At 37.7% G+C, this 288,358-nt stretch overlaps 2 protein-coding genes and 2 long non-coding RNA genes across 7 annotated transcripts; 1 reads left to right on the top strand and 3 right to left on the bottom strand.

Annotated features, from left to right (window-relative positions):
• Positions 1-34,125: 34,125 nt before the first annotated feature.
• On the bottom strand, positions 34,126-36,012 carry LOC122152922. The gene has a single exon (XM_042788312.1). It carries the CDS (start codon positions 35,665-35,667, stop codon positions 34,126-34,128), a length of 1,542 nt encoding a protein of 513 aa, XP_042644246.1. The 5' UTR covers positions 35,668-36,012.
• Positions 36,013-55,475: 19,463 nt separating this feature from the next.
• On the bottom strand, positions 55,476-74,280 carry LOC116960535. The gene is made up of 5 exons (XR_004406442.2): positions 71,816-74,280; positions 69,334-69,470; positions 63,943-64,044; positions 61,747-61,833; positions 55,476-58,873 (listed from the first exon to the last, which is right to left on the bottom strand). It is a non-coding gene; the product is annotated as an uncharacterized LOC116960535 (long non-coding RNA).
• Positions 74,281-76,335: 2,055 nt separating this feature from the next.
• LOC122152917 lies at positions 76,336-88,821 on the bottom strand. 2 transcript variants are annotated; one of them, XR_006164903.1, is made up of 5 exons: positions 88,624-88,821; positions 87,581-87,706; positions 86,444-86,596; positions 82,685-82,736; positions 76,336-76,469 (listed from the first exon to the last, which is right to left on the bottom strand). It is a non-coding gene; the product is annotated as an uncharacterized LOC122152917 (long non-coding RNA). The 2 variants fall into 2 exon arrangements; XR_006164902.1 differs by having other exon boundaries at positions 76,337-76,433.
• On the top strand, positions 88,392-260,689 carry GBE1 (1,4-alpha-glucan branching enzyme 1). Of its 3 annotated transcripts, XM_042788260.1 has the most exons (19): positions 88,392-88,655; positions 130,689-130,858; positions 139,799-139,914; positions 160,527-160,652; positions 162,931-163,066; positions 165,478-165,568; positions 166,727-166,936; positions 177,848-177,929; positions 191,082-191,113; positions 193,461-193,576; positions 193,816-193,943; positions 197,197-197,295; positions 200,122-200,232; positions 203,177-203,348; positions 234,340-234,524; positions 235,472-235,602; positions 248,171-248,288; positions 250,033-250,095; positions 258,679-260,689. In XM_042788260.1, the coding sequence occupies exons 1-19, from the start codon at positions 88,552-88,554 to the stop codon at positions 258,733-258,735; spliced, it is 2,247 nt and encodes a 748-aa protein (XP_042644194.1). In that variant the 5' UTR covers positions 88,392-88,551; the 3' UTR covers positions 258,736-260,689. The 3 variants fall into 3 exon arrangements, with proteins under 3 accessions (XP_042644194.1, XP_042644196.1, XP_042644195.1); XM_042788261.1 differs by lacking the exon at positions 250,033-250,095 and having other exon boundaries at positions 88,395-88,655; XM_042788262.1 differs by lacking the exons at positions 177,848-177,929; positions 191,082-191,113 and having other exon boundaries at positions 88,394-88,655.
• The last annotated feature ends 27,669 nt before the right edge of the window (positions 260,690-288,358 follow it).

The raw sequence follows: 288,358 nt of genomic DNA, 5'->3' as shown, positions 1-288,358 counted from the left end.
AAGAAGTATAATTTCCAGTAACTTTTCTTTTTTTATTAATATTTAGAGAATTTCTTCTCTAATCCTTTTTAACAGATCATTCTGCTTGGGGCTGCTGTTTCAATAGTGCTCCATTCTTGGCCTTGTCATTTAAGTTCCTCATTTAATTTATATATAAAAAATTCAACAGGTTTAATGTTCTAGTTTCTCACTGTTTTAATTAAAATGGAAAAGGTGTCCCTTTGTATACCACTTCAAGTCCTGAATATTTGAGCCATTTAAGGCAGCTTTAAAGTAATCTTTTTGTAAAAATTTGTATTTCTGTGTTGTTCTTTAAGAAAAAATGGACAAGACAGGTAAAATTATAATCTTTCTTGAACTGAATGTTGACTCTATTAGAAGTATAATGATCAATAATAAACAAACTTTGCTTCACCAAGACATCTCTAGGTTTTGATTTCCTCTAAATTAACTCATCCCACTGATTTCAGTGGATTTTTTGCTCAGATTTCCAACTCTGCTTGCATATTTTATAGCACAGATTGCTCTGATGGCAGGTTACAAAGTTTAAAAGGTCTTTCCATTCCACTGTTGTTGCTGATGCTGTTGAGTTATATGAAACCTTCCATTTCTGGCAGTGGGAGTACTGTATCTTCACAGCACCTGCTGCCTCCAAGTGGGAAGCCTTGGTTTAAGTCCAGTAAAACCAAAGAGAAGAGTGGAGTTCTTTCTGCAGACTCAGGTGTCCAGCAAATCTCTTTTCCCACAGAGTGCTCAGAAAGCCCTGTCACAGAGGCTGGTTGCGGTTTTTAATTTATTCCCATTCAAAACATTAACAAATCAAATTTGAAAGGCAGAAACTAATTCCCATTTAAAGAAATACTAAAATGATCAACTTCAGTCAGGTAATCTAGCATTAGACCAAAACCCCTCAGGGAAATATTTACATTTTACCAGTTTACTCAGAGGAACAGCTTTAGAGATCTGGAAAAATCCTCTGCATATTATCTTTTTTTTTTTTTTTTTTTTTTTTCTTTAAACTGAAGGAAAGGCTGATGCCAGAGCTGAAGCAAGTGATTTAATCACAGAATTGCTAGAGGCTGCAGTACCTTATCTGTTCAGAAATCAATATCTATGCTCTCAGTTATATTAGAGAAATATTTACTTCTTCACCTGACCAAGATATTAATTTGTGTATGCTGTATTGTCTGATTACATTTTTGAAGTTAATGATTTGTGGGGAGAGTAGCCTCATTTATCTTTAAATCCTTTAATGCTGCACAATTTTCCTGTTATTGACTGATTATTTTGTGTGTATATATAGCACCATTCACATGAATCCAGATGCTCTACAAAGGATTTTAAATGCTCTGTATGTAGGAAGTGGTGCACCTCTTTGCTAAAACACAGCCATCAGCAGGGCAGCATGTAGTAGCAACCTTTGTGTTGCTGGTGCTACTGATTTCATCTCAAGAGGTGAATAGTAGAATTCAGCTGGTGCATCAGGGGAATTTAAGTAGGTGAAATGCAATTACCTATGTTGGAATATGATCAGGATACTGGTGTTAAATCCCAGTCTGGTGAAAAGCGCTGTGGGATTTTTAACGACCATGAGACAAATAATGTTTTATTTCTCATCCCGAGGACAAAACCTCTATTAGCAGAGTGCCTCCTGTGACTTGCTGCAATGTTAGTTTAATACAGACCTGTAGGGAAGAGTGTTACCTCCTGCAGTGAGTCGCCATCACCACGTCGCTGCCCACTCAGAGGAGGGTGAAGCGGGGGCAAGAGGGAGGTGCAGAGATTTGCTGGCTGTCACAGGGAAGTCCATGACAGGACATGGGGCTGAGTGGGATGGTGGGGGCTGCTGTGGTGTGACTTCCCTAATGGCTGAACACATCTCCTGGCGGGAGCGTGCTTCAGCATCCCGGTGTCCCCAGAGGTCCCGCGTCCACAGACAGACCCGCCTGCACTTCATTTGCCAAATAGGAACTGACTAGATCACAGCTCAAGGTGGTTGGCTACAAAAAGCACATTAAACATGTCAGTGCAGATGATTCTCCCACTATATAAATTGGAAGTGTAGGATTAACTGGTATTGCATTGGAAATCTATTAACATTTGAAGCAGTTTGCTTGAATTAGAAGTCTTGATAGAATTACAATTACTTTCCTTCTTCTCTGTGAGCTTTGTTGCTATCTTTGTGTACCTTGTAATGAGAAGAGTTATAAACCAAGGAAGATGTTTTCTAAAATCATATGGGGAGCCATATTCCTTGTTTAGATTTACAAGCCTGTATTGGTAAGGGAGAAGCAGCGAATGAAGAGAGGAAAGATAAGCAGAAACCCACTGGCTTTTCAAGTTTGACAGCATATACTGAAGCATAGAAGTGGATAAGTGGGGAGACGTAAAAGTCATGGCCTTGGGAACTGACATGCATTGGCAATGTTCAGAATTGCACAGGACATGGGTAAGAGTATTTTGTTTCCTATACACTAAGTGCAGGGTGATGCAGGTAGAATAACAAGAGAAGACATCATCTCAATTAGGGAGCTGGAAGCATGTGACCTTTTCTGATCATGATTCTGTGTCCTTCCAGGTACAAGCTGGCAGTCAGGAATGAACAATGTGTGCTAGTGCAACAGGTTGAGTGTATGCATCTTTTTCTTCATAACTGCATCTAAAAGGTTAGGAACCTGCAACCTGCCTCACTCCCCTGGTGAGTGGCTCCTGGACAGCCCTATAATATCAGAGTAAAGAATTACTACTAGTAGTTTTAGCATGATGCGTGTGGAGTGGTACCAGAATTAGCACAGCATAAGAGGAGCTGAAGGTAAAAAACTGGGAGGTGGGCAGGTGAAGCCACCTGGATGGTGAGTTTAGGAAAGAAATCTGGGAGCCAGCTGTGAAGGGATTCTGGGTTGACGGGGCCTGCTGAGCAGCCGCAGAAAGGCAAGATGGAAGGGAGAAAATAATGACTAACATCACCTTAGGAAAGAGAGCTCTATCAAGGAAGTAAACATGGGACTTTCGGCCCAAGGAGAAAAGGATGATGTAAAGGAGGTAATGTGGTGATCTTCAGATTAAGTGTGGACAGGGATGAAATCAGAAGGAACTGAGACCTGTTCTCAGGAGTTTGACCTAGAAACAGTGAAGTAAAACATAGATTATGGAAAAATCCCGCCTGATGTACGGAAGCAGATGTGTCATTGCATATTTTTTTCACAGATCAGAAGTGGCTTTAAATTAATGAAGTCAGAAAAGAGCCAACCATCCCATGTGAGCTGCAAGAAATAGAAATAGCATTAAGTGATTTTGCATTATTTGTAAAAATAGCCTTTGTTTCTTATACTGTATTTCAGGTCTCTTATAGGAACTCAGAAACATCTTAGATTTCATTTTCATCAATCCTACTTTTTTTTTTTTTTATTTAACTTTAGAATGTTTAACTCAAACTGTAATATTATTCTTTTTAGAACTTGATCTCTGTGTGCCTCAATTAATCTGCAGGCTTAGTTTAAGTCTTGATTCTTACAGCAGTATGGTACTTATGTACTCAAGTAAGTCCATTTTTGAATAATCTGTGTATGTCTCCTGCTGGTGGAACATTCCAAGATATTCCAAATTATTTTTGTCTTGTTTGTCTTAATCTTCACCTGTGAATGTTAAAGTATCATTTAACTTTGTGTACTCACCATAATGTATTTTAGTCCTTCCCCTGGCATAGCCATATTTGAGTCATGCCAGCAAAAAAATAATCCTCTAACTTAATATAAAAAATCATCAGCGGACCCATTCTCACTAGGACTCTTTGTAGCCTCTGGTCAGTTTGTGGATCTTATTTCCAACAGAGAGTGGGACATTTCATCTAATCTTTATCGTCTTCTCCAGCAATGTCTAGGTTGCCTGTATTTCCTATTCCTCTAGCTCTTTCAGGTAATATTTACTGCATAAAAGCTTATATCAGGTACTCGTTCGAGGGTGTCCAATGTATATGTCACATCTGAATCCAGTTATTTTAGTTCATAATTCTTTTATCTAAGTAACAGTTAATCTGCTGATAATGTCTACGGTTTTAAAGCTCTTGTAGTTCATTGCTTAAGGGCAGTATTTCCTTTAGTTGATGAAGAAGAATAAGCATCTCAAAATATAGGATTAACATTTACTGAATATACCACAGGTATGACAAAAGAGAATTTTAAAATTTTGGAAGCTCAAATGTATCCTGATTGTGAGGGGGTGAAATCTAATTACCATTGTCAATAGCATATCCAAAGTGCTCAGAGAACTAATATTTACTAATCACTAACAATCTGGTTTTCTAAATATGATAGGTTTTGATTTTTTGCATCCATCAATACCTTGACTTTAATGTTATTAAAAATACAGATGGTAATACAGTCCTGAAAACACTTCATCTAATTAAAAGCAATAATTCTATTACATTATTTGTAGTTATTAAATTTATGTTGATCTTTTAATGTACTTCTTAATCTATATAAGGAATAAAAAGATTTGATCTTAATTTATGTAATCTACCATTAGACATATAAAATAAACCCTGTGGTCCACAAAGGACATATTGTCAAATATCTTGTAATGTGCTTTATGATACCTTCTAAAAAAAAATAAATTAAAATCAGTTTATGAAACAAGAACAGTTCAGAGGGAAACACTTCCTAAAATCTGTAATGCTAAATCTATTGTTAAATCAAAAAATCCAGAACTTCTGAGGAAGAATGGGAAGGACTTATCATAGAATCGTAGAATGATTTGGGTTGGAAGGGACTTTAAAGATCACCTAGTTCCAACCCCCCTGCCGTGGGCAGGGGCACCTTCCACCAGACCAGGTTACTCAAAGTCCCATCCAATCTGGCCCTGAACATTTCTAGGGAGAGGGCAGACACAGCTTCTCTAAACAGCCTGTTCCAGTGCCTCACCACACTCAAGGTAAAGAATTTCTTCCTTATATCTAATCTAAATCTACCCTCTTTCAGTTTAAAACTGTTACCTCTCATCCTATCACTACAAGCCCTTGTAAAAAGTCCCTCTCCAGCTTTCTTGTAGGCCCCATTTATGTACTGGAAGGCCACTATCTGGTCTCCCCAGAGCCTTCTCTTCTCCAGGCTGAACAACTCCAACTCTCTCAGCCTGTCCCCACAGAGGAAGTGCTCCAGTCCCCTGATCATCTTCGTGGCCCTCCTCTGGACTTGCTCCAACAGGTCCATGTTCTTCTTATGCTGGGAGCCCAAGAGCTGAATGCAGTTCTTCAGGAGGGGTCTCAAAAGAGTGGAGTAGAGGGGGAGAATCACCTCCCTTGACAGGCTAGTCACGCTGCTTTTGATGCAGCCCAAAAAGCCAACTGCATCCTAGGCTGCATATGGATATTGCTGGGTCATGCTGAGCTTCTCATCAACCAACAACCTCAAGTCCTCTGCAGGGCTGCTCTCAATCTACTAATTTCCCATCCTGTATTTGTGCTTGCGGTTGCCCCAATCCATGTGCAGGACCTTACACTTGGCCTTGTTGAACTTCATGAGGTTTGCACAGGCCCACCTCTCAAATCTGTCACGGTCCCTCTGGATGACATCCCTTCCCTCCAGCGTGTTGTCCGCAGTACACAGCTTGGTGTTGTTGGCAAACTTGCTGAGGGTGTGCTCAGTCCCACTGTCCATGTTGCTGAAAAAGAGCACTTGTCCCAGTACCAGCCCCTGAGGAACACCACTCACTACTGCTCTCCACTTGGATGTCAAACCATTGACTGCAACTTTTTGAATGCAACCACCCAGCCAATTCCTTATCCACTGAGTCGTTCATCTGTCAAATCCATGTCTCTAATTTAGAGACAATTATGTCATGCAGGACAATGTCAAATGCTTTGCACAAATCCAGCTAGATCATTTAGATGGCTCTTCCCTTATCTACCAATGGTGCAACCCCATCATAGAAGGTCATCAAATCTGTCAGGATTGATTTGCCCTCAGTGAAGCCATGTTGGCTGTCACCAAACTTATGTTTAAGTTTATAATGAAATCCAGAGCAGAAATGTCAGACACACGTCACGTTTCTAAGAAACCTGTGAACAAGTCAATATTTGCACTACATAATCAAAATGGAGTTAACAACTACCTTCTATGCACAGGTCTGAAGAAATAAATGTCTCAAAATTTGGATCAAAGACAATATTCCTTCATTATTTTAATCATGAATCGGCTTGGAAACTGTACTTATTTAAAAAGTATTCCTTACAATATCTTTTTTTTTTTAATATAAACCTATTTTGGGTTTGACTTTTTGTGGGTTTTGGGTTGGTCTTTTTTTAGAAATTAGTTCAGTTGCTTTAATATTGCAAGTAAAAATGCCTTAATAATATTGGATAAAGCAAATAAATAATGTGCTGAGACACCTCTGTTTCCACTAGAGGTTATAAATAGATGGAATGTTTCCAAGTGTGGATGAATGGAACAAATGATTTATCAACTGGATCAATATCACTTGCTGTATCTAAAAAAAAAGAAACATGTGAAGGGAGAGTGATATTTTCGGGCAATTTTTGTTTTTCTAAGCTTGCCTGTAGTATACCTTGCAGTCCTACAATACTGCTGTATACTAAAAAGATCCTCTAGTTTTTTAACTGATCAACTTGCAAGCAATTTGCAAGCCATTTTCCATCTAGGACTTCTATCTCCACACCTACAAAAGAGAGATCCCCCAGAACACGATATGGCATATAAACTCTGTTTTATACAACCATGTCCTGGTGAGCTCACCTGTAATAATTGGATAATTCTGATAAAAACAGAAAAACCAAGCTCAGGAAAATCAGTGTTCAAGTGGCACTGGGGTGGTGTGTGTGTGTGACAAGGAGGGGGGTGAGGAGAGGAGTGGTGAGCAGTAGTCTATTACTCTTTTTTCTCTCTCTTTTTTGAACTATTTTATAACAGAATGGCTGCAGCCAGTTTACAGCTTTTCACAACCCCTCTCACTTTCATTTAATGACTAAGTCACTTTATTCATCTTTTGTTAGCCCTCTAACCTTTGTACTCCTTGATCAGTCAAACTTGTGATACTGGCCAGTCTTCGTTTATGATGGATAATCAGAAGGGGAAAGGACCCTATTTGAATTAATGAGGTTGCCAAAGACTGAGAAACACAGAGGTAGCAGAAAAGGAATTTATTCAGTTCCATACGTTGTACTGGTGTGAAAACAGGTGTCTGTTGTTTCAGGGTATTCAGACCTTCTCAGTGCAGCTCTTTGGTCAGATGCCAGGCTATAGCTCAGATTGCTGAGGAACTATTTTGTATCTAAAGATCAAAAAGGAGTGAGAAAATGACCAGAACAGGCAGAGAAAGCACCTTAATGTATAAAAAGTGCTGTCTTATTTCTGGAGGCTGAAACTGTATACATACAGCATGTACAGTATAAATACATGTGTATATAAATACATACTATATATAAAATAATTTACATTATTGTAGATAATCTGGATAGTATATGCATACAGTTACGTATATATAGAAATAAAGGCTATATGCTATAGAATTAGTATTTTATTTCTTGTGGTGCTTACCACTATGCCAAAGTGACGTTCAATATGTGTTACACAATATCTAAACACAAAGAGTCAAATTCCTTTCCTGACAATTGCATGTTCTAGATTGAGCCCCATCTTCAAACAAATTTTTGCCTAGATCTAGGCAAATTCTTTTACTTGTTCGTGACAATGACAAAACTCCCACTCCAGTGGGGTCAGGGTTTGATCTTGTTGACCAGAGTAACAAACATGAAAAGAAATGAAATGGCTAAACAGTAAGCAACACGGAGACCATTGTGAACTTCAACATGTATAATTCTTTGGCTTAAAAAAGGCATAAGCTTCTCCATTGCAATGAACATTAGGTCTGTATTCTGGAGTCTTGGACAAATGCTTGATATAGTCATTCTTGCCTGTCATCCTCTTGAAATACCATGCAAGTGCTTTTTTTATTTCAACCATTATATAACCTTATTTCCTACTTCTATGTGTTCAGGTTGAAATTTTCCATCCTGGCAGCAGCTGAATACATGTGCAATGGTTACACCAAAATTTAATGTGGTACATGCCTTCTGCCTGGTGAGACTAAGGCAAGAGCTATAGCACATTATTCACTCCTCTCCTCAAGCAATACAAATGTAACCTTATAGAATATCATCTTCTGGCTGAGGGTTGTGGAAGTAATGAAACATGGAGATTTCAGCCTTTTTGAGCATGAGGCTGGAGAAAAATGTCATATTCTTTTTCTCACTTTAAGACTTGATCAAGTGAATAACCTCCGTGTTTTGAAATGTTAGATCTACCTTTGCTGGAGAGGAGAATTTGATGGTTTATACCTGATGTGCAGTGTTTGTTGGCTCTATGGAAAACCAGGTTGACTACTAAATCATTGGAAAACCATCTGCAAAATGGTTGCAACAAACACGATTCAGCAAAATTAATGAGGCTTTGCAGCTCTGTTTCCAGATTTTGAAGCCATAGTTAGGTGAAGAGCTACTATGGTGCTTTCATCATTTTTCCCTGCAATTCCCACTCTGGGTTGTTGCTCGGTGTCCAACATCAAAGCAAAGAAAAAAACTGTTCTTCATGTGCTCTAAATGCCTCCCTTAACTTTATACAGTATTGACAGCCCCAAGGAGAGGTGCTGGCTGGTCTGAGTTCTGTAAGGTAACAGCTGAAGAAAAGAGGACCAAGGTTTTGGGAAGTTGACTAAAGAGAAAGACAAAACTTGTGGGTGTGAGGGAGACCACAGGAAGTCTGATGCAACCAGCAGGCAAAGGAAATGATGGGGACACCAACAGCAGCTGAGGAGACAGAGGAATGGGAAATTGATTTTGACTTGTACTTCAGGTGGTAAATGGATATGGCATGATGGGAGACCTGAGTTTAAGTGAACAAAATAACTGTGCTCAGGAGCCACTTGACAATTTGTTTTGCCCTTTTCCATCTTTTCATTGTTGCACAAATAATTGTGTTCGTGTTTGCTTAACACCACTCACCCTCCCTCTTTCAGAGATTAAAAGGTGGAATTTTTTGTTCTGTGAATAAACTAGTTTTTTAAGGAAAGGATATATAGAGAGAAGATTATGTATTCCAGTGACGTTTATGTGGATAATTTGGAACATATATTGTGAAAAGGTTTGTATTTGCAGGACTCACATTCTGAAGCAATTGAATGTTGCCAGGGAGAACGCACTTCTCTTTCTCCCTCTCCCACAGAGTCCTTCTGTGATGCTAATCAGAGCAGATTTAGAGAGTGCATAGTAAATAAAGCCTGAACAAAGGGACATATCCTGAAGAGAAGTAAAGAAAGTATTGACTAGTTGTTATGAAAAGTAAAGTGTCTATTGTGTACACTGAATGGCACAAGTATTGTAAGGAAAAGGAAAATCACAGGATTAAAACCAGCCAGTAAGCATAGGCATAGCATGCCAATTTAAAGTTTCTGGGAATAACTGCAAATGGTGTTTCCTAGCTTTTTTGAAACCTTGATTTTGAAACGTTAATATTCTCTAAACAGAAGATTTTTGTTTTCACACTGTATCATTGCATCTATGCTGATTCTTATATAACACCTTTCTGATTATAACAGCTCACCTTCCAGGTCTTTGAGGAAAACTCTCTTGGCAGAGACCTAAGGTTAATGTCTGGTATGAAGCTATTATTTCCAGCTTCAGGGTACACAAAAAATTACTGACCTGCCTGAATAAGAAATTAATATTTTACCATTGGTTGATTTGATGTCAGGATAGATCTCTTTATCTTGAGAATTTTTTGTTTAAGTAATCTTAGAGCAATTTACTTTGTTTCTAGCTAAGCTTTAACAATATAGTATAAAATATTTGTGCAGAGAAACTAAATATTTGAAATGTCATGATGTATCAAAGATGGCTATATTTCCTAAATTACAGAAGTACAGGGGTTATCTAGCAAAGTTGCAAACAGTAGGAGAGAGACTTTGAAAGAAAACCTTTATTTATATATGTTGAAATACTATGTCAATGGAAATTACACATTGAACTTGTTTAATGCAGCAATCTAGCTTTATTCCTTGTTGGTATGTCAATACAATAAAAAAGTTTATGTGTTATTTCATTAAATATATTAAGGAAAAACTTTTATTTTTCTGAAATTATATGAAGATAAAGAAGGAACAAATGACCTGGGGTAGGCATCATAATGACAAAGGATATGGAAAGACTGTGCCTTCTTTGGCTCAGTCTTTATTGGGGTGAGGTTGGCTTTTAGGCCCCAACATATCCTGTGTCTAGTGTCAGTCTCTGGGAATGAACACTACTAATGTCGGAGAAAGACCAGGCAAGGGACTGCTTAAGCAAACAGGAGAAGCATAAGCTCGTGTGACTGGATATGTTCAAGGATGCTGAGACAACAGTCTGAAGTAATTGCATGGCTCCTTTCTGTCATCTTTAAGAGGTTGTGGCCATTTGAGGATGTAGACTTGATGACTAGAAAATGGCAAATTAATCTACATTCATTAGAGGAAAGGAGAAGAATTCAGAGAACTATAGGCCAGTCAATACATCTGTGGCTCTGAAGAAGGTTATGGAGCAAATTCTACTGATTTGCCATTTATAGGGACACAAAAACCATGGTGACTGACAACAGCTACTTTGCATTCACTAAGGGAAAATTGTGTCTGACCAGTCTCCAATTATGTTCAAGGATGAGGTGACTGGCCTGGTGGATGAGGGGAAAGCAGAGGATATTGTTTACTCTGACTGTAACAGAGCCTTGGACATGATCTCTCATAGTATTATTTTTGCAGTCAAAGTGGTAAAAATAGGCTGGACAGCTGGAAAATTTGCTAGGCTGCCAAAAGATTATGATCAGTGGTGTGAAGTCCAACTGGCAAGTGATTACTAGTGGCATTCCCCAGCAGCTGGTACAGGGGCAAATACTGATTAATGCCTCCATTAATGAGCTGAGTGGTGGGAATGATGATAAATCCTCATCAAATTTGCAGATAACACCAATGCAGGGACTAATCAATACATTGGAGGGAAGGACTGTCATTGAGAGAGATTTCAGTAAACTAGAGAAATGGGCTGACAGAAATGTCATGGAGCTCAGTAGTGGCAGACTGAAGAACTTAAGGCTAGGGGGAGATCTAAATGTCACTTTTAACTTCTTAAAAGGGATTTATAGAGAAGATGGAGCTAGACTTTTGTAAGAGGTTCACAGCAAAAGGGCAAGAGGTAATGAACAGAGGCTGCAGCAAGGGAAACTGTAATTAGATCTAAGAAAAAAAATTCTTCACTTTGAGGATGGTGAAACACTTGACCAGGTTGCTCAGAAAGTTTTGGATTCTTCATTTCCAGAGAAAGCCAAGTTTAAATTATCCCTGCACTGAGATGTAATTGCATACAGATGACTCCCACAGCCTTTCCAACCTGACATATTTAATGATATTGTGAAGAAGAAACTGGTGATTGCAGAATTCTAGGACCCATGTTTATATTGTTAGAAAAGGCATGTTAAATGCTTAAATCTATTATTTCCCAAGAAGAAAAACGAGATTATTGCTTGATACATGCATAGAGGAAGTCTTAGACAGACTTTCTTGTTTATGTGAATGTAGGCCAGGAGCTACCACAGTTACTGTCCTCCACAAAACATTGTAAATTGCCTTTTGTTCTTTGAAACACAAATTGTAGCAAAGTAGCACATAGCTTAGCTTTATCTGCAGCATAGCTGAGAATGGAGCTCATCCTACTTTATGTCCTGCTCATAAAATAGAATCTGGACGTTTGGAAGGACATAGGTAGGATGCATTAGTAACTCACTTACTAGCTGAAAAGTGCACAAATTTATGAGTGAATTCTGTCCTAGAAACTTCTTAAATCTTTTGTTCTGGAATATTATCAGATGTATTCAAATACTTTCTTTTGAGGGTTTGTCATGGATAAAATACTTGACACGGTTATGATTTAGCAGCAGTTCAAGATTTATTAATGATGTGAAGTGGATCAAAAGGTTGAATTTTAGCAGCAATTAATGATTGACCAATTTAAAGATTAACAAGGTGATTTGGTAGAATATGTTATAATTAAAACAGTGACTTAATTACAGATTCAAGAATTACAAGATTCACATTAACTTACTACAAGGTACCCCAAATCAAAGTATATACATGTACATATGTATAAACAGAAAATATATACACGTAGAGGCAGAAATATTTGGATCCAGTGAAATATGTAGACACGCACACTGATGAAGGCAAATGTGCGTATTCAAACATAGATAGGTAGAAGGATGGATGAAAGAGGCTGTAGTTAAAATTTCTCCCTTCTCAAGTTTAGAGTGAATACTCAATGCATCAGCATTCCTCAATGGGAGGTAACTGAGCCTCAAGAAGTCTGACTTCTCCCTGGCTCTTCATTGGCTTTGATGGCAGATGATCTTTAAACCTCACAGAGTGTGAGCCTGAAAGGCATCCCAGCTCAGGACAGATGCTGGTCACAGCTCGCTGCTATCCAGACCTTGAAGAGTCTCACTTATGGTCACTATTTATAGGGTCTGAGACAACTGACTTTTGTCAGGTACTTTTGCACTTCAGCCCAACTCAGATGACTGAATATTCTGGTACTTTCCAATAGTTGTGCAGGCCCAGAACTTGCTATATCTTGGAGTTCTGGTATCACCTGTTTTGGACCATGACCCAAATGCAGAGGTACTGGGCTGTCAGGCAGTGATTGATGGTCATTACCATTCCCAAGCAGTAGGGCAGGGGCCAGGAGCCAGGTGCACTAAGGGGGGGTGCCTTAATGCTTTGGTCCTCTGCCTTTTGCAGTTCATTTTAGGTTGGTATGTGGCCTTGGTGGGCAGAAACTGCACCAAGCACTGCGCGGCCCAAGAGGTGTAGTGGGAATTGAACTACCACAGGGTTGCAGTTATCACTAAAGATATATTGGAGCAATTCTTGTTCTATGTAGTAGTTAACCAATATGTAGTCACACTAACTTAGGTCAGATGTAGCCAATTTCTTACATTTGACTAAGTCTGTTTTAATTATGACTACTGCATGCACAGTAATCTGAATAGATCTCCCATATGTTATTCATATCATTAATACAGAAGGTTTTGTTGTCATAGACAGGTATAGGAAAGTCAGACTTTTAAAACCTATTTCAGGTGTTATAAAACTATGGTCGTCCTGAAGAAAGACTTAAATCATTCCAAAGAATTTAGGATGCATTTGTGAGTATGCTGATAATTTTTTTTTCATGTTGTGACATAGTTCCTGAAGATCATTGTGATTTTGGCGTGCTTCCCCATACCTTACTGTATGTGAGAGCACTGATGGTTATCACAGCCGCCAAATTTCTTTCTCTTTTAACTCTTGTGATACCAGCTCTCAAACCAATGCATGTAGCTGAAATGTATATGCAGATACTTGGGAGAATGTTCTGGCAGATGAGCACACTTTCAGGAGCCCAGATATCCTAGTATAGACTCACCTCATCCTGTGCTAAGGAATGATTTGTGGTTTGGTATCATTTACTTTGCTATCATCCTTACTTCCTGTATTCTGTACAGACAAGCAAATGTTTAACAGACCAAATTTTACCTCCTGCACTTAAACTGGTTAATCAACTCCTTGGCTCCCTGAAGGATGGAAGTCCCCAGCTCATTAATAGTAGTGTGCACTTGGCACTATGCAACTGTTTTTATATATCTGTACATTAACAAACAAGCACAATACTACTGTCCAATTGGGGTAAACACATGTAGCTTTTTACAGGCTCTGAAACTAAACCATACAGGAAGCTAATAGATGATAATTTGACAGTTATAAGTATTTATGGTGACTTGTCCCTCAGCGTCACTCTTTTAAGTATGCCATAAGACATGCATATCAAGGTGCACTTGCAAAATAAGTTAATTTAAAAGATATTATATCAATAAAAATCTATTGTTTATGTCAATACTGTAATATCAGAGGTCACTTGCATAAAATCATTGACTGTCCATACAATAATTTATGCTGTAAAATTAAGTGTACTATTTTTAATTTATTTCCTTCAAGAAATAGAAAACTATTTTTTTTAATAGTTTTCCAGAAAATTCAGAACATAATGCAAACATCTCTGTCCCTTTTCTTTCTGTCAGCATGGCCATAAGCCTAAGGAATTCACAAACAACTTTTTAAAAAATTTGTTTCTGCCATGTCTGGCCTTGTTTCTACTAATTTTGCATAGATGGAGACCATTGTTCTAAATTCTTCTAGGGATTTTTAAGAAGGGAAGCTTTAACTGTGATAATCAAAAATTACTAAAGGAACATTTATGTTCAAAGTTTCCTTTTAAAAGTCAATCACAACAACAGGAAACTTAATTGATTGTTCAGTTTGTACATGTTAGATGGGCATTGAAAGGAGAATCTTAATTTTATAACATTTTGTTAGGAATGTTGAGATCTATTCTTTCCAAGATGAATGCAGGATGCTACATGGCTCAGATAACTGGTAATGCAACACCAAGCCTATTATTACACCATTCACAGCCTCAGATTCAGACATAGTGATGACTGAAAGTCATTACCATCTGACAACTGCTCCATATATTTATGTCAAAGGGAACAATGATTCCAGTCTGGTTTGTTAAGGGCATCTGTCCACTTAATAAAATAATCTCTATTATTGGTTTAGATTTCAAAGACTAAACATGAATAAAAAACAAGCATTCAACAAAAGACTCTAGAGTGCAGCAGGGTTGTGCAAATAAATACTCACTGCCCTTGTGCCTCCTGGGAGCTTTCTGGAATTCTTAATTGATTCACAGACTCTTGATTGAGCCACTCTTGAATGCTAAACAAACTAAAAGAAGTTTACTTAGCTGTTTTCCTTGAGAGAGTCCATGATATTTTCTCACAAATATAAAGATATTTCATTCATTCACTGATGCTGCATGTGGGGTTGGAATGGGGATCATTCTCTCCCAAAAGCAATAATTTTCTGATCTAGAACTTAAACATTTCCTGAATCTCATGAGGAAGTTTTTCAATCCCACATCTCCACTGTTGAAGTTTAATGCTTATAGGATTCCATCTTCAGTGTGAGATAACGATTAGTTTTCTGTTCCAGGGGAAAACAGGACATCTGACAAACTGTCAACACCTTACCTTTTAGTACGTCATGTGTTCTTTGTTCTCTGAATAAGCAGCATTAATGTGATGCTAGTATAGATGTGGGCATATAAATAACTAGGTTAAGTCTCTTTCATGCAACTATATTAAAAACAGGTGTGAAACTCAAGAGTTTAGGCCGGGTAACTTTAATTCCATACCTGGAAAATTATCTTGTTTATATTAGTGGAAAATTAAATAAAACAAAAAATATGCTTTTGTTTTTTCTATCAATCACAGTGTGTGTGAATATATGGGTATGTTATAAAGTAATTTTTTTTCTTACAAATGACATGAAGGTTTTTTTATTGTGAACTCAGGCTTGATTTTCTTCCCTTTTTTTTTTTTTCCTTTGCACTGCATTTCCAAGTGAGATTAAACCTCTTATACCATAAACTGATTGTATTCAAAAGTCATTTCATGTAGCAGCTACAGGCCAATGACTATTCAGCATTTATTTCAACAATCCTGACAGATGTGCAGATGGTAGTTGCCCTACTAAGTTGCATCTTCTTAAGTTAGTCTCTGTTGGTGTAAACTGATGTTGCGCTATGAAATTCAAAGGGTATGTCTGAATTTAGCTACAGATGAATAGATCAGAATAGTGCATTCCAAGTGTGCACTTTGGGCATATTCAGACCATATAATCAAAAGCTGAGGCAAGAACTAAATATGAAAGGTACAGTGTAGCATCTTCTTAAGTGAGGAAGGAAATGGTAAATGCAGAATTCAAAAATATGTATTGTGGTTTTGGGATACCTAAGTGTGAGTGCAGTAAAACTGAAATTTTAGATATTTGATTTTCCTTGACCTCTTCCTCTTACAAACCCATTTCCCTGTTGCTATGCTCACAGTCATCCCCAGTTTTGTCAGGATGCCTCTTTATAGGGCCATTTTTTCAACCCAATCAAGGAATTGATTTGGGCTAATAAAAAAGGCAGTCAGAAAAGGCTTTTTTCATTTTTAAGAGAGAATCCTAATCAGAGCTGTAGCACAGACTAGCAAATGATTGTGCTAGCACAGTAGAAAGAAAAGTGAAACATAAGACCAGGGAAGGAATAGTTTAAGCTGCTATTGACACTAAACACTTTGCACTTGAAATGATAGTTTTAGAGGAGTTCCAATAAACATGTAAGTACTGCTGTGTGTTTTCAGTAAGATACAGCTGCCTACAAAAGACTCCAACAAGTGTAAAAGAAAAAGACAAGTGGGTTTACTTACTGGAGATTCAAATTAAGTGAGAAAACTGGGTTGATAGCTGTGTTCCTTTACTTAGAAACCCACGACATGGTATTTTAGAGATTCTGTTTCTAAGCTTCAGTGTGTGAGTAAAGAAATTTGACTCATAACCTGACACAAAATAAAAAGTAAAGGATATGAGAAAGTGTCAGACCAGAGGGATCAGATTTGCTGGCTGTTACCTTGATAGCTTTTTTGGCAGGCGATAAAGGCGACCTCTGATTTTAAGCAGCCAAGGGTGTGCACAACATGAACTAGGGTCAATATCACAAGAGGAAATAAAGTACATGCTCTGCCCCAGAGCCTAGCACATAAAATTGAATAAGTTGTCAGCTTTATGTAACTATTTACTCTAGGGTGGAAATTAGTAGTTACCTTAGCAACACTAACATCACCTGAGACATAGTCATGCTGACTCTGATTTACAGAGATGCATTTACTTTGACAATGTATTAAGTAACCTTTCTGAATGTTTTACTGGGTTTTTATGACAAATGAGATGTATTGCAGCCAAGAAAAATGGTTTCTTCAGATTTCAAAGTGCTACATGCTGGTCAGACCCTTATCTGGCATAAATCCAAGAGACTTCATTGTCAATGAAGTAATGTTGATTTATTACAATGGAAGAACAAGCTCATAATTTTGAGTAGTGCTGTGGTTTATTACCAGTCACTCTTTTTACTTGTCAGGTATGAGGGGGCCTGATTTGCTTCCCATGGTATTTGTAATATGGTCATGAAAATGAGACCAGTTAACAACACTTGGTGCTGCCAGATCTACTGGTGTAATTGAAGTCTGCCTTTATCACTAAATTCAGGTTTGGCTTAGATTCTCTTCTGTCATAGAATGCTTCAAATATTAAGGACACAACAAAGAAGTTATTACTGAAAGCACAGCTTTCTATCAGAAAAGTTGTGAATTTGGTCCTATGATACTACATGGTTCACATTACATGCTAGTTAAATTATTCAGTCCAATAAAGTCGCCACTAGTCTGAGGTGGTACATACCACACAGCCATCTTCGAAAGATACATTAAAGCATATTGAATTCTATTTTAAATACTCCAAGCAAGAGTGAGTCTGCCATCTTCCAGGCTAAATTGTTATTAATTCTCAATACATGTAAACTGCACCTTATTTGGATGCTAAATTTATTGAATATTTAGCTATTTCAGCTCATGTATTGTGAATGAATTCTGATACTGCAGATATTCAGGTTACTTTAAAGCATAGGTACTCTGCATGCTCTGGGAAGGTTTATCCTTATTGCTCTCCATAGTAAACTAAACAGATTGAATTTATGGCACACCTTTCTCAGTCATTTTGGGGACCTTTTTTAGAACTCTAGTAAAATCTCGGATCACAGGCACCAAACGGTGGGACATAATATTCTTCTACCACCTATAGACATCTTGTCCTTGGAGGTAAAAAGACTTTCCTAATTTTGTTTCATCTTCCTATGCCTCGGAGATCTACAGTTTACTGGATGCTAGGAGGCTAGGTATTGATTTTTATTTTGTTTCAGCAGTTACATATTTTTTCCCACCTGGAAATCTTGTCCTGGCAAATTTTGAGAACTTTCTCTTTGGCCAGGATTTCTAGGCATGTGTCAGCCCTATTCTAAATAGAGGGTTTCAGCCATAATTCAGATAAGCCATAAGGTACATGCAGAAAGCCATAACAGCTACCACATGTTCAAAAATCTGAGGCATATGCAACATGAGTATGCTGTGGATGGAAAAAAGACGCAGAGTAACCCCATTGCTTTCTGAGAATATAGGAATTCTGTGTATAGACTACAAAGATACAAGCCACACTTGTAAATAGTGGAGTACTGTGAAGTTCCCAAAAAGTGCTGGACTCACTGTGCCTTCCCAAATAATACATATGTGCTGCGGTTTTCCAGGGAATTCCAAATTAACATAATATGTGTATTCCCATTTTATATCACTGAGAAATAACTACTTCAGTAAACTGCATCACTGACACCAGAGCTCATGTCCAGGTTGTTCCTTGCAATGACTCAAAGACTTTCTTTGATTGATGTGTTCTGGTGCAAACTCTACTACCCTGCAAGGTAAAACCTTTATTCTTTATTACCAAGTGCATTTCCTTGTGTTTTGCCATACTAATACACATTGTTGCTTTGACAACATCCTAATCTGTCAATTCACACACTTCTGTAGCAGAAAATTGTTTTTATTGTTACTTACTATACAGTGACCTTCATGATATTGGCAGATGTCACTAGACATCACCTAGACTGCTGATAAAATTACTGAATAATTTTGCACAAGAGATTGATCCCTATTGGACTTTGCTAATAATGCATTCATGCCCTATAACCAAGTATGATTTTTAGAGATCTGTCAGTGATTTAACTCTTATTCCATCTATAGTTCCTTTTAATATTTTGGTAAAAGTCTTGTCAAGATGAAAGTAAAAAGAAGTTAAATGCTTTTAAGAAACGTTGGTATATCATTACCATATAAAATAGGCATGTAAACATGCCCAGAAAAAGATAACAGAACTATATCTTTTAATAAGACCCATTTCTCATAACTAGCATCAATTATAAATTTAAATTGAATTTCTGTTGTTGGTACTACAGAATCCTGAGTGAATTATTTTTTATTTCTGTGTAAGTTTTGAATTTATTTCTGTGTGTTTAGTACCCCCAGCAATCTCTTCATCAGAACCATTTTCTAATATCAGAACTTGATCTTGACTTTCAAAATCCCTTAAAACTTTCTCAGATTGATTCAGACCTTTGACTCAAGTTGAGGTCCCTTGTTTGCAGAGATGAACTCCAGCTATTTCATTCACAATATCTGCTCAAGTCAGGACAAAACATATTCTTTTTAAAGGGTTACAGATTCTGCTACTGTATCATATTCTCCCATTATGTTAATGATAATATTTTTCATGTGGAAACCTCCTCTTGTTTTGTATCAATTATGATTGCAATTGTCAGGTGAAAGTTTATTTAACAGTATTGATTTTTCTGTCTATGGTTAACAATGGCCTGCTTCTTCATCTGCTGTTCTTTTTTCTTTGTGATGTACAAAAGATATATCTTTTTCTTTCTTTCATGTTGGTTACAGGTTTTGGGGTTTGTTTGTTTGTTTGTTTGTTTTACCTAGGGCATTAAACTTGGTTATTGTCTTCTCCTAAAATTAATGTTTTAAAATTAACCTTATGTTACAATAGGAAAAAATGTGAAATACACTTTAAAATGAATTGATTAATTTGTGATCAGTATAATTTTACCAAATATGAAGACTGATCAAATATTTAATATCTGTATTTTCAGTGGGAATGAGAAGTTTTAACTAATTGAAATTTTTATTGAACTAATCTGTCCAGTTTGGGGCGGGACAGGGTGCTAGCCATTTCCAGGTTTGGGGTGTTTTTTTGTTGTGGGAAAACAGTTTTTAGCTCAAAATTAGATTTCTTTTTTCTTACTGGTTTATACATGCCTGTTATATTTCTTCATATTATTTTCTGTTTATTTTGTATATGCTGTCATAATCTGAGATGTGATCAGTGTTTGTTTAGCTTTTATTTATTCTTCATATTTCCATTCATTGAGAATAACTTGAAATATCGAGATCCTTGGTGCTGTATGGAACTTCTGTGATTTGTACTTTTTTAATAGATGCTCATAAAATTACTAATGATGCAGCATAACCCTGAAGAAATGGTGGGAACAGGTGAATATCTATTTCCTTGTTTTGATAAACATATGGAAGACAAGATTATTTAAATGTTCCTGCTTGGGACCTGGCTCCTGGAGTTAGAGATCTGGCTTGTATTCCTCTCATCATAAGCTATTTGAAGTGTTTGTGGATGGAGCAGAATAATTCCTGGATTTACTATATCACTGAAACACTTGTGAGCAAGATGTCTGGTACTAGAGTTTGGGGCTCTCCATTAGCTCACAACTTTTTCTCTTCTGGGTAAGTATGATAGTGCTCTTCACCTCTAATTTCTGGTTCATATTCATCCTGGACCACCGCTTACCAAATATTATTCTTGTATTCTTCATGCTTTCTGTTGTACTCAGGGTTTTATCCCACAAATGAGCATTGGCACCCCTTACGCTACAAGATGATAGATATAGTGTAGTGCAGGACTGAGTACATCATTGCTTGAAGTAGACCTTAATAAAGGCTACCTATTTGTTTACATTTCAGTAAATTTAGTGTGCAGATGTCTAGGCAGATGCACATAGAATAGAAATTCTCTTTTTCTAAAATGTTTCAACTGTAGAAACAGTTTGTCCTGGTTGGGGCTGGACTAGAGTTCCTGTTGGTCTGGCAGCGGGAGGAGCTGCAGCACCCTGAGACCCCAGGGGCTCCCCAGGTCCCAGTGCCCTCACCTGTGTGCGGGGGCGGGGGGAGCACAGCTGGAGGGCTGGGCCCCGATTGGCCAATAGTCCATGTCATGTGACATTGTGCTCACTATATAAAGGCAGGAGTGGGCTGGGAGGGGCTCTCACTTCCAGGAGTGTGGCTGTGGGGCCTTTGTGTTGGGGATCGCTGGCCGGGAGCAGGTGGGTGTTGGTCAGTGGGTGGTGAGCAGCTCTATGGTACGTTACCTGCTGATACTGCTGTCAGTGTATTGTTCTGTTACTGTGATTAAACTGTTTTTATCTCAACCTGTGAGTCTCCCTTTGCCCCTCCGATTCCCTCCCCGTTCCCCCGTGGGGGGAGGGTGGGTGAGCGGCTGCGTGGCGTTTAGCTGCTGAGCACAGGCTCAAACGACGACACGGTATTCAAGGTGCACAACTGAACATGGTGATCTTGAGCCGTGGTTCACCATCTTGCAGCACCAAGACTTCTTTCAGAACAGCATGGGACACTTTGAGGTTTCCGTTGCTGGAGTTACTAAAAATTCTCTTTTTTAGCAAGCTATAATACAAAGTAGCTATCATGTATTAGAAGTATCAGGAGTTAAGGAATACTTCCTAAAAACACAATGAGCTTGCAAGCAAATGTTGTGGGGGAAAAGGGTTGAGTTTAAGTGACAGATGAAACATTTTTTTTAAGTGCCTTGAGAGCTGCAAAAGTGTCTAGAGAATGGATGATCATGTGAATTCTAGTGCATCTAGCCCTGCAGTGTTGCAAGGGCGCAATACAAGTGCATAAAATAAGAAAGATAATGGGTAAAATAGAGATGTATAACAGGTCTAGGAAAAGAAGAAATAGGAAATTTGTTTTTCTGATTTTAAACACATGGATAACAATAACAGTTCCACATCTGAAAGTAAAGGTTAGAATCAATTCCTTAGGTGCAGAGGAAGAAAAGCAAACATTTTTTTGCATACATTCTTGGATCCTGTGGGTTTCTTCCATAACAGTTCCCTTGGAATTGCTTCTTTCCTGATAGAAGGAACTAATCTTTATGTACAGGAGCAGTGCCTGAAGAAATCATTAGGGCAATGAATATTTCAGAAAGAGCATGGGGAGCGCTTCAGGGAGAAAGGCATATCAGCAGAAAACCTGTTCTGAGGAAGTTTATGGCATTTTAAATAATTTCCTGGCCTCTTTTTTGCATGTTTGAAGATCATTATATTGGTAACATACATGTATCACAGTTTTGAAAGCTCAATTTTTCCTTACTACAAGGGAAGAGGATTATTGGTAGCTGTGCAAGAAATGTATTGTATTTCTTATCATATTTGCTGCAATAGTGCTTGGTTTCTGCCTTTGTTTTTGTGGTGGGGTGATGAATGCCCAAAGAGCCAGCATAAAAAAATAGACCTTGCTAATCCAGGGATATCTGGGGTAAGAATATGCTACTGAACACAAGAGGTGGAAGTCAGTATCTTGCTGCTGATCACGTTTGTCCTCTTTCAGTGACATGCTTCTGGAAAGGATTTCCATAGAAGTGAAATGAGCTGCTTTCACCAGAACAAATGTGTGCATTGTCTCTGTGCAAGGCAGGGGCTCAGGGTTCTTGCTGCTTATTTCTTTTGTCCTTGGGAGCAAGCCCAAGTAGGGATTCTAGTTTGTGAAGCTACCAGTGGGGTATCGTTTGTTTCCTTCTGCAAGCCTCAACACTCCACTGATGGGAACCTGCTGTGGTGATTGGAGGCCTTCCTGCAAGTGAGCTACCCCACACAGCTCAACACCCAGGTCTGTTTCGGCACATATACCTGAAACTTCAGGAAACTATGCTACTCAGTCTTCCACATTTTTAAGGTCAGGCAAGCTAAGAGGAAGAGGACTGTACAATTTTTTTTCATCCTGTTTTTTCCTAGCCAGTGAGGGAAACAAAAGGGAAGGAGAAGATGAGGTAGTCACCATTTCCTTGTCTGGGGGCTGCCTACTTCATGGCACCATCAGTAGCAGGCTTTGTTTCAGCTCAATCAGCCCTGAGTGCTGTGCCTGCTGTAGCAGACAAGGTCTCATCAACAGACCTCCAAGCCTCATGTGACTGACAGTGACAATGAAGAGAGTGCTTATTTGATGTTTTGTGTTGAATTGTACTATAGCCAAGATTTCCTTCCTCATGATTTGTGAGAGATAATTCCCAGTGGAATTCTCAGTCTGACTGAGGTTGGGCTTTTATAGTACAGCCAGCAGCTCTGCTCTGCCTGTCTGCAGCTCATTCGTGCATCCTAGCACATGGCTTTCTGTTGTGCAACTTTGTGCCTGGGTAGTAATGAAGATGGTTAAACGAAGGAAGAAGTAATGAAGCTAATCCTAAATCTGCTGGAGTATCTCAGAGGACTCTGGATAAAATATTCTGAGTCAAGTCTGGTGCAAAGGTATCTCTGGCTTTAGCCTTTTGGGACACAATTGAAGTATGACCCTTCTTAATGCTGAAATATTTTCACAAAGATGTACAACTGTGGTGGGTTGACTTTAGCTGGCTGCCAGACACCTACCCAGCTTGCCTCTCACTCCCCCTGCTCTACAGGACAGGGGCAGAAAATACAAAGAAAAACAAAGCTCATGGGCTGAGATAAAGATAGTGAGATCACTTACCAATTACTGTCACAGGCAAAAGAGACTTGACTTTAATTAATTAATGGGAAAATTAATTTATTGTGGATTAAATTAGAGTTGGATACTGAGAAAAAAAGACAAAACCTAAAACATCTTCCCTCCACCCCATTCGTTCTTCCCAGGCTCAACCTCACTTTTTGATTCCACACTCCTCTATCTCCTCCCCCTTTCAAGCAGTGTAGGGGGCTGGGGGATTGTCATCGATCTGTAACAGCTCCTCTCTGCTACTTCTTAATAACATTTCTCCCCTGCTCCAGCGTGGGTCCTTCCTGTGGGCTGCAGTCCTTCAGGATAAATCTGTTCCAGTGTGGGCTCTCCATGGGCCACACTTTCTTCAGGAAATACCCATCATTCTAGCATGGGGTCTTCCATGGGCTGCAGCATGAATATCTGTCTGTTTCAGCATGATCTCTCCCAGGGCTGCAGTGGAATCTTTGCTCCAGCACCTGGAGCACCTCCTCCCCCTCCTTATCTCACCTTGGTGCTCACAGAGTTGTTTCTCACACTTTTTTTGTTCCCTCTGTCTGTAATTTTCTGCCCTTCCTTAACTACGTTTTCCTTGAGACACCACCAGCTTGGCTGATGGGCTCGGCTGTGTCCTGTGGTAGGTTGATTGTGGGGCTGGCTGTGTCCCGCACAGGGCAGCCCCTGACATCATACAGCACCTGAAAGTCTCCGTCTTTTACAAAAGTGTGCCATGCATGGTTGGGATGGAGTTAATTGTCTTCATAGCAGCCTGTATGGTGCTTTACTTACGAAACTGTCTTTATTCGAACCTATGAGTTTTCAGCATTTGTTCTTTGATTCTATCTCCCATCCCACTGGAGGGTAGGAATAAGTGAGTGACTGGTTGGAGGCTTAGCTACTGGCCATGGTCAACCCACCACAAAAAGTCAGGATTTTGCCAAACAGGTGGCTCCAGGAAGACAACAGCTCCCAGCTTCTGATTAGTTAGAAACTTCTGCTTCATGTATAGATAATATACTTGTCACAGCTCAAGGCAGCTTGTGTCACAGATCAGGAGCTCTACAGCAGAAGGAACCTCTCATTACAGGGGAGGAGGAGAGAAACTGTCTTGAGATGAAACCTCACTAAAAAGGTTTTAAAACAAATTTAAAAAATGAATAGGAATAAATTGCCAGGGCCAGATGTCACTCACCCATGAATATGAAACTGTTGAACTGCTAACTGTGGTTTGCAATATATTCTTTGTATCATCCTCAGTACCCAAAGAAAGAAAAGTGGCAAGTATGACAAAAACTTTAAAAAAGAGTTTGAGAGCAATCCTGATTAATATAAATAAGTAAATTATATTTCCATGAGAATAAAATTGGTAGGAGCAATGAAATAAAGAGAATTAATTAGCACACCCATGAATAAATATGATGCAGCAAATGAAAGTCAATAGGTGTTTTTGTAAGAGGAAGCCATTTTTCCCTCTATGTGACAGATACAGGCGATACAGTCAATGTCATTTACCTAGTTATGTAAAAAAGCTGTGAAAGACAGGGCTTACTGAAAGACAGGGCTTCCTGAAAAACAGGAAATTATGCAGGTGTCTTTGTTGGCTGATAAATAATTAAGAGGTTAGGTTTTATAATGGAAATTCATTACCGAAGAGGCCTCAGATCCTCTGTGTGGAACTTGCAGTGCTTAATGCACAAGCATATTTTGAACTTGGAGAAAAAGATGAATCGTTAAGTTAAAGATGATACCGACCTGGCTGTAAAGATGCATTCTGTTCTGAGCAGTTAAATAATACACTGGCAAGAAACAGTGTCAATACCTGCTAAGTAGTAGATATTCCCAGTTTTGTGTATGTTTCTTTATATGTATGCATATGTGCATACATTTGCAGCCCTGATGAACTCTAAATAAACTATCGCACAGGCCAGATCTTAGGTTACCATAAAGCGCGTAGTTTTCTGAGAAGTCAAAAAGCCCCAAGGTACACCACTACGTGTATTTCTAGTATAGCAAGAGTTTGAATGCTGTGTGACATTGCACTTACCCCATCTCAGAAAGGAAAAATTAGAGTTCAAAACAGGATATGGAGAACACTAAGGCTAATGTGGCTTTCACATGAGGAAATATTAAAAAAGACTAGGATTTTTTTATCATGGAGAACAAGTGGATGAAGTGACAGTATGGCTTAAAAAGTCACTAATTAATGGGGGAAAAGGATATAAGCAAAAATACCTAGTTGTTATACAAGAAGTAGAGGACATTCATTGAAATTACTGGAAAATAAGATAAACACAAGTGAAAATGTTTTTCACTAAGCATAAAATGTGGCAAATGTTGCCACACATTTCTGTGGCTGTTTGCATACAAATGAGTTCAAAAAGGGCAGGGACACTCAGAAGCGTTAAACTTTGGGGGTGTGAATTTACCTGTTGTCTTAGAAAATCTGCCAGATCTGAGTAAATGTATCATCATCAGGATCAATTTAAAGCTATTTTACCTAACCATTTCTTCTTAATCTGACATTTTACAATCCCTGGCATGATGGAAAAATTTAGCCTTCCCCCATTAACTAGTTCTTTCTGTTTAACTTCTATTTCTATTATTTTAGAGGAAACAAATTCAAATACAGCTAACACACACAGACTGGAACCCCTCCTAGAGTCATGCTAAACAATGAAGAGTTTGGGAGGGAGGGGAAGAAATAAAATTTGAAACATTTTTGGTTTAAACTTGTTCTAATACAAATATTTCAATATTTAATTCTTAGTAATTTTTAAACTATTTTTTCTTCAAATTAATTGTTTAAATGTTTAAAAACAAATAACCATATTAACTAAAACATTCATTTCCAATGGAACAGTACTTCATCCTGAAAACAGATAAAATGAGTACTACAAAAAACAATGCTCTTGATATTTACCGAATGATAGATCAGAAGACATGTTGTTAATCAGTACCAAAACTTAGATGGTCACAGAAGCTAAATTTTTCATATCTACATGCTTCTCCAGATTGGTGGTTGGGAACGCTGAGATATGGGAAAGGACATTTTGACATTTCCTTTAACTGTAACCATCTCTATGACAAAAGGAAGGTTTGTCTTGAAACGTTCTGCCATAGTATGTATATAAGCCTAAAGATACCTAATGTTGATATTATATATGTATTATATATTATTGTACTACAGCATAAATAATTTATTCTTTTTTTTTAAAAAAATGAATTTGCTTTACTTTATGGTACATGTATATATTACATTTCCAAATTAATATAGAAAAGGACAAGATTTCTCACCCGTGAGAAAGGATAAAGGCCAAGACTTGCTAAAGAAGCAACCTAAAGAGGAGCTCCCCAGGCTTTAATTAGGCATCTGTCTGCTTTGTTGTGGTGCCAGGCACCTACAAGAAATCGTGTTGAGAGACTGGTTGCTCAGCACTCTTCAAAGCAAACAAGTGCCTAAATATGGCCTTTGGGAACCCAGCTTGAGGCAGCCATATTTAAGATTCATGTCCAAAATGCAATACCCTTTGTAAGAAGTTTCTAGCAATGTTTGGTCCTGGTGGTGTCCCTTACAATTTTGACTGGGAAAAAAGTTATATTTTGAAACATCAGAAAATTAGGAGTTTACTTTTTCTGAAAAATCTTAATTGTAATATTGTCATAGCCTCTTCCTCTCTCTCTCTCTCTTTCTGTCTTAGAAACACATCTCAACCTTTAAAGGGCAAGTGCCTCTGCCTTACAAAAGTGTACTTTCAACGTTTTTCAAACTTCAGAACAAAGTGATGCAAAGTTAGATGCAAAGTGATGCTGCCAAGATATGTTCTTCTGCGGCAAATAATTCACAGACTCCAACTCATTGGAGGATCCCAAAACTTTATCTTATGCCAGTGTAACTTCAGCAGTACTTTTCTGGACTGAAGAATAATTTTGCTGAAGCAAAAAAATGTCGATCTGTCTGATCTATTTCAACAGTATCGCCAGACACAAAGATGATTCATCAGTGTTCCTTCTCTAATAGTAACTATCTCAAATGGGTAGTAAAGAATGACCAAATTGAGTATCAGATGGGAAACAGAAGTTGGAACAGTATTTGCCTTGCTCTCTTCGTACTTGACTGTGTGTCCACGTGTTCTTGTTTAGAGTTGCAGGGATTTCTCGAGCATTTAATTGCTTGAATCCCAATGAGCTGAAACTGCTTGGTTCAGGAGACAGCATAATAAAAGTATTCTCCTGAGGTGGCTATATCATTTTTTTAAGCTTTACTGATGAGCTAGAAATAGGAACAGATTTTAAGTGTTGCCAATGGTTATATTCAAAAAGCATGGAAAACACGAGCCTACATTTTCTGCTACACCCATGTTCCTCTGGGAACAGCAAAAGAAGGGAGTGTGAGCTTCCCAGGGAGCCATTTAATTATCTGGCTGACTACACATCAGCTCTGGCCTTGTCATAGTCACTGTTATAAACTGTACCAGTTGTTGAGGTCCCAAAAGGGGACAGTCTGGGGCTAAACACTCCCATTCCTGTATCACTGTATAGCTAGGTCAAGAAATGGGAAGGCTGGCTTCACATTAGCTTGTGTTGTTGAATGTCTGAAGTACATGGATGTCCCAATCCGGTATCGGGGACGTCCCGATCCGATATCAGGGAGGGTTCTTAAACGATCCCAAGAGTGAGATTAAGACACAAACGAGGTCAGATGCCGGACAACCTTGTGATCTTTATTAAACAAGCGGCTGATAAGAGCGATAGGACAGGGAGAAAAAGGAAGAGAAAGTCAGAATCCCTAAGCTAGAAAGCGATAGAGATGCGGCAAGATTAATCACCACCACCACGAGCCCGCGATGTCCCATTGGCTCAGTCTCGGTGCAACTGATGATGGTCCAAGCTCCGTCGAAGTCCACAAGAGAGATGTTTTGGGAGCCCGCACGCACACACACGCACGCGCGCACAACAACACACTGCACTCACCAGCACACATGTACGCAACGATGCACATGCACGCACACAACTCGCAACGATGCACACGCACGCCAGTACAGAGTACGCAGTCCTTTTATCGCCTTAGTCCCCACGATTTCCTGGAAAAGTCCACCCATTTCCACGGAGCTCATTGTAATATGTGCCGCCCCGTGGACCTCCATGCGCGCATGCCCAGGTGGTCATGGTGGTCTCGCTGGCGAGGGTTGGTCCACGGTGCCTTCAGCCTCTGCACATCTTCCTCGCCTCAATTTCCTCCCGACCCGGCTCGCGCGCAGGTGCAGTCTGGCTGGTACTGTCAGGGACGTTGTTATTTGTGCTTCGGGCAGACGTCGTGGTTTCTTCGGGGACTACCTGTCTCCTTCAAGGCGTACTCTGTCGCATCAACAGGATGCAGGGGGCCAGGAAGTGGTAGTGGTGCAGCAGCGATGTTGAGACAAACAAAGTCCTACACAGTCTCCTACACCACCCCGTGGCTCAACATTGCTGTCTGTCGTGGTGGTGTGAAAGATAACAGGAGAGAGAGAGAGAGAGAGAGGAAGGCCAGAAATAGAGCAATATAACAACAGACTCACTCCCCGGCAAATTTTCCATCAATAACATGTCCTTAACAATATTCTTAACAACTACCTAATTTTACAAAATCAAAACATCTTATAAATCTATTCTAAGGCTCCGACTCATTACCAGAAGAACATCAAGGCAGTCAACATGGTTGACATTCGCAGCCACAAGAAAGAAGTATTATAATAACAATTAAGAGAATAGTTATCACACTAGAGGCCAACACATGAGTTAAAAGTAAAGCAAACAGCAGGTCCATTTTTAACAAAATACCCCAAAGCATCTGAGGCCCTGGCAGTTCACGCGGTCTGGTCTGCCAGAGTTGGGATCAGCATGCGCGGAGGGGAGAATAGCTTTCCACACCCCCTTATCCTAAAGTGCATGCGTCATTTGGGCCTAGAAACTTCTATTCCAAAATTAAACAAAGGTAATCAAACAAAACAATATCACTGTTCGTAACAGCATTAATATTCCAATCAAACATAGAAAAAGGTAACAATAACACTACCAATCAACAGTTTTCTACCCAAACCTACTTAAACAGCATGTGTCTCAGGCTGGGCCGAGGGATGTGCTCCCAGACTTTGGGGATGGGGAGGGGAAGGAGATGGTGGTCTACGTAAACAGATACAACTGCATGGGCACTTGAAAGAGGAACATTTACAAGGGCAAAAGATATGTAGTAAAAAGGCAAACAAAGTGAGGGCTACCAACATTAAGGATGCATAATAAATTGCTACCCATACATAAGCATGTTCCATTGTTTACAAATTGAGAGTGCAAGTGGTCAACCCGCCTGGTCCATAGGGATCGGGAGTCAGGGTCCACATACGCAGCAGGAAAATGGATTTCCACGCCCCCAGCCCAAAGCGCATGTGTTGTTGGAGGGTCTCAAAAGTTCGGTTATACCCGGATGGCAAAAACAACTTCAAGGCCCGGCCCAGATCTAGGCAACACAGGCATTCTGGGTGGAAGAGAAACTTCCGCTCATTGCACACTTGGACCTTCCTCAGTCAAGCCGCTAGCCTGGGGCTGGGCTATCCCAACTAATCTTACCGATCCCGCTGGATTGTAATCTTGGGAAGATGGGAGTAGGGGACAATCCCATGTGTGCCACCCTGCTGTTGGGATTTTTCATTGTGTTGGTGGTGATGGTCGTTGCCATCGTGGTATGCAAGGGAGTGTCCCGTGGCTGGTGTCGGAGAAGATCGCCTTCTCCCCCCAGTCCTCCAAGACCATGAAGACCACTAAGATGCCCTCGAACACTTGCTGAGGTGAGGGAAACAGACTTATAGTTCAAAGAAGAAAATGTTATTCATCAGCAGAGTTACCACGCGGCGCATGACTGTTATTCTCGGACTCCTCTATCTTTCTATCTCTATCACCCCCGTGAGCTCAGAGGACAACATCTGAAGGACAGTGCTGAATTCCTGGGTGGGGATATCTTTGTTTCTTATTTTCTCTCTTTCTGATTGTGTCGCGTGGGACTTTGCTGGATTGTTATACAGTTAATTATTTCAGGTTCTTGTTTGCTAATAAATTGTTGATTATTGTTTACGGAGTGTCTGATAGTTCATTACTATATGACCCGTACGGATGACTGTGCAGTTTGGCGCACAGCTCGAATTTGCTTTGCTTACAATTTGTGCTGGAGTCAGGATTGTAGAGACCCACGGCCAGCTTGATAAACCTAGAGGTCCTCCACAAACCCAACAATGACTCAGATTAAAGGTTTGACTTACAGTTTTTGCTAACAAAACAAACTCATTATGCTTGAAGGGGTCATATGGGTTGGGGGTAGGTGATGGGAGAATTGGCTTCCCTTCACTCTTATAGGTAAATCCACAAAATAATATAGCAAATATTAACATACACATTCTGATCAGATTACACTAAGATCTGTGTCTGCTTCGCTCCTGCAAGTGCGTCTGTGTCACTTGCTTCTTCCTGAAAGTGAAACAAAAAGACAAATTCGCTTCTCGGGTTAGAAAGAGGGAACAATCCATCTAGTGTGAATCTTATGGGTTTTCCCACAGGCATCTTTCGCCTTCCAGGTGTATTTACTGAGGGGTGTGTCCAACACCAGTAGTACTTTGCCCACTGTGGGAAGTTCAACCAAGACAGGTTGTCCTGGAAAATGGGATGAATTGCTGGGCTGATCAGGACCATGTGGGGCTGGCATGATTGCTGGAGGTTTTGGACAGAATGCTGTGATCTTTGGGCATCCATTTACTCCCCAGCGACTGTTGATGCTGGTCACTGCATCCCCCACTCGCTCAGCCCATCCTGGCTTATGCGGTTTGAGGAAGCGTTTTAGCAGACCATTTGTTCTTTCCACTATTCCATTTTCTTGTGGGTAATATGGGGTATGAAACACCCACAAAATTCCCTCCTGGGATGCCCACTCTTGGACCATTTTGGCTGTGAAATGTGAGCCATTATCTGACTGGATTGACTGTGGTTTGAGGAAAATTCCAAACCATTCTTTCAGGGCTTTTATTGTGTTTTCTCCTGTTGCCTTAGCACACACTTTAGCTTGCACTAGTCCAAATATTATCTCTACACCTACCAATATATAGTGCTTCCCTTCTGACTTTTGAAAGGGACCAATGTAGTCAATCTGCTAGGCCTCCCATAGGCCTTTTTCCTCTCTCAAGTGCAGGGGGTCACTCTCCAGAGGGTGTCTGTCCAGACGGACACGGCAGTGTTCACAGGAAGATATACAAGTTTTACATTCTTCCCTGGTAACTGGCCACCCTCGGGCCTGTGCCTCACAATAGAGGTCCTTAACTCCTGAATGTTTCCATTTTACATGTAGCCATTCTAATAGATTCTCCCAATTTTCTGCTATCTGGGTGCTTTGTAGGGGTGCCAGCCGGGCTAGTTCATCCACCTCAGCATTCCACCGACTCACTGGGGTCTCGTCCTGTTGATGAGATGCTACCCATGCTACTGCAAATTTCCCCTGCCTGGCAATAGCAAGGATATCTTGCCATTTTTCCTTTTGCCATACGGGTATTCTATTGACCTCCCATCTGTTTTGTTCCCAGAATGGAAGCCATTCAGTGCAACCTTTGAACACAGCATAAGAGTCAGTGTAGATATAGACAGAAGAAGCAGATTGAGCCTGGTGTTGGAAAACGCTCCACACAGCAATTAGTTCCCCTACTTGTGGGCTACCTTCTCCTTCAGTAATGATCTGTTCCTTGGTGTCTACCCGGAGTTCCACAGCTCGGTATTTCCAAATTTTTCCCTCTTGTTTTGACGAGGCATCCGTAAACCAGGCATTCTGCAATTGTCCAGAAAATGGAGGAGCTACTTGTATTACAGACAAAAGCTCAGGTGTTTCCCTATCTGGGTCTACGTCCTCTTGTATATTTAACACTTTTGTGGCTCCTTCTGTTACCGAAAAAATTTCACAATAGTGCTCTATTTGTGCATACCACTTTCGCACGGAGGCTCTCTGGGCCACCCCGTCAGGGGGTGGAGTTCCTGCCAAAACTGCTTTTATCACTTTAAATGGGCCTCTGAGAACTATAAGCTGTTGCCTAATGGTGCGTTCAGCTTCTCTCAGAGCTAGACTAACCACAAATAGGCCTTTTTCCCAAGTTGTATACCTTTTTTCAACATCTTTAAAACTACGAGAATAGAAACCAATTGGCCTAACCAGACCCTCTGGTCCTTTTTGCCATAAATGTATGGACAGTCCAGTCTTGGCAAATCCCCATTCAATTTGAACTGGATCTGTTGGGTGAATTGGACCCAAGGCTTGATAGGCAGTCGCTTCAAACACTAACAACTGTAAAGCCTCCTCATGGACCTCAGTCCATTCCCACTGAGCTCGCTTTCTCAGCAGGTCATACAAAGGCCTAGCAATAATTGAAAAATCGGGAATGTGTTTCCTCCAAAACACAAGCAACCCTAGTGCATGCTTTAAGTCTTTCTTTGACTCAGGCAGTTTGATCTGATCGAGGGAGGAGAGAGTATCCAGTGGGATACACGTCATCCCTCCCTTCCACCAGATTCTCAAAAATTTTACCTCACTTGAAGGGGTTTGTATTTTCTCAGGTGGAATTGTCAACCCTCTACTTTCTAGATGGGTGATAATGTCCTGCTGAGTTTCTCTAACTTCTTCTACCTGACTCCCTCCTATGAATACATCATCTATATATTGATAAATCTTCACCTCTGATTTTCTGGGAATTTTTTCCAGCTCTTGTGCTAGAGCATGGTGGGCTAGCGTGGGTGAGTGCTTGTATCCTTGAGGGAGTCTTGTAAAGGTGTACTGTTGTCCTTCCCAGGTGAAGGCAAAGCGATCCTGGTCCTCAGGTTGTAAAGGGACCATAAAAAACATATCTTTGACATCAATTGTTGCCATGACAGGGTGAGATTGTTCCTGAATGCTTGCTATCAATTCAGCAATGTTTGGTACAGCAGCTGTTAACGGACCTGTATTGGCATTAAGCCTCCTATAACCTATTGTCAATCTCCATTTGCCGTTTGGTTTTCAGACCGGCCATGCTGGAGAGCTGAAGGGGGAGTGAGTGGGAACAACAATCCCTTGTTTTTTCAAATCTTCCAGAACTGGTGTAATTCCCCCCCCCTTGCTCCTAGAGGCAATGGGTAGGGTTTTACATTTGTCAATTTGGAAGGAGGTAAGGTAGGTGCTGCTTGCAACAACCGCACCTCTGTGCCTGATGTTTCGGTCAATTGCCTGATATGGGGAACACCAAAAGACCACGAATTTGCCTGGGTGTCCCGCCACTGTCTACCTTTTAAAACATCTATACCTAAAAGATTCATCTGGAAAGATCCTATGGCCACCATAGTGTTGACAGGATTTTCCTCTCCTGGTAACCAGAGTGTCACCGGAGTCATGGGCACTGACTGTGTTTTTCCCAAGGCATCTAAAACAATTAGATTTCTATTTCTGCTTCAGTTCGCATTAGCGCAGTAATTTGTGCCCCAGTATCAATCAGAAATGTTACTAGTCTTTTCCTTGGTCCTACAGCAACAGTAATCAATAAATCCCCTTTTGAATTGCTGGTGAGTTGTCTTACGAACATCCATCCTCCGCCTATCCCCTCACTTTCGGGGGACAGAGGGTCTAGTTTCCCGCCACGTTATTTCCCCCAGTCGGCTCCTCCCCAAGGTCTATCAAGGATGGAGCACTAGGGGTTGGTTTGAAAGTGACCCTTCACTCAGACCATTTCTGCACAAGTTGTTCTAATTTCTGACTCGAAAGCCCATCCATCAAGTCTCGAGGAATGCCTTTCTGAAGCCCTAGTTGCCACAGTCTGTGTCGAGTCAGGGGTCTCTCCCTCCCGGGGTTCCGAATTCGGGGTGACACCGAGCCTTGGCTCTTTCTCATGAATGATTGTTGCCTACTAATTTGCTCTGCAGCCCGTACGACCCTGGCTTCAGTTCTTTGGGACGAACCACCAACAGGGCCATATTTTCTCCCAAAGTTAATCAATTCCTGGGCTACATCTCCCCATGTCCATACTTTCCTCCCTGGCTTTTGATGGTCAGGGGTCACAGTCCCCTCCAGAGCAGCTGTCATTCTTTCTGCATTGGGGGTGTTTTGAATCTTCCCTTGCAATTGAATGCCAAAGGGTTTCAGAGAGTCAGGGAGTCCTCGTATCAGGGGGGTCATCCTCTCTGGGTCCACAGGCATCATCATTGGGGAACCCTGGCTGGGCTTGAGTTCCCGATCATACATCATCTGCAGACAAGCTGCCTTCTGCACACTTTCAACTAACTGATCCACCGTACCTCTTATGGCAAGGGGATCTCCCCTCTCCAAGGGGTTCAGCCCTCCAGCCCAGTATGCATCTCTCTGAGTCAATGACCATGGGGCTCGGCGGTCGCCGGTAGTTAGAAACACACCCGGACCCCAATATCCTTCTGCTTCTTTCTCTGACAAGATGATTCCATCCCCTCCTGACAAAGACTCTCTCCACACATACTCTGTCTCTGATTCTTTTGCAGTCCTTGCAAAATCTTTTTTCAACTTTGCCAATTCAGTTGCTGTAAATGGGACTTCTTTGGTGATAACCTGAAGACGGTCATCGCTCTCGTCCTTGTAAACATACTCTGTTTTAACCAGCGGATACATATGAGGGATCCTTTCTACAGTTTCTTTCGCTTTCTGCAAATCTCTTTGGGGATAAATTTGCCTTATAGCCTTCTCCAAAAGTTTAACTCTTGCCTCCACCAATGTATCTGTCTCTGTCAATAATTGCTCTCTCAATTCATCCTTCAATATTGCATTTTGGTTCCTTTCCTCCTCTAACAAATCTTTGGTTTCTCTCAATTGTTCCTGCAGGGTCTGTATAGCAGTCTTCAGGGAGTCTATTACAGTATCAACTTGCTGAGACTTCTGCTCTCTCTCCTCCACCGCAGCTGCCAGACTTGCTCCTAGCACTGCACAAATTATGGCTTTTCCTTTTCCTCTCTTAACCTTAGCTTCCTTCTGCAATACCCTTATCCTATCCACCACACTCTGTGGTTGAAACCAGTGGTTTTTCGCCCAATCTTGTCCCTGGATTGAGGGGCGAGATCGGTGTGCCTCCAAAAGATCATACAATTTATCTATTCCTTCAGCCCCTGAGAGCACATCATCACAAGCATCGGCTGCCTCTGAGGTGAGCATTTGTTTTCCTTTTCCTAATGCAAAGGGGATCATCGTCCTGGGAGGGACACACGTCAATGTCAAAGTTCCCCTATTCTCTCCCATGAGGTTAAATCTGGGTCTCCACAGACTAGAACAACAAAAAAGGGGAATTTGTCCTGAGAGGGTCACAGCTTAGTATCCAAGTTTCCCCTATTCGCTCTCAGGAGACTAAATCTGAATCTCTCACACAAAGAGCAACCAAAACTGGTTTTCGTCCTGAGAGGACCACACGGTTCGCTCTCAAGAGGTCTCACGTCACTCAAACACAAAGGCAGTATCACAGCCCACAGTTCCCCCAATTTTGCTCTCAGGAGGACACACTTCAATGTAACACAAAAGGGGGCTCAATTCATCCTGAGAGGTTTACATCCAACACGGCAAGGTAGTACAGCACTCTCGTCTCTAGGGATCCTGTCCATGACGCCAATTAAAAAGATGTCCCGATCCGGTATCGGGGACATCCCGATCCGAAATCAGGGAGGGTTCTTAAACGATCCCAAGAGTGAGATTAAGACACAAACGAGGTCAGATGCCGGACAACCTTGTGATCTTTATTAAACAAGCGGCTGATAAGAGCGATAGGACAGGGAGAAAAAGGAAGAGAAAGTCAGAATCCCTAAGCTAGAAAGCGATAGAGATGCGGCAAGATTAATCACCACCACCACGAGCCCGCGATGTCCCGTTGGCTCAGTCTCGGTGCAACTGATGATGGTCCAAGCTCCGTCGAAGTCCACAAGAGAGATGTTTTGGGAGCCCGCACGCACACACACGCACGCGCGCACAACAACACACTGCACTCACCAGCACACATGTACGCAACGATGCACATGCACGCACACAACTCGCAACGATGCACACGCACGCCAGTACAGAGTACGCAGTCCTTTTATCGCCTTAGTCCCCACGATTTCCTGGAAAAGTCCGCCCATTTCCACGGAGCTCATTGTAATATGTGCCGCCCCGTGGACCTCCATGCGCGCATGCCCAGGTGGTCATGGTGGTCTCGCTGGCGAGGGTTGGTCCACGGTGCCTTCAGCCTCTGCACATCTTCCTCGCCTCAATTTCCTCCCGACCCGGCTCGCGCGCAGGTGCAGTCTGGCTGGTACTGTCAGGGACGTTGTTATTTGTGCTTCGGGCAGATGTCGTGGTTTCTTCGGGGACTACCCGTCTCCTTCAAGGCGTACTCTGTCGCATCAACAGGATGCAGGGGGCCAGGAAGTGGTAGTGGTGCAGCAGCGATGTTGAGACAAACAAAGTCCTACACAGTCTCCTACAATGGACTGTAAGTGTGTTGACAATATAAAGGTGGCAAGAAGGATCAGAGTATCCAAGAGACTCAGGGAAGAGGGAAATGTAAAAATAGTACATACTGGGATTGCATATTTCCCACATATTTGGGGAAAATGAATGTCTCCCAGCTTTGCGTATGAATGGGGTCATTAGACTGTAATGGGTGAGCCATCCCTCCCTGTCCTTATCTCAATTCCTTATCCTTTTGTTTTATTTTGTCCTTCCCATTCCTGAAAGGGGTGAGCAAGTGGTTGTGTGGTGCTCAGTTGCACTCTGAGCTCAAACCACGACAGATTGTTTTGTACTTAGTCTTTGCTTACAGCATCAGCAACTGGCACACCACAGGTAGTGCCTATTCTCTCTTGAATCTCTTTTAGTGAAAGAGGTCATCACAAAGCATCTGTATTCTCACTTGGTATATTCTGTCAACAGCTGTATTTAATTTTTAAGTTAAAGTAATTCTTGCTCTCATCTTAAGACATAAGGCCAAATTTATCCTGATTGAAATGCCTATTAAATTTATTTTACTGTGGATAAGTATGTTTCCTTGTGTCAAGTTTCAGCCTAAAGCAATTGCTTCTGAAAGTTTATTTTGTGATATCCTGTATGTTTTTGCAGAAATGTTTCCCTCTTTAAATAATGCCAAACAGCTGTTGTACAGCACATACAGTACAGTACCTTTAAAATGTAGGCTCTGGGATCTTGAAATATCAATAAGCAATTGATGATAGACCAGTGTAAGTGATTAATTTAGCTCAAACAATATAACGCTATTCTTCATGTCTCTCAGACTCACACAAAGTACTGAATCAGATTTTTCCATTATTAGCACTATAAACTTCGTAACAATACCTGCACAAAATGTTCTTATATAATATGCATCAATCACAGATGTTGTAAGCTGAAAAGTAATAGTGCTAACTTGTTTTAGAGAAAAAGGCTACTTGGTAAGCTGTGTTCTTTAATGTAATTTAGGAACTCAGGATGTTTTTACCCTTTAGGTTTTGTTCTTAAGCTGTTAATGGGAGGGGGAAGAAATTAAGAGGACAGGAGGAAGAAAAGATAGAAATTGTTGTATCAAATGCTAGGCTAAGAAAATCTCTCAGCTAATTGTTTGCAAGATGGACTGGCTACAGGTTTGTAAAATAATTAGGATATAAATCATGCCATGTGACAGGATACTTACTGCAAAAAATTGTATCTAACCTTTATTACCAAATGCATTCTGCACTACAGATCAAAATTAACATTTAAATTCAGCCTGCTGACTCCCCTGCCAAAAACACAATTCTGTTTTCAGAACTCTGCACATTCTTATTAAAATGAGAGTTTTTAACACTGTATTTTTTTCTTTTTTGCTTTCTTTTACTTTCATAGTTCTCAGAACTGTTTCTCTTTCCTTTAGATGCCAATTACAGTTCTCCTGCTAGTTTAGACAGGGTGCAGATAGAATCATAGTATCAAGTATCCAGTGATTCTTCATGAATGACTTTTAACCTGCATGCTATCCATTCCATTATATTTTTACAAGTTGTACATTCCTCTTTTATAGTTTATATAGAACATAACAGAAGTTGTGCATCATGCACCAAAGTACATCTGCAGTTAAGTTTGTATGCAGACATGACACTGGGATGGTCCCTGTCCTGAGTGGCTTACCCTTATTTACTAGAAGCTGATACAAAAATAAAGCAGGTGATGTAGATGCTTGTAGCCTGGTGCTGCTACAGCAGGTGACATCCACAGCACTGTTGTGATACAGAAAAAAGGTAAGTCAGGAAACCCTTGTGGAAGACATGAAACAGTAAATTAAAAATTTTGAGGTAGAAACAATGAACTGATATTCATCAGAATGACACTTGATCATTTCTTCAAAATTAGTCATAAAATTTAATTGTTAAAATTTAGATACCCAATGACAATTGAGATGCCATAGGTGCTCTGCCTGGCCTCCACCTGTAGCTTGTGGAGAGTCAGCTTGGAGGTAGTGATGTAGCTGAAAATGTGCACCAGGAAAATAACATCTAGGCTGAGACATGGACATGATCCAATCAAAGATGTTTTCCTGGATGTAACTCTAGTGACAAGGATGGTGGTGTTAGAGTATGTTGACACTAAGGAACCACTCATATTGAGGATGACATGGGTCAACCTTCAAAAGGGCCAGAATGGCCTTCAGTCTCACTCATGCCATGAGAGTCACTGTGTGCATACCTTTTAAATCTCTTACAAGATAAGAGTGTACCAAAGGACCATCCTGATCTTAGGTTTTCTAACATGTTAGGGTTGCTAAGCTTCACTAGTTTTTGAATACTGCTAGTTTTTATATCCAGTGGCCTCAAAAAAAGTGCTATGGGACTATTGCCATGCTCAGTTCTGACTCTTCAACCCAAATAATCAGGTAAGCATTAGAATATGGATTTGTAGACATACACCCTAGCAAGTTGGCTGCCTTACCTGTATATAAAAATAATAGAATTGACATTTTCACTTTGTGTTTTAAAGTTTTTTTGAGAGAGGACAAAGTAGTGAAGAGACTTTTAAACCAAGTGAGTTTTGAAAAAGTCCATTAACCCAAAAGTTATATAAAGTACTGCATCTGTAACATCATAGTTGTTGTGGTAACGTTTGGTTTGTTATTGATTACTTGAGTAAATAGCCTCCAAAACTGTTGACAATTTTGGACTGCAAAATAAACGATTTTAGTCTGCAGTTCTTATTAAATGAATTCATTTATACTGTTCAGTAATTTAAAAAACATCACCCTTTATTTGTGATATTAAAGGTGGTGTTATTTTTTAATCTCTGTTCTTATTCACAAATTGAGGGGAGATCAACATACAGAAGTAAAAACATAATCCATACCACAGTGACCTCTTTATCCCATTGAAAACAGAAACGCATGCAATGCCTCCAGTATGTCTGTCTACCTTGTTCTCCCTCAAAATTACCCACCATGTGTCATTGGGTATTCTGGGCCTGCATTCATTAGACTTTTGATCGTCCTGGTGATGACGAAGGCTTTTTCCTTACTATTCTTCTTGTGATTTCAGTAAGTGCCCCTACTATTTTCTTTTTAGGCTGAAAATGTTGTGGAATTTGCCATGTAACTGTGTTCATGTTTCAAATCTGATGCGTTCAGTTTGTCCACACTCCTTAGACTCCCAGAATATAGAGTACATTCTTACCAATTTATTTTAAGGACCTTCCTGATAAGAACAATGAATTCTAGAAAAGGTCCTCATTGTTGTGGTGTTCCAGAAATATCTCTAAAGAAGGAGAGGAGGTATTGGCAATTGTTATTATTGTGTCAGTGCTGGTCATGCTTCCGTAGCTAACAATAGTTCAAGTTTCTGAAGGATGTTTGTTGTTAAAGACTATCTTATATCTGATGTCACTATTACGGCACTTATCATTTTCTAGATACATAAAAATACTTTGTATTTCTAACAGTATTCCCGGAATATTGACAGGCACACGTTCCTTTTGCCTTTTTTAACAAAACCATCTATTTCTGTTGTTAGTTAATGTCATCAGCAAAATGAAGGTCATTCAAATGGGTCTTGCCAGTGAAATGTCTAGTTGCCATTTATGATTACCTTCCTCTTGATTCAGACAATAAATAATGCAAACAGTATCAGGACATAACAAAGCATTGCCTTACTCTTTAGTTTCCTTTGTTAATTCTTGGATGCTGATCATCACCTCTGTATAATCAGTATGATCATAAAGGACTTGCAGCATTTTGATTATGTTGTCCTAGCACTTCCTAGTATTCTGTTTTTCAAAAAGCTGTTTCTCAAAAAGGCATTTTGGATGGCAGTACCTTCTGTCATAAAAACTATTTATCATTCTACAGTTTATAAAGAGATTTAATATGTATCTTCTGGGGGGTTATTTTTCCAACCTGCAAAACTCAAATTATTTTTGTTTTACTGAACAAAAATTTACAAACAAATAACCCACTTTTATGTTTCATATGGCTGGAAAGAAAAATTATACAGACACATAGTTACTAGATATTTGTAAAATGGAGAAAAGAGACCTCTACAGTATGTTATCACCTTATTAAGTATAAGTGAATACTGCTGAAAATTTTCCCCAAACATCTCATGTAGGCATCTGTAATTTCTGTTCTCCAGTCTTCTATCACTGCAATTGTCAGTAACAAAATGCATACAGTATCTCCAGCAATGTCATACCTCTGGCCTACATGTGCTGCAGTGTTTGACTTTGTTCTCTTCAGGATACTTCTCATCTACAAAGCAGACAGCCCGCAGCTTTCACAATCTGGCCATTTTTGGATCTTGGCAGAATACTGTGAGAGCAACATATTCACCGGGGCTACTTGTCATCATCACCAATGCTTTATTTTTTGTATTTTCAGAGCATCAGAGGTAAGAACAGAATGCATTACTTGAAAAATTATTTTTTAAATACACATTAAGATAACTTTTGTTTGGAGGTGTTTCACACAGCTCCTTCTATATCAGAATGTATCTGGAAAAAAGATTCAGCTGACTTCTAGCTCTACTTTCCTCTTCATCTTTCCTAGAGTTTTGCTCTTTAAACCTTAGCATCAAATTTTGTAGCAGAAAAGATACTTTCAAACCTTAAGCAAGTCAATTCCAGTTGTAAAATGCAAGACAATGTTGCAAATAACAGGATTTACTAGTAATTTTCATAGAAGCCAACACTAGTATCATTTGAACAAGATACTGAAAACTTACAGATCCTAGTCCTTTAGGAAAATATTTTGCAATTTCATAATGAATTACTACTCCAGATGTGCTATGATACTATAAAATATTTATGTCTAATGCATAGTTTATACTGTAATAAAACCATTGTCAACTCTTAAAATATACTTACTGGATTTGATAAGGTAATATCTGGCAGTTAGGAATGGATTGGCAAACATGGTTCAACAAGTCACAAGTATATGTATAAACTCAAATAATTCCATTTTTTTTTCTCTGTGTGAAAGTCTTCATGATATCAGAATGTAACAAAACTGTAAACCAGAATTTGGTTCACTGATCTGGAATGAAAAGGGAAAGTATACATATTTTATATATAAAGTATATTTTATATATATTATACACTGGAAAAAAATAATATCTTTACATTCTAGTATTCTAAATGTTTATTAAAAAGCAAGGATCTTGACTATGGCTTCAGTAATATAAATGGGAAGCCTGCTCATTGGAATGTACATTGAGAAATAATATTTTTTTAAACAACAGTTGTCCTTTTTTTAGTTTGATTTTACTTTGTAACAATAACAAGAAAAATTCAGTTGAATAAGTTGGTCTTTATCTCTCTGACAGAGGAAAATGTATTTAATATTTTTTCTGAATGCTTTAATAATGTTTATGAAAATAACATATTCCTCTTAAACAGAATACTATTTAGCATTTAACCTCTATCATTATGCAATATTATGCCACATAGATGTCATAGAATCATGGAATGGTTTGGGTTGGAAGGGACCATTAAAGGTCATCTAGTCCAATCCCCCTGAAATGAGCAGGGCCATCTTCAACTAGATGAGATTACTCAGAGCTCCATCCAACCTGGTCTTGAATGTTTCCAGGCATGAGGCATCTTCTATCTCTCTGGGCAACCTGTGCCAGAGTTCCACAACCCTCATGGTAAAAAATGTTTTCCCTATATCTAGTCTGAAGCTACCTTCTTTTAATTTAAAACCATTGCCCCTGGACCTATCACTACAGGCCCTACTAAAAAGTCTGTCCCCATCTTTCCTGTAGCCACCCTTGAAGTACAGAAAGGCCTCAGTAAGATCTCCTAGGAGCCTCCTCTTCTTCAGGCTAAACAATCCCAACTCTCTCAGTATGTCCTCATAGGAGAGGTGTTCCAGCCCCCTGATAATTTTTGTTGTCCTCATCTGGACCTATTCCAACAGGTCCATGTCTGTCCTATGTTGGGGACCCCAGAGCTGGATGCAGTACTCCAGATGGGGTCTCACCAGGGCAGAGTACAGGGGCAGAATCACCTCCCTTGACTCATTGGCCATGGTTCTCTTTATGCAGCCCAGGATGCAGCTGACTTTGAGCTGTGAGCACACACTGTCAGTTCATGCCAAGTTTTTCATCCACTGGGACCCCCAAGTCCTCCTCCACAGTGTTTCTCTCAATCCCTTCTTGCCCCAGCCTGTATTGATACCAATGATTGCCCTGACCCAGGGGAAGGACCTTGCACTTGGTCTTGTTGGATCACATGAGGCTCACATGGGACCACTTCTCTAGCTGTTTCAGGTCTCTCTGAATGGCGCTGCATTGCTCAGGTGTGTCAACGGCACGTTGATGTCATCTGCAAATTTGCTGAGGTGCACTCAATCGCACTGTCTATGTCATTTTTGAAGATATTAAAGAGTACTGGTCCCAATACAGACCCCCGAGGAACACCACTCATCACCAATATCCATCTGGATATTGAGCTGTTGACCACTACCCTCTGGATGTGACCATCCAATCAATTCCTCATCCACCAAATAATTCATCCATCAAATCCATATCCCTCCAATTTAGAGAAGGATGTTGTGAAGGACCATGTCAAATGCCTTAGAGAAGCCCGAATAGATGATATCCGTAACTCTTCCCTTGTCCACTGATGTAATCACTCCATCATAGAAAGCCACTAGGTTGGACAGGCAAGACTTGCCCTTGGTGAAGCCATACTGGCTGTCTTGAATCACTGTCCTGTCCTCCATGTGTCTTAGCATAGCATAGAGGATCTGTTCCATTCTATTCCCTGGCACAGAGCTGAGGCTTACAGATCAGCAATTCCCAGGGTTCTTATTTCTTTTTCCAGTCACCACGAACTTCATCTGACTGCCATGACTTTTCAAATATCACGGAGACTGGTTTGGCAACTACATCAGCCAATTCCCTCAGGACTCTGGGATGCATCTCATCAGGTCCCACAGGTGTACATATGTTCAAGTTCCTCGGGTGGTCTTGAACCTGGTCTTTTCTTACAGTGGGAGTGACTTTGTCTGACAGTCCCTGCCTTGTGGCCCATCCACTCAAGAGGTGTGGGAAGAGATTGCCAGTGAAGACTGAGGCAAAAATGTTGAGTATTTCAGCCTTCTCGTATTTTGATACAAGTTTGTCACTCGTGTTCATGAGGAGGGTACACTTTCTTTGACCTTCCTTTTCAGGCTGACATATATATAGAAACTTTTATTATTTTTTGCGTCCCTTGCCAAGTTCAGCTCCAGCTGCACCTTGGCCTGCCTGAGCCCATTGCTAGACAACCGAGCTGTGTCCCTATGCTCTTCCCAGGACACCTGTCCCTGCTTCCACTGTCTGTTCATTTGCTTCTTCTTCTTTAGTTTGACTAGCAGGTCTTGACTTATCCATGCTAGTCTCTTGCCTTCCTTTCCTGATTTCTTACACATGAGGACTGAGAGCTCTTGCACTCTATGGAAAGTGTTCTTAAAGATCTGCTGGCTATGCTCTGTTCCTTTGTCCCCGAGGGCAGTTCCTGAGGGGGACCTATTGATTAACTCATTGAACAGCTGGAAGTTTGTTTTCCTAAAATTCAGAGTCCTGACTTAACTCTTCACCTGACTCATACCCTTCAGGACTGTGAATTCCACTGAAGGTGCAGTCCACTATTAGTGTATCCGAATCGTAACAGTTTCATATATTGAACCCGATCAGACTGATAGTGGTGGATTGGTTATCACTCAGATTTTCTGCCTAAACTGTTTCACATGACACATGATCACTGCTGTCCAGGCTGCCTCCAATCTTGACATGACCGATGAGCTCATTTGTATTGGTGACCAACAGGTCCAGTAACACATCCGCTTTGGTAGGGCTGCCTGTTAGCTGGCTTAAGAGGTTATCCTCGATGGACTCCAGGTGTGTCCTGGATTGCCTACAGCTCACCGTGCTGCTTTTCCAGAAGATGCCGGGGTGGTTGAAGCCCCCCAGATGGACAAGAGCCCGCAAGTGCAATGTCTCCTATAGCTGGAGTAAGAAGACTATGTCAATAGGCTCCCCTTGATCAGACAGGCTGTGGTAAACACCAGCCACAAGGTTCCCTTTTTTGTCTCAGTCTCTAGTTCTTACCCATAAGCTTTGAACCTGCTCATGGCTATTCTTCAGAGACAGCTCTTCATAATCTACCCATTTCTTGAAATAGAGGGAAACGCCTCTGCCCATCCTTCCTCACCTGTCCCTTCTGAACATCTTGCAACCAATGATAGCCACACTGAATAACAGTAACACCAATACTGTAAAAAATCTAAAGGTTATGTGTGTAACTTTGACTTCATATAACCCCTTGTTTGAGCAAATGAATCCAAAAGTATGTAAAGTATGTATCAGTTTAAGACAAGTTTTCAGCCTTATCACAGAGCTGAAGTTCTGACTTACATACCTGAAACTGTGACTTCAAAATTACTCTCAGTTAATTACAGGTGGAATTAATGCTGCTTAATGCTAAAGTATGAACAGTTTTAAAATACAAAACCTGAAAGGCTTTATACATAAGTTTGTTACATGTTTTTGAAATCAATGGGTTATGGGTATCCCATTTGTGGGTAAAGTTGTATCGGGTATACTTAATACCAGTATAGTTATTTTCCTGCCAGTGTGGAAATGAGCTTTACTAGTACAATCTTCTTTGTAACAATTTCACAGCAACAGGAAAGTTGAGGAACCATTTCAATAATACAGGAGATTTGAAAGGCATAGCTCCTCTCAATCATGCTTATGAAAAGAACAAGTTTATACAGAAACTGCACTGAGACTTTTCCTATACATAAAATCAGCCATGTATAGATGTCTGTAGAAAGCATTATTCAGATTCCTTAAGGAATTTAAGCATCTAATGATTCTGATGAACCCCAGTTGAAATTTTCAAGGATCTTTAGCAAATTAGGTACTTATCTCCCCTTGGCTTTATCTATTTAGTCACTTTGGGGAAAAAAACAGACATAGTTATTAGACAATTCTGAGCAGATTTAGCTGCTTAGACACTCATTGAAATATTTATGTTATTTACAGTTAGTGATTCTTATTTGTTTTAAAGACTTAACAAAAAAAATATCTATAAAAGTGTTGTTAATGACTACACTAATGATTTTCTAGAAAAATATTTTCCCAAAGTCGTCAGAAAGATTGATTTATATGTTATAAAGACCATATTGCAATTATGCAATCACATATGCATTTAATAATTTAACTAATGAAAATAGGCAATTAAAAAAAAATAACTACAGAAGGGGAGGGGTCATGAAAAGTGAGGGCTGGTTGCTGAAACTTGGACTAAAGTTTTCCATACTATTGAACAAAACAAGCCAGTTTGAATATGATACTTCTATCTCTAGCATGGAGACTTTGAAACTAAAAATGTTTTATCTCACACAGTGATTTAGCTCAGTTCAAAGACCCATACATTAAGGTTTCTCGCAGAGCTCTACTGCAACTGGAGACTGACAGATGAAATGAGTCTTTTCATTTTTGCTATATTACCTGTCATAATAGTCAGTTATACCTGATCATATAAAAACATATAAAAAATTTTATTAAAGACCATGATTTAATGTCAAGATGTTAACCTTTCCTCATATTATTATTTCCTTCTTTTAGTTTTCTGAACATATGGTTCTTAACTGTTCCAGCTAAAACCCCCATGTTTTGACTGCAGTTGCCCAGAATAAAATTGACATTTCTCATAAAGATTACATTCGTTTTACCTTTTTGGAAAGCTTCTTGAACTTTAGAAGTGCCCTCAGCTTTCTGCAATAGATGATTGGTTTCACCTCTTTTTATACTTTTCGTTTCTAAGTTTCAAGGCTACAATTAAAAGTCAGTTTGTTTTAGCTTTTTACCAGTCAGAAGCAAACAGGTAACTCATAAAAGATGTGGAGTCAGTCTAATATATTTATAAACTGTGCAAAAAGCCTGGTATTTTCATTCTATAGAGGAAGCCCAAGATTTTGATAGACTGGCGGAAAGAATTACTGATACTATTTCTGTTGTTAAGCTTCAGTAGAGAGCTATAAATGTTAAGGTTAAACAGAAGGTGAAAATTTGAGACCATTTTTCAGCATGCTTTGTTTAAATTTGACAAAAATAATTTCTGCATATTACATTTGACTTTATAACAGTGAGAACCTAGTCACTACTTTCACATGAAGGCAATGAAGATGGAAAATGAAGGCAAAATTATGTATTATATTAAGATCCAATTTGTAAACATCAAACTATCCATATGGGTTCTTTTCTTGCCAGTCCTTTTATCTGTAATTTACCCCTCATTCATACTTTCAGACTACTCTGTATTTTCCATTTTTAATTAGCAGAGATTTTCAACTTAACAGCTTAAACTTTCAATTTAACAACTTGCTGCAATAAATTTTGTTAGATGTAAGAAAAGCAGTTTGCTTGACCAAAAGTCTCCAACTGTTAAGAAAATGAGAACCTGCCAATATTTTATGATACTGGCTACAATTCAATAGCTACTTACATAGAATATAGTCAAGTCTGTTACATGATACTTTCAGTATTTTTCTTATACATAACCATAATCATGAATGCTATCAGTGCATTAACCTCACTGGGTAGTGATAATCTACTCTAAATAAGGCAAGATGATATCTTAAAGCCCACAAAGAATCGTACTTAACATTTTTATCCTCCCGAGGCTAGGCTGAGAACAGAAATTAGTGCATGATCTCAGACAAATTGCATTAAACCAAATGGGATCTTGAATAAAGATAATATTATTTAAGTTATAAAATGTTCTACATGAAAATGTTTAATTCAAATGACTTATTTTTAGCACTGCCAATAGCAGTATGCAGTATACCTACAACTACATTACTGAATTTCTGTTTAAATCTGAAAAAAAGGCATAGAGATTACATGTATATGTGTGTATATATATACGTGTGCATATGTGTATGGCAGTCTCATTCTGATGCACAGTTTATATGCTAAGAAGCATGGACAAGCAGGACTTACATCAGTATTTAGGATGAGAATATGTCAGTTATTTCCAGCAGAAGGTAACAGACTGACATGAGAGAGAGGACCTATAGTTGATATATAGTACTTGTGGCATGGACCACACCAAATGTGCCAGCCACGTGGCACAGTGAGCACTCTCAGAACTACAGCATTCACCACACTTACAATAATACAGGTATCTCTTAATACCAAAACCAGAAATGTATTTAGTTCTGTGGATGCTGTTATGTAGCAAAACCTTTAACGGCTCCCTTGCATGAGTTGAAATAGACATTCATGAGTGGTAAAATCTTGTTTAACTGACATCTCTTTTACAACTGAGAAGTCTGGTAAGAAAATGCCAGCGTATACAAGCCAAACGTATAGAGATAATGACTGCTCTTTCCTAGTGTGTGTAAAATTCTCATCAAAAGCAGTTGTATCTTAGTTTCCATTATGCTAAGACCCTTCTATGGTCTAGCCAAAGACAGGGAACCTTATCAATGGCCAAGAAAAAACTCCTTGCGTAATAAGCTTCCCACTCAGCAAAGTACATAATTATGGGGTTTGTTTGCCTGGGATTCCTCCCCTCTCCCATCTGATGTCCTAGGAGATACTGGGGTGCTAGCCAGTGTGTGATACAGTGTGGCCATTCTGTTTTCCCAAGCTAGAAGTGCTGAGGTTTTTAAGAAGCTTTTAAGAAGCTAGACATGGCATGAAAACCCATACGAAAATGCTCCAGTATAAGCACTATAGAACATACTATATGACTTCAGTGTATGAAGTATACAAATGCTTTGAAGTCAGCTTGAGCCGTTTTTTAGGGGGTAGAATAAACTACAAAAACATTGACGACAACAATATTTATTTTCCCTTAACAAAAATATAGGGCTTTTTTTCCCATACTACCCATGGGTTTTCTTCACGACTTTCTATCAGGTTTTTACTGAAAAATAAAATCATAGGTTTTTTAGCAATTTAAAAGACCTCTCTTCCAGTACATGGTAATAACAACAGATGAAATAGCACAGGTACAGGGAATTAAACATCTTTTGGTTTTGGGGTTCTTTTTTTTTTTTTTTAGTAGTAAGACATGTAAAGCAAAAGAACTAAAGCTCTGCTTGTGCCTCATTGACATGGATGAACTTCCACAAATAGAAAAGAAGATAGGGTTAAGTCAATGAAGAGTATACAATGGACAGGAGCAGAGCCAGTTCTAGGCTGAAGTAGGGTTATCTCACAAGTTTGGTCCAAAAACCATTTGAAAAGGAAAGAATAAAATACAGGAAATTTGTAATAGGTATATTTAGTGTATTGCATATACATATTCTGTCTTATGGTTCTCCAATGTAATACTACTGAATGCAAACCAGCACAGAATGTGGTTCTCTGATTATATTTTCTGGGAATTAAAACCCTGTTTAGGTCAGTTTATGTACAGTAAAAACTTTGCAGCATGTGACCTTCTAACCTGCTAAGATCCTAGCTGACACTTAATAAATGAATATCCTAATATCTTTTCCTGAACTGCTTCATGGAAGAATTTCAGCATCATTCTTAACTTTGCATATTACCCAGAATAGTTGGAAATAGATGTTGATCACTTGAGAAAAGTGATTATTAACTGCCTTCAATACTAAGGCAATTTCAGTAGCTGAATTGCATCAAATTATACCATACATTTGCTTCTATATAATTCATTTTAATTTCTTATCACCAGTAATCTCAGTAATTTTCCAGAAAAATTATTTTCTTAGATTACATATTTAAAGCTTTTCAACAATTCATGGCAAATATCTGCAACATAAATAACTTAATGGTCATAAGTTTTATAATTAGATTAACTTTTTTTTCCTTCATTGTGCTCTTGTTCAGGCATGCTGAACCATTTTTAGGACATTAAGTTTCATAGATTGGTTCATGTTGTGTTGCGTCAGTGTTCATTTTAATTTTATCACTCATTTGAGACAGGATAAAAAAAAGGTGAGGGAAAAGTGGCCTTACAATACATTCATTGCTTGCTTTCCAATTTGTCTCTACCTCTTGAAAGAATTATGAGAATGTATACATAAAATCTTCATACTGTTTTGCAGCCCAGAAATTCTACTCAGCAATTAAATTGTCTTTACTAGTTTCTACAGGTTATTGTTTATTGTTGTGGTACTGTTTTTGTTGACTTAATGCAAAAAATGTCTGGGGGTTCAAGAATTTTAGATTTAAGCAAGCTAGATGTCACAGCAGGATAGGAAAGGACGGGGGACCTTTAGATACCAGCAAATTACTTGCGCAGCACAGATAGCTTGTCTGCTTATTAGTCATCCTCTGACAAGTCAGAGGTCAAAATGGGAGCAATTTTAAGTGAGGATTTGGTTTATTTATTCAAGATACAACAACAACTTTTTCCTTAAATGCTGCAAACATACTTTTTTTTTTTTTTTTCTTAAAACAAAACTCTGAGAAATGCAGCAAGGGTAAATGAAAGAAAGATTGATATTGGAAGCAATTACGGTGACTGGCTAGCATCATGTAAATTTATTACTCATAAGAACAATGCTGTAGAAAATTATATACTTTTACATTTCTTAATCAGGTAGTCAATATTTGATGCCTTTTTATTTCCACTAGGAAAATGCAATATGGATCAGTTATCTTCTGATATAATCAAGTGTAACTTACAAAAATGCAGAGGAAGCTGAACGTAGTAGGAATGAAACTCGGGCTTTTCCATTGAATTGTCTGTTCCAGAAACACTCACCTCTCTTCCCTTTTCCTTTTCCCTTTACTATTTTCCTGTTCCCCTTTTCTTTACCTTTGCTGGAGTTATGCTAGCTGCCTGTCTCAGTTTTTGCTATGCTTCTTCCTTATTTCTGGTTGCTTCCTTCATATAGCTGTTAATGCAGTTGTAGCTATTAGTACGTTGATTTCTGTATTTGTAGACTATCCCAAGATAATTCCTTGGTCCTTGCTTTTTAACTTCTAACAAACTCACAACAAACTCATACAGTAGCCTTCTGTTCTTAAAGTTATTGTTATAAGAACTGGAATTACCTAAGCTTATCTAAGCTTGAATAAAAGAGTATAGCATGCTTATTGAATTTTAGTAGATCTGTGGTGGAACAAATACATACGAGGAAGGAAAATCAAGTAGAAAAATCTTAATGGTATCGAGACATGATTGGAATGAAATTGTAATATAGTTTTGCTTCAAAATTACTATTTCAGTAATTTGTTTTATCTTTTTCATAATAAATGATTTAAGGGTTAAACCATAGAATCCATCAGTTTTGAAGTAATGACAAAATTAAAACCGAGTCATGAAACAGCTTGCTTTATTGAGTAATTTTGAATTTAGAGTGGCAATTTATAAATTATGCTAAATGCCATATTGTCAGAACTCCTGCCTTTTCCACAGTTCCACCAATATCTTTCTCTCTTGAGGATATCATCTTGAAAAGATTTAGTCTTTCTTTTTCACCTCTTTCTCTTGGTATCCAAACTTCAAACCTCATGACTTAGAATCACTTAATTGCCAAAGAGGGATCTTGTCAAATACATTTTCAAAAATCTGAAGAGAGAGAAAGCTAATTAAATGACATTTACATTGATAATTCTAAGAGTTCTTGCCTTTTTTCATGAGCTCCCTTACCTAATCCTACAGATGTCAGTCTTTGGATTAATGCTATTTGTGTGTATTCTTCATATTCAGAATTTATGTAGATCTTCCAGGACTTTATTCAGGATCAATTTTAAAACTTAGTTATCTGTTGAGATGGGTTGACCTTGGCTAAAGGCGATACACCCACCCAGCCACTCTCTCAATTCCCCTCCTCAACAGGACAGGGGAAGAAGAGAGGATGAAAAAGCTCATGGGTCAAGATGAGGACAGGGAGATAACTCACCAAGTAGTCCCAGGCAAAACAGACTCAACTTGGGGAAAAATAATTTATTTTTTTTCCAACTAAATTGGAGTTGGATAGCAAGAAATAAAGACAACAAAAATATCTTCCCCCATCCCACCTCTTCTTCCCAGGCCCAACTTCACCTCTTCTTTCCCCTCTCCTCTACCTCCCCCTGATGAGCAGTGGAGGTGGGATGGGGAATAGGGGCCATGGTCAGTCTATAACAGTTCCTCTCTGCCACACCTTCCTCCTCACACTTTCCCCCTGCTCCAGCGTGGGTCCTTCCCACAGGCTGCAGTCCTTCAGGATAAACCTAAGCCAGCTCCATGGACATGTTCCTTCAGAGCATGTCCACCTGCTCCACTGCAAGGTCCTCCATGGGTGCAGTGTGGATATCTGCTCCCTCGTGGTCATCTCCACAGGCTGCTCCAGCACCTGGATCACCTCCTCCTTCTCCTCCTTCTCTCACATTGGTGTTCACAGGGTTGTTTCTCACACTGATTTTGTTCCTTCTTCTCTCCATCCAGTATTTTCTCCCCTTCCTTAACTATATTTTCCCAGAGGTGCCACCAGTTTGGCTAATGGGCTCAGCTGTGTCCTGTGGTGGGTCCATTGTGGAGATGGCTGTGTCCAGAACAGGGCAGCCCCTGCACTCTTCCCACAGACGCCACCCCTGCAGCCTCCCCTGCTGCTACCACCTTGACAACAAAACCCAATGCATCTATACATCATCCTTCTTTCTTGTAGTACTTTTAAGTTTTTTAAAATAGGGCTAGCTTCCCTACTTCAAATGTCATAGTTATTTACAATCCACCAATAACTTAATTTGAAATTGAATCTTAGTGATTAAACTGGAAATGTGCTCTCCAAAGGCTGTACTCATAGGAGGTGTGGGATTTGCTTCACGTATGACAAGATGTATGAGCTGCATAATATCATTTGGTATGCCTAACTGATAGAGGTAGCTTCTTATTCTCTCTACTCTGGAAAAAAACTGAAACATTTATACACTTTGTTATGCCCAGCACGCATCACCATTATTTTAAGTGTAAGAGGCTTTTTTTTTTTTTTTTTTTTTATAAATAAAACCAGCAACAATTGAGTCAACCTCTGATACCCATGAACTGTTATGCTGGACAGACAGGAATGAAAATTACATTGTCTTTGAGGATGCTATAACATGCTCTGCTTACTGCTTTTATTCAGCTACTCTTTTTAATAAGTAGCTAGTGACAATAAACATTATTTACTTCTCCATCCTAATCCATCAGATATTTATCAAACTGAACTGTATGTTGTGAGACTTAACCCAGTGATCTTATCTCATTATCTCTTTGAGTAATACTCCAGTGACCAAGAGTTACACTGTGCTGCCCTGCCACACGCCATGTGGCACCTCCAGGTACAGGCAGCTCCACAGCCCTCAGTGGTTCCTCAGTGAGCATGCGACTGGGCAGGCAGGGAGGCTGGTCCTGGGCACAATAAAAATAGTTTTCCACTGCTGTGTATCCCATGAATAAAGCTTAACAAGAGTTACAGCAGAGTAATGTCACTTCTCATACAGGCTTTCAAGCACAAACTTCACCTTGATTTGGGGTTCAGAGCTGCCACCGCCTCTAAAGATAGGAGGATGCACCCTGTCTCTTAAAGGTGAAGGAGGTGGTGCCTCGGCTTTACACAGCATATCTGTTTTATTTGAAAACACATAATGAAAGTTTCCATTGTACAAGTGGGATTTTGAATCACAGAGAGAGTAGGTGATTTGTGCAGTCACATGGCTGAAACAAGGAATTGCAACTGGATTTTTGAAAACTTAAGCCAGGACCTTTTTCTGTGATCTAGGTTTGGGGTTTTTTTTTATTATTTTTATTCCTTAAACTAAAAATGCATTGATGTTGCAAATGAGGATGAATATTATAAATCCATTCATTTTTGGACTTCACTTCCATGGTTATTAAAATGCCCTAACACAGGCTTAGACAGTCATTAAAATGTTGTGGGTTTGGTTTTTTTGTTTGTTTGTTCATTTGTTTTTCTTTTAATTTGTATTTAAGTAGGAAAAAGTTCAGTAGTGTTTGTTCCCTGAAGTCTGACCTGGACTTGTTTCTAATTTACAAACACTGATATTTAAGAAATTTAAAAGCCAATGTTGTTTATGTACATTGGATGCTAATAATTCTGTTCTATTGTATAAAGATATATTTACACTGCGAAATCCTTATGAAGCTGAATTAAAGGCAAATGTAAACATTGGGGTTAATTTCTGCACATTTTCAAGCACATATCGGAAGGGGAGAGTAAAATTGGTCATTATGAGTACATAGTGATGAAAAATGGCTAGACACAATAAAGGATAATTTCTCTGGTTTCCAGAGCATAATGGAGTATGAATCATATTTAAAATTAATGGCTGAGAAGACAGATCATGATTTGAATGTCCTCAGTAGCTATTTTACTCCTCCCTAGAGCAGCAACAAGCCTTTTATGAGAGATGAGTTCCTGCAAACAAGCCCTTCTAAGCTATCTGAAAGCTCCTCATTTATAACAAAGCGTTAGAAAATGTTTTATTTTTACTTTTTTTCAGTGCTTGGAATAGGAGAGCGGACTGGGAACACCAGCTCGCTGTCCAGCAACTAACATGCAGTTACTTGTTTGCAAGTAATTTTTTTGATGCAACTTTTTCAGGGGTGACATTGACAGTGTGTGCCCTCATTATCAGACAGTGTGTAGCCCTCCTTTACCCTTTCCTGCTTCCGAAATAAATTTGAAATTACTCCAGCGACTTCTGTTATTTTTGCTTTCGGGCAGTGCTGCACCCCCGAGCCTCCCCCTGCAGCACCGCCACACCAGCCCTGGTGTTCGACACCCGTGGGGCGGCCGCTGCCGTGCTCCCACCCCTCACTGCAGCGCTCCCACCCCTCGCTGCAGCGCCTGCCCGTGCCCGTGCGCCAGGCTGCTGCAGCCCCCCTGCCCGGCCACCCCCAGCCTGGCCAGCGAGAGCGGCTCTTGGGCACAGGCATCCACGCCTGACCCGCGGGCGGGCCGCACACCCCGGGCCTTCATGGGCCGCACACCCCAGGGCCTTCGCAGGCCACACACCCCGGGGCCTTCACAGGCCGCACACCCCAGGGCCTTCGCGGGCCACACACCCCGGGGCCTTCACAGGCCGCACACCCCAGGGCCTTCGCGGGCCACACACCCCGGGGCCTTCACGGGCCGCACACCCCGGGGCCTTCACGGGCCGCACACCCCGGGGCCTTCACGGGCCGCACACCCCGGGGCCTTCACGGGCCGCACACCCCAGGGCCTTCATGGGCCGCACACCCCGGGGCCTTCGCGGGCTGCACACCCTGGGGCCTTCGTGGGCCACACACCCCGGGGCCTTCAACCGACAGGAGGGCGATGCCTAGGATGAGCGCTCGTTGAAACATCACTCTGTCAAGCGTTTCTTAATCTGTTTGCTCTTGCCTATGGGGAATGCACCACCACTCGTTCAAAAATAGCATGTTTGGCTGGGGTGTCTTCTGCTCGTTAGAAGGAAAGGTAAAGGAGAGGAAAATGGCAATACACAGTACCTGTCTGTGGTAAAAAAAAACAGTGCTTGCCCTCAGCATTTTACCCACAGAATAAATGGACCTCAGAGTATGTGCCAGCACTCATTTTCACCATTGGAGAAATAGCACAGTGGAGGGGGGACATGCTATTGTTTCTACTTAAGTGAACCTTTAAGTTCCGTTTCTGTGTACATGAGATAGGCAATAAGTAAAGATAACTAGTCAACAATTAGTCTTGTTCCAGAAGAAGACATCCTGATGTTTTTGGTAGTGAAAGATACTGAGCAGCAACGACAGAGGAAAATCTGGGGGGTTTTGGCTTTTACATGTACGTGAAGTAATTCATGCTTTTTGATTTTCAGCATCAGCAACAGTCCTGTATTAAATGTTGAAGCCTGCTGTCGGAGATCAAACTTCTAATAAAAGATGAAGTATGCCTTTTGTTTTAGAGAGCTGCAGGTAAGACCTTTCCCAACATTCAAACTTTGTGTTTACTGAAGCTGTTACGTACTTTCAGTTCACAGGCTGTCCTTAAGCTGTTGGAGTTATTATAGTGGTGTATTACCTCTCATTCTTTTCACCAAATCTCTCATGGCTCATTTGCCGTGCATAATGATATTCTGTGAGATTGTTTTCCCTTTTCAGCAACTTATATCACAGAGTATCCCAGATTTAGCCATAACTCTATTTCACTGGCAGGCTCCTCTCTCCTCTTTCTTTTGGAATTGCCTCTTGAATGGAGCACTCATAAAGCATGGCCAGTTAGGATCTCAGTTTAAAGGGCCTGCCAAATTATACTGTTTCAAATCAGCATGAAGGCAAGATCACAGGCTGAAAGCAGGCATTGCAATGGTTCATTCTTACAAACGAAGGGATACTTTCATGTATAATACCTAAAATAATAGTCCGACTTCTGGTTTAAGGGCACCATTCTTCATGCTGCAATGTCTTATTTATAGTCTTGTAATGTCAGAAAAACACTTTATATTGTATTTAGGTTCTCCTATTCTTTGGCAATATCTAGGAAGATACAGAAGCTATTCTGCTAAAGGTAGCTGAAATTTTCTTGAAAAATGTTTCCCTTCATGTCATTACAGTATATTGTTTTGCAGGAGCTGAAATAGGTACAGTGAAAGTTAAGGACTCTAATGATCTGTAGCCTGGCAACTACAACAGTGGCCTGAGATCTGGAAGGCACATACATGCTCAAATTCTTGCTCTAGTAAAAATATTCCTGGGAAGATACATATATATATATAGATACACACACACATACGTACATATATATATTTTTTATATATATACAACAAAGTAAAATTGTCTCTCTGCATGTTAGTTTTGTGCATCTTAGGACAGAGTTTTCGACCACCATGTGGCAGGATTCTGTCTTCTTAATGAATACCTTCTAAAACAAAAAATAAAATATTTGAATACATGCACCTCCCACCAATGTATTGTGTGTAATTTCCTTATTGCAAAGAGATCTGATAAGCTTGCTTCTTATTTCAAGAGTAATGAAAAGCTAAATGTGAAAACATCGGAATTTCAGGAAAAAAAAACCTGATTGCTGTCTCTTGATCAGTTATAAGGGGGTTGTTATCCATTCGCTCTACCAGATACGTTTGTGAACTATGTGGAGTAACACTCTGCTTCTGATGATCCTTCAGTTATCAAAGCACAAGGACTACAGGAAAGTACTTCTCTTTTTCATATACGGAAGACTGGAAGGGATGGTAACAGTGGGAAGTTCATGGGGACATAAATAAATGGAAAGAATCCCCTGGTGTGGGAAGACAACTAATGCAAGTTATAATCTAAGTAGTCTAAACTGCTGCTTCTGAAAATAACTGTCTTTAGGCATTTCTCTGTTGCACTTCTCATTTTGTATAAGACATACATGGTACAGCATTGTGCTACATAGGAGTGGATGATGGTTTAGAAAGGCAACCCAAGTGAAATATGAACATTTAGTTTCAGTGCTCACAGAAATACATTAGAAAAAACATTACACAGGAGCAATAATTTGATATCCCAAACACGTTTTTTCCCCATTAACGATATTTTAAAATGCAGAAAGCACTTCTGTGAAGCATGAAGGATGGTCAGGGTTAGCTAATGAGGCTGATAGGTACAATTGCAGCATGCTTGATCTGTCTTGGATCCTAATGCTCATTTGAACATGTCTTATTATTGTGTGGGTGTTAAGTCTGTCCAAGCTCATAATCAATAGATATATGGTCATTCACAGTGTTTATGCCTCTATCTTAGAAAGCTGGAACAAAGTGATCAGGATGTAGTTTGCTAGGTTCATACAGAAAATTTCTCCTAGAAAATCTAAGCAAACTAATTGCTGGCATTAACACAGGAGTCATATGAGCTGTGATAATGATACGGATAATGAATCCCATGCCTCTGGCCATCACTTTATCACCTACAGGGTCAGAAAGGAATTTATTCAACCCTGAGCTGCATTTTATAATTGGCTATTTGTGTCTGGGAAGATTTTGGTTCTGTGTGGTATCTTCAGATATCATTCATCGACTGTAAAAGGGCCTAAGTGCATCAGAAAAAAGAATGGTGAGGACCCACTGTCAAAGTATGCTGGAAAACACAGTCAAAACCCCCATAATTTTCAGTTTTAAACTCATGGATCTTTGAGATTTAGAGGAAATAGCCTGAACTGACAGCTTAGCAATAGCTTAGCAGATTTATAAAAACTGTAAATCTGCCAAATGATGTTGCGTGAACATGCTGAACCAAGCAGGGCAGTGCTTTCCTAAATGTAATTTTGTTTTGGTGATGTGACTCCTCAATCTCTCACAAAAGGGTGGGAATTTCCCATCTTTAATTCTGTACTGAGTATCATGGTGTATCACCTTAATAAATGTCCCCCTAATAACAAGATGCTAACTAGCTAAGGACTCTTGAATGCCTGAAGGTTAACAGTAGAATACGTTTGTTATTTGATAAAAGCTGAATTCAACATGGGACATGGCCACAATTCATCGAGCCTGTGTCTAGATGCCTAGCTGAGAACAGAATTTTGGAGTTCAATTTTCTGAACGGTAGCATATGCAGCGAGAGGCGCCATTAGGAAGCAGCGCATACCTTATATCCCTCCAGAAAGCAATTCAGACTGCATTTCTTTCTCTGTTAGCGGTATAAAATGCCTGGGAGAGTGCGAGTTTAATTTAAGCTGGTTTTGAAAAGAGTATTTGACTTGGGTTTAGGTATTCTGAGTTTATTGTCCTGGGCACATGGGCATAGGTGTCTGCCAGTATCAGTAAGTTAAAATGACACCCACAGCAAAGAATTTGGCAAGCGTCTCCAGTCTCCACTGCAAAGCGTGGTTTGCTGCTTGGTAAGACCCAAGCCCCTCTTTCAAGAAAGAGTAGCAGAAGAGCTATCGTGTAATGAGTTGGCTGGAGCCTCTGAGCTGAGGGGGTCCTCTCTCCTGCTCTTTCACAGCTGAGACTGAAGTCCACACACCGAGGTGCTAGTTCTCCATTCCCAAAAGTGCAGTCCTAGGGCCAGTCAACTGCAAAAGGAAAAAAGAGGATACTAGCCAAAAGGTGACCAGGAAGTGTTTCTTAAAGCATCCCTTATCTTGCATTCATTCATGGCTGACTACCAGCCCAAAGAATTACCAGGTTTCTACGAAGGCACTTCAGTAGTTCAGGTTAGATTGCTTAACTGTAGGAAAATTACTTGGAACAGACCTAAATTTTGATCATCTAGGTCTAAAATGTGATCCCAAATCTCCCACTCACTTTTTTCCTTTGGTGATATGGCTTTTACTTGCATATTCTTCAGGTATCAGTTCTGCTCCTGGACTTACTTCTGTTTGAAGAAGCTATGTTAGTAGCTTCAGTTAAAATCAGATCAAGATCCACGTTATGCCCATTCTGGTAAAAAACTCTGGATGCTCAGCACACACCCACAAGATTAGATGGCTGTGGCTACCGTCTTCACTACACTATTTTTTCTGGACAAAGGAGAATTAAGAAATTTTTCATCTTTCAAGAAAGTTTCATAATGAAAGGACATATCACTTTAAATACAGAAGCAGAAAATCAAATCAGGCTTAAGTTGTTCCAAATGTTTTTCTTATAATTTTTTTAATAAATAAACCACAAAAAACAGTATCTCCCCCCAACCCCTCAACAACAGTAAAGGAACACACATAGAAATCACAAATAAAAAGATGATCTTTATTTAAATATTACCTTTAACATGATTTCTGGCTCCAAAATGACTCCAATAGTAAAATTTGTTGAAGTAGATTTGTTTTTCATTTAAATAGTGAAAAGCAGTAGCAATTTTTTTCCCCTCAAGCTTCCTGAACCAGAGATTTCCAGTCATTTTTTAACATAATAATTTGGAAAGCATTCACTTACTCTGTTTTTAATCTAGCTAGCTATGTGTTACTGTTCTGAAGGGGTTCACCCAATCTACACATTTATTTTATTATGAAAGTCTCCAGAACATTGCAAAATTTAAAATAAGTCTGAGAGTTTGGTTTTACAAGAGTAAGATTTTACAAATTCAAAGTGAAATAATTCTATAACTTTTTAGAATTTAATATTGTTTCAAAATATGTTACTGGTAATAAAGCTTCAAAGCAAAAATTGCAGCTAGAGTATAAACTAGCAAAGGGATATTTCAGTCATTTCTACTTACTATGTCAGCAGACAGGTAAATCACATCTGAAGATCTCTACAAAAGCTAGTCATATGGTGGATGTGGGCCATAACTTTGCTAGGACCTTGCCAAACAACACATGCTGTGTTGTTTACATTCCTACAGGACATCCCATATATATTGCTTTTTTCTAGTTTCCCCAGGAGCAGCTGCACCATCCCGCTATGTTTCTTAACTAGGAAAGCAGCATCCAGCACGCATCTGTGCTGGCAGAGGGCTACAGCCTTTTCACTCTCTCCTCCTGGGCAGATTTTAGGACAAGGACACAGCATCGCTCTATATATTGAAAGATTTGCTGTAAGCTGGAACTGATACTCCTAGGGGCTGGAACATAAATGTAAACTCAGTGACCAGGTGATGTGGCAGAAAAAAAAAGAAAAAAAGAAAAATGTTGCTGCAGGTCTGTCCTGTCATCTGCACACTGTCAGGCCTCGTGAGAATTTTGGATTAAATTTGCTGCCTGAATTTTTCCTAGTATCTGGAGTGCACAGTATTGGGCAGTTTTACAACTGTGGCTGTTGCACTGAAATACTAAAAAGATTTTTTTTTTCCTTGTACTTTTGACCTGTGAGACAGGAAACTCCCCATTCTGAGAATTAAAGCAGCAATGAAGTTTAGGTTTCAGTTGTGAGAAATGAAGAATTCTTGATAAGGCATTTGCTGGGTTAAGTATTTGTGTAAAACCAAAACCAACTTGTGAGTAACATAGGCAGCTAAATTGCACCATCTGGAGCAAGAGGCAGATGTAAGCATCTTTATTTAAGAATCAGTTTATAAATAATAACAAAAGATGTGTGGAATTAATTTGTTCCTTTTCTGCAGGTAGCAACATTCATGGGAAAAAGCTTTGTTAGTTCATGATTATATCTATGTAGCACATGAAGCTTTGTGTAGACATCTGGAATAGATATTTCTTAATCATTTTATATAATAAATCCAGAATAACTGCTAATGATTAATAGACAACGTTGCTTAAGGACTTCAGACTACCCAACAACCTGAACAAAGCACAGGCAGATGCTTTAGACAGGCTGTAAAGAAGACTGAGAATTATAAGCAAGGCAGGGAAGTGACCTTTTATTGTGGCAGGGACTGAAGCGTCATCACACACCTCAGCACCACATGTTGCACAAATTAGACTGATCCATTGACTACACCTAGATAATTGTGTTTTCCCTCTGGTATTCTGGGCCTTTCAAATTTAAGTTGGTCATTCAGAAACCGAGGCACATAAAATTATCAGTCTTCTTCTAAATTTATTATAGAGTAAGTGGTAGTTTTCATAAGAATACAGTCATTTTGTTTTTGCAATACTAATCGGTTGTCAGTGATTAATGAAATTGGTTTTGTTACTGAAAATTACAGGACTTGATTCACAAAACTATTTGTGAATTATTCCTTATTCCTTCAATATTTACAGGTGTAAGGAAAGGATCATACAAAAACAATTTATACATGTTCCTCAAAAACATTTTAAGCTTCATCTAAGTTCATTCAAAGTGAATATATAAAGATAAAATAAGGCAGTAATCTATGTATATTCAGGCAGAAACAGACTAAGATTTAGAGCCTCTTAGGATAAAAAATAATGAATGAAAAAGACTGCTTAATTAAAACTTAACATTAAGTTGTGCACTTTTAAAAAGGTCCATCTAATTCACTACAATTTATTTCCAGATGGAAGGTATGCATAAGAAAGATTATACTTACAATGAAAAGAAAAAACTGTAGTGAGACCAGGGCAACCATTAGTAAAGCGACCATTAGCACATCTATAAAGCTTCAGTAGGGGAAGATCTATGAAAAAGAGAGTGTTTTAAACAAGCTGCCCACCAAAGAAATATAGAAAAGATTAGATTTTGAATATATGGCAGTTTTCTCACATCAAGAACTCTGATTTAGTTCCAAAAATATCTTATGGTCTGTAGAATTAAAACACATGCATAAATATAAATGTTTATTGTACTTTCTATCCAAAGAAACCTCCTAGCTTAATTCTCGTGATGTGAGCTAACATACCAAGAAAGGAAAAAGTTCTTTGGTCTTCAGTGGATCTTTGTCTCTAGTGAACAGCTAGCTAGTCAGGATCAGGAAGCAGGATTTATCACAGAGTCTAAAAATTAGGCCCTGGTAATTCTGCTTGGTGAAATTTAATTTAGATTTAATTACAGATGGACTCGAGTCAAGATACATGTCTTCAATAAGTTATTGTTAATACTGAAGGGGTAAAAGTTACCTTTGTTTTATTGAGCCTCCCCGTTGATTGTGACTCGTGAAAATGTCTTTTGGGTTAGCTGGCTGTGGCCACCATGGGCTCTCAAACCAGTGCCTGGGGCAGAACTTGTGCTGCTATCAGCAGGGTGACAGACATTCATGGACACATGAGAAATAGGGGCTGGTAATCTATCGGTGCCAACATTGCTTATAAAAATCCTGTCCTTGGGTTTATTTCTCACAGGCAGGGATGAAACTGCAGGCGATTAGCATCCTGCTTGCTCACAGCCCTCATGCAGCTCTTCTCTTTGGCCCAGTCTCTCCCAGCCAGGCAGCCTGCCCAGCCCCATCACTCCATTTCTAACTGTCCCTTCTGGTGGTGCCCCCAGCTCAGGGTACCGCCCGGCCACAGCTGCCCTCTGCATCACCCCCGACACGCCTGCAGTCTGTGTCCTGCAACCCAGTACTTAGGAGCAGACCCCTACAGGCTTGGACAAAGGTTCTTAGGTATCAGTGGCACCTCTACCTTGGACACAGGATCATATGCATGCAGAGCTCCTTTCAGGGCTAGCATCTCCATCTAACTTTAAAAATTAAAGTTTCAGCACCAGTACTGAGCAGCTAGAACCTGTCCCTCGGGTCCTGTTTCTAAACTTGGTTTGTTACCTAATCTGGCTGCATTTCTCATTGATTCATGGTAACTACCATCACACATCTAAGGACAGAATCTGACTAATCTCTTCTTCTACTATTGATCACCACTAAGTCTTTTATATTTTTGTTTTATAATGATTATTTTTCATTAAATTATCATTCTTTAAAAAGTATCTGTGTATTTTCCTATTGTCAGGAAAAAAGCTAAAATGCCATCATGAATCAAAACAAAAAAAATCAAAATCTGGGGGAAAGAAAAGCTAATCAACAGGTTTAAGGAGAAGGCTTAATATTCTCAAAGTATTTTCAGAATATTTTAACTTTTAAATTAGTATTTTTGAAAACATAAAGTGTCCAGTACAGTGTATCAATAATTTGAAGCTTTCTTCTCAGTTAAAAAACAGAAGTTAGAAATTGATCTGTCGCCTACATGTTGACATGGCATTGTCTGGTGATCTGAGAATCCTGTAATGGCACTGAGTTGCTCAGGAAAGACTGAGGAACACCTCCAAAGCCCCGATTTTTTTTCCTGTCAGATACTAGAGGTTTTAAAAGGATTGCTATTACAATATACTTTCTTTCAGCGATGTCATGTGGAAGTTGAATATATGTAGGCTGCTGGTTGACAGTTGCTTTCTCATTTGTGATTATACCTTTTTCATTACATTTAAGAGCTTTGCTACAGATGAGTAGCATATGGTATTGGCTACAGAGATGAGACTTTAATGAGATATAGAACACACCAACAAAACGCATGCTAAATTGCAATAACACGCTTGTGTTGGTGGCATGTGATGTTGTGAAATTAAATCCCTGACAAGACAATACAAACAAATGCACTTCGGCAAGCATGCAGTCACCAAGCTTGTTTGCAAGATGGTCCAGGACACAAGGCAAAAGGGGGGGGATGATGGAAGGGAGGAGTGGTTGGGTTCATTCCTTGTTCTGCTACTGATTTGCTGTGCAATTTAGTAAAAGTAATTTCACCTTTTTTCTCTCATTTTGCACATGGACATAATGAGGCATGGTATGACTTACTTGAAGATGTAGAGATAAAGCGGTAAGTATGTTTGCTGATGCAGAAGGGTCTTCCAAAAATTGTTGCATCTATCTTACACATACGCAATTTAAAGCAGAGAGCTAAAGAATAAAAATAACAATCAACAATAGACTGTGAGTTATATGTGACTTGCTGTTACCTGGAGCTATGTTCACTATTTAATTAGCACAACTGAAAATTTTCCATCAGGGAATACAAGTGTCGGCTCAAGGAGCAACTATTTAGCCTGCAGAAAGAAACAGATAGCAGTACCTCTGAGTACCTCTGACACTTTGGCTTTCATGCCTAGACTCCCAAATCACCCATTTTTTGCAAGGATGAGTAAAAGTAATAACGCTAATAATATTGTTGTGAGTAGTTCACGATGTTTGGAAGGGTTTGGTAACATCATTACTCTGTCTTGGGAGAGATCAAAGAAATTAAATGTTAGATTCCTAGCCAAGGAATACAGATCCAACAGATATAACCTTGGTTGGCACCATTTGGAGGATAAAATGAAACTATAACTGTGCCATTAAGACTGCTCCATTTGGGTCCTTCTACCACACTCTCAGCTTCATCTTGCCCTCCCCAAATGCAGAGAAATACATGTTAGAAAAGTAAAGCATGTAAACATCTCCTTTTCCTACTATGCTGAGGCTGAAACAGGCAGCTAATCAAAAATAGCAGCTTCAATCCTCTCAACCTTCCCCAGGCATCCCAAGTTTTGTGTTGGTAATGTATTTTTAAGAAAAAATTACATTTTTTCTCTTTATGAAGAATTTATCCATGCCTGTTTCACCTTAACAAAGTTTGGAAATCTAAAAGTAAAGGAAGCTTGCAATGCAAGTTATTGAGAAATTGCATTTTTCAGGTACAAGAATTTTCTAGGAAGCACCACTAGATTTGAACTAGAAATAATCTCAAAACAAAAGATTCAATCATGTGAACTTTATGGAAATCAAGATCTCTCTGTGAACTTCATGAGTTGTCTTTTATATCTGTTGTGGAATTTAAACAAAAATCTAATTCTGGATGCAATTTTTCCTATTTAGAACAGCCCTGAACCAGAGCTCATCATTACAATCCCAGTCCTAGTATACTTGGGGGGGCTGGGGTAATCTGAAGAATTGCAGTTGCATCATCCATAACATACCTCTAAGATATATGAACTGCAGGTGAGTGCAGATGTTCTTAAGATAGTTTTAAAGTAGGTAACTCTGGCTCTTTAGCTTCAGGTGCTCAACATTAGCTAGCTCTGGTTATCAAACCAGATGCCAAGGTGACTTTTGAACCATGCTGATCTTCAAGACACCTTCAGCAGTCAGACAGCAGTAGCCACATGAGGGAATTTAAACTATGTTCAGTATGCAACATGGTGGCCATGTGCACCTATTTGTGGCCTATGCTGTGTCTTTTACTACAGATGTACTGTTAGCTGCTTTTTGAAAGATGGAAATCTCTGTCTTAATGCTACCAGCAGAAAGCATTTTCTTGTACTTAGCAGAGCAAAAGGACAATAATGTCTTCTTACACCAGTCATGCAGCAGAAGAAAAAAATCAGTTTAATTTGCAGTGACGATTTTCAGGATACACTTTGGTTTACTTGATTTTGTATAGAACAGCAAATTGGATTAATACAGGATGGGCAGCCTGTGGCTTCTGAGTTGTGTGCACTATCCGAGTGACCTGAGTGCACTTTCCACGCCAAGGCTCCACTGTGGTTGCGTTGCTGTGGGAAGGCCAGGTAAGAAGTAGGGTGGGTAATCTGAGCCCTGGGGACAGTTGAATTGAGACTACCACCAACCCAGCTCACGTTCTCTCCTGGTGAAGAGGTGAGGCCCAGAGAACACCTTTGCTATTCCCTACATGTAAGTTGCCTTAAGAACTCCTTCAGACTTCCAGTGCCTATGGTACATGCATTTCCTTTTGGCAGGGACTTGTTAGGATCAGTAAGATTTGTGGAGACTTTTTCTTACTGTATCTATGCCAGCTAGTTTCTACCAAATAATATTTTCCCATCTTAAAGAAAAAACCCCTGTGTCTTTGAAATCATTCAGAGTCCAGGGGTCTGAGCCAGGGCCTGTGTGCATCTGACAGTGTGGGAAGATGATTGGAGAGGGAGCTGAAATATCCAGCTCGGCGTTTTTATTTGTACTTGCTCCCTCGTACTCCGTATTTATGCTTCTCACCCTGCTGACACACCCTTATTGATCTCTCACCTTGAGCCAAATGCATTGTGCTATTCTGAGAGATATTTTCCAAAGGAGCTGCAGCGTCTCCTTGGGATGATAGCTAGAAAGATTCTTTTGTTCACTTGGCTATGCACAAAGCATCATGTGTTTCCTCCTAATAGGTTTTTCTTCTAGGTAAATGTCTTTTAACAATTGGAATTAGAAACAAATTATATCCAGCTATTCAGACCTTGCAAAAAAAGAACTAAGATTGTCAGCCTTATGCTTTTGTACTTTTCCCTTTGAAAAGTGGGCCAAAGTAGAAATGCTGCACCATGCCCACTGCTCTCAAGAGTACATGAATAGTATTTATATACATATATTTAAAAAAAATATATACTGTAATCTGTATAATACATATATCATGTTTGCAGATGTTCCAGTGATGCAAGACAGTAAAGTATACAGCAACATATTTTTTTTTACTCCATTTTGCCATTGTATTGCGTGAAGGGAAAGATTATATACCTACATGATTTTTTTCAACAGTGAATGGTAGCTCTTCACTTATATTCTCCCTGTCTTTATTGGGGCTACTATCATCAGTAAAAATCCTCACATGTTTTTGCAGAATGAGGATTGTGCATCTATATTATGGAAACATGATTATTCATGAGCGTGGTACCTGGACAGCTATGTGCTTAAAAATGAATTTTTCTTTTTATTATAGAGAAAGACAAAGAATAGCAAAACTTTGGGAAAGAGAGTTTCCCTTATTAAATATTTACCATTTCAGCTCCGGAGTCAGGAAAGGTAAGCTCTGAGTCATTACGTTTTATTTTTAGTATCCAATCTACTTGGAAATGAATGGAAGGCAATAACCTTCAAATCCCTTTAGAAGTTGTGAGCTACATGAAATCATTTATTTGAAAAGCACCATGAGATAATGGAAGGGTTGGTTGGGAAATAGAAGGCACCTTCTTCCTGCAAATACCCATTTTCTGACTCCACTTTTTCCATATTTAAAATTGGAACTCTGGGGATAAGAATATGAATTGATTTTTTGAAATTGTTTTGTGTTATGTTAATTTAAAATGATCAGCTAACGCAGCAGTAATGATCACAGAGGATTGTTCTTTTGAAACAAAGGTAACATATCATTGATCTGATGCTGCAATCATAAGCTTCAAAATACATCACAGATTTTTAAGGCCACAAGGGAGTGTTTTGATCAGCTAGGCTGACGTCCTGCACATAAGTAAGGATGATTTCACCCATAGTTCCTGCACAAACTATGTTTCTGGACAAACACATATACTTTTCTTTGTAAGGGCTTCTAAAAGTGAAAATAAGGCCTTCTGCACCAGACTCTATGTTCAGTAGGTAATTTTAACTTATTTTGAAAGCACAGCTGAATATTTAATTTCATTATACACTCTGACTTGAGATATTTATTAAAATAATGAGTGGATTCTGGAAGTGAATGAAAGAGTTGAGTTACCAGTGAACATTTGAGTAAGAAAACTGAGCCAAAAACCATAATAAAATGCTGAAGTATCATCAACCTAGTACAGTTTTAAGAAGATAGGTCTTAGAAATAAGTGCAAAGAAAGGAAAAATGGCTAAAGTCTTCATTCAGTGAAATACTAAAGCATGTCTCTGACTCTCATGATGTGAGAAATTTCATCAAAGGCAGTGAGACTGTTACAAGTTTCAGAAGATGAGCATATGCAAGCCTCTAGGTACTTTAGTAGATTGGAATCCAAGTGCCTCGTCAAAATCATTAATTTCTTTTAGCATGGAGGTAATACAGAGTTTATGAGAAGCTCAGTAAAATAAATTATAAAACAGAAGGAACGTCTTCTCAACAGACATGTTCATGGTATTTCCTAAGGATCAATCACACCCAGTTCCCACTGTGCAGTGTAATGTACCTCAGAAAACACTTGATGCTACTTGCTCCACAGAACATGCGAGCTAAAGAGAACATGTCATTTTCATGTAAACAGTGTCTTCTGTTATTTTATTGTCTTTCTTATTACTTCATCTTGTTTTATTCTTGATTATATATTCAGTTGTTTTTTTTTTTTTTTTTCTTTTTTTTTTTTTTCCCAATGCACAAGTCTTTGGTTTGCATTTGTTAGCATCCAAAACTACCACTGAAGACAATAGGACATAGCCCAGATATTGCAGCAGCCCTGCAGGTGAGATGTACCACAATATCATTTTAAAGCCTTAAGTGATTTTTTTTGAAGAAGCTAGAGTACATAATTGAACAGAGTTGCCATCATTAAAACGCAATTAAGGTTGTGAAACCCTTAAGCATCTTAAATTGTGGCATGGTACAATATTCATCAGGCTTCAGAACACATAATCACATCTACGGCCATCCAGCCATGTTTTGTTTTTTCACTAGGCGATATTAACACTCTGATTTATCACAGTTTAATGTAGCTAAACTTATCAATTCTGTATATGACACCTTAACAACTCTGAGGTGGAAGAGTAAGGACTAGAGTTGCACAGAAGACCAAGCCAATGAAGAGCCAAGAAAACACGCTTAAGCATTTGTTTAGAAAGACTCTTTATTTTTTTGCTATTAATGAATAATGGAGCTAATATAAAATTCTGACAGGCTTAAACTTATTGAATAATACTGCAATCTACAGGTGACTCACAAGCAATAAACTGAATGATGTTAGTTTTATGCAAGAAATAATCTTTTAAAAGCCAGAAAAAAAAGTCAAAAGTATAATTCATATGGCTAATATTTTGAAGGTAAGCTCACACATTTCCCTTGAGTGTCTACATGTGCATAGGTTTAAAATAAAGTACAAATGACCTTCAGTTAAAACTTGGCAACTATTTCAAATTCTACTTCTAAATTTAACTTTGTCATGTATGCTTATTAAGAATATAATTCATCGCCTGAGAGTCTGGTCTGAAATACCAGTATCTATCATAAATGCTGGAGAATTTTTCAATGTATCTGCTTTCAGACATTGGCACAGCATCAGCTTCAATGACTAGGTCAAATTCGGGTGTTGGCAAATGACACCGTGGGCTTTAATGACAGATTTGTGAATCTGCTGACAAACTATACTACTGCAGTTCAAAAGATTTACAAATATTTTGATTTTCTGTCACATTTAGAAATTGAGTCAGAAAGATCTTGTGAACTGTACCTAAATCAGAACAAAACATTACCACACTTACTTGTGGATGGCCTTAATTAGCTGTTAAAAGTACTGTCCCGAGTTTCTCTGTTTTGTTTGTTTTTCCAGGTAGGGAAGACTTGTTCTGGAGGGGAAACAAATAGAGCCACCATCTTATTTTTCCTTTGAAATAACTGCCTGTAAACAGAGCAGATTTTTAACATTAGAAACTCAGTATTGTTTAACAGATTTTTGCATGTTATGATGTTACTTGTTATACTTTCATTTGTCATACATAGCATATGCATTCAGTAAGGTCTGTTGCTCACCAGTCAGTTAGGAGATCAACACAGACACAATCTGTCTGTCTAAACCAGACAATGGAGATCAAATCCAAAATTCCTTCCAAATTTAAAAGCAGGAGCTTTAAAAGTGAGCAATTTACCCAATAGCACAACAGGCAGAGGACCAGAGATGCTACTGCATTTTAGAGCTGAAGACTCAACTTCCAACATTATCAGTGCAACTACCACAATTTCCAAACAGAATCTACAGCAGCAATAGGAAAGAGAATTGTACCTGCTGTATACAACCTACAAGTTGAAAATTTGCTTTGTTGGAGGGGTGAAAGAAATTCCTTAAAATGCTGGAAGATCTTCCTAATTTCTTGCTAATCCTGCCACTACTGCTTCCTCAGACTACTGCTCATCTTCATGTTGCCCTTCAGAGAGCCTCTTCCTTCCCTTGCCCATCACCTCCACAAGCTCAGACTCCAATGTGGGAGTTTCACAGGTTCTCCAGGCAGTGCCTTCCAGTCCTTGGGTTGAAACCAGGAGGTAGATAGAAAAGCTTCCTGTGTTAGAGACATACTGGGAACCATTTCGAGCCATCATCAAGGAGCAGCTTAACAGGTGAACAAAGCATACAGGCATATGGGGGGATGTGAAATGGGTAAATGCTATCTAGACTACGCATCTGAGTAGTGATTGCTTGTTTCTGGGTGGGGGATGGACTTGATAATACAGATCACTTTTCTTCTGTGACTGCAATGCAGAAGTTTCTCTGTGCTAATCTTGGCATTGACATTGAAATTGATGTGTGGCCTTTAGGCAAGTCACTTAATCAATGTGTTTTTAAAATGAGCATAATAATATTTATTTGCCTGCCTGAAAGGGATGTGGTGAGGACAGACTAGTTAATGCTGTAAAATGCTATTTACTAGTAATTGCAAGTATTATTATACTGCAGACTTAAAACCCTCCTTGACTGGTAATTGAAATAGCTGAAGAACCAAGTAGTAAGCCTGAAATGTAAAGGTGATAAGAGGTCTCAGCTAAAGTGGAGGTCGCTAATCCCCTTCCTTTTCATGGAGCTAATTATGCTTTAACTGAGGCAATAAGTATAAAAAAAAAGTCTCAAGCACAGACCTGCTCTTACTCAGAAACAGAATGAAGAGAAATATTGTGGGATTCACTTTTGATTCACTGTGTAATGTGCCACTGAAAACGGGTCAAGGGAGGAGCTGGGTGCAGCACAGAAACATTTGTGTTCAAGCCACTGTTCTGGGATGCAGGTGCACTCAGGTGTCCTGAGAGCAGGAGGAGCACCACAGATAAGACAGAATCAGACGCATCATTACCATTTTCAACCCAATTAACATCCTTGCTCTTCGGGATTAAATAAGGTCTGTAACTTGCCTTTAGGTATGGCAGGTTAAAAAAAAAAAAAAAAAAAAAAACAACCAAAAAGTCCTGAGGTGAGAAGTGTGAATATAATACTGTAGAGTGGCATGAAGTAGATTAGGAAATGAAATACAGTAAACTGGCTTATCTGTGAGCTGTGCCTTGAGAACTCTTCTGAGGCCTCAGACTGCCACCGCTTCTCCCACAGATATTTCTCTGAGAAGGGAGGAACATTAGCTGGCTGCCTGGGGTGGCTACAGGATCAGACCCTCCAAAAAAATTCCTTTTTGCCATCTGTAATGCTACCAAGAATCATGCCATTAAAACCAATCACGTTTAGTTAATGTAGTAGTTAAAATAAACAGCCTTAGGTTTCTCTAACAACTGTAGTAAAGGGTCATAATTTGATCCTTACTTATGCTGAGTGAAAGCTAACCAGCAGGATAAGCATCTCTGACTTTATTAGGACTTGGGGGGATAGCTGCTTCATGAATATTACATGTAACTCAGTTTAACTGCTTGATATTTTCATGATGAATTTGCTTGAAATTAATCAGAGAATCAAGGAACCAGGGAACCAGACTGTGATTAGCGATATTTCCAAGAATATATCAAGAGTTATGAAAGGAGAAATGGTGGAATCGCTAACTGAGGAATGACCTACTTTGCCTATCTCCAGGTTACAGCCCTGCTTTCTCATTTTTAAGTTTTACAGTCAAAACTCAGGCTAAATCCAGCCCAGGAAGGAGATAGGTGGCTAGCATCTCCAGAGCAGCAGTGAAAAACACAATGATGGGTGCCAGGTGGGGGACCCGTGACACTGGCAATACTGCTCGGCATACTGGCAGCAAGTCAACTTACTTCATGCACTGGAGTGGATAAGCTTGACAGCAAGATACAGATGGAGAAACATTTTGCCGTTTTCTGTAAAACTGTTCCAGGAGAAGCTGCGAGTCACTGCACGCCGGTCTACTACCCAGAGAGGAGTGTCACACAGAGGAGACTCATCGTTTGGCTTACCGCGTTAATAAGGTTAGAAACAAAAAGATGCTTCTTTGGAGCCTGGACAAAAAGTGGTAGATGTAGGACATTCAAACTAGAAAGACTGAAACACAGAGAATCCAGCCATTTAAGGGATGCACTTCTGAGAAGGAGATTTAAATGCAGAAATAAAGAATACAGTATGCTGCAGGCTCATCAGGTTTAAAGGAGAGTGTCTTGGGGGAGTTCTGCTATGATAGTAAGCGGGCAGAGCCCTGTCACTCAGAAAGATTGTGCACTGAAGAGAATAGGTAGAAGCAAGGTCCAGCAACTGTTCTTGTCCCACGGGAAACTACTCCTGGATATAAAGGCACTGCTATCTGCCAGTCAGTGAATGCTTAGAAATATTTCAGGGAATATTCGGTCAAATTGGTGAAAGAACATGCTCAGTAATTTACTGTTCCTTTTGGGTTGTGATAATCACAGCCTTATAGAAACAACATATTTTAAATGGCCATCAGAGAAAAATCACTCAAAACAGCATTTGAGCTAGCCATGCCAAAACATCTAGCACCAGCAAAGTGCTGAGTATCCACAGCTAACAGGAATATCATGCAAGTTCAGTCAAAATAAGCCAAAAGAACACAATTTTCCAGATATGAATGCTAGTCCCAGATTATTTGTAGATTACCTACAGACCAAAACCAATGTACAGACAAGATTTTGAATTAATAAAAAAGACCTTAAACAACCAGAAAAAACATTTCTAAAAGAAGTCACACTTTGCATTTCCCTTCAATATCTGAGTGGGTCATAGTTAAGTATTTAATTAATTATATCATGTTTTTTTGGTTAACTTTTATTGATAAATTGGCCAAGTTCTAACAAGATACAGTGAATTTGTATTGAGAGCATGAAAACAGAGCTTTCTAAATTATGCATTACTTGTTTTTTTTAAAACTTTTCTTCACCTCTGCAGCATCAGTGGTGGCAATTTTCTTTGAATAACAGACTCTTTAGCTAATTGTCTTCTCCCTAATTATGCTGAGATCATTCATTTTGCATTTTTTCCCCTAGTACCATGTGCTCTGAAGGTATACTGAAATCTTTCTTCTATACTTTGTCACTTCATGCTGATGATGACTTGGAGATGCCTGTTCTGGAAAACTCTACAGATGGATTGTACTTCTTACTAGGAACAGTGGATCCTAACTGGATTTTAGGTAAGCACTGTCACTACCCAGTGCTTGGCAGCTTCTTGTTTGCCTTGCAACTCTGGCAATTATCCCCAAGCCACACATTTGGCAGTTCATAAACTCAAGACATCCACCTACATACACTTTAGAGAAAATGAGTATCTTATTTCAGCAGCTGAAAGTCAAATAAGGCTTCATATATTACTAATTTCTTAGGGATGTATTTTACTTGCAGTGCACAGCACTTTGGGAGGTGGGTCAAAAAAATTCTTTTAGATCGAACAGAAGGCATTGAAGCATACATCTTAAACTGTGGTTACACAGTGATTCTCTCTGTGCTGGGGCAAAGAATATGGGAAAGGGTGAGGGTGGTCCTGTGGAAATAGGCAATGTCCATACAGATCTGGTGATCTACATATTCTCTATCCCTTCTTCCTTACTCAGAGTTTTCCATGTGTATTGTAGGAGGGAAGGAGTGTTTTGCCTCTGCCTTCAGGCCTCAGATATCCCTGGCACTGCTCACCTCAAGTTCTAAGGTTCAAGCACATTGGTAAGTTTTCTTACTAACATGTTTTCTGCTGTCAGTGACACTGCTGCAAAGCCAGTAATTCAGCAGGTCTTATGAGGTCCAGAACAAGAGCAGATCAGATCATCTGGGCTTAATGACTCAAAAGTCCTGTGTTCAATTTAAATACCATCTAAAAAGAAATGTGCTGTTTTGCTTAGAACAGAACCATGTATTTTTACAAAATCTTGCTCTACTTTCTGTGGTTTTACTTCTTTGGGCCCAGTAATTCCAGGCAAGTGACACTTTTAGTCAACAAGAAACTCAGTTTTCACTGATGCAGCAACAAGGTATGTTCTGCCAGCAAAGATGAATTCACTGAGTGTTATGGTAATTAACAAGTACATTGGAAAAGGAGATTTTCCATCTGCCTTTAAAGAGCTATTCTTAGCACTAAAAGTATTTCCCACCCCGTGATAGGAGGAGATTTAACCTTACCCTGTCAAACTTAACAGAGAGATCAAAAGTGTTACAAGAGGGGGAATTCCAAGTCGTCTCAATTATACAGCACCACATGAAACAATTATATTTGGTTGCCCTTTAGAAGGATATGTTCTTGAGGGGTAACTTTTATGTACTGCTCCTCCAAACATGACTACATTCCAACTGTGCTGGTTTTGATTTTTAAATAGCTCACATAGCTATAACCCCTGCATATTATCTCTAACTATGAATGACAGCATCGTATTTAAATGCAGATACCATATTCTTGTAAGATTTTTTTTTCCTAACTATCCAGGTTTACAATGTAAGACAAAAGAAATTAAAGGCTTTGTTGAATCTTTTCTAACATATTGGAAAGTTATCAGAGAAGATTTTATACTTTTTACTAATAGAGCTAATATACAATGCAAAAGACTTTTTTGAAAAGAATTAAGAGAATAAAACTAATCAAACCTCTTTCAGATAATATGCAAACTTGCACTCAAAGCAGTATGTAAAATACATTAATCTGAAAGGCACAATGTACCTGATTCAAATTTATGAAAAGGCTTGTTTTCATATTTCTGAGTATTGAATAGTTTATAAAATTAATGTACTTTACTACAGAAATACAACAGAACCCACCTCAGTTCTCCACTATTGTTGAAAGAGATCTTAATGTTTATGAAAAATTGGTCCCCAACATACAAATGAAATCATGTGAACAAGCAGGACAGATGTTAAAAGCTGAAATACTTGAGTTTATTCTAAAGATGAAAAATTGGAGCAGGACATCTGCCTCATGTTTTAAGTTAAATTTCGCAAAACATTTCTAGATTTAAGAAAAAACAGTAGACAACAGGTAATAGATTTTCTTATTGTTGGTTTTATTTATTTTTTTTTTAATATGAGTATCTATACTTCATTCTATAGAAAGGAAATCAGAAAAACAAGAAATAATATATGGCAGTTACTCTTCTGTTGTTGGCAATGTTGGTTTTTCAGTTATGAATACCCATGCTTCATTTTACAGAAATGGAATGACTCCTTGTGCAACTCCTTATAAAACCAGGGAAGTATTTTGATGACACTTATATCTCGTATTCCACAGTCCTGTCCCTTTACCAACATGCAATGAGATCATGGAGAAACCATAAAGCCTATCTCATCTGTCGGCATGGGGCTCAATTTTCTTCTGTGTAACTTTAAATTCCTTAAGGATATCAATGCCACATGACTTACTGAAAAAAAAAAGAGGGAAAAAATTCACATTAAAACAAAAAAGAGGTGGACAAGTGATAGGGAGAAGATAAATACATAAGCAAATAAACCAAGGAAAAAAAAACAAAAATAGTATTATTTTGGGATATTACAAATTTAATAAAGGCAGTATTTATAAAAACAGAGCTAGTATGAAAATTCCTAAAACATGAAAAGAATTATACTGGAGAAATCAGCTGAAAAGTTTTATTTCAAGCAATGCAATACAATTTAAGGGCAAGATTCTTCAAAAGTCTTCATGTAAATCTTATTTAGAGCTGCAAGTAATCCAGCAATTTGGATATAAATAGGAAAAATCAGTGTTAATAACTTGTAGTAGTAGTAGAGTGGTTTCAACCTACCAGAGTATAAACTTTCGGCAAGCACTGAGACAAGATTAAAAGCAAGTCCATTTATTTAAAAATACAAGGAATGTGTATGGTATTTTATAGTGATAAGGATAAGAAACAAACAGTTGGTCTTGCTTTTTCCTCACTTTCAGGATTTTCTAATATATGTCCTCATTAGGCATCCCTTTTAAATGTTACGTATATCAGATGACTTAAGCCAGACTGATATGCACTGTGAGCGTCTTTTAATGGTATGATTGGAATAACAATTTTATTGTACAGGAGGCTATGTTCCTGGAGCACTTGAGGTTTCCTGGATGATAGGAAAGTAGTTACAGTTCACAGAAATTAGATGTATGTACAAAAAACAAACCAGTGAAGATGTGAGTATATTTTGAAATGATAACTGATTCAAAATTAGAGGAAATAGAACACAGAACTGAGAAGGATAACCAAGCTTATGGCATTATGCAATACATATGGTACAAATACAAAGAAAACTTTGGTGGATACTACTAAAACGTGTTTTTCAGTCAGACACACAAGTAATTTAAAGTAAGAGAAGCTAAAACATCCTCTGTAAAATCACATAGGTAATACTTGCCCTTAAGTTCTGCAGAGAAAGATTTTGCGTTCGGAGAATGACGGTCCTGATTTAGAGAATGACTCAGCTCCCAGGATGGAAACCTTTGTGTGTTTTTCTTCTGCATGTGTTGAAACAGATGACAACACAGGAGTTACTGAGAAGACAGTTGAAGGAGTGCATAGATCAAGAAGAAACAGATAATTAATGAACCCTAAGAGCAATTTAGTATTTGTGTGTAGCTGAAACAGCAGGAGGAAACAGAACAAATAATTCTAACAATCTGGACAATGATCTTATGAATTTGTGTCTTTATTTGCATAACTTAATGCCTTAACCGCAAATGGTAGATGAACCAGATAATGACCAACAGAAAAATGTCAGGAGAGGACTTAGTTTGGTTTGTGAGTCTAAGTTTTAATGGGAGTAAGACATGAAAGACTTTTGAAAAGATTCCTTATTTATAGTGTATTACTATGGCTGGTACTTGACTACTACCAACCTGACTGACCAGAGACAGTGAACTGTATCACTGATAAAAAAATGTTGAATTTAGAGAAGGTTGATATTAAGGCAAAAATATGTATCTGTAACAATAATTTTGCCTAGAACACTGAGAGTCAGTGATACAAAGTAAATAGCAGATGGGTTCCAGAGACTCAGTAAACCTATTGGTCCATGTATTGTCATTTATCCTACCACAGTCATTCATACTGCAGATTCTATGAGGAAAAAGAGCTGGAATAAAACAAGATGTAAAAATATTTGTTATTTTTCACCAGGACAGGGCATTTTGAATACTTAAGTATTTCTACAGCATATTTATCTAAGAGCAGTTGACTAATATAAGAGAGTAATGCACAATCAGCAGATTTGCTTATGGACCCAACAGTCATAGACATACGGCTTTTCATAACCTGTGTCAGAGTTTTAACATAAATTTGGCAAATTTTGCAAAACCAGAACAAACTGGAAGAGATACCGGACTCAAGTTTTTTATATTCTATATTGACAAACTACTAAATTGCAGGCAGACCGTAAAACGGGCCTTTGTATTGAGACATTATAAATGTTCGTAGTGTCTTCTATTTATAGATGCTTTACTCAAGTAGCTAAATGACAAATTTGAACTTAATGATGCAGTGACCTCCAGGTTTATACAGCTCTGCTGACTATGTATCTCAGCAAAACTACTGTGAATTTGAAAAATCAACCACTGTTCTCTAACCTGTCTCCTGAATTCTCCACTAAGGAATTACAGTCTTACATAGCTGAAACTACTGATTTTAGTGGAGTTAACTTTTGTATAATTGCGGAATAAAATTGCAGAGGATGGCAGATATCTGCTGAGAGCCCTGGAGTAAAGATATTGTGCAATACGCAAACTAGCTGGGTTTCAATAAGAGGGAAGCAGATGGCGTAAGGAAGAGCTTTAAAAGTAAAACCAAATGTACCCAAGACTGAGGAATTAGAACCCTCCAACATGAACATCATTGCTTTTCTCATGAAGACCTCAGGGGCTGATGACTTGTTGTAAAGCAAACCCACTCTCTCATCTGCATCAGCAAGAGTTAAACAGCCAACATCAGGACCTAGAGGCACACTGGAAAGGTAACCATAACATCAGAAAAGTGAGGCTTTTCTGTATTAATCAGCTAATTCAGACTGTTAGAATATTTACTGGACTAACAGTAAATTCTTAGTGCTATGTATATGGTGTAGTAAGTAAGACTGAGTGTCAACAAATCAGTGGAGTATGTGGGCAAATCCTCTGTGAACCCTTCCTGTAAGCTGGTGAGCAACCAACCCTCCAAAAAAGGTTTTGCACGTGGACGCCTATAATCATCATAGAAGATCAGGAATGCAGCTGGTGTGCATTCCTGTGTCCTGGCAGGCATCTCATTTACAGTAAAACAAATGAATTTTGGGCAGCCCAGGTGGGTCAGGGTCACTAACAATCCAAGGAAAGCAGAGAAACAGTAATTACATCTCTCTATGATCTGGCTGTGACTCACTCCAGGCAAACCTTGCCTGGGTAAGTGGCAGTCTCTGTGATGGAAGATGACAGTTTGCTGACAATCTGAGAGAAAGAGGAAAAAATAGATGGCAGTCAGAGCAAGCTGATGACAGGTGGACACTAGATGGAAGCCCTAAGTTTGCTGATACTTGTTTTAAAAGCCTCTGATCACAGCCCTAGGTGATCAGAGATCTCTGTCTCTCCTCCCTTCTCATGACACAGCTGAGTACAGACTTTGCTTTTATTATGTGTTATCTGTAAAGGACAAAATCAGGTAGACCGACAGGGGAATCAAGGAGTGAGAAAACCAAATCCAACCCCTTACTAGACATGCCAACTCTGCTCCTAGGAACATCCATCCTCCTCTCCTTTTTTAAGAAAGGGCTGAGATGAGGGAATGGCATATTCAGCAGGGACTAGGTCTCTGAGGTACAGATTCTTGCAAATCAGTCAGTTCCTGCAGTAGCAACTGCCTATTGTGAGCAGATGTGTAACACTCTATAAGCTTTAAAAGGAAGGTCAGAAATTGAAATACTGTTTCATCTGAATGATCAGTGATCACAAGCCAAAAAAACCCCAGAGATGTATTAGAAGCAGAAAAAATTGTCAGTCTCTGTTCAAAGTTTTGTGCATGGTAGAGGTGGACAAGTCTTGAAGTAGGACCAGAGTGAATTTAAAGAGCTGTATCAGATGTCCTGGACACAAAAATGCATTTAGTTTTATATAAATACTGGCACGGTATGGAATGAGCTAGCAACCCATACAAGGGAAGTGATCTAGGGGCCACTAAATAATAGTAAACAAGAAAACAAACAGAAAATCCACTGGAGTGTATCACTTTGAAGGTGTAAAATCTGTTATTTTTGTCAGCACTCTCAGGTATTCTTCTTTGGTAAAAGGGGGATAACAAAATAAAAAGAAGCAGCAAAGTAGTCCATGCACATATTCAGTGGTAGCAAATAGTGTAGTAAGAAACCAGTCAGACCTAGCACAAACATGAACCTGGAAACAACGTGAGAAAGCTGGGGAAGAGATGCAGTACTGGAACAATATTTCCAACAAGCCCCCTACTAGATCACTAACTAAAGACTGGCATAGGGAAAAAGGCAATTAATTGCTTACGCCTCACCTTTACAGACACCAAAGTGCAACCTGATCACTGGGGATGGCCTGCCGTCCTGCTGGAACTATGGGACAAATGGAAAATGAAGAGCCTGGATGTTGCCTGAGAATACAATGCAAAAAGATTGAATACCTGGCAGAGGCTGTCATCTGTGCAATTCAGAAGGCTATTCTGATTAAGCAGGCAGAGGAAGAGAATGAAGTGCTAACAAACAAAGAAGCTGAATATTTAAGCAGGAGAAACCAGAACTGCTGTGAGAAGTGTGACTGCTGATGCATGATGCCCTGCTGCAGGAGCTGATCACACAAATGTGAGGGAAATATCTTCACCAAGTGGCTGCTTAAACTAAAATTAGATTGGGGAGTGATATCAACCATTTCTTGAGTAGGATTAGGCAACTGAATCCAACATTCAGGGAGAATTTTGAGATAAACAAAAGGCTCAGAGATATGGAAAAGGAAGGGTGTTTGAGGAACACTCACTGAGAGCCATCAGCCCTTAAACTATTCTAATGGAATTGGGATCACATTAACTTGGAAAAACAAAAGTTACCTGTATAATACATGATTGTAATTAATATCTTAAGGTGAAAAATTATATATAACTGTAAAGACTGCTATTTGAATTAAAATAAAAGTGTGCAGCTATTTGTTACAAAAAAGAGATGGAACCAAAGTAAACCAAAACCTGATGGAGGATTACTAAAGTTATCTAATAACACTAAGTAGATTTACTTGCTGCATAGTAATGAAGTAGTTGTTTCATTAATGTGTACTTCAACATAAAGTATTCAGGGAACAGAAATGCAGCTAATTAAGCTGAGAGAGGAGCTTTAGCCTGGATAACTCAGATAACTATTAATAATAACATTTGCTTATTTCATCTTCCACAGAGTATAAGCACTCCCTTCCAAATGCATGCACTCTAAGTTGCATATCGCTTGGTTTTCTTTACTGCATATTTTCACTATGATACGTGCATATAGGAAAAGTGAGAGACATACTACTTTTAACTCAAATGCCATGGCTGAGTTTAAAAAGAAAAGCAAAATATGAACCTAGGTAATACGAGACAAAGGATCCAACCTAAAAGGTTCATACCCAAGCAAGACAAAACCTGTTTCTCTGTGTGAAGACAAATGTGCTTCTTGCTAATCTATGAGTAGCTATGTTCCCAGCAAAAATGTGTGTGTGTGTGGATGTGGTTGTCTTGGATGAAACTTTCTGTATTTATAAAATAAAGAATTTTGAGTGCTGGTAGAAGAAAAGGTGAATCACTGAGGTATAAAAATATTTCCTATGGAAAATTGTATTGTATACAGTACAATCACCTATGGCAATGGATTGCATACCTGTAACAGTACTTCTGTCGTCAGGATTGTAAAGACTGCACCTTTGGTTACTGTACAGGGGATATTTTTAGACATGTAGAAAATGGTGAAAATCAGGGGTCCCAAAGCTGATAGGGTATCAAAACGTTACTCATGTTTACAATACACAACCTTGCATGATTATTCAACCAGAGATAATCAGGCAACTTTGGAGATCTATAGCTATAGCATTTCTGAGATGAAAGATGTGCATTTATGAAGATGGATTACTGAACATGATAGATGTTCAGCTAGATTCCAGAAAAACAGCAGCTCAAGACATGCATTACATATGTAAGGATATCAGTTTTTAGTGTTTTGACAATTGCTTAGATCAGAATTTCACCAAGATGTGATTATGAAATTGCTTCAGTTATTGTGCCATTATCTGTGTAGGATTCAGTTGTGTTCATATACATCCAGAAATCACTGTGAACTATCTCATACTGTGTAACCTGTCCAGTGATAGGCATGCTTGCAACGTAAAGATACAAATTACTTCATTACCTTAAAAGTAAGACTGGTCTCTGACACCTACACAAACCTGAACTTAGCTTTACACCCTACAGTTGTAATTTTAGTTGTTATACTAGCTTCGGTAATTGTTCAATAGCTATACATTATTATAGCCTCAGACCCTTAAGTGCTTTCATCACAAAAGAGTATACAGGAAAAAAAAAGATCGGTTTCAAGAGCCATCACTCAGTTCTGTTAAGAACCTTGAGTCATAGGAGAGTTTGCAAGATCTCTGCCAGACTCATGTAACGATTAGCCTGTGTTTAGCAGACTATTGATCAAAAATGGAAATTTTAGCCTACTACATGTGGTACATTGTCATTGCTTGCCTAGTGCCTGAAAGACTATTGCTAAACCCATGTGAACTTGCGTCTGTGAGTGCCGCTGGGGGAAAGGATTTGACCTCCCTGGGTAGTCCCTGCATGACCAACAGCATCCTTAACATCACCTGCATCTGGGAGAGGCTGTTGTGCTGCTGTCAGACTTCAGCTGGGAACCTCAAAATTGAGGAGGGAGACACCAACCCCTCTCATGAACACCAGGCTGTGTGTGGCAAAGACCTCGGGAGGCCAATGCCTTGTTACAGCACATATGCCTCCATCTGCCTAAGGCTTAAACTGTCAACCTTAGAACCCAGAGGCACACTGGAGAGAAAATGCATATGTGATAGAAAGTTTTCTGTATAACAAGTTAAATTGCATGATTAATGAGGGTGGTTTCTTTCTTCCATATCAAACAGATAATCTGGACAATTATACTGTTAAAACATTTATTGGACTAACAGTAAATTCTTAGTTTCATACATGGTATTGTCTTTTGCCCGTAGCAAGACTTTGAATGTAGCACTGAGGAACCTGTCCCTGTCCCATCCTTCCGTTAATTCAAAACACTACTGGTCACACCTGAGAACTGGTTCCGTCAACTGCCACTGACTGCCATTAAAAACTAAACCACAACTAATACTGCCAAGATCTAAGACCCTGTCTGCAGAAAGCCTTGTGGACTTCTGAAGTTCTGCACTTCACACACAATTTGCACTGGATTCATCTGCATTTACTGTAGTGAACTCAGTACACACTTAAATTCATGAATGCAACTTAGGTACTATTCTGCTTTTAGAAAACTAAAATAATTCTACACATACTAATGAATTTATATTGACAAAGCTGTCAGAGCATTAGCAATATGCATCTCCTCCCTTGTTTTCACCTCACTTGACCCACTCTGGGATTAGATGTTACCTTCTGAATGAGTATCTGGCAATCTTACTTTCTTTTCTGAGTAAAAGGCCAGACAGCCTAAATGCCTGTAGCGTTTCAGAGAGGAATGTGAGACCATGCAACCAACCTTCAAGAGATCCTCCTAGGTAGGATTAGTTCTCAGGGATTTTAGGAAAAACCTGGGAATGAACAAGAAGAAAATAAAATTGCTGCTGAAGCTGTGTTGTTTCATTCTAAATTCGAGGTGTATTGGATATAAACCATACAGTATTTGGTTAGCACTAATAAGTTGCTTGTTTAATAGCAATATGTTGTTACAGAAGCCCGCTGCAATGTTAGCAGGAATGTTCCTCTGGGATAACTATCCTGGGGAGCTCAAGCTACTTATTTCCTATGTGTTAGAGATAAACACACACTGGTAGGACAGAGGTGACAGATACCCAATATTGCGGGTATGGCATTAAGCAAAGAGTCCCAAATGTTTTATGGTTTTACCCCAACACATAAACACATACGTAACTACCAGGAAATAGCAATATTGTCAGTTGTAGAAGGTTGTTACTATTGGCAGGAATTACTTTTGAGAAATACATATAAAAGGCATAAATACAACAGAGTATATACAACGTCCAAAAAATTTTTCTGTGTTTTGTATCTGTGAAGTGTTTCACAAATTCTTACTTGAAACTAGAGACTTTCTGTTAAATCATTTTTTTAGTGAGACTCAGTCATTTTCACAACAAATACTGTTCTACATCTGCTGATAGTTTTTAATTGGTATCACACTTTGAAGTGTCTTGATTACTGTGTAAACAATGAAAGGTATTTACATTTTCTGATACTCTGTTATAGAAAACAAGGACACCAAATCATAATAATACTGCAGTATTGTGAAAGCAAGAAGCAGCCATTATCTAGGACTTTGAGGTTGTTGGAACGTGTTTTCACTTTGCTCTTCACGGTAAGTGCAAATGGCATTCCCATTAACTGAGCTTAAGGGAATTTGAAAACCCTGAAACTTGCTTTTTAGTATTTCAGATTGCACGTTGGTTTTGATCTTTAAAGATGTGTTGTTATTTAAAGCTCCTGATACCATGACAGGGAGAAGTAAGACCTTAAAAGATAGTTTCGATGAATACCCTACATTTCTTAAAAACTCAAACGCAAAATCAACAATGAACCCCCTCAAACCTGCACACTAATTAATGGATATGCTATGGATTCTTGGAATGTTTGCTGCAATTTTCAAGGATATGTGCTTTGTTCTTTGTACATAACCAAACAGTTGAATCCCTTCTAGAAGTACAGTTTAAATTATGGGACTGTGACATGCTGTTGAGGTCTAGCATTGGCAGCATCTGTGCAACACTGACCATTTCTTTTCTCCTATGTGTCTCACCCTGGAGAACCAGATAATAGGGAGAAGTGGCTTGTTTAATCTCCATTCCCAATGTTTAATCTGTCTGATAAGACTACCAAGATAAATGATATTTTTAAGGGGGGCACTGGTATTGGTTCTGGACGGCAACTGTGCAACTAATTTCTTATGGTTCTTGAACAAATGATAAGAGTAAGTACGGCTGGCCAATGTGGCAAAGTAAGCTAGTTTTCTTTCAAATTTTGAACTCCATTTTGTGTTACGTACTGAACGCGCAGAAACCAGCCCATAGGTAGGAAGCTGCAATGTGTACTGTAACATGCTCAGACGTCTGATACATCTACGAAGGACACAGGAAGTCCTTTAAGAATCCATTCTTCTGGAATAACGGAACACAAACCTTTTTGAAAAGCTGCCTCTGTCCATGGGAACACCTTTTCTTGATAATGCCCACTGTGGTATCTAGTACAGGCACAGGGCAGAGCTCGTGTTCCTGTGTTTCTCAGTTCTTGGTCATGGACTACTTTCTTTAGGTGGACTACTATCTTTAAGACATCAAAAGGTGCAATGCAAAAAAAAAAAAAAAAAGCATATATCTCCTCACACGCAAACAAGCAAAGTAGGCCAGCTACACCTAGATATAAAAAGGCTTTCAGTGAAAGGAACTGGGAGGAGTTCTGCCCAGACTGAAATGATGACACATCCTGGATATAGCTTTTAAGTATTTAATTTAAACATACAAAGAACATGCCTTGTGACTTGTCCCTTTGAGAGATCAGTAATTCTTCAAATGTTCCCAACAGCAGAGTTAAAAAATATCTTGCTGTCCTTCGTACCTGTCATCTCTTCTCAGATGGATTAAACTAGCAGTCTATAGATGGCCCACAGCTAAAACAGAGCACAAGCTGATGAAATGGCTAATGAATCCTTTGTGGTATTTAGGACCACACTGTAGCGTCCAGGTATGGCTGTTTTCAGTGCCCCATTTATTTCTATACTGGAATAAAAACTGGGTACACATTATCCTTGGCCATTTCCCTCTTTCTCTCCCTGCAGGCTAGAAGGTAACACCAGCAATCCCTCACCACACTCCTGCTCTGGGAAATCTGAGAACTGGTGTGGCAGGAACCACGCTGTTAACTCTTGTATGAGTTATCTATCTGTGCCATAGCTGTGGGACTGGGCAGTCTAGAAGTCAGAGGTAGTGCACAACAGTTGTAGTGCAGAATCCTGTACCCCAAAGATGACTCTGACAGGTCTGGAAGCATCTTACGGAGTCAGTCCAGGACCAGGGACCAGATCTGCTCTGAGACACTTGGTTTAGCACTTGGAGCTCAGGAACTGGCTCCGCAAGAACCAGTCAAGGCCAGAGACCACACAGATCTGTTCTGGCTGAGATATGAACAGACACTATTGATGAGAATCTGAACCAGTGACTTAATGAAAAAAGATTTTTTTCTTAACCCAGTTTCTACAGTTTAGCATCTCTGTCACCTTTTTCAAAATAAGGGTAAAATACTAGTGAATCTTGAATGTTCTTTAATCCAGAACTTTGATTTCTGTTTGAACTTTGCATATTTAAAAAAATCTAAATTGATGTTATAGTAATTATACAGTTATTGCTCAGCATTGCTACGAAACATTTCAAAGCATATATAACTTAAGCATGAGCATCCTTTGAAAGACTAGTTTAGAGTGGATTGATACACTCCAGCCTCAGTGGTAACTGGGTGCCAGACACATGCCTTAGACAGCACTCCTATATGATCCACTGCTGTCCCCCCAAAAGCGCAGTTATTGCAAACAGTCCTCTTCTATTTCTACTGGCAACAGCAGCTGCCAGCTTTGTATCAATCTCCAACAAATGCACACAGACACATTCAGCTGTTGGGACAATATTCATTGTTTGAACTGCCATTTTTGCCTCCAGGTAGAGGACTCAATGGCAGTGTCCTGAGAGCTAACCTTGGCCTTTGAGTCTCAGCTAGATGTAATAGATGATCACAAAAATACATGCCTTAGTATGCTTGAGTTACTTGTGACAAAGCAGGCAGATAAAATCATGCCCAAGTTGTAAACTGGAACGTAAGTAGATACAAATGTTATGGTTACCAATTTCTCAGTTCACAGTGTTAAATATAGCATTTGGGCTTTGTCTATTTTAGGGACAGGGGCCATTTGCAGAATTTAACTTCCTGAAGTTCAAGGTTGCTTGGATATAAGGCTGAATACTGTGTCATTTCTACTTAAAATCTTCCAAAGTAAGGTTAAGAAGGGGTCCCTGTCTTCAGAGAGCCAAAAGTCACAGCTATATTCCTACTGTTTATACAAAATGCTAACACTGATTTATAAATATCTCTCTTGTGTTTATGCCAAACAGGTAATAATGGTGCTGTGAACTTGCTTGAGCTTCCTGACAATGAAGAAAACCAAAGAGACTGTGCTAAGAGTGAAGCTCCTGTTTCCTACACTTGTGAATTCAAAAGGCTGCAGGAATTGCCCTCCTACCTCCACTTCCAACAACAGGTGACCCCTCCAGCACCAAACACCTGGAAGCCCCAAAGCAGCAGCACAGGTAACACGTAACTGGTGGAAAAATAATCTCCTGGTTCTTGATACTCAGCTGGAACTTCTCTTCTTTTAGTTTGCCAAACAAGTTAACTGTGAGAAAGAGAGTGGCACATTCACAAAGGAACATGATGCACATGGTATGATGCAAGAATCAAGAATGAGAAGATGATAAGAGTTGTTAAACTCTGGTTTAGCATGGGCGCTGGAATCACAGCCATGCAGAAAGTTTTGAGAAGCACAGGGAATTTAAAAAAAAAAAACATTTTTACTGTCTCCGCTTGAGACTGAAGAAATGGCGGACACGGGAAAAAAATAAATCCCGATCTAGCAGAGCTGGATATGATAGGCAGCTCTGCTACAGCATATATGCTGCTTCTTTCAAAAAAAAAAAAAAAACAAACAAAAACTGCTTAGGTTTCTGGTGGTGCAACTTCTACAGCAATTAGTATTTCCTACTCATTCTCAGGCTAGAGAATACTTGCTGCACTCCATAAGGAAAAAAGGACAAAAGATTTTTTTATGAGTAGTTAGAAACCGCTGCAAGGAAGGAAATATAGTGCAGTTAAACATACACTGTCGCTGAAACGAATCATTATGGGAACTTTCACTGTAGCGTATTTTGAGCAAAGTAATAAATGAATTGCCAGTGTTCATTACGTGCTGTGCTGTTAGTTATGTGGCAGACAGGAAGGGGAAGCAGCACTAAAATTCATCAGAAGCCAAGATAGGGGAGATGAGTTACAAACAGGATAACAATTTAGGAGATGGTTGTGAAAAGGATGGGAGGTATCTAGGAGCTGAAAAGTTTATAAACCGTGGCTGAAAAGCATTCAAAAGAGGCCTCCAAATAAATGTTCTCACTACATGTCTAAACAAAGCAAAATTGCTGGACCTTAAATAAAAGTGCTAAATGCTGGCCTAAAGGCATGGTCAGGCTAGTGATTAGTTGCCTTGGATATTTGGTGGCCTATCCAAAAACGAGACATGCTGATATTAGGTCAAAAACTTCCACAGCAATCTACCTGTGCTATTCAGCATTTAGAGCTGCATTAGGATCAGCTGAATTAATCTTACTTTGTTTAGGATTCTTTATGTGTCCGGTGCAGTGACATTTTGCTGTACAGACACGGTGTTTATGAGAACTCATGGATGCCCCCGGAGTCTTGTTTTGCTGAGCTTGTCTGTGAGCACGCCAGCACCCTATCAAAGAGTCGAGAAATTTATTCCAGCACTCACGATGCCACCAAATCTGTTTGGGGAGGGGGGGTGGGTGTTGGTGTGTTTGTTTTTTTTTTTTTTTTGTGTGTGTGTGGGGGGGGGAACGCGGAGCTCACCCGGCAGCAGACACGCTGAAAAGGACATCAAAGAGACACTGAGAAAACAAAGTGGGGACCGCCGCGACGGCAGACACCCCCTCCTGCCGGCTCTGCCCCCCCCTGCCCTGCCGGAGAGCTCGGCTCCCACAGCCGCTTTTTAAGTTTCCTTTAGCGCCGGAGCACTGCCCGCCCCCCCTCCCGGCCCCTCAGCAGCGGCATTTCGGGCCGCCGCTCTCCCTCGCCTCAGGGGTGGCTCCGCCAGCGCGCCCGCCCCGACACTCCGCACGGTTTTGGGGAGAACGGCTGTTTTCACACTCCCCCCCCCCCACCCCACCGCAGATAGGCAGTCGGGGCTGTGAAAGCGAACCCCTCGCTTGTCCGCGCCCAGGGCGGGACAGGAGCACCCCCCCCCCCCCCCCGCCAACGCCCCCTCCCCCCGGCTCCCACAGGAGGCCCCGAGGCGCCCCGGGCCCTGACACCGCCGCACCGGGTGCGGGGGGGGGGGGGTGGGAAGGGAGAAGGGGGTAGCGCTGCACAGGCCAGGCAGCTGGCACGGCGGGCGGGGAGGGGCGGCGGAGGCGGCCGCCTCCCGGCCCCGGCGGGCTGCCCCGGCCGGTGGGCGGCGCCGGGCGGTGAGACGCAGGGGGCGCCTCGCCCGCCCGCCCCGGCCCCCCTCCCTGGGTGTATATAGCAGCGGCGCGGCGCGGCGCGGCTCCCGCGGCGGGCAAGATGGCGGCCGCCGCCAGTACGCAGCCCCCGCAGCCGCCGAAGCTGGCGCAGCTGCTGAAGCGGGACCCCTACCTGATCCCCTTCGAGACGGACTTCAGGCGCAGGTACCGCCCCGCCCCGGCCCGCCCGCCTGCCGGCGGCCTGGGGCTGCGCCGCGGAGGAGGGGAACGTCGCCTCGGCAGGGCGAGGGGGCGGCGGGCGAGCCGGCGGCGGCCGCCTGCCTGCCTCTGGGGGCGCCGGGGCGGGCGGGGGGAGCGGCGGGGCGGGCGGTGTCCCCTCCCCCTCCCTCCTCTCCCCTCCCCGTCGCGGCGGGGGCTGTCCCTCAGCCAGCGCCGGGGCGGCTCCGCTTCCCGCCCCGGCGGCGGCGGAGGGGACGGGCCCGGGACCCGGGGAGTTTCGCGCCGGCCCTTCCGACGGCGGCGTCTCCACCGCGGGCGGAGCCGCCGCCGGGGCCTCCCGAGCCGCGTACGGCGCGCTGCCGCGGGGAGGAGGCCTCCGCCGCGGGCCTCTCCGCCGGCGCTGTGGGAGGCCGCCCCGTCCCCCACGGGCTCTCCGGCGCGTTGTCCCCTTTGGACCCGCCTCAAAAGGGACATCGCTTCGCTGCCGCGGGGGGGGTGGGCGGCTGGTTCGCAGGCGAACCTGGCCCTTGGAGCGCGGGCAGGTGCGCCGCGGGCAGCTTGTGAGGGCGCTTAGCCCAGCGGCTGCCGCTCATAGAAATGTTTATCAGTCCCCCTGTGGTAACCTGTAAATAAACTGTTCCTAAATCTCCTCTTTCTGGAGAATTTTCCATTAGGTGCGTTTTTTGAGGTATCCCTGAATCCCTAGCTCAGCTGTTTGTCAGACCTTCAGTCGATAAAGTAGCAGACTTTGCGTTAGGTTGATTTCAGGGTGCCAGTCCGAATATCCCGGTTTTGTTTTTTTTTTTTTTTTTTTTTTTTTTTTTTCTTTTTTTCCTCCCCCTCTCGCCGGGAGCTGCGACACCAACTCTGTGGCTGGGACGGGCGGCAGGCCTAGGAGAGAGCCTGCCAGCAGCGGCTCGAGCAGAGGTGACCTGCATCCTGCACAGTCAGACTGCCGGCCTTGAAAGACTGCTAAAACCCCACTGCCTGTTTGAAAATAGGAATTGGCAGTTTTTATGATGCAACTTTATACGTTGCATTTCACTAGCGGTCCTCTGATAATCAAATTTGTAGTATAGACCAATATGTGAGAAGTCTGGAAAAGTATGTATGGGGGGGGGAAGTAAGAGGGAATTTTATTTTTTTCTTTTTAAAGTATTTGGCTTTTTTTGCTTTACTATATTGCACATGTTGCTTTTGGCTTAGCATTACCAGGTGTCCTGTTGGGCTCTGGCAGAGACTAGTGGTAAAGCTAGATCTTGTAAAACGGGTTTAAGGATTGAGTAAATTGTTAGGCTGATTTACAGAGCATTTTCTCAAATGGTAATCTCTTAATGATAGAATAACAGTGCTTTAAACAGTGATTCCTGGTAAGCTTCTAGGAATGTACACAGTGCTGTACAACACCCGATTCTCTCAGTGGAAAGCCAGGATGTTGGAAGTAGTGAGTGGGTAGATCTGTCACTTAATAAAACCGTTCATTAAACCATTTGGGCCTCCCAGACTTGCCTGCTATCTAAATGGGCACAGTGTGGTTGACCGTGTCTCTATTTCTGAGGGTAGTATGGCTGTGCTGAACACAGTGGGCTCTCATAACTTTTGTGTACTTCTCAGGTTCATCCATCTCAAGCACAGAACTTCAGATGGTCCTCTTTGTGTCTTGTCCCTTCCTGGCTTCTGGACCTCAAACTGGTCACTTATTATACAATTATTGTGGAAACAAGTATACTGTTAAATAGTTCAAAAGAATAAATTTAGACTGTTGTGACAACTTTTGATAAACCCAGTGTCATATTCCAATCCCAAACAAGCCTGTTCTGTCTTTCATGCTGTGGGTGGTAGTAACACAGGGAAATGCCTGTTGGTATCCTCATGCAGTGCTCATCCCAGCTTCTGTGAATTGTGATTCAGTCTATATTTAATGCTCCAGGTGCATTTTTACCTAGAGCTCTTGCATCAAAAGTGCTTCAGAGAAAGGGGTTTGGCAGCCTAATTGCTGCTTGTGTGAAGAACCAGTTCTTGGGGGTGTTCTAAGCCTCCAGTATGTTTACTGGGGGAGGTGGTAAACAGCCCTGCACAACTGTTCACTGTGTCCATGAAATCCTGAGCTATGTGATCTTTGTTCCAGGTTGAAGGATTCTGACGGGCTTAACTGGTTGTTATGTGAAGGTGGTCCACATGTCTGATCCTTTGCTGTGTGTTGTGTATCTTTTCTGGCCCCTTTTGAGAGGGGGGTTAGAACTGAACACAGTCTTCAAGTTAAATACTGTGTGAATTAATACATTTGTATAATGATATGGCACTTGCATAACAAATCCCAAAAGTAAAGGTGTAAAGAAAAATAAACCTGAAGAACCAGAAATGCATTTAAATGTATTTACCTTTGAAGCTTCAAGCATATATACAAAGTGAAGTTGCACATATTGATCTTAAATTCTACTGGCAGTAAGTTCTTATGCCTCAAGAATGGTATCAGTTATTTTAGATGGTGACTTAAATGTTGGTTAAGTAACCCAATGGATCAGATGTATCCCACACATAGTGTGGGAAAGGCTGTGATGAAGCAAACAGAAGTATGTGCTGCTGATCAGCTGTCAATTGCTTGCCATATCCTCACCACAGATAGGGCAGGAGGACTAATTCTTAGTATATATTTGGTATTAGCAATTACTTTACTATTGTGGAGTAGGAAAACTGGATAGAAATGATACCACTCAACTGCTGCATGAGTAATAACCTGTTCATTATTCTTTCTCATACTACTGGCTGGCATTGTCTACCTTTGCTCCTGATACCCCCATCCAGTGGCATTTTTTACCACTTGAATAGTTTAAACAACAAAGATACAGGTAGTCTCTTGGTTCAGAAGGTTGAGTTATTCCTGACGAAGGAGATAGGAGGCAGCTGTTGTGCCTCGCACCCTGTAGCACCAAAAGTGATTTATTTGCTTTGGAGTAGGAAGCTTTGGGGAAGAACAGAGGTGAAACAGACTTGATCAAATACAATGTGTGCGGGTACTTTTATTGTAGTAGTCTAAATTTATTCTTAAAGTTTGCAATGATGTTGTCTTTACTTAAACAAAATAATTAAGGACTGATGGGAATTTTGTAGTTTACAGCCATTGTACTATGTATTGCCTAGAGAAATAACAATTGGTGATTTTGACAGGATTAAGGATGCTTGAGAAACAAAGCTTTTTAAACATTTGTCTGTAGAGATCTTTATGCCTTGTGCAAAACCATATAAAAATAGTCCTTTGTCTTGCTTAGTAACAGTAGGTTCTACAGAAGGGAGGGGAAGTAAAAGATTTGGGGTCTACTCTTGATGGTGATATCAGCAAATTGTTGACTCACCCTTTGGGATTGAGTCTGTCTGCTGTTTTATCCATAACACCATATCAGCATAGCCAGATTATTGCTAGTGGAAAATTTTATATCTGTTTATGCATGATTGTTGTAGGATGCACAGTTAACTTGATTATGGTGGTTTATTCTCACATTCAGAGCAGGGCCATTTTTGCTGTTGGATTGGGTTGCACAGGACCTTGTTGGGTTGTGCTGAATCTCTGAAAATGTGCTTTCACAGCCCTTTTGGGCAGCCTTTCCTTGTGTTTGGCTACCCTCGTGAGAATTTCTTTCTTAATACTGTAGCTGCCCTTGCTGCAACTTTGTCCATTGCCTCTGGTGGTTTCTTCCTGTGTACCTTGGAGGATAGTCTGGCTCGTTCTTTGCTCTGGGCACTCCGCCCCCCCCCCCCAACCTGTCCCTTTAGATAGTTTAATACTGTACATGGACATCAGCAACCCATGTCTCTTCCCCAAGTTAGCTTTTTCATCTCTAGTCTGAAGAAACCCAGCTCTCAGACTTTGCCTGTGTGCCACAGGCAGCAGAAGAAAGAGCAGGAGCAAGAAGCAAGTTTTCTGCAGAGGCCTTAGAGTTTGTTCTTGCTCACCTGTTCCTTGAGCACGTGCAGGTCTCTATTGCTGGAGCTCACATCTACTCTGTGCTTTGCCTCTTCACCCCCAGGAGGGTGACAGTGGCAGTATGCCCAATACTAAGATCCTTCCACATTCTTTTATTTTTCCTTACTTTTTTTGGGGGAGAGGGGATGCTGAAGGATAAACAGGCTTTGCTTACATCAGTTACACTGATTCACTTTGAGAATTGCCTGATTCTTGATGAAAGGAATTATGATGTTGCCTCAAGCTCTGAAAATTTTCCTTTTGGTTTCAAGGACTGTCTCCTTTAACCTCTCAAAGTATAACTTCCTACTTTAGACAGTTGAATTTTTTTTTTTTAATAAAGCCTTGAAAAACATTGAATAGGTGCTTTGATGGGAACAAGGTGGTTCTTTAAGTAAGTGTGGTCTATAAATGTGGTGGTAGGACCTAGTTAAATCCTTAGCATAGAGTATGGAATACTATAGTTAAATGAGTGCCTAGCAAGAAGAAACAGACTTCTGGTCACATTGCCTTCTCAGTTTTTTGTCATGATGGTCATGTTGCAAACGGTGCTTGTGGGGAAAACCAGGAATCTGTAAGTTTTCCTTTCTCTGAATTCCTGAATTTGACACTGAGTTGGGCAGGGGGTATTTTTTTGGGGAAGTGGGGGCAATCCTTTCAGTGTATATATAGTGAACCATTCAGCCTTGACCGAAACACACACTGTTCAGAGCTTGAAACAAGAATCTACTTAAACAAACAGAAAAAAACCCTCAAAGTGATAGTGTTTGCAGAGGATATCACTGCGCTACATTGTTTGACCATCTGTGATGTATTTTCCCACAAGTATTTTGTTAACTCCCAAGTGTTATTTAGGCTAAAGACTTTGTATAATTTAGTATGTATTTTTAGTCTTTTACCTCTTAGAACATAATTGGTTCAATTAAAACCATTAATGCCTGTGGTGTAATTGCATTATATGGAGTTACAAACTGGTGTTAGAAAGTGCTGCCCGTTAGAATTTTCTTCTATAGCAACGTGCATGGCTTAGTATATTTTACCAGCCTCTGCAACCGCCTCTGTAATCTACTGACTGTGTAGTCCTCAGTGAAAGCTTTTTTGAATAGTTCAATTTATAGAGTAAAAAAGTAAAAATGTACCACTACATAGCTTCAGTCTTTATCTTGATGAAAACGTTGAACAGGACACTGATTTGTTCAGCTAGACAAAATACAGGCCGTAGTGCTTGGTCATAGGTATGGGTTGAGAGAGAGGGAAGGTCCCATTTCTTCTGAAGTGATGGTGAGTTTTTGGTTGAGAAGACTGAAACCGCCTATTCAATGGCTTTAGTTGCTGGATCAATTAACAAGATGTCTGTTAACTGGTTCATAGATTTCTAGTAGTGTTCTTAGACCTCTGCACTCTTACAAAAGGGAAATGCTTGCCATTATTCTCTTTGTAGCTACCTAATATCAGATTACTGCTGCTTTATGATGGTTCTGTCATTTTTTTCTATTTGAAGTGGTGCACAGTGGTAGATACTTAATTGAGGTATTGAAAAGATGTGGAATTAGGTTTGATAGAATTGAGTAGGAAGGCAACTGTTGGGGGTCTAGCAAGTCTGGGAGCGGAAATGGGAGTGACCCAGATGGAATCCTAGTTTTAGGTGACGGCAAGGAGCGGGGAAAGCTGGAATGAGATCTGTCACAGAATTAACACAACTACATGTATCATCTGTGTTGGGAGCCATGATACTACTTTAGAAAAGCTAGATCTGCCTTTTCTGTTTTGTCTCTCGTAGGTTGCTGTATTGGTTGCAAAACTAAATGTTCACCGAAGACATGATATCCTACATTGCTATCTGTCTTTTTTTTTTTTTGGTGGCATCCCCTAAGTTCAGTTGACTTCTGCTGAACTACTCAGATTCTAGAGCTGTATGGAAACCAGTGTCTGTCTGTTGAATGGAATATACGCTTCTGCATTTTAGTAGTCTTTAGAGTGCTCTTGTGCATCAGAATTACTAACCCTGATAAGCACAGCTGACTGCATCATTGATGACCTTCATTTTTAAGTCTGTGAGGAAATAGCCACATAGGCCAATGTAGATTTAATATGTGGTGGTAGTCTTCATCAAAGGACTCAAGCTGATGATTGTCTTAATAGCTGCTAGTTTTACAAAAAGGCGTGAAGGAATTAGGGTGTAGGTATTGCATTTTCTTAGCAAGGCAGTTGCCTGTGTATATGATTTGAAACTAAGTACTCCTAGAAACTGAGTGGAGGCCCACTAAGCTCTGTTATGTAGTGTTAGCATGTCTGAGGACGCTGTGTTTTGAGAATTTGCCCTGAATTTCAAAACAATAGGTTATGTGACAAGTAATCTAACTACTGCCTCATTGTAATAGTGAAGAAAATATTTGTCTTGCTGAATACTTTAAATTCAAGTATTTATGCATGTTTGTTTACTACTTTCAAGCTGTAAAGAAGGCATTCTTATGGAGGACTTTCTTAAATTGACATCCAGTATCATGAAGATGCTTTTTCCCCCTTTTAAATTTCAATATTTATGTATACACACTTCTCTTTCCTCTGTCTTCCTATTACCTTCTGTTTACTCCCACTATGCCATCAAATCCTAGCTGCTCCTTCATCTTCTGTCTTCCACAAAAGTTTTTTCACTTGTGCAGTGTCAGAGATCTAAAAACCTCTCACTCACGATTCAGTTTACTCCTGAAGCTTTGCTTCATACAGTCATTCATCAGTTTAAAAAGAAAACAATTTCTTAAGGCATTGTTTCAAGTACAACAAGATCAGGTTTTTGTATTTAAAATGTTTAAAACATGAGTTTTCCTTTGGAAAAAAAAAAATCCGTGAAAGCTTGTAGCTACCATATGGCTGCCTCTTCCCCAAGTATCTGACATTCTTATAACACCTCATGTTAGCAAGTTGAAGGCCAGTTGTTAGGGCTGATTCCTGGCTGTGCTGTGAAGGATAGGCCTCCACGCTGGTTAGAACGACAAAATCTGCTTTGCCTCATGTTGCTATTGGGAGCACCTTACCAATGAGTGTTATCTGGACATTATTTGTGTTTAAAATCTAGTTGCAGGCCCTTGATTTAGAATCTCAGAATAGATGTCTGAAAACCTGTTTAATGACCCAGCTCAACTAGTTCACTTATGTGAACAACTTGAAATTGATCCATTGATCTGGATATTTCTAATGCTAAACTTATTTTAACCTGCTGTCTTGGTATGCATAAAAAAGCACCTTACCGACAGTTTCTTTAAGCATGCAGCTCCAATTCTATTGATTAATGTTACTTGAAGGCAGTGGTAGCTCTAATGCTTTCTATTTGACACCATCTTCCTTTCTTTGGTATGGTTGCTCAGACACAATATATTTATGGTTCCCACATGTCTGTGCTTTGTTGCTGGACTTTGTGGTATCATGTCTGCTGTTGTGCTTAGTGCTGGGAGAGAATAATTTCACAATGGGGCACGAAGTTCCAGTAAGGTGCTCCTACCTTCCCCAAAGTAGCAGTACCACTGAGTTCAAAAAATACAGCCTAGATCTGCAAAAGGAATTCTGTGATGCTCAGTCACACAAAATTAACTTCTAAGTGTATAGTTCATGGAGTAGAAAATGTGAGTTCCCGCCCTTGTTATGTGAACTAGTCTTGCATTCATTGAATGATTTGTCTCCATTTGTGTGTTCCACAGTCCTTAAAGGGAGACTGGGATCTGGGTCCTCCCAATTCCAAGTGACACTGGTGTGAGGCACCAAAAGTAAGGATTATGTTCTTTGTAGTAAGAGCAGAAAAGAGGAGAAACCCTGATGAAGTAATACGCTTAGAGTGTGGACTTCAAGTATATCAGTATTTTTAATTCCTTCCACTCAAAACCAAAACAAACACTTACCTTTTTGGTCAAGAAAAGGGTTGTAGAAATGTGCAAAAGCTAACACAGGCAAACTGACCTTGTTGATATTGAAGGGTGGTTAAATACCATTTCAAAGATGTGCAACTGGAGGAGACTTACTTTTCTATTTCTGGGCAGTATTTAGGGTCTGATTTTCATTTGCACTCATCTTTGAGAGAGGGAGCTGATGGAGAGGACTTTTTAGGAGACATTGTATTGGGACAAGTGGAAAATAAACTTTCAGTGCCAATCACAAATTGATGTAGGTAGTTTAATACATTTAGTATGGGAACTACTTTTTTTTTGACAAAACAGTGCATTAGATGGTGGTTAAATTCTGTGCCAGCTGTGTGTGTGGGAGGGACAGACTTATGTTTTGAGGGCACTCTCGTTTTCCTAGTGTGTCACTAATAGACAGGCTGCATGCTTGTGCAGGATATGTGCCTCCAGGCATTCCCCATGACACGTGAATGTGGTGTCATCATCAGATATAAGTTGTTGGATGTGTAAGCATTTGTTAAGATGCTTTAGAGGAAAGGCAGGAGGGCCAGAGGGATTGTCTATGACTCCTATTAAAATCATGCTGAGTTACTGTATGTTTTAAATGAAACCATGCTGCACTACCACAACTGTTTGGAAATTGCCCATCTAGAATGAATTCATTGCATAAACACAGGAGTCAGCAGCTCGTTTTAGCAGCTTTAGGGGGGTATCCTGATTGTACTGTACCTGCTATTCCAGAAGAAAAAAAAAAGTTTAACAAATTCTGCTGTGTGTGCCAGGCTTAAGTAAATACATTGGATTTTTTAGACTGTCTAAAAATGTCCTTGGACATGCCTGTTTATGCAAGCAAGTCTGGCTGTTAACGTTGCTTGATACCTGTTGTGGTAGATACCCACCGTATAAATGTTCCTGGTTTGACAGGGTTTGGTAAGCTGTAAGTTAGTTAATTGTTTCCGTTCTAAGATTTAGTCAGCTGATTTTGAAATTGTGAATCTTTGATAGCTTTCAGCAAGATTTAATTTGTCCTGCATAAACAGTTCTTTCTGTTAATTGCCACTCCTCTAGGAAATTATTAAAGTTTACTAGAAATATGGTGTTGCATGCTGCTTTGTTGTACCAGCTTTTCTGAGAAAATTTGGGCAGTGTGCCGGTTGTAAATACTTGCACAATAGCTTTGTATTGTTACACAAACATTAGCAATGACTCTACATAGAAGCATTTGTGAAATAGTAGATGTAGTGGTTTGGGACAGGAGCTGGTGCAGGGGTTCTACAGAGGTCAGAGATAAAATCCACCTTTTTTGAGAAGAAGAAATTATAGCTACTGGAAGTATCACAATCTGTATACTTTGTACATAAAGGTAAGAATTTTAGGCAAATAAATACTTTTTGTCAGTTCTCAAATCCTTCTTCAGTTTGTAGTTTGATTGGACTCGTCATCTGATGTTACCTCCTCTCTGTCCCACCCTTCTGCAATTGCCATCCTCACTCCCCAAAATCCTTAACATCCCTAGGAGAAATACAGGAGAAATGGGGAAAAATCCCTCCTTCGTAAGACAGGAGGAAACAGAGTTGAAAAAAGACATGCTTTACAACTTCAGGGTCTGTTTAGACTAAATGTTTTTTATAAGAATGTTAAAGTAGTGGGGAACAAAATAAAACTTCTGCATGCTGAATGAGCCAGCTGACTCAAATCTGCTGTCTGAACAAAAATTCTCTGTTGAGGTGAAGTCCAAGTTTTAACTTAATCTTTGGAATATTCGTGGATTATCATCTTTTAAGTTTAATACATGGCCATTGTTTGTACTAAAATATTTCAGTTTTCAGGAGTAGGCAGTATGTGTTCTGTACTGTTGTTGGCGTGGGCTCTGTGAACATGTATGTGAAGTTTTCCAGTGAAGCCCAGTCTCTTGGAAAAGGTTTTTCGTTTTCCTTTCTTTCAAGAGGGATCAGATGAGTTCTGTAAATTTTTAATTCTCATGTAGTAGTGATCTAGAAAAATACATCTTAAAAAAAAACTCACAACAGTGTAGCAATAACTTTAAATTTTTCACATTTCGAGTAGTATGGTGTTTTGCCAATTGATGGGGTTAACAGACAGGACTTATTTTACTATCTATTACAAAATAATACGAAACATAAGATAATGCTTTTAGTCAAAATGATAAGCTTATTACACTCTAGTTATAAGCAGTGAAGAGAATAAACAAGATAATGCTCCTTAGTCATAAAATAATACAGCAAGAAAATAAAGCAAACCAAGGTAACACACCTAATCATTACTACATAAGGTCAGTGACAGTGGTTAAGAAAGATACGTCACCATTTGCTCTAATACTTTACCATCATCCAGATATGCAGTTGCTGGGGAGCCCTGGCTGCAGCAAGGATTTGGAGAACCTTTCCTGTCAACTGGGAGGTCCTACACAGTGTGTCTGCTCATAGGTGAAGTCTCCAAAGTCACCGCAAGAGGGTCCAGCTTTTATATTGTTGAATAAACAGGTTTCAAACTTTAAGTGCAGAAACATCTGGTGTCCCCTCCCTGTTGGATTTCGTCCAAAGCCTGGTCAGGATTTAAGGAGGAACCCAAGGGACGGCATGTGTATCTATTTGGGCTTTAGCCACATATTTCTCAACAGGATCTGATGTCGGGTGATGCTGCAAGAAGGACCAAAACCACATATTTCTTAACAGGATCAGGTGTCTGGCCTCACGGCCTTACTACATGCCTCTAAATAAAGAAAGATCAGTTGATTGGCTATTACTACATAATGAAATTACAACAAACCTTTTATACATAAATATACCTAGATGGACTAATAATACATTATATATGTGGTAAATACTACGTATGGTTAGTACTATATTGTGGGGTGTTAAGATTCATCTGGAGGTCAATTTTGGTTCTGGCCTGTTGTTCAGGCCTCAGTATGTCATACGGTGGTTGTCCTGTCTTCTCCCGTTGGTCTAGTCTAAATAGTTGTATCGACTTGCCCCCATTTTTTTCAGTTAGGAGGATGCTACCCTCTTTGCTGCCTTTGCTTAGCTCTTCACTAGTTTCTTGCCACTGGCTAGCAGTTGTTTTGAACAACAGGAAGTACTTGTGAGATACAGAACTAATTTCAGCATGTAGCACTAGTAGAAAAATAATCTTTTAATTGACAAACTCCAAAGAAATGGGAGAGAGAATGTAGCCAAGCATAGCATTTATGTCAGCTACTTCGGTCAGTATTCATTGTCTAAGCAGCTTTTTCCTTTCTTAAAGAAAGAAAATCAAAATAGGCATTACTGTGTGTTTTGTCAGGCAGTGAGGGAGAAAGCCTAAAGTAATAAAGCATTTTAAAAAAAGAGTTAAGGTAGCAGTTTAGTACTGGTGACAGTGTCAGTAAGGTTTGTGTTTTTCCTCTTTCCTTCAGTTTGCTCCCCCCAATAAAAAGTGGAGGGTGGGGAAGGGGATCCCTGAAACTCTTCAAAGAAAAGCCTGTGCCTTGGATGTGAGATGTCATTTGTTCTGCAGGTAGTTGTTTCTTAAGTCTGTGCAAAATTCAAGATAGTTATATCTTAGCTTTCAGTGGTGTAGTATTTGATTTGAGTGTGAAATCTAGCTTCTCCTTTGTTTGCTGTGCAGCTTCCTTTATAGATTTTGGGAGAAACACATGAAAATATCTTTATTAATTGTACTTTATATACTTAATGCACAAGTGCGTACACACACAGCTTTTTTGGAGGAGTTTTTAACTAGCATGTGTATGTATCTAGCCTCCATTGGGGCTCAATGGCAAGTTTAACTGTGGTTTATGGAATTCATTGACTTAATCTATGGCATACTTGATACAAGTTTTCTAACAAATGTGAGTTCTTTTAACGCTTAATTTTATAAACACTTGAAAGTTTTTTTCAAAATATTTCTATTTTATTTTAATCCTTTTTGCAACAACTGTAAAGTATTCAAGGAAAAAAAAAAATCAAGCTCCTAACCAGTCGTTTTTTAAAATAGCAGTAAACAGATTTTTTTAATAGTAATGCTATTGCAGTATAATTTGAATATGATTACCATGATTAGTTCTTTCAGGCAGAAAATTATAAATAACATTTGTTAGCATTTAGATTTATTTGCTAAACTTCTTTGGTTTTCTTCGTATAATCAAAAAATTCTGGACATAAAATCCTTTTTCTAGTTACTTCTTACTTGTTATCCCCAAATAAACAGATGTATGAGTTCATAATTCTGACTACTTGTTACTTCACTTGAACACTGTAAATTAGTGTAAATAAAAACACCTCAAAACTGAAGACACAGCCCCCCTCCCCATCTCCCTTCCCTGCCCTAGTAGTTTTAGATGCTACAGTGCTGATGGTAGATACATGTAAACTTTCCTCAAAAGTTCAAAGTACTAATTCTATTAGCTTGCATGATACAGTTTGGGGTTTAGGGTTTGTTGTTTTTTTTTTTTTTTTTTTGAGAAAGGGGCCTTGGATTATTATGTCAGTATGTAAGACTGTAATGTATGAAATGTGTATTTTTTCACATTGAGACAGACTACGGATAAAGAGCTCAAGTTTGCAGAAGGTGGGCAAGACTGGAGGAAATCATTGTTAACTACCAGTTTTTAATCTATAGTGATAATGCCAGGTACTGACATTACGTAGGAAAATTTAGCTGTCTCACTTGTATATAAAATCCATTCCTCTATCCCTAGAACTTGCCATGAAGTGAATGCAGATTCATAGTGTGAGCTGTCTTTTCTCCGATTTTAAGTTTTGGGTTTGTTTTTTTTAGAGGCAGGCCTGAGCATGATTTAGGGCTGAAGATGGCACGTAAGATAATTTCAACTTCACTTTGTCCTCACAGACAGGCACAAGGCACTCCAGCTGGCTCCCATGCAGTGGCTGGCTACTCATTCTAATGTTCAGGCTTCTCAAGCCCTAAGTACAAGGCCCAACAGAGCAGATAAAGCCTGTTCAAAGTCACCAGCTCCTCAAATGCAATGTCTTTTGTAAGGCTTCCAGTACAATGGGTTCCAACAGTTTTCATGCATGTACTGTTTAAACTGCTTAACTTTTTTTTTAATTGGATAATAACAAGTTCCTTAATGCTTATAAAGTTCTTAATGGCAGAAGGCTTGATCTGTAAATCAGATTGCTTTCCTCAGAAGAAGTGTATTTTTGAACAATCTGCCACTTCTTCCATGAACTGATAACAGGATGAAAAAGTACTATACATAGTACAGAAGTTGACCTGGTCCTTGATACCTTTACCTGGTGGAATCTGTCTGTAGGTTCCACAATTGGTAAAATAAACAGGACAGTCAATTTGTGCATGGAGATACATTTCAGCTACAACATGTGAATTCTGGGAATTATATGAAAACCTTTACTAAAAGAATAGGTACCTAAATGGACCTAACAGTTATTCTTACTTTAAGATTTAGTAAATTTGGACCTAAATAGCACTTGGATGTCAACTAGTTTAGCACAGCCAGTAAACCAGGAATGTTGTTACTGCACAATAACAATGACTGGATTAAAGTATCTTTGCCTTGTGAATAGGATCTCTTTTGGACCATGAAGTTATGGACTATTAAAAGATAGTGAGTGATGTCTTTGAGTGTGACTATTAGCCATCGTGTATTTTGACCAATCTATTTGTTGGTTGCTTAACAGTAAATAGTAGAAACAATTTCATAAACAAAACCCACACTTTCTTTGATACCAGAAGCAAAAACTTAATCTGAGCTGTGGGTCTTTGAATTGTAGAACAAGTAAGGTGTCACCTTCCCTAATATCATAATGTATTGTCATCAAAGTAGACATTGGACTGAGCTTTCAGTTACAGTCATGGTTGACTTTGAGTGGTTTTCAACTCAAAGTGGAGGTAGCTGTAAATGTCAATCATGTCCATTAAGTGTCATTGTAGAACACTTTGACCATAATGGCTTTTGACAGAAACATCTCCTAGGCCCTGCAGAAGTAGGAAATGCCAAGCCTGTCAAGATCTGATTCTTTTCCAGATATCCTGCTGAACAACTTGTTTGTCCTTACATAGCAGGGATCAGTGTAGTTTGCAAATCCGGTACTTGTTGGTTAATGTTCATTTATAACACTGGTTTCTCTGAAATGCTTAGTTCTGGAATGTAGGTTTGAATAATCATTGCATTACTTGGCAGGGAAACCAAAAAAGGGAGGTATTAAAGTAGGTCTGGTATACAGAAAGACATTGCCAGTATCACATGCAATGTTGAAGTGGTTATACAGGGAATATAATTTATAGGTGCAAGAGTATGCTTTTGATCATACAAATTGTTGCTGGTGCCCACTCTAAACCAGACAAAACTTCTAGTGACAAATTGCTTGATCTAATGGCATCAGCACTAAGGGCTTCTGCAGCAAAAAGGTTACTGCTTATCAGTAACATTTGCTAATACATTATCGAGCACTTCTAATACAAACCAGGTTTTAGAACAGTAGTCTTCACATTTTGAAAGGTCAGAGAGAAGTTCTATGTGCACTTGCATAAGTCCTTTAGATATTCCTGTGACTGAAGCACAGATTTTGACATGGCACTTGTGCAACTTGCGGACTTCATGAAGAGGAAACAGATTGGACTTGAGGTACTTGGCTCTACTGGCTACTGTGGGTCATCAGTTTCAAGGGTTGCTCTTGGCATTGCTGAGTCTTGTCAGTGTATGTTGTTGGATGTTTAACTTTGAAAATGCCACTGAGATTTCTTTGCATATAGATTTTCTTTAAATGCTTGGTGAGGTTTGCCCAATACAAGCAACAGCATTTAGTCCATGCTAAGAGCAGCAATGGGACAGTAGTAAACTGCAGTGATTTTTTTTTTTTTATTTATTTCTTTTTGACATTTTTCCAAACGAAGTTTCATTAGTCCAGTCCTTGTTCAAAATAACATGGGCTGAGAAAGTCAAGATTCTGTTTTGTGTTGTTCCCCTTATTCTGTTTTCTAACTTTTTCTCGGTCATCTTTCCCAGGCTCTGGGGGTTGTCTGCCAGGAACTATAAAAAAATTCAGAGATTTGTCAGAGGGAAGTAGGTTTTCTGACTCTGGGACCTTTTCTGGCGTTCATTCTATCAATATTATTTCACGATATGTGTCAGACAACACGATGCTTACCATCGTGTCTGTTACAGTATTTAATACAAACAAAATATGTATTGTTGAGTTGAACAGGTAATGTGTTAGCCTTTGGTGTTCCATAAATCAAGTGCAATAGCGCTGATAACTAGTTGAGAAGAAGCAGAATAAAGACTAGAAGTGGCTTGTGCTGTATTTTAGTATTTGTAGGACTTTTTGTAGCATTAATCCTGCTAACTCCAGTGACTACTGCTAGTTGGAGCAGGATGATAAGAAAAAATTGTGTCAAAGAAACAATGGCATAAAACATTAAGATTTGTAAAGCAACATGCTTACCACTGTGTTGGAGTGGTTGAAAGCTGACACTTGTTTTCTGACACAGAAACATGTCACTTTGGTATGATGTCTCCAAACCCTAGCTTTGATGTTTCTGATCATGCAAAAACAAGTGATGATCATGAGAAAAATAAGGATAAGCTTTTTTTTTTTTTTGAGGAACCAATTGTTCTTGTGGCAAAGAAACTGTGTAACAGAAAAGTAAATAATAATATTTAGTAATAAACAGTAATTTGTGGCTGGTTTTGTACTGTGTGTCATCTTTGTAATGGTGTAGCTCAGTAAAATTTTTCAGATGTCTATGTGTTTTTATTTATTTTAAACCAGGAAGGGTTTTTTGTGGAGGTATGGGGTGTTGTATGCTTTTTAATATCTGTCTGTAGTGTATTAGCTTCCTGAATCTGTTTTGCTGAAGTTTTTGATTCTCATATGTCAATTCAAAGAAACAACTCAATGCCCTGAAGCTTGTAAATGACTTTTCTGGCTTTCCAAAGCTTTGTTTGGAATAGGCTGGCCAAGGCTGAGATTTCATGAACAGCTCTATTGGAGAAGATAGGAGGGAAGTAAAAAAATAGTTCAAAGTCAAGATTGCTCTGGGTCTCACTGCACTTTATCATGGTGGTATTCCTGCTGTGGTTTGCATTCCCCTACAGAAGAGGTATTATAGGAACCTCAAAATTCAGTGGGCTATGAGCTTTCACATGGTAATATACAAATGTAATAGTCTATAAGATGCAAACGGGCATCTAGAAAACAATAGAGATGGCAGTAGTCTTGTACATGTGTTTTGGCAATGAATGCATCGTTAGGCTAGAATCTTTGGCTTAAGATTTTTCTTTCTCCTGGTATTTCTATTGATACTCTTCCATCAACAGATCCAGTTGTAAACTATGAAAGAAACTGAGGAAACTACAGTGAGGAGAAAATTGTGGCTTTGACAGATGAACTTGGGGAAGGTCCCTTTGATATAAACTGAAGTGGGAAGTAAAACTGGGGAATGTGTATTCGCTTCTGTTCATGCGGTATAAGACACTATAGACTTTGCAGAGGGGAAATAAAATGAAACTGTAAATAAGTGTCTAACTAAACTGCTTCCTGTTTGCCAGCCTGTGCAAAGCATGCTTTTCTTTTTCTCCCCTGCCTAAACACATTTAAAGAACTTGCAAGTTGGGGACAAAATAGTCTTCTAGTTCTTGATTGGTGTGCTTTGTGCTATATAAGCACAATTGTTTTCGTTGGCTTTATTGTTTCTTCCTCAATTCTTCAGGTATCAAGGTTATGAACATTGAATTTAGGGGTTTTACAAAGATAGGTCTTGCCTAATACAGATATGTGCATGACCTTATTTGAATGACAGAGATATTTATTATACAATCTTAAAATTGTATATATCCTGGGCAAACAAGCTGGTCTGCTGTGGTGTAGGATGTCAGATTTAAAGTCTAATGTTTCAAAACTTTTATTGACTTGGAAGCCTGGATAGATGGTGGCCTGTTGAGGATAAAATGCTAGGATACTGTTACATATACCAGCATAAGATTCTAATATTCTTTGCCTGCTCTACCTGTTATAATATAGCTAAAACACATTTTGGCAGAAGCCAGTGGGATTTCATACATGCATATACACACACAGTGCCTATTGTAATATAAATTTGAATTTCTTCTTGTCAAATAACTTTATTTTGCAACTTTTAAAAAACTCATTGCCTCAACTAAAAGAAAATTAAAAAGTGTGGGTGCATTGAGAACCAAAATAAACCTGGGAGCAGAGGGAAAGGGAAACAGGGAGTGAAGATTTGCAGATGACCTGTAGAGGCTGTGACAAAACCTCGGTTTACATCTCCTTCGGAAAGTGTCAGACTTCGGTGTTGTGTTCTCTTTTCAAGCTATGAAGACAAAGTCTGTGGTGTGGGCGTTGTTTGTGGGTAGGTTTGTTTGCTTTTTATTTTTTTATTTTTTTTCCTAAATAATAGCTTGTTTACAAGATGCCTGGAACAAACAGGTTGTAATTGCAACCTGTTACATTACTTTTCAGGATGGTTATTGCAGTGACATAATGATTGCAGATCACACAAAATCTCCAACTTTTGTGGTGCTCTAACTTTTGTTGCTTCTCCTGGCTCATTCCTTTGTGCTCTGCTGTGTTAGCTGAGAGAGCTGATAAAATGTGGGGAGCTTAAATAATTGCATCATTGTATCATGTGTGTATGTAAGATGACTATCAACCTTCAGGTAGAATAATGGTATATTTCAGTGTGTCTTCACTGATTCTTACTGTTCTGATATCCTGACTAGATATCACAAATTTTTTAGTAGATGGAATCATGTAACTGCTTTTTGTTAAACTCCTGGAAATACAGGTAACTCTCAAATCTTAAAAGAATAGCTTTTGCATTAATCATGATGCAATTTATTTTGGACACAATCATATCAATATGCCAATGAATGCCATAGATTATGGAAAATACCTTACCAAAACCCAACCAAACAAAAAAGATGTCATGATAAATCCATGACAATACAAAACCCCCATGAGAAGGAATGTTGAATTAACTAAATATTATGAAAGGATAAAATACACAAACTTTTTATGTGTTTTCAGATCTTGACAGATATTCTGTGTTGCATCTTCTATTTACTATTAACTTTAGTTACCTCATTCATGCTTTCTCCTGCCACTGGAGCCATTTTTCATCTTCCTTGTAAACATTTGTCGTGTACTTTTTACACTGGGAGCAATCTGTAATATGTATTGTGGCTGTGCAAGCCAGCACTTAATAGTCTCTGGGGAGTTTGGGGTTTGGGGGCTGATAATAAATCTTTCTATCACAAATTGGAGCACTTGGTTAGATAACAAGGTTCTGGGAGGAAGTTCCATTCAGAGCATTAATTGCAAAGAAATAAAAAGATTTTAGAAAGATGGAGACTATAATCAGACCTATGTACTTGGTAGTAAAATACAACTGATTTTCTTTTTGCATGGTTCTTGTAACCTGTAATATTCGTGGTGCATCTGGGTTGTATCTTGAAGTAAACTTTCAGAACAAAAGTGTTTCTGGAGCAGAATGCATCATACCAATTGCCGATTGTGTATCCCTGTTGTAACTCTTAATATTTCAGTGTTATTAAAATATATTAATCAGAACATGCTGCATACTACCGAAACTTAGAGTTTTCATGAGTGCTGTCAGGGGTGAGGGAGTAGAAGATACTTCAATTTTTTATGGAGCTGTTGGGATGGGACCATACAGCTCACAAATAATGGTTATTATAAATGCAAGAAAAAATTACAAGTGGTCTTATAATATGGCAGCATTTGTTCTTTAGTCTTCAAAGTTGTTAATCATATGAGACGGATTTGGCTATTCAACTGTGTCCAAGGTACTTGATTCACAGATTTGATGGGGGCGCACTGTGTATGTCTTGTGTGACTCCTGGGGAATGGGGTTTTGTGTGGTTGTTTTTTTTTTTTTTTTTTCTATCTGAGTCTTTCTGTGAAATGTCCAAGCAGTGAGGATTTTCTGGACTTCTGGAGTTCAGGGTGCCTGATGCTGAAATTTGGTCTAGAAAGAGCTAGTTGACCAGCAGTGGGACAATATTTAAAGTGTAGACCTTGCATTCTGTTTGTTCTATTAAAAAATTGCCATATGTCACATTCACTGCCACTCATGTTAATAGGCATCTGCTTCTGCCAAAGCATTTATTTTGAAACTGCTTACCTGTTTTGTCTGATAACTTCATATGTAAATAATGACTTAATTAAAGAACCGCTTTTCCTTTCATGGTGCCTTAAACTTTTAACAGAATGGATTTAATTAATTTAGTTTTCATGGCCTTTTTTTTTTTTTTTTTTGTATCTTGGCTATGTGTGAGCTTTGTGAAATGTTAGATGCATAAAATGGTATCATAGACACTTGCGCTTGTTTTGAGAACTCTATGGAGAAAAGCAGCCCTGTTGCTTGGGGAGCTCAAAGCCTGGTTTTGCTCCGATCTGAGGTGAAGAGGGGGAGGGGGGAAAGTCTTGCTAAAGGGGAAGGTTGTAGGCAAAGAGCAGGTCAGGTCCTGGCTGTGGGCCCCTGCTTGGCACTTGTCCTGGAGCTGGGAAGTGCCGGGAGCCTGCGCTGCAGGGGAGCTGAGCGAGCTGGTGGGGAAGTCAGCTCTGCAGCCTAAGTCCTGTGTGCTGTTTAAGGGTCTTAATAGAATGGGGTCATATAATGTATGGAAGTTGAAATCCATGTTAGCTGTGCTGGGGTATAAATGTGAGTCCCCTAAGTGTTACTTAAGTGCAATGCAGTTCTAGCAACTCTTTTAATGCTACAAAAGAGGGATGAAATGCTGATTTGAGGTCTTTAATAGTGTCCAGATCAGTTTTTGTTCGTATTGTTCATTACATATACTGATGTATGTTAAAAATCTTATTTTTAATGTGGATTTTTCTCAGTAACCAATCTGAAATTTAATTAGGAATAATTGGGAATCTTCAGTTTCAATAAGTCACCTGACAAGTTGAAGATTTGTTTTATTCAACTGTATGCACTATGCATGTGAAGGAAAAAAGAACTTCTGTTCAGTTTGGGTCTGAGACTTGCTTATTGTTCTCCTCACGCTTACATGATACAGCATTTATAACTCATGTGCTGGTAACCTTGAATGAGCTTCTCTTGCTCCTGTGACTCCATGTGGGACATGAAATTTAACTGCTCCAGCTGTGTGATATTTTGGGTTTGGGAAAGAGGCTGTGGTTCTGGCCTGCGTTTACATGTCTGACCTGTACTAAAGGACTGGTAGTGAGAAGGGCCTTTCTGGTCTGGACTGGTAGTGAGAGTCTGTCTGGTCTGTTGCTGAAAGCTTTTTGTCATAACCAAATGCAAGTGTATTGTGTAACATAATGCATTGGGATGGCACACCAGGGCTTTCTGAACAAAGGTATCTGTAAACTTTGTTAAACTGTGTGCTTATTAATGGTCTGTGGCTTAACTTCTAAAAGAAATATAATAGTTCATTTAGCATGCATGTTCTTAAAGTCACTAAAAGCTCAGCTCAGAAAAATGTGAGAATAATTAAGTATTTTTCTTAGAGTAAATGAACGATGGACTGTATGAATCCAGGCTTCCTTCAAGGGATCTTAAAATGACTGATATGTACTTGTAGTCCTTTGTGTAAGAGACTATGTAATGTGTAGGCATTAAACTAATTTTAGCCATCACATTGCAATGAGACAAACTGTCTGGTTCCCGCCCTGGTGATGCAGAGGTATGCTGATTTGTCTTAAGGGGGGCCTGCAAAGGAAGAAAGGCATATTAAACAGAATTGCCCCAAATAGTAATGGGTACCTCTTCAAAAAGAGTACACTGTGGCTGTCTTGAAAATTTAGAGTTAAGTTCTTTTATATCCTGAAGAACAGTGTCCTTTGTAAAGGACTTCCCCCTTCTCCCCTGTTGATTTTTTTTTTTCTGGATTTTTAAGTTCCGCCTTGGAAAACTAGGGCTGACTGAAATGTAGGGCAAGGTCCTAGCTTTTGTAAAACTCCTGTATTAACACAGTCTTACCTCAGGAATCCCATTGCTGGTATAAATGAGGCGGTTTGTAGCAGTTACAGGAGGATTGCCAGACAGTAGCAGTAAGAGTACATAAGGTAAGATATGCATCATGTGGTGGCTTCACATTCCTGATGATTTTGGTGAGATAGAAAACAAGGGGTCCCTTTCCCGCAGAGATAAAACACTGTTCAGTAGCAGTTCTGTGCTTCAGTTCAGTAAACAGATATGATAGCATTACCTTTCCTGAAGGTTGGCCCTGTCTGCAGAATACTTGGCGATATGGATTGTCTCTTGTTCTGATTAGTTATGCAGGAAGAAAGACTCAAAAATTGCACCAGTAATATTTGATTTAAAAGGTTAAGAAAGAAAAAGAAAAAATCTAGTATTGAATAATATCCAGTATGAATACAGTTTTACATCCATAATCCCTTACCCAGTGTTTTATACTTCAGTGCTGAAAACTCTGGAATTTCTTGTCAATATTAAATTGGTTTACAATTCAGAATGATTTGAAATAATACCTTTTGTATATACATATAAAGTAAACTTTGTGTGTGTGTATATGCACACATATATGTGTAGTGTGTACTATGCAATTACATAACTTCTGTATAAGGAATTAAAACAGAAATAACTAGGCATATAAATTGCTTGTGAATATGTAGCTACTGTAATTGTAGTAACATTTTACAAGTAATATTGATGTAAAAGTTCACCTTGCACATGTCAGTAACTACTTTAACTGATTTTAAATTATATGGCAAAAAGTTGTATGTCAAGAAGGTATTTGAGGAAAAATTGCCTATCACAATAGCAAAACTTGATCCAAGGGAGCAGCTGGGTCATTTTGTCCATATTTTTGTCTGTTTTAGCACCCAGATTATTTTATCAATGTGCATAGATACACATACAAAGAAAATTAATGCAAGCTTAGAGGAGGTGTGTGTGATTGCCACTTACCTAAGATATATTAGAATGCATTGTCACTTGCAGCGCTTGTAGTATTTCTATCATTATCTGTCTTGTTGTTTTAATATATTTTGCCATGTTCACATTTTTTTCTTAAGCAGAACTAGTTAGCTTTGGTAGGTATAAAGTACTAAATATTCACTGAACAATTTTGGTTGAAGGGGACCCCTGTATTCTACCTGTGTGCCAGCCTCCTGCTCAGAACCAGGTCAGTGTTGAATTGGGACTGGATTGTTCAGGATTTTGTTCTTTTGGGTCTCAGACCTATACAGATAGAGATACTGCACACTCTCTGGGGCCCTGGTCTTAAGGGAAATTTTTTTCTCCTATCTAGTTGGCACCCCCTCTGACAATTCTTGCATATGTTTTACACTAAAATATTTCATCTTTTACCAATTCAGATGACAACTGAAAAAGGCTTCTAACTGGCAGCACACAAACTGCGTGCGTATTAGGAGGGAAAGAATAGGAGATTACGCCAATAGATGCTAGTGTATGTGTGGCTTGGTAGAAGATGCAAGTGAGTTCAGGCTCTCCAGAAGAAGAAAAGGTTTAAGTATGGAAATTTGGGGGGGGTTATACACAGTTTGCAGATTAGCTTTATTTATGGGATAAAAAATACCCAAGATACTCTGATGTAATGAATACATTCTGACGAAAAAAAGGCACACATTAATTCTTTGCATAGCTAGCAATATTTTTTTTTCTTTCATGATGTTTTGGAAGTCTTTACCAGCTTTGTGCTTGATACATAGCTCATGAATGAAGAGATTAATTTCCTGACAAACTGCATACGTAAAGTTGTTGCCTCATGGTTTTCCTCCTTTGTTATTCCCTTGTGCTGGTGTGTATCAAGTTGACCTCAAATAAGGAGGCTGTGCTGACTGAAGCTTTGGGACTAACCTGTTGTCCTGCTTGGCTTCAGTTTGGAGGCTTTACTTTGGCAGCTCTCCAGGCTGAGAATTGGAGCTAGTAGTGTTTTTCTAGGCTTAGTTCCAATAAAAAGAGATACTACTTTTATGTTCTGTTGTATGCATTTCAGTTGAGAGGGGAGAATGAAGGGATGTTGTATGTGTATACACCTAATGTAAACACACAGATTTGTAGATAATCATATACATATTTATATTTTTTCAGTCAACATCATAGTGCACTGCTTTTTCTATATTGTACTTTAAAGATAGACAGGTACTTGTAAATACAACTTTTCAAGCAGATCAGCCAGTGTAAATTGTCTGAATTCTTCTATAAAGAGGAAAAAGTCGTATTGAACAGTAGGAATGTCATAGTGTGGGTGGAAAATTACTAAAAAGGAAAATCCTATCCAACATATAGTCCATTACTATATTGCTCAACCTTTTTGCTGTTTATCCATCTAAAGTGAGTGAATGCTTAGTAATATTAATTTTCTATACAAAACGTTATGTGTAAATAAAGCTTATGTCAAAATTTGATATGAAAGATTTCTTTCACTTTTGTAGTTGTTTTGGAAAGTCCATATAGAGTCTTAAGCAGACAAGATGAATCTAAAGTTGTAAAAACAGAGGACTTTTCTTCACCCAGTAGATAGCTTTATTTATGGCATTTTATATTTTATATTTTATAGGGCATTTCTTAACTCCTGGTATTACACAAGTGTTAATATTCCATGATCTCTGAAGCATTCCCAGTAGTACTTTCTAAGAGTAAGACTACAGTTGCACTTGGGTATGCAATGTATCAGGATGACTGATGCTGACAATACCAGGCTTTCTAAATTGGTGGGATTTTGCTTCCTCCCTCTTCCCCACCTCCGGAATTGCAAGTGGATTTCTGTGTCCCATGTTATCACTTCAAATAGTTAAAAATCTGATGTAAACTTCACTGTCTTGCCAAGTCTTGAGTCTTTATGGTAGGTGATTTATGACTCTTGCATAGCAATTCAGTATTAGTTAATACTCTTCCTTCTCTTTTATTTACAACTTTCTTTAGTCATATCAATTCAAAACTTGAGTCATAAGCTTTCTAACGATGTGACACACAAGTCACATTAGATACGAAAGACTAACATGCTTGGTGGCTGCAAATTAATGGTGACTTCTATGACTATCAGGCTGTCCCTGCAAACAACAACTACAGCTACAATCCCATCAGAAGGCAGGTGTCTTGGAAGCTATGTCATATGTACTTATGAGTTTAAATCATGTGAAAGCATGTGTGGTTGGGGTGAATCCAACATTTGCTGAGTAGTGCTCTTTCTGCAGTTAACTGCTTAACAAATTTTTGGCAAACAACAATTAATATAGTTTTAGTCAGATTAAAGATTGTGTCAAGGATATACAGTAGTTTAATGTTTCAGAAGAATACCTGGACTATGTAAAATCTGAACTCTTTTCTAAAGAGGTTTGAATGTTCAGTATAATAACTTGGAGAATTTGATGTTTATACTTCTCTTTTTTAGATGATGGTGCAAATTAGTTAAGAGCTGGTATTTCTTAACTTTGTACTCACTTTTACTGAAGTCTGGAAAAATGGCAGTTTTTAGACTGCACCTTGAAAATGCTTGGCCATGAATAAAGTAAGCTGTTGTATACAACTATTCACAGCAGTAATGAACAACAATACATGCTTTTTACTTGCTCATCTTCTGTGGGAATAGACTTGATTTGACTGGGACTAGTTATAGACATTTGTTAAGTACACAAGTTCTATTTATACTTACAGTATGTTGATACTAAATTATAAAAGTTTTGTATTGTGGGCTGTATAGATGTTTAGGAGTGCTTAGCTTTCCTTGTTGGATGTGCCTGCAGTGATGTCAGTTAATAATTAAATTTAGCCGAGCTTCTGCTGTGAAGCCAGTGTGGTGCTTCTGCTAAGGCATCTGAAACTGGTGTGATAATGTAGACGGTAAAGTAGCTCAGTGGTGTTCCTCCCCCCATCCCGTGTTTCTTCCTATCCTGTTTCATACTTGTTTTTCTATCTATTCTTTATGTGTAAAAATCTCATTCATGCTTTTCTTCTCTGGAAAACTGTGACATTTTCTTTGTTGTAATAAAATAGGTAATCTAAAAGTGGGTGACAAATACTTGAAAGGCCAGAAAGAAACTTACATTGGGAGTGTATTTGTGTGCATGAGGAAGGGAAAACACCTTTTTTTTAGATGGTGTATGAATCCATGCACATCCTAAGATTGAAGCTAAACTAATAGGATTTAAAGTGTTACTTAATTAGGTGGAATACTGTAAGTTTATGATCACACTAGATGAGAGTAAAACTGCTACAGTTAGCAAGGTTTGGTGCAGTAGTAAAGAAGCTGGGTGTTGCTGTGATTATCTTTCTTCTAGTCATCTTTTTGACAGCCTCTTAAGATGGCTATCTATTTAAATCTATTTAAAGTTTGACAAGGCGACAGCCCTGTAGTAAGGGGGATTCTTGTTTGATAGTTATCACGGCATAAGATTTTAACTTAACTTGCTGGCATAACTTTCAAATAGTGAACTACTTGAATATACAAGCCATTGATCTGATCTGTTAAATCAGGACTTTGTTTTTAATTTCTGGAACGTATTTTAAAAGGAAGTAAAGTAGAACGTTTGGAAAATAACATTGAAGTTGTATCTAGAGAAGTTGTGCAGTTTTCTTTTATGAAATTCAAATAATTCTTACTACATAATGTGCCTGCTGAAGTGGGTTGGGTGGCCGAGGTAGTGAGGAATATCTGGTGTTTTATTTAAAATAATGAGAAGTGTCTGCTGATTTAAACTTTTTAGACAACTAAAGCTTCTGATTCTTAACTTCTTGGGTTTTTATATAAAAAGATAAGACTGTCTTAACATTGTGTTGAGCTTCATTTATGCCAGTTAATGTTACTTTAAGCCGTACTAAGAATGTGGAATCCAAACTAATGCAGCGGGCTTGAAATCCAAATTTGAAAAGAAACAGATGGCTGCTTATGTTTACTGCTGTGGCAAGCTAATAAAAAAACCCCTAAAACACACAGCATACAAAAGAGCTTTATTTAAAACAACTAAAATGAAATTAAATAGTTACTGAAGTCCAGACTGCCTTCTCCCTATGTGCAGAGGTTTGTGGGCTGGTTCTCATCACACAAAGAATTGCTTTGGAAATGGTATTGATTGACATTTCCAGGTTACTGAAGACCTTCAAAAGGTAATAACACTTGCCCACCAAAAGGCATGTTAAATTATTTTCAAGAAATTCGGTGGTTTGGTTTTTTTTCCCCCTGAAGCCTCTTGTGTAGATACTGTTTTTAGTGTTTTGATTCCAACTTTGTGCTAGTGCTGTGGGAATCACTGACTCTTTCACCCAACTAGACCTTGATATCTGTTAATGTGAAGATAGTCTGTTGGAAGTAGTTGGCAGTAGAATCAAATGGGAATTGATACACTGTTATTTACAGCTTTGTTGAAAATAATTCTGGTAACTAAAACATTTGAATTGTTTCCAGATTAAGGTGTTTTTTTTAAGTATGTGTTAAATATGTATGTTTTTTTTTTTTTAAGTATATGTTAATTTTTTTTTTTTTTTAAGTATATGTTAAATATGCTTAAATGAGGAGTAGAAACAGTTTGGAATGTTCCACTAATAAGTGCATGCTTCTAAGAGGAAAAAGGAACTGCTTTTAGTATGGGGGAGAAAATCTACCCTACAGTTTCCAGTTAAATAGTACTGAATAACAAGGAGAATTTGTGTACTTAATGTAAAAATGCATTAGTAGACCAGATGAATTTTTGACTATTGTGTCCCTATTAAAAACAAATTAATAATGATATTGTTCTTGTAGTTTACCTGAGAATGTGATTAATGTTCAGTATTACATATTCTAGTGTATTTTGGCAATATGAAAACCTGAATATTTAACAAGAACACAGTTTCAAATTAAAGTAATAAATCAGAGTTACTGAAGTAAGGCCTGCAGTATGCCACACTCCTCGATGGGCATTGAGAGAGTGGTGTGTTGTCCCACATACTTTTGGCAGCAAAACCCTCTTTATCAGCTACTGCCTTTCCAGTCACGCTTGTGTTCACGTCTTTGCTACATGCTCTGCTGATTACCTTGGAAAAGGGCAATGCTGTAACTGTTCAAGTGACCTTTCAGTTTATTTTCTCCTGTGTAATATGAAACATGAGCTAACACTGTCGTAGTCACCCGATTTTGAGAAAGAAATCTGTCTCTATACAGTTCTGCAGCTTTCTGCTCAAATGTGATCAAGTTTCTCTGTAGTTATGTTAATTCAAAAAGAACTCCATCAAATTGATGTAGATATCATCAGAACAGAGCAGCAAATTATGGTAGCTAAAAGAGGGTTTTTAGTGTACAATTCAGGCATAATTAAGACTACTTAGCAGAGAGATAGTGAGACAATTACTATTAAATGAAGAAATCTCACACCTGAAGTGTTGATCTGATAAATGTTCAGATATGTAAAACGAAATAGATGAAGTATGCCCCTGGTAAATTTGTTTCCTTATACGCTGTTGCATTTAAGGTGATGAATTAATTTGGTAAACGTTCTAGCTAGTCCTCAGAGATTAGAGGGTCTAGGGGTCGGCTGGATTTATCTCTTAATAGGTATGCCAATTACTGCCGTGACTATAGGCCTTACACCCGTTTCACGAACAGCCCACGTGCTGTAGGTCTGGTTGCCTTCAAGAGAAGCAGTCAGGTTCATGAGTAACACAGTTTATTCTTATGCAACATCTGCAGATTCTTTGAGATTGCTTACGATAAATGCACAAACTGCAGAATAGCTATATAGCACCACAAACAAAAGTGATTGCAATCACACATTTCCCAGGTAACCAGTTGGTGTAGTTGAGGGCACAAATCTTACCAAAAGGTGTCCCTTCTCAGGGGGCGGGGGGGTGGGATGATGAGGAGCACAAATCCATTTGATCTGTCCTTCCGATTTGGTATTGAATTCTCATCTCTCTGAGTTTGTATCTAACTCCGAGGGATGAGAATTCAATACCAAATCTGAGTCCTTGGTTTCAGGTACAGTTGTCCAACATCTTGGGTACTGGCAAACTGGGAAAACAAAAAAGAAGATTGCTCAGCTTCTGTCTAACTGGCTTCCAATGAGTTAGAAAAAGGGCGTTGTCCATTTGGTATTGAATCGATGGATTTTTTTTCCAGAACTGTCTTTTGCTTCCCGATCATAAAGGTTCTTTGGAGTGGTTAATACCATTGCTACCATTCTAAACTGTGGTACCTTGACTAACACGGGTTGTCCTGTGTAGAATCCCATAGCATATTCTCCATGTTTCTTATGTACCTGTGGTGCTGTAGTTGTAGCAGTAACACAAAAAGGTTTCATTTTGGGACAGCCATTTCTGCTCTATCTATAGTTTAATTGATAGATGGCGTTGGAGAGTTGTAAATGTCATCCAGTCCCATGGCTTTTAGCAAATTACTTGACCAGGCCATTTGTTTGTTCAACAATACCGTTGGCCTGGGGATAATATAGAGTATGAAATACTCAGCAGAGACCTTCTTCTTTTGCCCATTCTTGTAGTATTGCAGTAGAAAAGTAGGTTCCATTATCACTTTCAGTCTCCTCTGGAAGGGGTAGGGTGATAAATCATTCCTTCAGACTATGGACTATAATTTCTCTATTGACAGCAGTAACAGCTGTGGCCATGGTAATTCCTGAAATAAGTTCTACTCCTACCAGAATATATATATTTTCTTTATTTTTCTCCTGCTGAGGGTCGTAGATATTCTATGTAATATATTTTCCAGGTGTGCTATGGCGTTTTCCCATCCTGGATATGTAAGGGAGGTGCTTTACCCGGATGATCTCTGCTGAGTTGTAAATGACAGTGTGAACAGGCAGTTGCTATTTGTTGACATAACTTTACAGAAACAGACCATCTTTGGGCTATACCTTCCCAATATAAATTGGCTCATCTGCTGTGGTCTTGTTTCCTGGGTAGCCACTCAAGTAAGCATTCCCACTCATGATCATCATTTACGACACCAACTTGTCGCAATCGGGTAAGGGTATCAACTCATTAAATCAAACAGCTATAGATGTTGATTGATTGTGTCCTTTCACCCAACCAATACGTAATGTTTGCTGTTCTTCTGTCTCTAACAACTGTTTCCAGCTGTCAGTTTGCCAGACTGGGACTATATTCACTTGCCAATTGTTAGCTGCCCAGTGTCCTATCCACTCTGCTCCCTTAAAGACTGCATGAGTCAGTATAGATATGGTTGGCACCATCTTGTGCTGCTAGTAGGGCTGCCCTAAGTTCCCCTATTTGTGCACTCCCTTTGCCTGTTTCACTTAGCCTGTCTCCTGTGGCCACATTCAGTGCCACCACCTTATAATTCCACTCATCATTTTGTCTATGGGATGATGCATCAGTAAACCATACCCCTTTGAGGTTACTACCCTCTTTTAATGGAGGTGCATCCCTAATGGGAGATGGTTTGCTTGGTGGGGTTTGAAATAAGAAATCGCTGTCTGTATCTTTTTGGAGTTTAGGTACTTTGATCTTACCTTTTGTAATAAGCATGATTTCATGATTTCATTAATGCTTTCTAAATAATCACACTATTTATGTGCTGTTGGTTTCTGGGTAATGCCAGCAGGTGGTGTTGCACCTTTTTGGATTATGTCTCAAAGACGGAAGGGTTCCTGGATAATTACACTTTTTTCCCTTTATGTGTTTACTCAACTCAGCTTTTGTACCAATAATAACAAACCCTCCTTGAGATCTGAATACCTGGTTTCAGTATCCCTGAAGGAGCGAGAGCTAAATTCTGGTGGTCTCTTGTCCTTCTGGTCCTCATTGCCACAGATTGCAATGGGAGCCATGTTCATTGAATCCCCGTTCTACATGGATTGATTCAGTTGGGTGTACAGGGCCTAATTATTGGAATAGTCTTAATTCTTTAATCAGTAAATCTAATGCAATCTCATGTTGTTCAGTCCACTCCCATGATCTACCCCTTTTGACTAGGTTGTACAAAGGATGGTCAATAATAGAAAAGCCAGGAATGTGTTTGCACCAATAATTTAAAGTCTGTAAAACTTGTTGTAATTTCATTTTACTAGCTGGATTCTGTCCATGTTCTGTTTATTTCCAGGGTGTCCAGGGGAATGGAGGCAGCTCCTTTAATCCACCAGACTCTTAGGAACTTAACTCTTGTGCTGGCTCTTGACATTTGGATGGTGGAATATACAATCCTAAACCTGTCAGTTTTTCTTGTGTGTTTTCGATGGCATGCCTGACTTCCTCACGTTTTTCCCCCCCATCAGTATGTCATCAGTGTATTGATGCATTGTAACACTTGGCAGATGAGAAATATCTGCTAAGATTTTCTCCAAGGTGTTGTGGGCAATGGTGAGAGAGTGTTTATATCCTTGAGGTAACCTGTTAAAAGGTATATTGTATTCCTTTCCAAGTGAATGCAAACTGATCCTTATCTTGTTCCTGAAGTGGGATCATGGGAAACCTACCTTTAATATTTAGGGTTGCCATCCTGTAATAAGATGCTCCCTGAATTTGGGTCACTAATTCTGCTGTATTTGGCACAGCTGCTGTCAACAGGGCAGTGTTGGCATTCAGTCATCTATAATCAACTGTAAGACGCCACTGTCCATTCGCTTTTCTCACTGGCCACATCAGAGAGTTGTAGGGAGAATGTGTGCAAGTAATAATGCTTCTTGTTTTGTAGGTCTGCGACCACCCTGTCAATACTGACCAGAGTGTGTGGCTGATGGCGGAGGATATTTAACATCAGTAATTTTGGATGGAGGCAAAGGTATAGGTATTTCTAGTGAATTGATACTTTTCAGGTTCACCTCACCCAGCAAAACTTCATACTGATCCATCCAGGGAGTTTCCATACTCTACCATACAATAGGTCAAATCCTAATATGTTGGAGGCTCTGACAAGAACTTCAGCTCGGGTCAACCTTTTTTCCCCAGGGAGTAGCAGAGTAATTTTTGCAGTTGGACATTTTTTTTATGATACCATCAATTCCTGTAACAGCTACTTCGCAATGGCAAGGTTTCACATTTAAATATTCAGCAGTTTCTTTATTAATTACTGACACTTGTGTAACTGTGTCAGTGAGAATATATGCAGATTTTCTTTGGACCAATCAGAATACTGATAATTGAGTCAGGACATTTGTTTGAGAGCTATTGTAAAGCTAAAACCTGCTGGGTATGGTGGCTCACTGCCCTCCCTGGGAACATCAGTTTTTGTTGGGGGATCTTTTAAATCAATCAAGTCTTGCTGTGGGACTGAAGGTAGAGTCCTGGCAGGAATGAACTTGTGTCCACCCAGATGGCTAGGTTTATTTCGTTCGATTTTTTGTTCTAATAATTGGACCAAAACTCAGAGGTCAGGTGTAGTTATAGCTTGTGAAAAGTGGCACAATGCTCCCAAGGCTAGAGCTTGTTGCCATGAGGTATTTTGGTCTGGATTAAATAGTTTTTCAGATTCTGGCCTATGTGTGTCAGCATGTATTTGACAGACTCACCAGGAAATTTCGGGTGGCTTCCCAGAGGTTGGTCCAACCCATCCCATGCAGTGCCTGCAATTCCCCAATTCCTGAACAAATTCATTCCAGGTAGGTATGTGAATTTGGTCTCTAGGTGGTTGCGCTGCCGCTGCAGCAGCATTCAGCATGATGCATGTGGAGAGGATCTTGGACATTTAATACATACATTTTTAGACTATCTGGAAGGCCATGAATGAGAACAATGAATCTGGCCAGATCAATGGGAGCTAGCATTGGGGATCGACACAAAACGTTCCTGTCATACATTGCTTGTGTATGTGCTGCCTTTTTCACACAGGCTGCTAGATCTGAAAAGCCTGAAGTTGTAATCACGAGAGGATCTCCTCTCTCCTGTGTGTCTATGCTTCCAGCCCAATAAGCGGCTCAAGTAGTTATTAAGTAATGGTGATTACCTGGAGTGGTGGTTAGGAAAAGTCCAGGTCCCCAACAGTCCTCTGCCGCCTCCTTCTTCACTCAACAAGACCTGATCCCTGCCTCTGTGGGAAACTTTACATACATACTCCGTTCCTGTTTCATCCATGAGTCAAGAATATTTTTCCTGCAATTTAGCTAAATCAGTGGGAGACCAGGGTATGGTAGTTTGGACTTCTCAGTGTCCATCATCAACTAGTTCAGTCTTAATGGTTGAAGCTTTATTGGTTCTGACATAAAGTCAGTGTATTTTCCTAAGTCACTGTCATTATACCAGTTGTTTCTGTTCCAGCTTTCAGGATCGTCACAACATACTAAATGAATATGTTGGTGTGAATTAGAACATGTTGGATCAATTCATTTATTGAACTTTTCCTGCAGCTGTTCCTCTCATTTCTCAGCTGCAGTCAATAGTTTAACTGCTCTGTTTTACTTAAAATTTCATTTACTAATTTTTCTATTTTTCTCTGTGTCTCCCTTTCAAAAGCCAATGATGCTTTACGTACCTTATTTTCTGATTCCATAGCTTGATATTCTACATTTGCAATCTTTTTGAGAGTGGGTGGCCTTTTGATTTCCTGTTGCATACATGATAAACAAGTCCCCAAGATTGCACAAATAACTCTTTTATCTTTCCCTATTTTTACTCTTTGTTGACTCTTACACTGTATTTTTCATTCTACTACTTTGTCCTCATCTTTCCAGAATTTCTGGTTCCATTCTATCCCTGCTTGGAATGGTGCACAGTTATGTTCCTGAAGCAGTTTATCCATGGCAATCCTGTCCGTGACACCACTTTAATGTTGCATTTAAAGGGATGAATTAATTTGGTAAGAGATAAATACCTTTCAATTCTAGGAGTCCTGAGATTAGAGGGGCTAGGGGATGGCTGGACTTACCTCTCAATAGATATGCCAATTACTGCCATGACTGTAGGCCTGACACGGGTTGCACAAACAGCCCATGTGCTGTAGGTCCGGTTACCTTCAAGAGAAGCAGTCGGATTCATGAATAACACGGCTCATTCTTATGCAACATCTGCAGATTCTTTGAGATTGCCAGTGATAAACGCACAAACTGCAGGTTGGCTGTCTAGCACTACACAAAAAAATGATTTCATACACTTAATTCACAGGTAATCACTCAGCGTAGCTGAGGGCACAAATCTTACCAAAACGTGTCCCTTCTCAGGGGCAAGGGGGTGGGCTGGGAGGGGGCAGGGGGGCAAGGAGCACAAACCCATTGATCTGCCCTTCCAATTTGGTATTTAATTCTTGTCCCTCAGAATTAGATAGAAACTTGGGGTAGTATTTATCAAAGTGTGTAGGTGTGAATGGGTGGGACTGTGGTCAAGCCATGGTTTCTTGAGTAATGACACAGCACGTTCCTTGGTGCCATGTGTGTGCAGTTGTTCTGGGGAAAGAGGAAGAACAGGAGATAATGTCCGCATAGTTGTGCAAAATATTTCTTGAGAAAAATGGAAGAACAGGATCACACAGCCCCCACCTCACTTTGCATTCCTCCTTGGTGCCATGACAACACAAATCATTGGATCTTCACCCTGTCCTGTGTTTGTTGTGGGCACCAGGTGTTAAGGAAATGTGTATTTTGCAGTTCTTTAGCTGTTTTGTGTTTCTCACACTCTCAACATGCGAAGAAAAAACACATAGAACTCCCATTATTTTATAATTGCTGTTTTATTTAGACTGTTCCCTCATGACAGGGGAGCTGTCTTTAGTGCTTTGGCAGTGACAGAATATACATAGCTGTGATGTTCCAGGAGGTTGTAACACAGCTTTGTATCGTAAGGTTTTTGGGGGTGGCTGTGGTTTTTATGGGGGGTTGTCTTTTAGGGTTTTTTGTTTGTTTGTTTTTAAAAAGTAACTACCTTTTATCTCAATAGATGGTAAAAGATAAAATGGCTTTCTTGTAGCAAGTGTTAATACTTATGTATAGACTTCTCTTTGTTCTCCTTTCACTTGATGTTTCTAAGTAGTATGCTAGGCTTCTGATGGAAAGAAATTGCCTCTTGCTCCTTCTAAACACTAGTAATTTGTTACACTTACCCTCTGAGGTTCATCTATGTTTCTAATAAACTGAAGAGGGTGATAGATGAACAAACATATGTGGATGTGGGTAAGGGCCTCTAAATGTTTTGGGGAAGAGCATTCTTAGTGGAATTACCTTAGGTAAGTCAATGGAGCAATTATTGCTAAATTATTGCATTACGTTTGCATTTAATACATCTTGTAATCACTCCTGCATTTAGTTATGAATTGAGTGCTGTGTATGTTGGTTATGAAGCTAATGGCAAAACCAAAACAGTTGTGGAATGCTGGTGAAGTCACTAAGTTACCCTAAAATTTCAGTAGGGAAGAAGTTTGCTTCTAGTCCCCTGTATTGTGCAGAAAGCACAGTGCCAGAACATGACAGCTAATAATCTTCTAAGATACTACTGAAAGATATTTATCTTCATTAGACTTCACAGGTTATAGGTCTTTACATCTCTATTAGAAATAGAAAATAGTAGTAGGATGTCAAGAAAAACTCTATAGTTTCCCTTTGATTTCTGACAGTTTTTGTTTTGTTGTGTTCCTACTACTAGACTGTTTGTTGTTAGGGCTTGCATGTTGCTGCACTTTAATTTGGAAGAAGTTGATGCTGAGTCAGTCACTTGTCTTGAATAACTCTCAACAGAGCAAGTGATTATTCATTAATCATCCCCAAGCAAATTTTTTTTTTTTTAATTTTTAAGACACTGCATTTAATTTGAGACGTAAAGCTGCGTTACCTCTCTATACTGAAATCATGAAACATCCGAAGAGATTTGGGAGTTAACATCAGTTTGCTCACCATGAAAGTGCCCCAAAATTGTAACTACTGCAGTGAGGTGTTGTGGGTGCTGTTGCATTTATTTTTAAAACTGATTCTGCTTCCATTTCTAGTGTAGCTTCCAATATTACACGTTTATAGTAGTTGGAGAGAAGTCATAAGGACACTCAATGCATTTACTTGAAGGATCTTTTTGGATGTAGCTGTTGAAAAGGTGCTGTGTTCATGGGATTCAGCAATAGCAGGCTCTACTGAATCTCTTGTCTTTCTTCCATTTGCTTAGTAAATTTTAAAGAAATCTCCTGGGGAGACCAGAAAAGCACAGAGCAGAGCTGTCCTTTTTGTTGGAAAGGAAGAAAATAAAAACTGCATGTTGGCATTCGTTATCTGCAGAGTATAATTAAAAAATGGAAAAGTAGCTGTTGAAATTTTTGCCTGCCTTACTCTTAAAAGTACTCTGCTGGGTGGTCTTTTTAGTAACTAGTAATAAAACATTTTTTTGGTAGGAATCAGAACAGAAATGGTTTAACTGTGCAAGTTCCTTATTGGAATAACTGTATCTCCAAATTATTTGGATAACAGTTAATTTTATTACACCTGAAAGAAATTTAATATCATTGGACAACCTTCAGAATCCTTAGTTTTCAGCTGAAAATGTGTGTTAAATTCTCTCTGACTTGGGGGAGGCAATGTACTTGTGTAGTGAATAATTTTAGTGTAGAGCAACTGGAATCTCTGGGAAATTCATATTTAGCCACACACAGAGTTCTTCAGATCATCATTTTAGAAACATGTAACACCTTTACTTCTAACCTGCAGAAAAGCAAATTTCGATTTTTTGTTACAGTTTTTTGACCTTTTCATTGTTCACAGGGATCATAAGATGGAGTGGATCTGTACCAAAACAGGAGTGTTTTGATGTTCTCTCCATATCAGTAGGTGAATATGAGCATCACACTGCCTGACTTCTTTTCCCCACCTCTGGCCCCAGTTTTCCTGCACTGTCACAGTGAGCTTCATTCAACAGCTCTGGAAACAAGTGTGCAATCTCAATGTCATTCCAGGGATGTGATGGTTTGCATTCTTATGTACAAGAAGTATGAATGCTTTAATCAAAAACCCCAAAGTAAAAATGCCCAGAGGAGTCAATGGAGCCGTGTTCTTTACCCTTTAGTATTAAGACTGGAAAGCTGCAGGAGAATTTCAGGTCAGTGTAAGCAGAGGATGATGGCATGTTAGCCCTCAGAGGGGGCTGTTAGGAAGTTAGGAAGATCCTATGATTTCAGCAAAGCACTGTAGCAGTTTTCCAGTCATAGTAACAAGTGTGGGAGGGACCCAAGGCAGTTCTGAAAACGGAGTTCAGAAATCTCAGGAACTTCATAAATAGCATTGTTCATGATACATCAGTGATAGTACAGGAGAGGATCTGATGTCCTCTCTGCTTTGCTATTCCAGTTTTATTATAATGCTGATACAGCTGCTTCTCTGGCAGGGAAGAGTGGAAGGCTGAAAAGAAGATGCAGCATTCCCCTAAGCGCCTTCATGGTTAAGTTGTTAAATAGGATAAGTGGTATTTCAAAATGTAAACCACTTAAGCTTTCTTGTTTAAATAAGGAGGAAGGGGAGAAACAAAACCATTTTTTCCCTTTCTACTTTTGATATTTTAGTCTTTCCAATACATAAATTGGAATAAATGTAAAGAAATGTGGCAGACTTAAGTAGCTGAGAGGTTTTTTTTGTTTTATTTTGGACTGTAGCTTTATTTTTAACACTGACATTACTGTAAATGTTTATATAAATTGGAAAATGGGAGGGTTTGTCAGCAGAGTGTACCTTACTGGGCATTTTCTTTCATATCCTTTTCCATTTGTTATCTGCAGAATTGGGCTTTCCATATGATGCTAGATACCATTATCAAAATATCTCCCATTTGCTTTGATGCTTTGAATAAATTAGCGTTAATACTGGACCCAATACTGTAGAAATAATTTATGACAAAAAAGCTGGTGTGGACAAAAGGAATCTAGAAGATGAATAGCTACTAAAATCAACATCATAAGCAGAAGAGGGACTGAAATGATTAATTTCATTATTGACACCACAGGTCTTAAAATAAGCTGATTGACTGTTCTATAAACTGCAGTAACTATAACTTTATAAAAAGGTATGAGAATGGGCATAAAAATGTCTTGAAGCTTTGCAGCCATCTTGGAGTTTGGCACCAGACTGATTAATTGAGGGTATCTTGTAGACTACTAAGGTCTTTTTGGTTATACTAGTTTCTGTTTAGATGATTGTGATGCCTAAGGAACTAAATCTTATCTGGTTAAATCTAAAAGTTGAAAATACTAGAATAACTTCTTGTCATTTTATGGCATAGCCAGGAAGGAGTTAGTGCCTCTGGTTGCTTGGAAGAATAAAGACCTGAAGGCTTTATGTGGAGCCCTAATTCAGTATTCTGATTTACCATCAGACTTCTTTCATAGTCTGCCAAAAGTCTTATTTCACTAAGGCAGTTGACTTTGGGGAGAAAGGGGAGGCTTAACTTTTTTATTTTTATGCTCCACATTGAAGCTACTAATTTTAACATATGTCTGAGACTTTGGATGGGATCAATAGCTGAATTAAGTGAGTAGTGATAGGAACCGCAGCATCAGGAGGGTTTTGTATAAGAACTGTATAGCTTTGTACTGAAGTGAAAGATTTCAGGCCACTTTTTTTCTCTGATAACTGTATACTTCTATAAGTTTTAGATCTCTAGATATCCAGATGCTTTAGTGGTAGAAGTGTGCAAGATAAGTGCTCACCTGAAATGTAAACCCTTGAAGTGGCTACTGACTTAACACTGTATTTACTCCTTTACTATAAAGGTTATTTTATTGGTAAGATACTTGCTTTCTGGATAGCCATTATACTAATTCATGTTTGATGTTTTAATCCTGCTTCTATGGAAAGTCAGCCAATTCCTACACTTCCATTGTAAGGCTTTAAACAAAGCTGTGTATAAAGCATGGGATTTAAAGCAATGCTGTGTTACAAATTATGAATGTAACAATAGGAAAAGACTGTTGTGACCCTCTTTAAAATGATGTTTACAATTACGAGTATTTCAGAGAAATAGTAGTAAAGGAGAGGGAAAAATGCTGGTGTAAAAGTACTATTCTGTTGCCAAATGTTTTGTTTCAAGCTGGATGTATGTGTGCTTGGGGAATGCTAGGTCTTTGTTTCCAGGATGTCAGAAGAAAACATCTGATTTCAGTGTTTTAGTTTTAAAACCCATTGGTCTGTTAACGGAAGTGAGGCGGGTGGATATGGGACTTGAATTGAAAAGCTTGCTTTTTCATAAGAACTCCAGGAGCAGGTAATATACCAAAAGCAGCTCCCTTCTGCCATTCGCACTTGTCAGGTGTGTTTTGTCATACCTGGCTGTAGTAAGGGACATAATGTACAATTCTTCCCAGTTACATCAGACATTCTGTATCTGAAGTTCTGTGGATTCTGCTGTTATTCTATTTAGTTTTCCGTCCCAAAAATAGTGTTTGTACTTTTCAAGGCATACCCGAGTACAGTTTTTACCTTGTAATCCTCTGCGGTGTCAACTTTGCAGGGAAGTAGAAAAATCTTAAAAGACTTTGCAGTCACTTGTTAAGCTGTGAAGACTTGAAAAGTATGAAGGCAGAAGTCAGTGTTTCTTCTTGACTTGCAGCTCTGGATGCTGTTGTTGATTCTGTTCACACGTCCAGAATTTTAAGAGATTGTATCACCCTTGAAATGTGTCCACAGTCTGACTATATATATGTCATGTGAGTATATATGCATAACTGAACATGACATGACTTTCAGTGTTAAAAGGGGATCATGAAATGCAGTCTTACCAGTCTAATGGCTGTCTCTCCTTTTTAACACTTGTATGCTATTAGTGAACAATCGAAATATTTGAAATTGCTTGAGCAAAAAATTTTTCCTGTCATTTTCTTTGTGTAATTCTGGGGTTTCAGATTGGAAGATAGGAAAATGTTTAACAAGCTTCAGTAATATACAAGTAAAAACCACAATTTCTATGAAAGCAAAACCTTAAGTTTCCTGAATCTGGATCATGAGCATGCATTCAACTCGATCCTTTCCTTTAAAGTAGCAACAGGACACAGAACTATACTTTTGCTGTTTTATAAGACCACCTATGACAAGTAACCTTGTTCTGCGTCCAGATGTGTTTCATCTCCTGAGATGAGTATTTAGAGTAGTTCACAGCACAAGTAATAGATCAGTTTCAAAAGTTGGTGGTTTTTTTGTGAACTTCGAGCAAGCTACAGTTCTATATTTGATAATTTCAGGAGGTGGTTAAAAAAAAAAAAACAAAACAAAACAACAAAACATACTGAATGCTTTCTAGATTATCATCTAAAAACAGTTATGGAGAGCACTTTGTTTCAAAAATCATGATTTCTGCAGTGATGATGCAACAGTAGTATTTGATTTAACTTGCTCTGTTTCAAGCAGTGTGCTTGTGTACAAATATAAGGAGCATTGTTACTTGGTGTACATGATGCTGTATTACTTGTTCAAAATAGGTCCTATATAAAAGCTATTATTGTAATAATGTTCTACATCTCCAATAAACAACTTTTATAATCTACTTCCTTCCTTGACCCCCCCCATCCTCCAAAATAAATGACTTTTTTTGAACATGTAATCTTGCTCATCACTATTGCAAAACGAGTAAAAAGAGTAGTCTTTTGTTACAGTAATACTCATGATCATTTCACACACTAAGAGTCATGGTCTCTTTGTGTCACAATCTCTTTGTTGTCTTTCAGTAGATTCAAAGTTTAAGCAAGAAGTTGAAACAGTGGATGTACTCTTAGTGCTTCTGTAACAAGAATCCAGAGTTTTACATGTATGTTACTGTTAGTGGTTTTTCCCAAAGACATAAATAACATAATTGCTTTCTGAAAGTCCATTTTCATCTCTCCCACCTCATAAACCCACTTGCAAATCCTGAATTTGTTTGCTGCTTATTTCTTCAAAAGGAGATGAATGGGCTTGATTCTCCTTTGCTAGGGGGGACTCATCAAGGAAGAGCAGTAGGCCATCGGCATGTCTGCTTCCAGGTTATATAATGTGTATTACAGCCTTTTTCTTTTCTGCACAGAGATTTCAGTCCTTCTGTGACCTGCTGCTCATCTCTGTTAATAAATGTATCATTTCCTTCCTCTCCAGCTTTGAGAGAATTGTATGACGGAATTTTGTTTAAAGATGCTTACCACTTCTTCCACTTTTTCCTGAATGTGGGAAATACCACATCCAGGCAAAGGTTTTCTTAAAGCTGTGAAAATGTATTTGTATCAAGTATGGGGAGGAAAAGATTAATTTTAAGTAGATAAAATAGAAAAGGTATTTTGGAATAGGTTAAGTGTGTCAAACTCTTTTTCAGTTAAATCTTTTCTGGAGTTACAACAGCTACCTATAGCATATACAGGAGGGCTCCTGCTTTAGCTGCAGTGGAACTAGTTAAAAATAATACGGTATGGGCATCAATTTTGAAACAGCTTATGTATGGCTGAGAAATAGGAATTTCCAGATAGGACTGTTGTCTTGTATAATGTAACCAATACATTTTAAAGGAAGGCTTAAAATCATAAAGCTATAATCAAAGTACCCTTTCCCCCCCCAACAAGAACCCTTCAATAATGAAGTAATTTTGGCTTTACCAAATGACATATGTTGAACTTTTGAGGCTGTTTGTGACTTACTCTGTGTTTCTGTATTTAAACTTTATTTACATAAATCTTTCTGTGATTGCAATAGGTTAAAACTTAAGCCTGTCAGCTGGGTTTGTGTATATATCTAATACACTTATACCTGGAAATCTGACAGAATATTCTCTCCCAAACACTATAATTGAAATTGATTATCAGAGTGGTAATAGTTAGTAATACACTTCTGAGGATTATACCCATGAGCAAATTTTAAAGGAATGATGCAGCTGGATGGGCAAAAAGATCTAAGTGTATTTTCTATAGTGTATCCTGAGGTATTTTCAAATCTTGGTCTTTATGAAGACTGATGCTCACCTTTAATAAAAACTTTCTGGGAGATTAACCTTGAAAGTAATCATACTGCTCTAATGTAGGCAATGTTATTTTACCTTAACCAGTAAATAGACATTTTAATAATCTACTTTGACCTAATTAAGGGCCAATTCTAAACCAAAACTTTAAAACAAATCACCAGAACTTTAAAACAAATCACAGAGTGTTGTCTAAGCCCTGACACTGAAACAAGCTACCTTTTTTTAAAAAAAAACAACCAAACAAACAACACAATAGGTATGATCCCATAGTGCTGTTTTGCTGCTTCACTGTTTCTGTTTCCTTTTTCAAAATACAGTAAGTGTAACAAGGCAGAAAAGGTGTTCTTGCTGAGATTCTTACTAGTTTTTATACATTTCAGAAGACTCCCTTCCATTTATGGACAACACAAACACATTTATAATTTACTTTGGGGATGTCTTATTTAAAAACAAAAAACCCACTCTACAGGTAGCGTTAATTAAATGCTTAACTGAAGCTTTTAGCTGTGCTTCACATAATAGGTCATTTTTTAGGGGTCAAAGTTGACCCTCTTGTTTATATTGTACACCCGATGTGTGTTTCTTGAATCGATGGAAACTTCTTCAAAAAAAACATAGCAAAATGTCAAAAACATCCAAGCTGTTAGTAGCAATTTTTTTCTCTAGAAATTAGGGCATTTTGAGTCCTACTGCTATACCTAGCCTATAGGCCAAATAATTACTTCCATGAAGTGGTAATTTTGTTTCCAAATCGTTGGAAGGTCAAGGGACTGCAGTCTGGTTGATGGCCTCTGTAAAGAGGTTGCCTAAGGAGCTGCTATCTGCAAGTGCCAGTCTGGTTTCTCCATACTTACATGCTGTACTGCAAACTTTTCAGTGTCCTGAGATTATATGTCTATTAAAACTGGCTGTGAGAGTTGCAGCAGGCCTATACAATTCTCCCTAGGAGGCCTGTGTCCAGAATTAATAAGATGGAGGAAAAAGTGCTAGGCTGTGCAGAGTGTGAAGTTCTCCTGTTGTGTAGTAATACTATGATTTCTTGACTGCCAATCAGAAGTTATAGTCTTAGACTTAAAGTGCAAACTGTTCCCATAAAGAAGAGAGAATACAGGCAAACATGAAGATTGCCACTTTGCAATGTGTAACTACCATGAAAAAATTGTATGGTTTGTATTTTATACTTTTTCTATTTCTGTAGAGAACAGTGAATCTGATATTGTAGTCTTAGGACATAGTGTGACAGTGTGTCTCACCTAATGTTTTGGTTTTTTCCTTTTTTTTTTTTCTTTTTCTTACATTTACTAATGTAAGAAAAGCCCGTACTAAGCTTTCTAAAAACTTATCCATTTTCTTTGAAAGGTATTCTCTGTTTTATCACCACTTGAAGAACATTGAGGAAAATGAAGGAGGCCTTGATAAATTTTCAAAAAGTTACAAAACGTTTGGAGTAAATCAGTTTGTGGATGGTGGAATATATTGCAAAGAATGGGCACCAGGAGCAGAAGCAGTGTTTCTCGCAGGTGACTTCAGTAAGTATTTTTAGGAATATTTCTTATCTCTTCTACTATGTTTTAGGTCAATATCCTCTGCACTTAAAGACAATTTTGTAGAAATGATGAAATTCTAGTAGTAAAAATGTATGTCATGACTTATACTAGTCATACTTTTATACTACATTGCAGTAGCATGAAAATGTACATATTTCTATTGTATGGTCAGTATTACGTGTAGCTTCTTTTTTTTTTTTAATACCCACAATGGCTTATGTAAAGGATCTAGCCTGATTACACTGCAACTTTAGGCTGCATCTAAACCACCTGAGTTTCTTCCTATAGCTTTACAATTAGGCTTCTATAAAACTGTATGCAGAGGAGAAATAACAGTGGAATAACTTGCTTCATCTTCTTTTACTGATCTAACAGAAGTGTGTTGTCCAAGGACCAAGGCTCTTCAAAATTCCCACTCATCATGAGAGTGTAGACAAAAGTCCTGCTGGAAAATGGTAACCTAAAATCAAACTAACTTGCTTGTGAAAGAGCAGGTAGTGTTCTCTTTTAGGGGATGAGAAGGAAGAGTGTTAGCAGAACAGGAAGGTGGCGGGATTACATGGAGGAGAATTGCGTTGCTTACTCCAAGAACCAGGAAGGTGAATCACCCTCTTTGAACTTGAAACAAAATACAAATTTTCTCCTTAATTGGAAATCTAGCTACACTCAAATCATGTTCTGCAAGTTCTTAAATGAAAGTGATGTGCATTTTTGATCTTAAATTCTGCAACACTAATTCCACTCCTTTTTGTTTTGTGTTTAGGGGGATTTTTTTCGGTTTTTCCCTTTCACCTCTTTACCTTCTTCAGGGTTAGATATTAGTCCATCAAGGTACTAGGGATTTCATTGCTGACTCTTACTGAACTGGGACTCTATGAAAATATTTTGTTCCTTTAACTACATTTCAGAAGTATGCAGTGTTATTTATCCAACTTCTGTTTTGTGGAAATACTGATCTGGTGAATGTTCATCATGTGTATTTATATTACAAAAAATATATATATAACTTGCCAGTTTGAGCCAGTTTACTGCTGCTTAAACAAAAAGTTAAATGCTGATTTTCATTCTTTTATCCCTGTTTAAGGAAACTATGAGGGGGTAATAATCTTGAAAACTGTATGTGCTTAGATAATTTTAAAATAAGACACATTACATATACCATTAGTTGTAGTATCTGATGGTGCTTTCTAAAGTACTGTGGTTAAGCTGTAAAAATGTGCTATAGTAAAGAAATAAATGGACTACCCTGGCAGTGGTTTTAGATCCATTGTTTTTCAGTGCTTCATAGCAGTCAATTCTAGTACTGTTTTCCATAGTCCCAAGTTCAATACACTTATAAATAGAATAAGCAAAATAAAGTGTTTAAATATTCACGTTGTGCTTCAGTTTCCAAACAGTCACAAATGCTTCTATTTTAATTCTCAGAAATTTGTATTTTCTCTAAGAACTCAGTGGGATGGTCTGTTCATTATTCACTGTGATAATTTGAGTCTACAGAAAATGATTATTTAAAAAAAATAAATAAACACTGTTTTTGACGCACAAGACAAACCGAAAAGTCAGTGAAACACTGTTTTCAGTTGTGATCCTATTTGACGTGGTTAACCTAGTGAATGATAGAGTAGCTTTCCTTGAAATACCCTTGTCTTATTATTGGAGTAGACACTGATAAAATAGGTTAGCGTAGTACTTGAATTTTAATATGGAAATCAGGTATGTCCTCTGATTCAAAACTGAATAATGAATCACGAGTATAGTTCACCTACTGTTAGATAATAGTCATTTCAGCTATCAATACTGACTGCAAGACAGCTAGATGAAGATACTTAAATATCTCAACTTTATATGCACAAATAAACAGAAAATTCTCTTCCTTACCTGTCTTCTACTTGCTGCAACCTTACCCATTGCTCAAGGTTTTTGTATTTTGATGGCTATAATAGTATTTGTTAAATTTCTCAACAGAGTTGAAGACTATAATACATTCATTTTAAATAAGTATTTTAATAGATGGCCATTTTAAAAATAGACTTTTAATTAAATTAATGTCTATTATTTTAAAAAGAGGATATAATTTGTAAATTGTCTTGTCAGGTTGAGAGGGGGAAAGTACACACATACCAGAATACAGTAGCTAAAAGCCATGATGGTTTTCTAATCTCTACTTCATTTAAAATATTTTATGTAATACATAGTACGAAGCAGAAATGAAGGACTAATATCTTAGAGTAGTTGTATCTAGATGCTAATGAAATGTGACAGTAAGAAGTCAAAAGACTAAAAAGAAATTCACTTTAATGTGGAAAAACTACATTTGTCCTATATATCATGTTCATCAGTCATAGTAAAGTATTCATTCCCAAAGGGGAAGATAATATACTTGGAAAGCCTGGAGGAATGGAAGATTGTCATTCAATTCAGATGAGCTTTAATAATATTCTGATGAGAAATTACGTTGTAAAACCCTAAGATTTAGATTCAGGTTGCTACAGATATGTTTAATTAAAACTGAATCCCTTTAACCTTTCTTTAAGTTTTCAAGCAGGTTAAAGTCTCAAACTAAATTTATGATTATATTGTATTTAAATTGAATATCAGGATTGTTTTTAATAAGATTTTTCTATAAAACTTTTTATAAAGAGAATTTTAACTGAACCATGTGGGGGGAAGTGGGAAATCTTACACAGAGAAACAAACATGAAACATAAATGACAGCAGCTCTTTAGGTTTTAAACTGATGGTCAATCCATGCTTTGTTTTTTAGTTCTCTTGTAAGATGATGGATAGCAGTGTTTTCTCTGTGTTGCTTAATATGATATTGTCTTCAAATCTCTTAGATGTTTGATGGAAAGACACACAAAACATTAGACCTTGCTATTTAATCTGATAAATTTGGGGATGAAAAACTAGTAAAAATTATAATGGTAAGTGCAGGCTGTATTACAGAAAACTTCTTTCAGAATTTATAATTAAGCTGATAGCTGATGATAACTTTATTATGAACTGTGCTTAAGATAAATATGAATAATTTATTTCTGTAATGATATACATGTGAAGCCTCAGTCCTGAAAATGTAGTTTTTTTGTGAATGACACTTAATGCTTTCTAGCAGACAATAAAAACTTTGATATTAAGGTATTCTGGTGCAAATAATGATATTTTTGTACCTCATTCTGAGACACTTTTAATGAATGGGATAGCTCCTATTTATAGAATAATTCTTAGTACCACTGTGCATTCTGAAAAAAAAGCTAGAATCTAGTAGTAGCACACAAATCTGTATTTGGATTGGAGAAAGAAGAATAAAAATTCAAGAAAATCCCAATACTTCAGAGTTCTTTTTGTCTCGCCTTTAAAACTCTGTAGTTGGAGAGAAGAAGGTATTCTATTTGTTGGTATTGTGGTACGATGTTTTACTCTGTCTGAAAAGTATTAAATGAACATCCAAAACCATTAAGATTTGTCAATTAGTACTTTTAGCATCTCAGTAAATCAAGTGTATGAGGCAATTAGACAGCTGAATTTCTGATACTAGAGGCAAGTATCAATATTATAGCTACCTTAAAAACTCTGTGATAACACACTGAGTATTTTAATTGCATGCTGTATTGCTGAGAAACTTGGTGACTACTGACAATTTATCGCTACTTTACAATCAACCATTTTAAAATAAGTCACTGAACTGCAAGTTTTGAGGGTAACCCACAGAATTTGTTTGGGAATTGAAACACTCAGAATTGTATTTGACCATGCGGAGACTCAATAGGTGATCTGTAAACAATGTTTTAATGTTTAAAAAAGTTACTGGCTTTAAGAAGCTTGAAGGAGTAAGTATGAATATGCTAATTTGGAAATATTTGATATAATACATTTTCTTACTTGTGTTGTGAACTTTAGTTCCTTTTTTCTTTGCCTTCCCTTCTGTCCCTCCCGGCTAACGTTAGATCTAAAATGTTGATTGCTCTGGAATATGTTTGGTTTGGTTTCTGCTTCTTTTTTCTTGTACTATTGGGGAAGGCTTCTGCAGGGGCTTAAGGGTGGAGGGAGGGTGGGCTGGTTGGTTCTAGGGAGCGATTTGTTTATTTAAACTCTGACAGGCTTCTTTCAGAGTGAAGAAAGGCGAACTGAAGCCACCAGCCCTCATAGTTTGGATACCAGACAGCTGACTGGAAACTTTCTCATACCTTAGAATGATATTCCCCCCCACTGACTTGACTCAAACTTGTACTGAAATGGTGTCTAGATACTACTGTGATATGATACGGAACTTCTTACTACTTTCTTCAAAGCTTTTTATAGAAAAATACCTAGATTTCACAAGTCAAGTCAAGTAGTGCTATATTTTTGTGGCTGCAGACAACTGAAAGCAGTAGACTGAAGTATAAGCTGCTATTAATATCCAGCAAGGCATCTTATCTGAGAAGTAATGACATTTGTTTTTATGTCAGTATTTGAGCTGTTTAATCATTTTTTAAGCAGATTATGTTAATGACCCTGCTGTTGAGCTGTTGGAAATCAGTCAGTGTAGAAGGAGCAAGACCTAATTAGCCACTGTGTAGAACAGTGTAGTATCCTTGGAGAATCTCTCTATTTCTGATCTGATTTCATATTCCAAGCAAATGGTATAAAGGTATCTTAGGGATAGTAGGATTTTGATGCCCCTTCCCTAGTCTGAACTGATATTTGTCTGATATCTTTTCCTCAAGGAAGCTGTGTGAATGCTTGCTGGACTCTGTATTCTCTTTAAGTGTCTTTCAGTTGATCAGAAGTACGTGGAATATAGAAATATAATTGCTCTGAGATGAGTTTATTGCACTTGAGAACTCAACCTCAGTTTATGAAGTTTCTTCACTTTTGGAAAAAAACCAAATAGTTACAACATTGCACTAATGTGTCATCTCTTACATTGGAACGAATGAACAATTTGGTCAATATGCAAGAAGTACTCCTTTCTCCTATGAGAAGCCAGAGAAGTGTTAGTTTCTGATATGAAACTCCAAGTTAAGCCATCAGCCTCAGAGCTGTATGGCTGTATACTTGTCAATGTGAAAACAAAGCTGGAGGATGTAACAAGAAGTCACTTAATTTATGATTTAACTGGAAGTATTGCATTTAAAACATGTTTTAATGACAGATGGTAGAATCCAAGTCATTATAGCTTTGTATTCAGTTTTAGATTAAAGCTCAGTTCATGATTCTTTGGCACGCTAAGGGTGCAGTTCTGAGTAAGAAGTTACCTTGTGCCTCATGTTGATGAGGTAGGATGTAATGTTTAAATATTTGGCTGTTTTTAAAAGATCTAATTGCGGAGATGAGAAAAAATAAAAGTAGCAGACTATTCAAGATGTATTACTTGTTGGATTAGGACATACCTTGGGCCTGAACTTTTGTACAGAAGCTCTTAACTTTGTGTATGGCTTATGGGATTTTTGTGATGGTGTCCTTTTTCCTAAAATCTATTCAAGCTGATTATTTGGACTTCCACTGGTAATCTGCTTAGCCTTTTTCTGTTTGTAGCTAATGGCAGAGTCTTTGAAGTCCCTGTTCTCAAACTAAGATATTTCTTTTGTTGTTATATCTTAAACTTCTGAACAGTCTGCTATTAAGTTTTTGCTTAGTTGGGGTTTGGTTCTTCCCCCCACCTCCCATAAGGCATTTTTGGATATGTTTTGCTGAAAAGTCTGAAAACTAAGCAGTAAAACTGCTTAGTAAAGCCCAAGCTGCTTCGTATGTGATGGAAGCCTTCAATTTTCAGGATGTCTTAACCTTTTTATGCTTCCTGCCTTAATACGAAGCAATATTTTCTGTTAAAACCTTCTTAAATGAATTCCTCTTCAGGGTAAGTAGTAAACAATGGTTTTACTTAGGACCATCTGGGGCAGATGGGTATTGCTTTGAATTTATTCTTAAGTGATGAACCACAGACACCCAAGAATGAAGGACTGTGGCTGAGAAGAAGGATTAACAGGAACATCTGGTACTGTAGCAGGTGGAAGAGAAAGTGTAAGCAACTTGAGCAGAATTGTTAAAGCTGCCTGTGGAGAACAGAGATGCTTAAAAGGGTAGAGAGATGCAACCATTCCCCATCTAAAGGAGGGAAGAGAGGTGATTGTAACAGAGATCATGAGAATTCTTTTTGAATAGTGTAAGAATTCAGCTTATTTGGTGTAGGTAGTGAACTCCACTTCAGGCAATTTCCCCAAGTGAATTTTATAGACTGGGCCTAAGACTTTTGCTGTAATTTTTCATTTTGCTCAGTGTTAGCAAGTGATCACCTGACATTTTGATTCAGTTCATGCACTGTAATCAAGAGATACAGCTCAACTGTTAAGTGTTTCGTGAAAAGCAATGAAGATGATCAGATGTCTGTGGTGAGGAAGAAGACTGAAAGAGTTGGTAGTAATTACCATACGAAGGTCTTGACTATCATAAATCCAAACAGGTTCCTTAAAGCAGTCTTCTTGCAACTTCTTAAGATGTTTGCTTTTTTGATTGTGCTTCTGTTTTCTCATTTTTAACCTGAATTATTTCGGACAGTTTAGCTGTTGGCAATTTAAAAGAAAATTCTCTTATGGGGCTTGAAAAAAAAAAAAGTCCTAGTAATGTATTCTACATCTTTTTACCATTTCCTGAAATAAAATAAATACATGTATTGTAGTGTATAAACACAATATAATGTTTGCAGTTTTGACAATCTTTTAAGAAGGATTACCTTATTGCTAAGGTATTGTTTCTTCAATGTTGGTCTTAGCCTTGGTAGATATTATGTGTGTGTTCATTTTTTTGGTTGAAACTTCAGAGTAAAGCCAAGGGGGAGGATCCACCTAGATCTTACTAATATATACAAGCTTGTCTGCTATTAATTAAGCAATAGTTTAGTAAATACTTTCCATCTGCTAATGTATGTATTTTCTGTCTACGCTATCCAAACACCTTAATTGTGATAAAAATTATCATCTAGAGTACTGAGTTAATTGTATTTCTGTTTTTGAGCATGGGAAATATTTTATTACAAAATCTTCATTGGTTCTGACGTTGCTCTTTATTGTAAAATGAATAGATACTAGAATATTTGTCTTAAATAGTTAATTTTGTCACGCTGTCTAACCCCTTCATCAACAATGGATACTATGGGCAGAATTAGAGAGGCCCTGCCTCCAGCCAGGTGGAGGTGAGCGACTGTGTGGCATTTAGCTGCTGAGTAGGCTCAAACCACAACACTATTTTCTTTGTGTCTTTCAGTTTTGTTCATTAAAGACTGGCAGTTCTCAGGGTTATACAACTGTGTCTAGAGCAACTTGTGACTTAAGAAGCAAGTTTCTCTGAAACTCAGGATACCCATATATTGTTAGAGAAGTTTATCTTTTTGTTTCACAGCAGATAATATTTTTGATTACTGATGTTTAGGAGAATATATATGTTGATGAATATGACTTCACTTCTCTACTTCCCCTGTTGTGATTTCCATGGTGCCAGAAGTGATGATCCTTCTCCAGTGGCATGTCCAGTTTTTCACTGAATTGCTTTTAACACTCACCATGTTAAGTAGCAATATTGTTTTATACTAGCTTAAGCTAGTCATGGAGATAGTTTAGGGTCTGAGCAGTTTGTTTGCTGTTATAGAGTACCTGCTTAAGATCATGCACTGTATCTTCTGTAAATAGGAGATCACTGAAGGTTGCTTATTCTTCTTTATTGAGGTGTGGTATTGGTGTTTTGTGTTTTGTTTTGTTTTGTTTTTTTTTTACAACAGGACATGGCATTCAAATAGATTAGCATGAAAGAAGATTAACAGGTGTTGCTTTAATGTCTTGTAATTCAATATTCTGTTGTGACTGATTTCTTGTTAGCTTAGGAGTCTCTGTCTTGAACTATGGGAGATATACATGTTTCAAGGCAAAAAAAAAAGGAAGTAATTTTCAAACTTGGCTTGCCACTTCCTTCTAGCCTAGAAATGATGACATTGCCTAAGTTTGTCAGTTCAGAAGCTTTATATACAGTCTCATTCATGAGTTAACTTTGAACATGCATACAAACACACACGACCACCTTGGCAGATGTCTCTTCAGTTGGGCATATCATAATGACCAACTGGAGACTTGTACATCTACAATGAGTGCTCAGTGAATCCAAGGAGGACAGAGAATCTTGAACTGTGGAATTTAAGCTTGGTTCAGTAAACTACTTTTAATGAAAATGAATCTTCAAGACCTAAAACTGGCATTTTGGGCCAAATTTCCTGGCTGTGGTGTCATTGTCTGGTACTGTGTAGTTTCCTGCCCATTGCTATTCAGTTTGTCTGAAGTTCCCCTTTATCTTTCCTGCTTTATATGCTTAACAAGTGTTATTAAAAGGACGTCAGCTTGCCAAATTAGAGTCAGTTAGCAGCAGTGTGTTGTGTCCAAATCTGATTTGAGCATTCAATTTACGGAGGTGGGTTTTGGTTACATTTTGTCCAACTTCCTCTCCATAATCAACAGCTGCTGATTAGTTTATCCTATAGTGTTGTAACAAATACTTCTACTGGCTTCTTTAGGATGTGAGATTTTTGGTTTTAAATCTACATTAAGCATTACTTTTCAGCCATTAATTTTCATACCACCATGATTTTGTGGTACTAAAATAAGTAGTGGTTTTTTTTTTGGGGGGGGAGGAGGAGATTGTTTTGACTTTGATCAAAGAAGATGAAGTAGATATAATTTAATCATTGTCAAATTAGAATTGGAGTATGGTTTCCTAGTGAAAATCTTACACATTTTAACTGAAATTCTTTTGAATGTGTATGGCAATGTCAGATATAAAAGTATTTGGTCTGCTGTCACTGAAGTTTATTCTGAAAAAGGCAAAACACACTGTTTACCTTTGGATTGTAGTTGGACACATTTAAAGATAAATGCACTTAGTATTATCTCTATATTGCAGATGACTGGAACCCATGTTCTCATCCATATAAGAAGATGGAATATGGAAAGTGGGAGTTGTTCATTCCACCTGGAGAAGATGGTTGTCCTCCTGTGCCCCATGGATCAAAGCTGAAGGTGTTGGTTCTAGACTTATTCTGCCCAATTCTTTTAACCGTTCTTACTCGATTGTCCTTTTTGTTTTCTGTGAAATAACTTTATCTTCTTTTAATTGTTCTAAGAAGTAAAATCGGTTTATCTACTTGTGCAGAGTGACCTCAGTGAGTGAAACACTAACATCTAAGTCTTTGTGATGCTTAGGTACAGACATATGTGATTATAACGTATTGTATGTTGAAAGATGAAAACAGTATTTACGTATTGCTAATTTGAAAAATAAGAATTAATGTATAGATAAAGTCTTTCTGGTTTTGGTGCAACTACTTGATATTAAGATCCTATGCAAATCTCAATACCTTGGTAACTTTTGTGATGCCTTTAACCATGGCTTTTCAGGTGATCTTTGTGTCGATTGAATGGTACATGCAACTTTGTAAAACTTCTGCCTATCCTTTAGGAATTAAGAGTAGCGAGCAGTAGGCTTAGGTTAAGTAACTTAAACTAAACACAGATACAGGGACAATTTAGCTGTGTTGTATTTCATGAGTATCTGTGAGCATAAAATCCTAGCTACCAGAAATTAATGCAAAGTTTCTTTGAGCTGTCAGCTGCCACAGTTGATTCACTTAATGCAGATATACATAATGACATCTAACTATCAGAAGAGTTGATTATTTTTAGGTGAGTACTGATTTCAGTCAGAGGGATACTTCTGTCAATTTGAATTGTTGCAGTCAGAGCTTTAGTTCCAGAGATATTGGATGCTAACAGGGGACAGTAGTAAGTAGTTAAGCAAAGAAATGTACTGAAATCATCTGTAGACTAGGAAAATTAAAAATGTGGGAGCATTTGTAAAGTGCTACTATATTTTCAGGGCTCCTGTCAAGAAAACTAACACACTGAAAAAACCCTAATTTTTCTCCTGAAAATCAGCTTAGGTAAACAAGAAATCTACTGAAACAAAGATATGCATAAAAATGCCATGGAAATGCTTACTTGATGTGTGTGCTTATCTTCATGTTTTTTTGTTATGGCCTATGAAATCACCCCAGTAATAAATATGGATAAACTGAAATTTAGGATAATCATTCAAGGATGAGAAAGCTGATTATATTTTCAAAGCATGAAAGAAAACAGTTGTCCGAAACTCAAATACAGTGATTATGCAGTAATGTATGAGACTGCACAATGGTTACTTAATAGTTTCCATGGATTTGAGATGTAAGTAGGCTAGAATTTCTTGATTGTTGCTAAATTTACCTTTATGTTGTATTTACAAAATTATTGAGCTCACCTACTGTACAATATTCTGTGCTCAGTATAGAGATAAGAGGTGTGAATGATGAGGGATGTTGATAATTATTAACAGAATAGCAAAAAACATATGTTCTTAAATGTGTCTGGAATAACTTTAAGGATTATTTTTTTTGGCTGTCTACCTTTATAATCACTGGTCATATCTCTCATTTCTGAAGTACAGGTCTTTATAGTGCTCTCTCTCTTTTCACCATATTCTTTGAAATATAAACTTGATAAAGCAAAGACTACATTGTGCATAATTTGTTTAGTATGCAAAATTTTTGACTACTGATTACTCTTGGTACTGATGTCCTAGTAAGATGACTTGCTCTAGTTCTACAGTTGCTCTGAGTTTTCTGGAAAACCATGAGACTTCTGCTAGCAGAGTGGAATATAAGCTTGTTTACCTCTTTTTTTAAAAAATTGTCTTAGGTTTTCTTTACAGTGCCACTTCTTCCTTAATTGTGCTTTTACATGGTCAGGTTTAAAAAAAGATGTATGCATCTCAATATGTGATTGCCAAACAGGCTCATGAGGCTGGACTGTTCTGTCTGTGAGATAAATTTGCTTTTGATTGTGTGTATTCTTGTCTTTAAAAAAAAAAAGTGCAAAAAATTTAGAGATTACACTTGATTCACAAGTGTACTTAATCATTACTGATGACTTCATCTGTATGGAACTGCTCTCAGCCTCATCTGTAACTTTGCTAATAACCTTTCATGACATTTGTTTTTATTCTGTTGTGCTTACACAACTGAATCTAACACATCACAGTGTGTACTTTCAGTGTATTTAGATGATACAACTAACGTGGAAAAAAGTTTCCAGTTAAGGTAATTCTAATGTTTTATCTGTCACAAAAGCTGTAATGAAGTTGGAATATTCCACATGGTAGTCACATACATTGCCCTCATGGTATGGCTGATATTTTTATCCTCTCTCATTTCACTAGTGGGTTCAGAAAACTGCTGCTTTTCTGTAAGTTTTCTTGGAACTACATGGTTTTGTTAGATTATGATCTCTCATAAATGTGTGTATTTTTGGGAACACAAGGATTTGTGTGGTAGAACATAGTTTTGCAGTTCTTTGTTCATGTAGAAGTTGAGAACACTGGATTGTTTGTAGATGGAAATTACTATGCAGATTGAAGAGCTAATGGTTAAATACACAGGCACTGTTTTCTGTGCACTGTACTAGGCAACAAAAACTATTTCTTGTTAGTAATGAAGGTACTCCCTCTTTTACTAAAGAAGTGCAAGGGAATCACAGGTTTTAAACTTTTTTTTGTCATGGTTTGAGCCTAGTTGGCAGCCAATCACCATGCAGCCACACTCTCCCCCTTCTCTTCCGGCAATAAGAAGGGACAGAGAGCCAGGCTTGGGGTTCAGGATGGGACTGGGATGGGGAAGAAATCACCCTTTATGGTCACCAGCAAAAGGCAGACTCGTTAGGGGAATAAAAAAAGAACATACATTTATTACAGACACTAACAACACGTGACAGATCAGAGGGCAACTGACCACCACACAGCTGCTCACACATCCTTTCTCTTCCATCTTATTTGTGGGACAAATAAGCCAGGCTTTGGATTGGAGATAGAACCGGGAGGGATAGATCACCTATTACAGTCACCAGCAAAAGGCAGACTTGTTAGGGGAAGAAAAAAAAGAACATACATTATAGACATTAACAACATGTAACAGAGTAGGACAGTAAGAAGCATTGCCACATCTTGAGAACACCTTCCCCCCACCCCTCCCTTCTTCCTGGGCTCAGCTCTGCTCCCGATATCTCTACCTCCTCCCCCAGCGGCGCAGGGGCAGGGAATGGGGGGTGCAGTCAGTGCTGCCACTTTCTTCCATCTTTGGGGGGGGGGGGGAGCTTCTGGAACTTGTTCCCCCTGCTCCATTGTGGTCCCCCTCTCACAGGAGACAGTCCTCCACAAACCTTCTCCATGAGTCCCTCCCACGGGCTGCAGCCCTTCCTGAGCTGCTCTGGCGTGGGACTCCCCCGCATGCTGCAATCCTCCCAGCACTGAATTACAGCAGCGGGGCTACCTTTTCCCATGAGACCCCGGCCTTCTTCGGGCACAGCACCTTGATTATATCAAGCAGAAGCCACATGCCATAAATCAGTGTCTGCTCCACCGTAGATCTTCATGGGTGTCAGGGGAGGATTGCCCTGCCATCTCACCACAGGATACAGGGGGGTCTCTGCTCTGGCACACCTCCCCCCTCCTTTCTTCCTCTGTTCCTCCACTGACCTTGGTGTTCATGCAGCTGCAGCAACTCCTCCTCACGAGTCCCACTTCTTGTCACCACGTCCCTTCTTAAATATGTTATCGCAGAGGTGCAGCTGATTGGCTCAGTTTTGGTGCAGACATAGAGCTGGGGGAGCTTTGAGAAGCTTCTCACAGTGGGCTTCCCTTATAGCCCCCTCCCCTGCTACCAAAAAACCCCACCACCCACTCAAACCCAGGACACTTTTACAAATATTATTCTTGATATTTAAGTTAAAATAGTCCGCTTTAGACATTTATGCAGTGATTTGATTAATCTGCTAAGGGAAAAAAAAGTCTCCTCCAGAAGGTCCATATGTTTAGTTTCTGTCTACTCTGTTTTCATCTTTAGTTCTACACAGGCAAATGCCAAGTTCTGAAATGGTGACAAGGTCATTCCTTTTAAATAAGTAATTTCTAAGCCAGAATGGGAAATGGATGGAGTGTAGCTGGTGACACTAATTTAGATCAGGTCACAAAATATTTTTGTAGGAGAATAAATGAGGAGCAGAGGTCAAACATTTGCCTGTTTTCAGTAGTAGTAGACTGTCTACTCTAGCTCTTCAGGCAGTCTTCTCATAAGTAAACATAAACATTGGAGAAGGTGAGTAATTAAAAAAAAAAACTGCTATAAATCTTCTAATACATTTCTGTATGAAGGGATGGATGCTTATATGCTGAGTGACTCCCTTGTGGATTATGACATCCATGTACAAAATAAGGTTTCCTGCTAGAAAAGGACACTTTTTTCCTCCCATGGATCAGTGGGGAGCTTAGTGAGTTAAGTGAACAAATATAGTTGATGTTGTATGGTGTTTTTTGTTTTATTTTTAAATTTATGACAGATTAACCTCATAATCTGAGCACAGATTAAGAAAACAAAAACAAACTGTGCTTTAATTAATTAAGCCTCTTTACCTCTGTTTCTTTAGTTTAATGGGGGTAGTTTGCAAGGTGGTCTGCGACAATCAGTTTCTTTAAACATTATCATGTTTGTCATTCTAACAGTGATGGCAGTTGGGGGCAAATGTGCTTATCTTCTTTTATGCTTGAAAATGACTGGATTCTTCCTTCGTTGCCAGAGTGTTCTTAATTACCTTTTCACACTGTATAGCAGGTTTTTAGAAAAATTAACGTGGATAGGCTTCTTTAGCGAGTCTTGTCATGTGTTGTCATATGCATGCAGGAGTTTAATCAGTGTTCCACTTTGTTCTTCTACTGTTTATGAATGAGTTTTACAACTGCTTAAAAATACCTGTAAACTAAATTTTCACTGTAGTCTCTAAGATCTTAATTCTGAGATAGTATCAGTGGAGTTTAGGGGTGTGGACAGTATCAGTAAAAATTCAGATCTTAAACAAGTTCCCCAACTATAGATATTAATATTCTTTGTAGTAGTGCCAAGGAACAACACAGAAAATGCAGAACAGTTGGAAAATTGAAGACAATAAGAATTCAAACCTAGATGAAAATAATTTCTAAACTTACAGCTAATGATTAAGTCGTAAAATATTTTCACACAGCTAAATAAGAAAAGTTGGTAAGACCAGTGCTTCCAAAATATTGGCAATTAGTATTGAGCTACCTGCTGCCCTAGAATACTGAATCAGAGATTTGCATAACAGAACCACTAAGTTTTCTTTAATGAGCTGGAGAGAGTATACTAAAATGTAGTTGTTGTTCAGCTTTCTAGTAATGACAGTAGATCTGTGATATCTAAAATGATTTGACAAAACAAGAATTCTATGTATTAATAAATTTATTTGACACTTTATCTGACAGTATGCTGGTCATGTGTGTGAAATTAAAACACTGTATACAACTAAATCTCACTTGTACGCTCATGAAATCTAGTTTAATGTAAGTGATTCTGGCTTAAATCTCTTGAGTTATGAACGTAAGATTCAGGATGGCTGAAATGCCTTCATCATTCAAGTTTTACCAAGACCAAGGTAAAGATTAGAAAGTTTTATGTAAAGTATCAGTGATTAAATTTGTTGGTTTCATATGACATTTTTGAAGGCATGGGTGTTAACTACAAGTGAGTAGCTTTCTAAGATTCTATGTAATTGAGTGTAGATAGATAAAAGTCAAAAAAAAAAAGAAGGAAACCCTGTTTACAGTTAATTTTGACTGGGTTTTAACAGATCATTTCTGGGCACCATAGCAGTCTTCTTAATTTCTCTGTGTATGCTGACAGAACTAATCATATACAGTGTAAGGAACAAATAACATAAGCTTTCCCTAGAAAGCTCACCTCAGAAAATGGTAGAAACTTTAAAAACTGCATTCCATCATTTGCCAAATCTATATCCTGTCCTTCTTCACACACGTGTATCTGTGTGTGTGTATACTTAAATGGTAAACTTTATAGTTTGAGGGAGTGTCTTGTATTGAGGTGATTAGATTTGGTGTCTTGTTCACTTGTTAACACAATATTCTTCTATAGATATTCCGTACTTTTGCATGGTCAGGTGATTTCAGTGATTGCTGAACAGTCGTTACTAGGTGCCAAGTTCAATACGAAATTGGGTCTGACACAAAGAACAGTCGCAACTTATAAAAGAGTTTGTACAAAATAGTTTAAGTTCACTACTATTTTTCTAGTCCAAATATATAACCCTTTTTATTATTAAGGGTGCAAAAAAAGGAACTACTTCGAATCAGAACACTAACAGATTGATCATGGTTAGAAGTACTGAAAGTACATTTGTACCTACGAAGTGCTGGGGAGAGCAAAGTTAGTTGTAAAAAAATATTACTAAAATTTCATTCTTACAGTTTTTACCACTGTATGCCATGCTTTGTAGTAGATCTGCATGCTCTGTTTAACTTGTAAACCTTGAAAAGAAATCAAATATGGTGATCAGGTAGGTTAATCAGTGTCAGGGAACCACTCTTAGTAAAATTCATCAAGTGTAATTACTGTCACTGATGAATTAGGTGGTGTTGCAGCTGACCCTACTGGTCAGGAAGTCCAGTAGCACAGTATCAGACTGACTACGAGTTTAGGTCTTGTGCTTCAAGCGCTCTGCAGTCAAAACATGAAGGCGTTTTTAATGAGTGTGAAAAACCAGGAGACTGTTTAATAATGGGGTAACAAGCAGGTGGTTAGGGTGTTAGGTTATGGAAGTGTTAAACATGTGGTGGGTTTTCTGTAACATAAGATGTAAAAAGTTTATGTGCTGTCACACAGCTTTTACAAAGGGAGCCCTAAGTAGCCGTAGAGGAGATAGATACTTGATTTCAATAGGCAGCTTCCTGAAGAAGTGTTCACTGTTTTCTGACATGTAGAAATATAAACACTTCCAATGTTTCTTGTTTTCATCTCAGCTGGGAGGGGTGATGTATATCATTGCTCATAGTCATGTAAATAGTGTGTAGGATGAAAAAAAATTAAAACCACTGGGTCTGCAAAGTTGAACACCAAATGAAACAAGTGTTCTGCAGCATCATGGTACATAACCTATGTGCAAGAAGGAACAGACATGGCATTCCTGATATTTTGAACTTTAGGGAACAGGACTTAAATCATCTAGCATATATATATTTCTAGGTATCAGTAGTGCTGAATGGGAAATAAAGTATTAATTAAATCTGTGGCAATACCCTTTATGTTTCATTGCTTGATTGCAAGTCATGACCCTTCAGCAAATTATTGTAGACTTCTCTGGGTTACAGATTAGGTTTACTAGCAGGAAGAGTTGTTATCTCATTGGGAGGTAAATGGTCTTTTGACTTTGCCTGTTTGGATTTGGTAAAAAATGTGGAAGTACTTGTGAACTCATATGAGAGGTTGTAGCAGTGACGAAGCATTGTAATGCGGTGGACTGTTGCTTTTTGGAGCTTTCTTTTCAGACTGAGCTCAGCAATTCAGAATGTTCTTGTGCAGTTATTTTGGCAGGTTTTCTTCTGTGGCTTGAAGATTACACAATTATTTTGTAGGAGGTTTTGCTATTTAAGATTACTTTCCTTTTAGTTTATTCATACAGAAGACTAATTGTTTCAGTTGATGAGGCGGGTGTTAGAGCAAGATGCTGTTTTTTTGGTGTTTTTTGAGCAAAAGAGAAGATTTAAAGAAGGGGTCTTGAAATGGAATTTGAAGTCTGAGAGTCCATATCAAGTATATATAAACATGGCTGTGGTTTTGGTGGGAATTTTTTTTGTTTGGAAGATAGGGCCATTAATTAAGTACGTACTTCCTAATTTTCAGCCGTGTTTGTCTGTAATGTTGAGAGAAGATTATAGGTTAAGGAGAAAGTGGAAGACAAACTTTGATATTTTAATGAACTTATTCCACACCTTGGATGCCCAAATCATGTCAGATGGAGTTTATACTGGCAACACAACCAGTGCTGGAGCTCTTTAAGGACTTCTCTGAGGCATTATGATAAAGTAGCCAAGGTCTGAATATCAGAATTCAAGATTAGAATATCAGAAAGCAGTTAAGTTAATGCACCTAACAATGTGTGGAGAGAGTCAGGTAAGTTTATCCATGACAGACAACCTCAGACCAGAGGGATCACATCATGATTCTCTGCATTTTTTTATTACCCACCAAAGAGAGTGTTACCTAAGGTGTTAGGGACTCTTGAGTTGTTGGGCAGGGAGAGGACAGTGGAAGAACCATTTGGAGCTGTAGGCTACTCCAGTTATAAGGCACTGTGGGAGTATGTGACAGGAAGCAGAGGGGTTGAGCATGACCTGCCTCATCTCCAAAAGACATTTCATTGTTAGTTTGAAACAGCCATGAATGAGAGAATCAAAAAATAAGCATGCTGTGCCACATCCACCCAACCACAAGGTGCATTATGCACCAGTTGTCCTTTACACAGACGTTTCATAGTCGAGGATAAGTAATATTTAATGCTTGGGCGCCCCTATTACATACTTCAGCAGCTTCTTTTCTACTTGACATGGCTCAAAACAACTCTAATAAGTTACACTTACGTAATGTGCTTTGTTATTATGGTTGCTTTTCAAACTATATTCTTCTACCCCAAGCCTCTCAGTTACATAATACATACATGAATGCTTTTATAATATGCATACAAATTTTTGTAGTCTTTGAGCTACATCACTGTTATAGTAACTCCATTCTGGTTAAGTCACAGTGGGGAAAAAAGTTTTTCCTGAACTGTGTATTTTAGAGATTCCAGTTTTCCTTTGACTCTATTAATTGGATTTGAAAAACATTCTCAACACGTAGATTCTAGACTGAAAGAGAAGTCCACTGTCCTGCGGCGTAGATGCATGTGGTGGTTTTCCTTTTTTAAAAAATAAACCAGTTGTCCCTCAGTACCAACAAAGGTGCCATTATTATGCCAGCTTTGTGTAGCTAGCACTTATAAAGCCTGTTGTTTTTTCCTGTAGAAATCTGTTTACTTTTATGATGATTAATGGTGATTAAGTAAAGTATTGTCTCTATACTTGTGCCTGTTGAAATCTATTGGGAATGTTTTCACGTGATATTGCTTTCATTTTTAACAACTGTCCCATGATTTCCTGGATTTTAAGAGTTTGATTTTTCCTATGGTATTTTTATCTCTGCTTAGTTATTTTTAAACTACTAGGGCAATGCCTCCATTTTTGATTTTTTTTTTTTTTTTCAGTATTTGAATAGATAATACAGTATTTTATGTATTTTTGTTAGTATTTGCTAATTTCTTGTAGTTTTTTAAGAGAAGCATGGAAGTGGAAAAAAGAGCAAAAGCTTTTGATCTGATCCAGTAAACTAGTTAAACATGTTATTGAGTTCTTCACTGCAATCAAAATGCTTAAGTCACAAATGGAGCTATATCTCCCTCTCTTGGAAAATAAAGGCATGACTTTGTGACTTGGCTTTGAAGATAGGCTTTTTCTTCTTTCATATACTGTTTATTATTTTAATTTATTTTTGTTCCCTGGAGTAGAAGGAAAGGGAAAAGGGGGAATTGTAAACAAATATTGAATATTCCTAATAAGTTTAGAGTCTAATAGCTGATGTGATGATATATTTACAGAAAAATAACTAACTTGCACAATAAATAGACCCTTTTCCCATTAGCTTCTGAACTGCACAGATTCCTCTGCAGAACTTTGATAAACGTACAAACCACCTGAGAAGTGTTACTATGCATCCAATAGTTAAGGAATACTTTTTTAATGATTGGCCCTTTAGCATGTTTCTTTGCAAGAAGATTGCTTGGAACAAAAAAAAAAACAAAGCAGACAGCTTTGTCTTGTCTGACTTAATTTTGACAGTGAGCTTAAATTGATGAGGAAAAAGAAGATGGAGAAAAAGAGACATGGAATAATGCGGCTAGAGTATTCTATTACTTTTTCTTTCCAGTGTAACTGATTAGCAGTTTAGGAAGGAGAACAGCCTGGCAGAAGCGACACACTGTCCATTCTTTCGAAAATTTCTTTTCAAGGTTTATACTTATTTGCTTGCTAGGAAATAACTACAGTGACTGCAAGCACCTTGACAGATATGCTTGATTTCTTGGTTATTTGGAGCGATACATTAGAGTTGTAAATTTTTTCAGTGGAAGGTGAGTTCTGGAGATATCTCCATTTTCCATGCTTCCTCCTCAACCAATTTGGGTGGAGGGTCCATATGGGAAGGTACTCCTTGCTAAGGGAAGCTGAAGTGCTGAACAGCTGATCCCTTTCCTCCTTGCTGCCTGTCGTGGTTTGAGCTCAGAGGGCAACTGACCACCACACAGCTGCTCACACATCCTTTCTCTTCCATCTTATTTGTGGGACAAATAAGCCAGGCTTTGGGTTGGAGATAGAACCGGGAGGGATAGATCACCTATTACAGTCACCAGCAAAAGGCAGACTTGTTAGGGGAAGAAAAAAAAGAACATACATTATAGACATTAACAACATGTAACAGAGTAGGACAGTAAGAAGCATTGCCACATCTTGAGAACACCTTCCCCCCACCCCTCCCTTCTTCCTGGGCTCAGCTCTGCTCCCGATATCTCTACCTCCTCCCCCAGCGGCGCAGGGGCAGGGAATGGGGGGTGCAGTCAGTGCTGCCACTTTCTTCATCTTCGGTGGGGGGAGATTCTGGAACTTGTTCCCTGTGCTCCATTGTGGTCCCCCTCTCACAGGAGAGTCCTCCACAAACCTTCTCCATGAGTCCCTCCCACGGGCTGCAGCCCTTCCTGAGCTGCTCCAGCATGGGACACCCCCACATGCTGCAATCCTCCCAGTGCTGAACTACAACAGCAGAGCTACCTTTTCCCACAAGACCCTAGCCCCAGTTCTTCAGGCACAGCACCTTGATCATCCAGGCAAAAAACACAGGCCATGAATCAATGTCTGCTCTACCACAGATCTTCATGGGTGGCAGGGGGGGCCTCCCTGCCGTCTCACCACAGGATACAGGGGGGTCTCTGCTCCGGCACACCTCCCCCCTCCTTTCTTCCTCCATTCCTCCACTGACCTTGGTGTTCACGCAGCTGCCGCAACTCCTCCTCACAAATCCCACTGCACGTCACCACGTCCCTTCTTAAATACGTTATCGCAGAGGTGCAGCTGATTGGCTCAGTTTTTGAGCAGAGGTGGAGCTGACTTGGAGCTGGGGGAGCTTCGAGAAGCTTCTCACAGGGAGCTGCCCCGATAGTCCCCTCCCCTGCCACCCAAAAACTCCACCACTCACTCAAACCCAGGACACTGTCTCTCCTGAGCTTTGTTAGGCAGGGCTGTACAGTAGCACAAGAAAAGCAAGCCGCTAGCGAAGGAGCTATATTCGCTGCTTCATTCCTTGTCTTCTATTTCTGAGGCTATTAAAGAGGGAAATGATTTATCTGGTCTCTAAAATCTGTCAGGCTGAATGAGACAATTCCAGAATAAAGCTCTTAACCAGTGTTGGTCTATCCCAAATTTTTGTCAGGTTTTTGTGTTTATATCTAAATCTTTAAAGCGAACTGTGTCAGGCAAGGAATTCGGAATTCTAGTCCTGGGTTCTGTAGCAGGTTGCATTACTTTATTGAAAAGTGTTCTGCTGTGGTCCCATTTATTAAACAAACATACAGAAATGTTACTTCCAGACTCCAGTGCTTCTCTCACAAACCAGTATGACCTGTAGAAAGAAGATGGTAATAGTTGCCCTATGGTTTTGTCTGTGTGGGTTGAGAAGGCAGGTGTGGTGATTTTTATTTACTTTTGTAAGTAGGTTCAATTTATGTTGTCCACTGGCAAAAGATCTTTAAAACTGCCTATTCTATCCTGGGTGCTAAACTCAGGATTGGATGTGCTTTGTGGAAGAAAAGTACGTGGTTGAGGTATGCAGGGAAAGGTATTTTCAGCTGATAGTAGAATTTCACTTCTGTATTTATGTAGCAATTTGAGGGAGTTGAGAAAAGGATGAACAATTTAAGAAATTTGATCTTATAGCAGGATTGTATCAGTGACCTGAATGTAGGAACTGTCTTTGAAACTGAACTGTATTTATGAAATAAAATCTAAGCCCGTGTTTTCTTACAGCAGTGGTATGTCCTAAGTATAAAGTTTTGGAGATATTACCTTTAATCGGTTCAGATGCTTTTGTGTTCTTGTAAACTTGTAGGGCTTTCAGTTACCCTGTTTTTGCAAAAATAAAAGTAAAAACTTTGTCTACAGTGTATATTATACTAAAAAACATTTTAATGTAGAAGCAGTTGTTTTCTTTCCCCATGCACTCTTAGACCAACTGAGGAAGGGAAAACCTTAATATATAATTTCTAATAAATTTAACGTAGTGGAAAAACCTGGTTATGTTATTGCAGCATCTAATAAAAACTTTCTCAAGAGTCTTTAGACCTAATCCTGTCATGCTTTTAGGTTTTGAGCTGAACTTACTTTCAAATGAGGTGCATGTTATTGAGATGAGGTGGTATTTCCACCTGTGTTCTTGTGGCTTTTACACTTGGATAATCTTGTCTCAGAAATGAATAAATATAAAGCTAATGAAATACTATAAATTGTAAAATATTGAAATAATAGCTTATTGCCCTTATAAATACAGAGTTGATGACATTTCCATCTTTATATTAAAACTAGTCCACTCTCTCATTATGGTAGCTATTGTTGGTTTGACGGCCAATTTAATTTCATCGTTGTATTAAAAACCACATATACTAACAGTCATTCCAAGTGCTTTCAAGCTATTAAAGTAATGAAATAATAATACAGTGTTTCAGAGCAGTTTATTGGCTTGCATATATTCATCAGTTATCTAGTTATCACCATCTCATTTTCCTCTCCCCAACTCGAGTGTGAATGATAAACCACAATGTAACAAAGTTCCTGAACTGCAAAAATATCAGTGTTAATTCTTACAAAAAAAAGTCCAGCAGATGCTAATTTAAAAGGAAAATAAATATCTGAAAAATAAGGAATTATCAGGACAGCATGGCTTATTCTTATTTCTAATGTTTGACTCCATCAGCAGCAGCAGCAAGAGAGGCAGACAACTTGTACTCAGTTAAGAGGTGTTCCTACAATACATATGGAATTAAAGTCTGCTTTAAATGCAGGAACTGAAAGCTAAAGGCATGGCGCTGGGCAGAGAAACTATCTGATCTTGTATATAGCTACCATTTGAATTATTTTCCCACACTGTTCTGAAGATCTGTGTATGTGTACACTGGAAGACGAGGTAGCCCAATGAATCTGATGTGAAGATAAAATGAAGGTAGACATACAAAGAGAAAGAAAGGGGGCACAGAGTTTCATTTGTCGTAACAATAGCACAACCACGTTAAGCTCCATTTTACACATGGTTTACATTTTTATTGTTATACACGTGCTTACATTTTACCTACATTTGTATTTGACTAAACTTTTAAAGTTGTTAGACTTGCAACACTTTTAGACTTTTTATTGCTACAGATAATTTAAGAAAAAAATGTGTGACTGTTTTTCATGAAAAGCCAACAAATTTCACAGAGTCACAGTAGGTTGAAAGTTGCCTGAACATAAGTGCCAGGTTCTCCTTTAAATGCCCTGAGACATCCAGAAGGGTTTGGCAGATGTGCTGTAGGTGCTATGGAAGACCCGTTCTATTTTGGAAAGGCAGAAGTCAAAGTTTTTCAATGTCTCTGAAACTTGAGGCCACTAAATCTCACTTGTCATATATTGGAAGCACCGTTAAATGAAATGAAACCTATTTCAGCTTGAATTGCTCCAGTGTGTTACTACCTCTTCTGTATCAGAGGGATGGTTTCTCCTTAACTGTAATAAACTGCTTTTGAGAGTTTTAAACATTATCAAAACAGACCTGTAAACGCTGTGCTTAGTTTTATCCTACAGCTTATTCCTCATTTCATAAATTCTGTATACTCTAGTGTGACACACATGGAATGCTGTCACTTTGATACTAATGCTTCTGTGAGATTTAGGTCCTGCTTTGTCTTCCAGAAGTCCAGCATTTTAAAAATCAGAATATACCTTCGCACACCAGTTTTTATATACCTTCAAAGTCAGCCATTATCAGCTATACGTTTGTTCTTATTATGACCGTATGTTTCAGTTTTTCTGGTGATTTTTATTCCGATCCAAAAGTTCTTACTTCAAAATTAATCACTTCAGCAGCAATGATGCCTTAAAACTTGTGTTGCCAGGACATCTTTTTACTACCTTCGTCGTACTCATCCATGAAATCCACTGCACCAAATACAGTAGTCTCAGATGCTAAACTTAGTGTGCTGAACATTTCAGACATAAATGTTGAAAATTCACCCAACATCCCTATAATGGAAAATGCAAATAAAACACAAATTTTTAAATTATACGGAAGATGAACAGCTTAACCTAAGCTCTTCACTTTTTGTTGTTTATAGTTGTGCTTACAATTAATTTTACATCTATACCATGTCCATTTTTAGAGTAAATTGACTTTTTAATATGAAATTTTGAAGGATGTTTTAATTCTGTCTTTCTGATGCTTGTTTATTTGTGTGAGTGTGCTTATTTACATATATTTATACTGATATTTCACTTTGAATGTCACATGATTCTGGTTTCCAAGGTCATGGAGGATTTTGAGTTATTGCATATTATTTTGGGAATGTAGATACCACTGGAGGAGGGGAAAAACACTAAAACTATTCAATTGAGCTGTGTCTAGTGTTACTGGAGGCAAATTCTGCATGACTGACTTCGAATTTTCCAGAATCTTGTGTTAGGAATTTCCAATGAGTAAGCCAGCTTGAAAAATATGGGGAAGGAAGAACAGGATTTCTTAATACAGAGTTCCAAATAAAAATTACACAGTAGGTTTGCAGTTGTAAGAGACTTCGCTCTCTCCCCTAAAAAAAAAGTGTTATGTTGCCCATGTGTTATGCATTTTAGTGGTAAAATACTACTGTCTTAAGTTTCAGACAAAGAAATGGTTAGGGTAGGTGGGGGCAAGTCATGGTTTAAGCCCAGAGGGCAGTTGAGCACCATACAGCTGCTCACTCATCCCTTCCCCCTCAGGAATGGGAAGGAGGAAATACACCAAAATGCTTGGGGATCGAAACAAGGACAGGAAGGGGTGACTCACCCATTATGGTCCAAGGCAAAAGACAGACTTGATTGTGGAACTTGATTGTGGAAGAAAAAAAAAAAGAAACATCAATTTAATTTGAACACCACTACCACTTAATTTACCAGTCAGAGTAGGACAGTGAGAAATACAACCACATCTTAGAAACACCTTCTCCCAACCCCTCCCTTGTTCTGGGCTTAGCTTTGCTCCTGATTTCTCTACCTCCTTTCTGCCAGTGGCACAGGGTGAGTGTGATTACTTCATTACCCATTGTTTCTGTTGCTCCTTCCTCTTCTGAGGGATGTCTCCTCACACTGTTGCCCTGCTTCAACATGGAGTCCCTCTCGTATGAGATAGTCCTCAACAAACTTCCTCTGATGTGAGTCCTTCCTACAGGGCTGCCGCTCTTCATGAACTGTTCCAGCAAGGGTCCTTGCCACAGGTTGCAGGTCTTCACTGACTGCTCCAGCATAGGTCCCTGCCACGGGCTGCAGTCCTCCCAGAAACAGGATGCTCCAGCAGGGGTTTCCCTCAGAGTCCCGGCCTTCTTCGGGCACAGATACACGCTCGGGTGTGGGGTCCTCCACAGCGTGCAGGTGGGCATCTGCTCTTCCATGGGCTTCAGGGAGGCAGCCAGCCCTCTCAGCAAGGGCTGCAGGGGTGTCTCTGCTCTGGAGCACTTTCCCCCTTCCCCTGCTTCTTTCCCAGTTATTTTCAACTGGCCTCAGTATTTGCATAAGTATTTCCCTCAACTCCTCTTCCTCTCAGGTTCCCTTAAATACGTTATCACAGATGTGCAGTCACCATTGCTAATTGGCTTGGCCCTGGCCAGAGGTGAGTCTGACTCAGCCAGGGGAGCTTCAGGAAGCTTCTTACAGAAGCCACACATATAACCCCCTCCCCCACTACCAAAATCCTGCCACACACAAACTCAACACACAAGTTCTCTTCATCTCTTCTTTTGGTTTGGTTGGTTGTTTTTTTTTTTTTTTTTTCCTTCTAAATTTGGTCAGTGTAAATATAACTTTTGATATGTTGATTTATTTCTTAACTTAGTTTTGGTTATTGCTAAATAGTTTGTTTTAAACAAACCGAGGAAGCTGTATTATTTTTGCCTAGAAAACTTGGATTTCCATTTTCCCCTGCACTTGTCCTCTTGTTGGAACGTTTTCTGTAGTGACCAGTGTTGTTTATCCCTAATAATTTGAATGTAGCTCATATTGGTAACTGTTTAAAAGGTGATTTAAATCACAAAGCTGAAGAAAGCCAAGGGTAAGCCATAATGCAGGTACATAACTGTTATACGAAAACATACTGATGACAGAAAAGCTGTTTGGTACATGTTAAGTGTACATATATGTGTACGTGTTCATTACAGAAGATTGCCGAGTTAACTAGAAAACTTTAACTTGGCTATAAAATGTTGATAGACTAAGTGGTAGCTAGCTTACATGATGCATAGCTTCTTTTAAAAATTATTTTGATATTAGTAAAAAAAATACAAATTTGTAGTAAAAGTTACAGTGTGATGAGTATTCAGTATTCTTTATGCATATATAACCTGCAGCAGCAGGTGCAGGGCATACATGGCAGCTACTTTTTATATCTGAAGACTGCAGAGAATGGATCACAAGTAATAATCCGGGGTGGGTGGAATGAGAGTTGTTTATCTGTCTTTCAGTTTTATGTGTGTATTTATATTATTACTCCTTTTATTACAACTTTTATTTGTAATTAATTGTTTCAAGAAATGCCAAAGCAAATATGGGAATGAAAGCTGTTGGACTGTTTCAGTTAGAATTATTTCTGTCAGTCTTGGGCTGAATTGCAGTTTATGTGGTGCCATTCAACTTTTGCTATTTGTTTTGTTTATGCCTCAGCTAAGCATGATGGTGTGGGAGTTTTGTCTCAAGAAACTTTATAAAATGTTATCTGAAGTCTTTCTACTTGTAATAACGAACTGTTTACAGTATCAGGAGAGAGGAATAAGAAGTTAATTGAGTATAGAGCTTGGTAATTAAGGAAAAGAAAGATTCAGTGAATGGGGTTCACATAAAACTAAGGAAAGAGTTAAGCAAGCATAGGAAATGAGAATTAAAATAGTTATGGATCACTTGATGGAGGTCTGAGGAAACTATGTTGCTTAAGCTCATGTAAACCAGAGAATGGGATTCCACTTCACTAGCTTCAGTGTCATAATGGTTCCTTCTCTGGGTTAGCTGTGTTCCTCTTGACAGCACTTCCTCTGTGCATAGCTCATGTTGTTCAAAAATGACAACACATGGGCAAAATTGGGGTTTCTGCTGTCATGGTGAGATTCAACCAGATACAACCATGGCTGGATATATTTGGAAAATATTCCTTCTTTTAAGAAGACCTGTACTGTGAAGAAAGCAACAAATAACTTTGAATACTTGTTTAAAGTAGGTGCTCCCCCCACCTTTTAAGACATTTTCTGACATTTTTATGGTTAAATTGTATGAATTCTGTTGTTGAATAAATGGGTCCTTTTTTTTTTTTTTTTTTTAGAACATGGAAGGTTTCTGATATCTTTGCGTAATAAAACTGAAAGTTAAGTTGTTCTAAGACTGAAAACCAAAAATTATTTAGATTTTGAACCTTAAAATGGAGTTGACTTAAGACTGTTAAGTGTGTAAACCCAACCCATGCAGGAAGTGGTAGATTTGCACCAACCAGTTTATGGCTCTACGTTGTTGCTGTTATATTATATGAGAAATACGTGTATGCCTCTGCTTCTCAGGTGCTTTATTTGTAGCTATTAGAATTCTGACTATAAAACCCTGTCAGTTCCTTAGAAGTCTTACTAACAAACTTGACCTGATAGATGTTTTGAATAAAAGCAAAACCTAGTGCTTAAGCAAATCACTTCTGAATAACTGATAAATCAAGTGCACTGACGCCTCGCAAATGAGGAAAATATAGTCAATTTGAATTGAGTGACTATGGAACAACAAAAGTTCTTATGTTATTTCAGAAGGATGTGAAATGCAGATGTGGTTAATGCACATGTGTAGTATAACTGCGGAAGCATGGGTTAAAAAAGTGAAATAACTGGTTGTTCATTTAAATGTGTTTCTAATCTGTTTTTCTTCAGTGTTTTGCATTGCTTAATTGATTAAAGAGTATGCATGACTGGTTTTAGTATTTCATAATTAATAAACTTTTTCCCCTTCCAGGATCATTTTGGGATTAAACCAGTACTACATGTAATTAAATAACGTTCTGGATTTAGATTATTTACCTCATCTTTCTTAAAATAAAATGTGCCCACCCCTTATAAGCCTGCATAGTATAGATTACACTTGAATATAATTTGCAGAAATACCCTTTTGGCCATCTCTGCTAGCACAGTTAACAGAAACTCTCTGTGCAACTGTACACTGTTTTCAATAACTTTCTTAGCTTTTTCTGATTAGGTGGTTAGTCTCAACCACTCCTTCTTACAAAACCTGTTTTGTTTTGTCAGAGTTGTAATAATGTACACTGAGAGACAAAGCAATCGTACTTCCTTGATTTACTCTACCACCTTCCGTTAACCTGCTGAGTATGCATATTTTCATCTTAATTTCTCCTGTGGTTGTGTTAAGGATACAGATAATCGATCAAAATAACGAAGATGTGCCACAGGGGAACAGGCAATTATTTGATGATTGTTTTCTTCCAGACTATTGTTAGGAATTAAGAGCAAAGAAAAAAAGCTTTATTTAAAAAATAAGTGGGGGTGGGGCAGGAGGGCGAGGGGGTAGCTGAACCCACCCCTTTTCATTTGAGGCTTCATATGATGTTCATAGCTCTCCTTACAAAAAAAAAAAAAAAAAAAGCCCCCAAAACCAACAACCAAACCAAAAAAGTAACCTTCAACTTTTGTTAAAAAGTGCAGTGAAAAATTTCAGGACTTTGCTTGCTCATACATGTCTGGGTTTTAAATTTACAAACCTTCTGTGTTATTGTTTTAATGGCAGTGAAAATACCAGGCAAAACCAGAACGGTGCTGTTCCTTCTGGACTGAGGAAGGTGGGAGGTATGGTGGGGTGAGGTGAAAGAGGTGGAGCACCGTTCTTTCTGCATCTCAAGAAGAAAGGCGTGACAACAGTTGGCTTCATAGAATAACTGCTTTAATTAGACAGAATAAAATAGACAGAATAGGAGGGGAAATACTGATAGTGAACAAGTCCCCTTCAAATGCTGGGCACCCTGCATTAGTGTGGCATCAGCCAGTGCCTTGGTAGATCTTCCCATGGCATGCTGTGTCGAGCAGATGCTGTCCTTGGAGAGAAGTTCTCCCGTTTGGTCATTCAATCTAGAATATAATTTCCTTGCAAGAGAACAACTCTATTCTTAAAACATGTTCTCATGAGAATTTCCTGTTGCACTGTCAGACAAAGGCAAAGCCATGTGGATGGCTTAGTCGCCAGTACCAAGGGGGAGCGTGCCTGCGGGCCCCTCTATTATGCTAAGATGGTTGAGGCTGTCCTGCAGTCAAGGGACATGTGCAGCACAGCATGGACCTCTTGTCCCTAGCTTCAAAGTGTGTAACACTTTCCCAGTCAGCAATGCTACGTTCCACCCTTTGATTCTCATACCATTTCCCAAGGGTCTTTTATAAGTTACAGATTACATTACTCAGTAGAGCAGAGGTGACCTGTTCAAGATCACCAATTCCATGAATACGCTGTCTTCTGCAAAGTCCCAGTAAAACATTATCCTAGTAATGATTTCAATTTTGCTTTTGTTCTGTAAAATTATAATACTCTAGAAGAGCTCCTAGGCTTGTTGTTTGGTCACTCTTTCTAGTGAAGTGAAGTTTTATGAGCTTTTTGAAGGAATTGGAAAGAATTGTCTTTTTTCATCTCGCTATAAAATAGGGGAAACCAAATATGGAAAGTAGAACAGATGATAATGCTTTATTTTATCATGTGAATGGTGAAGGCATTCAGAGAAACTGAATGGCAGAGAAGAAACCCGGAAATTTAAGTTTAACTCTTTCTTTCTTCTTGACCTGAAAGCTGTCCTGTGCTTCTTGTGTTGCTCCATGGTTTCAGTCTATATGATATCGGTCAGGACTCACAGAGCGTAGAAAAGAAGAGGGAATTAAGATATTAAAATTGGCTTACTAGGTTGCTTGCCAAGTAAACAAATCACAGTTATTTTGATGGCACTATACTGCATGTCTATTTAAATTTATAAGAATGTGGTAGGGAAATAGCAATGACAGGGGAAATTAGGGAACCTAACAGTAATTCATTTGGGAAGGCTCTTTCTCCCATTACTTATATGAAGCTTATGTATATATCCTCACCTTTCAGCTCCTGCTTGTGAGCATCACTCCTGTGTCTGGTTTGCTATCCCTCTGCAAATCATCTCTGTGAGCAGGGCCATTCTTCCTCATCTTGACTTGCATTGTGTATTTGTGTGTTCTTTAAATTTAATTTCTGAGTAGCTTACTATTTCATTCACCTCCACGGTTTATGTAGGAGGTGTTACGTGAATTATATGTGACTGCATGAATATGTTGTGGTTATTTTATAGGTGGTGATTCGTGCTCAAAATGGCGAACTCCTCTATCGTATTTCTCCTTGGGCAAGATATGTAGTCCGTGATGAAGACAAAGTGAATTACGATTGGGTACACTGGAATCCACCACAGTCATATATAGTAAGGCTTAAATACTATTTTCAAAAGGTGTATAAAACCATGTGTCTTGTCAGCTTTGCATCCCTGCTTGGAAGAAAAAAAAAAAAAAAGTTCCACAAAAAGGGTAGCGAACTAGTTAAAGTAGCTACCCAAGAAGTGAAGGGGTTTTTATTCATGGCTTTGACAGAAACAAGTGACTTGAATGATAAATGTTTTTGAGCTACTTTTACAGTCTCCCATAGAGTATATATAAAAGTTACCAGTTAAAGTGGTGTTTTAAACTTGTCTTCCCACATGCTAGGCAAGCTTGATAACTATTCCAGGACTAGGTTGCCCTCCCGGGTACAGAAGAGAGCAGGGGATTATCAGAACTGGGTTTGAGAATTAGTTGCAAATACAAAATTCAGTACTCCAATAATAAGTCAATGTCATATGAAGTCAGAAAAAACTTTCAAAAGTAAAGTGTTCATGTTGCAGTCAAATCCTAGTTTCTTCATATCAGGAAAATCTGTTCATTAATTTTTAAAGCCCTCTTATTTCTCATGCACTGCTGTAAGGGGGAGAATTCTTTACAAGACATATGAAAAGCATCCTAGGAGAACATTCAGAAACTTCAGAGTGAGTGATGTTATTTCATATTACACTTTTTGGTGCTTTTATTAAAAAATTGTATGCAGTATTCCGTATTAGAGGGGCTGCAACCTCTGAGTTAAATTTTAGCAGCCATCTCAAATTCTGAAACATCTGCTTGACAGAGAAAGGGTAACTCATGTGGAAAATCTCTTTAAAAAAAAATAAAATTACGTATTCTACAGTAACTTTCTTATTTAGGTGTGTAGTTTGTATGAATTTACTTTTACCCTGTATCTATAATGATGTGTGACATCTAGATTCTCTTTAAGAGGAGGAATGGGAAGGTAATTGGAAATGCAGTGGTCTGTATGACCTAGAGTGAAAAGGCGGCAAGAACATCTAGAGTTCAGACAAGGCCTTACTGAGTTAAGTCAGAAAAGAAAGTTGAGTTCTTTTATGAATAGTAGAGGTGCCCAGTGGAAATCAAATACAGGAAACAAACCTCAACCAGAACTTCTTTATGTTGCCCCTTTAATTTCTGTTCATTGTCCACATACATGTGTGTTTTTGCTGGTTTTGTTCTAACTTTCCAAAAATTTCACTTAAATATTAAGCTAACAAATAGAATATAAATTCTTTTAACTTTTTGAATTGTGAGAGGCAGGAAAAGAAAAAACTTTCTGGGGTAAAAATAGATTTTAAGCAGTAGTTTTCCTAAGTTTCTTCAGACAAGACTTTTGTTTTCAAAAGTAAAATCCTGATCAAATATAAGCTCTTCAAGTGTAGAGTAGGAGGTTTTGTGATTAACTGTCTCTGTGTTCTCGAAATATTTTCACCCATCTGGAAATACCATGTACTTAGGATTTCTTAATTATTTTTTTTAAATCCTAAGTAATTGGAATATAGATGATTCTGTGCTGCGGAAATGTGTTCTTTAGGACTCAAATACTTACAATTTTAGTTTGGAGAAGGCAGAGCAACTTCAAATACCTGCAAAAAGCAGGTATGCTTAAAAAAATAAAAACCTCTCTTTCCAGTGTCATCTTTTATTTTCAAACAAGCTTCATAGCAGTTCAGAAGAACTTTATCATATCACATCACAGAATGGTTTGTGTTGGAAGGGACATTAAAGATTACCTAGTTCCAATAAACCCTCTGCCACGGGCAGGGGCCCCTTCCCCCAGCCCAGGTTGCTCCCAGCCCCGTCCAACCTGGCCTTGAACCCTTCCAGGGAGGGGGCAGCCACAGCTGCTCTGGGCACCCTGTGCCAGTGCCTCACCACCCTCACAGGGAAGAATTTCTCCCTTCTATCTAATCTAAATCTGCCCTCTGTCAGTTTAAAACCGTTACCCCTTGTCCTATCACTACACCCCCTGACAAAGAGTCCCTCCCCTGCTTTCCTGTAGGCCCCCTTTAAGTACTGGAAGGCTGCTGTGAGGTCTCCCTTACAGTACAATGGCTGCTATTAGTTTGTATGCTTCAGTGTAATTTAAAAAGGGTATAAGAGAAGTGTTGAATCATGCATGTCTATTTTCTTGTTCATGAAGAATGTTAATTTGAAATAGACATTTGCTTTAACAGTTTAGAATGCTTAATTACTTATGAAATGTTTGTGCTTTTAGAGGAAAACAAGCCTTTTAATTGCTTTTCATCTTGTACAAATTATGTGATTGTCACAATGCTTCCAAGCTGTTGTATTCTAATGACAACTGTTTTTTCCTTATAGCATAAGCATCCTTCCCCCAAGAGATTAAAAAGCCTAAGAATCTATGAATCTCATGTGGGGATTGCCTCCCCAGAAGGGAAAGTAGCTTCTTATAAAAACTTCACATACAATGTACTACCCAGAATAAAGGATCTTGGTAAGTAGTAACAGAGATACTTGTGGAGATAAAATTTTAATGTGCCTATGCTGTTATTAGAAAAGATAGTTATCGAGTATCAGTAGGCTTTTGCGTTTTCAGGTTACATGTACTATAAAGATAGGTTCTTAGGGCAGCAAAAATTATCAACAAGTGACATCTATGGAAAAGAAAAAAAGACTGAAATAGAATATGTGAATCAAAATCCATTCCACAGATTTTTAAGTAAAATGTGATTGCAAAAACCTAGGTAAATGTTGCAGGGCAATTTGCTTTTGGTGCATGACTTGCTTTCCACTTGAAAAAGAACCTGTTTTTGTGAGATAGTCTTTAGAAAATACTGTGCTCTTAATTCGTTCTGCTAATATACATCTTGATTCTAAGGAAAGACAAAGAAATACCTGGAGAGAAAGGATTGTCTTTTCTGTTTGTCAGAATAAGCATGCTAAATTTTTTATCCCTAAACAGTTGCTATGAAGTATCAGAACATGGAAACTAAATGTGAGAAATCCTCTTTTAGAAAAGAACTTTCAATATATTGGAAGGGATGTATGAAAGAAACAGCTGGCATGATTATCTCAGGAAGCATAGCAAACCTGTTCACCTCTGCTTCTATTTGATAGTTATTTTTTTTCCTGTTGTGTCTTTTCACTGTTTCTATAATGGACAATATTAGAACTTGGTGGCTTTTACTGCCCTGTGATGAAATACATTTTTGTTACACTCAACTGTAAAATAAATGTGACATCCATGGCTAATACCTCTGTGGATGGTGTCTGTCTTTATGTGTTGTTTGATTTTTATTATTTTTTCATTTATTTTTCTTTATCAGAGTGCCTGAAGAAGCCATACATTTTTATTGTAGGTTTACTTGTTGAGTCAGTGTTTCACAGAATGTGGCTTTTGCCTTTCAATAAAGTTGAGCTTGCAGGTTAGATGAGGGAGTTTGCACATCTGGAGACCCCCAACAAAAAGTAGATCTGGATTCCACATTACATGTCTGACTCTTTCTCTACTGCCAAAGAATTTCAGTTATTTCAGGAGGTTAACATGTTTAACAGAATTATGAAAGCTTTCTGCTTTACCTACAGATTTTTCTACGTGGAGTAGAAATGTCATTAAAAGGCTGATACACCACAAAATAAAAGCAATATCAAATTTAGGTAGGGTATGCAGAAATAAGTGTTTGTTCTTATTTACATTAGGTAAACACTGTGGGAATTAAATCTTTTTTTTTTTCTTAAGTGGTATTATATTTGATTTTGGAATATCTTATTAGGACAAGCTTAAAGAATTCTAAGATATTCTAAGATATTAATAGTTTGTAGAAATATGTGCATGACAAATAGCAAAATAAATAGCAAGCAAACAGAATGAGATTAATTTAATGCTATGTTGCTGTTTTATTTATAGAAATGCTGTAAATAAGAATAAGCGCAATGAGCCTGAATTATAAAACAGCAATGAACCTGACAAATTGCTGAACTCATGCCAACTATCTTCTAATAATGTCTTTTATAGCTGCAAAATTTTAAAACAAAACCAAGAACAATAAAGAAGAAAGCAGTATCTTGTCTAAACTAAAGAATGAAGTGAAGATTTTGGTTAAACTTAGAGAAGTGGTGCTGATGGGAGTCTGAAGAGACTGTAGATGAAACCTGAAGGTTATATTTTGCTGATAGTCCTCACCTGCTAGCTGTCTGGGGCACTTACTCACTGATATTAAAGATAGCTTTAGCCAAGATGTGTGGCAAGTACTGCAGCTTCACCGTTAGTATGTTGTTTTCCCTTCAGATTTCCCTCCTTTAATACTGCACCGAACTATCTTAGATGATAGGCAATGTGTCTTCTGCCCTCCTGTACTGCCTTGGTTCTTTGGTAAACTCATAACAAATACACATTACTTCTGTGTTTCATCTTTCTTGAAAGACTCTTGTAGAGGGGGCATGTAATGATCAAAGGTAGAAGAAAGTTTTTGAAGTGGTAAAAAAAGATTCCATAGAGCATAAGGTATAGCACATGTAGCTAGTGACTGCCCCCAAGCCCCTTGACTCCAGGTGTCAAAAGTGCAGTGGAAGTTCAGGATATGCAGATTGGCATAGTTAATATTCCAAAATTAATTTAAGATTGCATTTGCATAGCAATTATTGCTTTCTAAATCTAAGAGATTAAATACACCTAGTTATATGTAGATCACTTGACAAACTGACTGTTCCATTTTTAATGGAAGATCATGTAAGTATAAACTCTTAGGTGGAATCACTTCTTGAGAGAGACTCAATCTTTAGTTGTTAATCATTAGAGATAGAAGCAGCTAGAATGAAAGAAGACTGGAATGGATACGTTACAGGTGTTGAATCCTCTTTTAACTATCCTTAAGGCAGGGGTTGTTTTTTTCTAATTTTTTATAGGCTATAACTGTGTCCAGCTGATGGCTATTATGGAACATGCATACTATGCCAGTTTTGGTTATCAGGTCACAAGCTTCTTCGCAGCGTCAAGGTAGGTTTAAGTACTTCAGCATCTTCTCTGTTCTTTTACCTTACTCCCCATCCATTGAAATCAGTATGCCTGTGCGTGTGTGTTTATAAGTAAGTGTTTAATGGAAAGAGAAAGTAATGGCTTAGGTATTTGCTCTAGCTTCCTCTTAAATCTGAAATCAATTGGGCATAGTGATCAGCTGTTCTGTGAAACACTTCGTATAGGATACAAACAAAAAGCTTGTAAGTAACTTCAGCTGTCATAGCATATTCCAGCTAATCCAGCTTCAGCACTCTTTATGCATGGGTTTTGTGTTGTGGAATTCTTGGCAGTAACAATGCGATGTGTAGGTCATTCTTTTATGATAAAGAGAACTGTACACTACTTGTTCATAATAAACTTGATTAATATCACGGCTCTGTGTGTTCTGTGAGAACTTTTTCCCACGCTTGCAATAGACTGTACTTAGATTGAGGCCTAGGGTGAAAATAGATGGAAAATGTGTTCAGGTAATTGTTAAGAAAATTACAATAAAACCTGAATGTTGTGATTTTTTTTTTTTTTTTATCTTGATGAAATTCAAGTGACAACCAGGCTAAATGTAGATAGACAGGAAGTTTTAACTGGCTTAATTAGTTGAAACAAATGTCAGACATAGGTGACAAAAATCTTCATTTAAAAGTAAGTTGGAAAACAGTGTAGCACCTAAAACAAATAATTAAGCAGGACAGCAGCAGATGATGTATTGTGGGGACTTCCATGAATGTACATTTACTTTTGAAGTCATTATGTTTTACATTATTCCAGTAATATAAATATATTCTTGTCTCTTACAAAGTAAGGAAGTATTCAATATTAAATGGAAGTTTTATCACTTACCTTTTATACTGAATTTGATGTATTAACAGATTAAAAGGGAACAATAAAACTTTGAAACTATTTCTGCAAAACATCGCACGCATGCATAATGTAATTTTTATAATTAAAAAAAACCTTTTAATTGTAAGTTTGTATTCAATATCTACTATTTAAGAGGCTGAAAAAATAACCTGTATACAGTTGAAAATTAGGTGATGAAGAACTGCTGACTTTGATGCAGTTTTTATGAGTAATGGTCAGTATTGTCAACTTAAGTTCCGATTGTACCACTCATAACACATTGCATTTTCATTCTGATAGCCGTTATGGAACTCCAGATGACCTGAAAGAAATGATTGACGTTGCTCACTCAATGGGCATCACTGTTCTGCTGGATGTTGTGCACAGCCATGCATCAAAAAACTCTGATGATGGGCTCAACAAGTTTGATGGTACAGATTCTTGTTTCTTCCATTCTGGTCATAGAGGAACTCATCAGCTCTGGGACAGCAGGCTCTTTGACTATGCAAAGTAAGTGTAAAATGTCACTTCAGGTGTTTTAATGATCATTATTGCTTACCAGTTCTATTAAAACTATGCTATTCTCCAAACTGGAAAAGTCATTTGGGTGTTTCAGCAGTTAAGATATGCTGAGTTAAATTGCTTTGCTAAATACTTAAAATCTAAGACTTAATAGTAATATTTAGGTTTTGTTATTCTTCTGTCATCTATGACTGCATATGTACATTCTATATACCATTTGCATTGTATGTATTATGTAGTTGCATACTACATTTAATTTAATTCTAAAATAGATTAATTTTTTATATAGATACATATTTAAATATTTATTATATAGGAATATGTTGTATATAATTATTTTATATATTATAAAACTGAATTGATTTGTACTTTCATATTATAGATGATTTTTATATATAATATACATTATATATAATGTAGTATATTTATATATATACAGAAATAAAAGAATAAGAGAGCTGAAGAAAACTTGCAAGCTTTAGAAATTCATTGTCAAACTGTCAAATTCTTGAAATATTGCCAAGGTTTTGCCCCAGGACAACTAACTCCATTTCAAAGAGCTTCCAGAGGTCTATCAACAGTTAATACACAGTAGGGGTCATTTTCAGTAGGCAGTTTTAGGGGACCCAATTTGGGCACACTTAATTAACTGATATAAATATAGTGCGTGTCAAACCACGTGTTAATGCCATATGATTAGCATTGAATATTGTTTCCTTTGTATTCTCTGAAGTATTGGGGTGGGGGGATTTATCTCATATGGTGAATATTTCAGTGGTTTAAATGCAGAAAGAAGCGCTGACAGCCAGCTTCTTGGTTTCCTGCTTCCATTTTTACCATTCTTGTTCATCCCTGAATCACCTTGATTCTTCTCTTTTCTTGTCTTTGATTCTTCCCAGACATCCCAGAATAAGTTTCGTATATCCCCAGAATCTCCTTACATCATTGCTTAATAAATTCTCTACAGTGTCACTCACCTCTTATTCCTTGACAAATTTGCTTTTTTGTCCCCTTGAGGTGCATGATAATCATGTTTGCCCTTCTTATCAATTATAGACTTCTATTTTAACCCTTTCAGGGTTACGCTTGAGTGGTTCCTGTGGTGGCTCCTCACTCAGCAACTGTACAGCCTCCTGTCTCTTGTTAATCTGATAGTTGTTAGGTTTTGTGTGCTACAAGTTCAATTTACTATTTTTCCTCTGTTTCTCTCCCTCACTTGTATTGAATTGCTGTTAACTGGATATGCTTACGTTGGAGATGTCCTTAAACCTCGCAACAGAATTACATATGTTCAGTTGCCAAAAAAAATATTTTTTTTTTATTATATTCATAGGCTATACTTTTGAGGCTGACGGTTTCATAACTTATGGGGGTACTGTTTGAGAAGGTCACTATTGCAGAAGTAATGTTACCTAGCATAGGTCAACTGTTTAATGGAAGCTCTTGCACAGTAACTCACAATTTCAATTAAAGGAAGTGACCAGTGTAGTGACATAGACAATCTGATACTTAATAGGAAGAGCTGTTTGCTTTTTATTTGGGATAATTTAACTGATGAATTCTGGGGACCTTTTTGAATTGTGATATTAATTATTATAACAAATGCATTTTAGTATGTCTAATCATAATAATTTCCTGTTTGAGTTGCTTCTTATTAATCTTTACATTCTTATTCATAAAAATTCCATTTCATATAATGTTGAAGCTTTAATATGAGCACAAGAGTATTTCACACTATTTCCTTTTATTCTTATGTATAATCAACAAGTGTGTGGTACCAACTTCTCCAGTGAGAAAATAAATTGAATGCAACTATGGAGCTTTCTCTGTTCCAAGCCAGAGGCAGGTTCTTATTGGAAAAGTGGTCCTGGTATTGAGTGTTTTGGAAGGCTTTGAAATGAAAGAGACAGCAAGCTGCTTTCTGGGTAGCACTTGGCAATGTTAAGCATTTATTCAGAACTGAAGAACTTCCTATGCGAGTCTGTTCAGTCAGTGATACGTGCTTGTACTCACTGGGGAGGGACAGTAGTGCATAATTACTTTTCAGCCTATGTGGTTGGAATAAAGGCCAGACTGAATGATGGAAAGGGGGAGGGGAAAGAGCTGTGTTGGGAGAGAGAAGAAATTAGGAAATAGCTAAGACCAGAGCAATTGAATCTCTGCCCTATTGATGAGTGAAAATAATGCTATGGGTGACTGAGGGGCCCTCATACATCATTCCTCATTTCCTGCCCTTTAGTGAAATGCAAGAACAAATTTGTGCTTCCTTTTCTTAGAGAAACCCCTCCTTCCTCTTCAGGCACAGGAAGCTCTGAAGTGTTTTTAGTCACTGAGGGCTTTTTTAGTCTTAATACCTGAAACATTAAATACTCTATGTGTATTTGTAGTCAGATTTTAAGGCTTAAAAGATACAACGGTCATGTTTATTCTAAGTTGCTCGGAACTGATTAAAAAAAAATTTTTTTTCCTTCTTTTGTGTGTGTAAAGGTCCCAAACAAAAAAATTTTTTTTTTTTTTTTTTTTTCCATTTAGGCTTTATTGACATGCCTGCTAATTTCTATGCCAATAAATGAGCAGCTCTAGTCTGAAAGAAGGGGAGTATAAAAATCTGTGAGAGACTTGAGTTGCTTGCAGATGTTAAGTTTGCTGAAAATAAATGACACCGAACACAATCTAGTGAATGATATACAGAAAAGCTTGCTTTCTGAGACAAATCTCTTCAGCTAGTACAGCCTTCTCTCCTGTACAGTGCTTATACTAAATCTCTTTCCTTCTGTAGTGGGAAGAACTGTTAAATCTACAGGTACTTAAACATCAAATACAAAGAACGCTCAATTTACTTTGGAATTGAGAGAAACTAATTCTCTGCCATGAAAGATATTAAGAAACAATTGCTTTAGCAGTTTAGTCTGTCTACATATTTGTTGAAAGCCAAGACGTAAGTAAATTTGTCTCATGGTATTAGCAAGATTATTCAGTTGTCTGGGAAGGGGACTGTGAATACTTACTATAACAGAAGGTGGCAAAACGTCTATAGCCATGCAAAAAAAAAAAAAGACTATATCCATGGTGTACTTTAAATACTGTATTTTTAGTAATATTCACTTAAGTAAAAGGTAGGTCCAAGAAGAGCAGTAGTAAAACTGTTCAGAGGACAAGGTGGATGTCGCATCTCTAGCACCGTACTGCAACTTAAGAAGATAAAAGTATGCTTTGTATTGTGGACCTTGAGACAACACTTAATGAGCAGTAGAATTTTGTATTTTCTTTTTCAATCCATGTTTATACAATTGTTGTACAGTCAACTTTTTGATGAATTGTAAACAGCAGCTTAAAAATTATGCTGTTAAAGTTGCCATATGAGAATAAAACTTCAATTTCAGTAAAATGAGAATTTGGACGTAAAATAACCGGATAAGTAAAAAAATATTTGCTGCTTAACTTTTTCAAGAAAATATTATAAATTCTGCTTCAAGAAAGCAACAAAAAATTATTCAAAATCAACTTCCACTTCTATAATTTTGGTACATTTTTCCAGTTTTTCTAAAATCTGGAACCTGGGCAGTTTTTTCCTCAAACATTAATTTGATGAATCATCCTCTCCTTCATCTCCATCCCTTTGTTGTCATACCCATGTCTGTGTCTATGTGTGTTCCCCCCGACCCCACTGCTTCCCTCAGCTGCCAACCCAAAAACCAGAACCACAGAGCTTGAGTGAGGATTGCAGTTTATTGTTTTTAAAAAGTATTATTAAAATCTTTTATATCCTTTGTCTTGTTTTATGTTAAAAATGTGTCTTTCCTATCCCTGAATTCATGAAAGGGAAGTGCTCTAAGATAAAAGGGATGCCATAAGCTCTGGACCTGTAGTCTACCTGGCACTGTCTAGTTAATTTTGTGGTAAATTAGGTGCCTTGTCTCTACTGTGATCCTGTTTAAGATAGCTCACTCAAAATACATGTAAACAGTCTCTCATCCTAAGTAACGATTCTGCTTGTTATTAATTTAGCACAAGCTAAGTATAACAATTTTTCCTTCCTAAAATCATATTCAAAGATTATTCAGCTGCCAAGTTCATTAGAACCGATGCTGTAGACTCCAGAGACCAGGTGGGATCACAACTAGAGTGCTTGATTGTGTTTTGATTTAAATTCATTTCTCTATATAGCAAATGTGTCTAAAATACTAATCAGGCAAAACAATTTAAAAAGAATTGAGAACAAGTTATTACATAGCAAAGATAAGTTGTTTTTTTCAAGTACTACATAATTATAATGTGTAAATGATGCTACCTTTCTAGGCTTCTTGAGATCCGAGAGTGGTGTTTTGGTTTTTAAGGTTCTGTATTTCCTCACTCATCAGTCTTTGTTAGTTTCTACACTTTCTTAATCCAATTCTAAAGGACAGTAGGCATACATTTCTGTGAGCCTTTATGGATAATGATAGAAGTAAAATTTGGCAGAAATTATGTGATGCCCTAAGTTTTGTGTTTTGTTTGTCCCTTTTTGTTTTTAATACTGTGACCCTTTTCCCCTGAGTGCTTAGCCAAAATTTTAAGTTCTTGCTCAATCTAGGAGAAGAATTTGGCACAAAAGTTGAATGTTGAATTACATTCAGGTTTAATTAAAGTCCTGCTTCATTGAATGCAGCAGTATGATCAGCAAGAAATTATGTTAGTTACAAGGTTCTGGGGCCAGCAAACATCCCTAGCATTTCTTTTGAGACTTTGAGTCCCTGTTTTCAGTGGGTTTTCTTAGACAGAATTTTGTGTGTCCATGCCGTGGTGGTTCTGTGAAGGCACCAGATCATAACTGGTGGGAATCCTCTGTCCTGTTCAATTACAGGTTTTGTCTTGTTTGTGTTTGTTGGTGATACTCTCTGTTCTGGGAATTAGGGCTTGTAAATGCTGTAGAGAAAATGAAATTTACTTAACTAAGCAATGTCATGGGAGAAATCTCTTCTTTAGTCTTCTTTCTCCTTCAGTTTTACGAAGTCTCAAGTGACATCCATGCCAAATGTGCTTTGAAATGTTATAGATAGGGTTCAGAGTATAAACGCTGTGTCCCACAAGCCCAAATTTACCACAGTGCAACAGATGACATGCTGGTCCCCTGCTGCCTACCCAGATGTTCTCTCCAGCTTGGTCTTCTGAACTGTTGGTGGAGCAGCTGATTGTAAGCTTAGTCTTTTAGCCTTTTTTCAGTTTTTCTTGAAATGGGTTATAGACTGCTACAGTTCAGAAACTGCTTTTAGCCTTGCTGTCAGTGTGGCAAATATAGGGCAGCTGTCAGGTGCCAAAGCGTGTATTTTAGTTCTGGTTTAGATGGCCTGTCCTCCAGCTGCCCCTCCAGAACAGTGTGGGTCACCTGAATCTTCTTTTCCCCATCCTGTGTTCTAGCCTCGTGTGGGTATCTCGAGTGCTCTCTTGCATCTAAAATGGCACAGTACACCTATGTTTGGGTGCTGAGACAATGGCCTTGTCTGCCACCCAGTGTTTAAATCCTGCATAGGCTTTATGCTGTATTTTATGGGGAAAAAAAGGTCCACTGATGTCAATAGATAGAAATTTACTTCACTTTAGGATCTGACTCCTTAAAGGCATGTTGATCTTCTGACATCTTCAGCAAGCTCTGTTAAATTCAGTATTTAATTTTTTTCCTTAAACAGCTGTTCTTTACCTGAATTTTTTTTTTCCTTCCGTTTGCCACTTTTCCCAATCTTTAGCTGACAGTGGTGTAGTGTTATTAGTAGGTGGAACAAATTGGGAAATATATCTTTCAGAGATCAGTGTTTGGTTAATTGGGATACCTGACTGGGCTCATAATTCTCTTAACATAGATGTCTGGAGAAATTTTTGGGGCTTAAGTAGCCAACAATTCAGTGTTGAGCTCTTCTAAGTATCTGTGGAAGTAAAAACTCGTTGCCTTTTTTGGGACCATCACCATGGTTTGTAATAGTCAGTTTTCAGGAAGAAATAGATACTCTGCTACTCTGTAACACTTGAACGTTTAGCATTTTAAATTTATGTAAGTTGACATTTTATGGACTGCTACAATACTGAAGTTTATGATTCCTTGCTTAATGCACTTACGGAAAGTTGGCGAATCAGCATGAGCTACAAAATGCAGATAATGTCTAATGTGTGTTCTTACTGTCCATCTCAGGGCTGCTTTATTCATACGTGTTTTACAGAGTGCAAAGAGGGTATACTTGACTGCAAACTGTTGCTTATTAGTTAGCATGCACAAAGGATAGTTAGGATTTAAAAACTGCTACTACACTCATTGATTCCAATAAGACATCTGAAGAATCTCTGCTGGCCAGGCAGGCATCAGTCAGGTGGGAGAAAGGAGGCTGCCACTAGTTGTAACAGACCCTTGATGGTCTTGGATTATCCTCTTCGGACTCCATATGATTTTCTTCTACAGATTTGCACCTTTCCACATCCTTCCTTTTGAATGTTTGAGCTACTAGCAAACCTATCTGTCTGTAACTTTATCTTTCTTACCTTGAAAAACTCTAAAGACTTTTTCACAACTTTCAACTAAGCAATTTCCTTAGAAGTTTAAGCTATAGAGGTTTTGGGACACAGGTAACCCTGCAGTTAGGAGGGAGGGGAGAGGGAACAGCAGGAGGAGAAAATTGCCAAAGAACTAATGTGTTGTATATAAAAGAGTTGACTTCCCAGAGTGTAGGTGTCGTAACTGAAGTGCTCTTTTCTGCAGCTTCTGAGGATTTAGTCCAATACAGGTGACGTTCTTCCAGCTGCATTTATGCAGTAGTAATGACAGTCTGTGGCAGGCCGTGTTTGTCACAAATACATATTCACTGGGGAGGTACCTTGGCCATAATTCCAGCTAGATTAAAGGTAATGCAGTGATAGTTGTCAGTGCGTTAGACTCTCTGTCATTTGATATTTTTTTGGTATTTGATTGTAGGGTAATTATGGTAGGAACAGGGATATAAATTGTTTCATGATGTAAAACCTTCAGCTATTCTGATTTTAATTTGTTTCTTGCCAGTCTTCCTTCACCAAATAATTTAAGAAAGCTCTGTAGTTAGACATCCCCATAATATACGTTGGAATTGGATTTGGCTGGCAAAGATTGTTTTTTAATGATTGTTTTAAAAAAGCACTACTTGTAATAGTGAGTTATTATCTTTTTTTCTCCATAAATGTAATTATTTTGATTACAGATTATCTTTAATAAGCCTGCCTGTATATGTCCTTAGCAGTCTGCTTCTAATAGACTGGACTTTGAGGGTGACTGTGAAGGCACAAAAGCACTATATAAACCTTAAAGTTTAAGACCTTCCACATCTGTGAAAATCATTGTTTCTTTCTGTTTTCTTTTTAGTAACATTGCGCATGCTAGTTAGTAAACACTTTGAAGTATGGGGACATAGGAGTTAATAAATTGCCTTTCTTGAAGGAAGAGAGTACTGGAAGCATTGACAGAAGGGATGATATATTGCAAATTACTGCAATATAATGAGAATGATTAAAATAACAGTACAAAAAAAAATTCAGGCATAAGTATATGAATTATAGTATGTGCAGTCTAGACCTGCTGTAGAATTGCTTTAATTTTTTAATTAAACATTCATCTAGAAGCGTAATGGTTTTACCATACTGTAGTTAGATTGATATAACAGACTGGGTGGCAGTAAATCCAAGATGTTCTGAAACTCAGAGCTTCACATAGCAATATGTATAACTTTCTTTGAAGTGTCCAGTTTCCCATATTAACCTCCCAACATAGCAATCACAGCTTTGTGAGAAGTTTCTAAAATGTAGCTGCACAAAAAGTGGTACAATAATAAAGCAATAGATTGTTACATGAAGAAAAAACACACTGAAAAAATGCAGCCAATTGTTCTAAATTTTGTCAGGTAGCATATTTTGAAATATAGAGGTCACCACTTCTAGCCAATTAAATTCAGTCATACCTTGAATAGTCTCAGTCACTCTTCTATGAAGTTGATTATGGTATTTCAATAAAGATCTAAAATTAGATGAGATTCAACGCACTGCAGAGGATCATTCCTCATCAGTCTAAATGCAATAATGAACTTGCATTTAGTAATACACACTTAAATTGACAGCTTTCACAGCATTCTTATTCAATTACTGCAGCAGGTTATATCAACAGTATCTGTTGTGAATGGAAGATTGTGTTAGGGAAAAGGGTGACAGTTGTATAAATCTGAGATGAGGGGAAGGTTTTAAAGAAAATCTGTGAATGAAATTGGGAATGTTGACTTTCTTCTAATAGGCTTTAATCCAAAGAAATTCTAGGTTGGAGGAAAATTAGGCATGGTGCTGCTCATGCCAAGGAAAGGAAATGGGATCGTTAAGACAATTTCATTTTATTTCTGATTCTAGAGTGTATATGTTGTATGACATACAGATGCACTTGAAAGCCATTTTTGGAAAGCTCATTGGAGAGCAAAAGAAAATTGATAACAACAGGGGACAAAACAATTAACAGCTATATCTACAAAGTAGAAAACAATAAACTATCAAAATGCTGTACACATTTCCAAAAGTCAGTAGTGTATTTTAAACCAACAGAACAGAAATGGTCTACAAATAATCATGTTGATCTGTCATATTACTTTCAAATCTTAAAAGGGATGCCATGTTTTCTTGAGGAATGCCATTTCATGGGCTAGCATTAAAGCTAATTTAGAGCGAATTGTTCTAAACCAGGTTTGGAAAAAAAAGAGATCAACTTTTTTTTTTTTTAAGAAAGTGCATTACACTAAATTTACTTGGCTTGTTTTTTTTTTTTTCCCTACATTTGTTTTGGGCAGTTCCTTGTAAAAAGGTAGCCTTATAGAATTCTCTGTAGTTTGCCATGAGAATCACAATCAAACACCTGTTTGTCCTGGTTCCTCTTTGTATCTCCTCTTTGATAAGGAAGCTAACTCTTTATCCAATTAAAATCCCTTGTAATATCTTGAAAATTGGTATAAATTTATTCAGAAACAAAATAAATTAATCACTGTAGAGATGACCATTATTAGTTTAGATAGCTGACAGAAAATTTTTTTCTAAATTATTCTACTACAATTAACTAAATTAGTGTAGTTGGGAATGAGGGAGGTAAGTGTACAAGTAATACTGGGTAGACCTTACTCCTCTTGATTTCTTCAATCTAATTATTGTGCAGTAAGAATCCTGACAAATGTAGTCATAAGGATAGATATATATGAACAAATAAAGACAAGAATGAAAAGGCACATCCATATAATAAGTCACTGCTACGTACTCTAGTAATTTTCTTCTGTAGGAGGTGTCTTAACCTGTTAAAGAGCAGAGAATGGAAGTTCTCTGGAAATTAAATAGAACTATGGGCTAATAGTACATAAAATATATTTAGTTATTGAACTAAGACCATTTGAGTATATATATCAAAAGACTTCACAATGAATAGGAGAATGCTCTTTGTCCTTATTCTCTTTTCCTTTAAGATACATTTACGAAAGTAATGCAATGACTGCTGTTATTTTTCCAATGAAATAAACACATTAGATCACGTTTTCTTGGCTGGAGGAATTTCTATAAACACCATAGAATTTGTCACTTGATGATGTGGTGTGAAGCCATATTGCTTTCACCCTGTCAAAACGAGCATCCCGTGCAGCTAGAACCTAGGGCCCGTATTTTTAGCCCACAAAGCTTCAGAGATTGGCATTATCATTTACTGTTTCCTTCAGTGCTTTGCAGTGATCAGCTTTTTTCCTATTGCTCTTCTTTAGTAACATTTTATTAACGTCGTAGAACACCTTTGATTAGGGCATGAGATATTAGAACACATTTTAGCACAGGTTTATTTGTATACCTAAGTTTTCTGAAACAATTTTCTAGTACAGTAAGTAAAAGCAAAATTGGTGTATTTTGAGGAAATAATCTATTCATTACTAAACTACAGTTGGAAGTAAAATTATTCCTATGAGGACAATTTAGTTGAGATATTTGTTTTGGTCAGTGTTACATTTGCATACCCTGACCTTTTGCAAGCAGGTGGAAGCAGTACTAAATTCCCCCTTGCCTTCCCTCCCCTTCTCCCCTGAAGGAAAAAAAAAGATTAGGAGGGAGCAGGGGTGGAGGGGGAAACATTTAAGTTTTCGTTTTATTTATTATGACACCACGTTAGTCAGAATGGTAAATAATTAAAATAATAAATAGTAATAATAAATAGAATTGTTCATGGAAAGCATACTTCATTGCTTCATGTACCGAGGTTGTCTAAAAGAAAGACCTTTAAAGTCTGTGTCGTGGCTCATAGCTGTGACTAAACACTTTTATTCTGAATTGCAAGTTAGAATTGATGCATTTCTTTTTAAAATTTATTTAGTTTGAAATGGATAAAGCTTAGATATTGAGAAGCAAATACCTACAGTTGGTGTTTAAATTAAGGAAATAAATAGCATAAACTTTCAAATTGCTAAACATACAGTTGGTCTTATGGACAGCAAAGGTGAAATTCCTTTTTTGAAATTTAGCTCTTGACGTAAGATCTCCTAATTACTTTACATGTTCGAAGAGTAATCAGAGTCAGCCAAACACTGGAGAAAACAACAACAAAAAAAAAAAATCCCAAGAGATTTCCACTCCTTTTACTCCTCCTGTCTTCTGGTTTCAGTATTTAGTGTTTATTATTCCAGATTTTTAGGCTTTTTTTCACTACCCTGTAATCTGAAATTCTGTATTTCTCTTCCTACAAGATGGGAATAAATATTTAAACCAAAGCTCAAGTAGTAATTGTAGATTTATGACCATTCTGGGGTTGATGCTTAAACCCCAAAGATTATTTACAAAATTAATGCTTTTTGGAGAAGAAAAAAGTTGTCAACTACAAAACACTAAAATTTACGTTATCAATGTTTTCAGGCTTCCTTTGCCACCACCTTCTTGGATAAGGGCATTGGAAAAGATGAAAATCTACTTTGACTATGTTATAAGAAATTCCAAGGTAATTATTTTGTCATTGGGTTAAGTGGGGAAGAGACTGAAAGTCTATCAGGAAATGGATGAATGGAAGCAACATTAATCTGGATGTTATTTTTAATGCCTATCCAACATTGGTTAACAAAGCTAGGAACTTGTAGAAAATAGTATGAAATAGCATTTTTATAAACTAATTAATTGTGTACTGGAAAGAATTAATGTTCTGCAGGTTGCATCTACAGTTGTTCTTAGCACAGCACCATTGTCATCCAAATTTGGAAAACCAAAAGATTTAATTAGACAGAATGTCTTCACCAAGTGCAAGGTATGAACAACTCATTTGCCTGTAATGCTGAACAGTTGATATATGCAAGGGTGAACTTGTTTTAAAATATTTCAGAGAATCTCAGCTTTAGTTTTCTTTGTATTTTATTCTGGCCTACACAACAGAATTGTTTTTTCACAAGATTATGAAGTTTCCACTGCAGACTTACATTTTAATCAAAAGTTGCTATCATTCTGCTACCTCTTAAGCCAGGATCAGTAATAGTTGCACCGAAGTATGGTCTGAAATAGGAGATACCTATAGTAAGAACAGTTGTTTTCCTTTTAGTTGAAAATCATTAAATTTCATGGCAAAACCGTACTGTTAAAAATAAGTATTTCCAGTGTATTAATTATACTGTTAGATTAATACATTTGAATGGAGATCAGTAACAGGTGGTGTCCCTTAGGGGTCCATACTGGGACCGGTGTCATTTAATATCTTTATTAATGACATAGACCGTGGGATTGAGTGCACCCTGAACAAGTTTGCAGATGACCCCAAGGTGCGTGGTGTGGTCGACGCGCTGGAGGGAAGGGATGCCATCCAGAGGGACCTGGACAGCCTGAGGGAGTTGGGCCCGTGTTAATCCCATGAAGTTCAGTAAGGCCAAGCGCAAGGTCCTGCACAGGTGCTGGGGCAGTCTCCGTTATCAGTACAGACTGGGGGATGAATTGATTGAAAGCAGTCCTGCAGAGAAGGACTTGGGGACACTGGTGGATGAAAAACGGGACATGAACTGACAGTGTATGCTTGCAGCCCAGAAAGCCAACTGTACCCTGGGCTGCATAAAAAGAAGTGTGATCAGCAGGTCGAGGGAGGTGATTCTCCCCCTCTGCTCAACGCTGTGAGCCCCTACCTGGAGTCCTGTGCCCAGCTCTGGGGCCCCCAGCACAAGACAGACATGGACCTGTTAGAGTGGGTGTAGGGGAGGGCCACAGAAATGATTGGAGTGCTGGAACACCTCTCCTATGAAGACAGGCTGAGAGAATTGGTGGTGTTTAGACTGGAGAAGAGAGGGCTCTGAGGAGATCTTATAGCAGTCTCGCAGTACTTGAAGGGGGCTTATGAGGAAGATGGAGAAACTTTTTACCAAGGCCTGTGGTGACAAGACAAAGGGTAATGGTTTTAAACTGAAAGAGGGCAAGTTTAAATTGAACATAGGGAAGAAGATTACTATGATGAGGCTGGTGAGGCACTGGCACAGGGTGCCCAGAGCAGCTGTGGCTGCCCCCTCCCTGGAAGGGTTCCAGGCCAGGTTGGACGGGGCTTGGGGCAACCTGGGCTGGGGGAAGGGGGCCCTGCCCGTGGCAGAGGGGTTGGAAGTGGATGATCTTTAATGTCCCTTCCAACCCAAACCATTCTGGTTTTCTGTGGTTAAAATACAAGTTTTAGTGAACTTAACTGGACATCTTTCAGTGATATAAGTTGACTTTAAAACTATCAAAAGATACTGTTACCTTGTCTCATGGGTTTCCACTTCTGTGTTGACCTGAAAATGTAAATACAGTACTCAAAGCTTTTTGGGGTGTAGAGGAGTGTTTTGTTTTTAAATTTCAGAATGAGCTGTAGACATTAGTATATGCTTTTTTTGTAATTTATACCTAATATAAGGACACTGATTATTCTAACTTGGAGTACTTTCAAGGTACTATCTGAGGTTTCCATTATCACAATTTAATTTCAGTGGACTAGTGGGAATACAACTGCATGCATTCTGGCACAGTATCTTTTCCACATGAACTTACAAATTTGGTGGGTATAGAAGGATAGTGAGTATGTTAAAACATATGTTCAGATTGCAACAGGTTTTAAAATATGTGCTTAATTTTTAAAAAGATAGAATCATAGATAAAACAAATTGTAGCTGTGAATTGATACAAAAATTACATTGTAGCTATTTTTGCTAGAGACAGTTCAAATAATCTGCTACATATTATATACTAAGCAAAGTTACTGTAACAATCTATTATAAATGTGCTTTTTCTTCTTGTATAAATCTTCATGAAATACAAATGAAATAGGTGAAATTATAGTATCTAGTAAGAAATTAAGGTAAAAAGTAAGCATCTTTGGATATAAACCTGTTTTTCAGTTCTATTGCATGAAAAAGTATATATGAAGCATAGAGAGAGCAGTACATTTGCAAGCTCTTTAACTCTTGGCACAGCATAAGATGAGCTGATGTATTTCTTTAATTACATTCCTGAAGAATGTAACTTTTAAAAGTGCAGCAAATTGAGAAATACTGTGCTGTGCTTAAGAATGGAGTCCTATTTAATATGAGCCCTGTATTTCAGATCTTCAGTGCTGTTTTGTGCAAATGTAGCAGCTTTGCATTTTGTGCTTGCTGAAAGGTAGTAGGGACTGATACATGTGTAAATCGGTTTTGCCAGATGGCTGCTTAGCTCTACAGTCATTTCCTGAATCTCATGCTAGGGATGATACAAGACAATCTTCAGGCTCTCTGAGCCTCACATCAGAAATCTCCTTTTTCTGTGAAGGTAACAATTCTTTGCACAAACATTTTTGCCCTTCATGCTGAAGTCTGCCAGGTAACTGAGCAGTCTTATCCCGTAGTGCTGAAAAGAACATTTTGGACTGTATCCAGGGCAATTGTTTATGCTGAAGATAAAATCTGGAAGTGTGAGAGGAAGTAATCTAAGCTTTGTACTAGCTAATATTAGTATAAAGAGTGAACTTCCCTTAGCCCTTGCTTCCCCAGGGGAGGAGATCAGTAAATTACCATTCAGGACATGAAGTCAGTATCTCAGAAGCCTCCTGTAATATGTCTGCTGGATGATGACTGATAATTAATGCTTCTACACATCTTGAAGTTTTATTCTCCTTTTACAGATTTGGCATTACTACCAATTGTCTAGTTGGGAGGAAGGGAAGGATAGACTTCTTGTCAATAAAATACAGACAGGCAACTGTGGCTTCAGGGATCTGCTATGCCAGTCTCTGGGAGACTAAAGTAAAAGGACATTCAGATAATATCTTCTTGTAAGTAGAAGTGATAGGATGGTAAAATGCAAGAGTTGCCCCTTTCAGGCTTCTGTATGTGATAATAACTATTCCTTACAAGGCTGGTTTTGCTTTGTTAAAATAAAAGGTAGCTGACACAGTTCATTGCTTGAGGATTAATGTTTTTATTTTGAATTTTTGAGGTAACTACCTATTTAAAAAAAGTAATCTGTAATTGCATATGGACACTGAGTGGTAGATTGATAAGGTTTTCTTAGTGTGTTCCTGATATACTTGAATTTGAGTCTTTCTGTTCTACTCTTGCAATTATTGTTCGCTGTCATCTGCACACAGAAAAGACTTCTCAATCAGCAGTGCACTTAATTTTTTGGAAAACCAGATATTTGATTTTATGTTAATGCTGGAATCTTCTCAAAGGCAGAGGTCTGGTCTTGCTTCACTTCTTTAATGCTTTTACTTGGGAGCTTTCTTTTATGAAGTTTATTTCTTCACCTCTTAAATTCTTGTTGCTATTCATTAGCATTAGAAAAAACAAAACTTCTGTCTGAATTACCATGAAAACAGTACACACTTTCATCTGGGAGTTATAGGCATAATACTAATGCTTTAAGTATTTTTTGTGTGTGTGCATTTGTTTTTAGGCTGGCATTCTTACGCTTTGTGTTTACCACCAGCAAAGAGAAAGGCTACTACTTTCTCAGCTACAGCTTTGGTTTCTGCATGTTTGAAGGAGGGAGTATGCTCCAAATCCTACCTTGACTTGGGTGGAGGTCCCAGCGGCATTTCTCAGCTGTGGCTAAACTGCATGGGTTGCAGGAGACAGCCATGCTTCTGTCTGGTTCTTCAGACAGGGGGCTGGGAGCAGGTGGTCAGGTGGGACATGCGGAGGGAAAGGCAGCAAACCAGGCACTCCTTCATGTCCCTGTGAAGTCACTTATGTGAGTCTCAATGTGGGCACCAGGATTTTAAAGTAATACATGAAATTAGTTTCTAGAAAACAGTGTTTCAGGCTTTTAATAAAATGGTTTTGAGAAAGGAGAGCTTACTAATGGTAAAATTGTAATTCTATTTTTTATTTATGTATTTAATATTTTGTTACTGCTAATGGAATTAATTAATTGAGATTATAATTTCGGTTTCATATATAGGGAATATAGAAAGTTGAGGGTAATTGTCTTCTACTCTTATACATGCGTATAATAGCATACTATTTCAGGGGAGAAAAAATCCCTCACAACAAAGTAGTTAGATATCTCTTGGCCTTTGATTTTTCACCAGTTCCCTCCTTAACTCTGGTACTGTTTTCTGGAGAAAGTTCAAGATAGTGGTCTGTTTAAGAATGTGAGTCACCTGATATGTAATAGTTCATTGACTATTTCAACACTACATTTAGACTTAATTTGAAAGTGAATCCAGTGTTTAATGGTAAACTACTCTGAAATGTTTGAGAGCTCAGTTCAATTATGGAATTCCTGAATTGAGATAAATTGTATGCAAAATCCTGATGGTTCATTTTAAAAATGTTGTGATTTAGTTGCATGTTGCAGAAAACCAAATTTTGTTTGTTAATTTGAAGGGTTGATTATGTGACTAAACAAATTTAATATTTGCTAAGAGAGAAGAATTTTAAATGTTCTCAAAGATTTTTATTTTATCAGTGTATAATTTACTTGGGTAGAACATGAGTAGTACAAGTGCTAATGTTACCCAAATTGTAGCTGAAATCCATGTAGGCTTTATCAGCACTTTAAAGGGTTTTGTAATTTTATTTTTGTGACATTCTCTATTTTAAAATGTGTGTGTCCTGGAGGCTCTGTTAAAACTGAAGTAATTGTCTTCAGTACTTTTTTTTTTTTTTTTTTTCTATTTACTTAAGGAAGCCCTCTGAGCAAAAAACATCAAGAATATTAAATTTCATTACAATAAGTACCTATCTGCTTTGCCTCCAAGGCTCTTCTTGTATTCACATTTTGCAGGACATAACCTTTACTGAGTAATACTTGAGTTATTGCTTCCATTTTTATGGCAAATAACTGAATGCTTTATTTGATATTATTTAGTTTACTCTTGTTGGGTGTAGATAGGACTAGCCTGAAAAATGTAAGTCTAGGACACTGTGCTGCTTACCAGATGTAATAAACCTATATATAGTTCATAGTTCATTTGAGGAGAAAATTTGTCTTTTTGTGCAAACGGCATTTCAGTAGAGTCATGTGAATATACTCATAAACATGTTTAATTCATTGACAAAATACAATAGAGATAGTTAATGCAGAATTAGCCTGCTAAATTAAAATGATGGATCTTGCCAAAACATTGATTGAATGTTTAAGCACTTGAAAATTGGGAAATTCAGAGAAGAAAATTGCTTCCTGACCCATGCACCAGAATTTTGGGTTTTGCTGGGCTGTGCCCAGATGCTGATACTCACCAAAGAAAAGTTGTCCATTTGTGTGCGAAGCTTCTTAACAGTTTTCATATAGCTGTATCTTATTCTTGGTGTGTGCACATGCCTGTGTGTATGATAGGTATATCATCTTTTCTGTTCTGGAATTAGATGGGCAGATGATTGGCGTTTGGTGCTTGGAGTGGAGTTTGCACAGTGCACGGCTGGGTCTGCTCTTACGCACATTCACTAGTGCTTGGGAGGAATTGGCCGCCAAGGACACATGGTGTTCTGCCCTTGGGGTCGGTTACAGTGACTTTGTGAGAACCCACAAGAAGGAGAAATAGTTACCCTCTGTCGTCTTTTTTTTTTTTTTCCCTAGACAAAATGTTAGACTGTCCATCAGTTTACCAAACACATGTTCAGTCACCCTACTGGTATGGCACTGTAGAATTCCAATTTTAACTAAAATAAAAAATCTTCTGCATCTTCAAAGCTGCTGTTATTTGCTCTTCAAAGAAGAAATGAAAAGCTATATTTAAATGAAGTATTTTAAACTATAATTAAACGAGAAAAACTATTTTGGTTATTTATTTCACTTTTCATTCTTGGAATGTCAAGTTACAGCTTGAATTTGAATGTCAGTAAATACATGATATAATAACCAGTGTTCTGCTTGTAAGAATTTTAATAGAAAAGTGTAAATATATATTTGTCAGTGGCTTCTGCAGAATTGGAGTTTTGCCCACGAAAAAGGCAGTTTAGAAATAATCGTGCAATCCTGTATGCAATTTATCAGTATTAACTTTTATGTTGCTTGATAGAAACTGGTATGATTTAGTTTGTGAAAGGACTTCAGATCTTCACTGAACAAATGCTTCCAAATTTGAAAACAATCCTTCTTTCACTTCAACTTCTCATGGCTTTTTGTAATACTACTTAAATAAGGACTGTTTTCCTGAAGGTTGGCCTTGATATTCTGGAATACTTTTGAGCTCTGCCATTTTAATTCAGGGAATGGGATGTTAACACTTAAGCAAAGATGTCTTCTGCAGCAAGTATTGATAAAAGTATCTGTCCTGGGTTGAGTGAGTGGTGGAGTTTTTTGGTGGCAGGGGAGGGGGCTATCGGGGCGGCCCCCTGTGAGAAGCTTCTCAAAGCTCCCCCAGCTCCATGTCAGCTCCACTTCTGTTTGGGAAATTGAGCCAATCGGCTGCGCCTCTGCGATAACGTATTTAAGAAGGGACGTGGTGACGGGCAGGCGGACTTGTGAGGAGGAGTTGCTGCAGCTGCGTGAACACCAAGGTCAGTGGAGGAATGGAGGAAGAAAGGAGGGGGGAGGTGTGCCGGAGCAGAGACCCCCCTGTATCCTGTGGTGAGACAGCAGGGGAGCCCCCCCCGCCACCCATGGAGATCTACGGTGGAGCAGACATTGATTTATGGCCTGTTGCTCCTGCTCGGTATAATCAAGGTTCTGTGCCCGAAGAAGGCCGGGGTCTCATGGGAAAAGGTAGCCCCGCTGCTGTAATTCAGTGCTGGGAGGATTGCAGCATGTGGGGGAGTCCCACGCCAGAGCAGCTCGGGAAGGGCTGCAGCCGTGGGAGGGACTCCAGTCGGAGGAAGTTAGTGACCCATGACGGAGCAGTGTGGGGAACGCTGCGGCCCATGGGAGGAATTCATGTCGGAGAAAGTTTGTGGAGGACTGTCTCCTGTGAGAGGGGGACCACGATGGAGCAGGAGGAACAAGTTCCGGACTCCCCTCACCGAAGATAACGGAAGTGGCAGCGCTGACTGCACCCCCCATTCCCTGCCCCTGCGCCACTGGGGGAGGAGGTAGAGATATCGGGAGCAGAGCTGAGCCCGGGAAGAAGGGAGGGGTGGGGGGAAGGTGTTCTCAAGCTGTGGCAATGCTTCTCACTGTCCTACTCTGTTATGTGTTGTTAGTGTCTGTAATAAATGTATGTTCTTTTTTTCTTCCCCTAACAAGTCTGCCTCTTGCTTGTGATCATAAAGGGAATTTTCTCCCCATCCCAGTCCTATCTCGGACCCCAAGCCTGGCTCTCTGTCCCTTCTCATTGCCAGAGGGGAAGGGAGAGAGAGCTGCTGCATTGTGGTTGGCTGCCAACCAGGCCTAAACCACGACAGTATCCATTATTTTTAACTGTTACATTAAAATTCTATTCTTTCAGTGACTTATTTGATACAGTTTTGCAATAATGTATTATCATTGGCTTTCTAATTATCATGGCATAAATAAATCCTTAATTTCTGTGATGAAGAATAAAACCTTCTTCCTGGATTTAGGAGTGCCCAGGTTACATGTTTGCTATTCATTTAATCTTACAAATGCAAGATTCCAGTGTTTCTCCAGCACAGATTTCTAAATAATGGAGGGTCTCACCCACCTCTTATTTATTACCACTCATGGCAGGGAGGCACTAGTCATCTGTTAGGTTTTATTTTTAGCATTTTTACCTCTTATACAGTCCAACTTAATGGAATGATGTCCTGTGAAAACATAGAAGGCATTTTTTTTTTTTCCTGTCAGCCCTTTTGAAACATCTCTGGCCTTCCATAAAAATGCTCAAAACAGCTGAGACCAAGTGGCTGTGGGGAAAGGTCTTTCATTTCTACAACCATCGATCTTTCATCTTAATTTGATATGATTCTTTCTATGAGTGAGAGACATTTAGTAGTTCTAAGAAGTACATGCCTGAAAACTGTTGTGTTCAAGATGACCTACTGTGCAGGAATATGGAAAGATAGAATTCTGACTTCCTTAAAATCAGGACTGGCTAACCCACATCTGGTAATGTTTGAGTCTACTGTCTCCTGTCCATTTTCCTGTTTCTTAGAAAACCGTGAGATAGTTTATCCTAATCTCAAGCCATTTGGAAACTTCACTCTTCTGGGAATCAAGTGCATAATGGCAGCTGCTCTAGATGGGAAAGGTGCTTAAGCAGTTCGTCAGAAGTTCAGCTCCTACTGAGAAAACTGGTATCAGTGACCATTACTAGCTTTTAACACCCTTTTTGTTAAAAACAAAAACAAAACAAAAAGCCCTGACATTTTGTGTTACTGTGCAGAGGGATCTGTACTTCCCAGTGGAAATTGCTGTCTGGTTTAGTGATGCCAATCAGTACATATCTGAAGATTTCAGAGACATTGATCTGAACAGGTGCTGGGTTTTGCTGCCACCACTTCTCTTTGCACATCTGGTAGACTTAATGTTGGGACTGATACTGCAATACCTGACTAGAAGTAGACTGAGAGGGACTGTTATCCTCTTTGTGTGACATTTTGTCACCTCAGGTTGACAAGATAAATTAGGAATAACGTGTCTTCCTGTAGGTCTTTGCTTTAAGTCCATGAGGACTTACTAGCTTTTTTCTTTGTCTCTTTGGGTAGCAAAACATTCCCGAGGGCCACACTATTGGCTGTGAATACAGGAAACTTTAGTATAAAAGTTTTTCACAATCACAGGGTCATACTGAGACCCCATCCTAATTACTGATGTGTTTCAGACTTTTATAAGCACTTCTGGCCTCAGGGTAGACTCTGCACTTCAGACCAGTTTAGAACACTTGGCTGTGTTCTGGTGCAGACCTCTGCTCTTCTTTGAGATTTAGTATAGGGGTGATTATCTGGGACAGACATCAATGGGTTAATGTTTGGCAAGTCTGGTAATCTAGTGCTGCTTCAGAGGAATGTTGTCCCTGTACCTCCTGAGGTTAAGGTTTGATATGCTTTCAAATGCCTGCCTTTTAGCACTCAGCTTTGCTTGTCTTTTCTGATTTCAGATGTGTGGCATTCTTCTTTATTAATTTATTTTCTTGTAGTTCAAATTCTTTCATATGTCCTTAATGTAGATCTGTCTTCCTTACTGATGTCACAGACCTGTTTACTGATGCATGAACCTGAGCAGGCAAATAATTTTAAAGTTTTTATTGCACAGCAATTATGGTTTGTCAGAACCTTTCATCCACTTGCAGTGAGTGACCTGTGGGCATTCTTCTTCAGTAGTGAGTCCTCTTTGTTCCATGGTTGCGTCCCAAGAGCTTGCAATATCAATCAGGATTTCCTAAGTGGACTTTGTTAGCTGTAAGAAGAGTTGGTCATGAAGTTTTTACACTAAGCTATATAATTGGGGACAGAAACTCTTAAAAGTGTTTTTGCTGTCATGCTGGACCTTAAGGAAAGATAAAACTCAGAGATCTTTAATGCACTGTTACTTGTGCTATTTAATGCTTTCCTTATTTGAAATGTCATTTAAAAGATAAAGCTGCTTTGCAGACCAGAGATCAAAGGTTACAAGTCTTTTGTTTGGCACTGTCAACATCTTTGCTGTATCTCAGTGTATAAATTGTCTTCTTTCAGTGTTATGAATTCTATACAGGTAGCAAAGCAAACAGAATCTAATCGAGTGAAACAGAAAGGTCATGGTATGGATCCATTTCTCTTTAAAACAAACAAAACCTCACAACCCAGAGAACAGAGGTAAAGTGATAAGCAATTGATTGTAAGCAGTAAGTGGGGAAGGAGAAGGCAGTGGGGTAGTAATTAAGATATTTGATGAATTTGAGAAAAAAGCTCTGGGAGCTAGATCTAAAGCTAATATTTATTTTAAATTCAGAGGCTTCCGGGTAAAAAAATGGCTCTCTTTATCATTGATATGGCTGAGATACAGATAAATCTTCTTTAATGATCCAAGCTCCCTGTTAAGGAACTCTTGAGCCAATAGCAGTGGGAAACTTAGAGAATTGGGAACTATCCCCATTAGCTTGCCCAAGAAAGTGCAGTTATAATCCATGCAGTATGGGTAACATCTTTCCAAGCTTTGTTTGAGTAAAGCTCTACTGCTATCAAAAGTGTTCATTTCAAGCCTCATCCATGTACAGGATCGTGATGGACAAGAGGTAGAGACCTTACAACTTAGGCATCTAAATCTAACCTGCAAGTTCTCTCTTGGCCCCTAGATCACCTTCATGGTGCCGTGGCTTGGACTGCTTGACCAAAGGGATCATGACCACACATTGTCTTTTGGGTTGGTTGCTTATGGTGGGGATGTTAAAAAATCAATTTCATCATATGAATTTATTTTAATAATATCTAAAATACTGTGGCATTGTGAAGAATACTTTAAGAATACTGCAGGAATGTTGCAGCCATTCTGAAAACTTTTACCATCTAAATTCTGCTACAACTGGAAGTTGGAGTGTAAAGAGAACTCTGTCTTCAGGATTTTTGTCAGTTGTCTTCTGCTTATTTTAAAATATTGTTAAAAATCCAGTGCATGTTAAATGGAAAGCTTTAGTCTCCTGGAACCTCTCACCTACTGATATCTGTGCCACTGCTATTACTTAGTGTTACTTGTTTTCAGAATAAGCTTTTTCTGGTGTCTGAATATTAACTTTGAAATGTAAGTAAACTTAATATTGCTGATGTAGAAGGGCTTGTTTCTTTTCTGGCTGTACAGGATGCAGTCATGCAGTGCACTTTCAGAAGTTTAGAAAAAGTAGCACTCCACATCAGTGCTGCTGCGGTTGTTACCGCGGGGAAAAAAGTTAATTCACTGCTTCTCTGCCTCTTCTTGGGAGTGATGCAGGAGAAGTGACATGCTGCTGCTGACCCCTGCTGCTCACAGATTATTCTGTGCCCCAGGAGGATAGCTCTCTCTTCTGTTTGTTGTCTGCTCAGTTCATTTCAGAGGCATAATGCAGCTTGAATCACCAAGCAAAAGCTCTTTTGATCTGTTAACGACTGTTACAATGTTCTGTTGAATGAGAGAAGAGACGTGTATGTTCCCGTAGAAGGGTGGTCAGTATAATTAGGAGTGCAGGTATTGAAAGCGGTCTAGCAGCATGAGTCAGGATTGTGCCTTGGCTAAAAAGTGGGCATGTGCTGCAGTGCTTCGATTTCTCAGTCCTTTATGGCTAGAGATGGCTTGGGATCGTATGGTACCAAATGTTGTATGAGTGGTTACCCTTTTGTACCACTCTTATCAAGCAAAGTGCCTCTAAATAACAGGCAAACCAATGTATGCTGGTTAATGGGGGGTGAGGAGGAGGGGCTGTGTGGAAATAACATCTCTATCAAATCTGGATGTACTATTTTATGAACTAAGCATATATAACTTGATCAGGTTCACTGGAAGTTATCATTATCAGACTGAGTGCCAATTTCTCTATTATGTTTAGCAGTCCATTGGTGGAATTTAAGTCAGTCAACTGTTGAAACGTTTGGGGAAAAATAATAATTTAGCAATTCTTTGCTACTATGTGTTTATTAAACACTAAGAACTGAAAACAGGTAAATCATCATAAAAGTCTAGATTCTTATAATGTCAGCAGTTCCATACATTTTCTATAATACTTACGAATAAATGCGGTTCCTTACTGTCGGCATCAATGTGGTTCAAGAATGGCAGCTTCAAACTGGTTTAGGTACAGCCAATGCATTTTTTTTTTGTCCAGAGTGACAAAATTAACTGGTTTGAATGCATGAATAGCTTGCATCTAAATATTTCATGTTCATCATGGATTGGAATTTAGAATTATTATGGTGAATCATTATTTTGCTTTTCTTATTACTACAGGAGGAAGAAAAGTAAATGATGAGTGTGACTTGTAAGCAATTTCACAGGTTTTCTGCTGACCTAGTATAGGAAAGTTGTTAAATTTCTCATCACCTTGTGAAACCAGGTCATCTAGCTAAATATGCTCATTTCACTACTTCAACTGAGAAATCTGTTTTTAATGTGTGAGCTATTGGCCCCAAGGGGGAGAAAAAAAACAGCAAGACTTCTCTGGAAAGACCCACTGTGTTTTGAATGATGTCTGAGTGAACTTTGAATTATTTAAATTTCTTACAGTGTAAATCATTCTGTTGCTTAATGATAATACAGCATATATTTTCCTCTCTTAGATCATGCATGCAATGAAAGAACTTTCTCAATTTTATAGTATGCAAAAAAGTGAGAGACTGTTGGAATATAATTTAAGATATAGCTTTTGCCCAAAAGAAATTACATTCTTAATGAATGCTATCCTGTTTCCATATCTGCATGCAAAATTACAAGAATGTACTTCTTTTATAAATATTTCTGAATTATTGCTTCTATGGTGGATGTATTCCAATTATGCTATGATTTTGGCCTCTGCTAACATTCTGCAAAGTTATTTGTTACTTCTGTCAACTTCTATTTCTAATGCTGCTGCTCCCATAAACAAATTGACTTGGATGAAAACATGAACCTCTGTATGGTTTGTGTGATTTGCATGTTTCAAAAAACCTGTTGTTCTGGCTTATGTTTTGGAGCTGTATAGTTATCTCTCTAAAAGTCACCATGGTTGCTAGTATTTGACATTCTTCCTTGAAATTATCCTAAAACTGAATTTTTCCGGGTTTAGACTAGAATCAGTTGACATGTTTGTTTGTTTATTTATTTATTTACATTCTTCTCTCCCATGTGCAATCAGATGGTTGGAAAACATCTGCTGCTTCTACTCAGGTTTTTGATCTCATAAATTTGCTAACTAATCTTTTGGTTCAACAAATTCATCTTGTTTGTTTGTAGTCATTTTTTCATGTAAAAGTCATTATAATTTATTTTCTTACTGGTTCTCCATCTTTTTCCAAATATCATTCTTCAGTGCCAACAATGGTAGAAAAAATTATATTTGTCATCCGGTTTGGGACTTTTATGTATGTTTTTACAAATGTACAAATCCTCTTCACTATTTTAAGAACTTTAAGGTTATAAAGTCAAGCAGTCTGTAATGAGGAGAAATAAGTTTTAAGTCTGGCTGGCGCTTGTAGCAATTAATCTACTCCTTGTACATGCATTATCCTAATTCTGTGTGAGAGTATATTTTTATTGCAATACAGCTACAGCTTTGACTTTGTTCAGAGTGTTTAGCTTGCACTAAATAGCTTTCTGCAAATTTGATGTTGGGTCAGAAAAAGATACAACAAGCATTTGCACAAAGCTGTATTTTTATGTGACCATCTTGCCTGTTCACAGGAGTTTTGATACCTTTCTATTCCTTTCAATATCAGAACATTCTATCTCTTGTTCATTCATTGCAAATCATCTCACCTGAGAAATAACAAATACATAAAAGTACATAAAAGGTACTGTAGACAAGCTCCAGAGTTCTTCCTAGTATAGTATTATCTTGTGAATTAGGTGAATTGGGGTGAGGCGGGGGAACATGGGGATGGAACAAAAAATCTTGTCTTGTAATGCATTCCCAGCAAAGGTATTGAACTGAGGCAGCACACTGATTCGTGTTTCCTAAATCTGGAGGTTTTGTTTTGGTGATATTGCTGCACAGGTGTATATCTGTGTGCAGTACATGCAAAGAGAAGAAGAAATATTATAATTCTATTAAAGTAAATAAGAATTGGCTATTTGGTGTGATCAGGATTTCACCAGCTTTATACTGTGCCCACAGCCTCCCCATCATTTCATGTAATACCACTAGCTCCAGATGTAAAGCACCCTTCATATGAGGAAGATGTTTGGGGGAAGGAAGGCAGGGACATTTGTTTTGTCAAAGTGGAGATTATTTTTTGTGTCACAATATCCTTATGAGTATACTGCCTCTGACATCTGTTAAATAAAGTGAAATGTAGAAAGGGTCTCCTTCATTGCCTTATGCCAACTACGTGCATAGGTAAGTTGTAACAGTGACGCTGACTGATGTGCTTTGTGCTATGTGTACCCCTTCTGTCTTGCCCACTGGCGGGTGTTGGGTGAGACCCTGCATGCTGCTGTGTAGCTTACACTCTTCTCTGAACAGAAACTTGGTAGTAAGTGAGGCTGTAGTTGTGCTATCTTGGGAAATTGATTACAGAGAAATTGTAACATTGACAAGTGTTGAAGACATGGATGAAAGAAATTTCACCACCTCGTGGTTGTCTTGATGGAGATGGGTGAGCTGTCTGGAGCCATAGCTTGCAGGAGATGCACCTGAGGCAGCCTGTGCCGAGGGTGTCAGAGAGGGTAGTGGCATGGAAGGTGAAGAATAGAAACAAGGTATGGGGGTCTTCAAAGCTACTGAGACTAGTGTCGTGGGAGAGGAGATGATGAATAGAAAGAAGACTGTTCCTGAGACTATTTTGTTCTTCAATACAAATTTTGTTTGCAAATGCCTCCACATGCTTACTCGCTTTGGAACCTCTTTTTTATTTTTGATTTCATGTCTGTGCTTTGTTTGTGTGTGTGTTATACCCCATTCCCATTGTTCTGCATGTCAAAAAAATCTCAACTTCCATAAATTGCTTTACTCTTTAAATGTGTAAATTTGCAACAAAGTAGGTGATTTGGTAATCTACTGGTGACATGTGATTTGTAAATAATGGGGGATGGGGATGTGTTTTATGTGTGTCAGGGGATGACAGTTTTGCAACTTTTCTTATGCTTAGAAATTGCTGTAAATCCATAAAATCTTGGGGACAAAATCTTACCTATTATAATTTTCTTTCCATTTTTGTAAGATCTTTTCCCACAGAGTATAAACATCTTTAGAGAGGCAAAGGAAGAGTACAGTGGCAAGTATGGGTATTAAAATGCAATATATGTGTTCAAACACTAACCTATTTAGATGTCTATATAGATAGTTGACAATTTTTTCTAAAACCCTATCTGCAATTTTAAAATTATGTGCAATAAATGACAAAGATTTAAGGAAGACAAACTTGCTAGGAAAAAGCTAATGAAAAAAGGGGAAGAAGACATTAAAACAGTAAAATGTCTGGTACAAGTATTGTACATAAGTGGGGAATGTGGTATAAGGAACTCCAGTTAATCCCAAGGCTTGCAAAATTTATAAATTATATTAATGTTATTTCAGCTGGGAAGTTTTGCGATTCCTTCTGTCTAATTTGAGAATGTGGATCGAAGACTATCGCTTTGATGGCTTCCGATTTGATGGTGTTACATCCATGTTGTATCACCATCATGGGATTGGTAAGTAATTTAACCAGCTGTAATCTGTGCAGTCCTGTTGCAGCTCTGTTGCTATAAAAATAGTGCTGTAAAAGTTTACTGAATGCTCTAATTCCAGATTTGCTAGTATATTCTTGTGCTGCTATATGAATAGTTCTGAAATTATGAATAAATTTAGTGCTTATAAAATGGCATATTGCAAAATCTCTGTGCTTTTTTTAAAAGACAGCTGGGGCTTTTAAAACTTCCTGTCTCACTAGGCACAGGATTCAGTGGAGATTACCATGAATATTTTGGCCTACATGTGGATGAAGATGCTTTGTGTTATCTAATGCTGGCCAACCACATGATTAATTTCTTGCATCCGGAATGCATAACCATAGCAGAGGTAAGATCAGAATTTACCATCCTCGATGGCATTAATATTGATTAGTTTGCTTTGGGATGTGAATTTCCTGTTAATTATCAAGTCACACTTCAGGTGCTCAAGGAATGACAGGAGCTGAGAAACATTAATTAGTGGATAGACTTTGCCTTGTGGGGAAAAACAACTGGAATGTGCACTTTGGGAATTTTTCCTGCATTAATGGGTCATTAATTAATGTTTGGATTTCTTTTTTTTTTTTTTCCTTCATCTCCTTGAATTTCTAATGAGATTTGGTTTTATTAGTTTATTGTTTTTGCATGATTGCCATGTCTCAGTAGTGATTCATGGTGCTAAGGATTAACAGCCCTAGTGTGATTTTGCATATTTTGAATTATATTGGCATAATCAACAATTACCCTTCAAAATAAATTGATAAATTTATAAATGTTGAATGTGTATGCTAATTTAAATGGTGTGTTAAGTTTCTCCATGTTTCTGAAGGAGTAAATAGACTATTTTTCTTGAGCTGATGGAGATCAATTAAACTTTTTTTGACTGAAAACCATTATTGTCAGCACATGGAATTCTTAATAGTGCTCAACACCAGAGCATTAAAGTTCCATGAATAAGTACATTTTCACTAATATTTCTTTATCTAAAAGATAAAATCATGTAAACCTTGAGTATTTTGAGTATTCTATTATGTTTACATCTTTTAATTGTGTCTATCTGATATCATTAGGGACTATACAGATTTCTACTGAAATTCCTTATATTGCTTAAGAGTTCCCTATTTATCTTCAGAAAACAAAATAATGCTTAACCTCATTTCTTACTTATGTTAAATTTCTATATTATATTCAACCACTGCTAAAAGCTTAATGGCAAGCTATCAAAACAAGCATCTGGTGAGCAATTATGAGTATACTTGAGATGGTTTTGTTGAGCTGTAGGCTTATTTGAAGTGAAATTTGTTCATTTTCTAGGTAGCCTTAGATTATAAGCACTCCTACCAATGTAATTCTGAGTTCAGTCTTCTTGTAGTACATGGCTTAAGAATTCTTTTTGAACAAGATGTATCTTCACTTTCTCTTGCTTGAATTGAAAACTGCTTCCCTTTCAATACATCGCTTTTCTGCCTGGGGGAGTCCCTACATGAAATATAGAATTGATCAATTTGCTGCATGGTTAAAGGAGAATTTCAGAAGGAGAAACTATTGACATAATTGAAAATACAAAAGGCAGTGAAGAATTTCTGCTTGCCTATAATGATGATGGAATGAGTGCCACATGAGAAAAATGTTTTTATCTAGACATAACTAATTATAATATATTCCTTAATTATTTAACTGATAATTTTTACAGCTTTTTAATATTCTGTATATTCACTGTCTTAGTAATTTCTAAGTTTTTAGGTATTACTGACTATATGTTTATTTTTTGGTTTGACCTTCTAAATAAAGCCTGTGCTTAAAGTTTTGTATAATGAGAATAAAAATTGTTAAGTAAAATTGCATCATGCCTGGCATATTATAAAAATCAACAGGCAAAACCCCCCTACTGCTGTGGTTCCTTTTTTTGTGTATGTGTGTGCAGCTCATTTCAAACTACTGTCTGAACAAATGCTTAGGCATTGGTTGTTTACATTTGGTGGGAAATATGCTGAACAAACTAACACTGAATGTATTGGGTTGGTTTGTTTTTGTTTTTTTTTTTTTTAGTGTTCAGGTAAAATCTGTAGATACAGATAGATATAAATGGTAATAAAATGAGAATTCTACATCCCAAAAATCTGGCTTTCAAAACTGACTAAAGTAGGTGAGAGTTACTTAACTCTCAGGCTCAGACCTTGTCCAGGTAGGCATCATAGCATCACAGAGAAAAGGCCTTTGTTTCAGATCATCTTGTCCTGCACAACTTGGAGAGCATTAGTCAGTCTTTATCCTTTCTGCCTGATTTAGGAGAGCTACTGAACTTGATACCTGAAAGTTTGGAAAGAATTTCCACTTCATTATTTGGTATTTACAGCATGTGGAATGTGGATGAGGTTTTCTGTGTGATCTAATGACTGCCGAGGAGAGGGGGATAATCCCTTTCCTTGACCTACGGCCCGGGCCCCCGTACAGCCCGGGGTGCTGCTGGCCGCCTCCGCTGCCGGGGCAGGCGGCTGGCTCACGCTCGGCTTGCTGCCGGCCCAGAGCCCCTGGGCCCCCCCAGCAGAGCTGCCCCCCAGCCGGGCACCCTGCGTGGAGGTAGGGGTTAGTCCTTCCCAGGGCCAGGACTTGGCAGTTGCCGTGGCTGAGCTTGCTGTTGATTGATTCCTCCCAGACAGTCGGGGTCCCTCTGGGTGGTAGCCCTGCCCTGCACCCCCAGGATGCCATCCATGAGCTTTGTGTGTGTGTCTATGTTTGCATATGTATGTATAACCTTCAACTGGGTTGAATTCAGTAAAACCAGAATGAGCTTCCTAATTAAGCCCCAGTTCTAGTCAGAATTTAATTACATAAATGCTTTTGTGTAGATGCAAGAAGTTAATCCATAACCATTGTGGTGAAATGGCTTCTCACCGACATAAGTTAATAAAATTGAATACTGATAGGTATTTTGCACTTATTGGAGATCTAATAAAATGGTCAAATAAATATTTTAAGAACTCTGAATTACAAATTTAAAAATGATCAGCCTCTATCAATATGAAACTGGAAAATTATGCAGTAAGAGCATGCCACTTTCCAGGGCTAGCTGGATCAATAGTTTTGGTTTTGTGCATTTAGAAAGAGAGTAGAGATTGTATTTTCCTTCCTTACTATACTTTATATTCAGCCGTTTATTTTTATGCCATCCTTTATGCAAAATATCAATAAACAAAATGAAGATTTAATTTGTCGTTTGTTGACTACTTTCTATTGATTACTTGGAGCTCAAGAGAGCTAATTATTTCAAATTCTGCATCTCTGAGGTCTCTTCCCTCTCAAATATCTACTCTATTAAAATATTTTGTAGTAGAGTATTTGATGGGAAAAGTTATAGTGCTTTTCCCTGCAACTTTTGCATTCAAACAGCAAATCTGGATGTAGTAGTTACACTGGATTTGTTTTTTTTTTTTTTTTTGTTTGTGTTTTTTTTTTTTTTTTTTGCTTCCCTCCTTTACCCAGGTCAATCTGTGAAGCTGTTTATAGTTTACAGACTTTTGTATAGAAACATTACTGTATGGTAGAAAACCTGAAATAGTTGTTGGAATGCATGCAAATTATGTTGTGTTTTTTGATTTAAGGATGTTTCTGGAATGCCAGCACTTTGTCGTCCTGTTGCAGAGGGAGGAGGGGGTTTTGATTATCGACTAGCCATGGCTATTCCAGATAAGTGGATACAGGTGAGAACTTTTCTGAAAATTTATTCTGCTCTTCAAAGTGGGATGTTTCTCTGTCTGCGCATATACAAAGCCACTGCTGAATCCTACTGACAAATTTTACTCTCTCTTCTGTTAATGTCCTATTAAAATAAATTCTGACAGGCTTGAGCACTGTTATTAGTGGCTGAAATGAGAGCTGTCAGATATCATGTAGGTTTCAGAAGATGAGTAAGTTCAGGGGCTATCCTTTGAATTCTAGCAGATACTTGTTTTCTTCGTACAATACACATAGACTTATTTTGTTTGAAATAACCTGTAGCTTGCAACAGCTGTAGAATGTGCAGTCTATATTGAATGTGAACAGTAGATAGTAAGTTAACTATATGCATATAAATACAAAAAAAGCTCACCCCCAAAACATGCAATGAACAGTCCTGAAATTTGGCATAGGAATTGGCATTGAACATAGACAGGGCTGAAAGTTTAACCACAGTAAACACAAGTGAATTATACAAACACCAACAATCAGTACAGTGAGGTTACAAAAAGAGTAATAAAAATTTGTAAATGCTCTTCAGGAACAATAATATACTAATAAATGCTGACTGTGGTACGGATTTAAATCACCTTTTCCTTAATATGGAGAATCACAAGAAAAGGAATAAAACACTAAATGATCTGAAAAGGCTAAGGCTTCTACTGCTGTTTTAGGGAATGTTTTTCAGTTAGATGGAAGATTGCATCCAAATCCCTCAGGCTATCATAATGATCTGAAAACAATAAATGTTTTATATGAGCATTAATGCTTCAATAAATATAGTGAGTAGCTTAAAAGAAAAAGCAAATTAACTTATCTTCAGCATCTTTCACTTTTGTAACTAGGAAGTGAAGGGCCAATTGAAAAACAGTTTTCAAGCCTCTTTTAATTCAAAAGACAAACTTGGCAGCTTTTCCATCAGGGATAGCATCATTAAACTTTGGAGTGTATAATTTAGATCCTGAATGCAGCAAGGGCTCATATTTTTATAGGAACAAGAAACTCCTTGTTGTGATGGCTTTTATTTTTTTTTTTCCCTTATACCTTCAACTTCCTTACTGCACTTTAAGACAGGCAAAGAAGAGCAATTTTCTAGGTAGGCAAAATGCAAAGGAAAAAAGAAAAACAACAGAAAAAATTACAAGGAAAAAAAACAGACTGTAGAATTTTGCAGGGGTAAAATATGGATAATTTAATTTAACAATCTCTGATACGGTCTGCTTATTTTAATTTGATTCTTTCAGAGAGGAAATGTACCTATTCTGAAGTAAGTTCCATTCTTTAACTGGACAAAAAAATCTTCCAGCCTAAGCATGTACTTAACATGGGCCAGCAGATGGATGCTTGGCATGCTGATGGGGTGGTGGGTGTAAATTCAGCCATAAGAGTCTAGGCTCTTTCCCAGCAGACTCCAGTTATTTAGGAGTGTGTTGATTGTACAAGAACATAGGGTAGTGCAGGCAGGAAATTTCTAGCTGAGGAAACTGCAAATAAGACGACAGTAGAAGACCTTGAGTTAGAAAAAGATGTGATGCATGTAATTTGTTCCCCATCTCTTGAGGCAGAAATAAAGCTGAAACTGTTGGAAGGGAAAAGTTTGGAAACAGAGTCTATCAGGTGTTATCTCTTATTTCTCTCCAGCTTTTAAGTGCGTACCTGTTAATAGCAAGTTTTCTAGTCAACTTCCTAAAATTAGTTTTAAACCTGAAGGATCTCCAGGGTTCCGTGAACTATTTCTGAGTGATTTGGAGAAGTAAGATAAGATGTTTGTTATAACAGTGGCTAGTACTAGTTCAGATTAAAGATAGATGTAGCACATAATATAATGCTGCATACAGACCTGAATGTGTTCAGAGGCAGAATTTATGGAGTTAAAAAAAAAAAAAAAAAGGCAAAAAGCGACTGTTTGGGAGTACATGGCCAGTAACAATCAGAACATTAAATTTTACAGCATCATATTAGCCATTTTGGTGTTACTGCCTTTTTATTACTTTTATTTTCATGTCTATATATTTATGTATATGTAATTAAATTGCAGTGATCAATGGAGGCCTTTAAAGAACTATAGGAAAAAGAAAGGGCTAACACTGAAATTGAGCTGGATTTAGAAGAGGGAGGAAATAGTGTCATATGAGGCAGAAGATTCCTATTGGTATGATTTAAATTGCTAAAAATCAGGAGCTAGCATGGCAAAAATTGTAAAGCTTGTTCTGTATTAAAAAGCTTTGGCATTAAAACTGTTGTTTGGAACTGACCAGGAATTCACAGATCAGGCGAACATGCAAGTCCCTGCACCAAGCACTTTCTCGTGTTACTGTGCGCTTCACGGCAATAGTATAGTGTGATCTTGCAGTTCTCCACCACGCAGCCCAGGGCTTAAGCTACAGCAGGAAGCTGCCGTATGTGGGGGATACATTATTTCTTTCGGTATCATGTAGGTAGGTGTGTGCCCACATACTTCTTCAGTTTTTGGTGCAATGCTTTCTTGCAGCTCCAACCAATCGCACTGCACACTGTATCAGAGAATTGACATGGTAGATGATAGTCCTGTTGTCTGTGCTTATACATGGAAGTACGGGGGAAACAAAGTGTTCTAGTTATAATATTTATGTAGTGGAATTCAAAAGAAAAAAATCTCTTTGGATTATCAGAGAAAGCTCATCACTTCAGAACTTGGGAAGAGGAGAACTAAAATATTACAGTTCGCAATCCATTGGAAATTTCTGTGCCAAGAAAATGAAGAAAGGTAGTAATGTGCTTTTAGTTAAAACAGCAATAACTTTTCAATGACCTTTTCTTTATTTCTGCAGATAATTAAGGAGCTGAAAGATGAAGACTGGAATATGGGCAATATTGTGCATACATTAACAAATAGACGGTATGAAGAAAAATACATTGCATATGCAGAGAGTCACGACCAGGTATTTTATTTGTTTGTTTATATATAAGCAAGTAAAAGATGAAGTTTAGATGTTCGATGTGTTTTGTTTTTTAAAAATCAGGCAAGAGTTGAGAAGGATAAGCATCAATTTCAGAGATAAGTATATACCTGGACTACTGCTCGTGTTTTTTGGATGGGTTTTCTTGTGGGTTTTTGTTTTGTTTTGATCCTTCTTTTTAAGAAAGGAATCCTGCTTGGTGTGGGTGAATGTTGTTGTTTTTCAGTTTTGTTTTTAAGAAATGAGTCCTAGCTTTTTGCCTGCCTGTCACAGCACAGAGGAAGTCATATAGTCCATGGTTTTGAAAATCTGGTTTCCATAAAGCAAGCTGGAACACTGTTTATGATAAGCGTAAACAGCATCACAGTTTAACAAATTTGTTCCCTGAATCAGTGTTTGCGGCTGTTGAATTGCCTTTCAGAAAATGTTTCCTCTCCAGAAGGATTACAGACGTCCTCTTCTGAGATTTAAATGAAATATTCTTTAACAATTTGGTTCAAAACACAGCAATTATAATGGTTCTGTATATGGAAAAATGAAGAAGTAATGATGAATTTGGATAACAGTTACCACCTGCAATCTTTGTAATGGTTGTTTGAAAAATCAGAAAACACATTGGTTGGGAATTTTAAAATTAGGAACTTAAAAAAAAAAAATCATTTTTCTAATAAAAGGTTTAATTAACCTACCTTCACCTCTTTCCTATACATAATAGAGGTCAATATTCTATTTCCTATACCTTTGATAATAAGTCAACAAAAGTGTCCAAGGCCTATATTTTATTTTAAAAAGAGAATTCTGAGTTTATCAGCTTAATTTTGTGTACCTATTTACATTCTTATCTCAGAGACTGTTACACAGTGTTCACTTAAGTCCTGAGAGAAGAATCCAAAGCCTGGTAAAGAACTTCAGGTATTACTCGGAAATGCATATTATTCTGTGGTTATTTGCTTTTAAAAAAGCTGATTCTTCATCCTAAAGCATGACATATAACAATTCTGTTGCTGTTACTTTATTTCATGCTGGATTTTATCAGTTGAGTTGTTTTCCATATCACTGTGTGTTTTTGTTTTACAATCTCATACTTGGGAGGAAGATCTATTTATTTTGAATTAAAAAAGACAGTTGCAGATGTACACCAGGATTATATGTGAGAAGTAGGATAGAGAAACAAAATGGGAGTATAGATAAAATTTGGTCTGAAGATACCTGAAGTGATGCAAATGAAACAATTCTAGTTTCTTATATGTTATAATGGGTTACGAGGTGACTATTACCAGTCAGAATACAGGGCCTCTTGGTTATAAGTATGTGAAAATTGCAACTCGGTGCTAATAGCTGTCAAAAAAGCAGATACAGTACTGGAATTATTATGAATGGAATGGAGAGCAAAGAGCAAAATCAGCATGCAACTGTAGTTTTTCATGGTTTGTGTGCATCTTGAATATTGGAGGCAGATTTGGTCCTGTATCTCAAAGGCTATGCAGCATAACAAAAAAATGCTGCAAGAGAGTTGGTAAGAATAATAGCAGGTGTGGATTGGTTTTCATAAGAAGAAAACTAAATAGACTAAGACTCTTCAGTGTAGAACAGCAATCATTGAAGCAGGAAGGATAACACTTCATAAAATCATGGCTGGCATAGAAAACATGAATAAGGAACATTTACCTTCTCTTCTAATGGAAAGATTAGGGGATATTAAATGACACTAACAAATGCCACATTCTGACTCCAGAGAAGAATCATTCTCTGCAGTTGTTAATTGCAGTCTTCAATCTTGCCATGGTTGCATAGGAATTTTTTTTTGTTTGTTTGTTTTTTTTTTTACTTGGGGGAATCATCTATACATACTGTTATGTTGTTCATTGGAAAACTAAAGGATGATGGTGAAGCTGGACCTGTTTACAACTCATCTGTCTCTCTGAAATCTAGTGAGCTTTTATTCTAGAGTATAAAATGAGAATTGGGCTAATTGAACAAAAATTAGCTATTTACAAAAAAATGCTCCAAAACATTTTCAACTGCCTGCATGCTAATATATTATGATAATACTTGTTACATAACATTTGTATGGTCTTTCTCAAGTATCAGTAGGCACCAGCAAGTTAGTACTTCAGTCACTATTTTTAGACGGAACTACTAGTTTGTTTTTCTCTTGTGTGAAATCATAGAAAACCAATCACATTCTCGACTGTACCTAAATGAGTGCTTCATATTCACTCTGCATCTCTAAATCACTAGTGGTGTTAATAGCCCTTTATTTGTACATCCCAGGAACTCTGAGATGTTTGCCTTCTTATTTTCTGTGTTTTCTGTAAAAATTCTGAAAAGTGTAGGTCAGTTGTGGCTTACTGATTTGATGCTAATAGTTCACATTTGGTATCTGTAGGTTTTGCCTACTGTAGCACATTTGCTATCTCTAGGTTCTCAGAAGTAACTGTGCAGTTTGAGCCCATCAGGCAAAATGTGGGACTCTAACAGGGGTTAGGCAGATATTAGTTTATTGCTGACATTCCTGTCAGTGCAGGGAGCCCCGGTAACCATGTGGAGGGTGGCAAGAGGAGGACAGACGGTCGGGTCTGGCATCCAGTCGAGGCTCAGCTCAGGGATGACCCTGCCTCAGTTTACATGCTTCCTCTTTTTGGCAGCAGATTATACATGTGTCACACCACCATGATTACACATCACACAATACAAAGCTGCAGTAGTCAGAAGCCAGGGCCACTGTGACCTGATGATCACTGGCGGTGGCAGGATGTTTTCTTTGTGAACAGGGACTAGCTTGTGTACACCGAGCAATGTTCTTAACTTCTCACCAGTCTTCCAAGTTTTTCTCTTATGATATAGAGCACCTGATTTTAAAAAAATGTTAGAAACATTTCTAGTACGCCCAAGGGTTTTCTTCACTGTTTTTGAACTGTTACAGGCACTTGTTGGTGATAAGACATTGGCGTTTCGACTGATGGATGCGGAGATGTATACAAATATGAGCGTGCTCTCGCCTCTTACTCCAGTTATTGATCGTGGAATACAGCTTCATAAAATGATTCGTCTCATTACTCATGCACTTGGAGGAGAGAGCTATCTCAACTTCATGGGTAAGTAATCTTAGGAACAAATCTTTCATTTTCTCATCTACAGAATGCTTGGCAGGGAAATAAAACGATCTGACATCATCTTACATCCACAGTATTTATCACAATGCTGAAATTTGGAGCATAAATGCTTTTATAAAGATTTAGTACAAAAGGTAATATGCATTGTTTTTCTGTCTGTAAGATGTTTTATAACACAAGAAGATAAAATCAATGTAGTTCTTAACTGTAACAGGAATAACTTTTAAAAATGTGGTAAGCCCTAGTTCAGGTTACCCTTTTTTACAACTCTGACTAGTATTTTAATTATTGTTCTGCGAGTGTGTCAGGTGGTGAGCCTTGCCTTACACAGCTGGGTTGTCTTTTGTCTCTATTCTTTTACTCTCCTAAACTTTTTTAGGCAAACAGTGAATTTACTGTAGACAGCTCCGTGCTTAGTTATTAATTGTCAGGAAGTAAGCTGGAATCAGTTGAATTACATTTCTTTGCTTCGTAGTGATCAACAGGGGCTTAATGAGGTAGGATAGGACAAATCATAGATAGGCACATCCTGCTATTGAAGCAGGGACATAGTAAGAGTTAGCAATACTTTTTTTTTGTTCATAAGCTGTAAAATACAACTGTTGCATTGCTTCCTAAGCACTATTGATACAAGAACATTCAATAGTTCATCTCATTTAATCAGCAAGTTACAGTTCCTAATAGTCATTTTAGAAGTGGAATGTTGTTCTTAGTTTTATAGAAAATGCTGAAGCTATTTATGCTTCGTGCCCTTTACCATATTCACATTCCTTAATTTCTTTGCAAAATAATCCTTACTTCATAGTAAAAATCACAGTTCTGTAATGTGGTGTGACAAGTTCTGTGTAGCAGTTGTGATATAGGGATGTGTATGTTTTGTATTATCAAGTTAAAGGGGATTGTTGGATGTATAATGCCCTTCCATTTAAAAATATATATTTTTCCGATTAAAAAACTGGAGAACGTTAATAAGGCAATGGTGGCATTTGATTTAAGCGTGTTTGTACCGATAGATGTTTTCTTCCTTGGTATTAGAACAACACTCAAAAAATACCATGCTTGCGATTTTTCTTAAAAAGAATTAAATCAACCTCTGTACAGAACAGATCAAATCAGTATATGGTATGCTAGTAAAACTATTGTTTCCAATAAAATGCAGAAGTTTTTCCCAAGATTGAAGAAGAGCTAATGAAACAAATATTTAGGAAGTTTGTAGTCAGGCACCAAAATGCGCAAGGTATGATGTGTGTACTTCTGTTCAAACTAGTGATACTACAATAGTTAAGAGAGCAGGTGCTTAAAAAATACGCCAGCTAAACTGCAGATGTCTCTGCCCCAGATTGACTTGGCAAGGTTAGAAAAATTATCAGTAATTCAGTGTGGCAAGTTAAATCCAGTGTGTCAATGCAGGTGAACTGAGCAATTAATATTGTGTATCCTTGAGTACTGAACATGTTTCAGTAACTACATTATACTTTGCTCTATGTAAAAGGTGAAAAGACTGTAATAAATGTTGAAGGAGAAAACATAAATACAGAATGCTTGCAATCCAGTGTATTTCAAATGCATGTTGCAGCGTACTATCTAGTTAAGCAAATAGTGACAAATGAGTTCTTTAACTTCCCGTTTTAAGCAAATGCTGAGGGTAAGGAAGAGAAGCCTCCTGTGCTGTGGGGGAAGTGGAATTCTCCTTTCACAGCACCTGAAGAAGGCACTCCAGGTGCCTCCGTGTTTCCCTAGGTCCTTCCATTAATGTCTTGTACTTTCTTTTTCTGAAAACAAAGACATTAAAGCAACATGCTGCTTTCTCAATGCTTTGCTCACCTTAAAGAAAAACAAACTCCTTCTAAAAAATGTTGTATCAGGAGTGGAAATCTGTGTTCTCAAATGTATCCTGGAATTTCCCTTTAAAGACCTGGAATAATATCGGAGTGTCGGAGCGTCATTTGTACTCCATACATGCAAGCATGTTCTTGCTGAGAAAAGTTGTGCCCCACTGAACACAAAAGAATGATTGTGTCTTTCTTCCATCTTTCTCATTTTTCATACTGGATATTTAATTTTCACTGAAGGCTTTTATTTTCCTTCTCAATTGTTTATATCCCAGTATAGGCAATCAACGATGTATGCAAACTTAAATGTGAATAGGAAAGTTTTGTCATTCCAGTAAATTGGTTCCCTTCTTACACAAACTATTGGGAGCATTCTTTCCTCTGGTCTGTATTTCAGTTTTCTGTGCAGCTTTGCAAGTAATCTCTGGGGCTTCATATGCCCATCTGGCATGAAGACATAACCTAGAAAGGGAAAAACTACATATGCCTGGCTGAAAATAGTCATGACAATGATAAACGTCCTGCTATAGTGAATGAACACTCTGGAAGGCCAGTTTGTATAACAGTAAAAAAAAGTAGCAGTTGTTTTGAAACTTGTGCTGTGTCTAAATCCTCTGCTTTCAAAGCAGGTAGGGAGCAACAATCCTATTGTAGTTGTAATTTGTTCAACCAAACTCCTGCCTGAGACAGAGATTATAATACTGAGACTGGCCAGTTCTGGTCAGAAGATGTCATAATGACTTTAGGAAATAACAAGAATTTGCAAGTTATTCTCCACAACACTTTAGTAGGGGCACAGGTGATGCTTCTTTAAGGGTTTCCTCTGCCACAGCTAAGCTTCCATTAAAATATTGACATACATAATACATATTTGATTGTCTGGACTTAAATGACACTTAAAGAGAAAGCTCCAAGCATTCACAATGTCTGACTATATTAAATAGTGGAAGTAATTTTATTTTGGGGAATAATAGGGAAAAACCCCTCCATTTGAACTCGAGTATTTTTTTTTTTGTAACTGTAGTGATATTAAAACACAATATGCATCTAATATTAAGTTAATTAAAACCAGAAAAGTATGTGGAAAAAATATTGGGAGACACAGATCTTTGCCCTCTCTAACATGAAAATTTGAAAACAAATCCAAAATAAAAACCCTGTATATGACTAAAACTCTTTATTGTCAAATTAACCCCCTACAAAATAACAAAAAGGCTTAAGATTTGAGTCTACTTTCTCAGTTGCTAAGTAAGGACTAATAGAAGTTGTTATAAGACTTCTAGAATACTACAGGAACATTCTGATCTCACCTTGAAAATAAAGCAACCACTGTTGTTACCCACTGGACAATGTTTAACTTCAATGTAAAGACTCTCACATATTTCCTGAAAACAATAGTTGAACTTACCACTACAAAAATGTTCTGTCTGTACATCCTTTCATTTTTCTTTTGCTTCATTTGCCGTCCTGTCCCTGCTGAAAAGATGTGGACAACTGTAATTGCTCCTTTCCCTTAAATATTTATTTTTATTTTCTCTAGCTCATTGCCTGTGCCCTGCACTTAGGGAAACCCTGTGGGACATGGGAAGGAGCTGTGCCAGTTCTTCAGTGAACTTGTTTCCATATTCTCTCCTTACCTTGCAAGATACATGCTTGTCTATCTAGATTTAGACAAGCAAGGGTAGCTGCTTTCTTGCCTAGCATAGACATGAGATCCAGCCCCGGGGCCCTTAAATAGCATTTTATGTCCTTGGGATCCTTTGTAGCACAAATACCTACTGTTTTATGCCATTGTAGAGCCTTGCTTTTCAGCTTGCAAACAATCATTTTCTTGCTTCCTTTTTCATTTTAAATTGGCTTAAACTCAAGTCTATTGATTTAAATGGAGATTAGTTCCTACATGAACTTCTAGCACTATTTTTCATGACTTTTCTATAGTAAAACAGCTCTTAATTAGGACTCCAGAGACTAAGTCTCTCTCCCTGCAAATTTTTTTTTTATATATGCATAGAAGCTAGAAAGTGATTTGCTGTAACTAGAACATTTTTTTCAATTGTGAGCATTGACTGATAGTGTTACCATTTGGGTTGACATTTACCTCTGTTTCACTAGTATCAAATCTATCTGTGAAGGTTCCTCGTTAGTTCATTTACACAGTAGTTTATCTACTTTATCTATGCTTAAGGGTTTTTTCTGATGCACTAAAGCAGTTTCTTCTCTAGTGGTTTGGTATGATGAGACCTTCTTTGGCCTTAAAAATAAAATGCTATGCATCTTCTATTCCTTTGAGTATTTTGGAGAGTGAAACTTACATTTTTTTTTTATCTAAAGGTTTTTGTAGCATAAGGCTTTTGAAAGTATTTTGACAAGCAAGAAAATGAATGATGCAAAAATTGTATCAGTGGCAGCAATATCAGGGTGGGAAATGTGCATACAATTTACTTAATTAAAGATTTGAAATAAAAATGATACAGCATAGCTTACAATATGAATGGAAATATTGCTTAGAATCTGAAATATTTTTATTGATACCTGTTCTAGATAAAAATAAATTGTATCTGGAACAAGGCTATTTAGATTAAACCTAAGGAGGTTTTGTTTTTGTAAACATGTTGCAATCAAATCACTTTGAATTTTTACACTGTTTCTTTTTCTGTAGGCTTTCTTATGCTTATTACCTCCTGTGCACTGGTTACAGTGTGACTTCTTAGACCATGACCTAAAAAATGGCCTTACAAGAAAAAATGCTCTTTAAACTAGTTCCCTTCATTCAACTCCTTTTAATAAACAACCCTGCAGTGCTCTGTTGGTAAAGTCTGAGGATTAGGATATGTAGTTGGAAGTCATCCTTCTTAATATGCTTACCTAGTCTACTTGACAAGTGTGCTTTCTGTTCTGTCAGTTCTACCAAGTGCTTTAATTTCATGGCAGTCTGACAGAAACAGTTATCTTCATTTTAATGTAGAAAACAAGAAGGGTGTAATGTGAAATTTTACCTACAATTTGGCATAGACTTCCTGTCCTATAGTGATAGATCTCCTACAACTTTGTTCCATAGTGCCCTGTATGCCCCTTCTTACAACTTGGGGCAGGCAGTGACAAGGGGAAGAATCCAAATACGTAGATTAGAATTCTTTAATTGATTTGAGAATCTCTTCTGTGGAAGGTTTGGAAGTGCAAACTGTTAATATTTGTTGTTCTTTTAGAATTGATTGAAACAAACTTCATTTCTATACTTGCTCAAAACACATCAGAGTGACTGGGAGAAAAGCAATTAGAGAGACTGTCTCATAATTTAAAACTTACCACAGACACACTGATTTTCCTTCTGTCCCACCTTCTCTTCACATTTTTTTCTCTTCACATTTAAGTATGTCCAAATACTAGAAATCTGTTGTGGGAGTTGATTTACTTAATCTTTGAGAGAGGGTAGGGAAGAAATTTCCATACATGCAAGTGTATCGTTTATGCATATTTATATGCATAAATAAAATGGTTTCTAGCAGCAGTCCTTACATGTGATGGTGCATTGGTGTCCACCCTATGGCTTCTCAAGTCAAAAACCTTGAAGCAGAAGCCTTCATAGTCAGCAGCATCCTCAGAACCAGTGAAGACTCAACGGTTGCTACAACCGTGTTCATGGGTTGAAATTCAGGTAGGATTTTCTGGACTAGGAGAGAGAAACCTCTAAATTGAAGTAGCTGTTGTGTGTGGTGCTCTTTTTTCTTTCAGAGTAATGCTGATGTTTCCTTACTTGATTCTTAAGTCTGCAGGGTATCAAATATTCCAGCATTATTAGCTGACTGGATTTGTAGTAAATCAAGCCATTCTGGCATTTTGTTTCATTTACAAGGTTTTTTTTTTTTTTTTAATGGATGGGTAGTTTTCTAGCTGTTTTTCTGGGTTGCTGATATAAAGAGATTTGATTTTTAAGCCTGAGTTTTAAATTATTTTGGGGACTACAGATTTTTTATTATGCTTAGTACCATCATTTAACCATGGTGATACTGTTATTGAGATTTCTGCTAATGTCTCAAGCTTTGTTCTTAAGAGTCCATCTGTTGCCTTGCATCTTTGTATGATTTGTACAGCTCACAGTTCAGACTCATAACATCTTTTCTGTCACCATGTGTGAGTGGATACAACCTGGCCTACTGACAAAATAGTTCATGTGATGTCAAGACTTGCTAAAGACTAATAAATGAAATTGTAAAATAAATATATTGAAGTCATATTAGAAACAAGAGTTCCATTTCTATTTGTATGACAGCCTTCATTTTTTCTTTATTGTTGTTTTGGAAAACAATCACACTAATAGGCCTCTGTATAATAGCTTTACTCTATATATGATAACTTACACTTTCAGCACAGCTTTTTGGAGGTATTTCTCTTTCAAGCATTCAAATTTATAAATTATTACAGAAATTATGACAAAGTCATATTGTTACGAAAAGCTTTTTTCACATCTTCCAGATTTCTCACTCTGCACGGTGTGGCTGTTACTCTGTCCTTTCATAACTGTAATTTTTTTTTTTTCCTCCATAGCTACAAAATTCAGAAACTCTTTAAAGTAAACTATAAATAACTACATACAGATGGCATTGATTAGTTTTACCTAGCTGTCTCTTATCAAAGAAAAACCAACCTTAATAGTTAAAGATAAATCTAAAGACTATAGTCTTCTGACTAAATTTTATTTTAAATTTCTTTATCTTGAATTCAAATAAATTTAAAATCAGTAGGTTTACCACACTTTCACACTCCTTTGCTTTTTTAATTCAGTATGTAAACACTGTAGTAAAAGCTCTGTCTTAAAAATGTATCTCAAATTTATTGGGAGTTGTGCATATAAATGCACATACTTGTACATAAGAAACTTTTGGTTAGTCTTCAGATGTGGTCCAAAGTGAAGATTTTTGTAGAGGACAGAATATTCGTGCCTATTAGTATGGACCTGTGATATTTTTGTAAATTTGATAATATATTGAAATCTGTTTTTCATATATATGTATGCCTATGATATAAAAAGGTTTCTTTGCTCAATAATTCATTAAGTGTGCAAGCAATTAAGTGTATTCATCTTACACTTTCTATTCACTGGTTACCTTGGTTCCAAACAAAATGCTTTGAACGTTCTCTGTTTGTATAGTTTTGAGGAGCTTTAAGATGTTACATATTGTAGCTATTCTAAAAATTCTGAAAAACTTGGTTCATCCTATGGACTCTGTTACCATTAGGGCTTTAGGAGAACCTGAATCCTGTGAGGCACGTAAAAATGTCCTTGTGTGATTATTTTGTTCATAACACCTTTTTAAGAGGAAAAAAAAATATCTAGCTGATTCCCTCTTCTGAGTACAGAGAAAGCAGTCTTGAGGATATGTATGTTTTTCTTAGGGTCACATGAAGATTTGGTCCATCACTGCATGTATTCAGAATACTAGATTGGCTGTACTTACTGTAGCTAATGTAGATTTCTGCTTCTAACACTCTGGGTTCTTGGTTGGAAGACATGATGCAAAATGGAAAGGAAGAAAAAAAAAGTAATTTCAGATTTTCATGTAAATATTAAGCTGATCTATAGATAAGACTGGAATCCAACATCCAGGTCTCAATTTGGACTGCAAAAAACCAATAATAATTTGACTTTTAGAGAAGGAGTAGGCTTGTTTGTTATTTTTTTCTTTCTGTTCTACCTTTTTCAAAAAATTCTTAGTAATATGTAATTTTCATATAGAACTTAGCTTCTGCTTTATCATGAAGTAGAAGAGTAATGTTTATTTTCTAGTTTATTAACATCACTAATGATATGCTTAGTGCAGGAGGCTACTCATTTTCTGTATGCCAGATGTCTACAAAAATGGTCTATCTGATAAAAACTAAATATATGCAAGGCCATCACTTGAAGAACTTTGTGTGTAAGACCAAGGAAGAAAGTTAAGTATGCCCCATTCAAACAATGGTAAACATGTTTATGTTAAAGCTCTTGTCTTTTCTCTCCCTACTGCTCACTGTACTTCATACAATTTTGATGCTGATAATTTATCAGTACTTGTTTTAACTTATTTCTGAGACCCCCAATGCTGAAAAGAAACTACAACAGCCTCTCACCACACCCAGCTGTGTTTTACTTCTACTTTTTGCAGTCTGTCTGTATTTGATAATTAGGTAAGGGCTCAGCAATTGAATGGCCAAGAGAAAAATGGATTTATTTTGTCCAAAACCATCTACCAAAGAGCAAAAAATTTGTTCCTGATTATACTTTGTAGGCTGGCTTTTAAAGAGAGAGAGAGAGGTGACACAAACTGTGTTTTTCTTTACATCTCAATCAAGTAATTTAGCAACACAAAACTGTAGTGAGCTGGTATAAGAGCATGCATAAGAACCTAGTAATCAGCAACCCTACCTTTGGTGACGTGCTGTTCTTTATCAGACTGGTTTTGGGCAATGCAGAGCCAAATAGAATTAAACCCCACATGTTATTCAGTATGGAATTGTTGTCTGGAGACAAGACTGAGGTGACATTTTATATCAGTAAAGTCTGAATAATAGATCCTTAGTCTTACATTGCAATTTGGATTTTAATGTGTGCAGTTGTGGTAATTTGAAATCAGTTAATCTCAGTAGTGTCATTAATTCCCCAATTCATCAATGTAGTTTAAACTGAGATAACACATTCTGTGATGACATTGGGGGAAAAAAACAAAAAAAAGATGTCTTCATGAGTGCAAGAACTTATTTTCACAAGCCCCTATTTAATAGCTTTAAATCTGCTCATTGTCTTAATTTTCTGAGGCTATCAATCAGGTGCTTACTCAGATATTTGCTAGAATATGAATTCGAGCACTGTAGTTGAATTTGCATTGATCTTCCAGGGGCAAGGTATTTTCTCTTCAAATTTTCATAAGAAGTGGTAAATTCTGCAGAGTAAAGCATATTAAAACATCCCTTATAAATGTTGACCTGTCTTTCTTGCATGTCTTTTGAGACCTTCAGTTTGAAATTTCAAATTGTGCAGGCTTCAGATGTCACTAGAATTTATCACTGCAAGCATAGAGTACTCATGCTTTGATTTGGAGCACATTTCTGTTGTAATTTATTATAACCTTGTTGAGGTTTACAAAGAAAAAAAAAAGTGAAAGCAGTCTAACCTATTTGGTGTGCTTCCATATGTCAAGAGATTTAATGGAAAAATGCTTTTATATAGTAGCAGTCATAGAGACGTAACTACGTATTGGTTTTGGAGTGAGGAAATGTGTGGCAAGGTAGAAGACAGACCAGAAGAATGTGTGGGGGTGGAGGAAGCATGCAGTCAGGTTGGTATTGGAGTGGTGCTGCAGGCTTCATTAACCCAGGACAGTCGCTTTATCCTTCCCAATAAAAAAAATGCATTCCTGTACATAATTGAGGGTAAAGTATTTCTGTGAGCTCATGGAAATTGCAAAGAATACAGTGAAAATGAGGTATTTTAGTTTTACTTCAGAGTTAAGTGTTATGAGGTTAATCTTGTGTATGAATATAGAGCTGATTTTAGTAAGCTCTCGAGAAGGGAGAGGAGGAATTTATAGTGGAGTAAATTAGAAAGTGAGTTTAGGAAGAGGGTAAAATCAGTTTTGGCTGAACAGAAAATTAATTTTGTTAAATTAATTTTTTTGGCGAATAGAACACATACCTTTTGAGTTGGAAGGTCTTGTTGAATATAAAAGACTACTACTTTTTAAATATATTACCTAAAAGTGCAGACTGGAGGAGAAAGAGGACGAGTGATTTAGTATCACCAGGAGAGAACAGAGGATTATTCGCAAAGCTGAGTGCTAGCACAGTCTTTTTATGGCCAGAAGCCCAGACCGTCTACTCAATTGGGATAGTTATTTGGATCTTTCTTGTGAAATTCAGAGCAGGTCCTGCAAGCAAGGTATTTCCATTGAGTAGCTTCTTAACTAGAATTTTTTTGGAGATATTTAGAAGTAATCCATTAATCCACTCCAGACTCAAGTCAGACCATAGACTATGAAACAGCTCCCTTAAACTCATCAGGTTTTTTTTTATCAGGCTAACTTAATACAAAATAATTTAGTGCAGAAAAGCCTGGATCATCTTAATACATCTTATTTGTTTTATAGGTCAGCTCTTAGTGCAGCCTAAGCTCACAACCTTTGTCTTCATAATGAAGAAATAGATAATCTTATTTCAAAATACTAACAAAATTAAAATAAAGGAATTTTATAGGAAAATGTTAATCCATTCTAACATATAGCGTTGGATCAGTAGAATGCTTTCCACTGTTTACTTTGTACTCCTTAAATTTGTGAAAAGTACAAATGTTGGGATTGTGATGCGCACTTAAAACACCTTTTTTATTTTTCCCTTACTGTGTACTTCTGCATAGGTGTCTTTTGTGCATGTGTTCTCTTTAGAACTGGGGGTGTATGTGTGTATGGCCTTTTAAAAACAAACCAGAAACTTGGTTCAGGCTGAGATTTTGTTCTTTTGTGTGTTTGTTTTTGTGATTGGTTATTTTAGTTCACAATGGCTGCCACCATCTTAGAAACTGAGGAATTGTACATAATATTGCTTGAAGGGAAAAGTGCATAAGTCTGAACTGGATGGACTTCCATAACTTAGATTTTTTTTGCTTTTATCTAAGCTAGCATAATGAGAGTGCTACCCGTTTATTATAGGTACCAAAATATTGTGTAAATGTCTATTCTGTTTTCAGTAAGTCTTCATTTGAGATATTGTGCTCTTTTCCTCCTTGTGTTCTATTTAGCTGTACTTAGGAAGCTCTTATGCAGACCTTTATGAATATGTGAATAGTTAATTCTTTAAAACCTTGTATTTTCTCAATATATTTTTAAATCTCATCTAGCTTTTCTTCTCTTACCTAATAATTCAATCTTTTTTTTTTTTTTGTCCTTCTAAAAGGAAAAAAAGAAAAACTATCAAGTACTGCTGAAAATATACTGTATGGCAATAGTATGTTTGAAATACTAGGTTAAGTTGTTCCCAATTTGCTTTTTATCACAATGGGGGCCTTACATGCACTCTCTTATCTTAATACATGTCATACCTGTGAGTATCTTGGTGCTAAAGCACTGATTTACACTGATCAGAAAAGTAGAAATGATTGAGAACAAAGTAATGGAGGTCCTATTTGGGGTAGTTCTTGTTCCTGCCTGCAGGTGCTGTGCAAAGGAAAAATTTGAAGTTTAGCCAGACCAGTCTCCTCAACTGAAGTATGGGGTTTTAAGTTCCATGTTACTTCTGGTTTTGTCATGAAGGTTCCTACACCCCTTTCTTCCCGCACCCTCCTCTCCCCCATTTAATCCTAAATTTTGAAACTGTTATGCCTCATGTCAAATTTAATATGACTATTCAAAGCCCCTAGGTTGATAAGTATGCCAGAATATTGATGTGTTCATTTCAGTAGATGTAAAGAGAACTTGCCTGATTTGTGCAGAGTTTGCCAATATGTGAAATTTGTTGTTCGGGTTGGATGGGGGGGGGGGGGGGGAGGGGGAAATCAATAATGCTATACTCTTGTTATGATGCTGGCTGTGACTAGTCTTAGAAATACAGTAAGTTATTTATTGATAATCCTGCCTTCCTATTTACAGGAAGGGAGGGAGTATCTCGATTAAAAATGATGAGGCAGCAAGTCTCTTAATTTTAGTCTTCACTTTCTGGAGTTTTACCTAGACATAGTTGAAGTTCTCAGATGAACTGTGAAATTACCTTTTCATATTTCCTAGTTGCATTTATATTTGTAGTCCTGAAAGACTGTATTTTTAATGTTTAGTTTCCTACGTAGAAGGCTGTTGTTTGGTTGTACAGTGCACATAGGAATACACAACTAAATCCATTGCTTGTTTCTGAAAACTTAAATATAGGAACAGACCAGTAGAAACAAATAAAATTTATCTTAATAAAGGAGCTGTCTACAAGTTATATTCTCTTGGTAATTTTTTGATTTGTGGTGTTTTCTGTTTTATGAATATCTTGAAAATATGAAGAGAAACCAGTCACTCTTGAACAAGTGACAGAAAACAGTATGATGTGTGACTGAAGGGCTTACATTCCACTCCTCCTCAGTGCTTAACTGTAAATACGGAAATTCTTATGCAAGAAGTATTTCTACAAGGCATATATATTGAGAAAAGCCTGTAAAAATCAGTAGTGAGTATGTTAGATTTAGAAGTTGTAGCGTATCTTTCTTTCTGTAAGATTTTTTTCACCTCCCAGTTTGTAAAGGGATGATGTGAGATACCAGCAGGCTAGACTCAAGGACATAAGAAGTTTTTACTAGTCTCGTGTTCCTCCCTCCCACTGTTACCATGCAGTATTAGGTTTTCAAAGGATATGTTGTTTTCTGACAATAAAATGTTCCCATTAAGAAATAAACAAGAAAACAAGTAGTGAAATAAGCTACCAGTGTAGTGTGGCTGTGTAAAAGAATGAAATGGAACGAAAGAGAGTGAGTAATGACATTGGCAAATAATTTTTTTCAGATAAAAATGTAATTTTACTTGTTTCAGAGATTTATTTTCCCTTTTTTTAAAGAAGATCCATTCAGAGCATCGCTTCAACAAGTTTATTTTTTTAAATAAAAAACTAAAGGAATGAAAAACCATTACTGAGAAATACTTCATATGTCCAATTCAAAATATCTGTGTGCAAGTAATCTCTAATTGTTTCTTGTCTCTCTTTTGTGTTTTGATTTTGTCACTTCGAATTTCTATACGGCATTGCTGGAGGGGGAGAGGCGAAATCATCTTACTGTTTGTACATATTTGGCTTTCCTCAAACAGTTGTAACACAATACTTTTTTTGACATTGAAGCAAGCTTTTTTTCCTGAAATCAAAGTTTACTTTTTCCTTTGACAAAGAATTTTTGTTTTAAAGCTACATACAGCATTATGTGCCTCCTAATATGGTTGCAATACATTTTCAGCCTGGGCCAAGAAAGCTGTGTCACTTCTTTGTATACAGTGCAATGACAGCATGAAGTATAGTACTCTGAATGCATACATATTTCAGTGAAGTGGAATGTTATTTTTGGAAAAAATGTTTTAAAATAAAAAAGTGAATTAATGTGTACAAAATAAATTCTAGCAATTACCTGAAATGGTCAGGGAAAGGAGCAGTATGTGTTAAAATATTATTTTAGTAAAAATTTGCTCAAGGGAAAAATGTTGGAGGTGGCTACTTAGATGAGATTGCTTACTTTATACAGCTGGTTCAGAAATATTTTTTTTCAAAACCTGAAAAACAAATAAAAATTTTATCATGTTTTAAGCATCTGTAATGTAATCTAGAAATAATTTCTGCTCTGATTCTTATTTATCAGTTGAAATTTATTTTGTATCTATTAACTTGGTGTCACAAGGAAAACCTAAAATGATTAGTTAGTTATGTCTTGAAATGCTCCCAGCTTTGTTATGCCTTCAGCTGATTCAGGTCTTGGGCTAATTTAAATGTGTTTCAAGTATAAGGTGAATACTGCCATGTTTGCATATGTGTATATAGAAAATTGTTGGGCTTCAAAACCGGAAGGAATAGTTGTAATCTGCTAATAAAGAGGCACAATAAAATGGAATTAAGAGAGGGGATAGCTCATGGTGAGTCTATTTCTTGGAAACTGAATCTTCTGGGTTCACAGTGCTTAGACCATTCATTTACAACTATTTACTTGTTTCCTAACTTCCTTTGAACAAAACTGTTTGAAAAAAATCCTAAGTATTAAGATAGATGGGCTATCTTGCTTCATGATACCTTCATTCCTTATGGACATTACTCTAGACAAAAGTTAGTATTCTGATCTATGAAGACTCTTGTTTGGAGTCATCCCTTTCCCAGTTGCCACAAGGAAGGTGCACCATCCAAAATGCAACTTTTCTCCCACCTGCACCCCCCGGACAGTAAGAAAGAGCACTCAATTGGTTCCCAATTAAGCCCCCCAGAGTTGGTTAGATTTCTTTTTAATATTACAAAATTCTATTTGATCTTTTCCCACATTCAGGAAGTAAACTGGAGTTGAAGAAAAAAAAATACAAACAAAACAAACATGATACTTTTCTGTTCTGTTGTGTATATGCTGGTCACTGTGCTCCTTCCCGGTGTCTTAGTCCCTAACCTAACTGTACATTGTGAGATCATCTTCCTGTCAATATAAATGCAGCTGGAGATATGAAAATATGTAGCTTCTGCTTTCCTTTTGGCTTTCAGTGAGGAATAACATATACTGAACAGTGTCTTCCTTCATAAAAGCTGGTGGGATGAAGTGACATGGTGAATTCAACAAATTATTTATAGAAATTTCTTAGACTTTTTTTAGCTATTCTGAGTCTTTTCTAAATAAATAATAAAAATAATAATAATAAAAAAAGCAAACAAACAAACAAAAAAAAAACAATAACCACCACCAGTGTTTTAAAGTCTAGCAAGTATCCTCTACTTCTGTTTGTGAACCCATGCTGCTCGGTTCAGGTACATGTACCTCATACTAGTGTTCTTAATGTATGAGCTGATATGTATCTGGAGTTACATATGTAATATGCCAAACATCAGGAAATATTGGAGTGAACTAGCAGGTCTTAGATTTCCTAGTTATTTGAACAATTTTCTAGACTAAAACCTGAAAATTGGTAGGTGAAATACAAAATTAGGAGAAGCTCTGCCTGATGGCACTCTGAGTACTTCTTAAAAGCTCTTTATCAAAAGACATATTATGGCCAAAATCTTTTATCTAGTCTTTCTGCCTGTAATGAGAATGATTACCTGAAGGAAAGGGAATGGAATAATGCCACTTAAGCCCCTGCACCTTGTGGATCTTCTGATGTCTCTTAAAGCTGTTCCTTTAAGGCATGCACTATTCAGAAGTACAAGGGGAGGACAAATGTGAAAGATCAGCTAGACATGCAGAAAGGGCATTTTCTGCTACAACTGATTTTTCAAAGAATGTGGTAACAGTTACAGTCTAGTTTGTATCCTCATGTTTTAAATTTCAACAACTTCTTTAAGCCTGTTCTCTCAATAGAGTATGATTTTTTTTTTTTTTCCGTCTCCCCACATGCGAACAAAAAATATGATGAAGGCCTAACTGGACAATTGTTCTCTTACAGATTTTGGAGGCTGTTTTATAAATCACTTTCTACTTGTAGCAAAGGTGCCGTCAGTACCTATCGGAGGAGCAATGTTTTCCTTCAGCTTCCAAAGCTATTGCCTGCTAGGCACTTGCCTGCAGGGCTTTACCTAAACCAGCTGAATGGTTTTTCTTCCTTCCTCTGTTTTCTCTTTTCCTGTGATTTTTTTTTTTTTTTTTTTTTCATTTCACCCATTTCTCAGTTGTGTTGACACTGGTTTAATGTACAGGTGAGTTGAGACTATCTTTAATTTACACTTGTAAATCCAGCCCACGTGTTCATCAGGATACTTGTAACATTCTGCCCCAGCCTTTGCATCAATTGCAGTCTCCACATGTGCACTCATACTGGCAGCATCATCCTCAGTTACTCTTAAGAGGGACCTGATTCATAAAGTTGCTAAGTCTACACTTTCATTTCATAGTCTAAAAGCAGAGCATCAGAATTTCAGTGTCTGATGTAATTACTTGTAGATTAGTATTAGAAGGTAATGGTCTTCAGAGACTAGCTCTTAATTATAGCCTTCATGCTATTCTGGTATAAACAGTCATAAAAGTATTTTAATAATGTACAAGCATTATGTTCCTCTTATATTTTAACTTTCCCTCTTTTTTTTTAGTATTCTGAGCTGTGAATAAAGAAGTTTAGAGGATAAGGTTTAAAACATTTTCAAAGCAAATTTGTAACATTTCCATCCATATAAAACATTTGTATGCATAACATCCATGTGAAGCAATTGCAAGTCTATGCTAAATTTTAAGGATGAGGTAGTGAGTGTTCCAAAACTAAGTATTTTTGTGGAAGCAGCACATCAGTGACTTTAAATGAATTCTGATTTTTAACATCATGCAGGTGCAGTCCCCCTACATCTGACAGGCGCATTATATCTTGCAAAAAGTTCAGAATAACTCTTTGAAAACTGTGTGAGACTTGGTTCCCTATTCCAGTGAGGGGGAGAGAGAGCACTAGGGCAATTACTGCTTTGAACAGGTCAGAATTACATCGTCGGAGGTTTTTGCTCATAAATACATACCTTGTGTGCACTTTCATTAGTACATCTCGCTTACAGACAGGCAGGGTGTTTCAATTTGCACCATAACTTTTCTGTTCCATGAATGAACGGACGACTTGGTCCATTCAGTATGCTGACTGATAGTCATAAGTAGTTCAGTTGATCATTAGGCAGCTGTGACTCTTCCTAAAACCTGCCCCTTTTGTAGTATGGCATGACCTCTAACTGTTCTTTCTGAAAAAAACAAACTTGCAGTCTTCAATATCCCCTTCCACATAGCAAAAAAAAAAAAAAAAAAAAAAAAGCAACCCACCATAGAAACCAACCAACAAAACAACAAGGCAAATAAATAATTTGCCTTAAGCATCATGGTTATGATTAACTGTAATGTGCATAGATCTTGCAACAGGTTATGCTGTCACCATACAATTACTATGCTACCATTTTGGAAATATGCTAAAACTAATAAACATCACTTACAAATACTGCTTTCAAGTGTCCGGTTAGAGTCTTAAATAACCCTGAAGATAACAATGAACAATTCGAAGTGGGGGGGAAAAGTCTAAAACAATTAATACACAAAGTGGGTAAATTGATAAGGGATTTTCATCTGATATACACACTAATTATGTTTATACCAACATAAATATTTATGATCCATGTGAGGATACTGCTTTTGAAATATATTCTACAAAGCAGCCATTTAGTTCTTTGAAATCTCAGTACATTCCAAAGCTAGCTTTCTTTCCAAATTAAGATGAAAAGTCAAATTTTTGTGAGATGAAAAAGCAGGAAATTATTTCCACTCGATAGAATTTAAACTGTTTATAATACTGTTTCATCTATTTATTTACTAGTAAGCAGAAGGAAAATGAATGAGAATGTAAATGTACTGTTTAATTTGGCATAGTGCAAATGAGTATTTGAAACTTTTGAGGCTTCCCCTTTCCTCCTCAGGTTGCTCGAAATACAATTTTAGCAGGCTTATATTTTCATAGCTTAAATAGTTTTGACTTTGGTTGGTGTCGTTCTTTAACCACTTAAATCTGTTGTCTGATTAATGAGAATCCCTATCTGAACTACTGTTAGATTTTTTTTCAAACAGCAATGTGTTTTAACTTGAGTTATTAGATAAAAATTCCTTCTAAAAAACCCAGCAGATCACACTGTGTTGGTTTGAGTGGAAATGCCAGAGAAGTAATGCGTAATGCATAATACTGTGATGTGTTCTGATTTGGGGTTGGTGGGTTTGCTTTGTATTTAAATAGGGCTAGAAAGTACTGATCCAACATTTGTGTTAGCAACTAGACATAGATATAATTACTTGTTCTCAAGATTATATTTTAGGCAGAGTTACTCTGCTGTTCAGTGCTTGAAATGGGACTATGGGCTACAAATGAGAGCAACATCACTCTTTTGCAAGTGGCATGTTGCAGTTTTGTGGTTCAGCAGCTGTGCTTGGAGGACTCAAAGCAATTTCTGCTAATCACTGCTGGCAGTCCAAGTAGTCTAGGCTGGACTTGTGGGTAGTTACTTTTCTCCCCACAAGGCAGCATGGGCAGCTGATAAGAGGTATCTTAAAGCTGTAGGAGCCAGTGGCTGCAAGCTCAGAGCTTCAACTGGTTTTTTGCCTCTCACTGTCAGGGTAGTCCAATCTTGACTAGCCTTAAACTCAGTGAGGGCCTCTACCACTCCTGAAGCAGCATCTTGGCTTTTATATAAACATGATTTTCCAGTTTCTGCTGGGTCTGATTCACCCTTTACCTTCCCCTTTCTTCAAACTCCGCTGTTCTGTTAAATAACTTCAGTGACACAAACTGCCCGACAATTGCTAAAATGAAGCATACATAGCTGAGATATATTTTGGGCATTTTTACTTCTTACAGCTCATGCAGTGTATCGCAGTCTGAAAATGGTTTAGTATGAGCATTTTGAAAGTGGCAGTATGAGGTGTTTGGTTTTATTCGTTGCCCACACTTGGAGTCCTTTGTGTACACATACAATTCTTTTACTGAATCTTATTTCATGTAACAATTTTCTTTAATAACTGTATAGGAAAGGAGATTGGTTAACTGATATATCCTATCTCAGGATTGGTTTAAACTATTAGCAAAGCATATGACTCAAAATGTAGATTCTGTATTTATAGTTTTCCCATCCTGTTTGAATTTTACAGATGGCTAATATTTCAGTCATTCCACAGCAGTAGCCTTGAAGCAAAGGGGATAGTTGGCCTGTCTTTTTCAGTGTCAGTAGTTGGCATTTATTTTCATCTGCTGTGTATAAAAAAAAAAAAAAAAAAAAAATACAAGTGTTCAAAAAACCCAGCCAACAACAAACAAACCTGATCTAACCTTAGTGCATGGTTATTTAGCATCAGCCTTGTACATTCTTTTCCTGTGAGGTAGAAGTACAATAAAAATTTAAATGTCTTCCTGCTAAGTAGTGGAAATGATGTAGTTGTAGAAAGAAAATAAATACAGTGTGCTGAACAGTAGGAATGATGGATTTTGCCAGGGCTGAGCTTTTTTTATCAGCTCACTGAGGCAAGTCGATTTCTTGAAACATTATTTTGAGATAATTCAGTAGAAGAAACCTGACTTAAAATGCTTGCATCTCTTCTCATTTTGGAAGGCTTTCTGTGTATTCTGAAATGCTGCTAATATGCAATTATGGGTCATAACATTTGCCTTTCTTCTTAACAATGGTTTTGGATTTACTAGACAAGCACTACATGCAATATGTTGGAGTGATGTCAAACTCCATAATAATTAAACCACTTGAATGAACACTTTGAAAAAATGTCTGTATCTTACTGAACGTATTTCTAAACAGTATGTAATTGGAAGATGTGATTATGTTCAAAAACTACTTTGACTTATGTTGCCATTATGTTTAATTGTTGACTTAGGAACCTGCAAGGATTTTAATGTAAAAAGTTTCTTATCAAATGTGATATATGGCTTATATTGGAATAATTTTACTATTTTTTTCACACTTCAGTGCGGTAAAATTCTCTGCTAACATTAAGATTTTCTGCACGAGAGTGCTTATAAATTTATATAAATTTTTCTACTTTTATTTGTATAAAGTTTTATTTTGAGATTAGGATATTGACTTTTACTTTCTGTGCTGGTTTCTGGATATTTTTTTAAAAAGCTTGGGGTTGTCCAAGGACTCAGAGAATTCCTTTGAGCTCTACAATTTATCACGGAGACTAAACTATGTCCAGTCCTAATTATATAGGGGTTGCGTTCACTCACAGCAGATCAGTTAATTATACATTAGTGAGAACTGAGCTAGACTGGAAAACCTGGGCTATTTAGGCGTAGAAAGTTCATGTGCCGGTCAGCATGCCATGATGAGATGTGCTGGCATCTATCACAAATATATCAGATTTCTCTCTTGCTCTTTCTTCAGAAGCTCTGCACAACTTTCTCATTTTTCCATATCTCAGAGCAAAGTGTAGTCCCAGAACATGTCATAGGATACATGTCTGAAAGACCTGCTAAGTACTGTGCTCACAAACAGGTTTCTCTGACTCCAGGGTAACTTCATAAGTGAAGCACGTCTTTATAGGAACAGATATCAATGAAATACAAAGAATGTGAAATAAGCTCCTCAGATAAGGGCAGCCACAACACTCCTACCTTGTGTTTGATATGCAAGCCATGTTTGAAAATGGCAATGATAATCTAACACTACAAACTACTGTGTGTATTAACTAAGAGGTTATGGGGTAAGTAGGCTGGTAGCACATCCAAAATGTTGGTGAGTGGACTGCTGAAAAATGCGTGGATAGCATGGTCACCGTTGCAGTGGAGTCTTCTATAGGGAGAATGTTACAAACTGGAAATGTTCCAGGACAAGACTAGCTCACATGCAATATGCCTAGCTTTGTAGCTGTTTTTCTGATGGATTCTACTATTTTTCTGTTTGTTTCAACTAATTCTTAAGCAAATACCCTTGCATATCTAAAAGTATGACTTGAATTAGATACTAATTACACCTAAGATTTCAGCTTTTGTGTAGAATTGTGTTTAGAAAGAAATAGACCATTTGATTACATCTTTATATAAATTTATTTTATATTTATATATATATTATGTATGTGTATCTTTGTGTATATGTAATCTAACAGTGGTGAGACATTAGAGTTGCTTTGAAACAGTGACAAGTCCTGTAAACAGAATGCTGCTTGTACCTTCAAAACTAAATTGCTTCTGTAACATTCGTAATTCAGGGAACTCCAGTTCCTTAATTACATTGAAACATAGCCAGTATGTGAACTTAGAAATACTTCTGATTGTTTTTTGCATAGAGAAGTCTAACATTGGCAGCCACAGCCTTGAGACTGAGCACACCAGAGGTCAGTCTCTGGACTCTAAGAGCTGTGCCTCAGTGCCCTGGTACTACTTGCTTCAGCTGCTGTACTGGCTGGTTGGTGTTTTCCATCTCTTTGAGGAAAAGATGGTGCAGCTAGCAGTATGATGCTGTGCCTTTTGAAAGACTTCTACAATAAACTACATAATTCTATTTTTGAAAATACCTTAGTAAGTACCCAGGTCCACTGAAAACAATTGCAAATGGGAGATGTTTAAAATTGTTAAGGTCTTGAGAAGACTTTTTTTTTAAAACAAATGTTTTTAGAAAGTTTATAAATACATTCTCAGCATGACAGGGTTGAACCAGCTTCAGATGGAGGGCAGGAGGCAGCTGGCAGAAGGAAGCTTTAATGTAGGCTTAAAGCATGATACATGATTCTGGGAGGAATCTCAGGAATGTAATAATTCTTTGAGGACGTTAGGTAAGAAGAGGTTCAGAGCTACAACCACAAGTATTCTCTGACATCGAATTTGTACGGTTTCAATAAAACAAGACTTTGTATTATTCTTTTTATCTTTGGCATAAGGATGACCAGCCTGATTTATGGAGAGTGGAAAGAGTTCCCAATCAGTACCTGATTTGCTTTTTTGTTTCCTTGTTGCATCAGTTCTGCATACGAAGTATGTGTTATGTAGATATAAATATTTGTAGTGCATTTAATAATGTATATAAAAGAAAGGAGTCAGTTTCCCAGAATAGGTGGTGTGCTGATTGCAGGTGGACTATGTGTGCATTTGAGTAGTGTCTGAAGTCGAGAGCTGACATTCTCTGGTTTTGTATTTCTGAGGATTGCATGACTAGGCCATTTGCAGTCAGGCTAGCAGAGATAAGGTGGGTGTCTGTGCATATGCAAAAAAATGAAGATTACAGTGGAAACCATGAATTAACTTTTTGGATATGACTTCTTCCTTATGTAGGCATACTTTGCTACTTCCCTGTCTTTCCTCCACCACAGATAAGACCATTTGATTTAAACATTGTCATTCTGATGCTTCATTTGGTCTTTCACTACTGCCCACTCCTCCATTCTCATGTCTCTTTTCCTTCAGATGACTTCTCTGCAACCTGCATGGCATCTCACAATCCACCTTCTTCTGTTTCGTCTATGGACTTTTACTCTAGACTGTATTGTGTGCTTTTTTTTCTGCATTGTGCTCCTTCTTTCACAATATGCCTGGTTTGTTTTGCCCTATCACCACCTTACCAAATCTTACCAAATGGTAAGTTGCCAGGTCTGTGGAACAAGACTCATGTATCTTCCTTTCTGTTTATTTGATTGAAATAGTTGTATAGAGCTGTGTGAAGACATAATGCTGTGTTCATATTTTTTAGTGAAAGTATAAGGCTTTATTTTCTTTGAAACGTTATAACATTTTAAAAGTTGAAGTTTTCTCTGTCAGTATCTTTGAATGTCACTTCACTAATATTTCTATATTCAGGAGTCTTTATGTCTGTCACTGAGTGCTGAAAAAGTTTTTCAAGTTAATGAGAAATTTAACAACTCCTTTTAGATTCAGCTAGTATGGAGAAGTTTGCAAAAGTATCTGACATTGTACAGTCTTGCAGAAAGTTGTGTTCCCAGACATCTTTGTTGCTTGCCAGTTTTGACATCTATTGTAGTCTCTCTGTAGTGTAATTAAATTTCCAGTGAATGCCCTGATTCCAAAGGCAAAGTGGTTAATTGATTTTTTTAATTTTTTCTTTATGTGCTGCTTTTTTAATTGGTCCAAACTTTAGTTTCAAATTTTCTTATTTTATGCTGTTAAGAAATGCATAATGATTTAATTTTTAACTAGATTTGTTCCTATAGCAAGAACAGAATATTACTGAACTTTAATTTTTTATTTCCATCATATGAAAAGCTTTAACTTCCCTATGTATCAAATTTTATTCAAGTGGTCTCTTTCTTTGGTTTACATTTTCTTTCAGTAACATAATCCATTATATACTCTTTCAAAGTTAAGAGAATGAAATTCTGGACTTACTGACACCAGTAACAAAACTGCTATTTGTTGAATTATGTCAAAAGGTTTGCCATCTTTGTGTAACCTTTTCTGTTTCCGTCTAGTCCTTGATTCACTTTTGAAGCCCACTAACGTGTCAGTTGTGGTACCAGTCAATACCTGGTGGTACACCACACTGAAGCATTTAGTTAGAACGTCTTTGACCACATCGTATTTTCAGGAAGGTCTCTTGTCATAGATTTTCTAAGTTTTTGTTGGTTGGGTTTTTTTTTTGTTGTTGTTGCTAATGTTCTCTCCTTTTTTTTTAAAAAAAAAAAAAAAACAAAAACTTTGCAATGTGTTGTTGAATATTTCTGTTCCTAAATATTTTAGTGAGTTCTTAGAAGTGGTTAACTAAATAATATATACTGTGCATTATAGTTGTTCTCTCCAAAAGAGCTTCTTAGATAAGCCAGACACAGCCCTTGAAAATACGCAAGGGAACTATGGTGTCAACTGTATCATTTTAATAGCATATGAATCCAATAGAGATGAAGTAAAACATATTTCACAGAAGTTTGGGATGGGAGTATATTCGTTTGGTTTCTCTTTTCCTTTACAGCAGTATTTACCTCTAATTCAACTGAAATTTTTAAAAATTACTTTTCCCAGTTTAAAATGAAGACATGAGAGAGAAAAATGTGCCATAACTCGTTGGGAGAAATATTTTTTAATAGGATTTCTGTTTCTCCCTTATTTGCTAAATAGGATGTGTTAGGAGTAGATTGCGATAAATATGCTTTGAAGAGAGTATTTTAGAAATACCACTGAAAGTGCTACAATCAGCTAAATATTTATAGTATAAAAAAAGCTTGTTAAATATTGCAAGTTGCAGTATATGTAAAAAAAAATGAGATGATCTGATAGAAAGGAAAAACTTCATATCTACTCATAGGTAGAGATTAACTGTATTTATCTGGGCTTGAAAACCTGTGCAATAGCATGATGTGATTTGAAATGGCTGGTATATTAAAAAATGAAAATCAAAGTACTGGACCTTTTAACAGTAGTATAAAATCAGTACAGTATCTTGCAAGAGCACAGACTTGGTAAGCATTTGTCAGCTTCTATAAAAAAGAAATAGTAAGTTATGAACATTCTTGAATTTAAACAAAGTCTCTGATACCAGAATATTTGCTTTCCTGGATGATTTGTTTGTATTAACTTGTGCCTGTTTGCCTTAATGACTGCAGGAATAATAAAGGTGATCTGTTTGTTTTGACAAAAGGCATTTATTATAAGTGATGTATACTACAAAGGTGTCTCTTCTGGAGGAGAAAAAAGTCAGTAACCAGTAAATGCCCTTTTTATAAAAGTATAAAAATTAATAAAGTGATTAATATAGCTTCTACAGTTAACATTTTCCTGCTGATCAATGTTGTACAACTTTGTTGCCAAAAGCTTTGTCATGAATGTGTTTATATACACACAGTTTTCATGGGTTTATAACATTTTTTTTTTATGCTGTACTTCACTCTTTCCAATTTGAAAATCTACATTTTCATTTCTTGGGAAGTAAGAATAGAAAGCAATTTTCAGAGTTCTTGAAATTCTTTGAGTTTTAGTCAAACCAATCGTAGACAGATAAGTGAAGGGAGGAGGGTCATCTGCAGAATCTTCAGGATCATGACAAGCAAGTCTTCCACATCCCAGCTGTGGTCCTGAACTCTTTGAATCCATAAGCGGTTTCTCTGTGACAGTTTCGGGTTTTTAATAGAAAAGTCTCAAAAGAAGAGGTGGAGAGTATATTGTCCCAATTAAGTTTTTGCCAGAGCTGATATTTCCCAACACACAAACCTTATTTTAAGCAACATTCTTATACAGAAAGTTTCAGAACTACCAGTAGTTATCAAAAAGCGAAAAGCTGTGGTTCATATACCTAAAGATAACATTCTGAAAACTTATTTCAGGTTATTGTGAGGGTTCTTTTTAATGGATTTTTTTTTTTTCTAATTTTCTTCAGAGGTTCAACGGTTAATCATAGAATTTGGAAATATTGCAGTTAGTACTGCAGTTCAATCTGTATGATGTCGGGGAGGACCACCATCATTTATGTTCTTCAGGATTTCTCAGGGCAGAGGGGGAGGCTTAAAGCCTCAGTAGGAGAATGTTCAGTTTAAAAGTTTGGGTATTCAGATGACAGGTAGGACATCTGAATATGCTATCTGTGCTGACTGTGTGAAAATGTAGTACAGGCTTTCATGTTAGTTTTATGCAGAAAGTATAGTCTGTTAAGAGGAGGGGGGAAAATGGGAATAATAATTGTCATGTCCTGAAAATGAAGGGAGGCGACTGAAGTGTATTAAGAAGAAGCATCGTTTATGCTTCCCTTATTCTTTGGTCCTTTTCTAGCTACCTGCTTCTGGCCACTGTTGTAAACAGGCAACTAAAGGAACTTTTAATTCTTATTCAGTAGGGTTTACTGGTATAATAAGAAATAGGACTGGAATGCCGTAGCTGAATAGTGTTAAAGTTGTACTTCAAACATTTTGCCATGATAGCAGTTGAGATTGAGAAGTACTAAAGAAGAAAAGAGAGTCTGTAAAAGGAGAAAAAGTCACAACAGGAGCCTTCATTTAGTCCTAGATAAAGTAAATCAGTATTATTCTGGTGGAAGAACACGAAAATGCAGATAAACTGCAAGATTTCTTCTTGGAGCAACAAGTCAGGATATTCCTCAAAATTTCATTCTGTAGCTGGCCTGGTTATTCTAGTTGGCTACTGTGGATAGGGTACTGTATTGCTGGTATGATTAGGGTAACAATTTTAATGACTCAATACTTCTCCTGTGTCTTTGATACTTTAGAGGCACACTTGCATTTTTTCATGGCTATATCACCAGAGGAGATGCATTATTTGCTCCTTTAATACAGGCAAGATTAAGCATCCCCTCCCTTCTCACCTTGGAGATACGGAAGGTCCAAGATTCAAAACTGTCATTGTTTCAGCCCAGAGGGCAACTGAGCACCACTCAGCTGCTCCCTCTCCCCCACGCTGAGAAGGAAAAAATAAGCCAGGCATGGGATTTGAGATAGGACTGGGAGGGGCAAATCACCCGTTACGGTCATGGGCAAAAGACAGACTTGTTAGAGGAAGATAAATTTAATACACACTACCAACAACGGCACTTAACAGTCACAGTAGGAGAGTGAGAAGCATTGCCACATCTTGAGAACACCTTCCCCCCACCCTTCATTCTTCCCGGGCTCAGTTCTACCCCCGATATCTCTACCTCCTCCCTCAGCAGCGCAGGGGCAGGGAATGGGGGGTGCAGTCAGTGCTGCTGCTTCTTCCATCTTCGGTGGGGGAGGATCTTCTGAAACTTCTTCCCCCTGCTCCATCGTGGTCCCCCTCTCACAGGAGACAGTCCTCCACAAACTTTCTCCAATGTGAGCCCTTCCCCCGGGCTGCAGCGTTTCCTGAGCTGCTCCAGCGTAGGACACCCCCACATGCTGCAATCCTCCCAGTGCTGAACTACAAGGGTGAGGGCTGTTTCTTCCCACAGTCCTGGCTGCCTTCAAGCACAGCCATCTGAGACAGCATGGCACTGTCTGCTCCACCATAGACCTCCATGGGTGGCAGAGGAGGACCACCCTACCATCTTGCTACAGGATACAGGGGGGGTCTCTGCCCTGGCACACCTCCCCCCAGCTTTCTCTTCCTTTCTTCCACTGACCCTGGTGTTCACATAGGTGTCTTCCTTGCAACTTCTCCTCACAATTCCCAACTCCTCTTCCCACGTCCCTTCTTAAATACGTTATCGCAGAGGCGCAGCTGATTGGCTCAGTTTTGGTGCAGAGGTGGAGCTGACTTGGAGCTGGGGGAGCTTCGAGAAGCTTCTCACAGGGGCCACCCCTATAACCCCCTCCCCCACTACCAAAAACCCCACCACTCACTCAAACCCAGGACAATACAGTATTTATCCTGATTTTTGTCTTATCATAGATTGGAAGGAGACAATATCTGGTATTTTCAGAAAATGGGAGAAAAATACTTCTTTCACAGATCTGGCTTTACCAATACCTCTCTCTTCACTATTACCTCATGTGTAAGATTTCCTCCAGCCTGTGTTTGCAGGAATTACAATGTAATTGTTTGCCTGAATTGATTTTGTTAGTTGTTTCTAGACCAATATGCCACTGTGTTTCAGGAGGAGTCCATTTGGAATTTCACTTTATTATATTGTTGCATGGATGACAAAATTAAATGAATGCTTGTAATGAAGCTCATTCTCTCATAATTAGAAAGCAGTATAGAGTTCCTTACTTGATTTTGGCAATATGAATGTGAAGAAGAAGATTTGGTACAAACATCAGTAAATATGAAGTATCAGAATTGCTTAATATCCAAGAGCTTTACAGCTAGGGAAGATGAGGATTAATTGTTTAAAATGTTTATTTTTTGAAGTAATGATAAATATCGTATGCTATCTAGATCTGATTTGCATTGATTGTATTTGTAATCTGCAGATTGTCGCATTGTTGTCATTGTTCACAAAGGTACTGAAGTTAAACTCAAATCAGTTACAACTACTGGATGGGTTGATTATCTGGCTTGTGTAAATTGGCGACTCCACTTTGATAGAAATATATTAAGGTGGAACTGTTGAAATTCTGTCCCAATGTGTCCAGTCTCCAGCTCATCAGCTTTAAACGGGATCTTTTTATAGAATTTTGGATCATTTAAAAACTTGTTCAGCCTTATACACCTAATTAATTTCTCACCTTTGATGTATCAAATAAACAGCTTGCTTTAACTGATTTAAAAGTATTTAATGTCATACTTAATTCAAAACACAAACAAACCAAAATAACAGACATCTCTTGACACTGCCTGCTGCATCTTTTAAGTATGCCTTCAGCTCTGCTTAGCCTGATTATTTGAGAGAGAATTGCTAGTAAAGATGTCTAAAGAAGAGAGATCAAGAAAACTTTAATGATCTGTGGGGCACAGCTTCAAAGCAATCATCATCAGCGTAACTACTTTGTGGTGTAAATGCATTTCTAGCCTAATAAACAAGTGTGATGTAAATTTTCATTATTGTAATAGGAAGTTAATTTATTTGTTGGAATTGTGATCTTGAAATCTTGTACATAGTAAAGTTGTCCAATATGTGCAATATTTAGGAAATAGCAAACTTGAATTAATTCTTAGATAAATTAGTATGCATTGCATTTCAATGATTTGTCTTTGTTTTGTTTCTCTAATCAAAATTTCAGCTAATTTCAGCTTTGTTCTCTGCCTCCTCCACATTAGTTCCATTGTCTTGATTTGCATTATTTGTAGCATCTGGCTTCTTGTCAATCTGTAGTTTGGACCTTTATATCAAACAGAAAATTAATTACAGGAAAAGAAATCCCAATAGTAATTCTATGCTTAGAGGCTTTTGCAATTGTCAAGAAGTGAATGTTGCTGATTCTTGTTAGAAAGGAGAAGTGGAACATGGGGATGGGGGACAGCACATGCTTCACAGGTACCATTAGTTATCTCCAGAATTAAGTGCTGGTCAGTTACCCATACCTTCCCTTTCCCAGACCCTCCCCTCATTTGTTATAAAATCGAACCAGAAAAAAAGAGCAATTAAAACCAAAATGTAGTATATGTATTCTTGTTAAAGGATGCATAGCCTTAATGTGTCTCAACTGTAGAAGCACTCTCAGGAGTTTTATTGGAAGGCCTGCCTGCATCCTAAATATTAGTTCTTTTTCCCTATACCGCATCTTGAAAACATAATTAAAAAAGCCTACTTGAATTCGTTCTGTCATAATTTATGAACTTCTATTTTTCTTTCTATAAAGAAAAATCAAGAGGCCCTTTTAAAATCAAGCAACCTGTATAAAAGGCTCATGAGTAGATTGTTCAGAAGTTGTCAGTGGAAACAGATGTTTAAAGTGTGAGCAGTCAGTGTTTAGATGTTCAACATACTTTTCTGGCATCAGCAAGTAATTTAGTCTTCGGTCAAGTTGCTGCACTGTATTAAATTCCTTTGTCCCTTAATAGCTATAAGTAATAGTTAGGAAATTAACACTACTTTTGTATTTTGCTGCACTTCTACTGTTCTTTGAAAAAAAAACAAAAAACAAAACAAAAAAACAAACAAACAAACAAAAAACAGCATTCAAACAATACTAGTTACTATGGTGGGGATATAGACAAAGTGAGGGGAGGTGGAAAAGTCAGTATATGGTATAAACACGAAGGAGATACACTCTACTTACAGTGAAATACTCTATTGAAACGATGTGCTAGTTTAGTCTAATTTATTCTCTATCTTCTATTGCTTATTTCCCCCATTTTTATGTTTTTCTTGAGCAAATGGGTACAATTTCCTTGGCTATCTTTTCAAGATACTTATCATCTCTGACTTTCTGATGTTTTTTGCTATTTTTAACTGAGCTATCTCATGTAGTCTATCTTTTCAATAGTGCACAGATCACAAAAGAAGGTAATACCTTGCCCAGCTCTTAAGAGAATATTGAATTTGGTTAGATACAGTGTCTGTTTTGTAGCAGTGTCTTTCCTCATTTTCCATACTGTATTGTTAGTACAGTTTAAGAGCTCAGTCCAGCATTATTCCAAGGTCATTTTCAAAGTCCTGCTGTGATTCTGATTCTTTTATATTTGTCTCTGGTTTTGAGCTGAATATGAAATCTAGTGGCTTAGCTTTTGAATGGGAAATTTAATTTACAACTTGTCAGTTTGTTTACAAAACAGGTAGAACAGTGAAGGATTCTCCTAAATATATATGCAGCCTTTCTCTTTTGTTCTCCGTTCATTTCTTTGTTCCCATGAAGCATGGAAATATACAAAAATTACTTTGAAAATCTAAATTCATAGCTGTCACTGCTAACTGTATCCTCCAGGCCCTCCAGGCAGCGCAGGCTGTGTGAGACAGCAGATGGTGGCTGCACACGCAGGGTATCCATCCAGGAAACAGCGCTTGCCTTCTCTCAGCATCCCTGCCCTTCATCTGCCCACAGACCTCCAGTTTATTGACAAAACCTGAGTAACTGCTTGTAGAAATGTTAGGATCTTTTTTTTTTTTTTTTTTTTTAAAAAAAAAAAAAAAAATAGAAACCCTCTTAAACTTGATCATATTACTTTCCATACATGTTTCCAGGTACACCACTTGTTGTCTCTGTTTTATGGTGAATAGGTGTTACGTGTAATCTCTGAAATGTTGGTGATGAATCAAGTGTCATAGGCTGTGAAATGTGTGTTTAACTTGCAAGGTACTTAACACATTTTAACCCTGTGTAAAATGAATAGTCCAAAATGACTGAGAGTCTGCTAGGCAGCAGATTATAGGACAAGTTAGAACCATTAAGTCCATTTGGTTTTGTCTCAAAATGTAATAATGCCAGTATAAAAAACAAGAAAACCTTGGATACATGAGTAATTCAAAATATTGAGTCCCAAATGAGGTGTTGCTGCGAATCGTTAGCTTTGACAGCTGAGATCTGCTTTGGAGATTCTACATAAGAGAAGCTAAGGTTTTTCTTAACTACATTACAACCTTTTTCCTTCCTTTTTCTTTTTTAATGGAGGTTGATCGAAGTCTGAATAAACCTATTCCTTTTCTTAAAGTGAAGTCTATTCAGTAGTTGTGTGGACTAGTTAATCAGGATGAGGCTGACAAACTTGTGAAGCATTACTGCTATAGAAAACCAAATTGAAATACAGTGGCTTTTGCACACACACAAAGGGACCTGAACCAGCAGGCACAGGAACCCAGGGCTCAATCATCTTCATCCCAGTCTGGAAGGTGTCTCTGGTGCTCTTGACACTGATTGTTATGTTTGGAAAAGGAGCTCCCCTTGCAAGGTTGCTGAATTGATGGATACAGTTATATCCCTGAGTTGTCATACCCTGCAAGTTATTTGTTTTCATATCAAATACTGAATGCATCGTCATTAAGTGTTGTACTTTATTCTCTGTAATCTAGCCTGCTACTTGAACTAGGATGTCTTTTTGAATCTTTCTAGGAGATTAGGAACCAAGATTCAAGTCATCTTTTTTAATTGTTATTTTTATATGACTGGAAACAAGAACAACAATATTTATAGTGAGGATAAAAAGTCAAAATAAGTGGTCAACGTGCATCCAGCTGGTCTTTTGATTGTTTGAAGTTTAATTGAGAAGAGATTTCTGTCTCTGTGATTATGTGAATTGTAGCACTGATTTCTGTTAAGTGCTCTAAAACAATGGCTTTCTACTGTCAAAGTGATATTTTTAGGTTTCATAATAACTGTAAAATTTGTATCTTGGTTGACTGAATTTCTGTTGCCTTTATTAAAGGACGGGAATGATAAATTTTTAAGCATGGCATGATAGCATAGAGGTTATAATTCATTCAGTACTTTATACTTCCCCTGGAGTCTGTGGATATTTTGCTCTGGTAGTTTTATTGGCCAAACAAACCTGTTAACAAGAATGAAAGTTCTGAGACATTTTAATAATAAAATGACCAATTTATATATGAGGAAAGTTATTTAGAATTTAAAACTTGTAGAAAGGAAGTATACTTATGTATTTTACTTCTGTGGGTTTAGTGTATTTCTAGCACATGATTTCACAGATCCTTAATATTTTTAAATGCAGGTAATGAATTTGGACATCCAGAATGGCTTGACTTCCCCAGAAGAGGGAATAATGAGAGCTACCACTATGCCAGAAGACAGTTTAATCTTACTGAGGATCATCTTCTTCGCTATAGATTCCTAAATGCATTTGATAGAGATATGAATAAATGGGAGGAAAAATTTGGCTGGCTTGCATCTCCCCCGGTAAGCTGTATAAACTAAATGATAAGTTTTTAGTCACCAGTTGGGTACATGTTCAGAATAACAATAATACCAAATTTGCATGCAGAAATTTTAAACAGCACTTTATTATGCACTGCGTAATGCCCCACCGTATATTTCAAGTTGTCAAAACATGTCACTGAAGTATCTTCCGCAGATAATAGAAATCTGAAACAGTCTCCTCTTAGCTTGATAGCAAGCTCTTTTTCTATTATTTTTGCTATTTTTATTTAGTAACTGCAGATTGGATAAAGCAGACTATAAAATTGTCTGTAGTCCAATCCAAGGATTGCTTTGGGAAAGTGTAAATCGTTCTGACAATTTACTTTATATAAATAATTACTCTGTTACTGAGAAAACACTTCCAGTAGAGTATAGTGTAAGTTATAGTCTCCTGGTCTTCAACCTGTCACTTTTGTGTTTGCCTTTTTTACCCAAATATTGCACTGTACTTTTTATCAAAGCAACTCAATTATTATAATTTCTCAGTGTTTAATTATTTCATACAAGTTATAATCCGGTTTAAAGAATTTTTTTTAATGTATGTCTAGTTATTTATGAATGGCTTTACCAAACAGAACAGATGTGGTAAGTGCAGGAGTTTAATGTGATTTATCAAAGCTATTCCTCACACAGATTAAAAAAACAAACAAACAAACAAAAAAAAAAAAAAAAAAAAAAAAAAGAAAAACAAGTGCTCTATATCTAATGTGCTTCTACCTCGAAAAGCAAGCTACCATTTAGTAATCAAAACTTTTATATGACATTATGTAGGTAAACCATTTCAGTTTACATGTTAATGCCCTTATGTATGTTGCTTGGATATTCGACTGTTTTACTCACAATGAGGCATAGCAACAGTATTTTTTTCTTGTTAATTCAGGTAGAAATTAAATATTTTATAGTATTGGATTTTTTTTTTTCCCTAGGCCTATGTGAGTGAAAAGCATGAATCCAATAAGGTCATAGCATTTGAGAGAGCAGGTCTCATTTTTATTTTCAACTTCCATCCGTATCAAAGTTACGTGGACTACAGAGTGGGTATTGAAACTCCAGGAAAATATCCTTTTCTTTACTGTTTTGCTTGTACAGAAAAGCTTGAGAAGTTGAAAACCGATTTTATTTCTGTTTTCTAATATGAAAGCAAACTGTAGTTAAAACATAAGAAACCACTTATTTGTCATCAGCTTGCTTTGATTTTTAACATACAGCAAAAAAAATAATTTAGAAATTTGCTTTCTTCGTAAGAGATAATTTAGTAGAAACCAAAAGTAATAATCACAATTTAAAGGCTATGAAATGTATGAAATTCACTGAGTTCTGGACATGGAAGAGGTGTAAGTTCAGTGTTAAGGACTACACGTTACAGAATTAGCATTAATTTTTGCTTTGATACTTTTACTGATATGATTAAATCCAATCCACATTCTGTTCACTTTCTGCCTTTCTTTTTCAAAGATGCTAGAGGTTCAATTTTCAGAAATGCTTAAGAAATATTTTTTTAAAACCATACCCAGTGACTTTTATATATGTTCTTTCTTTTCCATAGCACATCTTCATCATGTTTGTATTTAATTATAATTATATATGAGGCTGCTTTCCTAACTTAATTTATGCTAAATTAATTGAATACCTAGGCATTATTTTCCTGGCTGTGTAAATGCCCTGCACACATTGTTACAAAAATTCTACTCCTTGGCTACAGCTAAGATGAGATTAAGCTGTGCTCAGGCTTCTGAAACTGTTCGGGCTTTCATTATGTTTATGGAAATATTTTTATGACCAGTTTGTTGATTATTTAATATAAGCAGCCTTTTGGTTTTTATCAGTGCTCTCAATTTTTCAGTCATTTCAGACACATTTCATGTATTTATTTTACACCACTAGAATCTCCTTTCTTCTTATAAATTAAGCATTTACTGTTTGTATGGAATCCTGAACACGTTACTCCTGTTTCAGCTGAGGCTGCTTTATGATAGCTCTTCTGAAGCAAATTGCAAAATCTGCTTTTCACTGGTGTTACTTTGCAAATCAAGGCCCAGTTAGGTTTCAGTAAGTTGATCTGTTGCTCATTTACTCTGGACACTGAAACAGCTTTCTACTGTATCTTGGCCAGAAACAGTCATTCCTAATTGATTTTTTTTTTTTTTTTTTTAAATGTCAGCAGAAGCTCATTGGAAAATGTTTACTATTCGCTTGGTAGTAGATGATCAGGAATTTTTTACATCCCTTATTCTGATTCGCTGAGAATCATACTGAAACTTAGCAACAGCTCAATTGTGTTCAAAACAAGTATAATATAAACAAGGTATACAGATCATGTTTCATACTTGCAGTTTATATCATATTTTTTAACACTAGTGTTAGTACACATCCTTGTCTTTTAAGTGTGTGCAGTATAATTTTATTTACATCATACGTTATAGATAGTTTAAATTTAAAAGGCCTTTGTTAAAGCATAAAGATCCATATTAGCTTTTCATTCACTAACCTAAAGTTTTTACTGCTAATGGAACTGACAGTTACCAACAGTGTATTTGCTTTTGTTAAGGTGCTTTGTCTGACTAACCCCTCCTGCCCCAAGCAAACAGTGGATTTTTGTGATTCTCTGTGCTCGGTGTGTGACATGCTCCGCTGCCTTTGGTGGGAGTGGAGGGCTTTAAATGATGCTGCTGCTCTTCTGTGTGAAACATTGTGCACCTTCACCTCTGCTAAAAGCCTTGTTCATTTGGTTAAGGAAGTGTCTGTCCCCTTTTACGGTGCTGTACTGTTTGCAACCCTGAGAGGAAGTAGTTCTCTTAATTTAGCGTTCTCACTTGGGAATCGCAATTGTAGAATCTTCCCATAAATCACCTTTTCAATGACCTTCCCTTATTAATTTTACTCTGTGGCAGTTCAATGAATTAGCCAGGGGAAATTCCTGAAAACCCTCCAGGAGGGAACAGTTGCCAACTGGCTCTCATCCTGATTTAACCTTGGATTTTAAATCCGAAGGTAGAAATCTTCTCTTCCTTCCAGTGTCTCAGATTCTGAAGAAGCAAGTCGTTCTCAATAATACACGTACTTAGGCAGACATATCACAAGAGATTGTGCAACTTCTGGTTCACAGAGCTGGCCTGAAATGATCTTCAGGTTTCAAAAGCTGCAGTGTTTTCCATGGTTGTCCCTTAGGGTGAATACAGCAGTGTTTCCTATGCCAGGAGAATAAAAACACCTCCTCAGTTGAAAAAAAAAAAAAAAAATCTCATAAAGACCCTTTGCTAGAATTAGGCATGTTTGTTTGAACAAATAATTTAGCTGCTCCCAGATTTGTAGTTTTAGCTTACAAAGGCAGATTGAATGTATCTTCATCAGACTTTCCTGAAACAAAATTTAGGAAGTTGCACTGGTTTCTGTTGATTGTTAAAATAAAAATGATAATATTTCTACTTGAACTGTTGTAGATAAAGAGAAGAAAATAACAAAGGAGTGAAAAGGAAAGAGCAAGTTTAACTCAGGTCAAAGCATTTTGATTTGATTCATAAGCATCTATATTTTTTTGCTTTTGTATTTGGCCTTTGAAATAAAACTCCCATTTATGTTAAGATCTCTCTTTATCTGGGAAGCTTATTTATTATCTATATTTAAAAGGTCACTGTGTGCTCATCCAAAGTGATCACATGAAGTGTTGGGACTTCTTTTCTAAAGTGCATGCCTCAAATAAGACAACATACCCTGATGCCTACACCATAAAAATCTCACTTATGTTTAGTGCCTGTTGCTAGCAAAGTCCTTGGACAATAAGTTGGCAATAAACACCTTGAACATACCTAAACTTTTCATTTCTGTTCTGTCTAGGAGAAAGCTAAGCAGTACTGTATCTAACAATTTCATTCTCAGTATCTTTTCATTGATAATGAAGACAGAAGCTCTCCATTATCCTGTCAATTTGTATAAAAGTGATTCTAACCCAAGAAAAATCCTGGAGTTGTGGAACTACCATCAAGTGTATTTTAGAACTTCTGAAATCTTAGCAATAGCTGGTGTACAATGCACTTACATGGTTATCATCATAATCGCTTATTTTCAGGAAACTTCATCTTAAACTAGACATACCTAATACTTTGGCATTAGAATGGAGAAGATGCAGATAGCCACTGAAACACTTCTCTGATACCAAGCTCTGAAGCAGAATAATGTTGCAGCAGTTCCTTATGCATCCTCTATTTACTGAGTAGTGGTAACGAACTGTATGCGTGGTCTTAAGTGACAGCACATTTGAGATACTGTAGCATGTGATGAAAGAGAGTAACTAAAATTGCCTCACTTCTCACAGTTGAGGAGTCCATGTGTAATATTTCTGATTCTTTTTGTAGCAGCACACCCTAAAAATTCTGTATTCTATTCATATTTCCTCAAAAATGTTAAAGTTAGCATGTGGGTGATACTGCTGTTCAGATTTGGATTTGGATCTACTTTTCTTTTTTTCTGTAGCGTTGGTAACTATATAAGCTGTTAGCATTAAACAGGGGCTAAGTTACACTATTTTTGTATTCTTTTTAAGACTGGTAAAAGTGAGACAGTGCAAAAGAAAAGGATAGCATGATTTTCAGAGCATAAAGGAGATTGAAGCTTGTTTTGGTACCTCCATTCAAGAAGAATTTGGCTTTATTTTTAGAACTGAAAATTAAAGGTATCGAGTATTTCATCAACCACACAAGTCCATAGAAGTCCACTTCATACTTCACCTAGCCAGGAGAGATGCAAATTATGTGCATTCATTTCTTTTAGACATACTAAGTCTTACTTGGCTGAGATTTCTAAGCTATTAATCAAGAATAGCTGACTTGAACAGTACTTTGCATCAGACAAACAAAATATCACAGTTTTCTTATTGCAGGTCAGTCTTCTAGAGTAGTCAAACATTTGTAGTATAGAAAAAATGAAGAACTGTTTATAATACCAGTTTTTAAATGAAGCATATCCCAAAATTAACAGCTCCTATTTCCCTCCTGTTGTTGCTTTCAGCATTCTTTTTCCCTGCCAACAGGCTTTTTCCCCATTCAGCAGGCTGAGTTTTAGTATCTCTTTTCTTTAAATATGTTGGGGTGTTTTAATGTTGACTAGCTTTCTTTCTAACTTTTGTCCTTCAATTTAGCGCCATGAATTTTATGATCCATTTGGAACTTAAACATAAGCAGAAGTACTTAAAAACAAGAGTTTGTTGTTACTCTGGGTTTTTTTAAGAAATTGGTAGATTTTTCATTGATACTCTGAGGCAGTTACTGAATAAGCCTGAAGAGCAAATTGCTATAATATATTGATGAAATTCTTTTTAATATAAAGTTTATCTGAATGATACTGGGAATTGTGGGAAATGTGATAATCCTTTTACTACCTATGTTTGTTTAGTGGATTGAATTAGTCAAATTAGTGCATGTAACACTTGTCATTAAATTTGCCTTTAAGTGGATGGCTTTAACATATCAGTATATTATAGTAATATATATTACTAAGCTGTTGCCATATGTAGCTTCTCAGAAACGTTGCCGGGTATGTTAAAAGATACAGAGCTTCCTGCCTCTCCGGCCTGCATTTTTGTAGGCAGCCTTCTGTTCTGATCTCATCGAAAATGTCATTGTTCTGTCAGCTGTTCTTTATTTGTGGGCTGTTGGAGTAGCAAATCGTACTGTACTTTTATAAGAGAAGTGGTAGTCAGTAAACATTACAGTCCTTCTAGTCCCACTTGGTTTGGAAATTCTTATTCTGAACAGTCAACCAGTCAATAGCTATATGAGGAGTCACAGATGGCTTGGAGTCAGCGTTTCTTTCCCTTTCATGTTACAGTCTTCTCTCTTGACTTCTTTTCCTTGATATTGGGTTGCTTCATTCTACATCTTGTTCTCCTGAGATGATATACCCTAATGTGAGGTATTCAAGGACTGAGACTTTAATTTTATATGTGAGCATGAAAGTCCATAAATGTTGTTGAGCAATACACATCACTACTAGCTTGTGTCTGTATCTTGACATTTCATGTTGCCATATACTGCTAAAATGCAAGCAGGAAAAAAATGCCATGGGAAAAAATGTTTACGTCATTAGAAATATTGTCATTTTTACATAGCATAATATATCAAAGCATTTCAATGCTAGTGTGAATGACTACCAGAGTTGTACACCTATTGTTGGCATGAATTTAGGGTGCGTAGACATTTGAAGTTAGAGTTGTTCATAAGCAAAGATCTAGACGAGACTTGAGATATCAAATATTTGCATGAAAATGTTTCAAAAATACTATTTTTTAAGGAAGACAGTATTTCAGCCTCTCTGACATTTGCAACCAGCACATAGAGCTTCTAATGAGAAAATGAGGTCACTTGAATGAGTCACTGGTGTGCAATTGCTGAAGGCAAAGATGCTGCTTTGCAGGCTGCTTTGAAGTACAGTTATGTAACTGTCCCTGCCTGTTGGAAGTTAGAGGATACCCAGCACATTGTGACAAAGGGCTTAATTTAGGATCGGCCAAATGCCAAATTCTATTAAGGTAGTTGATATGTTAAGGTTAATAGGTGTGAATAAGAAATGCAGCTTACTAATGTGGGAATGCATCTTTGATCTGTGTAGGAAAACACACAGATTTTCAGCAGTATGAGTCTGTGTAACTAATAGAGTAGCATATGCTATTGCCCAATTTCTGTTTCATTGCATGAAGGAAAAAGGAAAACATTTCTATGCTTATGCTGGAATTCTGCTTCATGAATTATGCTCTTTCAGAAGCCTTTTCATGAGAGACAGCTTGAGCTAACAAATTATTTCTGCCTAATTTGCTTCAGTTTTGAGATAGATGAACAATCAACATCTAGGTCAGCTGTCTCTAGTTCTCTGTAGATACAATTTTTAATGTTAACAGGGAAACCATTCATAGGTTTCCATTTTTATTTTTTAATGCTGACTAGACCTTTCTGCAGGGTGGTGGTTGGATTCCAAGCCCTGTCTGCAGTAAAAATTTCATACTGAAACCTTGTTTCCTCTATTCAAAAGGAACATGGCTGAAAGGAAGGAGAAAGAACAGGAAAGGGGTTTAAAGATTTTAGAAATAGAATAACTCATTTCCCTTTCATAAGATCCCACACTGACTTCTGTTAAACATTTTTTCTGCAGTGTTGGAAGTCTCATCAAAATTAAGCTATATGTATCTATCCCCTTCCTTTTGTTTTTTAACAAGGCTTGATAACTTGGCATAGAAGTAAACCAGCATTTTATGTTCATGATTACCAACCAATATGGATTTACATATCTCTAAATTTACACTTAGTTTAAGCAAAAAGCATCTGTATTTGGTTGAAGAAAAATGGTACAGTACCCCACCTCTTCCTCATTTCTGTGCCATGAGTTGAGTGCTAAATTACTTCAACTGTCTTCTAAATATCCTGAGCTGAAGTTCAGTAGGCCAATGTGTTTAATTTAATTAGAAAATTCATCCAAATATTCTCTAATATACTTTTTCTTAATTGTAGGTTGAGCCGGTAGTCTTCTCCAAAATTAGAAGTGTGTGGAGAGGAGGAACCAGAGGTACTCTTCATCTTGAAATAAATTATGCTAGATTTTAGTGAAATTCAGTAATTGTTAAAAACAAAAGGGCCTAACTACTTCAGGCTCTTTACAGTCCTCCTTGCAGCTGTTCTTTCCTTCATCTTCCCTGTTTTTATGGTGCATTTAATGATTGACTTCTTGTTTTCCTTCATGTGTCTTAATAGCATATATTTTGTCCCTTTAGCTTCTGAATTGTTGTCTTTGTATTCATTTATGCCTAGTTTGAAAACGTAGTTTCCACTTTCTTTAGGCTTCTTTCTAGGATATTAGGTGAACAAAAAGTTCATTAATTAGCCATATCGATCTGTGGCTGTATTTCTTGTTCTGTGTGCATATTAATAATTCATAAAATACACTTGTGCCCATAGCTTGGTTTTACAAAATTGGTTTATTTGAGAAATTGCTGGTCTTTGGTATCCTTTCCCTTTCTTTCAATCCATCTTGAGAATAACATTTGTCAGTTCTACAGCTGTTGGTGTGCCTGGCTTTCCTTTTTCTTATTTTGCTTCTCGTCTTCACTTGTTGCCAAGACCTCTTCTTTGATTTTACAGGTAGTATTTTGTCAATGAAAATTGCTGCCAGGACAGCTTATCTGTTCTTGCTTTCTGTAGGGTGAATATATTCCCTTGAACCTGGCTCATTACTGGTGCCTTTGACTTCTCAAACCAGCTAGTGCCTTTGTACATGAAAGTGATATATCATCTTCATTGTCATACTGGTGACTTCTCCATCTGGGCACTTTTTCCAAAATTTTTTCAATATACCTTGGAAAACCAGGAAATGAATAGCATTCTGCACCAGGTATCTTTTGCTTTTGGGAAAATGTAGATCATGGTGCCAGTACATGCAATCTAAAATCTGAACTGGAGTATCCAATGGGGATGGGGATTATTGCAATCTTGGTACTACTTTCCTAGCTCTAGGTCTAATAGCGGAGATCTTGCCTTTCCTAAGAGAAACTTGTCCACAGTGCTGACATCAAGCAAGTGTTGGAACAGGTTGCCCGAAGAGGTTGTGCAGGCCCCATCCTCTCATGTTCTTGAGAGCTTACTGGATAAAGCCTTGGGCAATGTGGTCTCACCCTCCAGCTGACTTCAGAGGTCCCTTCCAGCCTGAGTCATTGTTGCTCCTATCCCTGCGATCCCATTCTATGACTTGTGATCCTTGTCTTTTATCCTGATTTCCTTATGATACTCTATCTTACCCTTTTGTGGGTAAACTCCTGTGGTAAGTGGTCACCTTTCTTGCCTAGATGAGCTGTCTTCTCTCATTAACTTGCAATTTTTTAGCAGCGGGTTTCCTAAATGGCAGCTTTTTGTGTTATTTCTATCAGGTGAGTAAATGTTAAACAAAACCAAAGAAACCCCCAAACCAATAACACCCCCCTCCTCCCCCAAAAAAACCTCCACATCCACAAAAAACTGGCTCTGAACCATGAACCAAAGCATGGGAAGGGTTGATAAGGAAGAGAATTGCTCCAAAATTGTACTCTCAAGACCATCTTAAATATTAAGGTAGACGTACCTTCTGATGCCCCCAGTCTCTCACTCTGAACATGAGAATCCAGTGAACTCATGGAGTAGAGGGAAATTCAGCATGTACCTTCCTTCTGTCTGGCAGTTGTACCACTAAAGGTAAACATCAGTTCCATGACTCTGTCGCTCCACTACTAGTTCAATCTGTATGTCTAAGCATACAAGAGGTAAGTCACGGTCAACAAAGCGTCATTTTTAAAGCATTGCCCTTGACTTTTCATACATGGTGTCTCTAATTCTGTGTGCAGTCAGTTTCAGATCTGAAGAAAGAGATGATGAATTAACTCATTCTATGAACTACCCTGAATGGAATTTGATGTTAATTTTTTTTCCTAGAATAACCCTGGGTTGCATCTTCAAGGTGAACAAACAGATAAACATGGAGCCCTACTTAGGAAATACACTAAGTTCTCAAAATGAAACCAGGAAGGGTTTCTCTTCTGTCTCCTGAGATACATTCACCTAGAGAAAATTAGCATATCTTATCTATCTTAATCTCTGATTATACATAAAAAAAGAAAAACTGTGCCGAACTAAAGAAAAAATGTAATTTCAGATAGTATGTATTCTACTGGTGTACTTAAGGACACTTGTACTTCTGATGGTGACTGATAACTATGAAAGCTTTACTTAAAATGTGAAACCTACATCTGTGAACTTTATATTTTGCTTCATGTAGTTCCAATTTTGAATTGCCAAAGTACTGGAAAAAAAAACAAACAAACAAACAAAAAAACACAGGAGAAGCTATTTTTGTGTTTGATTTTTCTAAATATAAATAGCACAAGGAAATATTGGTCTGCTAATGATAGTTTTCTAATCCACACTTCATAAGCATTACTACTTAGTAATTTGCAGTCTTACACATTGTTGGCTTAGAGTGGCTTTTTTTCATGAGTGAAGTTGGAAAGACTTGTATATTCAGCTGTTAAATGCTGGTGTGAATTATTCTACATTGCTTTGCCAGTTTATTCAGCCTGACCTCTGAGAATCCATTTATTACCATGTTGAAGATCATTCAGATGTAGACTGCTTGTATGCTAGTAGCTAAAACAAGAGTAAGGAGAAATGCTGGTACAATACTCGAAAGCTGACCTTTGATTTTCACCTAAGGTGGCCAAAAATGTTTTCCAAGAGTTTGAGGGTTGGATTTGTCAAAATACATCCAACACAACACATTAAAGACTTCATTTAGAAGTTTTTATCTTATGCCATCACTGTACATGTAGCTAATAAACTAACCATGTGAAGAAGCTGTTTAACAGTCAGTGTCAGATGAAGTCAGCCTTGGTTTGGCCAGTACAGTGGCCAGTACTTAAAAACATTAAAATTACAGTGACTGTTTGCTCCAGCATCTTATTTCTGTCTTCTACTGTCACCACTGCTTCTCAGTGTTTTGGCAAGAGGTAAAAATCTGAAAACATGCTGCTTTCACCAGTATAGATATATATATTTTTAACTTAAGCCATCAGGATCATCTACAGTCTTTTTGTGTATGTTTGGTTACCCTTCCTACATGTCCAGACTTTCTAACTTGAAGGGTAACCTCTCGCATAGGTAAGCTATGTAATAGGGCTATCATATGTAATACAGAGAACCCAATTAACTTCATATTGCTTGCGTGTATTTGATTTGACAGATGTTTACGAGTCAAACCAGACCATACAGAAAAGAGTAATTTCTTTATAAATACTCAGTAAGCCTCACATCATTTTACAACTGGTCAGTAGAAATTATTATCTGCTCTTCTTCAGGGCTTTTATTTATGCTGGACCATCACCCTCACAAATAGCACTTGGATTCTTTCATCAATAGTAAGGATTGAGGAACAAAATACAAATTATCCTATTTTATGATTTGCATTTACTTAGTGGTGTTTTATGTGTCATTAAACATGCATAAGATTAAATTAAAAAATTGTGTTAAAATATGTATTTCAAAACATCATAAAAGCGTAGTAATTCAGTAATTAGTGTAGTAGATAATGACAGCCTTTCCATTTCCAGCTCTGTCTATACAAGAGTTCATTGCTTTAGCTATTCTCCTCCACTGTCGTGGTTAGGAAATTTAATCAGAGCACCAAACTGAACAGAAATTGAGCTTTTTTTTCAGAGTACAGGTTAATATTTCCAGCTCTCTGTCGTTGAAACAAAAGACACCCCACTGCAGAAGAAAATACTTCTAGTATGTGCTTAATTAAAACACACAACTGCTACATAATGTTTTCATGAAAGTAGTCTTCAAGAACCTAGATGCTTGTAAAGTTCTGAAATGTGGGAAGTGGCTTTTCTATGAGGTTTAAGTTGGAAGGCAAATGGACATGTTTACCAAACTACTTATTTTTCCCCGAGAAATATCTAATTTATGAAGATATTAAGATTCTTTTTGACGCCATTATTCAGGATCTGGTTTAACAGTATTTACACCACATATCCTATTTTGCAAGATATGGAAAGGCAGTGATAATAACTTTGTGTGGCTAGAAAGGACTGCTAGGCATACTTTTATAGCCTGGATTAAGGAAATTGGATAAATTGTATTAAAATTAACACAGCCATAACAATCGCATTTGCTGTAAATAGTTTTAAATGAATCATTAGAGATGCCAGAGCTTTCAGCAACATTGATAAATTATTAAATTTAATATATAGTGTAGATCATAGAAGCAAAAATTGAAATGCTTGAGGGAGATATTCCCCTGCCATGTTAATAAAATATATGGTGGAATAGTAGCAGCTATTGCTGATGCTGAGTTTGAAAGTGAATTGGAAAGAGTAACTAGAAGTTGTAGTTTGTATTTTTATATGTTGCACATGTCAACAAATGGTAATTTGAATGTGTTTATAAAATAAAGGGGGGGGTATATAGAGCACATATAAGGCATTGAGGACTAAAGCTGGCAAAGTATAATTTTCCTACCTTTTTTTTTTTTTTTTTTTTTTTAAATAGAAGGGTAACAGAAAGATTTTGTCAGAGAATATGGTGATCTGCTGCTTCTCCCTTTGGGTACCTGTCCTCTAGAAGTCAACAGCTAACTTCACAGTTCTGGACCTTTCTCTAATTTTGCTGCAAATACTTGTGGGGAAAGGTTTATTTAACATTAGTGATTTGGTAGCTAATTTGCAGCTTTGCTTTCTTCCTCATGTGCATCTACTTTTCTCTATTGCCCTGCGTCAGCAAAACCTGTGCAATCTCGTGAACTGAAATATCCTGAAGTAAATTACTTTTAGTTTATGCTACTTTTTATGTTATTTCATGCTTTGGTCTTTCTTCTTGCTAGACATTTAAATCTGTAAAACTGGTGCTTGGGAAATTTCCTAAATTCATCTGATAGAGAGTAGTGTAAAAAGGCTTAAATAAAACCAAATCTGTTAATATCAAAATCCTTAGATTTTTGAGCAGACCTATTTTCAAAAGGTTGAGCAAACAGAGAAGCCCTAAAACAGTTTTAAGAACCACTAACATGAAAGAGTGTTGCCTCACTCTTCCCTAATCTTGTTAAATACAGGCCTTAGCAAATTAAGATTCTATCATGTTTTAAAATTAAGGAACCAGATTGTGGATTGTAGAGCACTGTTATTTCCCTCTCTCTGTTTTCGGCAGTGGGGAGTGAAGATTGACGCTTTCTGTTATAACTTCAAGAGTGGAAATGATGTTTTAATTATATCCAAACAAAAAATTCAAATGTACTGAAATAAAATTAAAACATTCTATTTGTTGTTGTCCCAAATAAGAAGTAGTTGATTTTCAGATATGTATTAGCTCTTTATTTCCCCATTTATTTCCTTACATTTTCTGTTTTTCTTCTTTCAATGTTATTTTATCTTCTATTTTTTGATAAATCTGTTTGAATCCTTTTAAGTATCTGTATAGGTATTCTAACTCATTACACTTAATTAAATAGTTCACCCCAACTGCAGTCAGAATGTTTGTCTCTTAAAAGGTCTTCTATTAAATATAAGACTTCTTTTGTTCCTCTATGCTATAATAATTCACACTCCTTTTTGAAAAATTCTGAAAGGTGTTGTGGGATTTTCTTCTGTAAAATTATATGCTTTTCTCATTAACACTTGATCAGATTCTGACAGACTGTAAAATATCACTAAACACCGATTGATTTTGACAGTCACAATTATGTAACTTCTTAAATGCAATTCAAATCCACTCATTTGGTTTAGTGGTACATTTTTAGTCTAGCTCATCACATAAAGTGCTGTGCATATCTACTGTAATACTGTAAACTTTATCATTCATGGAAAATTCCAGAAGAGACTGGGAGGTACTTTCTTTACTAGGAGTCACTATGATAAAATGAAGTTTTCAAGAGAGAATGTCATACAGCTTCTGTATGTTTGTATATTTTTCCACTCTTAAGTTTTCATAGATTTTATTGTTATTATTGCTTTTTATCAAGTATATTAGCATGAATTATGTTGCAGCAGTTCTTCTAGGTTTTTTGCTTTGATTTACTTCTCACTTAATGGTAATTCGGCATAGTTCCTTAATAGTCATTTTTAAGTATGAAATCCTTCTGGATTCTGATGCTGCAGAATATGGAGGGCATCAAAGGCTGGACCACAGTACAGAGTACTTCTCTGAAGAATGTCCTCACAATTATCGACCTAATTCAATTATGGTAAGTAAGATTTTTTTTTTTTTTTTTTTCATTCTACTTTTAAAATTCTTTGGACAAATATGGAGTATATTCTAGGAGTATTCTGGGGAGGTGTGGTTTTTTTTAATTTATTTTCTGAAATTAGCCTTTATATGAATACAGTAGAGATGACAATGTTATGATTTGTTTATGACCTATAATGTTAACTGATATTTCTCTTTTGATGTTACATTTAAATTTGCATGCGCTCTTGCAGATTCTGGCACAACATTCCTTCCCAGCATGCATGAAAACTTTCTAATGTGCTTTTGAATTGTCATTTTTAATATCATTTGCTTTATTTTCATGTCTGAGAAACTCCATACTTGCTTTGTAATTTAAAGCTCTCTAGAAACTGAATCTTGCGGTTGCTTTCTTAGAATCATTTGCTTAACTCCACAAACATGAATTAGAGCAAATCGTGCATTTGTCAATTGGCTGTCTTCTCCTCAGTTTACAAAACAACTTTGCAAAATGGAACAGACCTTCTCTGTTCAGTTCAAGAATTTCCAGTCCTAAAGTGATATGAATAATGGATAGACTTTCCCACAAATCGCTTCAGATGAAGTGGGAGGCATATCCTTGAATACAATTTCTGTTAGCTGAGATGATGACTAATAAAAATTCTATCTTTCTTAATTACTCTTCTAATCATAATCACCACAATTAACAATTTTAAAATGTCATTTTCCCCATTCTTTATATATGTATATGTATACATATATACAAATATTTCCTATTCTTTATATATGTATTCACATGTGTATGTGTGTATATGTTCACAAGCACAACAGAACAAGATTCAAATCCAACACGAATTAATACACAGTTCACTGAGAAAGTTCTGAGACTGCTTATGTTGCTGTCTAGATTTTCATATCTAAAACATATACAAGGGTGAAGGGGTTTGTATCTCTATGCATAGGGATATTTATACATGCAAACACCTGTAAATAAGTTACCTTTGTAATTTTAACAGGCTACAAAAATGGAGTATCTGCACTGATTTGTGTGGGCCACTCCTCTTCCATCACAGAAAGGGGACATCAATTTCTAATGTCACATCTTAACATCTCTCATGAGATCTAAACTCCTGCGAATTATTGTCGGTTTTAATCTCTCACTCTCTCACACTCACCCTATTTTATTGTATTTCATTGTATTGGCTTTTCTCCTGTTTTAAAATAGTTTAATTACATGAAAGAATTCTTGTGCTTTCATCATGCTTGGTGTAAAAGGATCTTGGAAATGTTGGGGGTTTTTTTAAGTATGTGTGTGTGACAGTGCCCTCATAATGTGGGTAAGTATCTATGCTCATTTTCACACAAAGAAACTAAGGCTCTAAGGTTTAATTCCTGAAGATTATGTAGCAAATTAATACTTCCAGAATTCTTGCTTTGTGTGTTCAAATACCTTGCTTTGGTGATTGGAGCGTGTCTTAATTATCAACCACTAACTTAACTTTTGCAAGCCAATTAACTGTAATTTGGAATGTGTATTTCACATTTAGACTCTTAGATGGTGAGTGCAAGTCATTCAAGACAGAACAAAATGCGACAAAATGTGAAGATGCAATTTGCTAGAAGCATGTGGAAGATAAGGCATGTGACAAGCAAAGCAGCAAATGCACTTTTGCAGCATAAACTGTGGCATGGCAATGGCACTTCTGGGATTAGAAAGAACCCCAGCAGCATGGGTCATGTTAACTTTCTTTTATGTCCTTCAGCAATCCAATTCACAGACCACCTTCAGCCAACACCCCAGAAGATGCCACAGGCACCACATAGAGGTAAAATGCTAGTAAAAGGACACCAAGTAAAAGTAATTGGGGAAAAAAATCTGGAAAACCTGACTAAATTTAGCAAGATATATCTCCAAGTAAGAAATAACAAAAGTTACAGTAAATACCTCCAGCTGCTATTTTACAATAAAACAGTGATGTTTTATTTTAAATAGCAATTTACACCCCAATTCTTGAGTATTCAGTCATCCTTGGGAGTTCCTTGTTTCAATCGCAGTTTCTAAAATCCAAGTAGAAGTCTCCCCCTCAAATTTCTTTTCCAAAAATGTATGATGCCTCCCCAGTAAACTCATAAAGGTTCTTTTCCTGCTGTTTAACAGTTATTCTCTTTACATAATGCATGAGACCTAAGTTTCTTGTTGCAAAAATTTTAGTTCCTCCTCCACAAACTTCAAATAAATATTTTTTTAATGACAGATGCACCTCCTTAATGTGCAAGTAAACACTGTCAGCAAAACATGCCCAGAGGGCTATGACAAAGTGAAATCATATGAAATAATTCTGCAGCTCAAGCCAAGTTTAAAGAGCACACAAATATATTACAAAAATAGGAATTAGATGTGATGTGATTCATCCTAGAACCATCACCTAATAAAAGAAAGATTCAGAGTGACATTGCAAAATGAGAAGGTGGATATGAAATTTCTGGAGCAAAGAACCCTGGATGAAGAGGAAGCTTTTAAGCACCGCTAGGCATTTCTCTGTAAAATTTTGTTGGATGATTCCAGTTTGTTTAATAATGCTGTAAAGGGCCAGATTTGAAAAGTATCAGACACACCTTGAAAACTCCATAGAAAAAAGCACAAAAAATGTCCTTTGTAATATTACTGATTTAAATAATTATTATAATCTAATTTTTCCATTTCACTGCTTGCTCTGTTCTGGATTGTTAACAAATACATGAAATGTACATAACTTTCCACATAACCAAACATAATAACAACTACTTTGTCATTGTAAAAATAGACTCTTTTTACCACAGATTTATTTCTGTTTATGTCTCCACTGTGGTATTCTCGTAATAGTCTTTTTAGAGGTATCTTTTATAAAAGTTGTGTGCTTTTTCAGTGCTTTATAAACTTCTAGTTTTGCTTACATATTATCATCTCTTTGCAAGATGTAAATCAAGTGCTGCACACACATTTCAACTCCTGTCAAATCCTAGTACCCGTTTCTGTACAAGGTCATTTTTTGGTACCTTACTTGGCTGTTGTAGATGGATGTGAAACTTAGATTTGGGGTGGCAGGAGTGGGGAAAAAAAGAACCATTTTTAATAACATTCATCATTCAAAACGTTTTGTCAGTCTTTTCTAAGGCATCCAACTTGGCTGAATTTTACTGAAAAGTGGAGATAGTTTTTGTCCTATTAACTTTACTATTTTTGTCCCACACCAAAAGTTAGGATTTATGTGAAAACAGTGGGGTTTATACTTTGATACTTTGTGCACCAACAGAACTAATAAGCAGGCTAAATAGAATGTTGCAGAATATGTTGTGTTATTGGCAAAATAGTATGCAGTTTATTGAGAAATATAATTGTTTAACATATTTCAGCTTTTATATATTTACTTTTTCTGTAGTTCTTTCCAGTTAGTTAAAAAATAAATAGATGTCATAGTATTCCTTTCCCCCTGTCTCCAATACTTTTATTTTTTTTCTCCTGATTCTTTATTTTTGGCATCCACTGGTATTATCTTTTCACATTAAATGAAACTGAAATTATATAGCTTATTTTAAGAATATCCTTATTGCTGGGTTGAGTTTTTAACCTTGACCTTAATGTATACTATTCAGTGTCAAAGTGCAGCTTCCTGCTTCCTTGAGTCTATTGACAAATTAAAATACTCACATAGACCGAAATGATTTAAAAGCTTTTAGTGACCTTAGCTTTGAAAATACTCATTTGAATAACTTTCATGATAAGGATTTATATATTGAATTTTAAGGGACTGATGTAGTCTTTAACTGTTTTCTCCCCTGACATGCACAGATATACAGAATATATGAAAGAACGTTTGTAGTTAGAAAATTAACTGTTTTAACTAGGTGAATCAGTAAGGCTTTTTAATACCATCAAGGTCTTTTGTTATTTGTTACCTCTTGATAATTAAGATTTATAAATGCATTTGCTCGTATTCATTTATCATTTGACTTCTTGAAACCACAAACAAGTGTAATGATTCAAAAGTTATTCTGGTGGTCATTTTCTTTCAGCCTATCTTATTTTTTAGTCTACTTGTTTATGTTTTCCAGGAGTTTTTGTTGTCTTTTTAATGTGCTCTTTCTTAACCTGAAGAAAGAGTGCAAAAGATAATAAAGGAGAAATTTTGAGATACAGCCTGTGCAGTATGTGGCCTTAGGAAGCAAGACGGTCTGAGAAATTATATTCTGCATATTCATTCTGTACAGCTGTAAATTGAAAAACAATTTGGGAGGCAGAACTTCACATTATTTTAAGCATACCTTCTTTGTCATATGCAATATCTAGCAAATGAAAACCTAAATGTCTGGGATTCTACATAAGAAATGACAGAAAGCAAAAGCTATCATGTATTTTATTCATTGATGGTTAATTATATTCTCAGAATAGTGTCAGTGTCTGACAGTTAGTAGTGATACAGAGACATGAGATTGTCTAAAGCCCTCATTTTAATTAAAAGTTTGGGATAATGTTGGCACAGACTCTGGTGACATTGCCTTCTGTATCTGCCAGCTGCAATATGCACTATCAAATATTTTTCTGCTGTGCCTGATCTAGCTCTGAGTTGTAGTAATTCTCCCATCTGTTGCAAAATGACCTTGAAATGATTTTAGGGCTTGCTGTTTTTCAACCCTGAGTGTGGAAGGAAGAGTAGTTCATTGCCATTCTGACCAGTTTCAGTTGTACTTGAACCTGATACTGAATCTAGTCTGATAGATCTGAAAGAAGCAGTTGTCATTTGCAGAACTTCTTGCTAGTGGATTTTTAGGTACATTTGGAGATTGCTGTGTATTGTACTCCTCTCTGAAAATATGTAAGGTGAGATTTCTGCTTATAGCTGCTGTTGTTCACAAGTGCTTTCTGTATTGGGCTTTCGTGTGTTGTTCTTAGCTTTTCTAATTTCTTGAAATTGTCTGGGTATTTACAGAAAAAAAGTACAAGGAGTAAGCATCTGTATGGCTGAAAAGCATCTTCTGTTCCTGGCAGGTATTAGCAGTACCAGTTGTTTTTTCCCTGTTTCTGAGATAGCCTACATGAGCGGACTATGATCCTGATAGAACACCATGTATGTTGGTGGAAAACAGGTTGATTGTAATAAATAGGTTTTTTGTCTCTGTAGTACAGTGGCTATACTGTTTTAGTGCCAGAAGCCTTGATCTGTGTGGGATTTACCTAGTTTCAGACTGTATAACTGCCTCACAGTTTAAATGGACATGCAGTATAAAAAGGTCAGAGGTGATAACAGAAAACACTTAGGTATGTATTTGACTTATAAACAACATTCCTACCACCATCACCCTCTCTGTTAGCACATCTGCCTGTGAAGTCAACTGCCATTACTTCACCTAATTCCTGCTGAATGCTCCATTGAGAATAGAAAGACTTCAATGCTAGTTTGATGACTAAACATTTGAACATCGACTTTGTCATAAATTTATATTTACAGCTGAGTCATCCTAACTGTGCCAAACAGATCTGATGTTCTCGCTTCTCTATATTGCACTCCCCCATCAGAAAACACCTCATGAGCGTTCCTAGGTGTGGTTTTAGATGTCTTAATGGTTTCCTAAAATAGTGGCGTTTGTATGACACCTTAGAGAAGCTGACCTGATAAGTAACCAATTGGTGTAGAAAGCAGAGGGCCAATTCACTGAGATAACTAAAGCCCTGAGCTACCTGGTCTGACCTCATAGCTGACCCTGCTTTCTGCAGGGATTTTGGGCCTCTTGAGGCCCTTTCCGACATGGATGAGCCTAGTGGAGAGGAAAGAGCTGGGAGGGGCTTTTAAAATTAACACAGAAAGCTTGAAACAGAAGAAAGATTCAGAGAATGATTTGATTAAATGTTAGTCATGACATTGGTTAGCTATGAATATATTCTCTTTAGTGTTCTGTACTTTGGGTTTTCACTTCTGTCCATGTTCATCAGGTGAGCCTTGTGAAACGGTGAAGGTGACATGAATGGGATAAAACCTGTGATCAGAAAGAAACAGGCTAGAAGAGCAGAGATCAATAGAACTGAAGCTGGTAATTGGAAGTATATAATTCAGCAACATTATATGAAAGGGAAAAATGAAGACAAGAATAAACTTCTGAGACCTTCCTCCTAGAGTACAGAAAAAAAATCAAAAATGCCATATCTATGATAAAGTCTTTTACTGATGAATACCTAGGTTTTCTATGATGGTTTTAATTGGGACACCTCTCTATACTTTTACTATACTTACCTATTTATAGATAGATACATATCTCAGGCCATGTACTATGTATATAAAAACTAGCTAGAGATAACGAAGAGTGGGTCTCCTAATGAAGAGTGATCATCTAAGTTGATTCTACAAATATACAAATAGGAAAAGCAGCTTATGAAAAAATGCAAGTCCCTTGACAAAGGGAGGAGTCCAACCTGAGATGGGCACTATGTACAGGAGTATTCAGTGCCTATTTAGACCTCGGACTCCAAGGGCAAAGCCTGCTCTCAAACCCTTTTGTGTGACAGTACACTACTGAAAATAAAGAAGCGGTAGCAGAGCAATAGGTTAGGGACATATTAGAAAGGCTGTATATTAATGGGATACAGACCAAGGTTTGAAAAGATGTCAGTGATGTGATTACAAGGCTGCTGACTATCACCTGTGAAAAATCTTAGTGGTCAGGGGACATAGGTGACAACTGAACAAAGGCTGTATTAAAAGCAGAAAGGAAGGCTGAGAGATCTGTAGGCCAGTCAGGCTCTCCCCTTAGTCCCTCAAGAAGTCAAAGACCACTTCCTCTTGGAATCCATATCCAAACAAGTGGGGTATGTGAGATGAGTCGGTCAAAAAGCCAACACAGATTTAGCAAAGGCAGAACATGCATGATCAATGTGATTGCTTTCTGTGGTGAAATGACTCCAGCTGTGTGCATGAGGTTGCTACAGCCAATGCAGTAAGCCTTTCAGCTACAGCATTCTTACCTAGGAGCTGAGGAAATGTGGGCTGGATGAAATGATTGATACGTGGGTTAAAAACTGGCTGGGCTGCTGCAGCTTTAGTAATCAGAGGCTGTGTCCAGCATTGACTAGTATCAAGGAGAGTGTCCTCCAAATTGCTGCTGGGGCTGATTATGTTTGGAGTGTTCAGCAGTGACTGGAATGATGAGGCACATACTCTCAGCATATGTGTAGATGACACTGAAATAGAGTGAATGGTTGATAAATTGAATGTTAGAGGTCCAATCCAGATGCATCTTGATAAATTTGAGGATTTAGTCATCAGCAACTTCATAAAAATTACTGAAGAAAAATTCTGCAGAGGAATCCCACGCATCAGTAAAGATTAGAAACCAACTTGCTGAGTAGCAGCCCAACTGAAAAAGACTAGGGTTATGCTGGATACCAAGTTGAATGGAATGGGGTTTGTCACAGACACATATCATAACATGTCAGAACAGGTATCTTCATTAATGAATTTTAGTCTGTTATTGAATTAATGAATTTTAGTCTAGAATTCTCTTTCAAATTCTTTGTTGTAGTTTGGACCTAAATAACTTAGAAAAAGGAGAGGAAAAAAAATAATCTGTGGTACTTTACCTAGGAAATGCAAAAAGAACTGTGGTTGCCTTTTTTTCAATATTTAGGGAAGGCAGAACTGAATAATACAATAGAAGGATGTTTGTTTCAGTGCCTGGGGTTCTGAGCCTTTAATTGTTTACTATTGCACATTTATTTCTGTAATATTAAGTACTGTATGTATGTGCTTAGAATCAGAACAGTGGATTAAAATAATATATGCAAGCAGAGTTCTTTATCTAAATCAGAGACATCAATTAAAATATGCCTAATGTTACTAATTAATTAGCTTTTAGCTAAGGATTATCCATATTTTTATATATTTGAAAGTGTCTGGACTCAAACATACAATAAGGTCCTTGCATTTCAACTTACCCTATCAGTAATGGATTCCTGACTTCTTTTAGTCGTGCCCCTTGGTGACAAATTGTAGCATATGGTTGGAGCACAGTCTACTCAGTGCACCAAAGTACACTCGGAAAAAGAATAGAGAAAATAAATTTAAATTAATGGGGTTATGTTACTACAAGACTGGTAGTTCAGGTGAGGTGCTGAAGGAAAAGGAATAATACTGGAGTGGAAAGACGGAAGAAGTTCTGGGATTCGGGGTGTCAGAAGAGGAAGGAGCACAAGTGAGAAATATGGGCTGAGAATGCTGAAAACCCTGCTGGGATCCTGGTCCAGATAATCTTCCAGATTTCACCTTACCTCAGGAAAGACAAGCAGTCTTTCCAACCTCATTGGTCACATTTCCCCCACCCCTCTCTCTCACACAACTGTTCTGTATTCTATCTATTTAAACAAATAATGAAGCCAGAGAATATACACTGTAGTATTTCTGGAAAGGCTGTTGGGCTGGGGGGAAGGAATAATCCTGATATATTTGTAACAAGAATTATCTAATACTTGTGTAGTATCTTTTAAAAAAAATGTACAGCAGTGGAATGAATAATTAATAATTACATTTAATAAGTATTAATATATTTAATCAAGAATTAATACTTATTCATTGTTTGTGCCCTAATTGTTTTGTTGCTTCTTGCAGTTTTATTTAAGCCTTAGAAGTGGTTACACTGACCAATAAAAGAAATTGATAAGATTAGGAGATAATGCTGTAGGTGGCTCTTATTCTATGATATAGCAAGAAGCCCACCTAGACCAAAAAAACACTAAAATGCATGTTTAATTTGCCCAGGCAAGGAAAAAAAAACACATGACTAAAATAATAAGCTGGCAGTTGCATCTTTTCATGGCAAACAGAAAACATATCTGTCATCAGTCTAAATACAATCATTTGCACAAGTTCTGAAATTGTGCTTAAAACCAGTTTGAAAATTCTGATTGGCAAGAAGTGGCAGGAGTGGCATGCTTCCACACTGCTCTCAGATTCTCAGCTGATGTACACTGACTTTAAAGGAACTGGGCTAATTTACTTCTCCTAGGATCTGACATATTATTGACCAGAATATAGGTGAGAATAGCTGTGTCCTGTATTAATTTTTATTACCTTAGCTGAAGTAACTTTTTACATATTCTTTCTCAGAAAAACAATTTCTATTTGTTACTTCTCACTTCATCATACAAACCCAGAGCACTGAATTTCTCAATACACAATTTTAAAATCTCTTATTTATCTATATGTTCTGAGCTAGTTGACTTCATTAAGTACTTCCTCTTCTGCACAGATTTGTAGAAGCTATTTATCACTGAAACTTTAGGGGAAATCATTATGTTCACTGCCTTTCAAGAAGCATTGGACATAGCTCTGTCTGGTTCAATGAAGATCAGCTCTTCTTTTCCTTTTTCTCCTCCTTCTAAAGCTTTTTGCTTTATTGTGTCATTCTGTTTTGAAAACTATGAAAGCCTTTCATGCCATCAGGCTCTAGTTAGCAGATGACGTGGTTGAAATTGCAGAATATTAGACATTCCACAGGGATGAAGGATAGTCTAAAAGAGGATGTTGTCAGAATGAAGCCAATAATCTTCAATCCTGTGTTACCTTTTATAATTGCATTTTTATTGACTTGTTCAGCAAACACATTCATACACTTGACAATTGATGGAGTACCATATATCAAGGTAATTGGTAGGTAGGACGTATCGGTCCTGTTTTCAGATTGTGACTCTACTCGGCTTGGAAGGAATGTCATGTGAAATATATTGCCACAAGTTCTTCTGTGATCTATGAAGAGTGTTTTGATTACATATGTTTGGGTTTTTTCATGGTAATCAGGAAAAAAGGGTAAGAGAAATGCAATAATTTAATGGTTAATTTTTGATCTGTCTAGTTTTGAGAGTGGGTTTTATTTCTCAGATAGTGAAACCCCATAGATACCAAGAGTGAGAAGAGTGCATTGCTGTGTCATATTGCTGGTATTTACCTGTGTAAAATGACATCATAGACCTTGGGGCAGCTTTAATTCACCGCAGAAGTGTGTTGTGAAACTTTGTCATTTATCATTGTACTGTCTATTGACCTAGATGTCCTCAGGTTTTTGAAACTGGTCATTGTAAGTCATATGAGGCCCTCTACTGGTAGCCACTTCAAAATATATCAAGGTAAGATTTTAGAAAAGAGAAAAGAAGAGAGATTGCAATGAAGCTCTCTTTTAGGTTATTTTGTGTAATTCAAGTACTGGAGACTAAGCAGTCGATAATCACTCTTTAAATGTGATTAGTATGACCCACAACGTTGAACAAATGACAGATTCTTAACAGTTAAAATATTTCACATGTGTTTTCACATACTGTTATGTAGAAATTATCCTGTGAGGTTGATTTTTCTTTTCAGCTATTCTTGTTTTTGTCATGTTTTTACTAGGTGTACATTCCAAGCAGAGTGGCTATTGTGCTTCAGAATATGGATATCCCAAAATGAAGTTTTCTGTAACTTACCACTTGAAGAAGCAAGTCATAGAAGAAGTGCTGATACGCTGTACTAGTACTAAGTATAATAAAACTTGCTCTAAGGAAGCTTTCTGAAACTAAGTATAGTAACATTAGGTGTTTAAAATATAAGATTAATATTCACATATAATTGCAGAGCTCTTGACTTCCTAGAACCTCTTTTGAGGAAACTTTACAAAAGTGTCAGAAAGGAAAACGTTGGTTTTGTAGTTCTAGTAGTACAAAATTACACTTAAGATGTTGCAAAGCAGCAGGTCTTCTCAATTAAATTGTTGTTTACAGAATTTTATCGGGAATAACAAGAGTGATCCTGCACCAAAGTTTGTAATTTCTTGTAATCTTCATTTTGATAGTGAATTCAAATGTTCATTATATAGTAATGCTTCTTACTAAAAGTAAGTAGTTTGCTTAAATAAAACTGAAGTTTTTGGCTAAAAGGCAGCCTTAATGGTTTATGGGACCTAATTTGAGGCTCCTCTTCTTCAATGAAGTCCAACATGGAATTAGAAATGTTTATCCAAATGGGTTAGAAGGTCCTCTGAGAGTATTGTACTTTGACATTTTTCATTTAATTAAAATTGCACAAAAATGCTGAACAGCAGAACAAGCAGGCTGATTGACTGGTGACCTGCTGATGCTATTGTGTGTGTTGCTTATTTGCTCCCAATCAAATCACTTAGTCTGTGCATCTCACTTGCTACAGCTGAAAAAATGACACAACAGTTTTATTTGGATGACTAAAATGTTCAGTGAGAAGAGAGTTTTGTTCTTACTGCAATGATACCACACTGGAAGATGTACTTAAAATGTAACTCCTCCCATTGCATTTATTTCACTAATGTCAGGACCTCGCAATACTGATTTCACTACTTCTAGAAGCTGCCTTTCAGCTTGGAACATGATGATGTTCTTGCACTTTTATAACTTTTGAAACATTGCTTCTCATGAAGAAGCAGTCTCAAAATACAGTGATCAAACTAAGGTGTTTTTTCGATAAAATCAAGGTAGTTAATTATTGGAGTGCTGCTATGATTATTCAAGTGAGTTCTTTCACGAGCTACAACTTTTTTGTAAAGAGTAAGATTTTGTATATTTGAAAATGTATTGCAGAGTATTCTGGAAAATTAATACCAAATTAACGAGACATGCTTTATTTTGTTCCATTTATTTAAAAACATTTAAATTGGTTCAGAAATGAATGTCTTTTGTACAAATCTGAATTTTCTAACTTTTAAAGTAGCCAAAGAAGAAGATGTCCGTGACCATTTCCAAGTCATAATTTTACCCAGTTTCCTATGTGAACCATTGTGTAAATTACTGAATAGTTGTGCCAACACTGAAAATCGATTCACAGTTCTTGGAATGCTTACTTGTGGCTTACTTCTTAAGCAAAATAAGGGATGGAATAATGCAGCATGATGGAAAACGGTCTTTTGGAGTGTTCACACTGAAATGACTTTATGAACATCCCCAGTCTGCTATGTTCTGTGTGAAGGAGAATTTTATATTGCAGTTGAGTATCATAGTACTGTTTAGGATCATGCTTCATTTTCCTCTACACCAGTTTGATCATTGTTTGGTAGTGGGCTAATAAAAGCATTCCCATTACACTAAGACTTAAAGAAAATACACTGAACTGTTTTAGCAACTGGAACTGATTATATTTTTTTTTCCAGGTTGTTTTCCTTGTAGTGAAATAACGAGCAACTTCTAATACATGTTATATTTACATTGTATTGATCTAATATGTTTTATAGGGTGGTTTGTTTTTTTTACTGGCACCAGTTCCAGGTTTCAAGATGTAATGCAAGGCAAGTGTCTGTGTCAAACCTTTTTTTCAAGAGAAGGAGTAAATGTATGATGTGAAGTATAAACTGTGTAAAATTACATGCAAAATAAACTCTGAGGAGGATAAAACAAATGCATATATGGTTTCATTGCTTGTACTGTAAAAGGATTGTACAGTGGAGGAGAGTATTAGATTGTGCTCCATCTTGAAATCAGAAACTTGTCTTGGTCAGAAACAGTCTAATGAGATTGGTAGAATATTTGTCCTATGCACATTTTTCTTTTATGTAGTGATAGATTAATAAAAGCAGACTATACAAGATTTGCAAGATGAACATGTAAATATAGGAAGCATAATAATTAGAGATCACCTCTACATTCTGATGGTGTGTGTGCTCCTGCCTATTTTGTGAGGTTGGAAATTTTTCCCTTGCAATACCCATGAAAAGTCAATTTCTTCCTCCTGCTCTTGGTATTCTGATGGATTATGAAGAGGAATTCAGCTACTGATATTTCACCTTCTGTCTAGCATCACACTCAGATTGAAAGACTTCAACCAAGGTTCCTCCTTACCACTACACACCTATGCTTGTAGCTGCCTGTCACCATAAGTGATTGAAGCTTCAGACACGTTCCAAGAAGCACATGAGCTCCAGAGCTCTTTTGCTTGGGTTCGCCTCAAATCAGCACTCTTCAGTCAAATATGATAGTTTATCTCTGTCACAGAAGTAAATTAAGTGGTCCATGGTGATGTATCCCTGGGCACAAAGGTCTCCACAGATTTAGACATCGTGGAAGGAATTCTCTTTAAAAATAATTTCTCTTAGTGTAAAGGACTGATAAGGATTGTGATGTTCCTATACTTAGAAATATATACTTCCCTACCACCTGAAAAAGTACTAGTAATTCTTGGTAGCTCTGGCCGTAGAAATTGTTGCTCCATGGTCTCTAAGAGTCAATGAGAATTGGGTTTCGTGCTCACCTGCCGGTTTATCTAAAGATTCAGGTTGACCTTCCCTCCATCTTGCACTGTGTGTGTGGAATGGTTCTTTGTAATGAATAATTCAAGTTCTTCTCAAAACCAGGTTATTCTTATGATAACAGGCAGGCATCCACTAGACTGGCCTATTCTGTGGGCAGTAAGTTTTGATTTCCTTGCTGTTTTCTCCTCCTCCCACAATTCAAGCCTTATTGTCCTGTGGTTTATTTAGAAGATGAATGGGGTGGTTATCTCAGGTTGGTGAGTACTTCTGGAAAACAGATTTTAGTGGAAAACCTGCTTGACCTTTTGGTTGGTTGGTTGGTTGGTTGGTTTTCTCCTGTGAAATTTGTCTTCCTCTTTATATTCAGTTTAGTAAAGAGTTTGTTAGCCATGTGCTCTGAAAGACAGAAATGTGGTGTAGCTAATCTTCCGACAAAAGAACACCAGCTCTGTGAATGGTAAGGTACCAGACTAGGTAAGCAACTGTATGGTACTCAGGCATAACGCACAGTGATATTTTCCTGTATTAATCTGTCAGTCACAGTTCATCTTTCAAATGAAGTTTTAAGCAGCTTGAAGTTTAGTTTCCCATTTTTTTTTCATGTCTCCAGATCTTGACTGCCCATTAATGGTTAAAGGAAGAACTTCCTGTTTATTTAAAAGTCTTCTCAGAGCTCAAAAATAACTTTACTAGTTAGGTCGCAAAGGGTGAGGGTTAACTGAATGAACAGCAGAAATAGTTTCCGTTAACTTAAATAAATGTGGATATTCTATTCTGGATGTGTTGAGGCCTATGATCCATCTTTCTTCTGCTCCATAATTTAACTTTCTGAGGAATTTAAGTATTCAGCATGTAAGAGCTTCCTCATTCACTGTTTCCAAACTGGTCATGTTGTCATTGTTGGAGGATTGCTACAGAGATGAAGCAGTATTTTACATATTTTCATATATCATACCTTAGTTAGGATCTGACTTTCATAAAAATCATCCTGTAAGTGGCATCTTCCTAACAACAGAAGCTTTTTTACTAAGGAAGAATCTTTATATGTGTCTGTTTTCACACCTCATAGTATATGGTGCAAGGGTTTTGAAGAGGTTGAGGGTTATTTACTGTAATGGAGAGCTGTCTCTTGTGCCAAACATATGTTTTAACTATGTAGATTTTCAGATTAATTAGAGTTGTATTCAAATTATTGAGGAGAGAAATAGCATCTTTCTGAAAGTTTCACGAGCATTTAAAAACCCAACCAAACATTTTGATCATGTTTGCCTTTATAGAGACAAATATTTTTTCTCCATACAATGTTTTCTTTTTGTTTTATCTGCAAATCAGTTGCACTAATAGTGACAGGTAGACATATGACTTCTCTTATTAAAAAGAATTATATAAATTGTTGGGCAAAAATAACTTCAGTTGAATACATTAAAAATATTCTGTTTATGGTAAGGTAAAAACAAAAGCTAATGATGACTCATTAGATGAGACAAATTATATTTTTCATGCCTGTGAGTACAATATGTACCCTGTAAATATAAATAACTCTTGGATATTCATGGTAAATTAAAGCCTAAAATGAATTAGGAGAAAATGTAAGAACTTGTAGACATTGAAGTAATAGGTCTCAGCTTAGCTGATATTTTTGCATATTTACAAAGCTATTCTGAACCCTGAAAAAAAAAAATCTAAGTGTTTAATTGAACTAGTTCTGAAAACTCTTCTAAAGTTCAGACAAAGACAATAATTTCTCAGAATATTAAGAGAGGATTAAAATTGATGCAGCACTAATCACCCATGCCATTTGACTCCAAGATAATCTTCAGCATTGTTAAAAGCTAAGAGGGAACTCTTTCTAAACTTGCTTATTTCTTCTGACTGTGTCTCACAAATCACAATTTAAAGGTATAGAACACAGACTATGATAGAATGATGTGAATTTAATGCATTGAATAGTCAGTCTTTGCTCATGGTATGAGGTTTATGACAAAACAGATACAGTGCATTTAGAAAGGCGGGTATGTTTGCAAACACTGAAAAAACTAAGCTGCAAATGCTGTAATATAGTGTTTTGTCCATAGTAATTATTTGTTCTGCTACTTTCCAGTAGTCTGCTTGAGTCTTTTGTAGCAAAGGAATGAACTCTGTTCTATTTTCTATTCTCTTTATTGGAGAGAGAGATTGAGGGCAAGCAGCTAGCTGTCCTGCTGTACTGGGTCTGGCTGGGATGGAGTTAACGTTCATCACAGCAGCCCTATGGTACAGTGTTGTGAGTTTGTGCTTAAAATGGTGTTGATGACATAGCAATGTTTTGGCTGTCACTGAAGGAGGCTTGCACAATGTGAAGGCTTTCTGCTTCCTAGGCTGCCCACCCCCACACTCACTGCTTGCCAGGAAGTGTCTGGACATCTGCCTGCTGATGGGAAGTCGTGAATGAATTCCCATTTCTGCTGTGCCTGCACTTGCAGCTTTTGCTTTCCCTGTTAAAGTATTATCTCAATTCACAAGTCTTCTCACCTCCCTTCTATTTCCTCCCGATCCTAAAGGAGAGGGAAGTGAGTAAGCAGCTTGTGAGGGTATTTGGCTGTCTGCTGGGTTCAACCCACCACCTCCACCAAAATCCTAGTGAACTGTCCACCTCAGAAGGAGATTGGCTGGCAAGATGGAAGTAGGTGAAGTTACTGAGTGTATCTTGCGTTTACTTGAGTTGTAGAGTAAGATAACTGGAGTAGAAAGTATCACCTGTGTGAATGATCAGACAAAGTCTACGTATTCAGTCTATTTCATGCTAAAAATTCTTGGGCCGGTTCTTTTGTAGTAGTAGCACATGATTATCCCCATAGAAGAGTGTAAAAATACTTCTCTACTTCAAAATGTGAGTATCTTTTAATGTAAATTCCTTCATAAAAGTTTATTCACTATTGAAAGAGAAAATACTTCTATCAAAAGACTACTTTCTGGTACAGTAAAGATATGGAAAACTAACTGAAATTAAAACCTGATCATTAGAATGTATGAAATTTTAACCATTACTTTTGTACAAAGCACCTTTCATATATTGACCACTGATTCTGTTGGGGTGTTTTTTCTTTGTTCATTACAGTGGTATTAGACCAAATGCAACATTTTCTTTGAGTCTTTCTGCCTTTCCTGCTTTTTCAATGCCACTAATCATTTTAAGTCTGACTGTTCCATGCTTTTGTCAGGTGACAGCAAACACTGTTTGGCAGAAAAAAAAGCACATTTTTAGACTAGCATGAGAAAGCCAATTGTGTAAACACATCATGTCCAAAAACCAAAATGTATTTTTCTATCCAGCATTGTTTATCTGAAGGAACTAGTGTTGATCACTTCATGAAACGGAACAGAAGGGCTGTGTGGCATAGAGAACAGTTATTTGTGCAGTAAACTATTTTCCCAAGGCAAAAAAATACTCCAGGATTTCAAATAGAGGATTTTTTCATTAAAAATATTGGAGGATGACAAATGAGTATTTTCATAGAAAGTTATTTGTCAAAAATCCTCCCAGAGCAGTTCTATAAAAGTAAGAATACTACGCAAAATCAATGCTTGCATTATGTGCAAAGGATGGACACTAAGAGCTCTAACGTTAATTAACATTAGTGTAAGCAGCTGAGTGGAGGGGGCTTTCATTAAATTCATTGCACAAGTGAATCCCTGTACTGTTCTTCTGAAAATAAGGAACATTTTTTAATGAGGATGTACAGTGTCAGGGCTATAGGGTTAATTTTCCATCAGCCTCCTTTAGCTTCTGAAATTAAAATCAGCTATGTAATTTCTGCTTGGTGCCTGTTGGAGAATGTTGGCAGGCAGTGACTTGGCCAGGCTCCTAACCTCAGCATCCTCCTTCCCAGATGGGTCAAGCTGTCCCAGTGGTGGTCCTTGCACAAATGCTGGTGGTGCCACAGGATGAACTGGACTGGAAAACTGATTTGGTGGGAATATAGCTCTCTGCCAAAATATGTAACCCTAGCTGGAAAATGTGTTCTTTACAATTCATAGATGTCTCAGTCTTCCTGCACCTTGTCAATGAGGGTGACTATGCTGCATCCAGTACGTGTGGGTTTTTTCTAGTTGTGCTGTTTAACTGCCTGCTGTTAAACTTCCTTCTAGTTTTCAATAACCTGCTGGATCTACCAGTCCCTGTTCCTCAAACTTATCGGACAAGTTTAATACAATACATCATATTCCTAGATTAACATAGTGGCCACATGTCCTTCATGGCAATGACCTGTTTTTTTTTAAAAATCCTCAAGGAATCACTCAGTAACATGGTTAAGTATTTTATAAAAAAGTTTAACATGGTTTGCCTAACTGGGGATAGCTGGTAGGAAGTGATAATGACAAAATCAGATATATTTAATGCAATTTTAGCTTTTTCATCTTTTTTCTTTTTTTCTTTTTTTTTTCTTGAATCTTTGCCTGGGACTGTAGTAAGCACAAGGTAGCACCAGTGCTTAATGCATACCTAGAAATGCTATCGCCAAGCTCACACACACACATTAAAGGGAACATAAAACCATATTGACATATAGATAGAAATTAACTAGGGAAGGCTATTCTCATATCAACAACAACAACAAAAAAATATTAAATCTCTAATTATCCAGTTCTCTGTTGGATTTAAGTACTGATGGAGTGGAGGGAGGCAATTCCTAATCTTCCATCACTGCACAAAGAGAGTTACTCTTTTTCAAAAATCTTCGTGTTAGTTCTGGTACAAAACATGAAAGGAGCAAATATCCTGGAGTTACGCATCTGCTGCTGCTATAGAAACTCTCATCAGGAAATTCTTGCCTGGCAGTGCATACTTATTATAGTGGTTGATTGTAATAGTCCCATTTAAACTTGAGTGGTGATACACACCTTGTTATATAAAACACTGTGCAAGGTTGTTTAAACATGAAAGATAATTGCTGATGTTTCATTGGTGGTAACTCATAGGTAGATATTCCTATGACTAATTAAATACACTGACCTTTAGTATTAACAGACTTGATGGGTTTCAAGCCATGATATGCTTTGATGCTAGGCATAGCTTTCAACCTGTCTTGTCTGCTTTTGCTTTTTTTCTGAACAGAGCTTGTGAATATTCCAGTTTATTTTGGAAGGCGTAATCAGGTGTTGGCGTACTCGTGCTCCCTACAGAGTCCTGTCACCTTGCAGGACTGTGCCAGGCTTAGTCCTGCGTACCTCTAGCTCTTTTCTATCTACTGCATCAAACCATATGGACCTTCTGAGCAACGCTTGTGTCCTTATCCCTCCCTATTTCTTGGCTCCTACCACTGAGCAAGGTGGGTATGTTGATACAGGCATTTTCAAGGGGTTTGGCCCATCAGAAGACTGTTAGGGCCAAATCTCTCGGGTGCCTGGACACAGAGGGGACTGCAGCACAAGTAGAGGTGTTGGCCCGTGTTTTACTTTATCCTTAAAGGTCACGAGAGGCCCAGCTTCTAACTCCTAATTTCCCCAGACTTAAAAAGATGCTGTCACCCTGGTCTGGCGGCTGCTTTTCAGGGCTGTCCGTGACATGAAAGAATTGATAGTCATGTTTCAGCCATTGCTTTCACAGCAATTGCTATAACAGTGCAGATGTAAGCTGCAATCAGAGATGTGCAAATGAACCATCTTCAGCTTCTTAAATTTATTCCTCCGTGTAATCTGCTGAGCAATGCTTACATGTTGCTGGTAGGTAATTTTCCCCATGAGGAAAAATTGGAAGTCTGAGCGTGTCCTTGCATATATTTTGAAGTCAGTTTCCTTTGTGCCCCATACATCTTAAATCTGAAAAGCTGATATATGGCAGATGACTTGCCCAGGATTTGAAAGAATCACTCCACAGCTCACCAGGAACAGGTTTTTGCACTGGGGAAAGCAAAACAAAGTATGGAGATATGAAGGGCTTGTGATGACTCACCTGCTGCGGTTGCTTTGCTGCCCAGTGGAAGAGTCAGACTCATGTGAACCCTGCTGCAAACTTCTGGATTGGTACAATCAGATCCACCCTCTTCCCAGATCTTTCGAGGGGTCAGTCGTATCCATGCTGGTACACAGGTACTGCTTATGCTCCAGGGATTACAAGTAAAAGGTCAAGAACTGGGATGACAGAATGACCAAGGTAAACAAGGATGTGAATCCTCAAGCACACAACACGTACACAGAAAATTTACTGTTTCTTAGCTCTTTTTCAGTTCTTACTGGAATCGATCAGGTGTTTATCCTATCTTTCACATTGACCACTGCTGGCAGAAGATGCAAGCAGCCAGCAGCAGGTATCTATGTGATAATCCTGCCTATGGGGAAGCCAGGTTTGCTTGGGGATGGGCTGCACATGATAGAGGAATCTGTGTGCAACAAGGAGGGAATAAGTGTCCAGATATATCTGGTAGGTATATGCAGTGAAGCTGTTTCTCTTGCTTTTAAATCATGTGTTGATATATCTCTTGGTCACAGAGATTTGAGTAAGTGGGCCTTATTGTTTAAGCACACATTCAGCAGTATTTTGTACCCACTTCTATTCCTTTTCTGCATCTCTACGTCACATCATTAGCACTAGCAACAACCTACTGCTGCACAATACTTCCACAAATTATACTGCTTCATTAACCAATTGATGTGTAATACTATTACATGACATTTTTCTAGAGGTGATAGCTAAAAGTCCTGAACCCTCTTGGAAGTGATAACAGAAGAGTGGTAGTGGAGTTCAGAAAGATAAATGTGCTGCAAATGGTTTGGTTCCTTAGCAAGTCTGCATCTACAACAGTGATTCAGATCAGAGAAGTAGTATGCAGTTTTGAAGCGAGTCCCCTGATGGTCTCCACTTACTGTGTGCTGACTCAGTTCCAAGAGCAGTTTTGGTACAAAAAGGTAAGATTCTTTAGAGGTGGAACTAAACAACAGTCTCTTCTCCAAAGGTGCTTCGAATGTCTCTTGGTGTGTAATTTGTTTAGACACTGAAATTTCCATGCATGGCTTCCACCCATAACAAGGACTTCCCATGTTCATCTAATAAATCTTCCTATCAGGAAACTCAAATTACACATGGAGGTAAGACTTTTCAGCATAGAAGGTGAGACTGCATCTAATCCACAGTGTGCTGCCCAAACCACATGTAATAGTAGTGTGAAGAGCTCAGCAGCAGCCACTTTGATCTGTTCCTAAAATATTTGCTAATGTAGATGTAGCATAATAGGCCAGTACTATTATTTCTAAATTTGCAAGACTTTGCTATTGTCAATCCATATTCCTTGACTTAAGCCCTGTTCCTTACTGCAAATCAAATTAAAGATACAGAAATGTTTCTGAAAATGTTTACACAGAACTGATGTTGTAAATCTACAATTATTTTTACAGTTATCTTAATGTGGCCGTTATGGCATAATAACAGCCTTTAGTCATTGTTCTCCTGCCTGCTAAGGCAAGTAATGTGCTTGTCTAATGTAACAGAAACTGCAGTCAGTAGCAAAATCTTTAATATCTAATTTGCTAAACCTTATTTTGCACTTTTTCATTGGAAATGCAGATTTAGAAATTGAAATAGTATATGTAACATTTCAGTGCACAAAATCATTACCAACAGGATATTTGGATGGCGGATGTACTTTGGTTTGGAAGGTTTTTCAGCTGAGACTAATATGTCTTCATGTGCCAGTAGATTTTTAAAAAGTTAATAAGCTTTATGTTTGGGATATTTTGTGAGTGTTTGTTGGCTTTTTATTTATTTATTTAGCAGCACATAATGAAACAGTTAACTCCTCCCCAGCCCCTAAAGACTGTTTTATTTCTAGTCCGGTGCACCTGAGGGTTGCCATTCCCATTGGTAATAAAATCAGGAATTGGTTCTCAGTCCTCATGGAGTTTGGTGCTTCCTTTTGCCACAAACATTATGTTCACATAAGGGATTGTAAGGGATGATTTGTGCCTGACAAAAGCACAGAAGAAGTAAAAGTGATATTGGCCCACTTTACAGATAGGGATCTGTCACACAGAGGATATATTTCAGGATATATGTTACAATACTGTGCTGATACAAGGACTCACTAATTCCAGATCTTGCGATGCATTTCTCTTAATAAATTCTTCCTTATTTAATTTCAGCCAGGAAGACCCTACCTGTGAATTAGGTGGGATGAATGCTGCAATTCATGCCCTTCACATATTTTATTTTGCTTATTTTCTGCTGCATTTTATCGTTGTGCTGTAATGTTGCATGCTCTAGTAAATGGGGTAATTGAGGAGGGTGTCATGTGATGCGTTAATGGTACATCAAAGGTATAAAATGGTGACTATAGAAGGTTCATGCTATTCTTTTCACCTTTTCAGCCCTGTTTGCAGCTTTACAGGAGCTCCCCAGTTGGAGCTTCAGAGCCAATTGGTTCTTGCCTGGTCGGCGTGTGCAACCACTCTTACATCTAGAGGTGGGCAGAAGTGTATTTCTGGGGTAGTTAAATGAGTTCTCCAGGTGCTCCCCATACCCCGTCACTGGAAGCATATGTTACCAGGCATCAGGTGGCTGCAGGGTGAGGGTTATCACAGGAGTCACATGGGAGAATGGTTGTAGAGTTCCAGGAGAAATTAACATCCTCTCTCAGCCTTGCTGGCAACTGACAGGTGAGAAGAAGAAACGTGGGTATGTTTCCTTGCGTTGTGATATTCTGCCAGTTGTAAGTGCTTGGCAGGAGGAGAGCATCCTGGCAGAAGGTCACCAAGGCTGTGCTGGGCGCTGTCAGTCACCCCGCAGTTCCAGCCGAGGGCAGCGCAGGTGGGCCGTGGCAGAAGGGACCGCCAGGTATTTCCAGGGCACTGCAAGCTTTCCGCCTTCTGTTCCCCAGCCTCATGTTGGCACAGCTTGAACCAGTGCAGGGGCAACAGGCTGGACTTCTACGTGGCCAGCACATCTTCAGTAACTCCAGGGAAGCTGTGATGTATACCACTAAATATAAAGCTATTCCTCTTCAAAGGATGTGTTTGCTGTATATACTGAGATATATAGCTGTTGTGTTCTCTGGCACTTCCTATAAGGCCTTGCTTGATTTCTCTAAGATTAACATTTTTTTCTATGTAAATACTGAAAATGTGCCAACTGTAGATATCCATGTACTGTATTGAAACCAAATATATCTTTATGTCCAAATATTAGTTAACATAAGCAAAAACGAATTTCATTTAAATATAAATTCAATCATCGAGGTTATCCAAACATCTCTGTTAATCAAAAGCCTATCTAAATACTTGTAGCTCTCTGCCAGGCACTAAAATCAAGACTATGGAAAGACCTATGGGAGGAAGAGTTAGTATTATTTTTCATGGGAAAACCTCACACAGAGGTCAGTACTGTGATGGTTACAGTGATCCCGTGAATCTGATGCTTACAGAGGCACATCAGCTGAATAACAACAGTTCAATAATTTACGCCTACTGTTATTGCAAGGAATCTCAGATGCAAACTCCAGCACAGTGTCAGGTTCTGGCCTTGCTGAGTATAGATTACAATATAGTAGTTAGGAAATACTGACTTCAAATGTATTTGTTGCTTATAGAGTAATCCCTGTTTATGTATTCAGTTGATAACATAGAAAGCAAAAATTATTTATAAATACAGTTTAACTTCCATTAAAGCTTAAAAAAAATTATCTTGAAAAAATTTTAAGAGGGCTAAGCAAAAGTATTAAAGCTGCCATTCCAGTCCTCTGGGAAAAATCATCCTTCAGTTTTCATAAAAACCCAGCAATAACTAAAATGGATTTCTCCGCCTAAGTAGAAGTCAGTGTCTCCTTTCTGGGTGAATAATTGAACTTATTGGGTTATTCAGCACACTGATAATGTACAAATACTTAAGAATCAGGTTAGCAGTTTTTATTTTTTGTTACCAAAGTAAAACACAATGTTTTGTAATACTTGAAACACTTCATTTGACCTAGAATAACAAGATTGATTTTGAAAAAGCTCAAGAACAGAACAGAACTGTTAAACTAGTTTTACTAAGGGTCCAATTGTGGTTTTTAGGTGTCTCAGTGTTAATGTGATATGGACCTAGGTATAAAATGACTGTCCTCTTACAGAACAGTGGCGAGGTTGGTATGAAATACCCAAATGCCTGTTGGTTGAGAAAAACATTGTGATTCTCTGCCCTAGCGATTAGCACACCCATGTGGGAGGTGAGATATCTGGGGTATGATTTCTAGTCCCTCCAAAATTGTTGGTCGCATGTGCCAACGTAGCAGCATTCCATGCAGCAGGGCAGCCCGGGCCCTCGGAGGTACGCCTCTCTGCAGGTCGGGGTACCTGTCGGAGGGGCGAGCAGCGGGGGATGTGCCTCGGGTGCTGAGCAAGGTGGAAGCTGGGCTCCTCGCCCTCCGCTGGCCTCAGCCACCTGTTTGGCTTCCAGGTGACACAGCTTGACCTGCATGCGTAGCTAGTTTACATCTGTGATCTAGCAATGCCGTGACTGGAATTCAAGTGATACTAAAGCATTGATTTTGTCCTCTGATCTGCAACACCTGGCCCTACTGTGTCTGAATCCCCTGCTCTCCCCTTTTTAGGGCTGTTCCGTAGCCCACCTGCACATTTATGTTGCTCCAAAGGAGCACGTGCTGGTGGTGCATGCAATCCTATCTGTGGTAATAGTTTGGCAGAACAGTCAAATTCTGTCATAATCCTGGCTAACTTTTTTTCTCCCCTAAGCAGGGTGTTCTCCTCAAAAAACTGTCCATGTACGTTTCTAAGTGTATGTATGGTATATCTATGTGCACACAAATATGTGTCTTTAATTATTCTATTTTAGTGAAAGAAGATTGCATCAATATTTATTAGTTTCTGTCCTTTTTAGACTCAGGACCAGCTTATTTTTCTGTGCCTGAACAGACCTGACACAAAGAAGTTCTGGTTTCCTTATGAAATTCCTAGACATTTCTGCAATATAAATCAGTAATAAAAACCTTGTTAACATGCAATCAATCAGTTTTTTTACAGAGATTTTTTTCAGGAATGGGATGAAAAGGCTGATCTTTCTGTTCAGGAATTCTACTAATGAGCCTTTTTTTATAGGCTCTGCGCTCATTAAGGAAAATATACTGACAGGCAAATCCCACATGGCTGTACATTTCTTTCACATTAAGTATACTTAAATACTAAGTGAAGCTGTTGTCCTGACAACTTGCTAAAGCAGCCATTGAGTCTGTGTAATCTTGAATGCTCTAGCTTAGTTTCAAGGCCATTTGTGTTTCGTACTTCTTTTTGCATCTTTTATTGAACTGGCTTCCCTTGAACAAGTGAATGTAGTCCATCAGGATAGTTCTGGGATCACAAATTCTAGGTCAGTGGACATTATTATATTTCCTCCTTGAGGCTGTGATTTTGTCTTTGTAATACAGAAATATAATGACCGTAATTCTGATACCTTTAGATCAGAATTACATGAACTAGAAGGCAGGATTCAAGACTCAGTATACTATATCTGCAGAAGTGTTTTGATATTGTAAATTAGCGCTAAAATTCTGCCTACCTTGTCAAACTGCATATGGATTGTGAAACAGAATTTGGGCTCCTACAGATCCTGATATATACATCAGTCAAATAACATCTAATAAGAACCGATAATGACTGGCAAACTATTACATCCTTTTGACTGCTTTGCCTTCACCATTCTTAGTACTTTTGCTGTACCACCCATCTGCTGTGTAGTGATTTACCTCATTTTGTTATTGCAAGCTCTCTCAACAAGCTCTGTCCACAGAAGTCACTGAAAGTGTTGTGCCTGTTATAATGTTTGGTAACCACTACAGCTAACTTCCTCAAGTCTTTATCTGTTGTGGTGTGTTTTAGTTGTGGTATTTTTACACGCTCAGATACTTGCTTTCAGGAACGGCAGTACCTTGGACGTTCCTTTTAGCACAACGCAGCCTTAGCCTAAAGAATTTTTTCTTGCTTTCTCATCTGGTAATTGCTTCAGGAGAGGAAAGGGGAAAGATGCACAGGATTGTGTGGAAGTCAATAAGCAACATAAAGAAGTCTACATGTGGTATAAGCCACTGCAAAACGATTCACGTGTAACATGCTGCATGTCAATGAGGTGCTGCTGTGCCCCATGACTTCTCTTTGCCAGTCAAGGAAGCAATTTAAGCATTTACTTAATTGAGGGATGACAGTGAGATAAAAGCTTTAAAGTTGAGTACATGTTGTATGCTTTTCTTTTTGTTTTCCTTTTTCTTCAGGACCAGAGAGTTTAGTATCGTATAGATTTGATATATAGATATTCAAGAAATCACTCTGCTTGACTTACATTAAGTCACACTGGACCTCCTACTTCTTTTCTTTTGAAAAAAACCTGGAATTACTCTGTAGGGAACACTGCAAAATCTCATTTAAGGTCAATGGAAGCAGTCACAGTACTGCCAGTGATTTCCAAGTCCAACCCATGCCATTTATTTTCTGGCTCCCTTTTGCTTACAGTTTGTCAATTATATATATGTTTTTCTCCTTAATTATTGCCAAGTGCAAACCCCTTTATGCTCTCCTGATTTATATATATTTTTAAATTAAATTTTGAAGGACTGCGGTACTTATGATGAGAGTTAAACACATTTCAAATCTTTATAAGCTTATTATTATATTATGCTGCTTGAACTACAATAATGCTAAGGGATGGAGTGGGGGGAATAAAATTAATGGGTTCCTCTTGAAGTAGAAAAAAAATATTCATTTTTGATAAAAGATCTTTTGATAATTTACTCTTGACTTCACTACTTGATTCATCTCATCTTCCCACATTAATTTGTTTTTAATTTTTTCCCCCTTGCCTTCTGAGGTTTTCCAGCTTCAGTAACAACTCTGAAATGGTTGGAATGATGGACTACAAAATTTAACATTTTTGAACTAAAATAAAAAAGAGCTTAAACACTTGAGCTAACAAGCAATATAACTTTCACATAATAAACTAGAAATTCAGCCTTCCAGCGCCTTGATATAAGGTGCTGGAAATTGATTATTCAGTTCATCTACTCCGTGTCCCTGACAGGCCAACATAGTCCCATAATGAAAAATTTTTATTTTAGTGATTTGCAGAGTCTTTAGAATGGGTTACGTATTAGTATTTCCATTGTTTCCCTTGAGTTATAATTTATGTGCTGATATGTATTGTTGACAGTAAAGTTTTTGGCTACACCAACTCCTATTTCCCTCTTTTTCTTTCTTCTATTTTTTTTTAAGAGCTGTTTCATTCTTCCCTCAAATGTTACCAATATATCTCCCTAAGTTATTAAAAGATTAGTCTGGGTAAACTTACCAATGTTACTACATGTTAACAAGGCATTCTCGGTACACATAGTTTTATCTCATGTGCAGCCTGTTGGTGTACACTCTGAATAAACTATGCTGGTCAGAATTAGCAATCCTTGTAGGGCAGACATACAGAGTCAAGATTTTACTTTCACTATTACAATTATTTTAAGAACCTAACATGCTACTTACAGTAAACACAGAGAGATTAGAGTAATTAAAAGGGCAAAGGAAATGAGAAAAAAAAAAAAAAAAAAAAAGAGTAATTGGAAACATTAAAATTTCCCCAGTACTGAGCCCCTGAACTGCACCTAGCCATGTGTTTTGATCGGCAAGTGCTTCAATGCAGACCATGATACCTACACCATGAGCCTTGAACACAGTTGGACATTCAAAGTACTCCAGCATGATGAATGTTGATGGAAAATGGTAGAAGTTGAAGACAAACTGGTTTGACCCAGATGGGAAAAATTCTGATGAAACTGTGGACTACACTTAGGACTGTAAGTGAAATAAGAGAGGGGGATATTTTCTGAATTAGTTGACCAAAAGTGACAAGTCAGAAACTGAAACTGCCTGAAATAAATGGTAAAAATCTTCTATCATATGCTTTGTCAATATCAAAGAAACCCAACAAAACAAAAAAACCCAAACCTAATAACAGGGACGAGAGTTAAATATACTTCTGTAGGTCAGTTGGAGTTATTACTGAAGGAATAAAGATTGTAGCTCCTTACCCTGGAGAACTTCCAGCTACTTTCCCCACTGTCTGTCCTGTTCTTCTGATGTTTTCATCCACCCTGTACCCTTCTTGTGCACTCTTGTGTATGCATGTTTCTATTTCCACCTGTCTGAGCCAAATTTCCTTGATTGTGCACAAAAACAAAAGGAGGCCATGCCCAAACAGCACTATAGTAGGTGTCGGAATATCCGCTGAGGAACCAAACCTGCCAAGACCAGGTGATAGTCTAGACCAGACAGTTGAAAGAAGCAGTTTTAGCTGAAACACACAGCATGTGCTTTCATGGATGATGGATCACCTTTTATCCTGACATAAATATAAAATAAACATTTTCCCCTTTACTAATCTGTTGTGTTTGTCTGTGTTGGTAGCAACGCAGTACAAATCAATTGAGATTCAATAAGAACACTGTTTCATTCTACTTTACTAGGAAAGATTACTTGATGATCAAGAATACGTTGCTAGAGAGTGTATATTCAGTAAATCTGATAGTTTTTATTAAATTTATCTTGTACAAGTGTTGAATCAAAGTCAAACTGTTGTGCTATAATTTTATTTTTTTCTCTAGTGCATTTTAATTATTTTTCTCTGTTGTATTCTAATTAATATGCTATCAAAATTTTATTAAGGGCTGCCTATTCTGTTTCTTCTTTTTGCTATGAAACAATGTATTACCTGGTCTTTGGTTTCAAACCTTATATAACAGTTAAATGTGGTAAACTATCATTAAGAGAATTGTACATGTACTCAGAAAAATGTAAATGTGTGTACAAGCTATAACCTTTAATAGGTCCTTATTTTCAGCAACTTACAAGTGCTTGGGCAACTGCACTTTTCAAGTCACATATATGACATATCCATCTTTAACATTTTCTGGGTTGAATAGCATAGGTGGTGAATTTGATTTTGATCTCTAAATTTGTGTAGCTTCTATTTTTATTTAAGGCAGTATGAGAAAGTATAACTGTCTCCTTCCTAGATGCCTGTAGCCTTCAAATGTTGACTATTCCACTAACACACACACCTACTCTCTTTTGCACACTTTGCTTTTTATTCCGTTCTTGGCCAAATATCACATTTTCAGTGATTTTTGTCCTTCCCTGTTAATTAGTTCCTGAGCAATCACTGATGATGTTCCAATTTTCTGAGATACTTAGTTGGTTGGAGTTATGTATGGAATTTAAAGCAACTGTCCTGGATTCTAGGCTTTTCTGGTATACCCTGTGATTAAAGTAATGAATATAAATGCCTGTTCCATATTGTAGCTTTTTTAGTCTCAGCTCTTGCCTTTTAAGTCATTTTTCCATTTCCGTGACCCCAGGGAAGACAGGAGTTTGCAGCTTACTTTGGAAGGTCAGTGGCCTGAGGCTGCTCTGAGGCGCAAGGGGCTGCCTGCGTGGCAAACCCTACTCACAGTCATCCCCACGTTCAGAAGGTTCCTGTGCCTTTTGACCACAGCTGGAGCTGAGGGGGTTTTTCAGATCACAACAAGTAGCTTAGGTAGGGTAACTTTCCCTGTAAACCTCAAGGCAATGAATGCATATCCTGGAAGACTGTTGTTTTCACAGAGAGAAAAAAAAAAAAAAAAAAAAAGGAAAAATTAAGAAAAAAAATCATCCCTCTAGTGTGTGTCCTTTTGCATTATTTTCATCATTCAATTCTATATATTGTGTTGCAGCTTTATTTTGTGTTGAAATTGGCTTAACCTTAGACCGAAGTACTGATGGCATATACCACCACCACCAGAAGCAGTTCTCGCCACATCTTCAGCACATATCTTCCATCTTGCCTAAATCATTGCTATATCACTGAATTTTTGCTATTTCATTCATGCCCTGGTATATCTATGCCTGACGATGAGTGCTTGAAGTTGTCTATAACAGTGTAGTAGAGAGAACTGCCAGGTAAAGTTTGAATCCATTTGGGTGTTATTTTTAAGTGAATTTTGCTAAATGCTAAGACTCTAAAGAACTGTTCAGAAGAAATGTAGGCGTAGGCAAATATCAGCTCCCCTGGCTCAGGTGTTCATTTTTATCTGCTCATCTAGAGTCTTTTGACAGCTTTCTAGATGCTGCCTGTATATTGTTGGCAGAAGTACTGAAGGGACCGGTTAGATCTGTAAAACTATGTTAATTCAATCTATATTTGACTGGAATTTTTGCAGAAACATAAAACCTTTTTCATCGTTATGCCATCTATTATGTCTGTTCATTTACTGAAATCTATTCTAATTGATGAAAGGGACAGTAAACTTCTTGGGAACAGGTTTTGGCTTGCCTGCTTTACTTACTGTAAATCTCCATAGGCTAGTGATGGAGAGAAGCAGATCTGTTGCTCATTAAATTGATAGGAAGGAATCAACACCTTGTTCAGCCTTAGACAATATTCATAAATAAGTAACTAGGAGTGTGTTGTAACTTTAAGGGAAGAGGGGAGGTATGAAGATGTATGTGTTTCTGAATAGCTTGACTTTCTTTTTTGCTTCTCCAGTGGCTTCGTTTTCCAGGCGATGCTGTCTGCTTCAGAGAGAGAGGATCCAATTCCCACATGTAAGCAAAACTGAATAATCAAAAAGTTATATTCATCATCTATTGCTTGGCTTTTGTAAAAGTTATTGTATATCCAGGCTTAATAAAAGAGCATAATGCGTTTCAAAATAAAATTTTCTCACAAATTTAGGCAAAGTAATTTCTGAAAATTTTCCAGTTGTTCAGTGTGTTAACGAGGGCTGTATTTGAGCTGAATATCCAAAGTCTTGTTGAAGGAAAACAGTGAAATGGTAAATAACAAAAGACTCAAATATCAGATGAAAAGGGTGTGTCAAAAGGTTATGAATTGACCTTGATCTAGATCTTACAGTTTTGAATATCATATTAAATTTTACAAATGTTTCTTTCATACATTTTTAATGAGCACACGTAATCAGAATGATTTCCAGTCACGGTGGAAGGTTATGGCAGCACCATGCTTTACATCAATAGGTGTAGTGGCTTTAAAAAAAAAAAAAAAAAAAAAGAAACCAAAACAAAAACCAAAAAACAAGTCAGATGTAAGAAATGCTCTATAAATTTAAAAAATAAATGAGCATGGGCTGTAAAGAGGCAGACTTGATCTTGCTCAGTGAAAACAATAGGCTGAAAGTGTAACCTTCCCACTCCCAGTTCAGCTCTGCCATTCTTTTAGAAAGTCCAGAGAGACAGAGAGACATCTGTTTTTGGAATGGAAAATATTTGCATTGTAAGGATTGCAGCAACTTTGTTAAAGCATTAGAATAATCTGCCTTTTTTTTTTTTTTTTTTTAATCTTCTTATTCTCTTTTTATATTACTAATTTTGTGGTTGCATGCAGTTTTAATTTAGGGGAAGAGTTATTTAAAAAGCTATGTCTTAAGGTTTGGGGGGTTTTTTCTACATGTTTGCAGGGTTGCTTCTTTACTTTGTGAGAGGTGGTGATGCTGAGAGTTTCTTTTTTACTTAATTACCAGTAGGGAAAGTGGCATCTGAAAAGTCAGAGTAGTATTTGTTTCCTATGTGATCATCTGTTCCTGCGGTTTATGCTTCACATGGATACATAATCCTTTTAGCAGTGCAGAAGAGTATGAAGCTACAGACAAGAGATTACGGCTCCAGGTGAGGGATAAACAGTTGATCAAATGAATGAAGGAGAAAAAGAGATTGTTTCAATGCAAATACCCCCTACTAATTGGGCTAGGGAGAAGAGTTGAGAATATGATTAGGATTCTGTCTCTCTCAGTAGCTTTTTTTTTTTTTTTTTTTCCCCCCAAGGAGAATGCCTTAAAGTTTTCATAAGGAATTAAAACCACTTTTAAAATACAATTCTTCAGTTAGTAAAATGCTCTTGTGCCAGCTCTGTGGATGTTTTTCCTCTCATTTGTTATATATATGTTTTAATCTTTCTTTGTATAAGAATTTCACAAGGTCAAGAACTAAGGACAAGGAGGAAGGATCGGGATATGTCAGGGGTGTATGGTCAATGTTTTCTGTGGCTTTGCTTGAAGAAATAGATGCATTTCTTCATGCATTTTGCAGTTAGCATCACATATATTTCTGAGTGATATTTATCCTGGTAAACACTAAGTGAGATAACAACACAGCAAAAATCTTCCTTGCTGCAGTGTCAACTTTCTCAGAGATTAAAACATTGGTGCCCAGAGTAGTAGCTAGTTCAGTCAGGTCCTTAGTAAGTTTAACATTTTATTCTTAGTGTATTCTGTGTTCTGACTTGTCCACAAAAAAAAACTTTCATGTCTTGTATAAAACAAAGAGCCAACTAAGATACTAATTAGCTAAATAAAACTAGAGCTACTCCCTTTTCCCCCATCCTATCGACTGAGAACAGTACCTCAGAACAGAGGCAGTTTTCTCCTTGTGTTTCCTGGGACCTCTGGGTGCTACTCTCATTCAAATACTTGCATTTTTTCTCAAGCATCTAGTCATCCCCTCTCATTCTCTTTGCAGAAAGTTGTGACCACAATTGGAAATTACTGGATTTTACTGAAGTTAATCCAATTTGTGAATAGAAGCAAACTAGAAAATGCCTGCTTACTTTTATCTTAGCATGAGTTGGTGTTTGGTCTTCTACAAAGCAGGCACCAGCTATTTTATTCCTATATGGCAGTTTTTGTTCTTCTACTTCTCAGAAAACTGTAACAGAAATGGAAAAGTACTTGTCTCCACATTGATGCAAATGACAGAGGATGACCTGGCTTGTCCAGTCTCCTACTGTTTTAACAGGTACAGCTGCGAAGAAAATCTAGTTGCTCTGACCGCATACCCTAAACCCTGGCCCACAGTGCTTTCACTGGTACCAGAAGGCCCTATCTCTGTGCCTTTCAGTTTTCTCGAAAAGAAAAATTAAGTAAAAAAACACCAACAAACCATGTCTCAATGACAGTAAATGGGGTATGTAAATAGAGAAAGGAACAATTTATTGTGTGAGCTATGTTGTGGACTCAGTAAACCTCATAAATTGTTTGCCAATGTGTATATACATGACTCAATTAAATGCAGGTAATTAAAAGCTCTTTCACAGAACTGACAAAAAATTTCTCTACCTGTGGAGACATTCGTTCTGAAGAGGAATTACCAGTTCTAGAGCATGCTTGGGATTAAAACAGAGACTTGCTAAGCATTTTCATAATGTTTTAAGAAAGGTACTCTGTTGATTTACTTGTGACAGGCATGCTATTTTGCTATCCTGTTTTCTTATTCAAGCTAACAATAAAATTCTGTCATGTTTCACAGAAAAAAGCAGAGAACAGAGAAAAGAAATGCAAAAGATTGTTTGTCTTCATGGATGATTTAAAATTTTGCCAGCTAGCTGAGCCGTTTGTAGAAGTATAAAAATGTGAACTCCACATACAGTATACACTAGACGATAGTAGAGAAAATAATAATTTGCAATTCAATTAAGTGGCCCATACGTGCTAATATATTAGTTCTTAAAAAAAAATGTGGATGCTAACACTTGAATCAGTATTTCAATCTGAGAGTTGCTCTATTAATAATCGAATTCATTAACAAAAGTATCTGCAGTATATATCTAATTAATTGACTGTTACACAATACTGGTCTTTTCCAGCTTTTGAAGTCAGGCAGTATTTATAGCAAAAAAAAAGTGCTGCTAGGGACTTTTAAGTTGTAATTAATAATTATTATGTCTCATCATTTAAAAGGCTTGTCTCATCAATATGTTTCTTCAGTTTATTGCTTAGGAGTCTTGCAAAAATGGTGGAAAGTAAATTAAATTCTACATCACAGATATTGGAGGGGAACAGTTATGTCTTGTATGATTAACAACAAAGGAGTCAAGTGTTTCTTTAAAAATAAGAGCTATGCTTCTATTAAGATATGTGAAAGACTTAGAATACAGAGTTTTAAATCAAAATTGCATCAATCAAATTTAATTATGAAAGATTGCAGGTTACAAGAATAATTTGTAGGCTTCAGACAGCACTAATACATAAGCAGCAGCAGCTCTCAATATGCTTTACAGGTGGGAAGGCAAAGGAGCGAAGCAAAGAAGTGACTTTTCCAAGGTCATGGTTGATGGCAATGCTGTAAATAGATGACTGAAATCAGGCCCTTTTTTGAACAGAAAGGCTGCTGTGCTTTGATCTCTTTCATGCTGACTTCTGGTACCTCTGTGTCTCTCCCATGTTAAGTACATGTGAACCCAACTGTTTCTCATCACTTTAACTGGTGTTGTAGCACAGCTGATCACAACTTCTGCTAGTTCAAAAAAGTACAAGATTTGGGAAGAACACCTTTACTGAGGTAACTTCAGTATAATGAGTGAAGCTGCACTATATTTTTTCCTCCAGCTGAGACTCAGGATGCGAAGTTGTGCATTGGATGAGAGAGATTTTTCCTGCCATTAGGTAGAAGTCCAGGCTGAGGGCCCTGCTGATGGCCTTCCTCCATGCATAGGTGCTCCTGACCTCTCCAATAAACAGCAGCTGCAAAGCCTCACTCTGCTCATCTGCACATCAGCCTGGAGATGGACAGTCCATCCTTAATTATTTTTATATGAAAAAATTATCTCCAGTTAGACTAATCTAAGGTATCTTCATGCTGTTATTGTTGGGAGAAAACCATCATGTTTTAGAAGGTGGAAAATGCTTCACTGTGTCCATGTGATAGTTTCTTCTGGTGAGATGGCATTTCCTCAGTAATATTGAACAGTTCATCTGATAATTTAATGTTTCACTTTTGTCCTTCTAAACCACATGTTATGTGTATACTGATAATCCTAGATGCTATTTTTAATTCACAAGCTTTCTAATGGTAATTTCACTTGCTGTACCACTTAAACTGTCAGTTCCCCAGGCAGAGTGAAGAAAAGAGCCAACAGCAAAAGCTCTTTGAGAGTTTCCAAGGTTCATCTTACACCGGTCTTTTGTAGGCTAGAGTACCTGCTCATCAAAGGTGGTTTGAGCTATCAACAGAGCCATTTCCTCCCCACCCCCACCTCCAATATTTTGTGCCTTAACATGTTTAATGTTTTTTAATATTTAATTTCTCCAACCTCAGGAATGTTACTAGTGAGGCTACAGAGACCTTTGGCATGCAGCCTGAGAACCCAGCATCCAGTTCATTCACTGTTTTTTCTATTATTTTTCCCACTTTAGATCATGACATATGGAACCCACCATCTTTTGGCGAACAATTGATCCTAGAAACATTTATTGATAATCCCTTTACATATTTCTTTTCACTCTGTCCCCTGGGTTTCTACATGAGCCTGGGTAGCTTGCATAAGATGACTGAGAAAGTTAGTGGCCTTGGCTGCAACGTGTAAATAACTTCAGTGTAAATCAGCAACTACTTACATTTACACTTCAGTTCTGCACTGTAAAGTATGGTGGTCCAAGGTCTGCTTGGTGATAAACTTTGGTGATCTGCGCTGTGATGGCAGGGCAAAAATTTAACCTTGAGAACTGTCCAAAACAAAAGCATCCTGCTTGTAATTAAATCCCCTTGTGTTACCATTATATTCTTTACTGAACAAATCTACATTACTTTTTGCTCCTTAGTGCGACGTTCTTTAGAGAATTATTGTGAGTGATTGAGAAGCAACACCTGACATTATTATGACTCCTTCTGGAATGGTAGGACACAGGCAGAATATAGCATGAGTTTTCTGTCCAGCAACATCTAGTATCTGGAGGAAGCAGGCATTGATGTTACTTGCTGCTACTGGCTGTTTTGCTGTATATGTCTGGCACCTTAGAGCAATGGCTTTGGATTAGAGACGGCACTGAGCATGCAAAGGAAAAATGGCACTTTGTCATATAAGACGGTGCCTCACAACATCCCTTTGAAGCAGTTCATTTGTTCTAGTCACTGGCTGTGACTAGTATGACTTAATCTGGTACATGCAAGAATTAAAAATAAAACATTTTAAAAAAACAAAGCCTACTTATGTTCAAGGTTGTGCAGGTTTGGTCTGTGGGCCAGTTTTTCAATCTCTGAATTATATGATATATCATTTGTTTATCCATGCAGTTATCTGTTCACCTGTGTTGCTTGCTCTAGTAACCAGGAATCACGGTCACTCTCTGTGTAAACCTAGACACACAACTTTACAATTGTCTTATTCTTCCGCAATGTGCTTTATTTTTGTTTTGTTTCTCCAAGTAGCCTACTGCACGCTGAGTAGCTGAAGCTTCTATTATCTGTGAACAGCAGCAGTTATTTATAAAAATGAAATAATTGTATTTGCCTTATTGGCAGCGTAATAGGTAGAAAATCTAATGGTTTAGTGTGCTGGAGTATTTTGGCATTCACTTTTAGCATCATGGGGCCTGTATCATCCATTAGCTTTTACTAGTTAATACAATCAGTATTTATTCTGGATCTTAAATTTCTCAGTCTTACTTAGGAAATACAAGTTAAAACCAATAGGAGCATTTGAATGTTCTGATTATTTTTATTATTTCTTTTTAGAAGAAGAAGAAACAAACTGAGAGCTGAATTTTTCACCTTGCAATTTATAGCTAATTAGCAAAATCCCCTCAGCTGGTTGTTTGAGCTGATGGCAAAAAGGTCGCAATGGATTGTTAAAGGGTAAGTAGGATGATTTGTTGCTACAGAAGAGACAAAATTTACCTGTTTATTATGCATCTAATTTTCCTTCATAGATAAATAGCAGAGGTTACCACCGTAATTATCCATTTCCCCCCTATGTATATATGAACATTTTTACTGCAGACAGGAAGCTTTTGTCCACTTAATAAATGGCATATGGAGATTTAGACACATATTTCTATTCTGTATTATCGAAACAACTCAGGTTTAAGATTTTTCTTATGTGCACTTTACCTTTTTTTTTTGTGAACAACGAATAATGAAATAGAACACTTTACATGAACCATAGATTTCATTCATTTTGCAGAAAAAAATTCCCACATTTTTAATTCCTTGTCTGCTTGTACTATATCTTCCTGAAGGTGTCTGCATGAATCTGTAATCTCTCCCTTGCAATCCTGTTTGCTACAGGTATGCTCAGTTATCCAGTCCTTCCCTGCTACACTTACAAAAGGTAACAGGCACTAAGTGGATATTCTCCAGGCTCTTAGCAGGGAAAAAATAATATAAAGAAAAGATGGATAATGTGCTTCTTTGGGAATTTTTCCATTATAAACATATGTATTTTAAAAAGCTTTCTTAGTGACTTTACTATTGAAATATCCATATTGCGCTGATACAGCATGACTGTATTTAGGACTGTCTTTTGTTAACAGTGCCCACCTCAACTGTCCACAGGTTCCTGAACCAGACCCCTTTTGGTTTCTTGTGTTCCATGGCTGGCTTCAGAGCAGAAATTATATTTCTGAGACTAAAGAAAATTTAGTCAACCTTGGATTTCTCCATATGTTTTGAATCAGGAGAGCTGTCAATATGCCATTTAATGGTTGATGTAGTATTTAATTTTTAGATCTTAAGAAAAAGCAAAATAGATGTGAATCCAGTACATTTTGTTGGTTTAAACTCTGAACACATTTGATGTTTACTTGTCTTCTTTGTTAATTAATACAAATCTACTGCCATTTTTCATATTGAGAAATGGATCTGCAAATGGGCTGGAGAGGTATTTCTCTTAATGGATTTTTAGACCTCCAATCTCATCTAGACCTCTACCTTCAACTGAGATCAGCCATACTCTGCAAAAATTTTCAGTTTTCTGCTGACTATAGTAAAAGTCTTGTTGACTAGCTTTCACATGTCCATCAACATTATAGATATCTGTAGGTGGTCAGATGACTCTTAATCTGACTTCAGGGAAGCGAAGTGCTGAAACTTCCTTTGCCTCATGTTGTCAGCATGCATAAGATGAAAACTTTGGATTTTAATTCACATTTAGAAAACACTTCAGAGAACACTAATGGTATATATATGCATGCATATGTATGTGTGTGTATATCTGTGTATATACATATATAGTAGAAGTGTGGGTCCAGATTGTTTTTAAGCAAAAAATTTGCTCTAAGAATATTTTTTTTTGTTACTGTGCATTTATTTCATAGTAACCATATTTAGAGTCAGTAGTGCACATTCTAATGTTTTAATTGACTTCAGCTCCAATATATGGATCGGCAGTTGCACCTTTTGAGTCCAGATGAGTTCACAAGTTTGACTAAGTCAAATGTGTCTCAATTTTCAGAATTCAGCCATGAAAGAATTGGGAAATGAAATAGGTGTACCTGATTTTACCTTTGATTATGTATTTTGCTGTTGTGTAGGCAGAGGGAGGAAGCGCCTCGTAATAACCTAGAAGTAGCAGGGACAACCAAGTACTTTCAATAGCATTAAGTCCCTTGGTACTAATCCTTTAAGCACCCTTCAGCAGATTGGGAAGTTGATCTAACCTTTGCTGTCAGTACCTATCAGACAGCCTTACACTCTGGGAATGAATGAACTGAGCAGGGACAGTGTTGCAGACCTGCTGTTTATTTTAAATTCTTGCAATGTGTGATGTCTTATTCCAGTTTCACAGTTGTATTGTTAGTCTTAGAGAATACGGGTTTAGGTTTGTTTGTTTGTTTGTTTGTTTTTTTTTCAGTCAGTATTCTTTTCATTTAAAGGGTAAAAACTTAAATACATGAAAACTTTTTTCACTGTTTCCAAAATATTTTTTTAAGCTTATTATTTCAAACCAATGACTTGGAGTTATCAGAATTAGAGGAAATCTGTATCTCTGTTGTTATCCTCCACAAAGTTAAAGATCCGTTGCTTCATCGTCCAATAAATAGTTTTGTATACTACCTAAACTTCTCTAAAATTAGAGGACAGAAAGACTGAAAGGCAGCAATGAGAGTTTTGGCAATTGTCCTCAACCTTCTCTGCACAACCAAAGCAAGTGCTCTTTAACCTTTTTTTGTGATAGAAGAGGTTGCTGCCATTTTGCATACGCCAGAATATGTGTTACAGGTTGACAGGAGTTATGTAGCTCCTCCAGCTCTGATGATACTTGGAGACATAAGCTGTAAAACACAAAAACATGTGAAATGAGGCACAAGTACAAGACTGCAATACACAGAGTAACTGTCTTGGTACTGAAAGGCTTGTGAATCCATACCAATGTTTTTCTAGTGGACTGCTCAAGGTAGCTAGAGTGGGGTTTTTTCATGAGTGTAGCCAAGATTGCTATATTTATGAAAAAGTATTTAGTTGTCTAGGCTTGATGTAGTTTCCATTGCATGATAAATGTGGCTGGAGAAAGAGGAGGATGAAATACTGAGAGGGTTCACCAGACCTGATACATACCCCTTGCATTATGATGTGAAGGTTGAAGTTTTAATTGATCCTCTGCAGGCCCTCACCTCTCCTTTCCCATTAAAATATCCTAGTTGTAAAGCTGGATGCTAGGTCTCTAAAAAGAGTGAAGGACTGTCTCCACAGTCCCGTGATAAGGGCATTCCCTGGGCAAAGGGAGGACTGAACATTGATCCGTGCTTCCCAAATCAAGTGCAAAGGCCAGTTCAATCCTAATTACTGCACTGCTATGACACATTTATCATTACTCTTCTCCATCCACTGTCTCTGATTAGTGTTTCACAAGAAGCAAGCTAAGAATGCCAACCCTGTCACTTCAACCCTGGTCTAGGGAGGGATGAAGGCATGGAGATGTTTATTTATTTTGCCCATAAATGAAATTCACTGCTCCGAGGTTGTTATAAAAAGAAAAATAGTGGCACAGGTCCCACTTCTATTTCTAGCTATTTTTAAGAGGAAAAATGTAAATTGCCTGCATGTGCTAAAAAGCTTCCCAAGTTTTGCAGGACTGTGGATCCTCGCTTCATAAAAACAACTAATACAGTTAGCATAGAGACACCTCAGAAAGATGAGATTTTAGGCACTTCTCTCTTCCACATTTCCTTCTAGCTAGTTTAGATGATCTTTGAATTATACGGAAACTGAATGCTTAAAATAGGGCTTCTGTAAATTTTGTGGAGGGATGTGGGTGTCAAAAAGCCAGCCATCACCATGTTTTAGTCCTGTCTAGATTTGGACTGCAGTGACAATGCTGGCATTCTCAGCTTGCTTTTTGTCTTGTGAATTATTTTAGTAGAGCCAGTGGATAAGAATGAGTAATTATGGAGGTGTCATAGCAGCACCATAATTAGGATTGCATTGAGCTTTGCAGTTAAATTTTATGCCTAATGCTCCCCTGCTGTCCCCCATCAGTGCACCACATTTGAAGTACAGCTACAATTAAACCATCATAAAACAGAGTACACAACTAGACAAAATGATTAAAAGGAACCTGAATCCATGTGTTGTTAGAGAGGAATGACTTTCTTCTGACATTGGTTGTTCTTGCTATAGGTTGTAGATTTTCGAGCACTTCAATTTGGTAATTTCCCCATGTGCCCCTCTATTAATATTATAGTGTGTGTCACCTTGAGCCCCATTATTTGTCCGATTGCAACGTAGCCTCATCCAATATGACACAAAAGAACTATAAATAATCTTGGCTCTCTTTATGCTTGAATAGTTCAACATGCCTGAGATGCCTAGGCACAGTTTGCGAACACAGCTATATAATAATCCATGAGATATAAAGCCAGTTCTTTTTGAAATATACATCGGGTTTTGTTTTCTTTAGCTTGGATATCCACATCAGTGCTGTTATCCAGAAAGCAGGCAGAACATGAATGAAAAAGTCTTACTGTGCTGTTGAAACCCAGAACACCTGCAAAAATCTGCTGGAGTTTGCAGTAACCCCAGGGTATTTTTGGCTTGTTCTTCTTTTATATAGCATTT

This window comes from Tyto alba, unplaced genomic scaffold (assembly GCF_018691265.1).
Source record: "Tyto alba isolate M040663 unplaced genomic scaffold, T.alba_DEE_v4.0 Super-Scaffold_14, whole genome shotgun sequence".
NCBI classification, from domain to species: domain Eukaryota; kingdom Metazoa; phylum Chordata; class Aves; order Strigiformes; family Tytonidae; genus Tyto; species Tyto alba.
The sequence above is the reverse complement of the archived record's forward strand: the minus strand, read 5'-3'. Positions and strand labels throughout refer to the sequence as shown.

Coding starts and splice junctions, on each gene's coding strand:
- GBE1 (XM_042788260.1), top strand. CDS start 88,552: ATGGCGGCCGCCGCCAGTACGCAGCCCCCGCAGCCGCCGAAGCTGGCG. Junction 191,114..193,460: donor CATCTGCTGCTTCTACTCAG/GTTTTTGATCTC, acceptor ATGTTATTTCAG/CTGGGAAGTTTTGCGATTCC. Junction 234,525..235,471: donor GCTGGCTTGCATCTCCCCCG/GTAAGCTGTATA, acceptor TTTTTTCCCTAG/GCCTATGTGAGTGAAAAGCA.
- LOC122152922 (XM_042788312.1), bottom strand. CDS start 35,667: ATGGGAGAGAATAGGGGAACTTTGACATTGACGTGTGTCCCTCCCAGG.